General features: G+C 43.6%; 4 protein-coding genes across 8 annotated transcripts; 3 read left to right on the forward strand and 1 right to left on the reverse strand.

Moving 5' to 3' along the window:
• Positions 1-32,602: 32,602 nt before the first annotated feature.
• On the forward strand, positions 32,603-95,808 carry LOC121166691 (kinesin-like protein KIF2A). 5 transcript variants are annotated; one of them, XM_040995932.1, is made up of 21 exons: positions 32,603-32,736; positions 65,741-65,835; positions 66,225-66,344; positions 67,740-67,794; positions 69,382-69,504; positions 70,084-70,184; positions 72,305-72,400; positions 73,031-73,085; positions 73,450-73,612; positions 76,183-76,273; positions 76,403-76,466; positions 77,153-77,244; positions 77,881-78,023; positions 78,506-78,710; positions 79,496-79,606; positions 80,289-80,356; positions 85,240-85,353; positions 86,132-86,282; positions 89,220-89,321; positions 93,085-93,220; positions 94,579-95,808. In XM_040995932.1, the coding sequence occupies exons 1-21, from the start codon at positions 32,673-32,675 to the stop codon at positions 94,662-94,664; spliced, it is 2,235 nt and encodes a 744-aa protein (XP_040851866.1). In that variant the 5' UTR covers positions 32,603-32,672; the 3' UTR covers positions 94,665-95,808. The 5 variants fall into 5 exon arrangements, with proteins under 5 accessions (XP_040851866.1, XP_040851867.1, XP_040851868.1 ...); XM_040995933.1 differs by having other exon boundaries at positions 32,604-32,736; positions 69,382-69,447; XM_040995934.1 differs by lacking the exon at positions 85,240-85,353 and having other exon boundaries at positions 32,608-32,736.
• Positions 95,809-97,571: 1,763 nt separating this feature from the next.
• LOC121166692 (probable dimethyladenosine transferase) lies at positions 97,572-111,851 on the reverse strand. Its single transcript, XM_040995937.1, has 12 exons — positions 111,699-111,851; positions 111,383-111,456; positions 110,456-110,542; positions 106,447-106,508; positions 106,263-106,356; positions 106,133-106,182; positions 102,589-102,712; positions 102,357-102,449; positions 101,522-101,586; positions 100,760-100,823; positions 99,161-99,267; positions 97,572-97,990 (listed from the first exon to the last, which is right to left on the reverse strand). Exons 1-12 carry the CDS (start codon positions 111,760-111,762, stop codon positions 97,948-97,950), a joined length of 927 nt encoding a protein of 308 aa, XP_040851871.1. The 5' UTR covers positions 111,763-111,851; the 3' UTR covers positions 97,572-97,947.
• Positions 111,852-118,217: 6,366 nt separating this feature from the next.
• On the forward strand, positions 118,218-243,524 carry LOC121166695 (importin-11-like). The gene is made up of 29 exons (XM_040995939.1): positions 118,218-118,412; positions 128,064-128,207; positions 130,763-130,863; positions 140,424-140,496; positions 143,534-143,737; positions 156,292-156,424; positions 161,257-161,315; positions 165,747-165,795; positions 169,182-169,252; positions 172,828-173,020; positions 173,521-173,673; positions 175,106-175,149; positions 175,629-175,719; positions 177,512-177,559; positions 178,253-178,358; positions 179,621-179,747; positions 184,498-184,531; positions 184,724-184,764; positions 186,006-186,122; positions 190,441-190,554; positions 193,103-193,218; positions 201,128-201,204; positions 207,011-207,090; positions 207,661-207,741; positions 214,556-214,651; positions 215,418-215,531; positions 218,364-218,485; positions 236,906-237,001; positions 243,362-243,524. Exons 2-29 carry the CDS (start codon positions 128,070-128,072, stop codon positions 243,522-243,524), a joined length of 2,841 nt encoding a protein of 946 aa, XP_040851873.1. The 5' UTR covers positions 118,218-118,412; positions 128,064-128,069.
• LOC121166693 (leucine-rich repeat-containing protein 70-like) lies at positions 227,115-228,947 on the forward strand. The gene has a single exon (XM_040995938.1). The coding sequence runs from the start codon at positions 228,000-228,002 to the stop codon at positions 228,576-228,578; it is 579 nt and encodes a 192-aa protein (XP_040851872.1). The 5' UTR covers positions 227,115-227,999; the 3' UTR covers positions 228,579-228,947.
• Positions 243,525-244,286: the final 762 nt, after the last annotated feature.

Consider the following 244,286-nt stretch of genomic DNA (forward strand, 5'->3'; position numbering starts at 1 on the left):
TAAAATAAATTGTAGATGCCCCCAATATGTCCATGTTCTCCTCTCCATAACCAGTGAACACTACCTTAAGATGAGGACATTTATTCTGCCTTATCCAAGTAAGCCCTAAAAGCGATTACATGTGCCTTTATAAGAGAAATGCACAGAGATTTGAGATAGACCCACAGAGGACAGAGCAGTGTGAAAGTAGAAACAAAGTTGAAAGTGATGGGGACATAAGCAAGAAAATCAAAGAATGCCAACAGCCTTCTGGAGCAAAAGGAGAAAAGGAAAGCTCAATGGGGTACAGAGTGATAAAGAGGGGGAGAGAAAGACATTTTAAAAGGATTCTAATGAACTGACTTATAGAAACATGGAAGCCGGAAAGTCCAAACCCACAGGGTGGACCAGCAGGCTGAAGGTGCAAGAACAAACCATCGTTGTGATAGTCAGTGTAAAGGCACCTGCAGGCTTTCTTCTTTAGTCTTCTCTTTCAAAACCAGCAACTGAGTCTTTAGGATTGTAACATACAATTAAAAGTAAATTAGAAAGAAAAAAAAATCAGAAAAGGACAAATACGCACACATGCCAGCAACCGACTAAATAAGTCTCTCCCGTACCATAGCAGGGAATATGCTATATGTCAATGTTCATCACATTAAACAAGTAACTTCACGAGCAAGTCTACACTGGTGTTTGACATAATGTTAGTCATCACAATGTCAATAAAAGACAGGGCTGCTTTTATTACTTGTGATTATTATGTATTTTTATTGGAAAGGCAGATTTACAGAAAGGAGAGACAGAAAGATCTTCCATCTGCTGGTTCACTCCCCAAGCAGCTGCAAAAGCTGAAGCTAGGAGCTAGGAGGCTCCTCTGGGTCTCCCAGGCGGGTGCAGGGTCCCAAGGATTTGGGCCGTCCTCCACTGCCTTCCCAGGCCACAAACAGGGAGCTGGATGGGAAGTGGGACAACCAGAACACACACAAACTGGCACTCATATGGGATCCTGGCACTTGAAAGGGAAGAATTAGCCAACGGTGCCATTGCACTGGACCCAAATCTTTTAAAATATTTTGCAAACTACTTTTATTTTGCTTTCTTTATAATCTGTCATATTTAATTTCATGCATTCAGAACACCAAAAAGAGCATGAGAACAGCACATGGGCTTTGTGAGACTGACAGGTCCAGATTCAGAAAAGTTCAGAACTCTTTGAAAAAAGAATCTATTATTCTGTCTTTGTCTGTTTAACAAGGGTTTATAAGAATTTACTTTGTTCTATGGATAAATCCTAACTCAAAAAGATGTTTGGGAGTTTTATAGAGGAAGTTTAAAAAGGAAACATACAATAAACTAAAATATTAAAGTATTAATTTAAACCACAACAGAATGCTAGAAAAATAATGACACAATGAAAGCCATACATTTAGGAACAAATCCATTTGAAAGAGTTTTTAGCACTATGTAATTTCTTAGTGCTAATCTTCTGATTACTGTATAATCAGGCTGACAAATGACTAATACTGGGCAGGTCTAAACAAGCGAATTCAAGTTTTCTTTGGGAATCTGCCTCTCATTCCTCGTACAGACTCTTGGGGAATTTAAATGGCCTTTCTCTCCTGGGGCCCTCTGCCCCTCAGTCTGATCGACAAAAGCTTCATCATTGTTTTTTGCCTCTACAGACACTGAATGACAACTAGAGAGAACACACAGATGTTACATGCATGTGACATTTTGATAATAAAATATCTGAAAGGGAAGAGAAAAAACTTAAAAGCTGACACAACTCATAGACATCACTTTTATGAGCTGACCATTGGCTATTGAAGAAAAAAATAGAATCATTATTAAAATGTGCAGTAATGATGAGGTTGTATCAAAATCTGAACCTCGAGGTAGAAACTCCACGAATGTCAAGATTGCAGATGAAGGCTAGGCCTTGATAGAAAGAGCTCACGGCATAAATCATAGTTCCAGAGTGTTTGAAAAGCTCGGGAGCCAGGAGACATGGAAGTCTAAAGGAAAAAAAGAAGCAAACCAGTATAAAAGACCCTGTGGGCACAGGGCACCGATGTGGTTGGTAGCAAGTTTTCTTAACTGTAACTCAGCCTTCAGTGATCCTGTCTCAAACACCAGGGATCATCCGAGTGGGCAGCTGAGAATCATCTTCTCAGTCCCCTCCCTTCAGCACACAGTATCCCTGCTGGTTGGAGGCCGTGGCCTTACTGGTGACATTTACAGAGATAACCGCATCTGGTCATCTCCTCCTCCTTTGAATAACTATGTTGTTCAAACGTTATAAAAATGTTCTTCCACACTTTGATACTCAAGAGGTTTTGTTTGGATTTGTTGTCTACTTGCCACCAAAGCATCACTTGTAATGGCTACCCTTTAAATTTTTTAGAGACAACTTTCTTTTCCAACTCAAGCACGTGAAACAAAGAAAGAATCAAAGAGTGTTCGACTTTGGACATGGGCTGTAATCTCTCGGAGACTGAAACCAGTTACTGGCAAATCCGATGCTGCTGTCACCAAGTTCTTAGACAGAGGTAGGAGTTATAAAACCATCTGAATCCTTCCTTAGAGTCACTTAACATGGTTAACACCACAAGCCCGACTTTATCTGTTCTAAAATCCCCCTAACTCATCAGCAAAGGAAATGAAAATCTCCGTGTTTACTAGACATAGTAGTGAAGACAGGGCTGTCACCAGAACTAGGAGGATGCCGTCCCAAAGTGTCCAGACCACAATGCTTCCCTACTCAGAGATTCTAACTAATTACAGCAACGCCAAAAATACCTTGTGATTACTCATGTCAAGCTCAAGAGACTGCCGTTGGCCCTGGAACAACCTTCATGTTTTACCATGAGCGTGTCAGCCCTTCACTTATCTAAATCTTCATCAAAGCTATATCTGTTGTTTCATCTGGCCAGCCACTCTTTTCCAGGAATTGCCTCATCTATTGCCCCATCCACAGGGTTTCAACAGAATTCGTAAATTGTTTTTCATATATTTGGCTGAGTTATTCTTTCCCTGGTGGTTGGCGAATCTAACATTTTGGCCAGCAGCGAATCTAACACCGCCAACAGGCCCCCCGAAACCACCGAAGGAGTGCTGGGTCAGTGTTCCCCTGCTGGGCTGCGCTGTCAGGAAGGGTTTCACTTCCCTCCAAATAGGAGTGTGATTCAGTTTCACTTCCCTCTGTTTCAGAAGAGGAATCTGTCTTTGGGGCATTTCGGGGCCTTATTTTGGATTTTCAATCCCGTGAATCCATTTGACCCATGGCCACAGTGAATTTATTGACAAACAGAAGTACCTGCTGGGCGCTCCAGACCAGGTCTCCATTAGAGAACCATCCAGTGAGGAGCCAACAAAAGGGGTAAATTTTCCTTTGACACAGAGGCACAATGGAAGAGTGATTTTTTTCCTTCAACACAGGAACAGAAAGAAGAGGGGGGCTGAATTCCGGGAGCTCTACAGGGGTGAGGTCGGCTAGACGGGGGGAAATCACCCAAAAAAGCCCACTAACAAGGCGGACCAGGAGCCCACCCAGGGCAAATCAGAGCCCACTAACCAGAGCGAGGGGCCACCCCAACCTACCTGCCATCTCATGTCCCTGTTCAGGTGCCAGTTCTTAGGAGTTTTCTTGCCAGCAGGCCCCTGAAACTGAAGAGGGGGTGAGGCAAAAGTGTTCGTCAGACATGTCTGTTTATTGTAATACAAGTACAAGCTTATATAGACTAGGAAAGGGAAAGGCATGGGGGCATCTCCTGACAGGCCTCCCACCCAGCAACTCGGATAGAAAGCATGTCTATCTCTTCAGACACTCCAATCATGTTGTGGGTCACATACAAACACACAACTGGCAGGTAGGCTGTGGATCACACATACCAGATAGAAGGCACAGATTCAGGGGCCATCTCCCGCGAAGACAGAAGCACTCAGCTAAGCTGCTCCGAAATTCATGTTGTACGGAAACTATGTGAGATAATAAATCATTATTGTTCAAGTTGTTAACTTGGGCTGAAATGATGGGAGGGGAAAATGTTACGGCATGGCACATAAAACCACCACTTGCAAAGCCAGTATCCCATATGGCCACCGGGTCAAGTTCCAGGGGCTTCACTTCCAATCCCCCTCTCTGGGGCTAGCTTGAGAAAGAAGCCAAAGAGGGCCCAGGTGCTTGGGCACCTGTACCCATGTAGGAGTTCTAGAAGTTCTTGGCTTCTGGTTTCAATCCAGTCTAGCCCTGGCCTTTGTAGCCATTTGGGAAGTGAACCAGCAGATAGAAGATCCATCTCTTTTTTTCTCTCTCTCTGAAACAAATAAAATAAACTTTTTGAAAAAAGCTGTTAACTCTGATGGTAACTGGTTATGTAGGAACAGAATCATTATTTCTATCAGGATCCAACCACTACATAAAGGGCGAAGGATGGACAATTAACTCAAGTTAGGGCACTAGATAATATGCATAAGATGTGAAACTTAAAAACTGCCCTTGGCCATGTAAACACCAGGTAGAGAAAGGCAGTTAGAAATGAAAAGGAATAGGGGAAAGGAAGCCATAATAGGATCAGGGTCCTTAGTTCCAGATTTCCCAAGACTCAGCAGGAGCTTGCTGCTTCTTTGAGTTAGAAACTGCACACTTTTTCAGAACCCACCTTCTTGATATGATTGCCTCCAAGCCTGTGTGTATGTATCCCAGTCATCTCTTTCTTATTCTCTTGGACCAATGAATCTTTTGCTTTAGTTGCTGTGTAAATCTCAGCTCACCCATGCCATTTGACCACTCTGCCCTAAATAAATAATCCGGGGTGTAGCTGCTTTGCAGTGTGTCCCCTCTGCTAGATGGAAGCACATTTTCCAGCATCCGCTCTCCTGTGTGCTCACAGTTATGGGCTGTGCGGAAGACCCCTGAGGGATTGGGAACAACCCTCTGTATTGAATGCTGCATCGTTGCTGCTCTGTGGCCCCTCCTCTCCCCCCCGGAAGTAGCAACAGGGATCAAAATTTCCCATATCCCTCTACATCCTCCCTCTTCGACCAGATGCACATGTTTATCTGTATGCTGAAGAGCTCCTCCTCGTGTAGGAGGCTGTTATCCCAAAGGTCAGAGGAAGGAAGAATGAACACAGTTTTCCATCCATCCTTGTCCATCTGTCCCTTTAAATATACATGAAATTCTAACAAGATATCGAAGAATTAGTAGGTTTTCATCAGATAAGGAGATCTGAAGAAGGAAAAGCTAAGAAAGCAGCACACTCAAAGACAAAGCAGTTTGGAATAGTTCATTAGAAAATCTGTTCTTGGGCCCAGCGTGGTAACCTAGTGACTAAAGTCCTCACCTTGCATGTCCTGGGATCCCATCCGGGCACTGGTTCTAATCCTGGCAGGCCCCACTTCCCATCCAGCTTCCTGCCTGTGGCCTGGGAAAGCAGTTGAGGATAGGCCTGCACCCGCACAGGAGACCCAGAAGAGGCTCCAGGCTCCTGGCTTCTGATTGGCTTGGGGAGTGAATCATTGGACAGAATGATTCTCTTTGTCGCTCCTCTCTGTATATCTGACTTTCCAAAAAAAAATAAATAAATCTTTTTTAAAAATCTGTTCTTCCTGGGCCTGGTACAGTAGCCTAGTGGCTTAAGCCCTCGCCTTGTATGCACTGGGATCTCATATGCATACCAGTTCATTTCCCAGTTGCTCCACTTCCCGTATAGCTCCTTGCTTGGGGCCTGGGAGCAGTAGAGAATGGCCTGAGGCCTTGGGACCCTGCATCTGCATGGGAGACCCGGAAGGGGTTCCTGGCTTCAGATCAGCTCACCTCCGGCCTTTGTGGCTACTTGGCTCCAGATTAGTTTAGTTCTGGTTATTGAGACCACTTGGGGAGTGAATCAGTGGATGGAAGATCTTTCTCTGTCTCTCCTTCCCTCTGTAAATCTGACTTCCCAACAAAAATAAATAAATCTTAAAAAAAAGAAAAGAAAAGAAAAGAAAATCTGTTCTTCCTACCTAGAACCCAAATTACAGAGGTAGTTTTAGTGCGAAAATTGGGATGATGGGTCACAATGGTGGAACAGTGGATTAAATCGGTGCTTACAATGCTGGTATTCCATATCAGAGTCAGTTCAAGGCCCGGTTACTCCACTTCTAATTTAACTTCCTTTAATGTACCTAAGAAGGCATGGAAGATGACCCAAGTGCTTTGGCCCCGACCACCCATATGGGAAATCAAGATGAAGTTCTCAGGGGCCAGCCTCTACTTGCAGCACCAGTATCTGTTGTGGGCACTGGTTCTAGTTCCAGCTGTTCCGCTTCCAACCCAGTTCCCTGATTATGGCCTGGGAAAGCAGCAGGAGATGGCTCAGGACCTTGGCCCCCTGCACCCATGTGGGAGACCTGGAATAGGCTCCTGGTCAGCACACATCACAATGAGTTTCCCATGCTACAAGTCACAAAAATGTGCAATTCATGGAATTGCTGCCTTCTCTCATCCCCTGAGCCTAAGACGTAAAAAAGCACAATACTGTATATCCTGGGCAGCCATTTCCTTCACACAGCCATCTCACCGAGTGGAAGTGGTTCCGAGCCATTTCCCACCAGGGAACAGGCCATCGGACTCCCTCTTCTGAGCAATTAAACTGCCTGAACTAAAAGCCCCTCTCCCCCATCTCCTAACTTAACATCTCAGTGCTGAACCCGATTGGAGATGAGGGCCTGGCCGGCTCTCCGGGTTGAAGCCAAGAGCCCTCTTCCGTAAACTCTTCTTTCTCGCAGCTCTCTTTGTTTCTGCAGCAAACAGGCGGTGAGAGCCACAGGATATTCGTTGAGCACCCAGGCCCTGTGGACCCCTCTATCCACTTGGAACCCTATCCCGCAAGCCCTGCCCCGCCAGGCTGTCCCACGTGGCCGCATCCCATCCACCGTCTTGCCTTTCCTGTTCCCTACCTTTCATCTCCCTCTGTCTGAAGCTCATGCATTTGTCTTCCCTGCTCAGGGATCTGTGGACTAGCTTGTGAAGCAAACTTTTCCTAGCCTCTCGGCCATTGCTGACTCCACATGCCACACCATCAGATTAATAGTGGCCTACTATTCAGTGTGGGTGATGGGTGAACAGAACCTCCCTCTCAACGGCTCTCCACACTTCGGCTCTCCGGCTTTGCCCTCTATGCAAAACCCCGGTACCAGGTGCAGGAACTCCAATGAACCATACTGGGCTCCGGGCTGTGGCTGGTGGAGGGGATGCCTTCCTTGCTCAGCCCAACCCTCTCTCCTGAAGGGCCCAGCGGGATTGTGGAGATACCCTTCTTTTCCCTACCTTTCTGAGTTACACAAATTGCACCATCTTGGGCTCTGAACACCTTTGTTGGGCTGGAGAGTTCAAGCTCCTTACAGATTCTCCACTTGGCTGCCTCCTAAAAACGTGTCAGAAACCCTACAACTCTCAGACCTCCAGCCACACCAACTGATTTTCTTCTTCAACACAGTTCGCAATCAACCCAACTAATTTTCCTTCTGCAACATGGTGTGCACTCAGTACAAATCAGACTCAATGTAAGCTCCACATTTTCCGTGATCTAAACAGCTCCTATCACTGCATCGGCAAATGGTTAGACATTTCCAAGGATCAGGCCCTCCTTTTTCTCTCTCTCTCACCCTCTGCCAATCCTCCTCTCCCTCTGCAGTTCCGCTAGCACTCTCTGAACCCTCCCACTCCTTCAGCCAGGAGAATCCACGGCTCTGACTCAGCCTTGTGCAGACTCTAAACCCCAATCTTGCCCCCCTCTTCCTGCCCAGCCCCTTCTTTCTCCCCTCCTCCCAGCAGCAGCCACCATTGCACCAGTCCTTCTGCCTCACTCAGTCTGGCTCTGTTAAACCAACTGCTCCCTGAGGCTACAGTTTCCTGAAAGGCCAGTTTAATTTTTTTTTTCTTTCTCTTTGTCAACTCCACCCCTGCCACCCCCGCCACCCCCACCCCTTAGCCAGGAGGGGCAGAGATAAGCCAACTAACATCAATTAAAAAAAACAAAAACCCGCTTTCACTTGCTAAACTTGTTCTGTAACTTGATTTAACAGACTCCAACTAAAACAATGGATATTTAGCTTCCTTTAGAGACCCTCTAGAGTAATTTTTTTTTCAGTTAAAATTTTTTATTTAGGGACAGTGCTACTGCCTAGTGGCTAAATCCTTGCCCTGCATGCACCAGGATCCTATATGGTATCCTGGCGGCCCCACTTCCCATGCAGCTCCCTGCTTGTGGCCTGGGAAAGCAGGCGAGGATGGCTCAAGGTCTTGGAGCCCTGCACCTGCATGGGAGACCCAGAGAAAGCTCCAGGTTCCTGGCTTCAGATTAGCTTAGCTCTGGCCATTGCAGCCACTTGGGGAGTGGACCAGCGGGCAGAATTTCTTTATATATCTCCTTCTCTCTATATATCTGCCTTTCCAATAAAAATAAATGAGTCTTTTATTTTTTTTATTTAAATGTTTCCCAGATGTAAATTTAAGCACATTAAGCCTCTTATACTTTATGAACATTTGTGTATGAATCAATATACCTGTTAAAGTATTGTTTATCATCCTCCAAAATGTAACGTTTATATCAAAGTTAAACTGGTATAGAATTAAAATCTAATCCACTGTTTAATTGTTCCAAGGTATGAGATAAACCCATATTCTTTTTTAAGATTTATTTTTATTATTTTTTATTGGAAAGGCAGATATACAGAGGAGAGACAGAGAGGAAGATCTTCCGTCCAATGATTCACTCCCCAAGTGAGCACAACAGCCGATGCTATGCCGATCCGAAGCCAGGATCCAGGAACTTCTTCCAGGTCTCCCACATGGGTGCAGGGTCCCAAGGCTCTGGGCTGTCCTCAACTGCTTTCCCAGGCCACAGGCAGGGAGCTGGAAGGGAAGCAGGGCTGCCGGGATTAGAACCAGCGCCCATATGGGATCCCGGGCGTGCAAGGCGAGGACCTTAACCACTTGTGCCACCGCGCCGGGCCCAACCCATATTCTTTTATCTGCAAGTTTTTATATTAAGATGGAAAATGGTTACAAGCGTGAACATGTTTTCTTGATGAGGATGGTTGTGAAAGAATTTTTGGATAAAGGAAGAGCATGACCTGTAAAATATTTTGTCCTACATGAGGATGGCTACATAAAACTGGGGGGGGGGGGGGGGCGGAGTCGCCTTGAATGCACCAGGATCCCATATAGGTGCTAGTTCTAATTCCGGCAGCCTTGCTTCCCATCCAACTCCCTGTTTGTGGCCTGGGAAAGCAGTGGAGGACGGCCCAAATCCTTGGGACCCTGTACCCGCGTGGGAGACCCAGAAGAAGCTCCTGGCTCCTGGCTTCGGATTGGCTCAGCTCCAGTCATTGCGGCCGCTTGGGGAGTGAACCATCGGATGGAAGATCTTCCTCTCTGTCTCTCCTCCTTTCTGTATATCTGACTTTCCAATAAAAATAAACAAATCTAATACTTAAAAAAAAAAAACTGGAGCGGGACAGATAAGAAAATCCTTGCTAGTTTAAGTGTGTTGAGAAACAATGGGGAAGTCACTGAAGATTGGAAAGGAATAAATCTTATAGGATTTATGTGTGATATAATTGATCATGATTCTTAAAGTATGCTTGCAGCAGATCCTAAGTATTTATCATTGATACATGGAATTAAAATATGATCCTCTGTTAAAGCAACCGAGTTTTAAGATACTCAGGTTACTGTAACCTCTCTTTATTGTCTCAAGGTATCACTTTATGTCAATAATTGAAACTGATCTGTATTGTGTCATGTAAAGAGATCCTATTTCAACCAGATATTTTAAGCCTTCTTGGCATCCTTGACAAGCACTCAAAAATGCAAAAAAGTTCCAAATTTTGGAACTTGCGCATTTCCAGTGAGCACACCCGGAAATGTCAAAGGATTGAGCGCTCATTTTGTAGAGACAACAACTGATTAGGCTATTTGGAGCATATTAAAAGTACTGTCAAGATGCAAAGTAATGCAAAATTTTCTTATAATATTATAATGCTCCTGCTATAAATGTCCAGTTATACAGTTGTATAACTCTTGTGCTGCTGTCAGTCATGACTGTTACCTTAATTCAAATAACCCGCCTATGGCCAGACCACCCTGAACACGCCCCATCTCGCCTTAATTCAAATAACCCCAGAACTCTAAAAGTTACATCTTTTTATTAAATCCCCCTAAAATACCACATAGCATAAACAGGTGCCTCTTGTCGATGAATCAATTTTAGGTTCCAGCCATGACTATTTGAAATCTGACTGCTGAAATCATTTTCTGGATCCAGTTTCATATTTTCCTCTCCATTGACCTACATTTGCAAACCATCTGAAAGAAAAAAAAACGTAGCAAACTTCCATAACTAAGAACAGGAAGAAACTTGACAACTGAGTGTAATTTGAAAGGCCTCTGAAGGCCTTAAACTGTGGTTGAAAACTGATTTATTGTTCTGTCCTGAACTAAGATTGTTAAATCAATGCAGAAATCTCTTTGGTTCCCATGACTTCCGTCTCAGACTGTTCTTAGAGCATTTTAAGTGTCTGATGCATTTGCCCTCTAGTTCGCTACTCAAACAAGTTACTCATAGTCTCAATGTCCTCTCCAGAGCTCGAATCCGTTTCTAGAAGCGTTCATCAAAAATTATATTTTTGGGGCCCGGCGCGGTGGCACAAGTGGTTAAAGGTCCTCGCCTTGCACGCCCGGGATCCCATATGGGCGCCGGTTCTAATCCTGGCAGCCCCGCTTCCCTTCCAGCTCCCTGCCTGTGGCCTGGGAAAGCAGTCGAGGACAGCCCAAAGCTTTGGGAACCTGCACACGCGTGGGAGACCCGGAAGAGGCTCCTGGCTTCGGATCGGCATAGTATCGGCCCGTTGCGCTCACTTGGGGAGTGAATCATCGGACGGAAGATCTTCCTCTCTGTCTCTCCTCACTGTATATCCGCCTTTCCAATAAAAAATAATAAAAAATAAATCTTTAAAAAAAAAAGAATGATAACCCAGTTTAAAAAAAAAATTATATTTTTGGTTTCTTAGGTAATATAGACTGGTCATCGGAAACCTGTACTTTGGTCCCAGCTGTGCGGCAGGCATCGGACTTCAGGCGCTTGCTTTCAACTCAGCTGGTATTTGACTGGGAGTAAGCAGCTGGAGGGCTCTGACTCCTTTCTTGCTTTCGCCTCTATTCTCTCTAAGAAATGGATTCGTCATTCTCAGGATGCTACAGTTAATGCTCAGACCTTTGTAAAGTGATGGTTCGTTTTTTCTGTAATAATGCCTGGCCATCCAGAAGGAACTAAGGAGCCTAACTATCTCCCCATGGGCATGACCTTATCTCTTTAATAGCTGTCAGGAGGGGCTGTGACTACAGATTGCTAGCTCAGTCTATTAAAGAGTGCATCCTTCTGGACGCCTGTGTGGTCTGCCTTACCAGAGACCAGGAGGGAGAGGAGCGAGCTAGGCAGCAGGAGACCCATTCATGTGGGCTTTATACAGCGATCTACAGCCACCAGACCAGGCCAGGTCAATGTACACTCTCAATCAGCACCTGTTTTTGATGTGGGAAGCCAAGAATTGAGCAAACAGCTGCCCAAGACAGAGGCAGCTTTCACAGAACCCTCTCAGCTTTGCCAAGAGCCAAGCTGCTGGAAATGGAACTACCTTGGGGTGGTCGAAGGATTTCTGGGTAGGAACCACAGTAGACTATAAAGCTAAAAAGCCCTTCACGCAGCTGTGCTGCCATAGCAACCCTCAGTGTGGAGGGAGTGGCCTAGGGTCAGCGTCATCGCAGGCAAAGCTGGAGATGCTGCCCATTGTGCACCAGCTACCTCTCCAAGTCCGGCTCTCTTCTCTGTCCAGCCAGGCAATGAGAGTTGGTGGGATGTCTCCCCTAAAGAGAGTCACACCTCCCTTATGATGTCTCTTCCAGTACCTGGAGAGAAGAGATTGATAAGACCTGACCAGGACTTAACTCCCACCTAATTGGGAAGCCCCTCCTATCAACTTCTATTAGCCTGCCTTCGGGAAAACATCTGGATTTAGGTAGCAGTAGAACTTTTCCAGGTCCCCTAATGACGCTGTCCTTTGGGACTTGTGTATTGAACCTGCTTGGGATACTATGTCTCCTCCAGACCTGACTCCAGTGCCCGACGCATCTAAAACCGCAGAAACAGCTCCTACTCGCTGGCACTGCAGCCCCCTGAGGCCACCTTCTGCTGGAGCCCTGACTTGACCACAGGCCCCTACCTTGCTCTCACTCAGCTCAACAATGACAGAAGAGTCACCTTAACACCTGACAACAGCCAGCGTTCCCTCAGGAATCCAGAACTAAAAACAGGCCAGACCACCCCCATCCCACAGCTCTGTGCTAGCAGGTGCACATTAAACAAATCAGGAACGTTTTTTCTTGGCCACAAGCAGGCAGATTAATTTATTTCTCCTTTGCACACCTTGTCTGTCTCTCAAGGCCTCACTAATCCATCTCTCAACCAACTCTTCCTAGGCCAATACAAGTCTCCGTTCATGAATGTTCTGGGCCGACTCTCCCCACAGCAGCCCCTTGATAGCTCCAAACAGCGTCCCTGCATGCCATCAAGGAGAAAGGCTGGAATCTTCAGTTGCGCTGGGCAGTGACGCCCACACTCTGGCTAAGCCAAGCTGACCCTCCCACCCAGGAATGTTTGGGATGCCGCATCCCCCTAACTGCATCTCTGCATGATGAGTACCTGCAGGTCACGAGCAGGTGCAAACCGAGGAGATGCTGCCTTCTCCCATCCCCTGTGCTCAGCATGTATACCCTGGGAGGCCACTTCCCTCATGTGTCACTCTGCTATGTGGAAGTGGTCCCAGGCCATCTCCTGCCGGGGAGCATACCCTCAGATTCTCTTCCCTGAGTAATAAAATTCTGCCTGGACTAAAAGCCCCCCTCCCACCCCAATCACCTCTAAATGTAACATTGGCATCACAGAAGGGACCCTGACCTGCTCTGCCGCAACACTGGTCCCAGTAAATCCTTTTTTAAAAATTGTAGTGATTGGGCCTGGTGCAGTAGTCTAGTGGCTAAAGTCTTCGCCTTGCATGTGCCAGTTCGTGTCCCAGCTGCTCCACTTCCCATCCAGCTCCCTGCTTGTGGCCTGGGAAAGCAGTCAAGCATGGCCCAAAGATTGGGACCGTACACCCACATGGGAGACCTGAAAGAGGCTCCTGGCTCTTGGCTTCAGTTCCACTAGTGCAGCTACTTGGGGAGTGAACCAGCAGATGAAAGATCTTTCTGTCTCTCCTTCTCTCTGTAAAAATCTGCCTTTCCAATAAATATAAAGGTGTGGGGTCCTACATCTGATGACAAATAGGCCTGGCTTTTTCTGAGTAACTGCAACAATCCTGGGGAATTGCTTCAGCCCCGCCTTGCCACAGAGTTGGCCCTGCCTGTCGCTAAGCCTGTAACATAATCTGACCTTTCCCTCCGCCATCTCCTGCTGCTCCTCAGGCCAGAGCAGCAGGCCTGTGTGTGGCTGGTCTGTGGTTGGCTGAGGAGGTAGAGTGTCAGTCTCCTTCCCGTCCTGCTGTTCGTGTGAGACCTGTTTTCCCAGGGTGCCTTGCCCGCACCACCTGTTGTGTAAGGCTGTGCGAAGGGAGGACAGCCTTACCGACTCTCGAGAAAGTGAGTCTCCCCAATGATCAGCGAAGATGAGGCTTGATGCAAAAGCATGAGGTTTTATTCGGGTACCAGCGCGCTGGGGCTGGGGCCAGCTCCTCACGCAGGAGGGCAGACACACCACCAGCCCTAAGCCATTACACAACCTTCTTTTTATAGGCCAAAATCACTTATGCTGGGGTCCGTGTGATGGATGTGGAAGACAGGAAGGTGTGAAGAGTATCGTTCTATTGCAGGCAAGGCCACAAGGAACTTCCCGCTGTGTGGCAAGGCCCGGCGGATGTCTCTACAACACCTGAATGCAGCTCTGCCTCCCTTTGCATGGACACCGGACAACCCCATTGAGATTTCTGTAATCTATTTAGGCATTGTCTGCCTCTGCGGAGTTACTGTTAAATATCAGTAGGAGCTTAGAAGCTGATGTTGCTGTTACCGTTTTTTAGCCAAAAAGCTGTTATTGCTGTTATGGCTGCATCCTGTGGCAATATGCTAATCAAGGGTGCTAACTCCCCTTTTGATCCTATGCTAATCAAGGGTGTTCTGTCTTCAGGTGTAGTGGGAATCTATTCTTTCCCTCTTTCTTTGATCTTTTAGGGCCCTTCCTTCCTTGACTGTCTCAAGACCAAGCTGTAGAGTAATTGTGGTAGGAATGTGTTAGTGATTGATATGCACCATCTATTGAGAACTTTTTCCTAGCCAGGCACCAGGTGAATAACATCCTAGCCTTAGGTGAAACAAATGGCAGTTATCTTTAGAAACACCCACTTGACCATGACGTAAAAAGTCTGAGCCAGAGTTTGACTGATTTTGTATAAATAAAGCGGACAGCTTTTGTGCGTCGTCCATTATGATGATGAAGTCCTAGTGGTCCGTCTCTTTCTTTCTTTGTGCCTCATCCATGCACCCTTCGCGAGTTCCGAACTCAGCTGGAGCTGGACTCCGGCACACTTACACAGCATTTTAAAATCACTTGTACAAAGGAGTGAAGGCTAAGATCATAAACCTAGGGGCTTTTTTCTGACCATTACATCATAAGTCTGCTGTTTCTTTCAGTTCCTTGTCACAATTTTACCTTGAGTTTGCTTTTCTCAGACCGAGTTTACTTTTCTCAGACCTTTGGAGCCTCCTCCAAGAAGTCAGGGACTTTCTGTCTCCTCACTATTTTACCTTGATTCCTCCTGAGATACCTATCTCAGGGCCACTGTTGTATCCTGAATCCCAATTGAACTTAATCATTTACCAAGAGAAGTCCTATTCAGCTATTCTCAGCAAGCAAGACAAGTGAAGTACAGAAGGCAAAAAAGTAAATTATATTCTTCTATCTTAAATTTTCTCCTTCAGTTGAATGCTGTAGACTAACAGCCTCATCAAGAGCCTTGACCTTGTTCATCTGTCCTACCCTTCCTGTTTTCATTTTCCATGAACTGACCAGTGTCTTGCGTGCTCTACAAGGTAGATGCTTGTTTCTTGTTTTTATTGGTTTGTGGGATGTGAGGCCCACGAGCACAGGCACCTTTGCATTCGTGCCCTGAGGCACCCACGTACTTCCAGTGGCACCTGGCACACAAGAGGCACCCGGTAAACATCTGTTGGATGCACGAGCGATACGAAAAATTTTACAGATATTCACTGATCAAGACCTCCAGTCCCCAAATTGATTTGGGAAAAATTCTTGGGCAGTGGATTCACCGTAAGGTCGATAACCTACATTATCCAGTAACAAGACAGTGGTCCTGTGTTTCCGTGGAATATTCGGCATGATGCCTGTTACTATCTGCGTCATGCACACCTGTAAGCGTGAAGATGCTCTCCTCCACGGATGAGCCTTGTTGTTTCTGCTTCCATGAGCTGTCCGTGGGAAAGAGTGATTTTACTTAAAATGGGAAATTTAGAAAAAGCAAACCTGAAATTCTCAAGTGTGCTGAGCCAGGAGGGCTTGCCTGATGATAGGGTACAGTTACTTCTAACAGGAATGGCCTGTTCCCAAGTACCATTCATTGCAAAGGGAGTTGTTAGAAACTTTGTTTTGTTTCATAGTATCAGCTCCTGAAAGAGGTCAGTATTTGCAAGTTTCCTTTGAAGTCAGCACTTCATGAAACATGAACTAGATCAACCAAACACCCCATGGAGTGACCCTAAGAGTTTATGTTAATAGTTCTGGATTCCCAGAGGGCTTGCCTCTCTTGGGTAAGCTTTTTCATGATTTGTCTGAAGAATTAGCAAAGGTTATGTAAATGTCATTATGTAAATTAGAAAGGCAATCTTGATTGAGTAGCATTCAAAGCTATGTTTTTATTAAAAGAAAAAAACAGAGAAAATACTTTAAAAAGACTTGTGTAAGTAAATAAGATCATTGGCCTGGTGAATAGGATTTTTAGAACTAATTATTAATCCCTGATAATGGTGGGACTATAGATGTTAATTTTATTGTTCTTTTACTTTTGGGATATGGTAATAACACCAAGAAAAAATGCAGATATGCATTTCAGATGCTCTTTTGTAACCCTTAGAGCAATGTTGCCTCAATCAATCTATCACTCATTCAGGCTCTGTGAAGCAAGTGGAAACTTACACTCTAAATGTGGTTTGTCTTTGGGGAGCTTTCCTATCCTTGCAAGATATTATTCTGTAATAAATAATGAAGATTCATTAAGAGAAAGAGAATCTTCTTTTAAAATGTACTGATAAGAACTGGGTTTTAAACCCTCAGTGAGCAGTACCTGGCACAGTAGCCTGATGGCTAAAGTCCTCACTTTGCAACTGTCAGGATCCCATAGACGAGCAAATTCTACTCTGGCTCCCTGCTTGTGCCCTGAGAAAAGCAGTGGAGGACGGCCCTTCAAAGCCTTGGGACTCTGCACCCACGTGGGAGACCCAGAGGATGATCCTGACTCCTGGTTTCTTTTTTTTTTTTTAAGATTTATTTTTATTATTTTTTTATTGGAAAGGCGGATATACAGAGAGGAGAGACAGAGAGGAAGATCTTCCGTCCGATGATTCACTCCCCAAGTGAGCGCAACGGGCCAATACTATGCCGATCCGAAGCCAGGAGCCTCTTCCGGGTCTCCCACACGGGTGCAGGGTCCCAAAGCTTTGGGCAGTCCTCGACTGCTTTCCCAGGCCACAGGCAGGGAGCTGGAAGGGAAGCGGGGCTGCCGGGATTAGAACCGGCGCCTATATGGGATCCCGGGCGTGCAAGGCGAAGACCTTTAACCACTTGCGCCACCGCGCCAGGCCCAGACACCTGGTTTCATATCATTCTGAACATTGTGGTCATTTGGGGACTGAACCAACGGATGGAAAATCTTCCTGTTTCTTCTTCCCTCTGTAAATATAACTTCTCCCCCCCACCCCAAGAAAAAAAGAAAGAAAGAAAGAAAGAAAGAAAGAAAGAAAGAAAGAAAGAAAGAAAGAAAGAAAGAAAGAAAGAAAGAAAGAAAAAAAGAAAAAAAGAAGGCTAGGAGAGAATTGCCATGTTGGAAAACTTGTTTAAAAAAAAAAACTAACAAAAACAACAACAAAAAAAAAGCGGGCCAAGCAGTGCAGTGGCCTAGTGGCTAAAGTCCTCACATTGAACGCCCCAGGATCCCATATGGGCACCAGTTCTGGCCCTGGCAACCCTGCTTCTCATCCAGCTCCCTGCTTGTGGCCTGGGAAAGCAGTCGAGGATGGCCCAAAGTCTTGGGACCCTGCACCCACATAAGAGACCTGGAAGAAGTTCCTGGCTCCTGGCTTCGGATCGGCGCAGCAATGGCTGTTGCAGTTACTTGGGAAGTGAATCGTTGGATGCAAGATCTTCCTCTCTGTCTCTCCTCCTCTCTGTATATCTGACTTTCCAATGGAAAAAAAAAAATTTTTTAAATCTTAAAAAAAAAAAGCCTCAGTGAGTGGCCATTTTTGGCCTATAATTGTTTATTTGTTTTCAAAGATTTATCCATTTTATCCATTTATCCATATGAACTGACACCCATATGGGATCCTGGCATGTACAAGGCAAGGACTTAAGCCACTAGGCTACTGTGCCGGGCCCTACAACTAGTTTTTGATAAAACTTAACTTCATATCCAATGGCTAGTCAAAAAGTCACTGAAGAGGTATCTCTCTCTCTCCTTTGAGGAGACATCTCATCTCTCCAGGAGGTGCTTTCCTGGTCCTTCTTTCCACATTCACTTGTTCACTTTGCAAATAGATCTTCTCTTCTGAAAAAAAAAAGTCACTGGAGGATACCACCGGCAGCTGTCTTCGGCCAGGGAGCCCCCAGTGAGGACCACAGGGAGGAGTCCCACCATCCTCCAGTGCCTTCATACTCCTTGTCTCCCCAAGCCCCTCAGCGTGTAATGCAGGTGTCACTGACCCCTCATCCTCCACAGACAGGCTTCTGTTCTATTCCCTGGAAGGACAGTGGATGTGTGTTACACTGCACAAATCCAGCTTACAGACCAAAGCAGTCCTCTGTCCACTTGTAGGACTGTTGGCTTCAAAGGCTGACAGCTTAATTTATCTTCAGAAATTGCCCAAGATCGTATGCGTATTCATGTTCAAAACCTGATCCATGTGGACCAGTAGCATTTATTTCCCTTTATCTCATCTGGAGACAGCTTTGAAAGAACATTCTAGCGCTGAGGCTGCCCCTAGAATTGGCTTGGACTTTCCTCATCACGGTTAGCTCCTTCTGCCCCGTCCCACTGTGTCTACTTTTTCACAAACATTGTCTTTTTCAGATCACTTCCTGGTAAATTTCTTACAAAGTTTGATTCTGGGCAATCTGACCTGAGGAAATTCTTCCAGTCACCATCAATCGCTGTCAGTTATCATCTGATAATCTAAAAGATGGATGTATTAATCATAGTAGACTTGCCTCCACACTAAGCACTTCCAAGATGTCGCCAACCTAACCCAACACAACTTGCTTCTTACTGATCGCAGAGTGCATTACAGAGGGAACGTAGGGCGGAGACCCACCCAGCCACAACCTTGCAGGAATCCAAGCTTTTTCCAGCCTTTGGCTCCACCTTTTCCTAGAAGTCATCTCCTTCAGCTGACAGATAAAGGAAATGCAAAAACAAAAAAACAAAAAAACAAAAACCGCCTGAGACAGTGGATAGCCTGAAAGCGTACACATCAATGCTATTAACATTTCATTGGCCAGTACTGTCCCATGGCCACGCTTCATCGAGTGATCATGGCCGACAAGCTTGAGATGACTCTCCAACACATTTATGAAATACTTGCGATTTTCAAATCTCTTGTTTCCATCACCTGGGATACTCTTCCACTATTTTTCAACTTAGAAGGATTTTTAAAAATCCCTCATTGTGAAAGATTCAGAAGGAGTCATATTCTCTCCATGACAACAAAGGTCTCTGGGATTTTGGCAGATTTTTTTTTTTGTCTCTCATTTGTTGTTCTTCTTTTTGATTTAACATTTACAAATAAAGGTCTTAAAAAAAAATAAATGGGCCCTGGTGGTGATCTAGCAGCTAAAGTCCTCGCCTTGTATGCTGGTTCTAATATGGGCGCTGGTTCTAATCCCGGCAGCTCCACTTCCCATCCAGCTCCCTGCTTGTGGCCTGGAAAAGCAGTTGAGGACGGCCCAAAGCCTTGGGACCCTGCACTCGCGTGGGAGACCTGGAAGAAGCTCCTGGCTCCTGGCTTTGGATTGGCATAGCACCGGCTGTTGTGGTCACTTGGGGAGTGAATCATCGGACAGAAAATCTTCCTCTCTGCCTCTCCTCCTCTCTGTATATCTGGCTTTTTAATAAAAAATAAAATCTTAAAAAAAAAAAAGAATAGGGACAAATGCCATGGTGTATCACACTAATCCTTCAGCTGTGATGTTGGCAACCTGTACGAGCACCAGCTCGTGTCCCGGCTACTCCACTTCCGATCCAGCTCCCTGCCTACGGCTTGGGAAGGCAAGAGAGGGAAACCTATATCCTTGGACCCCAGTACACACATGGGAAACACAGAAGAAGCTCCAAGCTCCCGGTTTCAGATCCGCTCAGCTCCAACTATTGTCGTCATTTGAGCAATGAACCAGCAGCTTGATGACCTCTCTGTCTCTCCATCTCTCTGTAATTCTTCCTTGAAAATAAAATAACATAAATCTTTTTAAAAATATTTCTTTATTTTGATTGCAAAGTCAGTTATACAAAGAGGAGGAGAGACAGAGATGAAGATCTTCCATCCGATGATTCACTCCACAAAACCCTGCCATTTGCAGTTGTATCTTTTTCATCTTCCTCTGGGTTATCTGCTATCTATGCACTATTTACTTCCACGTTTCCAGGTTTTTTCTCCCAAGTCACATTGTAGCATGGTGTCAGTATAGACTATATCATACTTCATGTAATTGCATATCAGAACAATCCAACATCTGACGACACTCTTCTCAAATGTTTAAAATTAAAGGCCTTATATACTACTTTGTTTTATCCTCTATGCCTCATTGTCTTCCGTTCTTGGTATCTCTCCAGCCTGTTGGTCGTTTCTCTTTTCCCTATCATCCGCTGGTTCACATTTGACCATTTCTGCTTTGGATTTCTCACATGTCTCCTCCCTTCTCACTGTCCTTACATAAGACTCTTCTCCATCAAATCGCAAATCTACTTGGCAAAATACTCCTTTATGAATGTTTCTCAAGGAATTGTAACAACTGTTTTTTTCAGAGGTCTCCTTTATACATTATAGCTCTTATGTGTTTTCATCTCCCTGAAAGGTAGAGAGGGAGAGAAATGTGAAGAGGGAGAGAAAGAATTTCCACCCACAGGACTTGGCCAGGTTGAAGCCAGGAGGCTGGAACTCCATCCTGGTCTTCCACATGGACAGTAGGGGCTCAAATGCTTCGGCCGTTATCTTCTGCCATACAGGATGCACGAACAGGAAGCTGGATCCAAGTGAAGTAGCCAGGACTCTTACTGCCACTCAGATGTGGGATGCATACATACGCCTATGGGAGGCAGCTCAACCTGTTGTCTGTACCACAATGCCTGCCCATCTCATTTCATTTAATCATCAGTAAAGCTTTACAGTGTGCGTATTATCTGCATGCTATAGTTGAGAAAGCTGAGATGCAGAAAAGCCAGGAGATAGTCCAAGGCCAGACACATGGGCAGCAGTGGTAAAACTGGTCCTGGAAACCAGGTCAAACCCACCTGCAAGCAGGTGCTCTTTCCATCACGTCATGCTGTAGTTTGATGACCTCATGCTGTGGCTGCTCTCAAATGAGTTTCCTACTGATGACCTATCAACAGTAAACATCTCTGCCTGCCTTTTAAGGCTTACCATAACTATATCCTATCTAAAGATTGTTCCAGCTACTTTCAACAGGTGCATTGGTCGTCAACAATGACTCTTCAAAATCCACCCACACTCATGATTCCTCCTTTTTGAGAAAAAAAAAATCTAGATTATAATAACACATACTGACTAGGACACTGAGTAACATAACAATAACTGGAGTAGAAAATGAAGTCCACCTTGTTGGCAGCGAGCTTTGGGTTGGAATTCAGGCCATGATTGGTTGCATGCATTACATTAGTTTAAGAAGCAATGGTAGTTTTTACATTATACTGGGTTATCCTTGCTGGCATCAAAATGGCCACATCGAAGCGTGGCCTTTTAAATCGAATGTCGTCACTACTCGTAAACAAAACATAAAAGCATTAAAAGCCTTCAGCACCAGGAAATCTTCCCCAGTTGTTCTTGTTCTCAATGACTTTTGTCAACTCTCCACTTCAAGTCTGTACCACACAATTAGTGTTTAATTATATATTATTGTATTGTTTGTTCTGAACGTGTTAGAATAGGTGACAGGATGTGGGCGGAATTACATTATGCAGCTCTGGAGTAGGGCGTGGATGTGGAGCTGATGAGTACAAGGGCAAGCAGGCAAAAAACTAGCCCTGGGAAATTGTAAAAAAGGGTTGCGAATTTAGAGATTTGAGACAAGTCTTGAGAAAAGATTTGTACATGGTCTGTAAGTGGCAACTAAGCAATCAAGACCAAGAATGTGCTTAGAGATGGGCCCAGGCTGCTTTGTGTTGCTATGGCAAAATAGCTGAGGCCAGGTTCTTTGTAAAGGAAAAGAGGTTCACTTGGCTCAGGATTCTGGTGGCTAGAAATTCCAAACAGCATGGTTCTGCCACCTGCAAGGCCCTTCCCTGACCGCACTACAACATGGTGGAGAAGCGGAAAGGGAAACCATGCAGGAAATATATACATATATATTTAATGTTATTTAAAAAACACTTTCTAAAGCACCTGACCATTTGTGTCAAAATCATCTGGAGTATGTGTTCAAAAGACATTTTCCTGGGTTCAATGCTGTGGTGTAGCCAACAAAACTGCTGGCATCCCCAAAGAGCACTGGCTCGGCTCTTTGATGTATAGGTTGTTCTATTTCCAACTGACGGAGCAGGAAAAGCAGCAGAGGATGGTTCAGGTGCTTAAGCCACTGCCACCCGCGCGCAAGGCCTGGATGCTCCCGGTTCCGGGCTTCTAGTTGCTGGCTTCGGTCTGGGTGAGTGCTGACTGCTGTGGCTCTCCAGAGTGATCTAACAAAGAGATCTTCCTCCCTCTCTGTGTCTCTCTCACTCTCTGTCACTCTTTCAAATATGTAACGAAACCTCTTTTTTTTAAAAATAAATCATTTCTTTTTTTTTTTAAAGATTTATTTTTATTATTTTTTCATTGGAAAGGCAGATATACAGAGAGGAGAGACAGAGAGGAAGATCTTCCGTCCGATGATTCACTCCCCAAGTGAGCGCAACGGGCCAATACTATGCCGATCCGAAGCCAGGAGCCTCTTCCTGGTCTCCCACGCGGGTGCAGGTTCCCAAAGTCTTGGGCCGTCCTCGACTGCTTTCCCAGGCCACAGGCAGGGAGCTGGAAGGGAAGCGGGGCTGCCGGGATTAGAACCGGCGTCCATATGGGATCCCGGGCGTGCAAGGCGAGGACCTTTAACCACTTGCGCCACCGCGCCGGGCCCAAATCATTTCTTTTTATTTTAGAGATTTACTCATTTCATTGAAATGTCAGATTTACAGAAAGAAGAAAAGGGGCCCGGCGCAGTGGCGCAAGTGGTTAAGGTCCTCGCCTTGCACGCCCGGGATCCCATATGGACGCCGGTTCTAATCCCGGCAGCCCCGCTTCCCTTCCAGCTCCCTGCCTGTGGCCCAGGAGAGCAGTCGAGGATGGCCCTGCACCCACGTGGGAGACCCAGAAGAGGCTCCTGGCTTTGGATTGGCATAGCATCGGCTGTTGTGCTCACTTGGGGAGTGAATCATCGGACGGAAGATCTTCCTCTCTGTCTCTCCTCTCTGTATATCCGCCTTTCCAATAAAAATAAAAATAAATCTTTTTTTTAAAAAAAAAAGAAGAAAGAAGAAAAGACAGAAAGCAAGATCTTCCATCCACCAGTTTACACCCCAAGGAGTCAAAACTGCCAGTGCTGAACTGACCTGAAGCCAGAATCCAAGAGGAGCTTCTTCCGTGTCTCCCATGTGGGTACAGGATTCCAAGGCTTAGGACCATCCCCTACTGTTTTCCAAGGCTACATGCAGGGAACTGGATGAGAAGTGGAGCAGCCGGGATTAGAACCAGCACCTGTACAGGATCCCAGCGCTTGAAACGTGAGGATTTAGACACTAGGCCATTGCAATGGGCCGTAAGCCTTCTTCTTCTTTTCTTTTTTTATACATAGTCCTAGATTGCAATCAGATCTCCTGATTGCATTTCTAGCTACAGGATGCAAGCATCTGAAAAGCAAGCAACTCAAGAGACATCTCACGTCCCGCAGACCTTGAGAGTGGGTTACCAGGGTGCCAAACGGGCTACTTGCGGAGAGTGGGACTTACAGGGCAAAGAAGTCCTTTTTTTGCATTTTACTTTATGCTTTTCTGAGGTTTAACGTTTTTATGAACATTTATTACATATGTAATAATCTGTATGTACTAGAGCTTTTTGATGAATAGAGAACAAAAATGTTAGAGAGGAAGGAAGGAAGCAAGGGAGGGAGGGAGGGAAGAAGAAAGGAGAAGCTGAGAAAAAACAATCCTAATTTTTTGGGGGAAAATGACATTCTTTTTTTTTTTTTAACACTTATTTTCTTTTTATTGAAAAGGCAGATATACAGAGAGAGGGAGCTACAGAGAGAAAGATCTTTCATCTGCTGGCTCACTCCCCAAGTGGCTACAATGGCTGGAACCGACCCATTCCAAAGCCAGGACTCAGGAGCCTCTTCTGGGTCTCCAGCACAAGCAATGGGTCCCAACGCTTTGGGCTATCCTCCGTTGTTTTCTCAGACCACAAGCAGGGAACTGGATAGGAAGTAGAGCAGCTGGGACATGAACTAGCACCCAAACAGGATCTTAGTGCTTGCAAAGCGAGGACGCTAGCCACTAATCCATCTCACTAGGCCCCTCAAAAATGACAACTGTTGAAAGACAGAAAGGAACTCTGAGATCAGAGCAGAGCATCTGCCTGGTGTCTCTCCTTCTGGTCCAGCTAAATGGTAAAGGCTGGGAAAGCAGCAGAAGATGGCCAAGTGTTCAGGTACCTGAGACCCACATTGCAAGACCTGGACGAAACTCCTAGCTCCTGGCTTCACCCTAGCCGTTGTGGCCATCATTGGAAATAAATCAGCTGGGTGGAAAATCTCAATCTCTCTCTTTCTCTCTCTCTCTGTAACTCCTTCAAATCACTTTTATAAAATGCTAGCAGCCAAAGTCCTCACCTTGCACATGCCAGAGTCCCATGGTTCTAATCCCGGTGGCCCCACTTCCCAACCAGCTCCCTGCTTGTGGCCTGGGAAAGCAGTTGAGGATGGCCCAAAGACTTGGGACCCTGTACCCATGTGGGAGACCTGAGGCTCCTGGTTTCAGATTGGCTCAGCTCTGGCTATTTCAGCTACTTGGGAAGTGACTCAGCAGATGGAAGATCTTCCTCTCTGTCACTCTTCCTCACTGTATATCTGACTTTCCAATAAAAATAAATAAAATCTTTGAAAAAAAAATGCTAGTGATTGAGGTTTAAGCTCAAACACAATAACATCTCACTAATTGCCTGCTCCTTTGTGGAAGGGCAGAGATGCAAGTAGTTCTACCTCTACTGCAAGTTATGCACACTAGTCTGTATCTTGTAGCTTAGAGTACAACTCTTTAGTTTTTGCATCTATGCCAAATCATTTCCGTAAAGTTTGTGCATCTGGAATCCAGTGGAGAAATTCACGAGGGTAGGGTTGGTTAAAAACTCCTTTTCTTTCATCATGCACTTTATGCCTTGAGCCTTTCTGAAAATCTATGATTCCAATTTCTATGAAATTTTCTCACATTTTCACTAGGATTAAATTGGTGTAAGCACACTATCACTTACTTTAAAGTCCTAAAACAAGTACATTAAAAACACGTGGGCAATACAAATCCTAATTTTATCCTCTCTCTAAAATATCCCTTCTCTGCTGGATTCCTCTCCACTGCCTGCAAACATATTTGGGCTCTCTTCTCTGGGAGGAACAAAACAGCCACTCTTAATCTTGCTCTTCCTATTTAAATTCCATTCTATTTTTTACTTTCTCTCCCCTGCCAGCTTCTCCAACAAGTGCTGTCTTGGTCTATTTCGTGTTGCTCTGACAGCATACCTGAGCTTGAGTAATCATTAAAGAACTGTATTTGTCAAGGCTCGGGACGGTCGGAATTCCAGCAGCATGGCACTCTTGGCTGCTGGGGTGTGTCATAATGTGGAGCAAGGGCATGTGGGCACGTAGGCCTATGAGCACGCGAGGGAAAGTAGATAGGGTCTAACTCATCCTTTTTATGGAAGGCCTACCTCACCATAACCAACTCATTCCTATGATGATGACTCAGCCATTTATGAGGACAGAGGTCACAGTCTAATCATCTTGCAGAGATCCAACCTCAAGTAAAACAAAAGTTTAAAAAAAATTTTTAATGATTTATTTATTCCCTTTCATTCCATTTGAAGGACAAATCTTTTATCTGTTGGTTTGCGCCCCAAATGCCTGCAGTAGCCCCAAGTGGACCAGACCCAAGCCAGGAACTTAGAACTCAACCCAGCTCTGCCATGTAAGTGACAGGGACTCAGCACCTGCTGCTTCCAAAAATAAACATCAACAGAAAGCTTGATTCATGGCGGAAGAGCAAGGACTCGAACCCTGCACTCCCAGAGTGTATGGAACTGCTTAGCAGGCAATGCTCATCATATCTCTTAATGTTATTACAAGGGAATGGTAAAATGGTTCAGAATACAAACTCAATGAGATAAAAGTAGTATTTATTCATGATGATCAATTAAATTATTTGCCTAACTTCAGAAAACTAACTACTGAGCATCACTCTCAATCTGACACGATGACAGCAGAGTCTGGGTCTGCCTGTGGAAAATGCTGGTTTGTTTTCACTGCTTAAAGATACATTCAAAGATACTGGTTTGGGAAGATACCATATAACTTTTAAGTTAACCTGCATGCTGTAAATTTGTTTCATATTTAAATAAAGAAAAAAATGTTTTGAAAAAAAAAGTGAACGGTAACATGCATTTTGGAGGGTATGTTCAAACTATCAAATATGTTTTAAATATCTGTTGATGCCTTTTTTTAAAAATCAACAAGTGGGACCCGGCGCAGTGGCCTAGCGGCTAAAGTCCTTGCCTTGAACACGCCCGGGATCCCATATGGGCGCCGGTTCTAATCCCGGCAGCCCCGCTTCCCATCCAGCTCCCTGCTTGTGGCCTGGGAAAGCAGTCGAGGACAGCCCAAAGCCTTGGGACACTGCACCCGTGTGGGATACCCGGAAGAAGCTCCTGGATCCTGGCTTCGGATCGGATCGGCATAGCATCGGCCATTGCGCTCACTTGTGAAGTGAATCATCGGACAGAAGATCTTCCTCTGTGTCTCTCCTCCTTTTTATCTGACTTTACAATAAGAATAAATAAATCTTTAGAAAAAAAAATCAACAAGTGCCTTTAGAGGGCTACGTGCACCAGACACTGCCTTCTTCATCTGGGTGAACTTTGGTGACGGCCTACCTGCTCTTTCCTCATGGAACTAATCCATTTTTGTAGCTCCCTCCAGCGACTGCAATGATTTGCCCTTCTCTTTTACTCTCTGCCTCTTCTCAACCACCCACCTGCCAGGGCACGGCTGAAGTCTCTTTTCATGGAATTTCCTCCATCCAACCCAGCATAATATCAGTGGAGTGAGGGTAGCACAGAGTAAACTTTACAACAATTAAATATTGTAAAAATAGTGTAGATTCAGTTCTCTGTTGACTTCATTAATGTGAGTGTATGTATTCTATATTAAAAAAAAAAAAATCAGACCCAGTTTGGTAGACTAGTGGTTGAAGTCCTGTCCGTGAATATTCTGGAATCCCATATGGGCGCCGCTTCTAATCCCGGCACTGTTTCCCATCCAGCTCCCTGCCTGTAGCCTGGGAAAGCAGTGGAGGAGAGCCCAAAGCCTTGGGACACTGCACCGACATGGGAGACCTGGAAGAAGCTCCTGGCTCCTGGCTTCGAATCGACTCAGCTCTGGCCATTGAGGTTATTTCGGGAGTGAATCATTTGAAGGAAGATCTTCCTCTCTGTCTCTCCTCCTTTCTGTATATCTGTCTTTCCAATAAAAATAAATAAATCTTTTTTTAAAAGTTTGAACATCAAATTAATCAATTGCTGTTTAAAAAATTGCACACGTGTTGGTTATAATATTCATTACACGTGGGGTTTTTGTTTTTCTAAGACTTATTTATTTATTTATTTATTTATTTTACTGGAAAGGCAGATATACAGAGAGAAGGCCATAATGGCCAGAGTTGGGTTGATCCAAAGTCAGGAGCCAAGAGCCTCTTCTGGGTCTCCCACACAGGTGTAAAGTCCCAAGGCTTTTGGCTGTCCTCCCCCTGGCCACAAGCAGGGAGCTGGATTGAAAGTGGAGCAGCCAGGACATGAACCACATCCACATGGGATCCAGGTGGTTGCACGGCAAGCATTTAGCCACTAGATCATCACACAGGGTCCTACATTTATTTTTGCTTTCCTGAAAACTTCTTTTAAAGTCCTCAATATAGTGCATAGTAGGCTAAGCCTCTACTTATGCTACATAATGCATTCTGGCTGCTCTACCTCCCATCCGGGTCCCTACCAATGGCATGGGAAGGCAGCAGAAGATGGCTCAAATGGTCCTTGCACACATGTGGGAAACCTGGCAGGAGCTCCTGGCCCTTGACTTCAGATCAACTCCGCATTAGCCATTGCAGCCATTTGGAGAGTGAACCAGTGGATGAAAGATCTCTCTCTCTCTCTCTTTCTCCTTCTCTGTGTAATTCTTCCTCTCAAAAAAAAAAGTTCTTTACTATAAATTAAAATAGGAAAACCAGGAAATTTTAAAAAATATATTAATGTTAATAATTTACATAATTATTGCTTATAATCTTACAATATTATTTTATTATTGAAACTATACTTATTAATACTTCACTAATAGTAATTAAATATTACAAGGTAACTCCCCTGTAACCTCCCTCACACCAAGAAGTTGAACTTGGCTTCCAGTGCTCGCCTCAGCAGCACATACAGTAAAATTGGAACGTACTTTGCCACCTAAGTACCTCTACTGCACCCAATTCTCTCCCTCTCCAAAATTATCAACTGACTGTTTAAAAAAAATTTTTTATGATTTATTTATTTATTTTATTGGAAAGTCAAATAGACAGAGAGCAGAAGAGACAGAGAGGAAGGAATATTTTCCATTTGCTGATTCACTTCCCAAGTGACTGCATGGCTGAAGCTGAGCCAATCCAAAGCCACGAGCCAAGAGCCTCTTTTGGGTCTCCCACATGGGTGCAGGGTCCCAAGGCTTTGGGTTGTTCCCGGCTGCTTTTCCAGGCCACACGCAGGGAGCTGGATGGGAAGCAGGACTGCCGGGAATACGAACCTGCACTTATGTGGGATCCTGGTGTGTGCAAGCGAGGACTTTAGCCAATAGGGCTGCTGCACTGGGTCCTAACTTTTCTAATAGTACCTTCTTTACATTTCTTTATAGTTTTGACTCCCAAATGAGCATACGCAAGCATTTATTTGATTCCACTCTAAAAATCTACTTAAATTATCTTTTCTTTGTATTACTGATTTTCTTCTGTTGAGCAATCCACTACTTATAGCTTGTAGTTTTCTTTTTTTCTCAAAGTTGTAAAAAAATTTGATTTACAAGTAAAGATTGTATATGTTCAAGGTATACACAATAATAATTTGATATATTTGTATATACTGTATAATGATTTTCACAATCAAGTTAATTAAAGTATTTGTTAGCACTCATATAGTAGATTCCCAGAACTTGGTAATCTTATAAGAAAGTCTGTACTCTTTGGCTAACATTTTCCCATTTCTTGATGAGATAACTTCTATGTCTCTCTTATGCAGTTTTGTTGTTGATGATTTTATATTTATATTTTATTTATTTGAAAGGCAAAATTGAGCCTGGTGCAATGGCCTAATGCCTAAAGTCCTCACCTTGCATGCATTGGGATCCCATATGGGCACCAGTTCTAATCCCGGCAGCCCCGCTTCCCATCCAGCTCCCTGCTTGTGGCCTGGGAAAGCAGTCAAGGATTGCTCAAAGCCTTGGGACCCTGCACCCACGTGGGAGACCTGGAGGAGCTTCCTGGCTCTTGACTGGCTCAGCTCCAGCTGTTGTGACCACTTGGGGAGAAAACCAATGAATGAAAGATCTTTCTCTCTGTGTCTTCTCTGTAAATCTGACTTTTCAAGAAAAATAACAAATCTTAGAAAAAAGATAAAGATGAAAAGACACAAAGAAATCTTCTGACTGCTGGCTCACTCCCCAGGTAGTTTTAACAGCTGTGGTTGGGCCAGTCCGAGGCTAGAAGCTTCATTCAGGTGTAAATCAATGGGTGCAGGACCCAAATACCTGAGTCACCTCCTGCTGCGTTTTCAGGAGCATTAGCCTGGAGCTGGATCAGGGGTGGAGCTGCCCAGCTCAAACAGGTGCCCACATGGGATGCCATTGTGACAGGTGGAGGTTTTACCTGATATGCCACTTTGAGGTCTTTTTGTTGGTTAAGCGTAGGGTGGATTAAAGAATATAGATTGGATGAAAGAATTCAAACAGATCTGTAAAGCTATTTTTATCCTCTTAATGTGAGGTTGTAAGGGTGAGCGCCAACTTGCCAATGTGTGATTAATTTTATATTACATAAAGTTTTAATTAATCATTTGAGGATTATAGTAGAGTACTGGGCTATTTTTATAGGATGTTGTTGCTGTAAGTTGTTATAAACATCAAAGTACTCATATTTGACTTCAGCTATCGTCACAAAAATTTTCCATGATTGACAGAAATTGTAGATGTAGGCTGCTTAAAAAAATACCTCATTGATCGAATGCCACAATGTCTGCTATACAATCTTTAGCTAGAACAGCAGTTCCTAGTAAGGTTATAGAAGATATTTATTAATGTAGTTCTCAGCAAAGTTATATGAAAGTACTTCAAAAAATTAATCAAAATATGTAATTTGGGGCCTGGCATGATGGATCAATGGCTAAATCCTTCCCCATGCAAGCACTGGGATTCCACATGGACCTCCCGGGTCATGTCACAGCTGCTCCACTTCCCATCCAGCTCCCTGCTTTAGGCCTGTGGAGGCAGTGGAGAACGGCCCAAAGCCTTTGGACCCTGAACCCATGTGGGAGACCCGGAAGAAGCTCCTGGTTCCTGGCTTCAGATTGGCTCAGCTCTGGCTGTTGTAGTCATTTGGGGAATGAGTCAGTGAATGGAAGATTTTTCTGTTTTTCCTTCTCTCTGTGGATCCGCCTTTCCAAGAAATAAACAAATAAAAAAAAAAAGGAAGAAAGAAACAGAAAATGGAATTTTGATCCTTTATCACAGTAATCAGTTATTGCAGCATTTAATAGTGGCAGTTTGAGTTAGGGTAATATTTCTTGTTCATTCCTAAGTCAGCGTCAGAAACTCCGATCCTGGTACTGATGGAAACATCGCCTTGCTGCACGCAGCTATAACTGCTCTTCAAAAAGCCACCTGCATGCAAAACTCATAATGCAAGTCTTGGTGACTACACATACATGTTGGAGTGCACCAAAAGTCATGAGCCTCTTGGGTAAGACTTGCACAGGAAAGACTCCCGTGTTTGACAAGTGCCATGTCTCACACATTTTGGGGAACAGTACGTGTTTTTCAAATGCCTTTGTACATGGATTAAGGGTTAGGATTTCTCATACAGCCAGCAAGGTGAAGGTATGTGTCAGCCACTGTCACAACACCCAGTACTTCACGGAACAATCCAAAATGCAGAGCCACACAGCGGATTTCTTCGCTTTCTTTAAAGATATCATCATGCCTTGTCTCTCAATGACAGGGACATCTGAGAATGAAACAAAAACAAAACAGCCAGCAGAAAGCTGACTTTGTCAAGCCTGGTTCCGAAACGGAAGTCATGAAGCGTGATGCCATTTCCGGGATGGAAAAGCAGAAGTTGCTCTAGACATTGTCTATCCTTTCTGTCTCCTTTAGAACGGATTCAACAGCCTGTTCCTTCTAAGATAGTGGCACTACAGATGGAGCGGTAACTATTTTTCAGGTTCTACTTGACTTTTTTCGAACAACTTCTTTTAGATCTACTTGAGCACTTTTATAAGGTTGAAAACTCTAGGGGCATCCAAAAACCTCTAAGGGCACACACAGGCACGTACACACACACACACACACACACTCACAGACAAAATCTAGTTAGTAATGATTGATTTATTATTATTGTTATTTACTGGAAGGCAGCATGAGAAAAAAAGTGTGTTGCCGCCATAAGATGACCCAAGACTTCAGGTCCAGAAGTCACAAACTTGGGATGTTTTTATTTGGCGCTTATAAACAGTCTCCAACGTCCTTGCTCTACCTCGCTGATGTAGTCGGACTCGTCCAGTGACTGCGCAAGTGGCACATTGCTTAGTCAACCCTTCATCGCTGCCCTCTGTCCCTGAGTCATAGCTGTTGCCTAGCCAGGCCAGGAGCAAACAGGTCTTGACCCCCGCAGCACAAACAGCACACCAGCACCGGATGCATGCAACAGTGGGCAGCCAAGACCTCCCCCAGTGCAGGGCGTCCTTCTGGAGGGATGCTGAGCCACACTGAGGCAGACCTTCCTTGCCACTTAGGGATGGACGCCCCCTCAAGGGATGGGACACCTGGTGCAGGTGTGGTCCTGCGAGGACTGACCGGGGCCAAGTCACCTCTGAAAGGCGAGAGTTGGGGTCACCCTTCAGAGACGACAAGGGCGGGGGGCTCATGATGTCAACGGCAGGTCCTGGCACACGCAATCCCCCTCCCCGACCCGGCGCTAGCTGTGGAAAGCAACGAGGCCCCGGCGGCGGTCCTTCGTCCATTCCAACAGCATCCATTCCGAGACACCAGGGGCCCACAAGGCAGCGGACCGCCGCTTCCCGCGTCTTCTAGGCCGCGCGCCGAAATCAAACGGGACGCCGGCTCGTCGGGGGGCGGGGGGCAGGGCCGGCCGAGCCGCCGCCCGTGCCCGGCGCTGGGCGGGGCCGCCGCGAGGCCCGGGCGGGGAGGAGGCCGCCGGCCAGGAGGACGCCGGAGGCGCGCTCTGCGCAGGCGCGCGGCGCCCCGCCTCCTCAGCGTCGGCTGCCGGCCGGCGCGCGCGGGCCCTCCCACTCTCTCCCCGCGCCGCCCGTCAGGCCCCGGCCCTCGCTTCACCCCCGACGCCCCGGCGCGCGCTCCCGCGCGTCCTGCCGCCGACCTGCAGGCCTCGGGGCCTCCGGCTGCCTCGGGCCGCGCCCGCCGCTCTTCGTCGCGGGGCTCCCCCCGCTCCTCGCGTCCACGCTGTCGCCAGGGCCGGCGCGGCCGCGGGCAACCGCTCCCCCTCCCGCACCTACCCCGCCCCCTCCCCGCCTTTTCCGCCCTCCCGGTCCCCTCCCTCGGCCCGCTGCCTCTGCTCCAGATGAGGTGATGGCAACGGCCAACTTCGGCAAGATCCAGATCGGCATTTACGTGGAGATCAAACGGAGCGATGGTGAGGCGCACGGCCGGCCCCGCTGGGCCCGGCCCCTGCCTTTGCGTGTGCGCCGAGCCGGAGCGGGGACGCGGGCGCCGGCCGCCTCATTGATTGCTCCGCGGGGCTGTGGGGGCGGGAAGGCGGCGGCCGCGGCGCTTTTGTGTGTGGCGTGTGCGGCGGGCGAGGCCGGCGTGGGGGCCGCCCGGGCACCGCTGCAGTGCGCGGCGGGTGGGGGGCAAGGCCGGCCGGGGTGTCGCGGGCTGCCCGGCCTTTCCATGGGGGGGCTCCGGGCGGGCGCCCCGGGCTGCTCCCAGCATCTCCATCCTCCCCAGGGACGTGAGCCCGGGAGGGAGCCGGCTTCGTGAAGGATAAGCCTGCCTCGCGCGCTGCGCCCTGGCTTCTTCCTTTGACCTGGCGGGGTTGGGTGTGTGTGTGTGTATGTGTGTGTGTGTGTGTGTGTGGCGGTGGTGGTGGGGTGGGGGAGCGGAGATTTGGGGGTTTAGGGAGCCGGCCACCGAGCGCCGGCGAGGGCCGATCCGACCCGGTGGGTCTACACTGGAGACTGGTTGCCAGGCCTCTGAGGCTTTTCGCGGTTGTGCACGCTCGCTGCCTTTTTTTTTCTTTTTCTTTCTTTTTTTTTTTTTTCTTTCTTTCTTGGGAGAAGGATAGAGAGAATGTCGCGCTGGGCCATGAATCGGGGTGGGGAGAAATAGCTGATCAGCCGCTCCAAGGTGACGGTTCTGAGATGGTCAGGGTGCCGCGCGCAACCGCTGGGTGGGGGGTGGGTGCCGGATGTTGGTATTTTCACACCCAGGGTAGAGGTGGCTGAGAAAAGTGTATGGCAAGGTGCTGGCACGAGCCTGGCTGGGATTTTTCCCTCCCCTTGTATTATTTTTCAGAGCCTTAGGCTTATGTATTTTTCTCGTTGCTTCCTCTGGAGGAAAATGTTTTATGTCATTCACTTGGGGTGTGGGGTGAGATAAGCTTGCCAGCTTTGGACATCATTTATGCTGTAAATGAGAAAACGCTTAGATGGAGGTTCCCCCTCCCCCCCTTCAATATGAACACCAGTGGAGATGCGTAGGATTTAGCATCCGGAGGCCTTCTTGACCTCCATCCCTTCTATACCCATTCCTTTTATTCATGGCTCTTAGCTTGGTCAGTAGTAACATTCCAACCACATTCATGCCCTCTCAGTTTTGACCAGGTCTGAGCAAGTTGTATGAAGCTCTGCTGACTTTTCTCGTTGGCTGTTGGACCCACTGGGAGACCCGGCTGTGCTAATGATTCTTTTCTATTTGAGGTCACTTGTGGTAAGAACCGGAGCAGCAGTACCTATGTGAGAAGAAATAAGGCGTACTGTCTAGAGGTGTAGAACTTAACAGTGACACGAGTGGAAAAGACAGCTCTTTTACTTGCGTTTGGAGTTCTTTCATATTTTTTCGCTTCAGATCACTGCCAGGTCTATTTCATCTTTAGGCCAATTCTTTTTACTAACAAATGGTTTGCCTATTTTTCAAATTGTAGGTACGTAAGATACACATTTTTACATCCTTAAGTTTAGTGTCGCATTCAGGAGGTTTCTTTGTTTTGATTTTTGCTGGACGTGAAGCACTTTTGGTTCTTGGGGAGGGTTCTAGAATATAGATTTCTTAAAAATTTTTATTTGAAAGGCAGGGTTACACAGAGAGAAGGAGAGACAGAGAGTAAAAAGTCTACTATCTACTGTTTCACTCCCAAAATGGATGCAGCAGCCTGAGCTGAGCCAGTTGTTAGCCAGGAGGAGCCAGGTTCTTCCTGCTCTCCCGTGTGGGTGCAGGGATCCAAGGAAGCCATCCTTCACTGCTTTCTTGGGGCATAAACAGGGAGCTGGATCAGAAGTGGAGCAGCCAGGACATGAACAGGTACCTGTATGGGCGCTGAAACAGAGGTTTAGCTTTCTATGCCACAGAGCCAGCCCCCTAGGATATAGGTTTCTAATAATCTTTCAGCCTTCACATACGAAAGTTTTATATATATGTATATTTTAAGTTTTTAAACATTTATTTTTATTGAAAAGGCAGATCTATAGAGAGGAGAGACAGAGAAAGATCTTCCATCTGCTGGTTCACTCCCTAAGTGGCCATGATGGCTGGAGCTGAGTTGATTTGGAGCCAGGAGCTTCTTCTGGGTCTCCCACACAGGTGCAGGGTGCCAAGGCCTTGGGCCATGCTCTGCTGCTTTCCCAGGCCACAAGCAAGATGGGAAGTAGAGCAGTTGGGACATGAACAGGCCCCCATATGGTATCCGGTGTTTGCAAGAGAGGATTATCCAGTTGAGCCATTGTGCTGGGCCCAGTTTTATGTTCATATGTAAGCGAGAGTTGAAACCACATTTTTTGGGAAAGAACATACACATTTTGAAAGTATTTTCCCGTAAGAAATGGACATCACTCTATTGAGTATTATCCTAACATACAGGCTTAGAAATATGTCTTGGATGCTGGATGGAGTTAATGGAAGGCAAATAGTATGTGGAGGACTTAAAAAGAAGGAGATGATCATTAGCTAGGACGAGGGTGTTTCACAGTAAAAATTAAAATTTAGGAGACTTTCCTTGGCCTTTACTTTCAAAAGGCTGTTTCACTTCCTCCCACTCCCGTAACAGACTTGTGTTAGATAAAACACCAGTGGTTTTTGTTGCAGAAATACGCTTCGTAGCTGGATGAACACTGATGTAATGTTTGAGGCAGTGAAAGTCACACTGAGCGAAAAGGATTGCTACTTATCGGACACTTGATGTTTTTGCTCCTTGGCAGTGATCCTTGGGTCTGTTTCATGCCACACTTTTCCCATCAGTAATGCTCATATATTAATAAAATAGATTCTAAGGGAGAACAGGTGAGCCAAAATGGTGAGCTTATCCTGTCTTTCAAGACACTGGTGGAAAACAAAAAACACCCTGATAAATGTTCAGTGATTGCTAAATCAGATGGCCTGTTAGCCTCCAAATCCCTAAGTCATTCTGCATCACTGATGAGACAGCATATTTCCTTAAGTTAGCACTTGGGTCCATGACGCTTCTGTTATGTTTTCCAGCTGCACTGGGGACAAGGGGCTTCTAGGGAATTCAGTGGAACAGTGTTCAGCTCCCCACATCCCACTTCAACCAAAGCCAAGGTATTACAGAATTAAAATATTTTAGCTAGTAAATTCTTTTCTTTTTTTTTTTTTTTTAAGATTTATTTATTTTATTGGAAAGTCAGAACTACAGAGAGGAGAGACAGAAAGCTCTTTCATCCGCTGATTCACTCCCTAAATGCCTACAACAGCTAGTGCTGGGCTAATCCAAAGCCAGGAGCTTCTTCCAGGTCTTCTACACAGGCCCAAGGTCCCAAGGCTTTGGGCCATCCTTGACTACTTTCCCAGGCTACAAGCAGGGAGCTGGAAGGGAAGTGGAGCAGCCAGGAAACGAATCAGCGTCCATATGGAATCCCAGCACACACAGGGCCAGAACTTTAGCTGCTATTGTGCCGGGCCCAGCTAGTAGATTCTTAAGTTACCGAAGGACCACAATGACCAGAGCTGGGCTGGGTTGAAGCCAAGAGCTTCTTCTAGAACTCCCACAAGTACAGGGACTCAAGGATTTGAACCATTTCTGCTGCTTTCCCAGACACATATTGTAGGAAGCTGGATCAGAAGTAGGACAACTGAGACTTACACCAGTACCCATGTGGTATGCTCATGCCAAAGGCAGAGGCTTTCCCCTCTGTGCCATGGTGCTGGCCCTTGCATATAATTTTAGAGTGAGTCTTCACTACTGGTTTTTGTTTGTTTGTTTTAAAATTTATTTATTTATTAGAAAGACAGAGGGAGAGATCTTCCATTTGCTGACTTCCCAAAAACCCACAATGACAAGGGATAAGTACAAAAAAGATCACACTGGACACAAATGTGTTATGTTTAGGAGGAGTCTTTATTGGCCAAGCTTGTTGGAAGCAGCTCCTGTTGCACTCCCGGAGCCACTGAGCAGGGCTCAGTGGAATAAGCTTTTTTTTTTTAAAGATTTTTTATTTTTATGGGGAAGTCAGATATATAGAGAGGAGGAGAGACAGAGAGGAAGATCTTCCAACTGCTGATTCACTCCCCAAGTGGCTACAACTGCTAGAACTGAGCGAATCCGAAGCCAGGAGCTAGGAGCTTCCCTGGGGTCCCCCATCTAGGTACACAGGTACAGGGTTCCAAGGCCTTGGGCTGTCCTTGATTATCTTTCCAACCCACAAGCAGGGATTTGGATGGGAAGCAGGGCCAAGTCAGGGGTTTTTAAGCCCTCATCCTCCAGTCAGATTTAGAGCAGTGTGGACAGTTTCCACATTCAATTAACTAAGTGGCAGGAGGCAGGAAGGGAGCTACTGGAGCCCAAAGTTTTCCTGTAGTTAATTAATCTAAAGTAGTGCCAGAGGGACCAGGTAGGAGGAGCCTCTGAAACTATTTCCATGCTGTCAGTCAATTTGAATGATGGGGAGGTGGAAGAGAGGAGCCTCTGGAGCTGGTTTCGCACATTCAGTAAACTTAAATGGTGCGAGAGGAGATAGGAAGGGTGGGGGCAGAACCCCCATTTCTGCACTTTCCATGCTGTCAACTAACCTGACAAGTGGGTGCTAACTGGCTGTACCTCATCACAAGGCCAAAGCCAGGAACTTCGTCTGGGTCTCCTCTGTGGCTTCAGGGGCCCAAATACTTGGACCATCCTCCACCACTTTTCCAGGCATGTTAGAGGAAGCTGAGTTAGAAGTGAAACAGCCTGTATCTTGGAGTGTTGTCTGCATGAGACGTTGGCATTGCAGGCAGTGGCTTAACCCTGCTTCTCTGCAATCATGGCCCTGTTTTTGTTTGTTTGTTTTTGAATTTCATTTTTTATTTTTGATGATGTTTACATAGTTTACCAGGGTGGAAAGGGTTGAAGGGAGTATTCCAAATCTTCCCCCTCTTCCTCCTATATCTGGGGGAAATTAGGAGAGAAACCACATCCAGTCTCCCAAATGCCCACCTCAGTACCTGGGGATGGGGAACAGCCACCCGATGCCATCCCAGGGTCCCCAGTGTGGGGGTCTGCTCTGAGGGCTTCATTTGAGTGATTTTGATAGTTCTGAAATACTGTCAATCTCGCCAGTTCAAGTATGAGGTATTCCAAGTGCCTCTGCTGACAGTCCACCCCAGAGTCTCCACTTACCGATATTTAGTGTCAGTACTTGGCTGGGGCAGTTGACTGACACAGTCCACCCCAGAGTCTCCATTTGTCTAGATATTTACTGTCAGTGCTTGGCTGGGGCAGTTGAGCAATTTGTTCTGCTCTCCTTCCTCTGCTATGGTACCAGATGTCCTCTACAGGCCCCAGTGGACTGCCGTATCGTTTATATGTGACTGGGAATGTACTGCTCCATCTTAGCCACTGAAGAGGCTCAGCACTGACACATGCACTGCACACTCAGAGCACAGATCCTTCAGTTTTCCCCAGGGTTGGAGTTCTGAGTCCAGTGGTTCAGTTGGGGGAATCCCCACAGAAACCTTGTCCGCGTTCACTGCTCCCGCTGATGAGTATGAGAACTTGGACCAACGGCAGACCAGGCTAGGCAGGGCTACAGCTCCTGTTGGCCTCTATGTGAGCTGGGTTGGGGGAGAGCCAGGTGGGCTAAGCAGCCATATCCACTGATGTAAGCATAACCCAAAGTAGGTGCAGGCTAGCTGGGCTTTGCTGCCCAGCCACACTTTATCTACACCCAGATATAGCTCTCATGTGGTTCAGCAAATGTCAGGACCTAGCCCAGCCCTTCCTACACCCATCCTGACACTCACAAGCACCAGTGGGCGGTGGAGTCTAGCCCAGTCCCACGTACCCTAGATTCAGTCCACTCCCATGCGTAGGAATACTGCAGTCGTGTCCAGCCCAGAACGCCACCCCCATTCTGGTTCTTGCACTCACCACTGGGAATTGCAGCCCAATCGGGGTGTCCGCTTAGATCCCCAAAAAGGCTTATTCCCAGCCCCAGATTCTGCACGTCCCAGTGGTCGTTCTGACCCAACTCGACATAGTCCATTACCCATCTTGACTTTTGCCATCTAATGCTGCAGCTCGACCTATCCCAGCCTGCCCTAGTCCCAGCTCTTATTGGTGGGTGACGCAGCCCAGCCCTGACCAGCCTTCTCCCATTCCTGGCTGATGCAAAGTATTAAGAGTGATAGCCTAGCCCAGTATGACCCACATTCCAGCTTGGCTCCTGCACATGTCGGAGAGTTAAGGTCAGTTTGGTCCTGACTGGCCTGCCCCTCTCCAAAACCAGCACACACACTAGCCAATGGGTGGAGCTACCTTGCCTCACCTGACCAACACTGAGGCCTGAATCACATGCTCACCATTGGAAGCTTTAGCCCACCAGGGGAGTTTTCCAAATTCCCCCATCAGGCCCACTCTCAGACCCAGATCTCATATGTGCCAGTGGGTAGTAGGCCCTTACCGACATAGTTTGCCTTCTCCGAGCTGGTGGATGTTGTGACCCAGCACCCCCAAACCCCCCCCACACACACCCTTGGATGCACCTGTGGATACGGCAGCCTGGACTTGGCTGGCCTATTGCCAACCCTGGCATCTATGAGTGTGTGTGTGGTAGGAGGGGTTCCATGGCCATCTCTATCTCAGCCTGTCACCACCCCCAGCTCTTAAGCAAACCAGCAGAAATTGCAGTTTGTGGGGGTGGGCCCGCATATCCCCCACAGAATCTGTCCTCAGGCCTTATTCTCTCACGTGCTGGTTAGTGTCATGGCCCTGTTCCTACTCTCACTGGTGAGTACTGTGATCTAGCCCTGCCAGGCAGGTCCTCAGCCCTAGCTTTAGTATGCACTGGTGAGTGGTGGTTGGCTGTGATCCATGCTAACTAGCCCAGCTGAGATCTCCCATGTGGGCTGGTACATCTGTCTGATCCATTGAAGTCCTGTGGCTTCTACCCTCCATACCACTTGGTCTCAGCCCCCTTGCTTACCTGCAAGTACAGTGGCCTTGTCTATGGAAGTCCCTCAGAAGTCATTCCTCACCTGCAACACATTCCCTCGGTGGCCTTCCCTCGCACAAGTCTCCTTACTTCCTTTCCTAATCAATCCATGGACCACGCCTGTGAGGAAAGTCCCCAGACTCGCTCCGCCTGCATGGACGCCAGGCCCCCAGTCTCCTTACGCCTTGGCCAGCAGCATCCCCCAGATCCCCCACAAGTCTGCACCCCCGAGTCCTGCTCAAACGCAGGGCCAAACTCAGGCCACATGGCGGCTACTCCCACCATGTAACACAGGCCCAGGCTGGTTTTGGGTATTGAAACATTTTAATTAATGATTGTGTAGTAAAATCCCATCTGTCTGTAAATGTCAGGAAGTATGGGAGTAAGGGAAGAGTTCTGTTATTTTGGTTCCATTCACCTTTCTACAGCCTGAGCAAGATGCAGAAAAATACTTCTTGCTCTTGGAAAAGGCATGAAAGAGCAGTGTTATGGAGCCTTATTGGAATGGTCTCTGGTAAAAAAGTGATAGGGTTTTTGGGTCTCAAAATACCGAATTGTAGGAGGAAGATATTGTTCAGTTAAAGTTGATGAAGGGGTTGTGTTCATTGAAGCTGTGAAATCCAGAGGAAGCTGAAGATTTCAAGCTAACAGCAGGAATCTTGCAGCTCATGGGAGACAGTCTTTAGAAAATACTTTTAAATGGCCTAATGCCTTATATACTTTGTGACTTTATTATTCTGCTAGTTCAACTTTATATGTCATTGTTTAGGTAACAAAAATGAATTACATGGCAATACAGTCGTTTTTGAGTTACAGGTATGTAACTGGGGTCTGGCATGATGGCTCCATTGGCTGATCCTCCCCTTGTAAACACCAGGATCCCATATGGGCTCCTATTCATATCGCTGCAGCCCCACTTCCCATCCAGCTCCCTACTTGTGGCCTGGGAAAGCAGTGGAGGACGGCCCAGAGCCTTGGGACCCTGCACCCTTGTGGGAGACCTGGAAGAAGCTCCTGTCTTCAGATCAGCTCAACTCTGGCCATTGCAGCCATATGGGGAGTGACCCAACAGATGGAAGATCTTTCTTTTTGTCTCTACTGTCTGTAAATTTGCATGTCCAGTAAAAATAAATAAATATTTGAAATAAAAAGTAGGTGTGGAACTGATATGGGGTAGGGTGAAGTGGGACTTTGTGGTTCATCATTTCCTTCTGCATGGTGACTAGAACACTAATGGTCCCGTGTGCGTGGCTTTCCAAGTGCAGTTGAAATGTTGAATTCTCACAGGAAGCCTGTGAAGTGGGCAGAGTAGGAGAGTGGCAGATTTCATTATTTTGCCGGTGAAGAATTTGAGGATAGATTGCTTGCTAAGATCATGTTGTTAATAAATGATAAAACCAGGCAGAAGCCTAGATTCATTCATTCCTGTCTCTATAAATGCTGGCAAATGATTGTAAATTACTATGGTAAAAAGTTGTGTACTCCATGTATTTTGATGATTTTAAAATAAGATATGTATTTATTTAAAAGGCAGGTGAAAGAGAGAGGATTGTTGTGCCTTTTACTCCCCAAATGACCACAACGGCCATTTTGGGGCCAGACCCAAGCCAGGAACCAGGAACTTGGGTCATCCTCCTCAGTTTGTTTTATGTGTTGTAGAAGCTGCTAGATCAGTTAGCTGAGAGCTAGTTAACCCTAGGTATGAATGTAAGAAAGTTTAGAACATAATGGGGGATCCAGACCCATTCCTTCTAGTGGAAGTATGCTTGTTGGGGCCAGAAGGATGGACTAACAGGCTAGTCCTTTGCCTATTATTCCTGGGAAATCTGAAAGAAGCTCCTGGTCCCCAGCTGTCGATCAACCCAGCTCTGACCCTTGTGACCGTTTGAGGAGGGAACCATTAATTATTTGACAGGCAGTGTTATAAAAGAAAGGGAAGGAATGGAGGGAGAGGTCCTCTATCTACTGGTTTACTCCCAAAATGACCGTAACAGCTTGGCTGGGCCAGGCTAAAGCCAGGAGCCAGGTACTCCATCCAGGTCTCCCATACGCATGCAGGGATCTGAGAGTTAAGCAGTCTTAAGCTGCTTTCCCGGGCTTGTTAACAGGGAGCTAGAGCAGAAGTGCAGCACCCAGGCCTTGGACCAGCGTTCATATCGTATGCTGGTGTTGCAGACGACAGCATAACATGCTGTATTACGGTGCCCATTCCAGCGCTTACTTACAAAGTAGCTTAGGTTCAGATACTCAGTTTAATTTTAAGAACTTCTGTTATATAGCTTAAAATAATTTTTTCAGGTGTGTGTTTTGAGGGACCTGGCATGATGTCTCAGTGAGTAAGTCCTCACCTTGCAGGCACCAGGATCCTATACAGACACGGTTCATGTACTGTCTGCTCTCCTTCCCATCCAGCTCCCTGCTTGTGGCCTAGAAAAGCAGTAGAGGATGTCCCAAAGCCTTGGGACCCTGCATGGGAAACCCAGAAGAAGCTCCTGGCTCTTGGCTTCAGAGGGACTGAGCTCTGGCCATTATGGTCATTTGGGGAATGAACCAATGAATGGAAGATCTTTCTCTCTGTCTCACCTTCTCTGTAAATCTGACTTTCCAATAAAAGTAAATAAATCTTTTAAAAAAGACGTTGTTGAGATCATTTTTAGGTTCAGAGCAGACGTAACTTTTTTGTTTTGTTTGTTTTTTTAAAGATTTATTTTTTATTATTTTTATTGGAAAGGCGGATATACAGAGAGGAGAGACAGAGAGGAAGATCTTCCGTCCGATGATTCACTCCCCAAGTGAGCACAACGGCCGATACTATGCCGATCCAAAGCCAGGAGCCTCTTCCAGGTCTCCCACGTGGGTGCAGGTTCCCAAAGCTTTGGGCCGTCCTCAACTGCTTTCCCAGGCCACAGGCAGGGAGCTGGAAGGGAAGCGGGACCGCCAGGATAGAACCGGCACCCATATGGGATCCCGGGCGTGCAAGGTGAGGACCTTAACCACTTGCGCCACTGCGCCGGGCCCTTGTTTGTTTGTTTGTTTGTTTGTTTGTCTAAAGATTTATTTTTATTATTTTTTCATTGGAAAGGCGGATGTACAGAGAGGAGAGACAGAGAGGAAGATCTTCCGTCCGATGATTCACTCCCCAAGTGAGCCCAACGGGCCGATACTATGCCGATCCGAAGCCAGGAGCCTCTTCCGGGTCTCCCACGCGGGTGCAGGTTCCCAAAGCTTTGGGCCGTCCTCAACTGCTTTCCCAGGCCACAGGCAGGGAGCTGGAAGGGAAGCAGGGCCGCCAGGATAGAACCGGCACCCATATGGGATCCCGGGCGTGCAAGGTGAGGACCTTAACCACTTGCGCCACTGCGCCGGGCCCTTGTTTGTTTTTTTAAAGACAGATCTATTTATTTTTATTGGAAAGACATGTCAGTTTCACAGAGCGGAGAGACAGAAAGCTGCTCTATCTCTCCTTCACTCCCCAAACAATGTCACTGCTGGAGTTGAGTCAATCCAAAGCCAGGAGCCAGGAGCTTCTTCTGGGTCTCCCACACGGCTATGAGTCCCAAGGCTTTAGGTCATCCTCGTCTGCTTTCCTAGGCAGGGAGCTGGATGAAAAGTGGAACATGTGGGATATGAATTGGTGCCAATACAGGATCCCACCATGTTCAAGATGAGGATTTAGCCACTAGACCTTCACGCCAGTGTAAAAAGTAAGACATAGTTTTTAAACCTTGCTGGTCCAGTTGTGTGGCAGATACTATTTAGATTGCCCTTCTGTCCACATGTCAACCTTTGGTCAACATGATGTTACATTATACTGAATCCTTATCTAAAAATCTGAAACCCTAGGAGCCAATATCTAAAACTTTTGAATGCTGACTCAGTGTCACAAGAGGGAAATTCTATTCCTGGCTTCAAAGGAAAAGTGTCAAATCATATAATAGGAATACTGTATGTTACCTTTAGACTATGTTCCTAGGATATTTCGGAACCATAGGTGATTTTTGTATGTATACTTGGATATGAACTTTAGGTCTCATCCCCCCAAAATGTGTATTTGCCAAATGTGTGTATATTGTGTCTTGTTTGATTTTCCTGAGAGTCTGTGAGGTACCCGGTTTATAGCAGAGGAACCTGATGCCCAGAGCGTGTAAACTGTGCTGCCAGGTGTTCACGAGGGGTCAAGGCTGCTGCACTTGATCATGGTCGAGGCATTGGCCAAGACTGGGTGGCTGAGTGTATTTTAGGGGTGTGATATAGTACAGTCAGAGGACATATTGCATAAATGGAGTTTCAGGAGTTCTAATCCTAGACTGAGTAGGGTTAGTGTGATGGCTTACATACTGGGCTCTCATCATCACTTAGAAGGCTTTAGAAAAAAAAAAAACCGTTGAGCCTTTTGCCTAGAGTTTCCGGGTGTTTTGTTTTGTTTTGTTTTGTTTTGTTTGAGTCTGTTGTGGAGCCCAGGCTCTAGCATTTTGTGTGTGTGTCACACACTGACGATTTCATTGTTCATCTAAGGTTGGGCTACATTATTTTAATGGAACATTCTAATATGATAAGGCTTCCTGGATAATGATGTTTAAATGGGTGAAGAAGGTGAACACATGATTGCCTGAGGGAAGAGAGGCATTCCAGGCCTGTGGTCACTTGGGCATCCTGTATTAGGTGCCCATATGTCCCCTGGGAGGCAGCAACTGATAACTTTCAAGGAGCTGGGTTTCTGCTGTCCACATGGGTGACTTGGATTGAGTTCCAGGCTGTTGGTTTTAGTCTTAACCTACCCCTGACCATTGCAGGCATTTAGGGAATAAAATAGCTGACAGAATATGTGTGTGTGCGCATGTGTGTGTGTGCATGTGCGTGTGTGTTTGAGTGATATGTTACACTGCCTTTCAAGTAAAATAAAACTAAGAAAACACAGATGGAAGGATAGCATATGAGGAACGCAGGACAATGTGGGACACTTTGTTACAGGCTTGGAAACGAAGATAGGGATCGTGGAATTAATTTCTAGGACACTTGGAAACTACTGTAGGACTTAATCTCTTAAGAGCAGTAACAGGAGTCAGCCAGTGATTAGTGATAGATTAGGCTAGAGGGGTAGTGGCCCTGGAAACGAGAGCTAAATGTGGGTGTGATTGCATCCGTCTAGGCGGGTGAGGAGTAGTCAAGAACAGGTGAGATTTAGAACGTTGGGAGGTGTTATACAGCAGTGTATTAATAGTGTCACTTAAAGGATGGATAAGTTAAAACAAATGGACTTCACATTGGAGGAGTCTTTGAGTCTAGGTGATAAAATCTCTTCATTTGTGTTTAATCAAGTTAATCCTACCCATGAACACAGCATAGAGAACCTGAGAGCATGTGTACAGTGTAGCATCAAAGGGAACATCCAGTCTGGCCAGCTTATCATTTTTGCCACTGGTATCTGGAAATTGAGTGAGTTGAAGATCTGGAACGCCATCAATAAATGTTTCTAAGCAGCAGGAATTTACTTGGGCTGTAACTGGCCGCTTTGCTATCGCCCTAAGACTGAGCCAAGACCTTCTCAGAATGCCTAGAAGATGATGGGAGGGAAACGTGAATCCTTAAAGAACATGGCTTCAACTGTAAAGGATGGAGTGTTTTGATTCTTGTAATGCAGCTGCTTCATCCTTATATCTTCTCTACTCTCTGTTTTGGTCTATTTTTTTGTGATGGCATTTGAGTTTTCTCATCCCAAGTATTCTGAATGCCCATCTTCACTTCCCGCAGAGGACCGAGGCAAGATGGTGGTCACCTTAGGGGTCAGGGAGGCTGTGCCGGGGGTGAGCCCAGTCCGCTGGATCAGTCACTGCCCCTGCCACACCCACTGCCAGTCCGGCTGCAGCGGCCGAGGTTGGAGAAGCAGTGCCATCCCCTATGGATAACAGGTTTCTGAGCCTGGACTCTCCCACTTACTTCCTGTAGAGAAGAATGGACTGATGCTGATCGGGTACCACAGAATGATGTAACCAGTCCAGTTGTCTAGATCATCTGTAGTGGAACATCTCCCTGCTGATGTACCCAGGAAAGCAGTGGGTGATGCCCTGTGTGGGAGCTCCTGGCTCCTGGATTCAGCCTGGTCCAGCTCCAGCCATTGTGGTCATGTGGTCAGTGTACACAGTGGGCGGAAGATCTCACTGTCTTCCCCTCTCTCTGTGTGACTCTGCCTTTCAAATGAGTAAAGCTTAAAGAGAAATTTACAACTATGCTGCAAATTAGCTGACATATTTTTTTCTAATGGAAATCTAAATTTTAAAAAGAGTTCTGAATGCTGTCTCAATGCTCTGAACTGCTTTTCTCGATTTAGGACCTAAGAGGTCAGGGGCTGGCTTTGTGGCGCAGCAAATTAAGCTGCTGCCGGCAGTGTCAGCATCCCACACGAGCACCAGTCTATGTCCCAGCTGCTGCACTTCTAATCCAGCTCCCTGACAGTAAGCCTGGGAGAGCAGGGGAGGATATCCAAGCACACGGGCTCATGCCGCTATGGCCGGGACGTGGATGGAGTTCTGGACGCCTGGCTTCAGTCTGGCCCAGCCCTGGATAGTATAGATATTGAGGAGTAAACCAGTGGATGGAGCATCTCTGTCTCTATCACCTGCCTTTCCTAAGGGGAGGAGGGGAAAGGAACAAATAAGGGGCAGGATTTGTGGCTCTCAGACCATTTCGCCCCATGGAAACATCAATTCTAGTCCCCTGCTCCTTACCTAACAATCCAGTTTCCTGCTGATGGTCCTGGAAGGCAGCAAATGACAGGCCCCAGGACTTGGATCTCTGCCACCCTTGTGGGAGAGCCAGTGGAATCCTTGGTTTCTGCCCGACTCAGCCCTGGCTGCTGCAGTCATCTGAGGAGTGGGCCAGCAGGTGGAAGGTCTCTGTCTCTGCCTCTTTGTATTCTCCCTTTCAAATAAATAATACATCTTTTTCCCATTTTTTCTTTATTTTGACAATCTTTATGTAGTTAATTAGGGCACAAAGGTTCAAGGGCTACAGGAAAGTGGGTAAGACTATTATTTCCACATTATTTTTTTTTTCCTGTATCTGAGGTAAAGGGGGAGATAAAGGGAGAAGCCCACCCATCCCAGGTCCCAGATGTAGGGATTACTCCGAGGGTCTTGCTCAAGTGGTTTTGATAGTTCAACAGTTCTGAATTACTGCCGATCTCATCACTCCAAGCACGATGAGTTCGCTGCAGAATCCACTGATTGACATAGTCCACCTTAGCGTCTCCATTTGCCCAGTTTTTCACTGCCAGCATATGGCTGGGGCAGTTGGTTGATGTGTTCTGTCCTCTGTTGTGGTGCCAGGCATCCTCTGCAGGTTCCGATAGACTGCCATATCCTCCATGTGCAGCTGGATATGCATCTTTTTAAAAAATTAATATGCAAGGGATTAAAAAGAGCACAGAGGATTTGTGGGCAGTTTAATTATTCTCCATGATATTTATAAATGCATGTCATACAGTGGCCAAAACCATAGATGGTACAGCATAAAGAGTGAACCATAAACTAAACTGTGGACTTTGGGCGTAACAACGTGTCGTAGGTTCATCTGTTGTAACAGGTGTACATGGTATAAATGTTTACGGCTAGAGGCTCTGTGTAAATGGAGGAAAGAGGAATATGGAAATCTCTGTGCCTTCCTCTTGGTAGGATATGAAAACATTAAGTAAAAATCAAGTCCACCCTGAAATAGGATTGGTATTTTTTAAGAGCTTTAGGAATCGGGCCCGACAGCATGGCCTAGTGGCTAAAGTCCTGGCCTTGAATGCGCCGGGATCCCATTTGGGTGCCAGTTCTACTCCCAGCAGCTCCACTTCCCATCCAGCTCCCTGCCTGTGGCCTGGGAAAGCAGTCGAGGACGGCCCAAAGCCTTGGGACCTTGCATCCGTGTGGGAGACCTGGAAGAGGTTCGTGGCTCCTGGCTCCGGATCGGTGCAGCACTGGCCGTTTCGGTCACTTGGGTAGTGAATCATCAGACAGAAGATATTTCTATCTCTCCTCTTCTCTGTATATCTGACTTTGTAATAAAAATAAATAAATGTTTTTTTTTTAAAAAAAGACTTTTAAGACTCATAAATATGCATAGATTTGACAATTGCTTACACTATAATAAACATTTAATTCTATTTTCTAATAACTTTTTGAGGCACTGTCTTACACGTGATAATTTTTTGCTTTTTATTTGTTTTTGTAATGTGTTGTTTGTTGGACAGTAAAGGAGGTTGAGAATGTATGAAGCAGGGGAGCTCTTAAATGGACTGCAGTGAGGAGGGTTTAGATGGCAACGCAGATGTGGGAGTTTCAGCCCAGTTACTTCATTCAGGTTCCACACATACGGAGTTTATGGTGCAGATGCCGTGACAAATGTCCAAGCAGTTGCATTTTTGCATCTGGAAGTTGCATTTTTTAAATCATTTAAAGTTTTAAATAGGGGCTTACCTTTGAACTTGTGTGAGTTGCATTCTAATTTACTTTTTTGAATTATAGCAGATACTGCGTTTTGATTGTACATGACTTCAATATATGTACTTTTTTAAATTTGGGGATTGCAGTTATAATAAGAGTAACATATCTTTTAAATAGATTTGGTTGTGTTTTTTGTTTGGGTTTGGCTTTTTTGTTGTTGTTGTTCTGCTCTTTCTTAAAAAAAAATTTGTAATTTCAAGGTCAGGAGTTATGGAGGAAGGAAGAGAGAGAGGTTTTCCATCCACTGGTTCATTCCCCAAGTTGCCAACATGGCCCACTCTCCATCTGGGACTCATGTGGGTGGCACGAACACAAGAACTTGGGCCATGTTCTGCCATTTTCCCAGACTATTAGCAGGGAGCTGGACTGGATGTGGAGGAGCCAGGGCTTGAAACAGCTGCCCCTGTGTGTTGATGGTGGCAGTCTTGGGTGCAGCACCACAGCCCAGCCCATTGCCTTTGTTGTTAAAGGCAGAGAGCCTACGACAGAAGCCCGAGCTGGGCCAGGGTGGAAGCCAGAAGCCCGTAACCCAACTCTCTAAGGTGGGGGGCAGGAAGTTGGAGTTAGGAGCTGGAGCCAGGAAGTGAACCCACGTGCTTCAGGCTGTGCTCAGCTGTCCTTGTGACTAAATGCGTGCTTCCTGACACATTGCTTGTACCTTTATGTGCTCTTTTTTTAGGTTCCCATTAAGTGTCATTCCTTAATTAAAAATAAGTAGAACTTGTTTTCCTTTCCTCTTTGGGACTTTTTGTAGTTGATCTTTTCAGGAGCTTCTCTCTGTTACCTTTGTGGTTGACATAAGCTTTGGTCCCAGCACTGTGGTGTTTCTCGTGTAAGTTGGCTGAGCATATGTACGGTATGCGTATTTATGAAATAGTGAATACCTCCAGTTAGATGTCTCATAAGAACCTCAAATTTAGTGTGTCCAAAGTTGAGACCATCACTCCCTCTACAAATCTGCCTTTTCATCATTATCCTTTTCATTTACTTTATTATTGGTTGTTTTCTTAATCTCATATCCTGGGCCCGGCACGATAGCATAATGGTTAAAGTCCTCGCCTTGAACATGCCGGAATCCCATATGGGCACTGGTTCTACTCCCAGCAGCTCCACTTCCCATCCAGCTCCCTGCTTGTGGCCTGGGAAAGCAGTTGAGGACAGCCCGGAGCATTGGGACCCTGCACCCATGTGGGAGACCCAGAAGGAAGTTCCTGGCTCCTGGCTTTGGATCAGCACAGCTCCAGCCGTTGTGGTCACTTGGGGAGTGAATCATTGGACAGAAGATCTTCCTCTCTGTCTCTCCTCCTCTCTGTATATCTGACTTTCCAATAAAATAAATAAATCTTAAAAAAAATCTCATATCCTGTCATGAGGTACTCTTTTTTTTTTTGAAAATATATTTATTTGACAAGCAGAGAGTTAAAAAGAAAAACATCTTCTATTTGGTAGTTTGCCTCCACAAATGGCCATTGCAGCCAGGACTGGGTCAGGCAGCAGCCAGGACTGGGTCAGGCAGCAGCCCCGGGCTCCTTCTGACTCTCCACAAGCTCAGGATCTTGGGTCATCTTCCACTGGGTTCCCAGGCTTGTTAGCAGGGAGCTGGATTGCAAGTAGAACAGCCTGTTGGTGTTGCTGGGGACAGCTTACACCGCGCTGCCACAACACTGCAACATTGGCCCCCAGAGGTACGCTCCAGGCCAGCTGTTCACGTGCGTCTTCATATGACTTTGGAAAGGCTGGCGTTGAGTCTTACCTGTGTTGTAGCAACCAGCTCCTTACAGGTCTTAGATTAATTCACTGTTTCAAGAGTAACCGTTTAAACATACAGATTTAACTCCTGATCACCTGTCCAGAGCTTCAAAAACTTCCTTCATTTCTGTTGCCTTTTCTGTAAAGCCTGACCATGGCTTGCTGGTGTCCCTGAACACTCTGACCTGCCTCTCTAATCTCGTTCTGGGATGGTCATTTGATGTTGCCTTAGAGAACCCCACTGGGGAAGGGCTTGAGGGTGTAACCCGAGTGGCGTCCGTAGCCCTGAGAGGGTGCCAGTTTCATTGTACCAGAGTTGAGAAAGTCTCAAGGTTTGTTGGTAGGTAAGGTCCGCCTCAGTGCACCCACAGGTTCAGCTTTATTTTATTTTCACCCAATAATGACACACTCTTAACCTTTGGATACATGAATCGCAGTTTGATTCTTTCCCGTGTCCACTTCTTATTATCTAGTCTCATAGTCTCAGTTAGGTTTGTACCTAATCTGTAGCTACTATACAGTCAATACTGTTACTGAAAAATGTTTAAATTTTGTCATTTAGTACATATATAACTTTCTGTGGGATAAAATCCTGAAACTATAATTGCTGTTCAGTGATTTAAATATTTGTAAATTTGGCAGGTCTTTTCAGTTGATTCTGTAGGGAATGAATTTGGCTTATCTGCAAAAATGCCTGTTTCCTCATACCTTTATTATATGTGTGCCTGAGATATGTTAGTTTGCATTCTATAGTTCTCATTACACCTGTGGAATGTCTTTCTCTGAAGTCTCTGACAGTAAGAGATAATATGCTTGATTTATAGAGCATATGCGGTCCAGACACACCATGGAAAACATTAACATTCTAATCTTCAATTCAGTGATAAATAAGATACAGAAGAAAAAAGGAAAATATACATTAAATCTGACTGTAAGATGAAAATAATATTTTAGTAAAATTTGCTGAAAAATAAGCATTGTAGTTTTTAACAACAACAAGAAAAGTCAACCATTTAGTTTCTTCTGATTGTTAGTGCCATGGCTCAATGGCTAAATCCTTGCCCTGCATGTCCCAGGATCCATATCGGCGCTGGTTCTTGTCCTGATCATTCCACATGATACTGTGTAGTCTCATGTAGCAAGATTTAAAGAGATCATAATAAGCATAACATAAAACCCAAAAGACTCCTGGCAGCAAGGGGCTGTGGTCAGCACTTGGAGTACCCACGTTGCATATCAGAGATGCCTGGGTGAGGACAGACTCTTTCGCTTCCTATTCAGCTTCTTACCAGTTCATACCCTGGGAGGTGGCAGTTGATGACTCAGGTTCCTGGGTCCCTGTCACCCATGTGAGAGACGAACTGAATTCAGTTCTTGGGGCTCCTGGCTCTGGCGTGGACCATCCCTGTCCTAAGCATTTGAGGAGTGAACCTGGGGAGGGAAGATCTCCTTCACCTCTGACTCTGCCTTTCAAATAAGTGTGTTTTTCATTTTCAAGATGCGTGGGAAATGTAGTTTAAACTCCAGCTATGGTAAAGATTATTATATCTGTGGGAGTGAACAGATGGAAGATCTCTGCATGTCTCTATAACTTTTTCAAGTAAAGAACTAAATCTTTTTTAAAAATGCATGTGATTCAATTTTGTAAGGCACACCAGTTGTAGTGTAACATCTGGGAAAAGAGGAAAAATAACATTTGACTCTTAAGAAATAGATGCGATACGTATGATATTTGCCTCCAGATAATCCAGTGTTTGTGGTAGGAATAGTTGGAGGATAGCCATGTTTTAAAAATTAGTGAAGCTGAATATAGGGATATTTTATTATATTGTAGAAATTGCAGTCTTTAGTTTTAAAAATTTGTATATAAAAACTGTTCTCTTAAAAACACCTCTGGGGGATTGGTATTGTGTTGCTGCAAATTAAGTTGATGCCAGCATTCCAGTCAGCATGCCAGTTGCTGAGCTTCTGCTCCAGTGCTTTGCTGAGGTACCTGGGAAAGCAGTGGAAGATGGCCTGAGATTTGGGCCCCTGCTACCCGTGTTGGAGACCAGGGTGGGGTTCCTGGCTTCTGGCCTTGCCCTGGCCCATGCTTGGCTGTTGCAGCTATTACAGGAGTAAACTAAAGAATGGCAGACCCTTCTCTGTTCCTTTTCCAAGTTAATAAGTGCTTTTTAAATGCTTCTGTCAACCTAACTTTTCTTTTGAATTGTGTGTTTCTGTCTCTGCCTTCTTTACTTTGATAAGATGCTTCCTTTCCATTTCCTCTTTTGTTCTAACTAGATCTCCTGCCAAAAGTCATCACTTGAGTGGGTCTGTGTTGTATTTTAGTTGTTTTCCTTCCCTGTTGAAGTACTCTCATTAGCATATTGAAGTGTGGATAGTGGTTCCATCTTAACCCTCTCGATCCTGGCTTCCCTTGTAGGCATTGCTTTCCTTTGACTTGGTAGCACTGGACAGTTTTTCCATCGGCTCACCTTCCCGTCTTTGTTTCTGGTTTTTTTTTTTTTTTTCCTGGCAGCTTCTTGATTTCCTTTGTTGGTAACTCATTTCCTTGGTGTCTGTATGTGAAATTATTTTAGCTAGATTCATAATTTATAATATTGTGATTTTAGAATTTCTGTTTTAATATTCTCTTAACAAGTGGCTTCAGGCAGTTGCATTTTGTTGTTGTTTAATAAGATTGATTTTTATCTGTGAAACAGTTACCCTCCATCTGTTAGGTCGCTTCCTGAATGCTCATACTTGTTCCCATGGGAGTCTTAGGGACCCTGAATACTGGGCATTGATCTGCTGGCTGCTGGGTGTGTTAGCAGGAAGGTGGATTGGAAGCTAGGAGTAAGCAGGACTTGAACTAGACCTGTTCCCTTGGTGAGATTTTAAATCTCTCATTCCCAGTGTGCAAAATGATACTGAGAACTGACAGTCATTTATGACATATGACTTTCTTTTCTTTTCCTTTCTTCTTTCTGTCTTTCTTTTCTCTCTCTCTTGCTTTCTTTCTTTCAAGCTTTATTTATTTTTGGTAAATCAGATATATTAAGAGAAGAGACAGAGAGAAAGGTCTTCCATCTGCTGGTTAATCCCTCAAATGGCCACAGTGGTCAAAGTTGAGCCAGTCTGAAGCCAGGAGTTTCCTCCGAGTTTCCCATACAGGTGCAAGGTCCCAAGGCTTTGGGTCATTCTCTATTGCTTTACCAGTCCACAAGCAGGGAACTGGATGGGAAGTGGAGCACACAGGACGTGAACCCATGCCCATATGGGATTCTGGTGTTTACAAGGGGAGGATTAGCCAATTGAGCCATTGTGCGAGGCAGTGATTTAAGATTTTGTAAAAAAGACAGGCTCCTAGTGACTTTTCTGTTGTTGCCTGTAATGCACAGTTAAAACCTTTTTGAGGTTACACAGTGAGCCCTTGCAAATGATAATTTTACCCAAATTGTTGCTATGCAGTACAGTGCAATCATCCAAAACACACACCCCTGAAGTTTCCCAGCCGTTTGAATGAAACTAAGCAATATTACATTTACACACCCAGTTTCAAAACATGAACAGATGAAGTAAGAATTTAAAAATGTGTAGTCTGTATACAGTATTAGTAAAGTTTAACCCATTTCTAAGTTGTATTCCTGAAAATCTTAGCCGCAATATTTCTTTTTTTCTGTGCTGTCAAAATTCTAACTTTGTATTTAAAGTCTGTGGAGGGAATGCCCGAGCTTTTAAACTTAGTTTCAGACAGAAGCATCTTGAATGTGATAAGCCACACCAGCAAGGTCTCTGCGTTTGGCCAAGTCCCACTCCCAGTGGACTTGCTGAACAGCAGCAGCTCTGTTCCCTGTGTCAGCTGAGGCGGTGTTTGTGTCCCTCTGTGCTGGTTCCTTGTTCCCTCAAAGCCCTTGAAGAAGGCCCAGTGCTTGCGTGGTCTTCATTAGAAATTCTTTTCATCACTGCTTAGGTTAGCTAACCAAACCTGGATCGCAGAATTGGAGAGTTTGACTTTGCTGGATCTGCTACCGGTCTGCTTGTGTGGCTTCTGACAAATCACCAGATTGCTAGGCTCTCCTCTTTGGTTAGTCTGTGACGCTAAGAACAGATCGACATTTACTATAAGAGAGATTGTAATAACATATTAAAATCAAGAAGTAATCTAAGCATATTTCTGCTTGGTAATGGTATCTCCCATTTTCTGAGGTGTTTTAGTATCCTTATATGTGTAGTGTATTTTAAAGCCGTATTTGGCAGTCTTAGTGTCCTGTACTTTAGTATTAACAATATTAAATTGTTGTATTGTTAAGTTATTTAGTATGTGAGTTATATTCATGTTCCTGATGGAGCATCCTTTAGGCCTCTTTAGGCAACCAAGGATAATTAGCATAACATGTTTTGTTATGACTGGAAATTTTTTAAATTTGTAATCTGTAACTATAAATGTCTAGCTAATTATGGTAAATACTTTATACGATATTTAGTTACTTAAGAGGAAATTTAAAAAATGTTTAAGATAGGAGCCAGCACCTTGGTGTAGTGAGCTAAGCCTTCCTCTGTGGTGCCTGCATCCAGAATGGACACTGGTGTGTGTCCCACCGGCTCTTCATCCGATCCAAGAGGCCAGGAAAGCAACAGTTCAGGTCCTTGGCCCCAGCACCCATGTGAGCGACCCAGGGGAAGCTTCTGGCTCCTAGGTTTGGATCAGACTAGGTCCAACCATTGCAGCCATTTGGGGAGTAAACCAGCCAATGTCTCTCCTCCTCTCTGTAAATCTGCAGGAGACATTGTTATCCATACACTTGGCCTGAAAGTAGGGTTATAAAAGTTCTCTCCTGAGCATGAGTATTTATGCTTATTTTCATTGTTAGTCCCTGAGAGATATGGAAAAAAGAGCTACTTTTAAAAAAATACTTATTTATTTTTATTAGAAAGACAGATTTACAGAAAGAAAGAGAGAAAATCTTCCATTTGCTGGTTCATTCCCCAAATGGCTGCAATAAGCTGAGATGAAGCTGTGCTGAGCCAGGAGCTTAATCTGGGTCTCATATATGAGTGCAGGGGCCTAAAGATTGGAGCATGAACCTCTGCTTTCCCAGCTCATAAGCAGTGAGCTGGGTTGGAAGTGGAACATGAAATGGCACCAATATGGGTATTATATTTTTAATTATAAACCATTAATTTGAACATAATCGAGCATTTCTAATGCTTTAAACAAGATCTGTAGATTCTAACAATTCAGTTTTTTGTTACCATTATCACAGTTTTATAGTTCAAGTTCAACTTTTACAAATCAGTTTAATTGTGTTGCTGTCTTACATATTTAGGCTTTGAAATTTTGATTAAGACCTTAATAAGTTAAAAGTGTGAAAAGAGTAAGTTTCATAGCATCTCTGGAGGAAACTGATAAAAGTGAGCATTAACCTTTATTAACTTGTCTTGTGACTTCTCTTGTATACCTCTACCATATGATTAAAGTAATTAGAAGAAAAATAATACATTTGAGTTTATAATACTAAGTATACCAGGGATAACGGCTCCTTTTTCAAGTAAGCCACTGGGGCCAGCACAACACCCTACTGGCTAAGTTCTTCCCTTGCATCCACCGGGATCCCATATGGGCGCCAGTTCTAATCCTGCCTGTTCCACTTCCCATCCAGCTCCCTGCTTGTGGCCTGGGAAAGCAGTCGAGGATGGCCCAAAGCCTTGGGACCCTGCACTCGCGTGGGAAACCTGGAGGAGGCTCCTGGCTTTAGATTCCCTCAGCTCTGGCCATTATGGCTACTTGGGGAGTAAACCAGTGGACAGAAAATCTTTTTCTCTGTCTCTCCTTCTCTATAAATGTGAGTTTTCAGTAAAAATATTTAATAGATAAATCTTAACCAAAAAAAAAAAAAAAACCTTCTGAGGTCTGAGAAGAATTGCCTTTAGCAAAATATACATATTTATTATATACTAAATATTCTGACTTTTAAATACTTGTAATGAACTTTTATTAGTATTCTTGGCTGATTTATTTTGGTTCTTGTCAGCTACAGTTGCAACCAAATTATACTTTCCATGCTAGACAATGTTTGTGCCAGCCTAATTGGTTGCTGGCATTTCTTAGCTTCACAGCTGCTGTGAATTCAGCTGTGAACGGGGAAAAATATAATAGGATCCTGTTTTCAGAGACCAAAAGGCAATTGTCAATATGTAAAACTTGTTCTTGACAGCTGAATATATATGAGGGCTTACTGCAAGTTAAATAACACTAATATTAATTTTAAGTAGTTATGGCCATTTTAAATATTAGAAAGTCCTGAATCATTTAATCCATTTATTTTTTTCCTTTAGGACAAAGATGGCTTAAATTTGGGCCTGTGTTCTTCAACTCTGTCATTTGTGATTTTCTTTGGGGAAAAAGGCAGTATTAATATTTACCAGCAGATTCTTAAGCTGAATTCTTTTTCCTTTACTTCCATCATAATAAAAAGTTTAACCATAAGTGTTGCAAACCAAACATAAAATGATTTTGAAATCAGTGTTACGGCATTAAGATATTATATTCTTTGATTGTTGAAAGACAGTTACACAGAAAAAGGAGATAAAAAGATTTGGAAAAAAAATTATTTATTTTTATTGAAAAGGCAGATCAGATTTGTGGAGAGAAGGAAGGACAAAGATCTATCTGCTGGTTCACTCCCCAAGTGGCCACAACTGCCAGAGGTGAGCTGATCCGAAGCCAGGAGCTTCCTCTGGGTCTCCCACATTGGTGCAGGGTCTCAAGGCTTTGAGCTTTCCCAGGCCACAAGCAGGGAGCTGGATGGGAAGCAGAATAGGCACAACACGAACCGGCACTCATATGGGATCCCATCACTTGCAGAGTTTGGACCCTATTGAACCCTATTCTCACTGTTTTCTTCAACTGTTTTAGTAAGAGGAGCAGTTTTTAGCGAAACAGTTGAAATGCTGCTTGGGGACCCATGTGGTGGCATAGCAGGCTGATCCTCTATCTACATCCGCAGCATCCTGTTAGGCGCCAGTTGTAGTCCTGGCCGCTGCACTCCTGATCCTGCTCCCTACTGAGGTCTGGGGAATGCAGTGGCAGTCAGGCTCCTGGAGGACTGCAGGGTTAAGGGCGCTAAAAAAGAATTGCAACTGTTCGCTGTTTGCTGGCAAGAACTCTGACTCCTCTGCTAAATAAAGATACTGATTTAAAATTGCTGCTGATATGTTTCCTGGAACTTGGTTTTTGAAATATCTTTCTCTAAGAAGGCATTTTAGTACAATTAAGGTATAAATACAAGGGTTGGGCTGACACCATAGCTCACTGGCTGAATCGTCACCTTGCATGCACGAGGAGTCATAAGGGCCCCGCTTCCCATCCAGCTCCATGCTTGTGGCCTGGGAAAGCAGTAGAGGACGGCCCAAAGCCTTGGGACCCTGCACCTGCCTGGGAGACCAGGAAGAAATTCCAGTCTCCTGGCTTCAGATTGGCTCAGCTCTGGCTGTTACAGCCACTTGGGGAGTGAACCAGTGGATGGAAGATCTTTCTGTCTCCTCTCTGTGTATCTGCCTTTCCAATAACAATAAATAGATCTTAAAAAAAGAAGAAGAAAAGAAATGCAGGCGGTCTTCCAAAAGGTCATAGAAAACGAGTGCTATGAAAAAAATATTCTTGGATTTAAAAATTCTTTACAGAAAGATAAAAAGCTTTTAGCTCTTTTTTCCTGCAGATGTCTTGGGCTTTGTACAAAGATGTGCAGTCAGGGTGGCCAGAGAAAGTCATGTTAATTATTTATTCTGATGGATCAGATGTCTTCCCTTTAGAACATTCCTGTGTCTGATGGGTCAAGAACCATAAGGAAGTTTAGAATAATTGTAAGGAACTGAACAATAACAAAAATACTACCTGCAAGCACTTTACAGTGCTGCTGAAGCAGTTTGTGGAGAGAGTGTGAGTCTTAATTCTTATTAGAAAGAAGAATGGATTAAGATGAATAAACATTTTTCTTAAAGAAATCGGAAAGTACAAATATGCACAAGGTAAACGGAAAGCTTAAAAAAGGTAGAAATCGGGCCCGGCGTTGTAGCCTAATGGCTAGGGTCCTTGTCTTGGATGCGCCAGGATCCCATATGGGCACCATTTCTGATCCCAGCAGCCCACTTCCGATCCAGCTCCTTGCTTATGGCCTGGGAAAGCAGTCAAGGACGGCCTAAGGCCTTGGGACCCTGCACCCGTGCAGGAAATCCAGAGGAGACTCCTGGCTCCTGACTTCAGACCGGCTCAGCTCCAGCTGTTGTGGCTGCTTGGGGAGTGAATCAACAGATGGAAGATCTTCCTCTCTGTCTCTCCTCCTCTCTGTATATCTGCCTTTCCAATAAAAATAAATAAACCTTTTTTAAAAATAAGGATTTCTGTCAATTTAATAAAGGAATTTGGATCATTTTGTGGTGCCCAAAGCTAAGAGAGTTTTAATCAGTGTCTACCAAAGGGACAATGTTCAAACGCTAATTTTACACGAATGTTTGGAAAGCGAGAGTTTTGCCATTAAAGAATCATTTTGTGAAGCTAACTTAGCCATGACACCAAAATCTAATCGAGGTTGGTATTTAGGTGAACTAGTACGCAGCTCTTGTTTATTTGTTTGTTTGTTTGTTGAAGAGTTAATGTATTTCTTGCAGAGGGAGATAGAACAGAGAGGTCCTCTGTCCACGGGTTTATTCCACAGATGCTGCACAGTCAGGGCTGAGTTAGCCAGGAACCAGGAGCTTCCTAGGATTCTCCAACTTGGACCCAAGCAGTCGGTTGTCTTCCACTGTTTTTCCCAGGTGCTATAGCAGGGAGCTGGTTGGGAAGTGGACCACTGGTACTTGACCTGGCTGCCATATGGGATGCCAGTGCTACAGGCAACAGCTTAGCCTGTGACGCCATAACTCTGGCCTCCAGTATCATTCTTGGATGCAAAAATCTAAAGCAAAATCTAAGGCAAATACTCAACCCAGTTCCAATCAGAATCTCCATAGATAGTATTTGTTATTATTAGTTTGATTTTTAAAATGTGACAGACTGATTCTAAGGCTTATGTATACATATTTTTAAACGTGTGCACATGTGTATGTGTGATTCTAATAGTTAAGGCGTTCCACACCCCTTGCTGAAGTACCAGGGTTTGATGTGCAGCCACTCCTTATGCTAACTTCCTGTTAGTTCAGACCCTTAGAGACAACCATGAGGTTTCAGGAAGCTAGGCTCCTGCTATTTCTACCAGAGTTCTAGCTCTAGCTTCAGCTTTGTCCAGGCCAGCCCTGACCATTTTGGACATTTTAGGGGGCAAATCAGCAGTATAAAATATCTCCCTGTTTTACACAGATACACACACACCAAGAAGATCGACAACTAGCTTAGGCTCAGGAATAAAGAGAGAGAGGTATTAATAAACCTGGAACAGGCATTACAGCTGCCACTTGGTGACACCCACAGGCCATATTGGAGTTCATGATTCGAGCCTCTGCAACTCTGCTTCTGATCCATCATTCTCACTTCCTGCTAACAGAGCTTGGAAGCAGCAGGCGACGGGCCAGGCACCCAAGTCTCTGCCCCCGTGTGGGAGAGCTGGCTGGAGTCGCTGGTTCCTGGCTTTGACCAGATGCAGCCAAAGGAACTGCAATCACAATCTATTACATATGACAACTGTTAAACATTATTGTGGATGGAAAGTAACTGCCAGGGGAATTACAGCTTACTGTACATACAGTATTAGAAATCATGATACTAACTAGAGAAGTGTTATGTGTACATATTCTAGTATTCCATACATGAGCATATATGTATATATATGTACACCCACCAGAGGAATTCTTGCTCATTTATAGTATAACACATTTGTTTAATTTTATTTTTGATGTTTACGTAGTTTACGTAGTTGACAAGGGAATATACCCATGAAGAACACTGATTAGGGTGGGAACGGTTGAGGTATGGGGGAAAGTGGGTGGGACAAACGCTTCCAATTTTCCTTCTCCTCCCTTTTCTCCTCCTGTATCTTGGGGATGGGGGGAGTGCACCTGTGGATACTGCAGCCTGGACCAGCCCAGTCTGTTCCCAACCCAAGTCATATGAATCCCCTGAAGAATCTGCCTGTATTTGTTTTTAATTATTTGATGTATTTGGAAGGCAGCATGACAGTGGGAGGGAGAGCTAGAAAGATTCTTTTTATTGGAATCAGATTTACAGAGAGAAGGAGAGATGGAGAGGAAGATTTTATATCCGCTGGTTCGCTCCCCAAATGTCCACAGTGGCCAGAGCTGAGCTGATCAGGAGAGCTTCGTGGGGGTCTCTCACACGTGCGGGTGCAGGGTCGCAGGCTTTGGGCCATCCTCTGCTGCTTGCTGAAGCCACAAGCGGAAAAGTGAAAGGCAAATGGAGCTGCCAGGATACGAACTGGCACCCAGATGGGATTCCAGCACATGCAAGCTGAGGGCTTTAGCCACTAGGCTACTGTGTGGAACCTTAAAGACACGTCTTAAATGTTCATTTATATGTTTTTTTTTTTTTTTTAAAGATTTATTTTTATTATGTTTTCATTGGAAAGGCGGATATACAGAGAGGAGAGACAGAGAGGAAGATCTTCCGTCCGATGATTCACTCCCCAAGTGAGCGCAACAGGCCGATACTATGCCGATCCGAAGCCAGGAGCCTCTTCCGGGTCTCCCACGCGGGTGCAGGTTCCCAAAGCCTTGGGCCGTCCTCGACTGCCTTCCCGGGCCACAGGCAGGGAGCTGGAAGGGAAGCGGGGCTGCCGGGATTAGAACCGGCGCCTATATGGGATCCCGGGCGTGCAAGGCGAGGACCTTTAACCACTTGCGCCACCGCGCTGGGCCCGATTTATTTGGTTTTTAAAATAGGAGAATTACTGGGGTTTTTTAGATGCATGACTGTTGGGAGCTGAATGTTTGTATGCTTTATGTTTATAGGCAGTAAAACTATGAAAAAATATCAGAGTAGGAATGCCTTAATTATAGGGTAGTAATTACCTCTGGGAGTGAGTTTCAGTTTTAAAGATGCATATATGTGGTTAAGTGTTATTTTTAACTTGGCAGGTAATGGATTCACACGTGTTTGACTTTTTTTAAATTAATTTTTGATGCGACAATACAAGATTTACTTAACTGTAGGGTAAATGGGGATTCAAACAGCAGTTAGTGGAGATGGAATACAGAGATTTTCTCAAGTGAGCTAGAGAAGTTAAATGACATTTGGAGGCCACCTGCAAGCATTGTCCCAGGCTCTAAGGAAAGGTGCTTCCGGTTGTGGCTTCTCTCAAGTTGTAGTTGTGGTTCTTAGTAATCTTACAATGTCCATGCAGGATAGGGCTGGCACTGTGTAGTGAGAGGCTAAGCCTCCACCTGTCGTGCCTGGTTGGACTCCCTCTGCCCTACTTCCCATCCAGCTCCCTGCTTGTGGACTGGGAAAGCAGTGGGTCCTTGGGCCCCTGTGTCCACGTGGGAGACTGAGAGAAAGCTCTTGGCTTCAGATTGGCCCAGTTCCTGCTGCTGTGGCCATTTAGGAATGTGAACGAGTGGATGGAAGTTGTCTCTGTAACTCTGCCTTTCAAATAAAAATAAATAAATCTTTAAAACAAACGATTTAAAAAAAAACACCCTTTTGGGGTATACCGTAACTTTGGGTTAAATTGCTGGTGGGGATGTCCGTGTCCTGTTTCAGAGCCAGGGAACCAGCTGAGAGCCAGCTCTTCCTTAGTCCAGCTTGTGGCTGATGCTCCCCCAGGAAGCTGCAGGTGGCAGCAGCCCAGGCCCCTGGGTCCAGGCTCCTGGCTGCAGCCTGGGCCAGTCCTGGCTTTCGTGGACCTTTGCTGAATGAACCAGAGGCTAGAAGATGTCTCTGTGTTGATCTGCTTTTCAAGTAGATGAAAAGGAATACATTTTTAAGATTCTCCAAAGACATGTTGGGGAAAGTCAGGCTGTAGAGGTGTCTTGTTCCAAACAAAAACCCCTGTCGCATGAGCGCTGCAGACATTTCTGGTTGTCTTAATCACCCAGCCAGAACAGCAAGCCCCTCACTGCTTACCGCTGGACTCCTGCATTCAGGTTTTGTTTCATGAGAAAGTTGGATTCTGACAGAGAGATAAGACAACCTATTCTCCGTTCTGCTCTGCTCAGCCGCAGTGGAACTGAGTCTTGGCAGGTGCTGCCTGCCCCTGCCTGAGGTGCTGTTGGCTTTCCGGGTGTCTGCGTTCGGAAGAGACTGCTGAAGCTGGGTGATGCGCTTTGATTTTCTTCATCTTCTTACTACCCATCTCTCTCTGCTGTCTTTGGTTGCAAGGGTAAAAGGTAGATTTTTCTCTGGGAAAATGTGGACCTTCTGTGGTTTTCTTGCACATGGAAGCCCTCCTGCAGAGCACAGTGTGAGGGCTGGGCCACGTGTGGCTTGGTGCAGTGTGGCACCGCTCTGACGGGCTGCTGGCTCTGTGGCTCCGGGCTGGGTTGGTCGGGAGTCTGTGAGGTCTGCGTCCAGCACTGAGGCTTTCTGTGCCCAGCCCTCGCAGCCCCTGTCCTGGGCTCCAGATCTGCTTCATGATGGGGAGCTGGTCCGCGTCCAGTCTTCTTTCTGCCATCTTTCACCTTCTATCATTTTATCTTTTACTCTAACAATTTAGAAAGTCTTACTTATGAATTTAATTTGTGAATTATTACAGTGCAATTTTTAAAATATTATGTGCCTTATTATAATAACATTGTCTTATGTACTAAATATAAGTAATTGTCAAAAAGTTCATGAAAATTGGGGCTCAGTAGCCTAACGGCTAAAGTCCTCACCTTAAACACACCGGGATACCATATGGACGCTGGTTCGTATCCCCGTTGCTCCACTTCCCATCCAGCTCCTTGCTTGTAGCCTGGGGAAGCAGTTGAGAACAGCCCAAAGCCTTGGGACCCTGCACCCACATGGGAGACCTGGAGGAGGTTCCTGGCTCCTGACCTCAGATTGGCTCGGCTCCAGCCGCTGTGGTCACTTGGGGAGTGAATCATCAGACAGAGGATCTTCCTCTCTGTATATCTGCCTTTCCAATAAAAATAAATATTTTTAAAATTTCATGAAAATTGTGTATTATGAAGAAAATTATACATAGATACATACCTAAATAAAGCAACTTTTCCATGAACTTTGGAAGACCTTCATAACTTACTTTAGTCATTTAGAGAGGTATAAATTATCCTAAGGTAAATTATGCGTTTCTTAAAGATTTCACTAGGAAATTCAAAGGAAATTTTCATGTGTTCAGCTTTTATTAGGTGATATTAAAAATGCAGATTTAACTAGAGTTCCCTTCTATATTAAAAATTAGAAAAACAGAATGAAAATGAACTAGTAAAATTTTGTTTTAAAAAAATCTTTATGTTTCAAAGAATGGAACTTGCATTATCTTTAACATATTGTTTACCCAATACTATGTCAATTAATTCCAAAAAAAAAAAAATCTTTAAAAGAAAGAAACATTAAGAAAAAAACAAAATTATAAGTAGGGATGGTCTTTGGTATCATTTGTATGCTAAACAACAGAATATTAGATAATAACTTGAAATAATTATTAATCTATAATTATTTACTAAGAAGGTATACAATATATTTTTTTAAAGATTTATTTGTTTTTGTTGGAAAGCCAGGCTCCCCATGTGGCCACAATGGCTGGAGCTGAGCCAATCAGGAGCCAGGAGCCTCTTCCGGGTCTCCTACATGGGTGTAGGGTCCCAAGGCTGTGGGCCATCCTCCAGCCTTCCCAGGCTGCAAGCAGGGAGCTGGATTTGAAATGAAGCAACTGGGATACAAACCAGCATCCATATGTTATCCTGGTGTATTTAAGGCGAGGACTTTAACTGCTAGGCTACTGCACTGGGCCCAATACAATGTATTTTAAGAGTGGTAAAGCAAGTTTATTGCATTATTTATAACATCTCTACAGATAGTGAGATGGAAGTAGTCAGGGAAAAGTAAGGAGTGGAGTAGATCTAGATAGGTAACATTTACTGTGTTTTGTTTTGTTTTGTTTGAAAGGAAGTTTTATAGTGTGAAGGAAAAAACAGAAAGAGCTTCTATGCATTGATTTACTCTGCAATGGCCACAACAGCTGGAGCTGAGCTGATCTGGAGCCAGGAGCCCCCTCAGAGTCTCCTGCATGGATGCAGGGGCCCAAGGAAAATGAGCCATTCTCCATTGCTTTCCAGTCTACGGACAGGCAGCTGGATGGGAAGTGAAACAGCTGGGACAAAAACCAGCACCCACATGGCATGCTGGCACTTAATGCTGGAGGATTTGCCAGTTGAGCCACTATAGCAGCCCCGGAACATTGAATTTTTAAGGATTATTTGTTGGTTGCAAGGCAGTTCATAGAAGTATCCCCGTCACTGTTTCATTCCTCAGATTCCCATGGCAGCTGGGCCTGCGGCCTGGAACTCTCAGTTCAGGCCTCGGGACACACCTGGGAGAAGGGACCTAACCACTAGACCTATTAGAATTGTCTGGAACTGGAAACAATACTCAGACACTCCAATATCGGAAGCAAGCCTGCCCATAGAAGAGGACTTTTTTAAAGCGTTTCTCGGGCTTTTGTACTTAGAGGCCTTTGTTTTAGAACAGTGTGCCGGGGCCAGTGTTGTGGCTTAGTAGGGTAAGCCACTGCTTGGAACTGGGGTAGACTCTGATATCCATATGCAGTCACTGGCTTGAGACCTGGCTCTGCTCCATTTGGGATCCAGCTGCCTACTAATCCTCCTAGAAGAGCAGCATGATGAGCCAAATGTGTGCACTGCTGTCTCTCCGGTGGGAAACCTGATGGTGAGGCTGCAGGTTCCCGGGGCCCAGCTCAGCCCCCGTGTGGCTTCTGTGGCTATTTCAGAAGTGAACCGACAGATGAAAGATCTCTCCTTGTTCCTTGTTCCTAGTTTTGTTACATTGATTTTCAAATAAAATAAATCTTTTCAAATAAATTAATTTTTTAAAATGTATATTAAGGGCCCAGTGTGCTGGCCTAGTGGCTAAAGTCCTCACCTTGCATGCGCCAGGATCCCATGTGGGTGCCTGTTCCAATCACAGCACACTTCTTCCCATCCAGCTCCCTGCTTGTAGGATGGCCCAAAGCTTTGGGTCCCTGCACCCATGTGGGAGACCAGGAGGAAGTTCCTAGCTCCTGGCTTCTGATCACCTCAGCTCCTCTTTATGGCTCATGTGACCACTTGGGGAATGAATCAATGGACAGAAGATCTTCTCTGTCTCTCCTCTCTGTATATCTGACTTTGCAATTAAAAATAAGTAAATTTTTTTAAAAAGACATTGAACAATCTTACCAGTTGACATAGTGTAAGATAAAGTGCCTTTTTGAAAATGTTTAGCAAAAGTGTATCAGTATGGTATTAAGTTGGCTTAAGATTTTTTGCTGTGTATTCTAGAGTTGTTTGGTAAATCATTTTGTCAATCTAGTAATTCATTTATAGCAAATACGCTAATGATAGAGCTGTTTCACAAGAAAAAATGGGAAGGATTTCTGTGTGGCTGTGTGACTGCTTATCGGAGGTGCCGGAAGCAGGTTGTAATTCCCATCTAGTTTCCTGAGGCCTGGCCTGGCTGAGCAGTAACTTGGTTTTATGGCTTCTGCACGTTAGTCTCTTTGCTGTTCCTGATGATCTGTGGAAGTCTTTTTGGTTATAAAATCACATTTGACAGTTTAAGGCTGCCATAATTTGTGGCTTTAAAAATGTGTGTTTTGTTCCCACGCAGGCCGAATACATCAAGCAATGGTAACATCTTTAAATGAGGACAATGAAAGTGTAACTGTGGAATGGATAGAAAACGGGGATACGAAAGGCAAGGAGGTACGAGCCGTGGCGGACCTGCTTCCGTACCCAGTCAGGAAAGCACAAAGCATCTCTATGTAATATCTGTATTCTTAATCAGCTCTTGAAAAGTTTGAAATGATTAAACTTTTTCACTCAGCATCCTCTGTGCATGCCTTATATAATTTCACATGTCAGATGTTTTAACTGGAAAATGTTGATACTGTAACGGTCAATTATATGGTTCTGCTCATCTGTTGTTGCCAATTTATATACTGCACTCCACGCTATTGTAAGAGATTTTAAATATATGCTGGGCAGTGCCATTCGTTAAGCTGAATTCATTTAAGAGTTGTTCTGTTCAGATTTGTTTCAAAAATGAAAGGTTAATTTGTCAGAATTCTCCTGTAATATTTTTTTTTAAACAGATTGACCTGGAAAGCATCTTCTCCCTTAACCCTGACCTCGTCCCTGATGAAGAGATTGAACCCAGTCCGGAAGTCCCTCCACCTCCAACAGCCTCGGCCAAAGTAAACAAAATCGTAAAGGTTGGTGATGATACTCGGAGGAAGGAGTGTGTGTGTGTGTGTGTGTGTGTGTGTGTGTGTGTGTGTGTGTGTGCATGGCTTTGGTAGTGATGTGGTGTGCAGAGCAATTTAAATATTGATGTGTGTGCTTTATTTAAAAAGAGGAATATTTGGGATCAGCATTGTGGCATAGCACAGTAAGCCACCATCTGCAAGGCCAACATTTCATGTGGAAGCTGGTTAATATCCCTACTACTCCTCTTTTTTTTTTTTTAAAGATTTATTTATTTTAATTGAAAGGCAAATTTATAGAAAGGAGAGGCAGAGAAAGATCTTGCTGGTTCAATCCCCACGTGGCCGCTATGGCCAGAGCTAAGCTTATGAGAAGCCAGGAGACTCTTCTGGGTCTCCCATGCGAGTGCAGGATCCCAAGGCTTTGGGCCGTCTTCGACTGCTTTCCCAGGCCACAGGCAGGGAGCTGAATGGGAAACAGGGATCATGGCGCATACAAGGCAAGGATTTAGCCACTAGGCCGTTGCTCCAGACCCAACTGCTGCTCCTCTAATCCAGCTTCCTACTAATGCAGCAGACAATGGCCCTGATGGATAGGCCCTGCCGTCTACATAGGAGACCCGGCCTAACCCAGCCATGGCTGTTGCATGTAGGCTTTTCCAGAGTAAAGTAGCAGAAGGAAGATCGCTGCTTCTCAATAGATCCTTAAAAAATGTAAAAGAAAACTAGTTCTTTCTGTCATCCTGGTGTATGTGGAAAAACTCCACACCTGACCTCTTGTCATGATCAGAACACCAGTGTATGTAAAAACGTTGGATAAAATTAATACTATCAAATTATATTTATGAGGCCTAAATGAATTGTATTAGTGCTTTTTAAAAATTTATTTATATTTGCAGTTGACAGATGTACAAAGGAAAGGACAGCTTCTCCCTGGAGTAGATGCACAGAAGCAGTGAGCTAGCTGGGGGTGCGAAATAACCGCGGCAGGCCAGGGCGGGGGCTCGGGAGGCTCCTCCTCCTCCCGCCAGCCTCAGCATCGCACACGGGCCCTGGTTCATGTTCCACCTGCTCCATTTCCCATCTAGCTTCCTTCTTGTGACCTGGGAAAGCAATGGAGAATGGCTCAAGTCTTGGGACCCCTGCACCCATGTGGGAGGCCCCCCAAAAGTTGCTGGCTCCTGACTTCGGAGCAGCTGAGCTCCGGCTGTTGCAGCCACTTGAGGAGTGAACCAGCAGATGGAAGAGCTCTGAGCTGTCTCTCCTTCTGTCTGTAAATCTGCCTTTCAAATAAAAATACTTCCATACATCTTTTCGAAAAAGAAAAAACAAGCTGAAATCGTGATAAATGTAAGTGTGACGTATGAAGAGATAAAAAGCAAGCACTTTTTTTTTCTTGTTTAGAATCGGCGGACTGTGGCTTCTATTAAAAATGACCCTCCTCCAAGAGATAACAGAGGTAAAGTAATCATTTATCTCAGTGTTGCCTGTTCTCGTAAGTTTCTAATGAAGTAAATCACAAGTAAATACTGGGACAAGCGTGTGGCACAGCAGGTCTAATGTTAGTATCTCTCTACTTCCTTTCTGCTGCCCGCCTTCTCCTCTCTTTCTCTTGACCTTTCAAAGAAATAAAAGTAAGTTTAAAAACTTGCTTAATGGGGCCAGCATGATAGCTCAACTGGGCAACCCTCCACCTCCAAGTGTGGCATCCCATATGAGTACCAGTTCATGTGCTGGCTGCTCCGGTTCCCATGCAGCTTCCTGCCTGTGGCCTGGGAAAGCAGTAGAGGACGACCCAGGTCCTTGGGACCCTGCACTCATGTGGGAGACCCAGAAGAATCTCCTGGTTCCTGGCTTCTGATTGATTTAGTTCTGGCGTTTGCAGCCATTTGGGGAGTGAACCAGTGGATAGAAGATCTTCCTCTCTGTCTCTGCTCTCTGTAAATCTGCTTTTCCAATAAAAACAAATAATCATTTTTTTAAAAAAAAATGCCCTTAAAACACCCCTAGTGATGTTATTAATTTAAATTTGGTGGGACTCATTTTAAGATGTTATTTCTTCTTGATTTAGTAATGCAGTGGCATTCATACAAATGACCTGAAAACGTGTCATGAGTCTAAACCCCATAAAATGTAGGTTTTTTTTTAATTGTAATCATTAATTTTATTTTGCTCATAGTGTTGTGTATTTGGAGAGAAGTGATGGGGAAGGAAGCAGTTGACCGATTTCACGATTATTGAGCACCATGTTTTCTTTGATGTTCTGGAGAAGGTGGTTATGTTCCGAAGCAGCTCGGAGAGTTCCTGATTAACCACCAGCCTCGTGTTCTCTTACATAGCTGCAGCCGGAAGGTGTAGAGCAGGAATGTTCTCCCTGCTGGCATCCAGGGTTGCCTTCCCGATGCTGTCGGTTGGTGTGCCGGCTGGCAGGGATAAAGGCGGGGGACAACGTTTGTGCTCTTGAATCATGCATTTCTTTAAACATTTGCTGTTTATATTCTTCTTGGTTCCTTTTTCCAATTTTATCACACCTACATTGGGAAGGTTTCTACTGAAGATTTGTGTATTTTGAGGGGCAGAGAATGAGATTTGGAAAGTAAGGGTCAGTGAAGGCATTTTCAGATTGACAGTGTGTACATCTGAACAGCGTAAATGTTTCGATCTGAGAATCTGTTTAAATTCATCTTTTATGCATAGCATTTTAAGGAGATCGTTTTTCATCGTGAAGTAATGAAAAAGTTCGTAGTCATAACTGTTGTTAAAAATCGTTTTCTGTTGGTTATGTACGTTATTCAGGTTGCATTGTATAGCTGGAGTTACGTTGAATGGAGCTGATTCTGCACATAGTACCTTGAAAACTGCTTGTAGCTTATGTCCGTGTATTAGGAATTTCATATATTCCCTGTTAAGGCATACAGAAGTGGAAAATTCGGCAACTTAATAGTGTAGCATTTACATTTCGGGTCTTTTTGAGGTGTGTCTTCTTTTTACCAAGGCCAGTTTTTGCTAATCTTTTTTTTTTAATTTGAATGCTTTTCACACACAGTGGTTGGTTCTGCACGTGCCCGGCCCACTCAGCTGCCTGAGCAGTCCGCCTCTGCACAACAGAATGGTAGTGTTTCCGATATCTCTCCAGTTCAAGCTGCAAAAAAGGAATTTGGACCCCCTTGTATGTAAATTATGTATCAAAGATTCAGTCACTTTAGGCATACATGTATTCTCTCTTGGTCATCCTTATGTCTAAGTCCCCTGGTGGTAAAGTCTGATTCACAAACTGGATTGTGGATTTTGTTTTATACAATTATGAAACATTTTCTGTTTTTGTCTGACTACTTTAGTCTGCTAATTGAATTTTCAAATCTGTCTTGGAGAAAAAAGAAAAAATTAAACGTAAAATTGGCAGTGTCTCGCTAGCTTTGGATTTAGAATTCTGGCCAGATGAAAACCTTGTGGATCTTGATCCTATCAATTCAAAGATCCGTGACCCTAAACCAAGAGATGACATGTATCAGTATGGTTGAGTCATTTTTTCTTGACTCTTCATTTGTATCTTGTCCTGTGCCCACATTTGTTCAGAGCAGCTCATCAGTAAGCTCATGTCATCACTGCAGGCATGCTTCGTCACTGTGTCCTTTTTTTGCTGTATGTGGTAAAGTAATACATAAAATGTTCATAAAAAGTGCAGTATCCTAAAGAGAAAGCTATACTTGTCCTTCTATAGCTCATCTTTTCTTTTTTTTTTTTTAAGCACGTAGGAAATCTAATTGTGTGAAAGAAGTAGAAAAATTACAAGAAAAACGAGAAAAAAGGAGACTGCAACAGCAAGAACTTAGAGAAAAAAGAGCCCAGGTATGTAGCATAAATGTATATTTTATTTTGTTCCTGCATCAGGCAAAGGTGATGCTATCAATGAAAGTGACGCGAGTCATAAAGTAGTTGAGAGGTTTACTTAAAGAACTTTCTTTAGGGGCCGACCCCGTGGCATAGTAGGCCAACCAGCTCCCCGATTATGGCCTGGGCAGAAAGCAGAGCATGGCTCAAGTCCTTGGGCCCTGCTCTCACCCGGGAGAAGAAGCTCCATGGTTAGTAAATTTGACACATCATAGGAAGAAAGAGAGAGAAATTCTTGATTTCAGATTTGTACTGGATAACGAGAGGTGATCTCCATCATGCTCCTGAAGAATTTCCTTGTGGTGGTAGTACAAATTTTAACTGGGTTTTTAATCCTTTGAAGGTCTTTTCGTAGTAGAAATTTTGTTGTTCATATAACTCCTCCATCTGTGCATACTGTTTCCCATAGTAAAACAACAGGTCATTAATCTAGTAGCATGTTCAAATGCCCTTAACCAAGCCAGCCCACCAGGTCACAGGTTTTGTTAATCAGTTGTGTACCCAGTGTTCTGTTGATTCTGAGTCAGTGTGTGCAGTAGGGATCCACCGAGACAGCACAGGTGCCACCTGCTGCTTCTTCCGAGTACTGCATCATACATCTCACTTCTCTAAGTCTCACTTCTGCTTTTCCAAGGCCGTGGGTAAAATGATTTCGCAGAGCAGAATTAAAAGTAAGTTTCAGTAATGATAATGAGGTTAAATTACATTCACAGGAAGGCTGTTTATGTGTTTTTTAAAAAATAGAACTTCTGTTAGTAGTTTTTCATTCATGACCAGGAGAAGCTATTAACTGTTACTGTCTAACTTACTAATATATTCTCTTAGTTTGGAATTCAAGAATTAAATTGTACTCAGCATTTAGTGACTTTAGTTTTAAAAAATTATTTTGCATTTGCTTCTTTAAGTTTTGTGTCCTAATGCTTTAGGGCTATTTCACCATGCCAGATTGATTGATTGATTGATTGATTTTTTTTTCAGAGAGTCAACAAAAGCAGAAAGTGTCTGTAACCAGATATCTGTCTCTGCTTTGCTCAAACACTGATTTATGAAATTGAGAAAAGACTGATTAATTTCTCCAGGATTTCAGCTTTTCCAGAGTCCTTTGCCAGTTGTTTTAAATGGGAGCTATTTCTCTTTCCCTCCACTGTCTATTTCAAGTATTATCTATTTGAAAGGCAAAGTTTAAAGACATGCCTTCCATGTGTTTGTTCACTGCCCAGATGGCTGCAATGGCCAGGGCTGGGTTAGGTTAGAACTAGGAAACATAGGCCCAGCATGATATCCTAGTGGCTGAAGGCCTTACCTTGCATGCACAGGGATCCGTATGGGTGCTGCTTCATGTCGTGGGTGCGCCGCTTCCCATCCAGCTCCCTGCTTGTGATCTGGGAAAGAAGTTAAGGATGGCCCAAAGCCTTGGGATCCTGAGCCCTTATGGGAGACCCTGGAGGCACTCCTAGCTTCAGATCGGCTCAGCACCAGCCATTGTGGTTACTTGGGGAGTGAACCAATGAATGGAAGATCTTTCTCTCTGTCTCTCCTTCTCTATATAAATCTGCCTTTCCAAGAGAAATAAATAAATAAAACAACTAGGAAGCATAGCATTTCATAAAGGCCTCCCTGGTAGGCACAGGAGTCCAGAGGCTTGAGCCGGCTTCCACTGCCTCTCAGGTGCACGAGCAGGGAGCTGGAGCAGAAGCAGAGCAGCCAGGACTCAAGCTAAGGCCCCTGTGAGACACAGTGCTGGTTTTGGAGATGTCAGTTTAACCCACAAAAGAGGTTCAGCCCCTCTTTCTTCATTTTTCTAGAAAAATTAAGGCATATGTGTAACAGGCTCCTGGAAAGATTAAGGGGTGGCTTTAATGAGAAACCTTTGAGTTAGAGTCATCAATGTGTGCAGACTAATGGGATTGTGCTTTGCGTCTGAATATAATCCTGAGCATCATTAAAATGGGTCATTTCTCCAGTTTGAATTTGGGGTTCATTATGACAAATACCACAATTTTTTTTAATTTTGAACCATATGTATAACAGATGCAACATACACAATGCTATAATCACTGTATTCTGTTTTCTAATAGGATGTTGATGCTACAAATCCAAACTATGAGATCATGTGCATGATCAGAGACTTCAGAGGAAGTTTGGATTATAGGCCTTTAACAACAGCGGATCCTGTAAGAGTCTTTGTGAACCATTGCTTTGTTTTGTTTTTCTCTCTAAATAACCGCTTGGATTTTATACCCATTAAGTTTATATTGTTATTAGTTAGTTCATTTTCCCCTGTCCAATGGGTGTTCTCTCCAAGAAAACAGCACTTGCATGTTCATCTCCTGTGATTTGCTGTATTATGGTGTAATGGGGCTCTTTTCAGAGCAGAGTCCCCTTTTGGAAGGGCAGAGCAACTAAAGAGACACATGTCGGAAAAGCCATATTCCTTCCCAACCACACCTGACTTCATCCAAGCTCCAAGCATGTTTCCCCTTCGGCTTGGACTGCAGAGCCCGCCATCACTCCTGTTTGTTGTTAGTTAATTCATTGCTTGAAATAAATGCCTTTCTAACTCTTAAGAAATGATGAACCAAAAACTTGCTGGAAAATGTTCTCACTTATTAGTCCATCTCCTTTTCTACTGAAGAATGAGGATTTAGTACACAGGGAATATTAACTGTGAATAATTGATACAACAATCCACCTCGCCTAGCGTCTGATGCACGTTAGTTAGCAGAAATACATCTGTGCTAGGCAGGTGTTAGGATTTAATAGAATTGTTGACACTCACTTAAATAAAATACCTGTTTTTCTAGATTGATGAACACAGGATATGTGTTTGTGTGAGAAAACGACCACTCAATAAAAAAGGTATGAAACTCGTTAAGCTATACCACATGGTTCATTCTATCTTACTCATAGTATATTTTGATAACAGCACAAATCAGATTGGTTTGGAAAAGTTAAAATGTTAGGTTCTTTTGTTTTTCAGTGACGTGCGTGTCGCTGTGGCTAGACCTCTTTGTTAGTGCTTTGAATCGCCATTCATAGTTCTTGCTTCACAAAACTCTAGACTTTTTTTGTTGTTGTTGTTATTGAAATACTCTGTCTTGAATGAGGTATTTATTGCAGTTTATACTTACAGGTCTTACTATTTTTATTTTGAATTCACTTTTGTATATGAAGTCAAATGCTGTGAGGGTTACTGAGCATTGATTTTCATTTATTCTTTTAGAAACTCAAATGAAAGATCTTGACGTGATCACAATCCCTAGTAAAGATGTCGTGATGGTGCATGAACCGAAACAAAAGGTAGATTTAACACGGTACCTGGAAAACCAAACGTTTCGTTTTGATTATGCCTTTGACGACTCAGCTCCTAATGAAATGGTTTACAGGTAGGTACATTTGTTTTAAATCAGAATCTTGGTTTCCTGCTGAAACTTAATGTTTCTCTTAGTGTGGTTCTCTGCACGTGTAATAGGTTTCTTCATTCTGATGTTAAATAGAAGAAAATGTAGTGATGCTACAATGAATATTAATAGTTGCTGTTTGTCATAAAACTCCAAATCAGTTTTTTTTATTGATCATGTGGGAAGCTTCACTTGAGTTTCAGGGACTTGGGCCTTTGGGGATGAACAAGAAGATAGAAGAGATCTCTCTCTTCTGACTCTCAAATACAGGAACTTTTTTTAATGTTTTTCATACAGAGTTAAGAACATGAAGATTGCTCCTGCCACGTGTTCAGCTTCATCCACATGGGCAGTTAGCCGCTCTCTGTGGATGTATTTTCTTATTTGAGAATAACCCAAAGATTTGGTTGTAAATAAAGAGAGTGAGAGAAAGCATAATCATACTTGCCTATTCACCCTACACTTCCCTTCTTGTTCCCATTTTTCTAATTTTTTACAGTGACATACTTTCAGTCTGGTTTATAATCATAACCTAAACCCACCACTAAACAAATGATTCAACAGGTAGTAATTAGAAAAACCACTGTTACTTTATAAAATTGTAAGAAAACCAACAACCGAATGAAATACCAACTTCCCTGGGCTTTGCCAGGAAAGGGGGAGGTCAGTGGCAAACAGAAGATCACAGAATTGGTGTCTGCCTGGCCCGGGAAGGTGAGGAACGCAGTGAAGAGTTAAGGATTTGTCATTGTACCCTGCGGGATTTGTAGTCACTGAGAAGGGTGCTGTCCCTCCGTCCTCCCCGGCTCTGTCCTAGAAAATGTCAGTGTGTTTGATTTTCCTACTGGTTTTCAAGACCAGATCTGAGGACGGGAGTCAGGAGCCAGGATCTGGTCTGCTCTGGCCATTATGGCCACTTCGGGAGTAAACTAGCAGATGGAGGATCTTTCTGTCCCTGTAAATCTGCCTTTCCAATAAGAATAAATAAGTCTTTGGGGAGGGAAAAAACAGGGAAGCCATGTAATAATATTCTACTTACAGGTTTGTTTTGTATTGTACTTGTCAGTGCTCTGTATGGTGAAGTTGTATTTCTTTTCCCTGTGCACCTTTTTCTCTCAACTCTAATGGTGGATTAAACAAATTTGCTCACAGGTAATCATAATATTTAGTCATCCTTTTGTTGAGTCAGAATTGTCAAATCAGACCTTTCATCAGACCTTTCATCAGACCTTTTGATCTTAGCCAAAAGGTCAAGAAGCAATAGATTCCAAACCCTATAAGCATAATTTATGTTGTTTTCCTTAAGTGTAAATTTTTATGTCTACATTCAAGATCATCCTCACTTTTCTACTGATTGAGAATACCTAAACATAATATTTTTATAGGTTCCTCCTTGACTATTTTTTCTCTGTTGGCTAATGACCACTCTGGGGGTTAGCATTTGGCCCGCAAGCTGATGCCACTTCTCGGGATATGCGCATGTCCTGTCACAGTGCTTGGTCTGAGTGCCAGTTCCTCTGCTTGCTATCTGCCTTCTTTCTAATGCATCCTAAAGGCAGTGGATGACAGCTCCAAGTGGTTGGGTCCCTGCCACCCACATGGGATACGTAGATTGAGTTTGGGCTTGTAACTTCAGCCTGGCCTACACTTGGGTTTTGCGAACAGTGTGGGGCCTGGCACCCTAGTGGGAAACTGGGTGAAGCTCCTGGCTCTTGGCTTCAACCTGTTGCAGCTGTTTGTTGAATGAACCAGTGCATGGAATCTCTTCCTCTGTCTTTCTGCGTTTCGAATGAAATGAAAAGTAAATTTTTGAAGTAATTACTATACTTTGATTCTGTTTCTGTCAGAATTGTAATTGATACTTGTAGTTTTTTGTTGTTGTTGTTTTGACATCATTATTAGTGTGGACATTCTTTGGAAACTATACTATAAAACTTAAGTAGCTTTTAGCAGTTGTATTAGAAGATAGGTTTATTTTTGTGCAAAAGTTCTGATATTTTCTTTTGAACATTTTGAAAAGATACTTCATGTATGTGGGCTCAAAATTTCTTGCACCAAAATAAGTTTACTTTTTTTTTTTTAAGGTTTATTTGATTATTTAGAAGGCAGAGTTGCTGAGGTGACAAGGGAGCAGCAGAAGCAGAGCAAGCTCGTTTCCCATATAGTGCCACAGTGGCCAGAGCGGGGCCAGCTGGGGGCCAGGAACTTCACCAGCTTTCCCACCTGTGTGTAGGTGCCCGTGTGGGCCACCCTTCCCTGCCTTTCCCAAGCACGTAAACATTGGACGTGGAGGAGCTGGGACTCAGACCTCTTCCCATATGAGATGCCAGTGCAATAGGTGGCAGCCCTACCCACTATGCCAATAAAGTTGCTTTTTGAATTCCATTTCCCACGAACGTTTTGAAATACCCCTGTGAAGTTATTTAAATTTTTCATGAAGATTTGTTTAAAAATTTGTCATAAGTTTTATTAATAATGAACTTTGTTATTTGCTGTAACTTTCCTATTTTTTTTAAACTGTCAGCATGTTCTGAGTGCTGGATTTTATTTTGAAGGTTTACTGCTAGACCACTGGTGGAAACTATATTCGAAAGGGGAATGGCTACGTGCTTTGCTTATGGGCAGACTGGAAGTGGAAAAACTCATGTAAGTAATGTATTCAGGTTACGTCCTGGTGTGGAGCTGCACTTTCTGTCCCTTACAGCTCGCTTCTGAGATCTCAACACTTGCTCCTGAATAATAGCTGTTATTCTTTATTCTCTTTTTAAAATACAGACTATGGGTGGTGACTTTTCAGGAAAGAATCAAGACTGTTCTAAAGGAATTTATGCATTAGCAGGTAATTTTCCTTTTCATAGTTTATGACATTCTTGGGTATTATTCCAGCAGCTATATGCTGTAGTCAGTATTTATGATGTCGTTTTTAGGTTTTCAGTTGCTCACAAGGAACTGTTAGTTCTGGAGGACAGAAATCTTAACTATATGAGGGCACTTCACAAAGTTCATGGAAAAATGCATTTTATGGCAAGACTAAGTATACGTTTCAAACAACTTTCTTTAAAACATTGACTTCATTTATTTGAAAGGCAGAGTTAGAGAGAAAGAGAGCTCCTCCATCCATCCTGTTTCACCTCACAATGGCTGCAGCAGGTGGGGCCGCGGGAGGTCACAGCCGGGACTTGCATCCCACTTCCCACGCTGGTGCACAGGGGCCCGAGGACACAGCCCAGAGCACACTGTTTTCTCAAGCACATTAGTAGGGAGCTGGTTTGGAAGCAGAGCGTGGGATGCCTATGATAGGTGGCAGCTTAACCCGTTATACCTCAACCCCAGCCCAAGGATAAAAATTTTGTGCCAGAATTAAACACCATTTTATTCCATTTTCCTCTAAACTCTTTTTGTTAGTGTAGTCTGGTACATTTGGTGGAGATTACTTTTAATCGTTTGGTGGCTAAGCTATAAAAAGGTTCCATTTGCTGTATTTGATGTGTCTTAATAGTTTCCTGTATATGACGTTTTTGACAGCTCGAGATGTCTTTTTAATGCTCAAGAAGCCGAACTACAAGAAGCTAGAACTTCAAGTATATGCAACCTTTTTTGAAATTTACAGTGGAAAGGTAAGGGGAAATTTTTAATTTTAGCTTTTGTAGTAAACTAGACAACAGCATAAGATGTGCCCACGTTTACTGCTTCTAAGGGTGTTTTCACTCAGCGGCATGTACTTTATTCGCTGTGCTTTGCAGCCCTCATGATGGCAGATGTTTTGTTTTACTTACTTATTTGTTTAAAAGGCAGAGCAACAAAGAGGGAGAGACAGAAAAAGAGGTGAAGAGCAAGGTCCTGTCTGCTGACTCGCAGCCCAAGTAGCTGCCGTGGCAGGGTCTGGGGCAGGGCAGAGCCAGGGGCCGACACCTCCGAGTCCCCTGCTGTGGGCAGTGGGTGCTCAGGTGGATGGGCTGTCTTCTCTGCCATTCCACGCACGTTTCAAGAAGCTGGATGGGAAACAGAGTTGGCGGGACTCGGGTAGCAGCACTCTGACAAGCGGCCAGTCTCTGGCCATGCCACGACACTCACCCCACAGAGATGTTTCCTGTGTATCTGGAATGTTCTCTTAGAATTTACGTCGTGAGTTTGCTGTGTTAATGAGCATTAAGAGTCTTCAAACTCATTAAGTGTTATTATTGTGATATTATTTTTGTTGGTGAAATGTTTCCTCTGGTGATTGAGTTTAATTTGAATATGGCTTTTCACAGGTATTTGACCTGCTAAATAGGAAAACAAAATTAAGAGTTCTGGAAGATGGAAAGCAGCAGGTTCAAGTGGTAGGATTACAGGAACGTGAGGTCAAATGTGTTGAAGATGTTCTGAAACTCATTGACATAGGCAACAGCTGCAGGTAAACCTCATTTTGATTAAGAAAGGGAAGTTTCAGTTTATTTTTAGTATTACTTTTTTATTGGAAAATCAGATAGAGAGGAAGATCTTCCGTCCACTGATCCACTCCTCTCAGTGTGTCTGACTTTCCAATTAAATTAATAAAAAAAAAGAAAACAAACAAACAAAAAAACCAGATAAGTTCTTTAACATGGTTTGTGTGGGTTGGAAATAAAAATCATTATAAATTTTTGTGTTACATATAGATTTGAGTGACATCTGTTGTGCTGATACCATACTCGCTAATGTATTTCAAGTTTGCCGGGTGTGTGTGTGTGTGTATCTTGAATCTGGCTATACCAAGTGTCTCTTCTGTATTTAATGCTTAACATTGACTAAATTGTGGGGGAAGGATGTGTTGCTTTTTATTCTAACAAAACTATCATGCTTTGGACAAGTAAATGAAAGCCTTTGTGTAACAAGATGTCCTTGATTGCGTTGTAGAACATCTGGTCAGACATCTGCAAATGCGCATTCATCTCGGAGCCATGCAGTGTTCCAGATTATTCTGAGAAGGAAAGGAAAACTACATGGCAAATTTTCTCTCATTGACTTGGCTGGAAACGAAAGAGGAGCCGACACCTCCAGTGCGGACAGGCAGACCAGGCTGGAAGGTGCTGAGATTAATAAGAGCCTTTTAGCACTCAAGGTGAGGACAGCGCACTCAGTCCTGAAGGATCTCGCACTGTTGACTTGAATTTCATTTATTCAAGTGCAAAATAGTTTTACCTTAAAAAAGAGGTTTAAAATTCACTCTGTTTGCCCTTGACAGTTTTAGATTTTAGTCTACCTAGTTGTCATTTGTGCACATTGTATTTCTTCCTTTACCATGGGAAAAAAAAAAAAAACACAAGGTTAAAAAAAAAACACAATAATTCATTCTTTGCACTTATTTTTATTTGAAAGACAGAGCTACAAAGAGGAGAGATTGGGAGTGGCCTTAACAGCTGGATCTAAGCTGATCCAAAGGCAGGAACCAGACCTTCTTCTGGGTCTTCCACATGGATGCAAGATGCCAAGGGCTTGAGCCATCCTCCGCTGCTTTCCCAGGCTGCAAGCAGGGAGCTGGATGGCAAGTGGAGCAGCTTGGACATAAGTGGCATCCATATGGAATGCCAGTGCCATAAGTTGGGGCATAGCCCAGTATGCCAAAGTGCCATTTTCAAAATTTAGTTGTTTATAGTTAATCCTACTGCTTGTCACTTTTAAAAAGGTTTAGACAGTCATAATTTCCAGGATTATCCTTTGGAATTGTAAAGTTGGTTTGTTATTCACTTTATTAACATCTTTAAAATGTTGTAAAACTGCTTTTCTATTTTCAGAGCTGGCCAGACCTTCAGTGTTAAAAGTTAGAGCAATAAGGTTGTTAAGTTCATTAGGATTTCTCTTGGTTAAGACAGTCTAATCTGTGAGGCTTGCTTGCCTGTTTTGCAGGAGTGCATCCGAGCCTTAGGTAGAAATAAACCTCACACTCCTTTCCGGGCGAGTAAACTCACTCAGGTGTTAAGGGACTCCTTCATAGGCGAAAACTCCCGGACCTGCATGGTGAGTTCGTGCTTGTCGTTTTTACTTGTTTCTTTTTTTTTTTTTTTATTGTTAATAATATTGTATTATGTGATACAGTTTTATAGGCACTGGGATTCCCCCTACCCCTCCCACAACCCTACCCCCATGGTGGATTCCTCCACCTTGCTGCATATTCACAGTTGAAGTTCAATTGGGATTCATTCATTGCAAGCATATACCTAGCATAGAGTTCAACAGCTTGTTTCATTTTAATCCTGAAGAAAGAACTACCTGGTATTTGCAGAAAGTCATGAAGTGTCTCAATGGCAACAACTTGATTTCTCCTTGTGAGGAATACAGTAGCGTTTTAAGATGCGGTGCCTGGTCCATCCAGTAGAGGATGGTGTGGCGGCTACAGCGCGTGCTGCCACTAACAGGCCGCAAAGGCTGGGTGTCGGGCCGTCCCGCAGGCTGCTTCCTTCTAGATGTTCATTGAACTTTTCAGCTGGAGTTGATGATTGCCTCATGCCTTCAGACAGTTGCTGTGTGTTAACCAGGCTTCATGTTTGTTATCTGATGGTGGGTATGAAATGGCATGTTACAAGTTCAGAAGAACATCACGAGAACTTTAAATACTGTTGTGGGGTTAACAAATAAGTTTTCTAACAGTATTATTGTCTTGCTCATTTATGTTTTCTTAACTTCCAAATCTTCTTCCTAGATTGCCACAATCTCTCCAGGAATGGCATCCTGTGAAAATACTCTCAATACATTAAGATATGCAAATAGGTATGAGAATTGTTTCTTAAGTCTGAAATTCAAGGGACCCAGTATAGCACATAGCATCGTTTAATGTCTTAACTGTGGTGTTCTTTCAATTTTGGGAAAAAGAAAACTTTCGAACTAATCGAGGTAATATTTAGACTCATTTTTGTCCAATTCTAAAAATAAATGGAAATGTGTTTTAAAATTTAGGCAAAGATACAGATATTTTTAGTAAAATTGGTCTTTCTGTCCATTTCAGCAAGTTATATTTTATGATACTTTATTACACTTAAATCAAATAGATTCTTCCTGCTGTATTAACACTCTCAAGCAGGGGGTGGGAAGGCCTTTTTTCTACCAACAGCAATTTGAATATTTATAACTCAAGGTTATCAGCCGGTATAGACTGGTTCAATTTCCAAATCCTGCCTGCAGTCACACAGACCAGACCAAATGCCTTGAGACCACACACTATTCTTTCCCAGGGGGAGTGGGAACCCTGGGCCGGTCTGCATTCCTTCAGCTGTTCTGGCGTATGCTGGCCATTATTCCCGACACTATGAAATGTTGCGTATCAGGAGTTCAGGAGTCTAGGTCTGAGTCGGGAGTGAACGCGCAGTTCTTTGTGGTGTTCTTGTGTGGTTCACTTCTGTTGCTCCTGTCATTGGAGTTGATGGAAAGAGAAAATTCACCACACAGTAGCGAAGCAGTTTATTCCTTAAACTCATGGAGTATCCTTGGAATTTGGGTTATTTTGTAATTTGGTCTGTAGATTTGTTTTCCCTAATGTTCATGTTTATATAGTTTTAAATTTCTGTTTTCACCTGTTAGCATTTGTGATTTTAATATATAGAGAGATAAAATTATTCGTTACAATGTATTTCTAGTGTAGAGATTTTCTTAATGTTTTTTCCTGTCTCTTTGTTTTAATAATGGAACTGTATTTTTATTAAAATGTGAAATATACATACATACAGAAAAATATCCAAACCGTAAGTGAATGTAACGAATATTTGAATAGTCACAAGATGGGGAATTCCTGCTGTCACCTTGGGAAATAAAGCCTTAGTCCCCCGTGTCCCCAGCCTTGCTCGCGTGTGTTCCTTCGAGAACGTAGACTAACCAACAGGACCCAAACCATTCATCTCTGCCCCATAACCATTATTCTCACTTCTTTGGAGCATCTTTCTTTATTTCTTCTCCTTTTAAAACTGATTTTTTATTACCTGTCTATCTGTTCTTGAATGACACTGAGCTATGTTTGGATTTAGCCTAAACTTAGCAAGACAGGCCTTTTAGTTCCTTACACTTCCTGCATTTGCCTCAACAGAAGAGTCTCCCAGATAATAAACACTGCTGGAAAGTATAGACCTTTTGTTAAAAACATGTAACATAGCTTCGTTTTAAAAATTTAATTTCTTAAAGTTTGAATTATAAACTTTTAGCTGAAAACTTGTGTTTTTTTTTTTGATTGTGGGAGTTTTCCATCATTAATGTTAACCAAAGTGCTTATTTTAATATTTTCTGAGGAAGTGAAGGCTTACTAGTAGTAAAATATATTGAAGAATTAAAACAAGCATAAGCCCTCTGTGTTTTAAAATTTCATTTTGCAAAGAATTCCCCCATCATAAAAATGCCGTTCTAGTTGACCATCTCTAATCCACAATGCGTGGGCCCAGAAGTGCTTGAGGCGTCAGTGTTTTCCAGATTTGGAACACTTACATACTTACATGTATGTGGTGAGATATCTTGGGTTTGGAACCCAGATATCAACATCCATTTATGTTGCATGTACACCCTATACACATAGTTTGGTGGTAATTGTATTTAGTATTTTTAGTGCACATGCACTTTAATGTTGTGACTCATCAGATGAGATCAGATAGGGAACTTTCTGGTTGTGGCATCTGCTCCAAAAATTTTGGATTTTAGGGAGCTGGCACCAGCGCTCGATGGGCTGATCCTCCACCTTCAGGTGCCAGCACCCCAGGTGGGCGCTGGTTTGTGTCCCAGCTGTTTTAGTTTCCATCCAGCTCCCTTGTGGCCTGGAGTGGCAATAGAGAATGGTCTATAACATTGGGACCCTGCACCCACGTGGAAACCTGGAGGAGGCTCCTGGCTCCTTGCTTCAGATCAGCTCAGAAGATCTTTCTCTCTTTCTCTCCTTGTCTCTGGAAATATGCCTTTCCAATCAAAATAAATAAATGTTTTTAAAAATTTGGAGGGTGGATTTTGGACCTAAGGTATTCAGACTTTTAGAGTAACATGCTCAAATTGTAGCTGTTCCACTGGTTTGTTTGGGTCCAAGGAAAGTGTTTTAACTTACAGAATGTATTTAACTCCATATGTCTAAGAATAAAAGACATTTACCTTCCCTTGACAGTTTCATGCCAATGTTCATAACCTAAGAGTCAATAATTGTATTTTTTTACAACTAAGGAGAATCCACTCCTCTTTAATGTTAAATCTGCCCCATGTTGGATAGTTATGTATTTTGAGATTAAGCTTTATTTATTTTAGGAGATTGTTATCCCTTAAGTCTGTATACCTTGTGTGTCTTTAGAAAGGGGATGTCTATCTTTAAGTGTTCTTGAAGGATGAAGAGATGGTCTGTGTGTAAGGCGTAGCATAGTGCTTAGATGGAGTAAGTGCATTAATCGTTATTGCTGCTGCAGTTTGCTCGTGTGCCTGGGAAGGCAGCAAAAGGTGGCCCGTGTGTTTAGTCCCCTGCCACACACATGGGGTACTTGATGGAATCTGAGCTTTCAGCAACAGTCTGGCCAGGACCCGTTGTTGGGGTCCTTTCGGGAGAGAATGAACAAATGGAAAAGAATCAGTTCTCTTTCTATGAGCAAACAAATAGATAAATCAGATGAGAAAATGGAATATATTAGAGGCAAGTAAAGTACAAAACCTGCAGAAGTAGTAGTTGGTGCACAGAGAAGTAAAACACAGTGAGAAACATGCAGTCACTTCTGTCCTGAAGCATTTGGGGGAAAAAAAAAACAACTTTCATAGTTATTTGATTTTTTAAGGTTTATTTTATTTTATTTGAAAGCAGAGTGACCGGGTTGGTAGAGTGGGGGAGTGGACTTGAGCCATTTTCTGCTACTCTCCTAGGTGCATCAGAGAGCTGGATTAGAATCAGAGCAACTGGGACTTGAACTGGCACCACACTATATGATGCTTAGTGTGGCGGGCAGCAGGTTAACCCACTATGCCACAGCCTTGGTGCCAGAAACTATAATCTTTTTATAATGGCAGTGATTGGGTCGTGGCTGGAAAAACCACTAAGAATTTTTTAACTGAATATTTGTGGAGTATGATTTCTGAATATAGTTTGGTTTGGCTTGGATAAAAGGATTTGGATATAGGTTGTGTGTGGGTGGAGCTAAAAGAGCATCTAAGTTAGGAGATCCTGAGGCAGATAAGAAATGGGGTTGAAAGTTAAGTTAGTATTAAAAGTTTAGTTGTTTTTTTTAAGTGGTAAAGTAAACTTTTCATATTAGTTTATTTTAAAGGATTAAGGGTAGATGAATCTAATATTGAACTTTTGAGAGTTGATATTACCAATAAGCCAACTACCTTAACTGGAAGATATACTCATCTAAGTTTAATCTATATGGATTCTTATGACTGGCTATTATTGACCTATACAGAATGGAAATCCCATTTAGTCATTCTAAGAAATAAGGAGAAAAAAATTTGGATAGTGTGTTGTAATATTTAAGCAACATCAGACTGGTTCTCAGTAAGGCCTCGTAAGCCACGTTTCTTACTGAGGTGAGGCCTTGGGTAAGCTACTTCATTTCTCTGGATGGTATTCTCATCTTTAAAATGGAGATAATACTGTAAGGTGTTATTAAGACTTCATAATATAATGCCTAAAAATTACCAATCCTGATACTTGGCATACCGTAAGTACTTGGGGAATACCACCTGCTACTTTGAAATGCGGTTGAGCCAGAAAGGACCTAGGGAATCATAGATGGGGTGAGAAAAGTTGTAGTCAGGTTAATTGTAACTAAGAGAGACATAGCAAAAAACAGTTTAAATTCCATTGCTGAAGATCGTTCTCCATCGAGGTTCTTCACCTGAATCACCAACCACAGAGAACTGACTAAGGATGCTGCATAGCTAATCCCATTCTAGAGTATAGGAAACAAATTAACTCATTACATTGAATGTCTGAATAATTAGAACTTAATTCTCTCATGTCTTTTTTTGTTTGAAAAAGATTATAAAAATATTAGGTTGATTAATGCTAATAAAATATTCATGAGCTAACCATGAGAGGAATTACATCAAGACATTTCAGATTTAGATGGTAGCCTGGTTTAAATTCTTTGTCTCCTCCCCTCCCCTCCCCTCTCCTCTCTCCTCTCCTCTCCTCTCCTCTCCTCTCCTCTCCTCTCCTCTCCTTTGTCTTTCTCCCTCCCTTCCTTCTTTCTTTCCTTTCTTCCTCTTTCCTCTTCTTTCTTTCCTCTCTCTTTCTTTCTTCCTTCCTTCCTTCCTTCCTTTCTTTCTTTCTTTTTTTTCTTTCTTTCTTTCTTTTTTTCTTTCCTCCCTCCCTTCCTTCCTTCCTTCCTTCCTTCTTCTCTTTCTCTTTCTTTTTCTCTCTTTCTTTCTCCTTTCTCTCTTTCTCTCTCTTTCTCTCTTTCTCCTAAGCAAGATTATGAGAGAGGGTCACAGTGTACCAAAAAGGAAGGATTTAAAACAATAAGACAGAGGGTTTCATAAATCTTCTTAAAGTTGATTCTCTGTAAGTTGGTATTCTGAATACATTGTCACATAATGTTGATGTAATTTTCTAAACAAAACTGCATACTAAATGAAAACATGAAATGTGGGTTGCTATGTTTACAAGAGCATTTTTCTTTTACTTTGTTGCTGTTTTGGTGCTGCAGAGTAAAGGAGTTTGGAATTAGTCCATCAGACATTCCCTTCTCACAGGGTACTGGCAGTCGCCCCGATCTCTCTCCTTCCTATGAGTATGACGACTTTTCTCCTTCGATTACCAGGTCTACTTCATTCAATCCCTAAGATATTTGTTCTACTAGTTTCTTTTGAACTGTGCTGTATATAAACATTTCATTTACTTTTGTCCTAAGTCATTTGATTTTTCCTGTTCATTTCATTTGGCAGGTGGTGGTTGTAATGCATGGCCTACATTTTTATGTCCTTTATTAATTTATTTGCTTTAAAGTATTCATTTAAAATTCAGGCTTCCTGTTTCCCCTCATGTTTTTTAAGTATGATGTCACTTTTGCACAGTTATCTTTGAAAAAGAAATTGTCTTGTTTAAAATGAAGAGTTTACCTCCGTTCACTTATATACTTACAGATTTCCTTGTTGGCAAGGAAAAAATCAAAGATCTCTATGACTTTTAAAATGTACTCTTGCCCAGATGTTTAAATTCAAGTGTACTGAGTAAACACTTTTTTAAGTGATGGAATGTTAAATTTTTTCTCATACTTCTGTTAATTAGCATTACTATGACCAGAAAATAATGATCCATTTGATGACCTCAATGTCTATATAGTTTGCTGGTTATCATTTCTTATGTACAGTAATTATTTCTGAAATAGTTATAAAATTGGTGGAGTGGATTCCTAAAATTAAACAACCCAACCTCCCTTTGAAGGGTTTTGACACACGTTTCTGTTAAAAATAGATATAAAGGTGACATCATCAATCATAGTATGCTAATTGAATTGCGTTTGTATTATTCAGTAGGTTGGTATGTTGGTGTTCTTTGGGAGTCTTTGTTGATGTCCGGTCCTTCCTGTATGTTTCTAGGGTGAAAGAACTGACTGTAGATCCTACTGCCGCTGGTGATGTCCGTCCAATAATACATCACCCTCCCAGCCAGATTGACGATGTCGAGGCCCAGTGGGGTGTGGGGAGTTCCCCTCAGAGAGATGATCTCAAGCTGCTCTGTGAACAAAATGTGAGTGCTTTCATATGCCTGAGATTAATTCAGTCTTGGTTTATTTCGTGGTGACAGAGTTACTGATTTAGATTGAAGGTTATCATCTAAATCAAGATTTAGCAAATGATAGCTTATGGACCATTCAACCAGTTTTACTAGTAAAGTTTTCTTGAAACATAGCCATGATTATTCCTGTGTAGCACCCACACCAGTGATAACAGGCTATATAGCTCACAAGCTCAGACTGCACACTAAATGGTTCACTAACCTGATGCAAATGGTGGCTTTTCCAGAGTTTATGCCAGCATTAAAATTGGGGGATTTTAAAAAGCAACATTGGAAAAAGCAGATTTAGGAATTTTTCTCTCAGCGCCAAAGTGATTGCTCAACTGATCCTTCACCTGCTCGGGGTCTGGGAAAGCAGTGGAGAATGGCCCGGGGCCTTGTGTGGGGAACCTGAAGGAACTCCTGGCTTCAAAGCAGCCTAGCTCTGACCATTGTGGCCATTGAGAGAATGAACCAGCAGACAGAAGTCTCTCCTTTTCTATATACATCTTTCTAGTAAAAGTAGTCCGATATTAAATATATATAGATTATATATTTGAAGTAAACTTTATGGAAGTAGTAGCACTTGTCTAATTTTGAAGCAAAGGAAAGAAATAGGATAATGTAGGCTTTGGGGAAGTGGCCAGAAAAATAAGTAAAGGTGTAATATGAGAGAGAGTATGTCTGTGTTTATTCAAAGTATAGGGAGAATTTGATAAACTTCCCGCATGTCCTGTTCAAAAATAAGTACATGTTTTCCCAAAGAGAAAATTCTTACTAACTTGGTTACATAAAACTTTTCATAGAAAAGTTTTGTTTATTTTTATTTGAAAGGCAGATTTATAGAAAGAAGCAAAGAAAGGAAGAAAGATATTCCATCTAGTGGTTCACTTCCCCAAATGGCCAATCTGAAGTCAGGAGCCAGGAGGTTTTTATGGGTCTCTCATCTAGATGCAAGGGCTCAAAAATGGAGCCATCTTCCACTGTTTTCCCAATCCATAAGCCAGGAGCTGGATCAGAACTGGAGCAATTGGGACTAGAAATGGCACTCACTCGAGACGGACAAGCAAAGGATTGACCTGTTGAGCCACCGCACTGGCCCCTATATAAACTTTCTTTTTTAAAAGATTTTTTAAATTTTTATTGCAAAGTCAGATATATAGAGGAGGAGAATGCTTCTCGGCCTTTTGGCTTGAATCAAGTGTACAGAGGAGGAGAGACAGAGAGGAAGATCTTCCGTCCCATGATTCACTCCCCAAGTGACCACAACGGCTTGTGCTATGCCGATCTGAAGCCAGGAACCAGGAACTTCTTCCAGGTCTCCCACATGGGTGCAGGGTCTCAAGGTCTTGGGCCATCCTCAACTGCTTTCCCAGGCCACAAGCAGGGAGGTGGATGGGAAGGAAAGCTGCCAGGATTAGAACTGGTGCCCAAATGGGATCCCGATCCTGGTGCATTCAAGGCGAGGACTTCAGCCACCAGGCCAGGGCTCTGGGCCCTGTATAAACTTTCTTGATGAAAGAGTTAAATGTCTACTTAAATGATTTAATGAAAATATGTGCATATGTTTAGAATCACATATTTGTCTTTTCAAAAATTCCTTTTTTTGGGCCCGGCGCGGTGGCGCAAATGGTTAAGTCCTCGCCTTGCACGCCCGGGATCCCATATGGGCGCCGGTTCTAATCCCGGCAGCCCCGCTTCCCTTCCAGCTCCCTGCCTGTGGCCCGGGAAAGCAGTCGAGGACGGCCCAAGGCTTTGGGACCCTGCACCCACGTGGGAGACCCGGAAGAGGCTCCTGGCTTCGGATCGACATAGTATCGGCCCGTTGCGGCTCACTTGGGGAGTGAATCATCGGACGGAAGATCTTCCTCTCTGTCTCTCCTCTCTGTATATCCGCCTTTCCAATAAAAAATAATAAAAATAAATCTTTAAAAAAAAAAAATTCCTTTTTTTACAAAACAATTTTTAAATAGGCTACATGGTTGTGTATGTCACTACATTTTTTAAAATGTCATCAGACACACTGGGAAGGAGACTTATTACAAAAGATTAGACCGGAGAAATTTTGACTTGATATTGGACCAAAATGAGTAGGTTGTGTACATTCAGGCAACAATGTTCTGAGAAATACATCAGGCAGTTTCATTGTTGGGCCTGAGCGACAGAAGAGATGCTTACATGAAGCACTGGCTGTGGAATAACGTGCTACACACATAGGCTGGATGCCTCAGTGGGCAGTAGTGTGAGTGTGCGTATGTGTGCCATAGCCTGTTGTCCCAAGAGCTGTGATGCTGAATCAGGTGCAAGAGCAGAGGTGGTGAACAGGAGGTGTGTAGCTGAATAGTGAGGAGAAATAGGAATCAATTAACCAGTAATATGATCAGTATCAAATGTTATGTATACTCTGCGTAATTGGATGTGCTTTTATATAACTAGAAGCACAGTAGGCTTACGCCAACATTATTATAAATATGAGGTATTGTATCACTATGTTAAAATGGCTACAGCCTGATAGGAATTTTTAAGCTCCATTTTATCTTAAGGGATGATCGTCGTATATGCATTCATCATTGAACAAAACTTTATTTTGCATTGCAAGACTGTGTGGTGTTGGGGGGTTTTATTTTGCTGTTCTATTTTTGGTAATAAAAGGGGTTAACAACCGATTCAAATATCTATAAAGACTGGTAAGCAAATTGTGTGCTATAATTTAAAAATTCAGCTTGAGTAAGAGTTGAGACTCTCAGAACACTAAACGTAGCCACAGTCATTAAAGATGTTGTACTTGCATTTATTTTAAGTCACCCTTATCATTCAAGCTTCCTCAAATTCAAAGTGACGTTGAAAAACGAATTGTATAACACTTGAAGTTTACGCCCTTCGTCAGTGTTTTACACTTTTTATCTCAAGGAGGAAGAGGTGTCTCCACAGCTGTTTACTTTCCACGAAGCGGTCTCCCAAATGGTGGAAATGGAAGAGCAGGTTGTGGAAGATCACAGAGCAGTGTTCCAGGTAAAGCGGAAAAGGACCTTCCTTCAGAATCTTGAGAAAATGAAATCTGGAGATTAGCTTTACAGTTGTCTTAATGCCTTTAAGATACTTGCTGGTATATACGCATGTGTGTGCTTAGAGGGCAAAGAAAAGGAGATTGATGGATGCAGATATTTCTTCTGCCTCACATTGAGAAGATGTGTTTCATTTGCAAAAACCTTTCTCCTTTGTTGTCAGCTGTCGAGTTTTAGTTGAGAGTTGAACTTCTGCCGGTGAGTTCTCTTTTCTTCAGTCTAGGCCAGCTTATTTAATGCAATTAAAAAAAAAAAAAAGAAGAGAAAAAGTGTTTTTGGAACAATTGAACAAGTCAATCTTTAGGTGAGAGTGAACTGCTCTGACTGAACCTGCAAATGGAAGATTCTGTGTCTCTCTCCTCTCTAACCCTGCCTTTTTCAAATAAGTTTTCAAAGCTACATCTTTGTTACCGACAACAAAATCAGTAAGTCTCCATTTGCCCAGATATTCACTGCCAACTCTTTGCTGGGGGTGGGTTGATTTGTTCTGTCCTCCATCCTCTGTTATGGTATCAGGTGTCCTCTGCAGGCTCCAGTGTACTGCCATTTCCTCCATGTGCACCTGGCTATGCTGTCTGTTTAAGCCACTGAGGAGGCCCAGCTCTGACACTTGCATTCCTCGGTCAGACCATGGAACCTGTAATTTTCTCCAGGGTTGGAATATGAGTCCAGCAGTTCCGTTGGGGGAGTCACAAAGAAACTTCATTTGAGGCGATCTCAGACTTGATTCTTATGTGTGCTTGTCAGTACAGGGTCCGGTATAGTCTGTTGCCCAAATTGGCCTATACACACACTGTTAGTTGCAATTGCTGGGTCACTTGTCTCTAGCCCTGTCTTCTCTGCAAACTGATGGGTGTTGCAGTCCAGCCTGATCCTGCCCACCACACACTCGGCCCCCATGCAAACCAGTGGGAGCTGCAGCCTAGTCAGAGTGACCCGCAATAATCCCCACCAGGCCCGCCCCCTGCCCTGGTTCCCGTGCTTGCCAGTATGTATAGCAGACTGGTCCAGTCTGTCCCACATCCCATTCAGCTCTCATACATGTCAGAGAGCATTGAAGCCTTGTTCAACTCAACCAGTCCCCCTATCAAGCCCAAACATGTGCCAGCGGGTGCTACTCTGTCTAGTCATGCCTGTCCCAATCCTGAGCCAAAGGAAAGCATGTGGGTACCATAGCCTGACCTGGTCTGAGTTGCTCCCTTTCTTGGTTCTTGCGCTCACCTGCAGGGACTGTCCTGACAGAGGAGTTCCCCAGGCTCCTCCATCAGAACCTCTCCCAGTGCCAGATATCAGCGCACATCAGTGAGTCCATGGGCCAGTCCTACATGGTCCACCTACTGTTCTAAGAGGAACAATAGCTTTTCCTGACTAGCCCTCACCCATTCTGGTTCTTATTGTTGGGTGCTACAGCCCAGCCAAGCCTGGTCCATACCCAGACACAGCTCACACATGGCTCAGCAGGGACAGAGACCTAGCCCAGCCCATCCTACACCCATCCTGGTTCTCACAAACTCCAATGGATGCTGGAGTCTAGCCCAGTCTGGCACACCCCAGACCCAGTCCACACCCATGCCGAGGGAGACTGCAGCCATGTCCAGACCAGACCACAGCCCCCACTCCAACATCCACGCTCACCAGTGGGACCCACAGCCCAGCCAAGGCATCTCCTTAGCTCCCCAGTCAGGCCTGTTCCCAGCTACAGATCTCGCGCATGCCAGTAGTTGCTCTGACCCAGCTTGGCATAGTCTCTCTCCTGTCTTGGCTTTTGCCTTTGGATGTTGCAGTCTGGCCTGGCCCAGCCGGCCCCCAGTCCTAACTCACTGGTGGGTGCTGCAACCTGGCTCTGCTCAGTCTGCTCTCATCCTTGTCTCATGCAAACCAGTAGGTGTGGCAGCCTAGTCCAGCATGACCTGTACTCCACCCTGGTTTCTGCACTTACCAGTGGTTTGCTTGGCCCTACCCAGTCTGCCCCCTTCCAAAACCAACTCACACTTGCTGATGAATGGAGCTACCCTGCCAAGCTTGCCAAACACCCAGGCCAGTACCATGTACTTATCAGAAGTAGCTATGACCCACCAGAGGAGTTTCCCAGGTTTCCCCAATTGGGCCACTCCCAGACCCAGTTCTCATATATGTCAGTAGGTACTTGGCCCTTATCCAGCATGACCTACCTCATCCAGCCAGCCTTTGTTTGAGCTGGTGCAGCCCATCCCACTCCACACCCTGTTTTAGGGTGCTCAAACAGGTGCTGCAGCCTAGACCTCTTCCACTTGTTCCTGGTCCCAGTACTGGTGAGCATCAGTGAATTCCATGGTCACGCTAGCTCAGCCCATCACCATTCCAACTCTCAAGCTAACCAGCCGGACTTGTAGTTTCATAGGGTTGGGCCCACATATCCCCCACAGAATCCACCTTCAGACCTGGTTCTCTTGCATGCTGGTTGGTGTCATGGCCCAGTCTAATGTGACCCATCCACTGATCTGATACTCACTGTCAGGTACTGGGATCCAACCTTGCCAGACAGGCCCCCAGCCATAGCTTATGTGTAAGCTGGCGTGTGGTGGTCAGCCACGTTCCATGCCAACAAGCCCAACCCAGGACTGCCATGTGGGTTGGTGTATCAGTCTGACCAGTAAAGAGCTTAATGTCTATCCAAACCACCAGGTCTCAGTCCCCTCCCTTACCTGCAAGTACAATGACCCTGTCATTGGGTATCCCTCAGGATTCATTCCTCACCTATATTTACAGTGGCCTTATCTATGATGTCCCTAGACAGTAATACCATACCCCCAATACTCCTAAGCTTGCCACTAGGCAGCCAGCGGGCAAAGCCCAGCGCCAGTTGGCACTCTGGCCACCCAGAAGCCCAGGACCCACCCCCCGAACTCCAGCAACAATGGATGGGGAGCTTATATCCCCAGCAGGAAAGCTGGTCCGGCATGGGTTCCCCCAGCCACAGCCACATGGCTGTCCTCAGCAGCTTTCCCAGGACAGAAGCAGGGAGCTGGATGGGAAGTGGGGCTGCTGGGATTAAAACTGGTGCCCATATGGGATCCTGGCAGGTACAAAGCAAGCACTTTAGCTGCTAGGCTACCATGCTGGGCCCCACATTCTATATTGTTGTACCTGGATCAAGCCTGTTACTCCACTTGTGATGCATTCATGCATGCCCTGCAATGCAGCAGGTGATGGTTTACAAACTTGAGTTCCTGCCACCCACGTGAAGTTGCTGGCTGAGCCCAGCACGCGCTATTGTGAACACTTGGAGAGTGAACCGACAGATGGAGGATCTCTGTATGTCTCTCGTGTACCTTTCAAATAAAATGAAAAGAAACCTGAGTGTTTTTGAAGAGCCAGTGTTCAGAATTTAGTCACCCCTCGGGCTAGGTGTTTTTGTTATTTCCAGACAACTTGGAAGCATACCTGGTTTCCCCTTATTTTAGAATTGATGTTAACGTTTTGAGACTATGTCTCTTTGATATTTACGTGTTTAATTCATTCCCTTCCCCAAATCCCCACTCAAGATAGACTAGAAAAATGAAGTCATCATGCTTGACTCATCCTATGTATTTGTGTGAATTGTCTTATAATTTATTGTCTGAGTAAATTGCTTTATGTCTGAATATTTAAGAGAGCACCATCTTGAATCCATTGGATTATCTGTAACAGTGATAAATTGCTTACTGGTTATTGAATGTTTGTTCTTTCAGGAATCGATTCGATGGTTGGAGGATGAAAAGGCTCTCCTTGAGATGACTGAAGAAGTGGACTACGACGTAGATTCCTATGCCACACAACTTGAAGCAATTCTTGAGCAAAAGATAGACATTTTAACTGAGCTGCGAGGTAATTCTTTCCATTTTGGTTAACTAGTATTTGAAATCTGCTTGGTGTTAGTCTGTGCGTTAGTGGGAGGCTTTCATATCTCAAGACAACATGTTGAGTGGAAATTGCTGGCATCTTTAGCACTGTCCCTCAAATTAGACAAACCAGCCATTCTATTCTGTAAAAATATGGAGTGTCACTTCCACTTCTGTCTTATCATATTTTGTCTTTATCCTTTTGAGATTAAGATAGCTTACATTTGATTAAAGAGGAGGGATTGGAGAAGCTGTGCATTTTGCTTTGCCCTCTCAGGTCTGATTTGGCCATGTGTCTGTCTGGGGCCAGGTCTATTGAGATGTGTCTTCCTCCGGTGCCACCTGACATGTTTCTTCATTACAAGTGGAACGACGAAGGGAAGCATGTGGTTTTGTACACACCATGTATTTTTGGCTTTCTCATTGGCTTACCTATTTAGACCAAGTATTTGTTTCTTGTATGTGAATTTCTCAGGCAGTGGCAAATTACCGGTTGTTTAGATGCCAGGAGGCATCTCCATGTATGTGTACATAGATTCAAATGGCCAGTTTTTAACAGCAAATAAACTGTACATTTTTAAGTCCTTCATGAGTTGATTATACAAAATAATTCCTTATGAAACCAGCAGTGGCTGTCTCCTTATATAGTACATGCTTTTCATATGCATGCCTTGATTTAAATTGATCATTTTGCTAATCTGCAAGAATTCACAGCTTTTTTTATTTTATGTGCATTTGTTCAGGAGACCATACACACTCGAGTATGTTTTTCTTTGTAATATATAGCATTTCACTTGACTCTGTTTTTCTTAAATTCCTGTAACTTTGAAGAAGTTTGCCTTCTAGATAGATAACTCAACATCTTATTTTCACCATTTAGAGAGAACATTAGAATAACAGTAAATGTTGCCTTATATTTGTAAATTTTTAAACATCATTGCACTTCTTCTGAAAGCTGAAGGGAGTCAGGAATGTGGCTTTCTGTCCTCTCTTCCGAGTAGGGAGCAGGCTTGGAAGCTTGGCATTATTTACATTGTGAGCCAAGTCCTGTAATGTTGTGCAGTGTTTGCCAGCATCCATGGTCTTCACCTGTTAGGTGATGGTGGCACCACACCAATTGTGACCAAAAATGTCTCTAGACACTCCCTTAGGAGGCAAACATCACAAAGACCCAGTTTTCCCTTTGGACATGATTGTAAGTATCCATAAACCTGTTTATACTCTGAAAGGAATTCGTAAAATACTGAGTTATTCATTAAGAGAGCTGACTTGATTAGACTCAAAACTGAACAATGTATTGCACATATTGCAATACTTATTCTCTTTTTCTTTTCTTTTTCCAAGATAAAGTAAAATCTTTTCGTGCTGCCCTACAAGAAGAAGAACAAGCCAGCAAACAAATCAACCCGAAGAGACCCCGTGCCCTTTAAGTTGGCCTTGCTGCTAAAGGACCCCCAGCACCCTTAATACTGTAATGGACATGGTTTAGCTGTAAGGGCCATTTGAAAGTTTTAAGATTTTAAGTGTCTGTGGAAAATGTCTTGTCCTTCACCTGAATGACATTTCAATTTTGTGAACCACCTCCGCCTCCAAAATGCTTCTAGTCCGGGAGGCACAAACAAGAATTGGGATTGGTGAAGCATTACATTTCATTTACCCAGTAGTGGTTTGCTTTTGGAGATCCTTGCCAATTTCATTTGTTAAAGGAGGGAGTTGGGTTGTGGACTTGACCTGGAGGTGGCTGTTAGGGGGAAGCCACAGCATTTCCTTTGACTCGGTTCAGTTTGCATAGCCAGACGGCGCGGTTGACCCTGAGCGTGCATGCTTACCTCATCCGTGACTGTACATACCCGCCACTCCTCGACGGCTGTGCTCGCCTCCCGCTCTGTGCCTTGACCAAGGCTACGACCCCGAGTTGCTGAAGCACAGCCAAGAAAAATTACATTCCTTATTCATCATTGTAAATTACCGTTATTGTGTGTACATTTTTACTGTATTTGAGACATTTTTGTGTGTGACTAGTTCATTTTGCAGGATGTGCCATATCATTGAACAGAACTTAAGTCTGTGACAGTGGACATAGCTGCTGAACCATTCCATCTTATATGTATAAAATCTGGAATTATGATTTTAAACCATATAACATGTGATTTTAATTTTCTTAGCCTTTTTCTTTGTAAAGAACTAAAATATAAACTAGTTGGTGTAAAATAAAAAGCAATGAAGTTCTGAGAAGAGTTTTATCTTAGGGTTATACATATATATGCAGTGTGTGTGCCAGTGTGGTATTAACAAGATTAATAGTGCAATTTGATCTTTACCAGTACCATTAACTTAAGTTGAAATGTTCATTAGCACCCCAAAGTGTACCATTCAATGTACTGGTAAAAGAAGCTGGCTTCTGATGCATGAACGCTGACATGTGCGTTGAAGGTAGCCCATAGCAGAGGTTAGCTTATGCCAGGTACACACAGCACGTAACTCCCTTGAGAATTAGGCGCAAAGAGCTCCACCTAGTAACCTAATGTGTCATATTTTCCCATTACTTGGTGAGGATTGCCAAATTCTTACCAACAGATCGCCGTACAGTGCGCTACTTTTTCAATGGCAGCATTTATTTTTTAGATTCCTACTCCAAACAAGGAAACTGGCCACTTTTCATGTAAATATTTTGTTAAAAGATTTCTATGTGACCCTAGGAGCATTCCCTTGGTTACCAGTAAATGCACCACAGGGGAGGAAATAAAAAAAAAAAAGCAAGCCTCCCAGGGGCATCTTCTTCTGGCTTAGGTAAGGACAAGCCCATGCAGGGGGGCCGAGGCGGAGTATCCACGTGCCCCTTCCTAGTTAGGAGAAATCCTGCCGCCAGGTTGAAAAGTTCTGTAAACGTGAACCATGCAACAACTGGATTTTTCATCAGTACTTATCAATAAAATGAATGGAATGAGTTTTAGAGATTGACTTCAATACAGTAACCATTTTGGAAGGGACTCAGGTTTTCTTGCAGTTGTAAGATATATTCCGTTTATGTTTGTTTCTAAGAAAAGAGGAAGTGTAATCGCCGCCTTGCAGGGACCGGCTTTGAGCATGGCCGCTCCTCCGAGGGCAGTGTACCTGTGGGAACTTGCTCCTTGTTAAGCACAGCAGGTTGCTTTGTGAGTTGCATTGATGGCTACTTTGTTACAGAGTCCTTCAGACACAAGTGCTGCCTTCTACCGTGATGACATGATGACGTGATGACGTCCTGTCAGCAGTTGGGTATTTACTGAAGGTAGTGGAGGTGGTACAACCCAGGCCTCCTGCGATACAGGGGCCAGACAGCAGATTAAAAGTCAGCATTTCATGGGGGGGAGAGAAACAATGTTGAATTTTAGCATTCTTCTAGAAGTGTAGACACGGTACAAGTGAATGTTGCAAAATGTTTTGATGAAACTTAAAAAAAAAAAAACGTTGCCCTTAAGTATATTTAATATTCATGTAACAAAAATGGCTTGATGTGGCCAGATTTTTTTTGTTGTTGTTCTGAATTAAACAGTACTTTTTCACACCTGAAAGCATATGTCCCTGTTACTATATGAAAATGACTGAAGCTAGAATTTTTTAAAACATCTGTTTAGGGAAAAGCAACTTTTCTTCTGTTCCAGGTTTACTCAATGTACTTTTGCTAAATTAATTATAAACATCCTTTGTATAAAGAAAGTTAAATATCAGTTAAGATATTTTTATTATTGATTTTCTTACAGGCAAAATAACCTACTATACCTCTTTATTAAAATGTGCTAGCAACACTTACTGTTATTATTCAGACTTAAACACAATAGCTAATAGAACTTCTTTAGACATCTATTGAAATTCTCACTCCGGCAGTTTAAAAACACTTTAAAGGTAAGCTTCGAGTATATGAAAAAGTACTGTAATTTTTAATTATCCAGAAGTTATATAAATAGGAACCAATAATATTGTGAGAAAGTGGACCTTTTAATGAGATTGAAGGCAGAGATTTTAAAACCTGTTTTAATTTATGATTTTGCTAAGCCTGTATCTCCTCTAGAACAAATATGTAACCTCATAGTTAAAATTTAATTGATATGATTCTACTTAAGCTTTCCTCATTTTATGGGCTGTGCCCTGCCCAGAATATGTTTGGCACTGCCTCATGGCAATAGCAGCCTCAGGCTTAGCCAAAACTTGCATGTAGATTGTGTGCTATGGGATGGTTAAAGAGGCAGAGAGTGAGAAAATAAATGATATAGGGTAAATGAGAATTTGAGAAGCAAAAAGAAACACTCAAAATGGAATTACTGTACATGTGAATGGCAAATGATATGAAGAATATGTGAGCAGTTAAGCATATCTGAACATTTTTATTACTTGAGAGAGTAAAAATGACCTCATTTATAACACAGTAAAAAGATTAGCATCTTTATACAATAAAGTGTGAGAAACACTAAGTTTAAGTGTAAAGTTGTGCATATCTGCGGCTTTTGAAGATTCTGTAGAGTGGACCCTGTCCTGTGTTTATTAAAAACAAACCAGGAATAACAACAACAAAACACCTGGGGACTTGGAATTGACCACCTTAAAGATTCAGAAAAATAAATGATGATGGCAGAAATGTGGCTTCCAGAGAAGCAACAGCACAGATTGTCTTCTTAGCAAAAATATATAATCTGTTTCCTTTTTTGACTTTGAAACATTCTGTCTTCCAGATGCCTAGGAAAAGTGAATACCCTCTTCATTGAATCCGTGTAGCAGTCTAAAAAAGAAACCCAAAATGGGGAGGTATTGAAAAGCAAATTTGAATATCATTAGATTCTAAAACTACTCATTCGAAAAACCTCATTCTGCAACTAAATTGATCCAAGTTGTATTGGTTTAAACCATTTTATATTAATGCCTCTTTAGTTACCACCTGTAGATCTACAATTATAATAATGAATATGACAGTAGTTAATCTTGCACATCCCCTGCCTTAGGCCTGCGAACCAATTGACAGTTTGTTCCATTTCAGCATAGTGACTCTACAGGAAACAAACTGGAGACAGATCAGACGAAGGAGCAAGCAAGCTTGCACGCACATCGCCCCATGGAGTTTGGTATGCGTGGTTTGGTATGCGTGGTTTCTGTGCGGATACCTACGTCAGAGTGTTAGCCAAATGCATATAATAAATGACCTTGGAAAAAAATACGCGAATGAAGGATAATAAGATAAAATATTGTATTTGGAGCTGCAGTTATTTTCAGGCTGGGCCACAGGAATAGGTCCAAATGAAGTGTGCAGAGCTCTGCTGGCCAGACAATAAAATGCAAACACCATCTGTCCTGGTTGTACAGACCTGTGTTTATTGTTTGTCACAGGCAATGGCATTACAGTCTGCTCTCATGTTTACTCAGCCTCTACAACATGGAAACTCTAAAAACAAATGGGCTATAAGAGTCAAGAATCTTAACATGTTAAGCTAAAGACCGCGAGTACGTGAATTACTGAAATGAAGCCTTTTTGGCCTCAGCTGCCTGGACAATTATGATACCTGTACATCAGAGCCATGTAGAGCCTGCCACGGGCCACACGACCTAACTGGGCTAAACACACGACAGACAGGTGTGCTGGGTCAGATCTGCTTACACATGCTAACACCCAGACAGCGCTTGGGAGTTGGGATAGGCCAGGTGGCAGGAACACGTGACCACACGCCAACACAGAGGCTGACTGCTGCTCCGACTGTTCCTCATTACTGTTCCTAGTAACAGTAAACGGTCACTCTGCTGTAGCTCATCAGCTCCGCCTTGTGCACCAAATACTATTCCATGGAAGTGCCATGCAGTACTGCCAAGCAGCACCTCACACCGCTCAAGAGCCTTTAAATCTAATCAGAAGGTGTCACAGTAAAGAAATGTAAACATGAAAACAAGAGCTGTAACTTACCTGATAAAGTCATCTATATCCATGGTGCGGGCCCTTTTGTCACTGAAACCTGTGCTGCTTAGGATTTGCTGTATTTTATCTGCTATGCTGAAATCTTCTGGTATAATCTATCAATATAAGATTCAGAATAAATGAACAACATATCTTTAATGAAGTCACTTTGACTCTTTTTTGTTTTTTAAGTTTGGTAAGTCATAAGGGAATGATCTTAACATTACAAATTAATGAGTTTGGAAAGCCTGATTATTTTGACATGACTTGGATCTCTTATAGTTATGTGGCTAATCTGTACTGCATAACAAATACTCAGAATACCTTGAGTGAGTCTTCATGTATACTGTGCTTTTTTCTTTAAAATTCTAAAATTCAGAGATGATGTCTAATCCTTGAGAATATTATTTCATATTTCATTTATATCTATGCCAAGCTTTCTTAATCCACTTATTTTCTAGGCAGTTACTCAATCGTTTCTTCAACCCATAAAACACAGAAAGGAGATCTGTGAGATCTGAGTCACACAAAGGATAGAAAAGCAATTTGTCTCTGTTTTAATTATAGAGCGGGTGCCCACACATACACATACAGCTGTGAGAGCTGCACAGGTAAGATGCAGGCTGAAAACCCAAACCTGTAACTCAACCTGCAGAAAACACTAACTAGTAATTGTTATCTGAGCAACAAACCAAGGGTTGGTCAAAATCAGAAGACCAAATTATTTTAAGTTGAGCAAACTACACGTCTACAACTTTGAGGGAATCACAACTTGACTGAATCTGACAGCGCTCTCATCCGCTGGCTCTTGGCCCAAACGCTTACACCAGCCGGGACTGTGCCAAAGCCTGGAAGCCAATCCAGGTGTCCTGTGTGAATGGCAGAAAGCACCCCCTGCTTGAGCCATCCATCATCACTCCGCTCAGGGTCTGCAGTGGCAGGGAGCTGGGGCAGCCACCGAACCCAGATCATGCACTAGATGCAGACACTTCAACAGTGCTTTGACCGCCAGGCTACACACGCCCCCTCAACCTGCTTGTTCTGACTGAAAGAGGAGAGGGGAAGGGGTTTAGTAAAGGTTGCTTATATTTGAAATCTACAACAACCCTGACCTGTCATAATTCACGTCACAGTTCCGAAACTCTGCATTTGACAGCACCATCTTTCAAGTGTCCTTTGGCATGTACAAAATAATGGGACCAGTTCAAGTGGCTATCCTCCACTTGCAAGCACTGGCATCCCCTACGGGTACTAGTTTGCATCACAGCTGCTCTACTTCCCATCCAGCTTCCTGCTTATGACCTGGAAAAGCAGCAGAGAATGGCACAAAACCTTAGGTCCTTGCGCCTACATGGGAAACCCAGACATTACTGGCTTTGCCTCTAGATCGGCTCATCTCTCGCCACTGCAGCCTTTGTGGGAGTGAACCAGCAGATGGAAGATCTTTCTAGTCCTGCTTTTCTCTGTGTTTTTTAAAATCTGTCTTTCCAATAAAGATAACTTAAAAAAAAATGTACAAAGAATCTCAAATGACAGATGAAAAAGAGTAAAAAATAGAGGGACATTTTGAAAGAAGTCGTTGAAACTACAGAAACATTTCCTACTTACAATATTGTGCATTGAGCAGTGAATTCTATAGTTTTTTTCCAAAAGCTGCTGCACTGCGCTTGATCTATAGGACAAACAGGTGACATTACTATTATCACAGAATCAGCGAGCACATATCGTCTTTCAGCTTATATTAAACTATGTTCCTTAAGGTAAAATTAAGGAGTTAAAGTGGTGAATACTTAAACTGATGATGCATTCTTTCAAACTTGAAATGTCTTAATTCTTAGCGACTCTTAGGAAAATCCCCACATCTTAAGCTCTCTCTCACCTCTTCTCCCACTGTGTTGTTCACATTTTCCCAAGTTAACAAAATGGCACGACTCCTTGACAAGCGTGGCAGAGCTCTGTTATTGTCCATTTCCGGACACACCAGGCAGGTCTGCAGTCAAGAGCTGCGAGCGCGCAGGGTACCACCACACTGCTTGGGGCTCACAGCTGCCTGGGGGCTGCTGCAGGCCCTAGACTTCAAAGGGCCCAGCTAGGCCTGTTGTGGGCACGTGAGGGAACAAGCTATCAAATGGGCCACTGCCCTCCGCCTCTCAAGATGTAATAAAAATTTCAATAAGGGAAAGAGCTTCGGGATTTTTCCAAACTGAATTCTGTGAACTCTCCCACCTCCCATGTGTAAGGTGAGCGAGGGCAGTGCAGTGTGTGGGTCGTCTGTGTGTTCTGGAGCAGCTCTCCGGGAAGAGACGCGCGTGCAGCACGGTGTCCGCGGCCCTGGACTTTGGACGCGCAAGGAATGAGTCACACACTTACTTGAAGGCAGCAGACAGGGTCTTGTTCTTCCTGACAAAGGTGATCCTTACCAGGCCATCCCACTCCTGAAACGCAAGAAGGGCATTTTTCCTCAACAAGTCAAACTTGCGGCCAAGGTGTTTTTTTTTTTTTTAAAGACTAGAGGAAACCTTCTAGAATGATGAAATGCTCTTTCTGGAACTCAATGACACACATGCTTGACTAAGATGTACATGTCTCATTTTGCACTGTTAGGCATCTCGATGGATGTATTTTCCTCAATTTCGTACCAATTAGGAACAATTAGGAAAAAATAAATTCCTACATCTGAGCAAAGGGTATGACACTTGCTTAAAATATAAGACTCTTTGTCAAGAGTAAAATTCGAAATGGACGTGGTTTTGGACGCAGCCCCTGTAGCAATGCGCCTCCATGATGGAGTTCCTGACGACTCTTTTACAGCCACGTTGTCTGTGACTCGACTGTAGCAGGGTGTGCCACCCACTGCCTCCTGGCTGGCTCCTGAACTGCAAAGCGAAGCTTGACTGAAAAGTGTCACCCAGAGTGTTACTGTCAGCTTTCCATTTGACCTTGCTTTCCACATTCTATGCAGATACGCACTTTCTGTGATCATAAGTTTGAGCAGAATACAACTGAATTTTAATTTTTGCAAATATTTTTCATGGTTTTTTTTTTTTGTGGCCTTTATAACTAGTCCACCGGTTTCATCGCAAGGATGTATGACCCTGAACATATTCCCAGGTTGAATACCGAGGCTGATGCCCTAGGGACAGTGTCTTCCAGTCTGGACTCCATTTTCTTTTGCTGAATGTCCTACCTCATCATTTGGCCTCACCTGAAAATTGATGGGTGGTGGTGGATTCTTCGGTTCTATCCTTACCACACTGGATTCCACCTTGGGTGGTGGTCTAAAGTTATTCTTTCCCACCTGTGGACCAGAAAATGTTGCAAGTTTTCCGCTAAGAGACCACTTTTCTTTAGGGAGCAATGGTGTGCTTCCCCCAGAAGGCCCAGCCAGGTGTCCAAGGAGGAGTTACACCAGTTTGTTTCAACAAAAACCCACTCACTTTCATGAGGTGGTCCACGCGTGCTAACAGCTGTGTGTTAATGGAAAGTCTGCAGTACAACTTGTCGCCAGGCTTGGCAACCAGGCGGAGAGCAAATTCTCGTTGAAACATAAGTACAGCACACCTGAAGAGAGAAAGGCAAAGGTGGACACTGGGCACAGCAGTGGGGCTACTGCCCAGGGACATCGGCCTCCCGTGTCGGCACGTCTGGGCTCCAGGTCCGGCTCCTCCACTTGGGACTGAACTCCCTGCTAACTGCACTCCAGAAGGCATCAGGTGACAGCCCCAGTACTCTCATTCCCGCCACCCACACGGGAGATGTGGACTGAGCACCTACCCCAGCTGCTGCAGGCATTTCGGGACTTAGCTAGTGGGTGGGCACTCTGTAACGATGAGGAACTGGTGCAGCGAGGCTGCCTTTGGGGGTGCCTACCTCCTGGCTCAGAATGCCTAGTCCCAACTACTCTGCTTCAGCTTCAGCTTCCTGCTAACGCATCCTGGGGACCACAGATGATGGCTCAAGTCTGACACCCAAATGGCAGTCCTGAATGGAGTTCCACCTCTGGTGATTGCAGGCATCTGGCAGGTCAATCGGTAAAAAACAGTGCTCCCTCGCTCACTTGCTCTCTTTCCAGTAGATTCTTCTTTAAAATAGGGAAACAGGGCCTAGTACTGTAGCCTAGTGACTAAACTCCTCACCTTGCACGTGTGGGGATCCTATATGAATGCTAGTTTATATCCTAGCTGCCCCGTTTTCCATCCAGCTCCCTGCTTGAGGCCTGGGAAAGCAGGACAAGATGACTCAAAGCCTTGGGACTCTATATCCACATGGGAGACCCAGAAGCTCCTGGCTCCTGGCTTCAGATCAGCTCAGCTCCAGCCATTGCTGCCACATGGGGAGTGAACCAGTGAATGGATGATCTTCCTCTCTGTCTCTCCTCCTCTCTGTATAACTGACTTCCCAATAAAAACAAATTTTAAATATAAATAAGGAAAACAGTCCAGGCCAGTGCCACAGCACAGTGGTTACGGGCTCTTTCTGCAGTGCCAGCATCCCATGCCAGTGCCAGTTCAAGTCCTGGCTGCTCCACTTCAATCCAGCTCCCTGCTCATGTCCCTAGGAAAGCAGTGAAAGATGGCCCAACTGCCTTGGCCCCTGCACCTAGCGGGAAGATATGGAGGAAGTGTGTGGTTTCGGACTGGCCCAGCTCCAGCTAATGTAGCTATTTAGGGAGAGACCCAGTGCATGGAAGAGCTCTCTCTGTCTCCTCTCTGTAAATCTGCCTTTCAAATAAAAATACATCTTAAAGAGGCAAACAGTCACATGGAACACTAAGTGTATTTTATCTGTAATGAATTTGCTTAGGAAACAGCAAAGCAACATGCTATTAATGACAGTTAATTCAGCTGTCTAGAAAATAGAACATTTTCAGTCTTTTTTTTTTTAAAAAAGACATTTATTTATATTGAAAAGGCAGATTGAGAGAGAGAGAAGGAGAGACAGAAAGATCTTCCATCTGCTGGTTCGTTCCCCAAGAGGCTATAAAAGCTGGAGCCAGGAGCTTTTTCTGGGTCTCCCATGCGAGTTCAGGCTCCCAAGGACTTCGGCCACCCTCCACTGCTTTCCCAGGCAGAACCGGACGGGAAGCGGAGCAGCCGAAACATGAACCAGCATCCATATGCGGCAGCGGCACTTGCAGGTGTCGAGCAATCGAGCCATCACACCAGGCCCCAGTCTTATTACCACAAAATAAGAGAGCTAGTTTTGCTTTATAACCCTAAGAAAGAGGATTTGTAAGTAGAAGCCTTCAGTTATCAGAAGAAAAAGTATTTCTGATCAGCTTTCCTCATTCTATCACACACACACACCTGACTTGAGCAGAATCTCCTTCACAAGGCAGCAGACGCCCTGGAGGAAGCAGAGGTGCCGAGGTGGCAGGCTGTGGCCCGGGCGCTGGTCAGTACCGGGCACGGACTGCTGTGCGCAGCGCACGGGCCTTCTGGAGGCTGGGGAACAGACATGGACTGAAGCTCCCAAAGTTTTGGACAACGAATCACAAGAAACATTTGCTATCACAATCCGCAACACAGATATCTGTATTGGAGTGTTTGTATGCCTCTACCAAAAGCTCCACGGAACCACGGTCCCTCAGACTGCGTGGAGGGCCCTCGGAGATGCTCCAGTCGGGGGCCTGGCTAAGCGGGGGGACGGGGGACGTGGCAGGAGGGACGGTGCTGCAAGTGAGGCTGTGGCTCTGCACAGCAGAACAGGTAATGAGAGCGCCTGGTTACGGCCCCACTTCCGCCCCCGCCTCCATCCATCCTGGCAGGCGGCACGTGATAAACAACTGAGCGCTTCCCAAGTCCCTGCCACCCGCCGGGGACACCAAGCTGGAGTTCTGGGCTCCTCGCTTCAGCCTCACCCACCCTTGGGTGCAGCAGGCATTAGGGAGTGTACTAGAAGAAGGAAGATCATTCACTTTTCTCTCTCTTTTGCTCTGCCTTTCAAATAAAAGGAAATATTTTAATAAACAAGCATATCAAGCTCATCTTCTGCCGGTGGTGCCAGAATCCAGAGGCGCAGCCGTTCAAGTTCTGGCTGCTCCAGCTCTGCTCCTGTGCCCCGCTTACGGCCTGGCAGGGTGGCCGAGGCTGTGCCCTCTGCATGTCTGGGAGACCCAGAGAAGCTCTTGGCTTCGGATTGGTTCTGCCTTTGGATTGGCTCAGTGCAGCCACTGCGGCCATTCAGAGTGAAGCAATGAATGGGAGACCTCTGTCTCATCTTCTCTTTGTAATTCTTCGAATAAAAATAATAAAGTTTGCGGGGCCCAGCACGATGGCGCAGTGGTTAAGGTCCTCGCCTTGCATGCCCGGGATCCCATATGGGCGCCGGTTCTAATCCCGGCAGCCCCGCTTCCCGTCCAGCTCCCTGCCTGTGGCCTGGGAAAGCAGTCGAGGACGGCCCAAAGCTTTGGGACCCTGCACCCGCGTGGGAGACCCGGAAGAGTCTCCTGGCTTCGGATCGGCATAGCATCGGCCATTGTGCTCACTTGGGGAGTGAATCATCGGACAGAAGATCTTCCTCTCTGTCTCTCCTCCTCTCTGTATATCCGCCTTTCCAATAAAAAATAATAAAATAAAATAAAAATAAAGCTTTCAATTAAAAAAAAATAGGATGGTCATGACTCACTGAACTAGATTTTCTAACACCAGAGGTATTTTTGGCTTGCAATAGGTGTAACTGCAGGCCAGCTGGCAGCCACTGCAATTGTCTAGAGTAACAACAATTAACCAGGCCTAAGATAAAAGCACGAGAAGTCAGAAAATCGGGACAGGATGTCCAGTCTCGGGAACAGGAGCGGGTCACTCCAGCCCGCCAGGAACTTCAGGGGAAAAAGTAGGGGCAACAGGGGAGGGGGGAGGGAGGAAGCGATCCAAACCATCATCCTTTTCCACACGAATCCTTCCGTAGTTTCCCGATGGACTTCACGAACTGGGCAGTAAGTCTAGTCTGATTTTTTTTTGGGGGGGGAGGGTCACAAACCTGAAAAAAGGCCGGTGCAGCAGCAACTTGAAGACAAAGGGCGAAGAGATCTGCAAGAGAATTAACTGGCTGCTTTGCAGAAAGACACAGGAGGAGAACAGCAGGACTTCCTGCCGATTCCAACACATACCTGATAAGGCAGGTTGGCCACGCACGCGTCAAAGAATGGCAAGTCTGTTTTCAGCACGTCCCCCACCATGACCTGCAGCTTGCTGGCCACGGGCCTGGGCATAAGAAACGAGAAATGGAAGAAGGATGTTATTATTTCTTTCGCGAGGCCGAAATAACATTTTAATTTTATTATGCATACTCACGTGCCCTGAACTCTCTTATGAAGTTCAGCTACTAGCCTTGGGTCAAGTTCACAGGCAATGACCTGAATTTATAAAAAAAAAAAAAAAAAAAAAAGAAAACTTTTAGATGAGTTTCAAAGAATGAATCTAGTCTTGTCATCCCATCTATTACGTGATTTATACTTCTTTTTCTATAGCGCTCTACTTCAGACGAAACCCCCACCCAGACGGTAAAGACCCTGCGAGTGCCACCAGCCAGCCTCATGTGTCTCCAGGGTTTGTGACCAGGCAGACAAGGAGCACAGGGTGCCGGGCAGTCAGCATCCTCAGCAGGGCATGCTGCTCGTCTCAGGAGCCAAGATCCAGTGTTGGCTCACTGCTCAGCTCAGTGAAAAAGGGACTAAAGGGGAGGTGGAAATGGTCATTGTATTAGCTACGGCCTCACTGATACGAGGTAGACGCACATCCGTATTTGGTTTGACTCTGCTTCCTCTGCCCTACGGAAAATGGAGGCAGCCCCCAACCCGCCCGTGCTGACTGTGATGGGCACAGCACTGCAGGACGCCAAGGGCCAGGCAGGAGGCCTACTTCCTGATGCCCAGCCTATGCCCTGTGATTTGGGCAGTGGCTATGCTTGCCTCTGAGTACCGCCCCCCCACAATGGCTCCCACGCACTAGGCCCCTGATCACCTCTTTGCCCTTCTGTCTGCTCGTAGCTTCCCTGTTGGTGGTAGTCCCCAGTGCTTCACTAATTCCCAGACATCATGAAACACCCCCACCCCCTACAAGCCCTTTTCTGTATCTGTTTCCACCAGGAACACAGTGATGGTGGAAACAGTGATGGTGTTTGTTGGAAGGCAGCTCAACTGAAACACACAAAGGGTTGGCACCCCAAGAGCCTTGCACATCTCCTCCAAAGTTAGGGGTTCCAATCACTCCAGTCTCTGCCTCCCCTACTCCCACCTTACTCCCAACCTGGAGGTGGTAGTCACTGTGCTAATACATTGAGTCAAGTGGCCCCACTTTCCACTTTTAGTTGTCTAACAAATGTAACCAACTTCCATACACTCAATTCCCATTTAACAAAATCATTAAGATGTTGCCCAGAGGGCCAGCTCCATGGCACAGTAATTTCACTTTCCGCTTGCAGCATCAGCATCCCATATAGAGGCCAGTTCAAATCCCGGGTACTCCACTTCTGATCCAGCTCGCTGCCTATAGACTTGGGAAGTGCTCGGGCCACTGCACCCATGTGGGAGAAAAGGATGAAGTTCCTGACTTTGGACTGCCAGCCTACGGCCACTGTGGATCAGGCCTGCATTTCAAGCTCAGTTTCTCAATTAAAATTTTGACTCCACTTTCAAATCCAGCTCTGGATCCAGTACAATAGCCTACTGGCTAAAACCCTGCCTTGCATGTGCTAGGATCCCATCTGGGCACTGGTTCCTATCTCAGCTGCTTCACTTGCCATCAAGTTCCCTGCTTGAAGCCTGGAAAGCAGCAGAGGGTGGCCAAGGTCTTGAGACCCTGTACCCACATAGGAGACCCAGAGGAAGCTCCTGGCTCCTGGTTTTGGATTGCCTCAGATCTGGCTGTGGCAGCCACTTGGGGAGTGAACCAGCGGATGGAAGATGTTTCACTCTGTCTTTCCCTCTCTCTGTGGATTTGCCTTTCCAATAAAAATAAATATATCTTTAAAAAGAATCCAGCTTCGCGGTAATGATACTGTCGGGAGGCAGTAGCTGATGGCTCGAGTGCTTCAGTGCAGGCCGACCTGGATAACTCTGAGTCCTCGGGTTGGCACTGTGGCAAACGGGGTAAAGCCACTGCAGTGCCAGCATCCCATAGGGTGCCAGTCCAAGTGCCAGATGCTCCACTTATGATCCGGCTCCCTGACAATGCCCCTGGGAAAGCAGAAGTGGGCCATGTCGGAGACCAGGAGAAAGCCGGTTCCTGGGTTTGGACTAGCCCAGCTCCGGCCACGTGGGCATTTGGGGAAAGAATCAGTAGACGGGAAGATCCCTCTCTTCTTCTGTCACCCTTCCTTTCAAATAAGTAAATAATTCTTTAAAAACGAAAAACAGCATTTGGCTTCATTTTCGCTATTTCAGGCATGTGGAGAGGGACCCAATAAACAGAGTATCTTGCTCCCTCCCTGTCCTTCTGTGAAATCTAAAAACTTTAAGGACAATAATAAATTCCCCGCTGGAATGCCTAGTGTGGTCTGTTTTCCTGATGTATCTCATCCTTTTTTTTTTGAAACTTTAAGATTTATTTTTATTGGAAAGGCAGATCAGATTTATGAAGAGAAGGAGACACAGATATTCCACCTACTGGTTCCCTCCCCAAGTAGCCACAATGGCTAAACTGATCTGAAACCACAAACAAGAAGCTTCTTTCGGGTCTCCCACGCGAGTGCAGGGTCCCAAGGCCTTGGGCCGTCTTCTCCTGCTTTCTCAGGCCACAAGCAGGGAGCTGGAAGGGAAGTGGAATAACTGGGAGACGAACCAGTACCCATTTGGAATCTTGGTGCTTCCAAGGCAAGGATTCAGCCACTGAGCCATCGCACTGGGCCCCGTATCTCATACTTTCTAACATAAAACTGTGAGTAAGAGATGAAGAATAACTACAGATTGAATTTACCTTATCTAAAATGCTTGAGAGTCTGGTGCAGTAGCCAAGCAGCTAAAGTCCTCACCTTGAATGCACCGGGACCCTATATGGGCACCAGTTCTAATCCTGATGGCCCCGCTTCCCATCCAGCTCCCTGCTTGTGGCCTGGGAAAACAGTTGAGGAAGGCCTAAAACCTTATAACCCTGCACCCGTGTGGGAGACCTGGAAGAAGCTACTGGTTCCTGGCTTCAGATCAGCTCAGCTCCAGCCATTGTGGCAACTTGGGGAGTGAATTAGCGGATGGAAGATCTTCCTCTCTGTCTCACCTCCTCTCTGTATATCTGATTTGGCAATAAAAATAAATATATCTTCAAAAAAATAAAATGCTTGGAACAAGAAGTATTTCAGATTTAAGCATCTCTAATTTGAAAATCAAAAACTCAAATGTGATACAGTGGGTTAAGCTACCTCTTGGGATGCCTGTAGCCCTACCTGAACACCTGGAGTCACTTCCCACCTCCACTTCTGAACTGCTTAGGATCAAGTACTGCTTGGCTTCTAGTGCTGCTATGCATTCTGGGAAGCGGCAGGTGCTGGCTAACGGCCTGGGCGCTGACCATCAGCACGGGAGACAGCAGGCCCTGGGTCCGTGCCGTCAGCCAGCACATTCAGGGACTGGACCAGCAGGTGGAACACCTCTCTGTCACTCCCTTCAAATAACCAAAAACATTAACGTTAACTAAAATCTATGGCTCACATGGTCATTTTTTTGATTGGAAAGGCAGATGTACAGAGAGGAGGAGAGACAGAGAGGAAGATCTTCCACAATGGCTGGAGCCGAGCCAATCCAAATCCAGGAGCCAGAAGCTTCTTCTGGGTCTCCCACACGGGTGCAGGGTCCCAAGGCTTTGGACAATCCTCGACTGCTTTCCCAGGCCGCAAGCAGGGAGCTCGATGGGAAGTAGGGCTGCCGGGATACGAACCGGCGCCCATATGGGATCTCAGCATGTTCAAGGCGAGGACTTTAACCATGATGCTATCGCGCCGGGCCCTACATGGTCATTTTTGAAACATTTATTTGAATGGCACAGTTACAGAGAGGCAGAAACACAAAAAGAGATCCTCCAGCCCCTGGTTCACGGCCTAGATGTTCATGACGGGCAGGATGGGGCCAGACGGACAGCAGGCACTGCTTTCGGGTCCCCGCTGGGTGCAGCGGGCTAGCACCTGGGCCGTTTTCTGCGCTGCTTTTCCAGGTGCATTAGGAGGAAACTAGACCAAAAATGGAGCAGCCAGGGCTTGAACCAGTCCCCACATGGGATGCTGGTGCTGCAGACAGCAGGTTTACTCACTACGCCACAAGTGTGGCTCCGACGCAATCATTTCTAATATCAAAACGTTAAATCCCCTTTTTACCTTTTTGGCCTTCTCTAACAACTTTACGGTCATGTTGCCAGTTCCAGGTCCGACTTCCAGCACCACGTCCGTTGGCCTTAGGGCAGCCTGAAAGGAAGCAGACTGGCCGTAACACGCACGGCCCATCCGAGTACACCCCTGCCCTGAGATGGGGCTCGGACTCCACTTCCCGATTTCATGATGATGTGTGAGGCCAACAAAATTACCTACTACGAAAGCCCTCGTGTTATGGGCGAAGGCTCCTCAATGGCACCGCGGCACAGACCAACACTGCCTCCTACCTTGGACACGATGGCCATCAAGTCTTGCAACCAAATCTGGTCACGTCCAGCAGCCCAAATGAGCCAGGACTGTGTATAACGAAGCTCCTGGCCCCCCAGCAGACTGGACCAGGATCTCAGAATTGTCATGTCCACTTTCAGGGATTCTGGCCTAAGAGACACCCTACAGACAGGTCTATGTGGGCACGCAGCTGAACGCTCCACATTCATGGGTTTCATTGTGTGATCAATGAACTCCATGAGCTTAACATGCAGGCTAAAAACCTAGGCCAACCCTCCTCGCACCAAGCATCCCGAGTCTCCCAAGAGCTTTCCTGGAATGCTCCTCCTACAGGTCCAAGAAGCTTCCATTATTCTAGTCCGTGCCTTAGTCCTATGGTTTAGACTCTGGAAGAAAGGCTAACAGTGCCTAGAAAAAAAGCGATTCAAAACTGAAATTGAGAAAGAACAAATGTTCAGCTTTGTAGCAGATAATTCTCAGAGAGAGAACAGGGTGATGGTGGCAGGTGGGGGGACCCAGACCTAAAACGTGCAAACACGTCTGTAAGTCCTCAATGATCCGTGTGTTCATTCAAGGTACACCTGACAGCGACCTCGGGCCAGGCACGCTCTGCAGGCGATCAACAACGCCCTCTTTCACACCCACCTTATCAATAATGCTGTTAACCACGAGAGGATTTTTCAAAATGTGTTGCCCGATGCCTTTGTTGAACATGAGTCCTGGAAAGAAAAACACACACACATGGGCCTTCACCTCCCTGCCGGCTGACAGGTGAGAGCGTCCGGGAGCAGCCAGCAGGATGGGGAGCAGGCCGGCATCTGGGGGCCAGGCCCGGGGCGGCCGCTCGGCGTCCAGTCCACCCCTGCCAAGCCAGCCCGGGGCCCGGGATGCCGACACCCACGCCGGGCAGCAGCTCCGGGCTCGCGGGCGGCCCGACCCCGCTTCCTCCCGGCAGCCGCACCTCCGGCACTCTTGAGCTCCCGGCGCTCTTCCCGCCGCTTCGCCGCCGCCTTGACCTTCGGCATCTCCGCAGGAACCGGGCCCTGAGGACCGCCAAGTCACACAGGACCAAAGCGGGCCGGCGGCCGGGACCCCGCACACTCCCACCACCCCGTCCACGCCGCGCGACGGACGCCAGCCCCGCCTCCGGGCTGCTCCGGCTCCTCCTCCCGGAGCGGCGGGACGGCCTGGGAGCCCGGGGACCGCCGGGAAATGTAGTCAGCAGCGCCAAGAAAGGCCACGCTCGGGGAGACTACGACTCCCGGAAGGCACCGCGCTGCCGAGTCTGGCAGCTTGGGATTGGACAGTTTGGGGCCGGGGGCGGGGCTTCCTCCCCGCGCCCCGCCCCGACGGTGTGGAAAGGCGTTCTCGCGAGGCTCTGAAGTCTGTGACAGGACGGGCTTGGCAGGTTAGGTTCTGGAATCGCTCAACTACCAAGTCGGGCTCTCTTCTCGCTCAGACTCGGGGGGGATCAGGACCCAGACGCAGGATGCGGCGCGTGCGCCCTTGCTGTGGGGTGCTTCTCTGCCTTCCGCATCGCATCCCAGTCGGGCCTGCGGGTGCTTCCTTTGGTGTGTCTCACCGCACCGTTCCTTCTCGAAACGTGTACCGAGCTCCAGCTGTGCGTTAGAGAAGGATCTGCCCTCAGAGTGTGTTCCATTGAAAGGAAGAAAAAAATAATAATCCCAAAGTGCTTAGCAGGTGCCTGGGATGGATGGGGCGCGCGACGGCATGCGCCATGGCTGACGGTGCTTGGCGGGGTCCAAGCTGGTGCGCTCTGTTGCCTTGCCACAGTCTCCCGCAGTCCTGGGTAAAGCGGCCTCTTCTCTGGACCATGGGGATGCCTTCCCAAACCTTGGTTTTAGTCCCTTCTTTCCTGGCTGCAATTTCGAGGAAAAAATGTCATATCCTGCTGGCACCTTACACTCCCGATTTCGTATCATTTCCCTATTTCATTCATCTTCGACAGTGCTGGAGTCAGTCTGCGCGCAGCGTGTCAGACGTTAGGAATGAAAGGACGGCCTTGGCGCCTAGTCTGTGTGCAAAGAACTTTCGGGAGAGAGGGAGGCAGGGAGCCAGGAAGACTGTGACAGTGATAGCGCTCGGAGACGCGGCTTGCAGGTTCTGCTGGACAGGCCTGTTGTCCGGTTTGCCATTTTCAAATACTTTTCTGAACAGCGTCTTCTCATCACCACCATTTTAATTTTTAAAAAAGATTTGTTTCTTTTTATTGCAAAGTCAGATATACAGAGAGGAGGAGAGAGAGAGGAAGAGCTTCCGTCCGATGATTCACTCCCCAAATGACCACAATGGCCGGTGCTATGCCGATCCGGAGCCAGGATCCAGGAACTTCCTGCATGTCTCCCACGAGTGTGCAGGATCCCAAGGCTTTGCGCCATCCTAGACTGCTTTCCCAGGCCACAGGCAGGGAGCTGGATGGGAAGTGGAGCTGCTGGGATTAGAACCGGCGCCCATATGGGATCCCTGCGCGTTCAAGACTAGGACTTTAGTTGCTAGGCCACAGCTCCGGGCCCCAAAGTTTCATTTTCCTCAGAGTGACGGGATGCGTGGTGGGGAACATCCTTGGGGATGGGGTCAGTCGGGGGCATCTGCACGTCCGCGAGTGACGTGACCAAGATAAGAACTGCTTGCTGGAGATGTGTTGTACGTGACTAGGTCTGCAAGAGACAGGCGGGGTCCTTGTCAAGACTCCACTGCCATGGATGAGAGTGGACCCTAGCCTGAGCTATCAATAAAGTTTCTTTGCTTTTGCACTGTTGCTCATGGAACCTTTCTGTCCGTGGTTTGGGGATCTTTTGGGTCTAACAACAGCAGTAAGACTGTCGTCCTCTCTGGCCCTAGCGCGGTGGCCTAGCAGCTAAAGTCCTTGGTTTGAATGCACTGGGATCCCATATGGGCGCCGGTTCTAATCCCGGTTGCTCCACTTCCCATCCAGCTCCCTGCTTGTGGCCTGGGAAAGCAGTCGAGGACGGCCCAAAGCTTTGGGACCCTGCACCCGCATGGGAGACCTGGAGGAGGTTCCTGGCTCCTGGCTCCGGATCGGCATAGCATCAGCCGTTGCGCTCACTTGGGGAGTGAATCATCGGACAGAAGATCTTCCTCTCTGTCTCTCCTCTCTGTATATCCGCCTTTCCAATGAAAAAATAATAAAAATAAATCTTTTTTAAAAATAAAAATAAATAAATCTTAAAAAAAAAAAGACCATTGTTTCCAGCCCCTTCATACTCCAGTATAAGGATTGCATTGCGGCACACTCAAACCTGATCGAAGCCATTGCACTGCGTCTGAGGCGCTGCGCGTGAACACTTCATCCTAACGGACACCTCTGCTCAGCGTGTGTCAGACATATGCTTTCCTATCGCCACCCTCGTCAAAAGGCAAGCCAAGGCACGTGAAACCTTCATCGGACCCAGACGAGGCAGCTTCCAACTTGAGGCAGTTGAAGGCACCTCCGAAGCAGATAGCAGAGGAAAGATGTTGTGGGGTGAATGTAGAAGTTGGGAAAAGGAAAGATTTGGGCTACTCGATAGGAAAAGTTCTCAGAATATCATTGAAATTTTCACGTCGCTTACATTTCATTGCCTGCTAACATTGAAATGGGTTTGGGTTTGTTCAAGTGGGAACGTTGAGCAGGGATCCCAGAACAGCATCAGTTGAAATACCTCCAAATCAATTGTTTTAGCACTAGAAGGTAGCCTATGTTATGTCACAAAATGAGACTTTTCTCGAAATGCGCTGAAGAGCACGTTCCCCTAACGTGGCTGAGCGGACAAGGCCGGCCTCCCTTGAGTCCCAGCCTAGTGTGAGCTGCAGGCCTCAGGAGGACGCAGGTCTTATTTCCCACCAGCGGGAGCCAGAGGACGGGACTCCAACCTGCCTCCCCAAGGAGCACGGGCTGAGGAAAGCTCCTGAACAACGAAGCTCTGAGTATTAGTGCTGGGTGCGGCAAGTTCTGATCTGCTTGGAATGCAGCCGTCCAGGAAAGGTGGACTTTTAATTCCTGAGTTCCCTGTTCAGCAGCCGTTCCCTTTGGAGAGGGTTCCCGTGAATTTCCGTGCCCGAAATGCCCTGATTTCTTTGCTTGCCCGGTAGATTTCCCTTCCACATGTGCCCAGGTTGGCTCTCTCTGTGGGCTACATCTGTGCGTGTTATCTGGTATCCTAAAGAGCAGGGTCCTGAAAAAATGTTGTTTTCTCCATGTGGCCTCTGGAAGGCATGCTTACACTGAGAGAGGGTTTGTATATTGCACTTAACGGTTTTCAAAGTAAATGCTTTCCATGCCATTTGATTTTCTTTTTTAAATATATTTATTTATTTTTATTGGAAATGCAGATATACAAAGAGGAGGAGAGACAGAGAGGAAGATCTTCCGTCTGATGATTCACTCCCCAAGCGGCCAAAATGGCTGAAGCTGAGCCAATACAAAGCCAGGAGCTTCTTCCAGGTCTCCCACACAGGTGCAGGGTCCCAAGGCTTTGAGCAGGGAGCTGGATGGGCAGTGGGGTTGGGCCCGACAGAATAGCGCAGTGGCTAAAGTCCTCGTCTTCCATGCGAGGGATCCCGTATGGGCGCCGGTTCTAGTCCCAGCAGCTCCACTTCCCATCCAGCTCCCTGCTTGTGACCTGGGAAAGCAGTCAAGGACAGGCCAAAACTTTGGGCCCCTGCACCCGCGTGGAAAACTAAGAAGAAGCTCCTGACTCCTGGCTTGAGATCGGCACAGCTCCAGCTATTGCAGCTATCGGACAGAAGATCTTCCTCTCTGTCTCTCCTCCTCTCTGTATATCTGCATTTCCAATAAAAATAAATAAATATTTAGAAAGGAAGGAAGAAAGAAAGAAAGAAAGACAGACACTGACCGGCACCCATATGGGATCCCAGTACATTCAAGGTGAAGATTTGAAGCCACTAGGCTACCGTGCCAGGCCCGTCATTTGATTTTCAATGAAAACTTGTGAAATTGTTAGGGCAAGTGTGATGACTTAGTTTACATTTCAGGACATGGAGTCTCACAGACCCTGGAGGTATTTCTCAAGATCCCACAGGAGGTGGCAGCACTGAGCACCAGCAGAGGGCGCCGGCCCGCTGAGGGCTTGTCCTTCCAGCATCTGCTGCTGCTTCTGCCTGTTGGGATTTCAGTGGTCCTTATCATTGGTTCAAGAGCAAGGAAGGAAAAAAGTATTTACTGAGTCACTGTAACTACAATTTAGATCAATTTGACTTTGGTTATTTTTTTTAAGATTTATTTAAGACTTATTTATTTTTATTGGAAAGGCAGATACACAGAGAGGAGGAGAGACAGGAAAATCTTCTATCTGATGATTCACTCCCCAAGCGGTCGCAATGGCCGATGCTATGCCCATCTGAAGCCAGGAGCTTCTCCCGGGTCTCCCACGTGGGTGCAGGGTCCCAAGGCTTTGGGCCGTCCTCAACTGCCTTCCCAGGCCACAAGCAGGGAGCTGGAGGGGAAGTAGGACCACCGGGATTAGAATTAGCGCCCATATGGGATCCCGGGTGTGCAAGGCAAGGACTTTAACCACTGCGCCATTGTGCCAGGCCCCAATCTTACCTTTGAATAACAGTCTTAGAAGACTCAGAATATTCTGAGTCCAGTGTCGTGGCAATGGTTAAACCACTACATACCTGAGCAACTCATGTGAGCACGGGTTGAGTCCTGGCTGCTCCACTTCCCATCCTGCCTCCCGCTAATGTGCCTGGGAAAGCAGAAGATGGCGCACATGCTGGGGCCCCTACCACTGGCCCCGATGGAGTTCCAGCTCCGTCTTCGGGCCTGGCTCAGCCCCAGTGGTTGTGGCCGTTTGGGGAGTGAGTCAGCTGCTGAAATGTCTTCTCCCTTCCTTTCTAGAACTCTGCCTTTGAAAAATAATAAAAGAATCAGTCTCTTCTATAGTATGAACTTAAAAATCTTGGAGTACTTTGACAGAGGTGTAGTAAGTATATATAATTTGATTCTTTTGCCTCTTCTGTGGGTTTCTTGGGCGCTGAGATAGGGCAGCTATATTGAAAGCAAAGTAACACAATTATAAAGTGTTCACTTGTAAAAATCCTTAAAAATACAGAAAGTGAGAAAAAAAAAAAGGTGAAAAAGTTACCCGCACGCTCACGGTGCTGTGAGACTTCTGTGAACACGCTGACATATACTGCTTGGTTGCTTTAACGTGTTCTTACAGAGTTCACACTGTATATGCAACATGCTTTTTTTTTGTTGTAAAATGCAGTGACATAAATTGCAGTTTTCAAGTGCTTACAGACTTGATGATCAATGTTAAAAGCTGCTGCAAAAGCTTCACTTTGTAGCTGCATAAGTTTACTATGTCATTCTGATACCAAAACAACATTCTTTTTATTTTTATTTTTATTTTTTTTTATTGGAAAGGTGGATATACAGAGAGGAGAGACAGAGAGGAAGATCTTCCGTCCGATGATTCACTCCCCAAGTGAGCGCAACGGCCAATGTTATGCTGATCCAAAGCCAGGAGCCTCTTCTGGGTCTCCCACGCAGGTGCAGGGTCCCAAAGCTTTGGGCTGTCCTCGACTGCTTTCCCAGACCTCAAGCAGGGAGCTGGAAGGGAAGCGGGGCTGCCGGGATTAGAACCGGCGCCCATATGGGATCCTGGTTGTGCAAGGAGAGGACCTTAACCACTGCGCCACCGCTCCGGGCCCCAAAACAACATTCTTATAAAAAAACAGAGCCATACACATTTCTGGGGGAAATAATGTTGCCTACTTTGGATTATTTCCCTGGTACGAATCTTCCAAAAATGGAATTATTTAAACTATGAACCTTTTTTCTTCAGATAATATCTTCACAAATAGTTCCTAAAACAGTTGAATCAATTTTCACTCTTCTTTTTTTTTTTTAATGATTTAGTTATCTGAAAGGGTTCCAGAGAGAGAGAGAGTGGGGGAAGGAGGAAGAGACAAGAAAGAAATCTCCCATCTGTGGATTCATGCCCCAGATGGCCACAGTGGTCAGTGCTGGGCGGGCTGAAGACAGGAGCCTGGAGTTCCAGCTGGGTCTCCCATGGGGACGGCAGGGGCCCAAACACTTCCACTGCTTTTTCCAAGCTATTATGGTACAGGATGAGAAGTGGAGCAGCCAGGGACCAGTGTTGAGGGAGCAAGTTATGGGAATAACACTGTTTTAACAACGCTCAGCTGTGAGGAACCCGTAACGCATAAGGTTGACATCGACGGTAGGAGAGTAAAATGGTGCTGCCTCAGTCAGACTGGGGACAATTGATTTTCCCGGGAGTGGGGCTAGGCGGGCCTATGGTTGCCATGGTTACAGTCGCCCTGGCCCGGCTCCGGGATGTTGCGCAAGCGCACATAGCAGCTCTCCCCAGCCGGCGCCTCTGGGTTCGAAGAGGAAGCTCCGCCCTCCCCATCTCTCCGTTGGCCAATGGCCTTCTCCGAGTGCCGGTCGCGTGCTCACTGGGTGCCTGTGACGCAGTTTTCGCGCGCCCGCGTCGTTTGCAGCCGCGACGCTGAACATGGCGCGTTCCTAGAAGCCGCTTTCGGCATCAGTAGGCGGCAGCGTGTGGACAAGGCAGCGTGGGGCGCGGGAGCAACTGACGCCACTTTGTGTTGGGAAGTGGGAGCGGGACGGCCGTGTGGTTCCGGACCGAACCAAACGGTGAGGCCCCGGCCTGAGAGGCTCCGCGCGCGGGAGTGGAAGGGAGGAGTGGGCTGGGCAGCCGAGCCCCGGGAAGCAAGGGGAGGACCCGGGGGGCTGTGAGGGAGACCGGGAACGGCAGGACCGAGGCGCGGGCGGGCTGCAGGCTTGGCTCTGCATCCTCCCGGGAGCTCCCCGGGCTGGCGTGGTCGGCGGGGAGCCCAGCCATTATTGGTTGCCGTGGCGAGCCAGGGCCGGTGCCTTTGCCCTTGGGGAGAGGTGGTGCGGTTGGGAGAGAACGTGGTGCTGTCTAGCGTGTCCCCGTTGAACGTGGTTGTAGAGCATCCCACCCCCGTCCCCTTTTTTGGCTCAAAGGGGGCGCTGCCGTGAAAGTGTTAAACCTTAGCCCCATCCTTGCCTGTGATGAGGGAAAGTGATGGGAGTGAGACGTTTTCTGAGGAGAGCTTCGTGCTGAGGTATGGCCGCCGGGACTCAGGCTCAGCCATTTCCCTCAGCTTTCCGTTTGGGGCTTCGTGTGTGTGTGTGTGTGTGTGTGTGTGAGAGAGAGAGAGAGAGAAATAGAAATTCAACGGGATCATTTCTTGAGGCCCGTGGCGTTTGTCATTTGAAGCATCTTTTGTGACATGGAGGTGGATGAGAGAAGTCTTCCTCCCTCAGAATGACGTGGCTGAATAGTAAGGGCATGGCGAGGTAGTGCCTGGATTGTGAATGACCAGCTCTGTTGTCGTGGACTGGTGCCCTTGAGGTGTAGGTATTCTTCAGAAGGGAATAGGGAAGGGCAGTTTGCAGCCATGATGGTTCCCCCCACCTCACTTGCAGAGGGGTTTTCCTCATCCATTTCTCACGTGATTTCATACCTTGCTCCTTCAGTTTAAGGGCAGGGTGAGCCCCCCACCCCCACTCCCCTCAGAAGTTCATTGCATGGTGTCTTTTTCTTACATCTTTGAGAAAGATCTTGGTTAAAGCAGAAAAGAAAAATTCTCCCTGTTGCTTGTGATAGGGCTGGAACGTTGTTTTCCTGCTGGAACCTGGCACAGGGGATACATGGAAGCGATGTAATTATGGATTGCAAAGATGTGTGGATATGTGTTATAGCCCCAGGGCTGGAGGATGCTCCCACCCTAGTTAGAGAGGATTCTCTACGCATGTGAATTTCATTGTGGTAGCAGTGGTCAGGGTCCTAAGCAAAGATGTGAGGAGTGCTTATTAATTAGTAGAGAAGTCTTTAGATTTTGTGACGTGATCACTATATGTATGTCCAGAATCAAAGCAGAATGCCAAGTACTTCTTGTGGCAGGTAAAAGAAGCTGAAGATTTTGATGAATATACATTTTCTGCAAATAAAAACCCTCATGTGTTTGAAAGGTGATGTGTTTGGTTCGAGTTTGTGTTGGAAAAATGCGCCCATGTATGTTTGCATTTGATGTCACTTCATCCAATTCAGTGTTACTGGTGGTAATAGTACTTGTTCCTCTCTGTGTCAGATGGGGACTGTCAGTTAATTTCAGAGTGTCTCCGGGCTTGGCAGGGCCTGCTTAGTGCGGCTTGAGACCGGAGTTGTCTTTGGGAGCTTTGAAGAGCTTCAGCTAGGTCAGTGCTCTCCGCCCTGCCTATTCCAAACATGGGATCATCTGGGAATTGCTTAGTACTGCTCCGTCTCATGGCCAGGACGAGAACTCCTGACTCAGAGCGTGCCGTCAGTGGGAATGGCTGTGAAAGCTTCAGAGGTGGGGGTGTGATCAGTACAAGTTGAGGAGTTCCCTTTAAAAAATAACTTGCATGAAAATGATAACAAGTCTGAGATGATCTTATGCCGATTGTCAGCTGATTCAGCTGGTTGAAGAAATTGCATGCTGGAAGCGGAAAGGCCTGTTACCCGTATGCAGCGGTTCAAGGCCAGGCTCTGACTTGTGTGCTTCTTTTTTCTTTTTTTAAAGATTTATTTATTTTTATTGCAAAGTCAGATATATATATATATATATATGCATATATATATATCTGGTCTGGGCTGCCGACAGTCTTGATTTTTGCACTTACCTGCAGGGACTGTGTCCCGACAGAGGAGTTCCCCAGGCTGCTAATCACAGATCTTGTGCACATTGGTGGGTGCTACAGCCCAGCCCTGTCTGGCCAACCCCCAGTCCCAGTTCTCATGTGGTTCTGTGGGTGCCAAGACCTAGCTCAGCCTGTCTTACACCCTCTCTGGCTCTTGCGAGGCCTGGTGAGTACTGGAGCCTAGCCCAGTGTGGCACACTCCGACCCAGTACTCACCCATTCTGAGGGATGCTGTAGCCATGTCCAGCCCAGTTCACCACCTCCATTTCTACTCTTGTACTCACCAGCCCAGCCAGGGCATCCCTTTAACTCCCCGACACAGATCTTGCACCTGCTGGTGGTTGCTCTGACCCAGCCTGGCATAGTCAATCCACATGTCTTGGTCTTTACGATCATATATTGCAGCCTGGCCTGACCTGGCCTGCCTCAAGTCCCAACTCTTGCTGGTGCGTGCTACAGCCTAACCTTGCCTAGCCTGCCCTTTTTCTTGGCTTTCATACAGACCAGTAGGTGTGATAGCCTAGCCTGGCATGGACTATACCCCATCCTGTCTCCTGTTTCAGCCATAAGGTTTGGCCCCATTCTGCCCGGTCTGCCCCCATTCTGCCCGGTCTGCCCCATCACAGAACCAGCCTGCATACCTGCTAACAAGTGGAGCCTCCTGGCCTGGACTGGCCCACACCCAGCCTGATTCACATGTTCACCAGTGGGAGTATAGCCCGCCAGGGGAGTTCCCCAAGTTCCTGTATCAGGCCCACTTGAAGACCTGGATGTCTCACGTGGTGGCAGGTGCTAGGCCCTTACCCAGCCCAGTCTGTGCCCCAGTCTGTGCCCCAGTCTCTGTCTTTGTATGTGCTGGTGAGTGTTGCAGCACTGCACAGCCAACACCCAATGTTTGAGTGTGCCTGTGGGTGCTGCAGCCTGTAACTGCCTGGCCGGTCCTTTACCACAGCTTGCATGAATTCCATGTCATGGCTAGTTTGGCCCGTCACCACCCACAGCTCTTGAGCAAACCAGAGGGTGTTGCAGTTCCAGAGGGGAGAGCCTACAGAATCTGCCCCCAGACCTGGGGCGTGCTGCTTAGTGTCATGGTCCAGCCTAATGTGACCCATCTCCTGTTCCAGCATTCTCTGGCAGGTACTGTGGTCCAGGATAGACCCCCCCCAGCCCTAGTTTTTGCATGTGCCAGTGAGAGGTGGTCCATGCTAACTAAAGTCAGATCTCCTGTGTGGGCGGTTGCATTGGTCTGACCCAGAAAGGTTCTCCAGTTTCCCTTCTTGGGAAATTGGTTTCAGCCCCTTTGCTTACCTGCAGGTGCAGTGGCCTGGTTGGTGGAAGTCATTCCTCACCTGCAACATACTCCCTCAGTACTCCCCACTTCCACACATCCCTATATGCCCCTCCTTGAGCAATCCACAGTCCCTGTGCCCGATAGCACATGGGTTCCCCAGCCCGATCTTCCATTGCGGTAGCATGCTGGCCTGGAGCCCAAGTGCATGCACGGTTCCCCAGACCCAGTCTGCTGGCACACTATGCCAGCATGCCAGCCTGGGATCCTATCCTTTCGCCTGCTGGGACCTAAGCACATGCATGGGTCCCTTGTCCCACGCCAGCTTTCCTGCCCATTTGCCCAAGATCCAGGGGTGTGCATGATCCCCCAGGTCTGCTCCACTGGCCATGGTGGAAACCTGGATGGGGCGTTCCCTGGCACACTGGTGTAGTTAACAGATTTCTCATTAACCAGGCCCAGGTGCCCCCTAGCTATTGGCTTTTCTTCCAGTAGTGTAACAGTTGCCTAGGTACAAGGCAACCTAGGTGTGAAATAAGTTTTTAAAGATTTATTTTATTTGAAAGACAGAGTTACAGAAGAGGAGAGACACAGAGAGGGCCCTTCAGTGCACTGATTCACAGTGACTGGAGCTGAGATTATCTGAAGCCAAGATCATCTTCAAGTCCCCCATGTGGGTGCAGGAGCCCAGTGTTACAAATGTTCAAATAGTCCCTAGTGGAAAGGAGGTTCCCCACTCCTGATTTAATGAAGTGTTGAATATGTATTGAGAGCATATATCCTTGTCTTATTTCTGAACCTGGTGATACATTCATTAGTTACTACGTTGCTGCCAGATGCCCTAAATCAGATTAAGGGAGTTCTGTTTTGTGTTGTTCTGTTGGTATGTTGTAATGCAATGATTTTCATGTCTTGAATCCCTGGTAAAACCCCCCTGGTGGTGGCGGTGCGTGTTCATTGGGAGTATTCCTGGATCATTATTTCTGCCTGTGTGTTCATAAGACGTGTGTGTTTCCTGCTGTTTCAGGCACGGTGTCCCTGCTCTCTGAGTGAGCTCCTGCGGGCGCTGTTGAGGGCCTCTCTTGGCCTGCTGCCCTGGAGGAGAGCTGCTGCCCCTGGTGTGGAGTCTGTAGAAGAAGAGCATGCCTCAGATTTCTTGTGGTGCTTATTTGAAATAAATCTTTTGTAACTCGTAGCTGGGATGGTGAGGAAATGCCGGCTGGTTGCCCCTCTAGATGCAGCCCAGGGCACGGGTTGAGAGCCCTGGAGCCTGGAGCCCAGCCTTTGCCTGGTTCTTTGTTGTACATTATTTAGCAAGTCATCTCATGCGTGGTTCTTGGACACACCGGGAACATGCCATTCCCCTACGCGGTCCTTCCCTTTAAGGTCCTAGCTCTGTTAGTGACCTTCCCTGAATAAATCATTTCACACAGGAACCATTTTGATTTTTACATTCTTTTCAACTTTTGCTGTAATTGTATTCTTTTCCCTAAGTCACTACACTTGTTGCTTTAGCATTTCATTAGCTTGGTTGAGTTATTCTTTATGTGCAGTGCTCTGAAACTAGGAACGAGCAGTGCAGTAGACTAAGGAAGATTGTAGTGGCTGACATTCCAGCTGTGGAGGCCTGAGGAGCTGTCTGTGGTGGCTGATGTTCCAGCTGTGGAGGCCTGAGGAGCTGTCTGTCGGCAGCAGGCAGAGGCACTTAGTTTTTTCTTGCCAGTTCTTTCAATGAAAAATTCCTGGGCCCGGCGGCGTGGCCTAGTGGCTAAAGTCCTCACCTTGAATGTCCTGGGATCCCATATGGGCGCTGGTTCTAATCCCGGCAGCTCCACTTCCCATCCAGCTCCCTGCCTGTGGCCTGGGAAAGCAGTTGAGGACGGCCCAAAGCTTTGGGACCCTGCACCCGCGTGGGAGACCCGGAAGAGGCTCCTGGATCCCGGCTTTGGATTGGCATAGCATCGGCTGTTGCGCTCACTTGAGGAGTGAATCATTGGATGGAAGATCTTCCTCTCTGTCTCTCCTCCTCTCTGTATATCTGATTTTCCAATAAGTAAATAAATCTTTTTAAAAAAAAGAAAAATTCCTTATGTTTCTAACAGAAGGCATATTTGGGCTTTGAGTTTTTATCTTTAGGTGACTTACTCATGTTTTTGTTGGGAAATATGTCTAGGTTCTTTAAAGATTTATTTATTTTTTTTGGAAAAAGGCAAATTTACAGAGAGAGAGAGAGAGAGAGATTGATCCTCCCATCCACTGGTTCACTCCCCAAGTGGTCGATGGCCAGACCTGAGCTGATCTGAAGCCAGGAGCCAGGAGCTTCTTCTGTGTCTTCCATGCAGGTGCAGGATCTCAAGACCTTGGACCGTCCTCGACTGCTTTCCCAGGCCACAAGCAGGGAACTGGAAGAGAAGTGGAACATCTGGGATTTGAACCGATACCCATATGGGATCCCGGGGCACACACAGTGTGAAGACTTTAGCCACTAAGCTGCTGCACTGGGCCCTGCAGTTTGTTTTGAGGATATTCCTTACTGCCTTCCACTGTACTGTCCCACAGAAATTTGAATACAAAGTAGGAATAATTCTGTTGTTGTGAGACTATGTGTTGATGGCTAAAATGTATGTACTGAGTTTTTTTCTCTTAGCCTGTGTGCATTTTTGGAAGCGTGGCTCCAGGCAAAAAGAGAGAGCAAGCATGGTATCTGGGAGGACCTGAGTGGGCAGGGTGCTGGAGGGAGGTGTGGACAGGAAGCCCTAGTAGCTTCCATTGGAACAGGTGGATGGTACGGTGATTGAGGCAGGGAGATAGTGGTACGAAGTCTTGAAGATTGCCGTGCTGTGAGGGTTCAGTGGGATTAAGTGTGCCTTAACGTAAGAAATTGCCATGGGGTTTAGTAGCAGGGCAGGAGTTTATAAGTAGCATTATAAAGCAGGGCTTTTCCCCCTTGCTTTTTTGTTTTCTTTGGTTGGTTTTGGCGGTTGTGGTTGGTAGAGGTAAGGCCGGTAGGGGCCAGATAGGGATTCACACTCTATTCATCTGTTTGTAGCAATACAGTCTGTAGTCTTAGTATTATGACTTTTGTACATCTGCCAAAAAAAAAAAAAAAAGTCCAGATACTGGTATTTCACCCTACAAGATCCTAGAGAGCTGCTGCGTCTCTGGCTTCATCTTGTGTCGCTTTGTCCTTTCCTCGTTCTCAGCTGTGCTCCCTTTTTGAAGTTCTAGTCACCCGGCCTTTTAAAAAGCTGTATGTGCTGCTTGTCAAGGCTGGGCCTTCAGACCTTTGCATTTCTTGCCTGGAAGATCTCACTGCAGGGAACCCTTGTGGGGCACTGGGTCTAACGTAGCACGTTCAGGTAGTTTGTGTACCTGAGCCCCGGGCCTCAAGGGCGAGGTTGGCATCACTCCCACAAGGGGAGGACCAGTGACTACCCTTCAGCGAGGTGAAGGCTCTGCTGCTTCAATTTTCCACCTAAATGGTACTAGTGCCTACCACAGTAGGATTTTTATCTGAACTAGGTGAGTGAAGCTCTTAGCACACTGCTGGTGACTTCACACATCCTTTTGTTCCTTTGTTTATTTTACTTTTAGCTGGCTACACTTGTACTGATTGGGAAAGAATCAGTGTGTTCTCACTCTTCATGTCCTGATGGCTTCTGTTCTGCAGCGGTTCAACTGCAGCTCTGTGCTGGTTGACCTCTGCTTCAGAGGGCTGCAGAGTTGCAACCACTGTGTCTTTTGTCATCTGCCACGTGAGCAGTTGACTCTCACATGACTCTCACATGCTTTTGAGGCACTTGCACGGTTTACCCAGAGTTAAAGCCGCGCCTTCGGCCCCGTGTCCCTCCCTTCCTTCCCTGTTCTTGCCGGTGGGTTTGGAGAGAGCAGGCAGAGTGTGCTTTAGGATGCTGGCGAAGAGGCTGCTGCATGGCTGCGATGTGGTGCCCACTGCCGTGCGTGGCTGCTCAGCATCTGAAATGCCATGCTTTCTCAGTGTATAATGGACACAGGGTTTCGTGAGTTAGTATAAAAATATGGAAATTTTAAAAATACTGATAGCATGTTGACATGATAGCATTTTAGACATACTAAACCAAGTGTGTTGTGCGGGCTTTGTGGTGCAGCAGACAAACCTCTGCCCATGGTGCTGACATGCCACATGGGTGCCAGTGAGTGTCCCAGCTGCTGCACCTGGACAATGCCCTGGGGATGGCAGCTGAAGATGGTGCAGATGTTCAGGCCTGCTACCTACACAGGCGATGAAGCTGCTTGCTCCTGGTGTGGATCTGCTGCAGCCCTGGCCACCGCAGCCATTTGGAGTGGACCAGTGGGTGGAGGATCTTTCTATCCCGCCTCCCCTCCCCTCTGTAACTCTAAGTGGCAAATAAATAATCTTTCTAAAAAACCAAATACTTCATTTCTGGTTTCTTTTGGCAACTAGAAATTGTACAATTTTATCTGTGACTTGCTTTTGTGGTATACCTTACATTTCTAGAGAGAGGAATGTATTATCTTTAGTATTTTTTTTTTTTATTAGAAAAAGGAAGAGAGAATGCTAATGTGCTAACTTTCAAGAACTCTAGAACTCTTCTGGTTTGTTCCCCAAATGCCTGCAGTAGCCAGGGCGGACGCAGGGTGAGGCCAGGCTCCCGGAGCCGCATCCTGTTCTCCGTCAGTTAACGGGACCCAGGTGGGAACCATCGTCTGCTGCCTCCCGAGGTGCAAATTAGCAGGAAGCTGGAATCAGCAGAGCGGACACTCCATCCTAAGGCCCAGGTCCAGGATGTGGCTGTCCTAAGTGCCTTGGTAACTGTGAGGTCAAATGCCAACCCTTTGTTTTTAAAATTTAAAAAATTTTGGGGCCCGGCACGGTGGCGCAAGTGGTTAAGGTCCTCACCTTGCACGCCCGGGATCCCATATGGGCGCCAGTTCTAGTCCCGACAGCCCCGCTTCCCATCCAGCTCCCTGCCTGTGGCCTGGGAAAGCAGTCCAGGACAGCCCAAAGCTTTGGGACCCTGCACCCGCGTGGGAGACCCAGAAGAGGCTCCTGGCTTCGGATCGGTATAGCATTGACCGTTGCGGCTCACTTGGGGTGTGACTCATCGGATGGAAGATCTTCCTCTCTGTCTCTCCTCTCTGTATATCCGCCTTTCCAATGAAAAATATAATAAAAATAAAATCTTAAAAAAAATTTTTTTGAAAAGCATTATGCTCGGAATCTTGAGCAGGCCAGCGATGTCTAATCAGAATTTAAGAACTTCAATCCCAACTTCCTCTTCTGGTTGTGAAACAACGAAAGGCAGTTTCCTTTAGAATTAAATTGATATAAATATAAATGATTTAGATGATCAGAGTTTGAGTGTGAAGATTATGTGCAAATCAGGCAGAAACATGAAGGCGCATGAGGTGTAGCGGTAACTTGTGCTCGCCTGGGCAGCATACACACTAAAGTTGGATTAATACAGAGGATTAGCTTGGCTCAAGGGTGACATGCAAATTTGTGAAGCATCCATATTTTTAAGATTTTTAAAAGCATATCTATTTTTGACACTCATTTTTATTGGAAAGGCAGATTTATAGAGATAACGAGAGACAGGGACAAAGATCTGCAGTCTCCTGTTTTATTCCTCAGATGGCCACAGTGGGCTGGGGTTGAGCGTATCTGAAGGCAGGAGCCAGGAGCTTTGGGTTTCCCACATGGATGCAGGGTCCTAAGGCTTTGGGCCATGCTTGGCTGCTGTTCTTAGCCCATAGCAGGGAGCTGGATGAGAAGTGGAGCCGCTGGGACATGAACTGGAACCCATGTGGGATGTTGGCACTTGCATTTGGAGGATTAGGTAATTTAGCCAGCATGCTGGCCTTATTTATCTTAAAAAATCAGAATTCTAGAAAGATAGAGGGAGGGGAGGAGGGAAAGAGAGATCTTTCATCTGTTGGCAGGTGAGAAAGAAAGAATGACAATTTTCCATCTGCTGGTTCACTCCCCAGATGAGCCAGAGGCCAGGGCTGGGCCAGGCTGAAGCCAGCGGCCTCACCAAGGAGCTTTGTGCATCTGCGTGGGAGACCTGAAGGAAGCTCTGGCTTTGGCCTGGCTCAGCTAGGGCCATTGTGGCCACTTGAGGAGTGAACCAGCAGATGGAACATCTTTGTCTGTCTCTTCTCTCGGTGGATGTGTCTTTCCAATAAAAATGAATAAATCTTAAAAAGGAAATAACTGGGAGCATGAAAGTGCTTTGCCTTCCGATTACGTTACTATTTTGTTAATGTGGAATGTATATTCAAGTATGTTAATTTCTCCTTACCAGGTTTCCATGGATCTCAACAGTGCCAGCACTGTTGTTCTTCAGGTCTTAACGCAGGCCACCAGTCAGGATACGGCTGTCTTAAAACCAGCGGAGGAGCAGCTCAAGCAGTGGGAGACACAGCCAGGGTTTTATTCAGTGTTGTTGGTGAGTTCTACAATAGTGTACTTCTGCCTTTAATGATCAGTTATTTTAATTTTTAAAAACTTTATTACAAAGTCACATATACAGAGAGGAAGATCTTCTGCCTGCTGATTCACTCCCCAAGTGGCCACAACGGCCAGAGCTGAGCCGATCTGAAACCAGCAGCCAGGAGCTTCTTCTGGGTCTCCCACACAGGTGCAGGGTCCCAAGGCTTTGGGCTGTCCTCAACTGTTTTCCCATGCCACAAGCAGGGAGCTGGCTGCTGGGATTAAAACCAGCACCCATATGGGATCCCGGCACGTTCAAGGCGCTGACTTTAGCTACTGGCTGCCGTGCCAGGTTTTGATGTTTTAAAAACTAGTTTTATTGATGACTTACTTTAGAGTTTGGGTTTTCATTTCTGGTCAGACCCCTGAGGCTGCCAGTTGAATCAGAGAGTAATTCAGAATAAAATTGTATTTTGCAATATAGAATAAATTAGCAGTTGACATACGTTCTGTTTTTGGCTAAAAAGTGAGGTGTTTGTTAAGTTTATCATGACTTCAAGAGAAATTAAATGTTTAGAGTCATACCTGAGTGCAAGCAAGTGATTTTTAAAAAGAAAGAGGTACAGAGAGTTTGCAGTCTTGGCTTCGCTGCCCATGTCCCTGCCGTGGTTGGGGTTGACCATGCTGGAACCAGGAGGCAGGAAGTCGGACTGGGTCTCCGGTAGCACCTGCTGCTCGCTAGTGCGTGCGTTAGCAGGAAGCTGGACTCGGGAGTGGACATGAACCCAGGTGTCCTAACGGAGCGTAGGCATCACCGTGATTTCTTAACTGCTACGTCAGACACCCACCCTACTTTGGACTTATTTTAGCTCTAGTTGTCCACTTTGTGTCCTTGATCTCCGGATTCCTTTGCAGTTCTTAGGGAATGGTTGGGTTGACGGCTGCATCCTGCCTTGGGTTCTCAAGGGCAACTGAATCCGGCTCAGGCCCAGCAGCTTCCTCAGTATTCCCTTTGTTCACTCCTTTGCTCACGGAACTCCATTTCAGTGCTAGCAGCATCCCAGCATCCGAGTTGAATGGGATTCAAGAAGTGCGTTCTGTTTCCTTTTTGGAAAGTCTGCAGAAGGGCTTCTGACTCAGTTGCCAAGAGTCTGAAGGGATAAGTGGGAGTCACACGGCTGTCCGTGTGATTTTTTTTTTTCTGGTGGTGTGCACATGCTTATCTGAAAGCGATATTGTATGATTATCTGTTTTTAATGCATCACATAAATGTATTCATACCAAGGAGCATACTTACCACACAATAAATTTTTGTTTTATTTAAGCAATTTTTTAAAAAAGATTGGTGTATTTTTTTTTTAAAGATTTATTTTTATTATTTTTTCATTGGAAAGGCGGATATACAGAGAGGAGAGACAGAGAGGAAGATCTTCCGTCCGATGATTCACTCCCCAAGTGAGCCGCAACGGTCGATGCTATGCCGATCTGAAGCCAGGAGCCTCTTCTGGGTCTCCCACGCGGGTGCAGGGTCCCAAAGCTTTGGGCCATCCTCGACTGCTTTCCCAGGCCACAAGCAGGGAGCTGGAAGGGAAGCGGGGCTGCCGGGATTAGAACCGGCGCCCATATGGGATCCCGGGTGTGCAAGGCGAGGACCTTAACCACTGCGCCACCGCGCCGGGCCCAAGATTGGTGTATTTTTATTTGAAAGGCCAAGTTACAGAGAGAGAGAGAGGTGGGGAGTGTCCGAGTCTGCAGTGACTACACGTGGACCTGTCCGAGGCTGGGAGCCAGGAAGTTCCTCCAGGTCTCCATGTGGGTGCAGAGAACCAAGGGCTTTTGGCCATCTTTGCTCTCATCCCAGCCGGAAGCAGGGAGCTGGGACTGAAAGGAGCATCCGTGTGGCGTGCTGGCATTGCAGGTGGAGGCTTAACTCAATATGCCATGGTACTGCCTGCTCCTGCTCCTCCACCCCCCAAGGTTTTTTTCTTAACTTTTTTTTATAAGATTTTTTTATTTGTATTTGAAAGGCAGATTTACAGGGAGGAGAGACGGAGAAGTCATCTGTCCACTAGTTTACTCCCCAAATGGCTGCAGTGGCCGGAACTGAGCCCATCTGAAGCCAGGAGCCTCTTTTGGGTCTCCTGTGAGGGTGCAGTGCCCCAGGGTGTTGGGCCATCCTTCATTGCTTTTCCTGAGCCACAGGCAGGGAGCTGGATGTGAAGTGGAGCAGCTGGGACACAAACTGGCACCCATGTGTGCTCCTGGCGCTTGTAGTGGGAGGATTAACCAATTAAGCCATTGCAGTGGATCCTATGAGTTTAATTTTTGACTGGGCTAATATTCAGACATGGTTAAAAACTAGAGTAGTATAATGAATTTCTGTTCAATGTCCATTAGACAACTTAGAATAGACTACTGGGAAAATATGTTATCTTAGTTGAATTGTAGAATATGCCTAATGTGTAAAGTAAGAATGTGTTTGTTCATTAAACAGAACATTTAACTGAAATATCCCTACATATTTTATTGTAGGGGAATACTGATTTTTTTATACCGTGTTTTTACTTACAGAATATTTTCACAAACCACACTCTGGATATAAATGTTAGATGGCTTGCTGTTCTGTATTTTAAACATGGAATCGACCGCTACTGGAGACGTGTTGCACCTCAGTAAGTTCTTTGCACATCCGATCTTTTATAAACTGTAAGAATGTGCCTGTTGATGTTAAGGGGTATGTTGCTACTTACTTTGACAGCATGTATCTGTAGGTCTCAGAACAGCAGAGAGGATGAGCATGCTGCTCTGCCAGGAGCACGTGGAAATGTGTGGGGCATTTGCAAAGCATTTGGTGTTTAGAAGAAAAACCAAATTATTGATGTATGTGCTTAATTCGGATTGGTAGCTCTGCTGTGTTACTCCATGGTGTGTGGGTGTGTATGCATCTTTGGTTGGCTTGTTTGAAAGACTGAGATGAAGGAATGAGTGATGCTGAAGCAGAAAGCCTTATTTCCTGTTGGTTTGAACAAGAATATGCTAAGATTTTGAAAAACAAAAACAAAACGCATGGTAAAGGAAATCCCAGGTCATTTCTGAATAAGGTGGATTTCAATTCCAGCCTCGGTGGGGGTCACACAACATTTGTAATGTCATCAAATTTGGTTGTAACTGTTGAGTGTTACGTAATAGATGACATAGATGAGATCCTGAAATCTAAGGAAGTAGTGAACGCTGCCATTGTTGACCAGAAGGTGGCACTGCAGGTCTGGGAATTGTCCCATTTGTAAAACCTTTTTAAGATTCTTGTCATAAGGACTGCAAACTGCTTATCAAATGTGCCCTTGATTAATAGTGGAAGTAACTGGAATATTTTTAAGCTGCATTTACGTTACTGTGGTATAGCGCAGGTCTTTCTCATTCTTAGGATTGTTCATAATTTTGGCAGAAATGTAGATTTGTATTGGAAGTACTTAAAAATCTGCTTGATTCTTTTATAAATTTTTGCTTGTGTAGTTCTTGCTTTTTACCATTACTTTTTTTATGAGTCTTAATATTTTTTGATTAAAATTTTTTTTTTTTGGAATTTTATCATGCAATTCCATAGGGTCTGGGATTCCCCCCAACTCCCCTAATTCCCAAACCCCAACTGATTTTCCCCATATTATTACAATAGTATAGTTCTTCATAAGCAGTCGTAAGTCTTTCAGTGTGTGCTGCCATTGCTGGTACTGACAGTGGCAGACAGTCCAGCATCCCACTGTCTAGATATGCCCAACAGTTTCACTGGGAGTCCATCTTTGATTTGGAAGTAGGGATGCATACTGCGTTGTATCTTCACATCTGAGTATGATAGTCTCTATGGCATCATTATACATTCCCTCAAACGAGAAGCCACAAAACAAAATCAACAACAGGTACGAAGTTAAAATACAAAGTTTACAGCACCTTGAAGTTGAAAAACGGGCCACTGAATAACCAACTCATGGGTGAAGAAAACACAAAAGCCTCTTGGGTAAAATGATGCCATTGTGCAATTCATGACAAGAGAAAACAAACTATTTGAAAGAAATGAAAGTGGAAGCAAGAACAACACGTGCTGGTGTGGGTGTAGGGAGAAAGGTTCTCTCTTTCACTGCTGGTGGGCTTGCAGGCTAGTACGACCACTATGGAAGTCAGTACAGAGAGTCCCTAGAGAATCGTAAATAGAACTGCCGTATGACCCAGCTGTCCTGCTCCTAGGAACATACCCAGAGGAAAGGAAAACTGCCTGTGAGAAGGGGATCTGTAATCCTGTATTTACAGCAGCACAACCTACCATTAGTTTTATAGAAGGTGATTAGCTAACTTAAGCTTCTATCCTTCCTGTAAAGATAGAATTTAATTGCACATTAGTAGGGAGCTGCTCGGAAGCGGAGCAGCCTGGATTCAAACCAGTGCCCAAAGGAATGCCAGTGTTTCAGGTGGTGGCTTTCCCCGCTCTATGCCGCAGTGTGTGTTTCTGCCTGTCTTTTATGGCCCTCTTGGTGAAATTTGTACAATCTAAGCGTATGGAAACACTCTGCAATCTATTTAGCTACAAGTTTTTTTTTTTTTAAGATTTATTTTTATTATGTTTTTATTGGAAAGGCGGATATACAGAGAGGAGAGACAGAGAGGAAGATCTTCCGTCCGATGATTCACTCCCCAAGTGAGCGCAACGGGCCGATACCATGCCGATCCGGAGCCAGGAGCCTCTTCCGGGTCTCCCACGCGGGTGCAGGGTCCCAAAGCTTTGGGCCGTCCTCGACTGCTTTCCCGGGCCACAGGCAGGGAGCTGGAAGGGAAGCGGGGCTGCCGGGATTAGAACCGGCGCCCATATGGGATCCCGGGTGTGCAAGGCGAGGACCTTAACCACTGCGCCACCGCGCCGGGCCCTAGCTACAAGTTTTGTTTGACTCTGGCTTTCGGCTGTCTTGATCTGTCTTTACACCTGGCGCACGGGCGCGGTTCGAGGCAGCTTGTGTGTTTTTTCCCTGTTGCAGTCCAGTGGCGTCCTTTCGGTACACCAGGCGCTTAGTATGTGTGTACCCGGCTTCCGCTCCCGCTGTTGCCAAAAGATGTCAGAAATGGAAGCCACAGGGCTGCTTCAGTAGCCTAGTGGTTAAAATCCTCACCTTGCATATGCCGGCATCCCATATGGGCACTGGTCTAATCACAGCATCCTGCTTCCCATCCAGCTCCCTGCTTGTGGCCTGTGGAGGAAAGCCCAAAGCCTTGGGACCTTGCACCCGCCTGGGAGACCAGGAAGAAGCTCCTGGCTCCTGGCTTCAGATTGGCTCAGCTCTGGCCATTGCGGTCACTTGGGGAGTGAATGAACAGATAGAAACTCTTCCTCTCTGTCTCTCCTCCTCTCTGTGTATCTGACCTTCCAATAAAAAGGAATCTTAAAAAAAAAGAAAAGAAATGAAAGTCATGGTCCCAGTTTTAGGACTGTTCTTGGCTTTAAAAAGCTTGTCTGTAGTGGAATTAGGCTTTTCTCTTAAGATGCTGCATCGGCTAAAGGTACCGTATGAAAACAACAGATGTTGAGGGGGGCATTTTATACTCTGGCCTGTTGGAAAATTTAAATATTTGGCAATGAAAAAAATCTGGTGTTGAAGTTTTCAGTGCTGCTAAACCCTGTGTCTAGGGCGTGCAGCCAGGAAGGGCTGAGGGCAGCTGCCGGCGGACTTCTCCCCGAGCTGCCAACCTCTGCTCCCTCCACTTCTGCATTTTCTTTCTTTTATCTTTTTTTTTTTTTTTTTAAAGATTTGTTTATTTTTATTGGAAAGTCAGATGTACAGAGAGGAGGAGAGACAGGAAGATCTTCATCTGCTGATTCATTCCCCAAGTGACAGCAGTGGCTGTAGCTGAGCTGCTCCGAAGCCAGGAGCCAGGAACCTCTGGGTTTCCATGTGGGTACAGGTTGCCAAGGTATTGGGCCATCCTCAACTGCTTTCCCAGACCACAAGCAGGGAGCTGGATGGGATGTGGGGTTGCCGGGATTAGAACCGGCATCCATATGGGATCTCTGCGCGGGCAAGGCGAGGGCTTTAACTGCTAGGCTACTGCTCTGGGGCCAGGTATGTTTTCAAGATGACCACAGCTGTGCTTCGTTTCTCTTTGTATTTTGGTGTCAGTGATGCTTTTCTGTTTTTTACCTCCCAAGCTGAGTATGTTTTGATGGATGCTAAACATCTTATATATAGTTAAAAGTTGAGCGACTCTGAATTCTGTTTGTTTAGCATTAATTTTCTCTGGGCAAGCAGACAGAATTCGACCTCACCCTTGACACAGTTGAGCTTAGTTTGTTTCTGGTTTGCTGTTACTCTCAGATTGTGGCTTTCCTGGGGCTTCTCGCCGGGAAGCCTCGGCTGTTTACCAGCATAGTGCTTTCTTGTTAGGGGATAAACTCAATTTTTTTGTCTCTTCAGCATGTGAGATCAGCTGAAATCTCTCTCTAGCTTTTTAGTCTCAGCTGGATTTTTTTGGGCGCGTTTCCAAAGGGAAAATGTCCTGGCTCATCACAATTCTTTTCTTTTTTTCTGAGAAGATCTCTGAAGTCCGCCCTGGTTAGATTGTGTGTGTGTGTGTGTGTGTGTGTGTGTGTGTGTGTTTATATTATTTTCCCAGAGCTGCAACAAGCGATCACAAATTAAGTGCTTAAAACAACAGATGCTTATTTTCTTACTCAGTTCAGGAGACAAGAAGTCCAGCGTCCCAATGGCAGCAGGGCCGTGCTCGCTTTGCCCTGGAAGCGGCCCTGGCCTGCTTTGCCCACCTGCTGGAGGTCCGTCCCTGGTCTGGCGTGGCTGCCCTCTGCCCGCATTGCCCTCTGACCTTTGCTGAGCCGCATGTTTCTATGTTCCCAGTTTGCTCTTTTTTTTTTTCCCCATTTTTTCCCCTTTATTTTTGACAATCTTTACAAAGTTAATTAGGGCACAAAGATTCAAGGGCTACAAGAAAGTGGGTAAGACTATTTCCACATTTTTTCCGTATATGTTGGGTAAAGGGGGAGATAAAAGGAGAAGTCCCACCCAGCCTCCCACCCATCCCAGGTCCCCGATATGGGGCATGCTCCGAGGGTCCTGCTCAAGTGGTTTTGATAGTTCAACAGTTCTGAATTGCTGCCAATCTCACCATTCCAAGCACGATGAGGTCGCCGCAGAATCCACTGGCTGACATAGTCACACTAGAGTCTGCGTTTGCCCAGTTTTTCACTGCCAGCATATGGCTGGGGTAGTGGGTTGATGTGTTCTGTCCTCTGCTGTGGTGCCAGGCGTCCTCTGCAGGTTCCAAGAGACTGCCATATCCTCAATGCAGCTGGTTATGCTCTCCACTGCTCCGTCTGAGCCTCTGAGGAGGCTAGGCTCTGACACTTGCACTCCATGGTCCGACCCTGGAACCTGCACTTCATGGTTAGGGTTCTGAGTCCGACAGTTCAACTGGGGAGATCCCCAAAGAAACTTCATCTGAGGTGATCCCAGACCAGATTCTTTTTTTTTTTAAGATTTATTTTTATTATTATTTTTTTTTATTGGAAAGGCAGATACACAGAGAGGAGAGACAGAGAGGAAGATCTTCTGTCCGATGATTCACTCCCCAAGTGAGCGCAACCGCCGAAGCTATGTCAATCTGAAGCCAGGAGCTTCTTCCGGGTCTCCCACGCGGGTGCAGGGTCCCAAAGCCTTGGGCCGTCCTCGACTGCTTTCCTGGGCCACAGGCAGGGAGCTGGAAGGGAAGTGGGGCTGCCGGGATAGAACCGGCACCCATATGGGATCCCGGGCGTGCAAGACGAGGACCTTAACCACTGTGCCACTGTGCCGGGCCCCAGACCAGATTCTTGTGTGTACTTGCCAATTCAGGGTGCGGCACAGTCCATTGCCCCAATCAGCTGGTGGTTGCAATTGCTGGGTCGGTTCTGTTTCTAGCCCTGTCTTCCATGCGAACCAATGAGTGATGCAGTCCGACCTGGTTCTGCCCAGCACTCACTTGACTCTCACATAAACCAATGGGAGCTGCAGCCTAGTTGGAGCGACCCACAATAACCCCCACCAGGCCCGCCCCCTGCCCTGGTTTGCCAATATGTGCAGCAGACTAGTCCAGTCTGTTCCACATCCCATTCAGCTCTCATACATGTCAATGAATATTGAAGCCTCATTCAACTTAACCAGCTCCACTATCCAGCCCACACACATACTGGCAGGTGCCTTTCTGTCTAGCCACCCCTGCCCCTGTCCTGGTTTTCATGCTCTCTGGTGGGAGTGGTAACCCAAGAGGGAGGAGCCCACTATTTCCCTTCTAGGCCACTCCCACTCCCAGATTATGCACTCTCCAGGTGGTTCTGGAGTTTAATTCGACAGTGCCAACCTGTGCCAGCTAATGCTGCGGCAAAGCCCAACCAACCCTCACCAACTAGAATTTTTGCTTGCACCAGTCGGAACAGTCAGCCCAAGTTGGCTTTTCCCTGATCTAGTCCACATGAGGCGCACAGGTGTTGTGGCCCTGCCTGGCCTGATCTGCCTCCATCCCGACTCACTGTCTCCAGTGGAAGTGGCTGTCTAGTAGGGAAGTCTGCTTTCCCCCTGCCGGCTTTGCCCCCTCCCTCCCTGGTTCTCACGTGTGCTGTTTGGGCGCTGTGGCCACATCTGGTACGGCTCACCTCACCTTGGTATTCCGCAGTGTGCACTGTTTTGACATGACTGAACCTGGCCTGACCCTGTTCTGGTGCTTGGATTCGCCAGTGGGTGATGTGAACTGGCCCAGCCTGGTCTGCCCCCGACCCATGCCAAATGTATTCCAGAGGGAAACTTTCCATGGCCTGTTCTGGGCTGTTCCCTATCGTGGTTCTTTTGCTCACCTGCAGGTACTGTGTCCTGCCAGAGGAGTTGCTCAGGCTCCTGCATCAGAACCTGTCCCTATGCCAGATCTTGCGCTTATTGGTGAGTCCGTGGGCCAGTCCTACTCAGTCCACTTCCTGTCCTAGTAGGAACAGTGGCCTTTCCTAGCTGTCCTTCAACCCAATCTGGTTCTTACTGTTGGATAATTTAGCCCAGCCAAGGCTTGTCCATACCCAGACACTGCTCACACATGGCTCAGTAGGGGCAGAGACCTAGCCTAGTCCGTCCTACATCTACCCAGGTTCTCCAGAGCACCAGATGGTATTGGAGTCTAGCCCAGCTTGGTGCGTCCAGTCCCAGTCCACACTTGTGCCAAGGGAGATTGCAGCCATATCTAGGCCAGGACACAGCCCCCGCTCTGGCCCCCCGCACCCAGGAGGGGGAACCTCAACCCAGCAAGGGTATACTTTCACAGCTCCCCAACCGGACCTGTTCCCAGCCATAGGTCGCGCACATGCCAGTGGTTGCTCTGACCCAGCTTGGCACAGCCCCTCACTTGTCTTGGCCTTTGCCTTCGATGCTGTGGCCTGGCATCCCTGGCTCATGCAGACCAGTCGGTATAAGAGCCTAGCTTGGCATGACCTGTGCTCCATCCTGATTTCTATTTTTGCTTGTGAGCTAAGGTTTGCTCAGTCCTGCCTGGTCCACCCCATTCCATTACCAACCCACACATTAGCCAGCCATTGGAGCTACTTTGCCCAGCTTGTCTGACCCCCAGGTCTGGACCATGTGTTCACCAGCGGGAGCTATGACCCACCAGGGGAGTTTCCCAAGTTCCTCCACTTGACCCACTCCCAGACCCAGTTCTCATACATGCCAGTGGGTGTTAGGCCAGTGCCCAGCATAGTCTGGCCTTCCATTTGGCCTTGTATGAGCTGGTGAACATTGCAGCCCGGCCCACCCCACACCCTATTCAGGATGCACATTCAGGTGCTGCTGCTTTGACCAGCCCAAACCATTGAGGGTTCCTTTACCTGTGAGTGATGGCAGGTTCCTTGGTCACACCTAGCTTAGTCTATCACCACCCCAACTCTTGAGCTAACCAGTGGGACTAGTATTTCCACAGGGTTTGGCCCACACATCCCCCACAGAATCTACCCCCGGAAATGGTTCTCTCGTGTGCTGGTTAATGTCATGGCTCTGCCTAATGTGACCCATCTCTTGAGGCATCATTATGTCAGGTACTAGGATATGGTCCTGCTGGACAAGCCCCCAGCCTTAGCTTTTGCACAGACTGGTGTACGGTGGTCAGCATTGTTCAGTGATAACAAGTTCTGTACAGGACTTAAAGGAGGCTGGCATGTCAGTCTTACCCATAAAGATCATCTAGTCCCTTGCTTACCTTCAAAGGAAAAGTTACTCTGTGATTGGGAGTCTTCAGGATTGATTCACAACCCAGAAGCACAGTGGGCTGAACATGGAGGTACCTAGGCAGCAATTCATAGCCCCAAAACCCCAGAGTTCGCCCCTCCCAGTCGCATCCACTGCAGGATGTTGGCGGCGGGTGGGGCCTGGGTCTGCCATCTTCTCCAGATTTCCCCTCTCAGTGTACTCACCAGGAAGGGAGCAGCCTCTGGAGCTCAGGCAGGCCCGGGGACAGCTCACTGTATGTTCCTGGTGGCTGGAATCAAGGCTCTGAGCATGGAGACTCATCTGGCCTGGGACCTGCCAGGAGCCAACAGGCTGCTAGAAGTTTTCCCCCCCGGACCCCAAGGTCGCCCCTCCCAATCCCATCCACTGTACGATGTTAGCCGCAAGTTTGCTCTTACATGGACAGCACAGGGTGAGTTAGGGCCCCCTCAGTTCAGTAGGACTCTACCCTAGCATCCTAGTATGAATACCTTTTCAAAGATGACATAAGACAACATGAAAAGTACCTGGGGTAAGGATTTGTGTGTTCGGTTTGTGGGCAGGGACACAGTTCAGTTCACAGGAGATGGCATTTTTTTAGAAAATTGAATACAACTTTTTTGATCTAGTTGAATGATTGGTCTCATTCCAACTACTCCATTATTGCCAAAATGGAAAAACTTAAAAGCTTTAAATTTGACATAAAATACACAGTTTAAAATTTAGCACATGTGATTTGGAGCAATGAATATTCTTCGTCCATGTCCTTCAATTTTGTTTCTTTTTTTTAATATTTCATTATTTTTATTTGAAAGGCAGAGTTACAGAGAGAAAAGGAGAGAGAGAATGAGATCCTTTATCTGCTGGTTCAATCCCCAAGTGAAAACAGTAGCTGTGGCTGAATGACTGAAGCCAGGAGCCACGTGTTTCTGCCCAAGCACTTGGGAACCTTCCGCTGCGTTGGTGGTGGAGCAGCTGGGACTTGAGCTGGTACCTGTGTGGGCTGCCGGCACTGAGGGCGGGGCTTACGCTCTGCCACCGGGCTGGCCTCTGACCTTCAGTTTTCTACTGTACTTCAGTCTAAGCCGTAAAAGTGACTATCTTACAAGTGTAAGATGAAAACTTTTAAACTAGTCAAAATCTGTGTTCAGTTTAAATGTTCTCTAGCCTAAAATTCTTTCTGTAAAATCACCTCAGATTCCATGAAAGAATAATATGCAAGAATAATATTTGTTCTTATAGATTTCCCTTTTTAGCAGATTTCTTATATATATATATATATATATTTGTTTGTTTTCTTTCTTTTTATATACATATATGTATATATATATATATATATATATATATGTATTTTAAAGATTTGTTTCTTTACTTTTTTACTTACTTGGAAGTCAGAGTAACAGAGAAAGAGGGAGAGACAAAGTAAGATTCTTAGCTGGTTCACTCCCTAAATGGCCACAGTGGCCAGAGCTGGGCTGGTCTGAAGCCAGGAGCCAGGCGTTGCTTTGGGTCTGCCATGAGGGCGCAGTGGCTCAAGGGTTAGGTCATCCTGCATTGCTTTCCCAGGCAATAACCAGGGAGCTGATTCAGAATGGAATAGCCTGGACATGATCTGGCGCCCTTAGGGATGCTGGCTGTGCGGGGGGAGAAGTAGCCTGGTGATGTTCCACTGGGAAGGTAACTTTTGACGTCCGTGAAAGTGCACATTAAAATATTATATTGATTACCTTGGGTTTGTCTTACTTCCTCTTGCTTACTGTGTTGTACTTATTTAATTGCAAAAAAAAATTTGTGTTTCTGACTTAGTGTGTGCTTCAGTACACAAGTAATGGAAGTATTTTTTACTTACCAAAAGCAGCAGAGACACATGATTAAAGGGCTTTTTATTGTAACATTCACAGTAGTGCTAATTTGCAGTCAGTATTGGGTGGCGTTCTTATGCATAATGATTTATCTTTTTACAGTGCTCTCTCTGAGGAAGAAAAAAGCACTTTGCGTGCTGGGCTGATCACCAACTTCAATGAACCAATAAACCAGGTGAGGAAATGAATGTTGGTTCTTCTTGCTCTTATGGTTCTTTTTGCAAAAGAAACTTTACATCATTTTATTTGTGCTTATATACATTTCTCTATTGATGTTTAAGAATGTTTAAATTATTTATTTACTTTTACTTGAAGGAGAGAGAGAGATTGAAATCTTCGATTAACTGATCCATTTCCCAAATGGCTACAGCAGCTGGAGCTGCACCAGTCCAAACTGGGAGCCAAGAGCTTTTTCTGGTTCTCCTGTGTGGGTACAGAGGCCCAGGGCTTTTCTCTGCTGCTTTCCTAGGTACAGTAGCAGGGAGCTGGAAGGGAATTGAAGCAGCTGGGACTAGAACTAGTGCCCATATGGGATGCTGGAGCATTTTAGGCAGAGGATTAGCATGCTAAGCCACTACACCAGCCCCCTGGTCTTTTAATTTTGAATCTAATTGTGGCCTTTAGGAATTTTGGATATATTTGACTATTAGTGGTTTAAAGCTCAGAAGTTATTTTAATGTATACTTTTTAGCTCTCTCAGTTGTTGGGCCAACATTTGCAAGCAAATCATTTGTGCCTTTATCATCTTACTGCATACAAGCCCATTGTAATGGTTTATATTTTCAGTGCTTTCGGTTCTTTTGTTAGACAGCAGGATGTTCTTAGTTTCTGTGTATTTTCTGTGCTCATCACATTTTGAATTCTGATTGTTCTCTGTGGTAGATAGGTAGTAGATAATAAGGTTTTAGCTTTTCTCTGCAATGAAGTTGTCTTCTAAGAATAAATTGAAGTTTTACTTGTACATGTGAAAGTTCTTCAGTTTTCCTAAGGTAACACTGTTTATTATACTTGGTTCCTTTAATTGGAATGGTTGCACACATATTGTTAGAGGACTTCTAGTGTAGGGAAACAATGAATGAAAAGGTCAGTTGAGGAGCAAGTGTTTGTACTTGTTACGACACCCCTTGGGAAGTATTCATCCCAGTTCAGGTGTGCTTGGGTTTTAGTTTGAGCCTTGCTTCCAGTCTGGCTTCCTGCTAATGTGTATCCTGGGATGGAGCAGATGGTAGAACTGCTGGAGTCTAACCAAGTGGAGATTCAGATTGAGCTTTTGGCTTTGGCCTGGCTCAGGCATATTGGTGATTTAATTAGCAGATGGGAGACCTTTGTCTCCCTTCTTTTGTGTAAGTTTTACTTTTTTATTTTCATGTAAGTTTAAAATCAATTTTTCTGGTCTAAGAATTTGAAAATCTGTGTATACATGGAGTTCATAGAAAATTGCATTATGCAAGGCTTTTGAATCAAAATAAAAATTTCATGTTTTTCAAGGATTTTTTTTTTTTAGATTTATTTATTTTTATTGGAAAGTAGGATGTACAGAGAGGAGAAGAGACAGAGAGGAAGATCTTCCATCTGCTGATTCACTCCCCAAGTTGTTGCAACAGCTGGAGCTGATCCTCTCCTTAGCCAGGAGCCCAGAGCCTCTTCCAGGTCTCCCAAGGCCTTGACTGCTTTCCCAGGCCACAAGCAGGGAGCTGGATGGGAAGTGATGCCACTGGGATTAGAATCCTAGCACCTATGTGGGATCCCAGCATGTGCGTGGCGAGGACTTTAGCTGTTAGGCTACCGCATTGGGCCTTTCATGGCCTTTTTGAAGTGCAGTTATATTTGACTTATTTTTTTCGTATTGCAGTTTAAAAAAAATTGTTTTTATTTGAAAGGCAGAATTTTAGAGGGAGAGAAGGAAAGATCTTCCATCCAGTGGTTCACTCCCCTGATGCTGTTGTTTTCACAGGCTCTAAGCAGGGGAGCTGATCAGAAGTTGAGTTGCCGGGACTCAAGCTGGCACATGTGTGGGCTGCCAGTGCTGCAGCTGGAAGATTAGCTGGCTGTACCGTGGCCCAGTCCTCCCAGTGCAGTTTTCTCTTGATCTGTTTAATGACTTGAGTTCTTTGACAAAGAAACACATGGGTAACGGTGTGCCTTTCACTGGGGCCGGTGGTGGTTTTGGGTGATTGATAGACTGCCTATGTGTTCTGAGGAATTATTAACCTATAGAAAAGGATTAGTAAAACATGTACCGTTTCATGTTCATTTTTTACTTTTAGGTCACTTGTTTTTAAACTTTGTCGCTTATAAAACCTCCTTACATAAGGGAGCTTCACAATGTTCATGCAAGAAGGGAATTAAAAGGAAGTGGCGTTTTCTGTCATCTTCTTGAGGTTCCTTCGTACTGCTAAAATTGAACCTATTGAAAGATTATGCTTCAGTATTTAGTTAGAATCAGAACTGACAAATTAACAATATGAATCTAAATAATAAACCACATTTATTATTATTATTATTTTTTAAAGATTTATTTTTATTATTTTTTTATTGGAAAGGTGGATATACAGAGAGGAGAGACAGAGAGGAAGATCTTCTGTCCGATGATTCACTCCCCAAGTGAGCGCAACGGCCGATGCTATGCCGATCCGGAGCCAGGAGCCTCTTCCGGGTCTCCCACGTGGGTGCAGGGTCCCAAAGCTTTGGGCTGTTCTCGACTGCTTTCCTGGGCCACAGGCAGGGAGCTGGATGGGAAGTGGGGCTGCCGGGATTAGAACCGGCACCCATATGGGATCCCGGGCGTGCAAGGCAAGGACCTTAACCACTATGCCACTGCGCCGGGCCCAACCACATTTATTATTATAAATAGTAATTTTGATAGCTTTTTCATAAAACAATAAAGTAACGGAGCAGAGTAGCACTGTTTGTGTTTTTGGTGTCTCTTTAGTGTCTGAATGCTTCAAGGATGATACTGAGATTTCCATGTTTGCTTGTTAATCTCTGTGCTGTCTTCTTGTGCTGGGGAAGCCTGGCTTCACATTGATTGATAACAGGGAAGAGAAGATCTTCAGAACTCTGAGAGGGCCCGAAAGAGTCAGTCAGTGAAGCCTCAGTCTTACCAGATTGCCACCATTTTACCCAGATTTAAAGCAGTTCTTAAAGTCCTTCTTTTTCTGTTACCCTTATTTCCTGTGTCTGTTTCTGGTGATCATTTGTTTTCTTTGTAGATCGCCACGCAGATTGCAGTGCTGATAGCCAAAGTTGCTAGATTGGACTGTCCGCGGCAGTGGCCTGAGCTGATCCCCACGCTCATCGAGTCTGTCAAGGTCCAAGACGACCTCCGACAGCACCGCGCCTTGCTCACCTTCTATCATGTCACCAAGACACTGGCGTCCAAACGACTGGCTGCTGACAGGAAGCTATTTTATGATGTAAGTGTTTGTTCTTTTTTAATTCTTAAAGTGATTCTTTTTTTTATTGGAAAGGCAGATCCTAATTACGGAAAGAAGGAGAGACAGAAAGATCTCCCATCTGTTGGTTCCTTTACCTAAATGGGTGCAGTGGCTGGAGCTGTGCCTATCCAGAGCCAGGAGCCAGGATCTTCCTCCAGGTCTCCCACGCAGGTGCAGGGGCCCAAGGCTTTGGGTGGTCCTCGACTGTTTTCCCAGGCCACAAGCAGGGAGCTGGATGGGAAGTGGAGCAGGTGGGACACAAACTGCCACCGCTATGGCATCCTGGCAGCTGAAAAGCGAGGATTTAGGCCTTTAGCCATGTTACCGGGCATGAGGTCAGTCAGTCATTCACTAGTCCCCCCGCCCCAAATAGCTGCCAGGGCCGGAGCTGAGCCCATCTCAAGCCAGGAGCCTGGGTCTTTTTTTTCAGGACATCGTGTGTGTGCAGGGGCCCAAGCACTTAGACCATCTCTGCTGCTTTTCCCAGGCACATTAGCAGGGAGCTGGATTGGAAAGGCTTGTCCAGACACTAGCAGGTGGCTGCCGCACCGTGGACCCAGACTTTAATGGATTTCACATAATTAAACGTAATTGTGAGCACTGTGCTGTTATGAATATAGCTTTATTTCTCTGTTAGAAATCTTGCTAATTTTAATCTATGCAGTGAAGTGAATGAAAAGATCACTTAGTTGCCAATGAGAGGATAGGTTGATAAGGACGGTCAGAAGGTAGAGATTCGGGACTGCTGCAATAATTCTGATGAGTTGTTAATCTGTGAAGTGAAGGTGTGTAAAGGCAGCAGTCAGCTTTCCCAGGCGCATTAGCAGGGAGCTGCGTTAAAGTGGGTATAAAGGGGTGCCTGCACTGGACTAGAGGTCAGAGGCCGTAGCCTTAATAAGCCCCTGTGCTGACCCCAAGATGTTTCAGTCTTAAAGTGATAGTTTGGGCCATTGTGGAAAGGAGTAAGTGAAGAGAGTATAGCATTTGAAAGAAAAGGCGTTTAATGATTTAATGCAGGTGGCAAACGGAAACAAAGTTCTAGAAATGAATACTTGTTTTAGTTTGGTTCATAAATGCCTTTATTTTTCTGAGAACTGCCGGACTCTGTGCCCTGGGCTTGTTTTGTACCAAACGCATTGTGTTACAAGTGCCTCTTGTTTGGGATGGAGTAGGAAGAAGGGGAAGGAGATGGTATAGTCTTGAACTGTGGGACATGCTCAGAGCATTAGTTTTTTTTTTTAAAGATTTATTTTTATTATTGTTTATTGGAAAGGCGGATATACAGAGAGGAGAGACAGAGAGGAAGATCTTCCGTCCGGTGATTCACTCCCCAAGTGAGCGCAGTGGTCGATGCTATGCCGATCCGAAGCCAGGAGCCTCTTCTGGGTCTCCCACGCGGGTGCAGGTTCCCAAAGCTTTGGGCCATCCTCGACTGCTTTCCCAGGCCACAGGCAGGGAGCTGGAAGGGAAGCGGGGCTGCCGGGATTAGAACCGGCGCCCATATGGGATCCCGGGCGTGCAAGGCGAGGACTTAACCACTATGCCACCGCGCTGGGCCCGGAGCATTAGTTTTTAAATCTCAAGTACAGCTGGAGAGGCTTCTGAGCCAGACTTTAAATAAGCTTCCCTGCTGGTCCTTCCGGCAAGGCTAAAGCCACAGTCGCAACCCAGTGGTTTCCAGTGCAGTCTTTTTTTTGAAGATGTATTCATTTTATTGGAAAGGCAGATGTATACAGAGAGGGGAGACAGAGAGGAAGATTTTCTATCCGATGATTCACTCCTCAAACAGCCGCAACGGCTGGAGCTGAGCCAGTCTGAAGCCAGGAACCAGGAGCTTCCTCCATGTCTCCCACGCAAGTGCAGGATCCCAAAGCTTTGGGCCGTCCTTGACTGCTTTCCTAGGCCACAGGCAGGGAGCTGGACAGGAAGCGGGGCTGCTGGGATAGAACTGGCACCCATATGGGATCCTGGGCGTGCAAGGCGAGGACTTTAACCATTATGCAATCGCACCGGGCCTGACAGCAGTCTTATGTTCATCTGCTGATGCTGAGTATATGAGAAGTTCTTTTTGATATTTATACGGTTGCTTTTCAGACCCTTGTCACTTTTTCTTGACAAAAGCCAATAAATGACTAATGAAGTGGATAGTTGATCATAACTTTTTGTAGGAATTTCTTTTTTATTTTGTTTCCCTCCCTGGGACTTAAATTTTGTGTTGGGAAGATTCTCAGAGTGAACTATCTAGAAGATTCTGGGTTCCAGTTTCTTGCTCTTGAAGGTTGTGTTTGGTAGAATTCTGAATTCCTGTGTTGGTTTCCTGTGGGATACTTCCTCCTGTTTTGCTTTGGGTTTTCAGGTATAATTGCTGTTTAATGTAGGCGTTCTGTTGTGCATTGTTCTATTCTGCCCAGATAAGTGGTCTTTTCTGGATAACTTGCATGAGTTTGTTTTTTGTTTTTGTGGTGGTTTTGGCTTGTTCTCATTGTAGAAGGAAAGATAGGCCTACCTAGCGTCAGAACTTACTTCCAGTGTGGTACCTGCCACCTTGTACTGAACTGTGCTTACTGATTTAGCTTTTTCTGACACACTACGCTGTCTCTTGTTTATTTCAGAAGCAGAGAGACAGCAAGACTGAGTGAGAGAGTGGTAGATCCTGGCTCCTTGCTTGTTAGTGAAGGCATATGATAGGTGGGGCTGGGCCAAGGTTGGAGCCAGCCAGCAGCACAAGAATTCTTGTAGGTGGGGGACAGTTGCAGGTGGGGGCAGGAGCCGACTCATTAGTGCTGACTCGTAGTGCTGCCTCCCCTGGGTCAGCATTATCAGGAAGCTGTAGTTAGGGGGAGCTCAGCTCAGGCACCTGTGTGCCCTCCATGGTGTGGCCAGAGGCTCACTGCTTTGCTGTAGCTTCAATTGCTACAGTTCTCTTACCTAGTCTGAAACAGTTTCTGAGCACCTTTAGATGTAGAAACCCTTTGTTGCTAGATTCCTTCTAAAGATTCCTTCCTTCAGAGTGATACAGGTAAAACTTCAAAAAGCCAGATTTCTTTTATCTTTTTTGGAAATTATACAGAGCCAAAAGTACCTGGAAAATAATTCAGTTTAGTCCTTGTCACTCTGGAGTGGACTAGATAGACGTGGAGACATGGACGGTGGTAGAGATGTGGCAGGAACTGTGGGAAAGCTCCGTCGATCTCTGAGCGCAGCTGGAGGAAGACACGGTGAGCAGCCGTTTTGCTGGTTAAAGCTGTGCCTGTTATTTTGGCAGTCTGAAGTATAAAACATTTGCCTTTTAATACTGTGTCTACTGTAATACCGGAGTGTAAGGCCGGTTTTCTGTTACCAAATCAGTGTCTCACATGTGAATGCAAGCTTGCAGTTGAGCTAGTTGCAACGGCAAAGTTGTGCAGGGTACACTTAAAACTGCTGTCTTTGCTCAATGTCACTGAACAGTTTTATATTTTTTCTGTTGTTAAAATTAAGATAAGTTCTTTCATGGGTGACAAATTATAAAATCAGTTGAGAGAAAATTGTTTTGCAGTGGCAAAATTGATCTTGATTTGACACAAAAGGGTCTTTATTTTCTTTTTTTTTTTTTCTTTTTAAAAATTATATTTATTTTTGATGGTAGTTGATTAGGGTTAAGGGCTACTCCAGCAGGTGGATAAGATCACCATTTCCACATTCTCTTTTTTTCCCCCTTCCTGTATCTGGGAAAGAGGGGAGACAAGGAGAGAAGCCACACCCAGCCTCCCAGTCGCCTCTGCGCCCTGGGTCCAGCCCGCCGACTCCACCCCCAGGGTCCCTGTTGTGGTACATTCTCTGAGGGTCCTACTCAGGAGGTTTTGATACTTCAGCAGTTCTGAATTACTACCAGACTCGCAGCTCCAAGCGGATGAAATCTCTCCAGAATGCACTGGCTGACATAGTCCACCCTGGAGTCTCTGATTGCCCAGGTACTCTGCCAGTGCTTGGCTGGGGTAGTTGATCGGTTCTGTCCTCTGTCACGGACCCAGGTGTCCTCTGCAGGCTCCAGTGAACCGCCATATCCTCCATGTGCACCTGGACATGCTGTCCACTGCTTTATCTGAGCCACTAAGGAGGCCTAGTTTGACATTCACTTCACGGTCAGACCATGGAACCTGCACTTCTGTTCATGAATGGGGTTTTGAGTCCAAAAATTCAGTTGGGGGAAATCCCCAAAGAAACTTCATCTGAGGTGACCCCAGACCTGGTTCTTGCGTGTGCTTGCTAACTCAAGGTCTGGCAGTCTGTCGTCCCTATCAGCTTATGTGTGTGCTAGCGGTTGCAATCGCTGGGTCAGTTCTGGCTCCAGCCCTGTCTTCTACAAAAACCAATGGGTGTTGCAGTCCAGCCTGATCCTGTCCACCACACACTTGGCCCTTATACAAACCAGTGGGAGTTGCAGCCTAGTTGGAGTGACCCACAATAACCCCCACCAGGCCTGACCCCTGCCCTAGTTCCTGTGGTTGCCAGTATGTACTGCAGCCTGGTCCAGTCTCCCACATCCCATTCAGCTCTCATACATGTTAATGGCCATTGAAGCCTAGTTCATCCTAACCATTCTCCCATCCATCCCACACACATGTTGTTGGGTGCCGTTCTGTCTAGCCACCTCTGATTTGTCCTGGTTTTCGTGCTCTCAAGTGGGAGAGGTAGCCCAAGAGGGAGGAGCCCACTATTTCCCTACCGGGCCTCTCCCATTCCTGGATCATTCACTCTCCAGGTGGTTCTGCAATTTAACTCTTCCGCTGCTGCAAACCCTAACCAGCACTCACCCACTCTGGCTAATGAATGTGCCAGTTGGAACAGTGAGCCCAGCCTAGCTTTTTGCTGATTTAGCTCACATTTGGCCAACAGGTGTTGTAACCCTGCCTGGTCTGGTCTGTCTCATCGCAACTCACGCTCTCCAGTGGGAGTGGTGTCCCAGCAGCGGAACCCACATTCGCCTACCGGCTTTGCCTGCTCCCTGCAACCCTAGGTCTTATGTGTGCTGATTGGGTGCTGTGGCCTGCCTCACTTCAGCATTTGTCAGTGGGTGCTGTAGCCTGGCTGGGCCTGGCCCATCCCAAATTCCAGCTGACGCTGGTGGGGCTACTGTGTTTTGTGGAGTGGTTGTCTGCAATAAGAATTTGTGGTGAGGAGCACAGCAAACTGTTTGCTTTGAAGACACAAGTGAGCAGGAAGCCAGGCGCCCAGCCCCTACACATTGGTAGATGCTCTGCGCCAGCTGTGTCCCTGACTGCAGTGATGGCCACGTGACTTCAGCCTGGGCACTCTGTCGGTAGTCCGTCCTTTGTCCTGGAACAGGGATTCCCCTGCCAAGACCTGAAGTTCCCTAACCCTCACTGGGAACAGTACTGGCTACCACTGTGTTATCTGATGGAGGAACAGAGCACTGTACAAATCCAGCGATTAGAGCACAGTGGGTCTGGCTGTATCACTCCCTCGGTTTGATGAGGTAAGGCAGGGGAGGGGGCTAGGAAACAGGTGCTTGAGGTTATTCTTGTTTGGGGTTTGGTTTCATATGGAAGAAGTGCAGAGAATTGCCCGTTCCCCCTCACACCTACAGCCTGCCCTGCTTACATCCTCCCTTCTGTTTATTTATCTAAAGGGCAGAATTACAGAGGGAGACAGAGAGATGGGAAGATCTTCCATCCTCACATTCACTTCCCAAGCGGTTGCAATGGCTATGGGCTGGACCAGGCCAAAGCCGGGAATTTGGAACTCTCTCCAGCTCTCCTGAGCAGGTATAGGGGTCCAAGGACTGGGGTCATCCATTTTCTGCTATCTTTCCTTGTCACACCAGCAGGAGCTGGACCAGAGTGCAGCAATGCAGTACAAATAGGTGCGTGCCCATACGGGGTGTTGGCATTGCAGGCAGCAGCTTAATGCACCACACCACAACACTCGCCCCTGCCCTGGGTTTTTTTTTTCCCCCCTCTAACAGTTACTTAAATTTTTTATTGGAAGGGTAGATTTACAGAGAGAAGGCGAGACTTTAGCCACTAGGCCTGACGTGCTGGGCCCTTCTCTTCACAGTTTTAAGAAGAAAATGTAGAAAAAGTTTTTCTCCTGCTTTATTTCTTTTTCCCATTTACATCTTCTGTCAACATAAATCAGTTGCTGTGTTTTGGAGTAGATAGGATGTCATTCAGGACTTGGGAAAGCTGGAAAGTGGATCTCTTTCTACTTTTTCCAGTGTTGTTGTTCCTTTGTTTCTCTCTCTCTCTCTCTCTCTCTTTTTCCCCTTTGTCTGTGTCCCTTCTGTTGCCACTAGTCTGGAAGATATTTAAAAAAAATTTTTTTTTAAATATTAAGGTAGACTTCATTCAGTGGGAACTACTACATTGAGGTTTTTCAGTAGAAGAGTGATTGGGTTCAATTCAGACTTATAGAGTGAGAATTTACAGCTCAGGAATGGAGGTGTTGGGTGTGATGGATTGTTAGTGGATTAAATGTTAACAGCAGGTGAAGGAAAAGGGTTTCTGGCTGACAGTTTGTTGGGAATCTTGCACAAGGCAGGTAAGTGTGGTCAGATAGCCTCTGGGAGATGTTGGAGCAGGGTGAGGGAGCCAGTTCATTATTGAGATTGTGCAGGATGCTGGCCAATTCTGCTAGCGGTCTTGTTGCTAAAACTGGACCGTGCAGTGACGATCATGGAGACCCAAGTTAGGAAGAAGATTCTGAGAAGCCTGACTGAACTTTGTTCACAGGTGGGCTCGAAGAGGTGAAGGATAGTACTGTTGCTGTGTGTTCCTTCCAGTTTTTCCTACTTGACTCCTGATTTGGAGCTTTAATAGATAGCTTCCTTAACTAGGAACTTAATTCCAAATCTGGAAACTGAAATAGAGAATAATAAATTTTTAAAGGAATTATTAATTGAAAGGCAGAGTTATAGAGAGATGGGGAGAGATACACACAGAAGGAAATCTTGCATCTGCTGCCTCACTCCTTAAAAGGCTACAGTAGCCAGGGCTGGGCCAGACTGAAGCCCCGAGCCAGGAGTTTCTTGCATGACTGCCAGATGGGCGTGTGTGCCAAGGACTTGGGCCATTCTTCTCTGCTTTTCCTAGGCACGTTAGCAGGAGCTCGCTGTAGCTTTCTGTAGCTGCTTTTTCCTTTGATTCTCCTGTAGTGTTTTTACCCCTCATTACTGCCCTGGCTTGCTTTTCTTCACCATGTCAGAAGCTTGGTCACCTGGGCTTCTCCATATTCTTTTTCTTGGCTTTTTATGCACTTAGGTAAAGAAGAAAGAACAGTTGCAGAGAATATCTGAAGTTTACAGAAAAGCTTGAAATCTGGACGCCAGCCTTTCTGATCAGCATTTCTTGGAGCCTTGTTGTAAACTTCATATCTTCTTTGTAACAATACTCCTATCCTGAATAGTATTTCTAAACAGTGTCTTCAAAAGGCATCAGGGGTGGATATGGCCTAGCTGTAAAAATATTGCTTGGGTTACGGTCACCCTGTGCAGGAATGTGTGGGTTGGAGTCCAACACTAGGTTCCAGCTTGCTGCTGATGCAAACCCTGAGAAGGCAGCAGATGATGTGCGTTACCTGGGTCCTGCTACTTGTGTAGGAGACCTGGATTGAGATCACGGCTCCCAACTTTGGTTGGGCCAAATACCATGTGCTGTGGCATTTTGGAAGTCATCAATGGATGGGAGACCTGTTTATATTTGCTCATTCCCCCACCGGCCTCCTTTTCTCTAAGTCTTGAAAAAAAAAGTTTTTGGAAGATGCATATAAAAAGTTATATTAAAATGTTGGAAAGGGGTGCCCAATTTAGCAAAGGGTCATTGTGTGTTGTCAATTCTCACCATCACAAGTATTAGATTCTGTAGTTAGTAGTAATAATAATAATAATATTAATAATTCAGAAGTTGTTATGGGATGCTAATAGGTATCTGTGAGTTCGAAAACTAGAAGTTAGTTCTTTGATATTAAATTGAAATTTACATGAGAAATGAATCTTGAAACCTAAATGATGGAAAGGGTAGTTGATCATTCGTTGATTGTTGTCTTTGGCATCTGTATTTAAAGAACCAAATATATTATGTGTCTGCAAGATTTTGTCAATTCTACTGTTATCTGATTTATCATGCTTTTATGTTTTTGACTCAAATATATAAGGCTAAGTAAAAATTTAACCTTTCAAATTTAGAATTATGAGAAGTATCCTCTAGTTATGAAAAAATGGATAATCCATTTGCCCCCAGCAAATGTTTATGTTGTGAATGAACCCCCAAGGGTGCGATCCTCAGTGATGGTAGTGCCCTGTTCTCCCTTCCTGTGAAGAGTATGAACAGCAGGAAGGGCTGCCAGAGTCACCTTTCATTATTTCCGTGATTCTTGATGTTATGGTATTTTTTGGAGAGTGCCTTAAGCAGCAACTTTACCCAGTTTGCTACAGTGCTACCACTATCTTCTGCCTCTTTTTTTTTTTTAAATTTTTATTTATTTTTGTTTGAAAGGCAGAGTTACAGAGAGTGAGGAAGAAAAGTCTTCGATCTGCTGGTTTGCTTCCCAAATGGCCACAAAACCGTAGCTGGGCGGGTTTGAAACCCTGAGCATGGAGCTTGTTTTGGACCTCCCACATGGGTGCAGGCGCACCAGCACATGGGCCATCTTCCAGTGCTTTTCCAGGCACATTAGCAGACAGAAGTGGAATAGTTGGGACTTAAACTGGTGCCACTCATATGGGATACTGGCATCTCAGGCGGAGGCTTAAGTTACTACACCATGGTGCTAACTCTTCCTGATATATTAAATGCCTAATTCAATTTCCCAATAGCAACAAAGATTGTCAGTATTCTGAAAGGTGATACTGTGTTCCAAGTGGCAGGTGTTAACAACTTCCAACATGATCTGTAGGAACAATTCAGTTTTCTCTTAAAAAAATTTTTTTTATTAGAAAGTCAAATTTAGAGAGAGAGAAGGAGAGACAGAGAGACAGATCTTCCATCTGCTGCTTCACTTCCCAGGTGGCCACAATGACCTGAGCTGAGTCAATACAAAGCCAGGAGCCAGGATCCAGGAGCTTCTTCCAGGTCTTCCACGTAGGTGCAAGGTCTCAAGGCTTTGTGCCATCCTTTGCTGCTTTCCCAGGCTACAAGCAGCAAGCTGGATGCGAAGTGGGGCCACTGGGATATGAACCTGTTCCCATTTGGAACTTTAGCCACTATACTACCACACTGAGCCCAACTCACAGTCCTGAACTGTGGTTTAGAAACCCATTTCTGGCAGCCCACATAGAGTTTGTTGCTGCTCGTAGTTGTAAATGCACTTGTTGCTGCTGGAACTTGCTTCTGTTGCAGATTTTTAAGACTCCTGTGACAGTTGTACTTTGATGAGCACTGCGTACTTGGTGTAGCACTCTGTATCTGACATCAGTGTGATCTTAAAGGAAGTCTTTGACATGGGGAGTGGTTCTGGATAGAGACCTCACAGCAGTTCTGCCAAGTGGCCCCACTTCTTCATAGACTCTTAGTTTTTATGATACTGTTGCTTTCTACTTTGATATTAAGACAAGGATATCTGTAATGTTGTGCCTACAATGAATTATTAGAATTGAATAATTTGAGTTTACTCTTTGAAATATTACATGTGTGTTCAGAACATGCAAGAGTTACTTAATAGCTAGTAGCTACCAGGTATGTATACAAGGCAAAGAAGGCCATGGTAAAGGTACATTGAGCCACTTCAGAGTCATTCAGCTTGGTGGTTGGAGAAAGGGATTCAGCCAGAGGCAGCGGCTTGTTGACCTTGTCTCATACACCAGAAAGAAACCCGAGGGGGGTGGATGACTGCAGAGTGGGTCGCGGACTCCTAACTGGGAAGCCAGCTCCACACTGCAGCTAAGGAAAGTTCCAGTCTGTGGCTCTGTTTAAATGCAGAAGGGCAAATGGGCTGATCTCTCTCTTTTATTTTTTTTATAATTTTTTTTTGTTTTGTCAATCTTTACATAGTTAATTTGGGCAAAAAGGGTCAAGGGCTACAGGAAAGTGGGTAAGACTGTTATTTTCATATTGTTTCCTTCATATATCTGAGGTAGAGGGGGATATTGAGGGAGAAGCCCCACCCGGTTTCCCACGCACCCCAAGTCCCGCATGTGGGGCATGCTTCTAGATACTCATTGAAGTGGTTTCAATAGGTCATCAGTTTTGAAATTGCTGCCAATCTTGCCTCTCCAAACATGATGAGGTTGTTGAAAAATCCATTAATTGACATTGTCCATCATAGCTTCTCTATTTGCCCGGTATTTTGTTGCCAACCTATAGCTGAGGTGGTTGATTAACTTGTTCCATCTTCTGTCCCTTCATGGTTAGGGTTCTGAGTCTGGCATTTCAATTGGGGAGATCACCAAAGAAACTTCGTCTGAGGTGTTCCCAGGCCAGATACTTGTATGCACCAGCAAGCACAGGGCCCAGCACAGTCCATCACCTGGTCAGCTGGTAGTTGCAATTGCTGGGTTGGTTCTGTTTTCAGCCCCGCCTTCTACTGGAACCAATGGGTGTTGCAGTCCAGCCTGGTTCTGCACAGCACATACTCGGTCTTCACCAAAACCAGTGGGAGCTGCATCCTGATGAGAGCGACCCACAATAACCCCCACCAGGCCCACCCCCTACCCTGGTTTGCCAATATGTGTGGCAGACCAGTCCAGTCTGTCCCACATCCCCCCTGGCTCTCGTACATGGCAAATGGCATTGAAGCTTGGATCCATCTAACCAGCTCAACAGTCAAGCCTTCACGGGTGTGGTTGAGTGCCTCTCTGTCTAGCTACCCCAGCCCCTGTCCTAGTTCTCGTGCCCTCCCATGGGAGTGGTAACCCAAGAGGGGGGAACCCACTATTTCCCTCCCAGGTCTCTCACTCCCGGATTGTGCACTTTCCAGGTGGTTCTGCAGTTTAACTTGACAGGATTAGCCCCCAGCGCCAGTTTCTGCCAGCTGATGCTACGGCTATGCCCAAACAGCCCTCTCCCATTCTAATTGTAGGTTGCACCCATAGGAACAATCCACCCATCCTGGCTTTTCCCTGATCTAGTCCACATGAGGTGCACAGGTGTTGTAGCCCTGCTTAGTCTGGTCTGCCCCCATCCCAGTTCATGCTCTCCAGTGGGAGTAGCTGTCCAGCAGGGGAACCACCCCTTATTCCCCCGCTGGCTCTGTCCCCTCCCTTCCTGTTTCTCACGTGTGCTGGATGGGCACTGCAGTCACATCCGGCACAGTCAACCTCATCCTGGCATTCTGTAGTGTGGACTGGTTTTTATTGCAACCAAACCTGGCTCGACCCTTACTCTGTTCTGGTGCTCGGATTTGCCAGTGATGACATTAACTGATTAGCCTGGTCGGCCCCCAATCCATGCCTAATGTATGCCAGTGGGAAACTTCTTGTGGCCTGCTCTGGGCTGTTTCCATTCATGCTTCTTGCGCTTACCCGTGGGGTCTGTGTTCTGCCAGAGTTGTTGCCCAGGCTCCTCCATCAGAACCTCTCCCAGTGCCGGATTTTGCGCATGCCAGTGGGTCCATGAGCCAGCCCTACTCAGTTCCTGACTAGCTTTCGACCCAAGCTGGTTCTTGTTGTTGGATATTTCAGCCCAGCCATGGCTCGTCCAGTCCATTCCCACATATGGCTCACACATGGTTCAGTAGGGGTTGCGACCTAGCCTAGTCCATCCCACGTCTATCCTGGTCCTCCAGGAGCACCAGACAGTGCTGGGGTCTGGTCCAGCCTGGTGGGTGCAGTCGCAGTCCACACTTGTGCCAAGGGGGATTTCACTTTTACCTGATCAGAACACAGCCCCCATTCCAGCCCATGTGCTCCTTGGTGGTAGCCTTAATCCAGTTAGTGTGTCTACTGGACAAGACCCGTGCCAAAGCTTTAGCATGAACTGGTATTTGGTGGTCAGCATTGCTAAGTGGTAACACATTCTTTAAAGGAAGAGTAACTGTCATTGGGAAACTTTAGGATGTATTCACCTCGCAGAAACACATCGGGTTCAACGTGGAGCCACATAAGCAGCAATTCAAACCACCAAAATCCCAGAGCTCCCCTGCTGGGCGGCCAGCAGGCAAAGCCTGACAATAATGGCACCCTGGCCGCCCTGGCCCGGCTCACCATGTGCCCATGATGGCGGGCGTATGGGATCCGGGCATGAGACGCCCGGGACCCACCTGATCTCTCTCTCTTTAAAACTGGAGATGTGGTGAGAGTGGCTTCTGGCAGCCCAGCGCAGGAAACAGATGGATGAGTAGGGTCATGCTGCAGTGCAGGCCAAGTATTCCTTCAAGAAAGCAGCAGTTTAGATTTCTGTGTGTGCATCAATGGGTGTAGGTGTGGATCAGTTGTAAAGTATACTTTGCAATGTGGCTAAGAAACATTTTCTATAAATACTGCATGTTAAATTTCACTGAAAAGATATGCTTAGTTATAAAAACAAAATGTATTTTATATTCTTATTTCTTAGTGCAATGAATGTATCATGAACAAATTTATTGCTGCTTCTTTACAGCTAGCATCTGGAATTTATAGTTTTGCCTGTTCTCTGTGGAATCACCATACTGACACATTCCTGCAGCAAGTTTCTTCAGGCAATGAATCTGCAGTTCTTAGTTCACTAGAACGAACTCTGCTGTCATTAAAAGGTACAATTCTACTTGGTGTGTTTATTTTTGAAACTGTGTATCCCAGCTGGCTTCTCCAGTGGGTTTAATGGTTTCCACTGCACTAAAAAGTAAGGCTTATTTGTAGTTTGTTCTTTTTTGTGAGACTCGCTCTTCCTTGACCCCCTTTATCTTAGGAAAGCTCACACCGCCAGTTGCAGTGGATAGTCTTAAGTTTCATTCACATTCCTGTGACCTTAAAATGAAGCTCTGAGGGTCCTGGCGTGGTTGCCTAGCGGCTAAAGTCCTCACCTTGAATGTGCTGGGCACTGGTTCTAATCCTGACAACCCCGCTTCCGGTCCAACTCCTTGCTTGTGGCCTGGGAAAGCAGTCGAAGATGGCCCAAAGCCTTGGGATCCTACACCCTTGTGGGAGACCTGGATGAACTCCTGACTCCTGGCTTCAGGTCAGCACAGCACTGGCTGTTGCGGTCATTTGGGGAGTGAATCATCGGGAGGAAGATCTTCCTCTCTGTTTCTCCTCTTCTCAGTGTATCTGACTTTGCAATAATTAAATCTTTTCAAAGAATTAAGCTCTGAAAATGATTCAAGAGCTTCCACTGTGTATTTCTGATTAGTTTTTTCATTCTGGGCGCTTAGCTTTATTGTTTTACCAACTTTCATTAAGTTCTGTCCTTATGGTGTGCACCAGCTCTACCTTACAGCCGTCTTCTCTGAGATGAGCTCCATTTCTCTTGTGGTGCCTCCGGCTCAGCTTGTCAGCATTCCCGTGGTGGAAGTTTCTGTTTGAACTTGTCTGAGCTGTTTGCCTTGATGAATGTATTTACAGGGTTTTATTTTTTTCCTTCCTTTTTCAGTCGCATACACGCACAAATACACCTGTTTTATTCTCGTTCTTTTCCAGTCCCTCCTGTTCTGGTTCTGAAGGTGATTTTAGTTTTCTTAATGTGATACCACGCTGCCCACATGTCTGTCATATTACACGTCATTTTGCATTGTCAGTTTTATTTATCATTTCACTTAATCATACTCAGCTTAGTACTCAGGAGTTTCATTATGTACTTTCTCTCTCTCTCTCTCTTTTTTTTTTTTTTTTAAGTAAAGATATATTCTTAGTAGAAAGGCATATTTCCGGAAAGAAGGAGAGAAGGAGCGATAGAAAGATCTTCTATCTGCTTATTCATTCCCCAAGTGCCCACAACAGGCAGAGCTGAACTAATTTGAAGCCAGGAGCCAGGAGTTTCTTCCAGGTTTCCCATGGTGATACAGGGTCCCAAGGCTTTGTGCTGTCCTTTAATGCTTTCCCAGGCCACAAGCAGGGAGCTGGAAGGGAAGCAGAGCAGCTGGGACACAAACCGACACCCATATGGAATCCTGGCAGTTGTTAAGAGTAGAATTAGCTCATGGAGCCATTGTGCCCTCTATTATGCACCGTACCCTGATGCATCTCCTGCATTACCCAAACAGTGGCTGCTTCAGCCCTGAGCTACCAGTGCGTTGATGAAACCTGTGAACAAATGTGTGATCATTGGCAGGTGCAATCTACGTGGTTATGCAAGCCAGGGGAATGGTTTTGAAAATGTCCATAAGGCAGAAACTAAAACCATTTCCTTTGGAAAGGAATGGTTGCTCATAAAGAATTAGAGTGAGGAATTTAAGGCTATTTATAGACAGTGGTGTGTGAGATACCCTATTTAATGCTAAATTTAAAGAATTTTCAGAATTTTAAAATTTATTTTTATTGAAAAGGCAGATTTACAGAGAGGTGAGGCACAAAGATCTTTTTTTTTTTAACTTTTTCCATTTTTTTTATTATACTTTTGACAATCTTTACATAGTTAATTAGGGTAAAAAGGTTCAATGGCTACAGGAAAGTGGGTAAGACTATTATTTCCACATTGTTTCCTTCCTGTATCTGAGGTAAAGGGGGATTTTATGGAGAAGCCCCACTCAGTCTCCCACCCACCCCAGGTCCCTGATGTGGCACATGTTCAAAGGGTCTTGCTCAAGTGGTTTTGATAGTAAAGAAAGAGCTTTCATCTGCTGATTCACTCCCCAAATGGCTGCAACAGCCAGAGCTGAACCTATCCAAAGCAAGAAGTCAGGAAAGTCTTCTGGGTCTCCCATTTGGGTGCTGATTCCAAAGCTCTGGCCATCTTCTAGAGCAAGTACTGGTGGCCATATGGGATCCTGGTGTTTGAAGGGGGAGGAGTAACCATTTGAGCCACTGCAGCAGACTGCTAAACCAAAATGTTGAAGGAGAGTGGAAGTTATTATGTAATGAAGGAATGAAGAGCAGAGTCCTCGGTGAGGAAGAGCAGCTTCAGGATAAGCGAAGCCTGATTTTCTCATATGATTCTGTCCCAACTTCAGAGTTGAATATAATCACTGGTTTCAAACTGAAAGAAAGTCTGTGGACAGTCAGAATGTAAATCTATTTTTAACACACCATCTTTAGACTTCTTCTTCTTTTTTTTTAAAGATTTATTTTTTTTATTTTTATTATTGGAAAGGCAGATATACAGAGAGGAGAGACAGAGAGGAAGATCTTCTGTCCGATGATTCACTCCCCAAGTGAGCGCAACGGCCGATGCTATGCCGATCCGAAGCCAGGAGCCTCTTCCGGGTCTCCCACGCGGGTGCAGGGTCCCAAAGCTTTGGGCTGTCCTGGACTGCTTTCCCGGGCCACAGGCAGGGAGCTGGAAGGGAAGAGGGGCTGCCGGGATAGAACTGGCGCCCATATGGGATCCCGGGTGTGCAAGGTGAGGACCTTAACCACTTGCGCCATTGGCCGAGAGCTGGGTTCTGAGTGGAACAGTCACACATGAACTCTTGCTCCTGTGAAATGCTAGTGTCAGAGGTAGTGGCTTTGTTCGCTACGCCACAGCAGTGATCCCAAATTAAACGGAATTTTGAAGTGTAATTTTATAAATACCAGTTTACAGTCAGCAACAACACTGCTCTAGCGCCGGGCCCATCTTTAGACTTCTTATGAGTACTTTCTACTCCGTGGTGGGAAACCCTTTTGCTCTGACAAGGGCCATTTGCCTATATCGCCATTTGGGCACCAGAATCATCAGTGTCAAAAATTAGCCTGCTCTGGGCCCAGTGCCGTGGCCTAGCAGCTAAAGTCCTCGCCTTGAACACGCCGGGATCCCATATGAGTGCTGGTTCTGATCCTGGCAGCCCCGCTTCCCATCTCACTCCCTGCTTGTGGCCTGGGAAAGCATTCTAGGATGGCCCAATGCTTTGGGATCATGCACCTGCATGGGAGACCCAGAGGAAGTTCCTGGCTCCTGGCTTCGGATCGGCGCAGCAGTGGCTGTTGCAGTCATTTGGGGAGTGAATCATTGGAAGGAAGATCTTCCTGTCTCTCCTCCTCTCAGTGTATCTGACTTTGCAATAAAAATAAATAAATCTTTAAAAAAAACCTAACCTGCTATAGGACCCACAGAGCATGCCCCACATCAGGGACCTGGGATGGGTGGGAGGTTGGGCGATGCTTCTCTCTTTATTTCCCCATTTACCCCAGATACAGAAACAAACAAACAAAAAAGCTATAATGTGGAAAGAATAGTCTTTCCTGTACCCCTTGACGCTTTGTGCCCTAATCAACTATGTAAAGATTATCAAAATAAAGCACTTAAAAAAGCCAACAACAACAACAAAAATTAACCTGCAATGGATTGATTGAACTTTGAGTCCTGCCTGCGAGCCAGATGTTCCCCACTGACCACTCTAGAAGATAATTCTTCAGCACAACATAGAGAGCAGTGCCTATTTAGTAAAACATCTGTCACTCTGTCTCTTAGGCCGTCATCATTTTTGTTACTGAAATGTTGCTGAATTATACCATTGGAACCTGTAACAAATTTGTATGAAGTGGCATTTATAGTTAAGGAAGTGAGACCTGGGATAGTGCAAAGCAACTAACTAGAGTCTGGAGCAAGGATTTCCATCTTGCTGTGGCTTTAAATCTATCCCACCTATCTATGGGCCCTAGTTTGCCAGTGTTAATAAGTACAGTGTTTATAGTTGAGTACAATCGCTTCTAAGCCTTTTGGCTAACATCAAGTGTCAAACTTGTACCATAGCTCAGTTTTTCAGATTTGGAAAAATATTTATTTTTTTATATTCTTTCAAGGAGATATTGGTGTTTAATTTACTGTAGCTTAAACTAAGTGAGGTCCTGGGTTACGTTGAGTCCTAGCTCAACCTTGTTGAAGACTTCTCAGTTTCAATTATTGCAGGTAAGAAGTAGCAGCAGTCGTGTAAGTTAAACTAAATTTAAAAAAATGTGTTTGAAAGGCTGGATTAGAGAGGAAGATGGAGAAAAGAGAAAGAGAGACATTTTATCTGCTGGTTCACTTTCCAAGTGACTGCAGTGGCGGGCTGGGAAGAAGCCGGGAACTTCTGGAATCCTGAGTCTCCGCGCGGGCAGCTGCACTCCTAGCTTTGGAATCATCTTCTGTTGATCCCTGCCTGCCCATTGGCCGAGAGCTGGGTTCTGAGTGGAACAGTCACACATGAACTCTTGCTCCTGTGAAATGCTAGTGTCAGAGGTAGTGGCTTTGTTCGCTACGCCACAGCAGTGATCCCAAATTAAATGGAATTTTGAAGTGTAATTTCATAAATACCAGTTTACAGTCAGCAACAACACTGCTCTAGGTGCTTTGTCACCGATCACATGTGACCTAGGCTTGTTTTCCCTATTTAGTAAACGAAAGAATTCTATCAGGTGAATCTTCAGGCTTGATTAGGTTTAGTAATTCTGTCTTTATTATGATTGTGATTTTGATAGAATAAGACATAATGAAATAAAATTCAAGTAAAGATTTCATCTTGCTTTTCAGTGTTACGTAAATTGACTGTTAATGGATTTGTGGAGCCACACAAGAATATGGAGGTGATGGTAAGTGACAGTGATTTATTTTTTATGATTTTGGAACAGAGCTTAGTATTATCTTGAATATTTTTAATGTATTATTTTCTTGAAACTGATTTAATGCAGGTTTTACTAAGAAGCCATTTAGGTTTTTTTTTTTTAAATCTCTTACCATTCTTTGTGTGTTGTGGTATCCTTTCTGTGAGAACGGACCAAATTGCTGTTTGCAGAGGAAATAACCCCAGGAAACTTGTCAGGATGCCCTGGCAGGTAGAGAATGTTAATTTAAATTACTCCTTTAATTGGGATGTTATTATAAATATTTCAAGGTCTATTGTAGAGCGTTGTTCATATCCTAGGCATCTTTTTGGTTAGTCTTCATGTGTTTAAAGGGAAATGTAGTTTTTCTGCTGCTTGTAGAATCTGTATATATAGAGAAAAATGTATGGCTCATTTTTAAAGGGAAGGCTTATTTAGAGTGGAAAATTACTGGTGAGCAATCCATCTACCTGAAAAGCTCCTAAGAAGACCGGGACAATAAAATGAGGAACTGGCTGCTCCATTTCCCATCCAGCTTCCTGTTTACAACTTGAGAAAGCAGTCAGGGACGGCTCAAAGCCTTGGGATCCTGCAGTGGATGGAAGATCTTTCTGTCTCTCCTTCTCTTTGCAAATCTACTTTTCTAATAAAAGGAAATAAATCTTTTAAAAAAAGTAGAGATTCATGTATTTATGGTGGTCTTGGGTGAATTAGCTAACTTTGATATCTGGTTTCCTTTATTGTGCTTGTAGATGGAATAATAGTTCTTACTTCATTGCGTACTGTGAGGATTAAAGGAGCTCATGATTTTTGTATTGAGATTAGCAATTCATTATTCTGTAAATTACCATTTAGTGGTGATTTTGTGTTTTTCCTCCCACGTTCTGTATATTATTAGTTAAATTAGTTTATTTGGACTTCAGATTAGCCAGCTGTGCACAATTATGTAAATTTCTGGTTCTTTGATAACTTGAAGTCCATCAACTTTAGTAAACTTTAAAAAAAAATTATTTATTTTTAATGGAAAGAGTTACAGAGAGAAGGATCTTCCATCCTCTGATTCACTCCCCAGATGCCTGCAGCAGCAGGAGCCAAGCTGATTCAAAGCCAGGAACCAGGAGCTACTTCTGAGTCTTCCACATGGGAATGACTGCTGGTCTTTTAGAAAAAATTTAATTAATTAACTTATTAAAAGATTGATTTATATCTCATTGGAAAGGCAATAATTTTCTTTTTTAAGGTTTATTTATTTTTATTGGAGAGTAGGATGTACAGAGAGGAAAGACAGAACTGATTTACTTCCCAAGTGGCTGCAATGGCCAGAGCTGAGCCAGTCCGAAGCCAGGAGCCAGGAGCTGCTTCTGAGTCTCCCATGCAGGTGCAGGGTCCCAAGGCTTTGGGCCATCCTTGACTGCTTTCCCAGGCTACAAGCAGGGAGCTGGATGGGAAGTGGGGCCACTGGGATTAGAACCAGCACCCATATGGGATCCTGGCACATGTGAGGTGAGGACCACTAGGCTACTGTGCCAGGCTCACAAAAGCAGTTTTAAGGAGAGAAGGAAAAAGATCCAGAGTGATTGCTTGGTAACTCAATCCTTGCTTTCCTAGTGCTGGAATCCCATATGGGCAGTTTGTGTCCCGGCTGTTCCACTTTCCTTCCATCTGCTTGTTTCCTGGGAAGGCAGTAGAGGATGGCCTGAAGCCTTGGAGTCCTGAACTTATGTGTTAGGACTGAAAGAAGCTCATGGTTCCTAGCTTTGGATAGGCTCAGGTCTGGCTGTTGTAGCCGCTTGGGAACTCAACCAGCAGATGGAAGACCTTTCTTTCTGTCTTTAAAATCTGCCTTTCTGAAAAAAGTAATAAAATTAAAAAGAAAAGAGGACGGAGAGACGGAGAAAGATTTTCCATCTGCTAGTTCACTCCCCATGTGGTTGCAAAGGCTGGAGCTGAGCCGATCCAAATTCACCAGCCAGGGTATTTTTCCGGGTCTCCCACATGGGTGCAGGGTCCCAAAGCTTTGGACCATCCTCGATTGCTTTCCCAGGGCACAAGCAGGGAGCTGGATGGGAAGTGGAGCAGACAGAAGACAGAAATCAGCACCCATATGAGATCTTGACATTTGCTGTCTGAGGTACAGCACAGTGAACCATCATGCCAGCTGGCTAGGCGACGTTTTTGACGTACTAGAGCATCTTACTTGCCAAAAGCTCGTGTGACATCTTTTATGTTTGTACATAAAAATCTGCTGTTACAAAGGTATCTATTATGCTTAGATTCGTATTAAAACTGTTTTTACAATATCCTTTTGTTTCTTTTTAATACATTTTTATGTTGAATTTTAAATTTGTGGTACAATTTCATACAGGCTGGGATTCCCCCTCCCCCCCACAAACTTCCACCTTCCGACAGATTTTTCCCCATTTTGCTACAATGGTATAGTCCTTCATAAGGACTTCAATCAGTCTCTTATTTAAGTGTACCCCGACATTGCTGGTACAGACAATGTCAGACAGTCCAGCATCCCATTGTCTACACATGTCCAACAGTTTCACTGGGAATCCATCTTTCGTCTGGAAGCAGGGATGCATGTTCCATTATACCCCCACATCTGGATATGGTAGACCCCAGTACTCCATCACTATACATTTCCATAATTGAGAAGCCATGAAACAAGGTCAACAACTGGTATGAGTTAGAACAGCCACAACAACAATAAATTACAGCACCATGAAAAACACGTGCCACTGAGTAACCAACACATGAGTGACAGAACGGAAATGCCGGAGTCCAGCTCCAGCTGAGTTCGGAGCTCGAGAAGGGTGTGTGGAGTCGGCGATAAAGAAAGACACAGACACTGTCACTTTCTTGCTTGAGCTCAAGAAGAAGCTGTCCTTTTTATTTACTCAGACACATCACAAGCCTCTGCACAATCATTTGATTGTTCTATTTTTACTTCATGACTAAGTGGGTATGCACAGATGTTTGATTATTTTATTTTTTACTTCATGGTCAACCAGGTGGGCCAAGGCACAGATGGTTACTTGCTAATCAGTAATATATTCCTACTACATTTTATTTTCACAACTTATCTATCACTTAGTGGGAGAAATACATCAAAAGGGAAAAAACATAATGATCTAAGACAAAAAGTTTCAAACATTAAATCCCCCTACAACTGCAGGCTCTACAACCTCATAAACAATCAAACAATAATCAAAAGTATATCTCTATGATGTTAATAAAGTCACCCTGTGTTTCCTCTATTTAAAAAATTTTGAAGGTGGCTAAAACAGCTACATTTTCTATGCTCCAAAGAAACTGAAAGACAGACTGACCTTTGAGATCACAATAAATATATTTATTGCCAAAACAGTTCAGCCCTCACTTCCATCACTTGCATTAATATTTAGGATATTTATCAAGCCCTTTCCCAGAAGGTGTGCTACATGTCTGGGCCAAATTCTAAGACAATGGTTAAGTACCCAATAAGGTGTCCAAAAATGGCATGGGCTTAATTGTGCTCCTGTGTGTAAATTGTCAAAGACCCACTCACCAAGACATTATCAGTGACATTAACTCTCAAGCTCACATCAGTTGCAAAAACCATCTCACAGGGGCAAACAACAATGCCTCAGTAGATTACAGAATTCTTAGTGGGGTGCTTGAGTGTCCATGCAAACGGGGGTGAGACAGTGTCAAGGTGGTCAGAGAGAAATCCACCGGGCCCTGCCAAACAGCTGGAAGCTCCCTGGGCCCTGCCAAGCAGGGAGCTGTTCTCTGCACACCTTCGTGTCATCCACACCTACTGCACGGACCCCAGCACGGAAACACAAAAATCTCTTGGGAAAAATGATGCTACTGTGTAACCCTGTGTTTTAAAATTATATATCTTCTGTGTTTAAAAACATAGTATATAATATTGCTTTTGTGGTATCTGAGGGCTAATATTGCAGTTGAGAACATGTGTTTTCCATAATTGGTTACATTTATGTATTTTTAAGTATCTATAAATGCCAGACGCTCTTCTGGATTCTCTTGTGCTACAAACATAGTCAAGTTGTATCTTTCAAAGACCTTGTATTCTAACAGAAGCAACTCCATACTGCATTGATAAACAGTATGTGTAGGGATAGTGAGGCCTGTGGAGGGAAATATAGCAGGTGAAAAACAGTAATAAATAATTTTATAGCAAAATATTTAAATCTGAAATGAGATATTAAAGGTGTAAAATGCTGGTCTGTTTCTTGGATAAGACTTGTTTATAATTAGGTATTTTTTATTTTATTTTATTTTTCTAAAGCTGATTGCTTGAAATGATGTGCTATATATATTTTCTTGTTTTTGAGAAAATGAAACATGCGCAAGGTCAATGCTCCTAACAGAGTAAGTTGAAGTACTTCAAAATATATTCTTTTTCAGGGTTTTTTGCATGGAATATTTGAACGTTTAAAACAGTTTCTGGAATGCAGTAAGTACTTTTGTCGCAGTATTTTTTACTTTAGACTCTTGACTTCCCTTACTTTATTTACTAATAGCTTGAATAAATGATAGGCTAACAAGGATGCAGATACATCTCTGGAGAAAGTGTTTCATCTGAGCGTGCTGTTATTTGAATTTTCTGAGTCAGCTCTTGGTTTCTGCAGAGATCCTGTATGTGGCTAAAATTAGTTTCTTACATATCGATAACTAACTTTCTGAAATTAATAGCTTTGTGTGACATACCACCCTGTCATGCGAATTATATAGGAAACCTTTTTTTTTAAAAAAAAAATAGGTTTATTTAATTTATTTAAATGCTATAAGTAGAGACAAAGAGAGAAGGATCGAGAGAGAAAGTGAAGAGAGAGAAAGATCTCTCCTTGTCTGCTTCACTCCCCAAATCATCCCAGTGGCCAGGGCTGTGCCAGGCTTCAGCTGGGAGCCCAAAGCTCCCTCTGGTTCTCCCCCATGTGTGTCCAGGGCCACAAGGACTTTCACCCTCTCCTGCTTTCCCAGGTGCTTTTATCAGGGAATTGGGGCCGAAGTGCTGCAGCCAGGTCTCGATCTGTCACCCGTGTGGGCAGCCAACTCTGCAGGCAGCAGCTTTCCCATTACCAACCCTGAGGAAACTTCTTTCAGCTGCATCTTCTTTTTTGTCCTGCTTTCTTCTCTATTTCCATTGCTACTGCCTTATATGGGCAGGTCCTGGCAGTCATGTTTTGTGAACACGCAGACTGTATTCCACCTGCTTGTTCAGACTTCGGTGGGCTCGCTTATGTATCCTGATGACGTCTCTAAGTGACAATTTTGTTCTGTCCGTGGTCTCTGTTCATTAACCTGCTGGCTACGTTTGGGCTGGTTTTGCTGCTGGTGTATTTTAAGCACTTTTCCCGAGGATTCCCACTGCGTATGCGCTTGTGTGTTTGGGAGGTTCCTGCCCTGAGAAGATGTCTGAGTCTAGTCAGTCTGTGTGAGCTGCTGGCTGTGTTTTGTTGTTGTCAAATAGAAAGACATTGAGCTTGTTGCAGGCACTGTCGTGGCTAATATATATATGTGTAGGTTACTAAGATGAATTCCTTACATAAACTATTTTCTAAAAGTCAATTTTTTTCTGATGTTCCTTGTGGGAATTACACTGGAAAAAAAGAAGACATCTTGGGGAGAAGGGAATGATATAAATGACAAAACAATATAAAATTTCATTAGAGAATACGTAGTAGTTCATGTACTCGTGGACTAGATGTACAGAAATTAATTATGCGAGGGAACTTATCAAAGAAATTCATCTGAAGTATTACAAATGATGGGTTTATTGTTACCTGATCATGTTAAGTTGCTTGGAAAACATTTTATGTGATTTAGTCTCTGCGTTTTCATGATTCATTTCTAAAACTGCTGCCCTTTTTAGAAATATTTATTTTGCTTTTTTCTTAAAAAAAGATCTCTTTATTTTGAGAGTCACAGAGAGAGAGAGAGAGAGAGAGAGAAAGAGAGAGAGACAGAGAGAGTGAGAGATTCCATCCCCTGGTTCATTGCTTTTATAGCCACCAGGTCCAGAATGGGGCTAGTCCAAAACCAGAAGTCAGAAAGTTCCTTTCTTCATAATAGAGTTCTTTTTGATGATGTTCATACAGTTGAGAAGGATGCATACCCATGTGGACCACGGATTATCTGGGAAGTGCCAAGGAATGGGGAAAAGTGGTTGAGAACAACGGCTTCTGGGCTTGGCTTGTTGGCCTAGTGACTACATCCTCACCTTGCACACACTGGGATCCTATGTTGGTGCTAGTTCATGTCCTAGCTGCTGCACTTCCCATCCAGCTCTGTGCTTGTGGCTTGGGAAAGCAATCGAGGACAGCTCAAGGCCTTGGGGCCTGCACCCATGCAGGAAATCCAAAAGAAGCTCTTGGCATCGGGTTGGCTCAGCTTTGGCTGATGCAGCCACTTGGGGGTATGAACCAGCAGCTGTAAGATGTTTCTCTCTGTCACTGCTTCTCTCTGTAAATCTGCCTTTCCAATAAAAATAAATAAATGTTTAAAAAAGGAGGAGGGAGTGATACAATTGCTTCCAGTCTTCCTTTCCTAGTATCTGTGGAAAGGGTGAGAGGACCACTCTTGGAAGCCTAACCACACCAGTACCCGAGGATGTGGAACCGTCACTGAGTATTATCCCAAGTCCCTGATGTGGAGCATGGTCTGAGGGTACTGTTTAAGTGGTTTTGGATAGTTCTGAGATGCTGTTGATTTCATTGCTTTAAAGTTGAGGAAATCCTTCTAAAGTTCATTGACTGACATAGTCTACCTTAGAGTTTCCACTTGCACAGATACTTGCTATTGAAGCTTGCCCGGAAGAGTTGTCCAGTTTGTTCTGCTCTCCATGGTAGTAGACATCCTCTGCTGACCTCAGTGATCTGCTATGTTCCCATGTGCATGTGGGCATGCCGTCCACTGCACAGACAGAAGCCAGATGTTTCCTCTAGGTTTCCCACGTGAGTGGCCTGAACTTAAACACTTACAGTGTTCTTCCACTGATATTCCCAGGTCACTAACAAGGAGCTACTTTGAAAGTAGAGCAGCTGTGACTTGAACCATTGTCCATTAGGGATCCCAGGATTGCAAGTGGTGGCTTTACTTGATTTGGTGTCACTGGTTTTAAAACATTTATTTGTTTGAAAGGTAGAGTGATGCAGAGAAGGAGAGATCTTTTCTCTGGCTGTTCATTCCCCAATGGTGGACATGGGTAGGGATGTTCCAGTCTGAAACTCAGAGCCAGGAACTCTATCTGGGTCTCTCAAGAGTGACACCCTCATCGGTGGTTCATTTTCTGCTGCCTTCTCAGGCACATTAGCTGAGGCTCCGGTTTGAACTTGAATCTGTGTTCTGATACTGGATGCTGGCGTTGCATGCAGCGGGTGGTAACTTGCTCTAACCCAGTGCTGATTTAGTTACTTGAGAGACAGAGACAGGAAGAGTACAGTTTCTGGTTCTGGCCAAGGCTGCAGCAAAGAGGCTAGAACCCAGTCCATGTCTCTTGCGTGGCAGGAACTCAGCTACTCTGAGCCATCCCCGATACTTCCTGGAGTCAGAATTGGCAGGAACCAAAGCATTCTGATCTGAGATTTGGGTGTCTTAACTTCTCTCAAATGCTTGCCACCAGATTGATAGCGTTTTTCTTTAAAATGGATCTAGCTTATATTAAAGGGTCATTTTTGCACAATGTGGCCACTCGATTATGTTTGTTCCTACGTGCAAATTTTGTAAATAATTTATTGTGTAAAATATGCAAAAATATTAGAAATATTATGTTTGTAAAATTTTTGAATTGTGAACTTATAGACTTAAAATGTATAGTAATATTTGAAATTATTTTAACAGGTAGAAATATAACTGCAGATAATGTATGTAGAGATAGATTGGAAAAGACCATCATTCTCTTTACTAAAGTGGTAAGTTGTTTTTTCTTTTTTACCTTGTTTGTTTTCTCAAAAATAATGCATACACTGAAATTTAGGAGGCAAAATGATGTTTTCATAATATCAGTTTCACTTTTGGCATAAAGAAACATACCTTCTTACTCTGTAAAACTAAAAATCACCTTAATATTTTAAAGCCTTCAGAATGTACGTTGCATTTATGTAACATACATAAATTGCTTTGCTGTGGAAAAAAAAATCAGTGAGGCACATGCTAGGGCGGTTGATTCCTCTGCAATTCTTTATTCTTATACCCACTGGAGTCAGCAGGGAGTGTAGCAGGTCCTGTGTCAGCAAGTGTGTTCAGAACAATCAGATTATAATCATCAATATCGTATCTTTCGAATAGATTTATAGGTATAATGTGCTAGATAGTGTGTACATTTCTGAAAAATGTCTCATAAAACATGAATTTCTATGAAATTTGGGTCTGAAAGATTGGTAGAACCATGAAAAACTGGATTCGAGGAATGAGAACTGCTGTGGGGCTCTCTGCACTCAGCAGGTACTGGGGACTGAGTGTGCTTATGTGACTGACTGAAGCTGCTTTTTTCTCTGGTTGTCGACGTTAGTGTGTATTGTCCTCCTTCCTCATGTTGCAGATAACCTCAGTGGCAAAGCCTGCCTAATTCTCTGGAAAATTGATTCACATGTTTTAAGTTAAAAGATGCAAGAAAGTGAAAGGGGATGACCTAGTTTGTCAGTGGAGCTGTCACAGAAACTTGCCCACATCCTTGCTTTTTTTTTTTTTCTCAATCTTCTAAAGACCTGCTTAATTTTATTTGGAAAGCCGATTTGCAGAGAGCAGGAGAAAGAGAGAGAGAGAGATATCTTCTGTTTGCTGGTTTACTCCACAGATGGCCACAGCAGGTAGAATGGAGCTGATCTGCAGCTAGTAACTTCCGGCTCTCCCATGTGGGTGCAGGGCTCAAAGAGCCATCTTCAGCTGTTCTCTCAGCCTGTAAGCAAGGAGCTGGATTGGAAGTAAGAGTATCCAGAACATGAAGCAGCATCCACATGTGGAACGTTAACTTATTGAGCCACGAAATCAGCCCCATATTTTTACTTTCAGTAGCCCCAGTGTGATCTGTCAGTTATATAACTGAAATGTATGAATTTATGAACTAAATTTGGCTAGTCTGTTTTCGGGACCACGTTGATTATTCTACTACTGAATTTTTCTTTTCCAGTTCTTTCAATTTCTTACTTAATGTCATAGATGTTATCTATAGTATTTTTCTTTTCTGAAAAACAGTTTCATGTATGAAATTAGTGTTTATGATCTAGTACTCTAATAAGCATAAAAGTTTGGAATTTGGAAATTGGAACATTTGAATTATACCTCTAAATAGAATTGAATAACTGAATCCTCATGAGCAGTTATCAGCATATGGTCAAGGTCCATCCTGTTGGACCCGTGTGTTTCCTTTGCCATGGTTCCTGATTACTGCAGGGCTGGGAGTGGCTGGTTTCTCGACTGCATAAGGTCTGCACAATCACTTGGTCTGACTCTGCTCAGACAGTGGCAGGTGGCAGGCGGGACTTGAAATATAGTCAAGCTGTGCAGAAGGTTGATTTTTTGGGTAAAGATTTGTTTATTTTTATTTGAAAGGCAGCTTTTTTTTTTTTTTCCAAAGAAGAGAAAGATCTTCCATCTGCTGGTTCACTCCCCAACCAGCTGCAATGGTTAGGGCTGAGCTGCTCCAAAGCCTGGGGCTGGGAGCTTCCTTTGGTCTTCCGCATGGGTGTACAGGAACCCAGGACTTGAGTCATCCTCTGCTACTTTTGGAGGCCATAAGCAGGTTGCTGGATCAGAAGTGGAGTAGCTGGGACATGAACTGGTATCCAGTATGGGATACCTGTGCTTGAAAGCCAAATGATTAGCATGCTGTGCCACCACTCTGGCCCCAACAGGCTAGATTGTAAGTGGATAGTTTTGTGTGGTCCATGAAAGATGTTATGTGTATCTCGAAGGCCTTGGCAGAAAAGATTCCCCTTCCCCGCAAGCAAACCCCAGATATTCCGTAATATAACTGTAAAAGATTTGAGTATTTGTTTTTAAGCAATGAAGTTGGTTTTTTGTTTCTGTTTTTGATTTTTTTCCCGAAGATATTTGCTTTTTTGGAGAGATGGGCGGATAGAGATCTTGCATCCTGCGGTTCACCCTCTGGTGCCTGTGACAGCCGTGACTGGGCAAGGCTGAAGGAAGGGGCCTGGAAGGAGTTTAGTGCAGCTTCCTTAGAAAGGTGGCTGGGAGCACGGTGTCACCTGCTGACACTTAGGGTGCACTTTATCCCCAGGCACTCTGCTGCTCTTGTGAATATACCAAGGACGTCTGGCTGCTGTCCCAGGCTCCCACCTCAAAAGCTTGTGTCTTTATTATGCACACTCACACACAGACACATTTTCTTTTTTATATAAATTGTGACAATTATTCAAACACCTGCGTCCCTCTTACCCATGTGGGAGAGCCTGCTGTAGTTCCCGCAGCCTGGATTCTGCCTTGCCTGGTGTTTTGGACGTCTGGGATGTGAAGTGGCAGATGGAAGCCCACTCTGTCTCTGTCAGGTTGCCTTTACCATAAAAACAAATACACAAAGAAAGAGAAAGAAAAAAAGATTTTGGCATAATCGTTATGGCTCAAAATAACAATGAATTTCTTAGTATCAAAATATCACGTTTCAGATTTCTCTGATTGTTTTATAAATTTTTCACTGCTTTATGTGAATTTGGGTGAAATAGTGTCATTTTTCCAGTCTTCATGTTCCAGTAGATTTTTCTGCATCTTGGATTAATCTTATATCCCTAGATATCATTCAACATATTCCTTTGCATCCTCCCTTGCCCTTCTGTTTCTTATAACTTTGTAGTATGATTTGGTGGTGTAATATCATTGAGATGTGGATTTTTATTTATTTTTGTTTTTGGTGCACTTTGGATAGGCATAAACAGAATGCCTGCTAGTTGGTTCCATCGGATCACAATGCTTGTCTCTTGTGTGGTGTGCCTGAGGATGAGTGAGCTGTCAGTTCTGTGACAGCCTCTGTCTTCTGAATTTAATTGCCATTTTTCTTCATTGTCTGGGTCCTTCATTTGATTAGAAGGTTATAAAATGATGGTGTTCTAATTCTGTTATTTTCTTTACCTTTATTAATTGGACTCTTTGATAAAGAAATTCCCGTATCAACTGTTTGATAAATCCAAATACAGTTTGTGCAAGAAAGGATCATTTTTTAGTTCTTTTGCTTTATAACTTTTTGAAGGCCTAGATCTTATATTCTTAAACTTTTTTCTTTGTGTTTACTGTTTTCCAGGGAAGTATGAAGTGGGTTTGTTTTTGTCCCTGAACTGAAAATCTTTATGAAGCAGAATTAATGTAATCTATCATAAACCATGTAGCCCAGAGGGGGCATCACAGTTGTACAATTTCATATATAGACACTTTCCAGGTCTAACAGTTGCTAAATATGTATTAGAAGAGTTTTAATTGGCGTGACTGTGTTCTAATATGAATTTGGGAAAATGCATTTTAATTTCTTTCTTTATAGCTTCTGGACTTCTTGGATCAGCATCCCTTTTCATTTACTCCTCTAATTCAGAGATCCCTGGAATTTTCTGTAAGCTATGTTTTTACCGACGTTGGTGAAGGTGTTACGTTTGAGCGATTCATAGTCCAGTGCATGAATCTTATTAAGATGATTGTCAAAAATTATGCTTATAAGCCATCTAAAAATTTTGAAGGTAATGCTTTACTGGTAGTTCAAAAATTGTTTTTCTTTGTTTTACTCTGTGAAATAATTGATCTTTTGTTATAAGTTTTTGGAAATTCACTTATTTTACTCTGAAAAATAAACTGTTAAAGGATATGAAATATAGATAAGGATTGCAGTCTTTAGTTAGTGAATACCAGCTTTTCCCCAAGAAAGCATGCAGTACATTTAGTAAACAGCCTTTACAGCGCTTCAGACTTCAGATCCTTTAAGAATTGAGTACTGCAAGAACCACTGCAGCTTATGTTGTAGGCTGTACTCACACTTATGTTACAACATTAAAGGCTTTTATTTAGTGGGATTGCTTGTAACAGGATGTTGCGTTATATGGCATTGGTTTACATGCATGTGTACAATGGACGAGGAAATCTGGGAGATGTGAAAGCTGCTTCTGTATAAATATTTATTTGATTATGTACCTTAGGTAGAGTGCTACCTCATACAGTTAACTTGGAAATTGTATTTTTCTAGATAGCAGCCCCGAAACACTTGAAGCCCACAAGATTAAAATGGCATTCTTCACGTATCCTACCTTGACAGAGATCTGTCGAAGATTAGTCTCTCACTATTTTCTGCTAACCGAAGAGGAACTGACCATGTGGGAAGAAGACCCGGAAGGCTTTAGTAAGAACTAATTTTCCATTGTGGCATGGCTTTTCTCCTTTTATATAAGTAGATATTTATTTGAATAATGGGAACACACTTTTTCTTATTTGTGAATCAGAAGGAGAAGAAAGCTCCTGTTTACTGATTTGCTCCCTGAGTGCCCTCGGTCACCTAGTTGGGCCAGTGCCAAAGCTGGGAGCCAGGAATGCAGTGAGGACCTGCATGTGAATGAGATGGACGTGGTAGTTTCAGTAGCTACGTCCCGCGTCTGCACTAGTAGGAAGCTGTAGTGAAGAACTGGTGTGATTAAACCCAGTCACTGTGAGCAGCCAGGAACCCTGCCGTCAGTCCTTGTCTCCTCAGTGTGCTTGGCGAGACCAGTGCACTTGGGCCATTAGTAGGAAGATGGTAGAGGAGTTGGGACTTGAACTATACCCTATGCTATGGGAGGAACCAAACTCCAAGTCCTGATTTTAAATTTAAACAAAATAGCATTGGAAAGTCAGATTTATAGAGAGAGAAGGAGAGGCAAAGATCTTCCGCCCACTGGTTCACTCCCGAAGTGGCTGCAACAGCTGAAGCTGAACCGATCCAAAGTCAGGAGTCAAGAGCTTCTTCTGGATCTCTCACTCAGGTGAAGGATCCTAAGGCTTTGGGTTGTTCTCGGCTGCTTTCCCAGACTACAAGCAGGGAGCTGGAAGGGAAGTGGAGCATCCAGGACATGAATTGGCACCTGTATGGGATGCTGACGCATGCAAGGGGAGGACCTTAGCTATCAGGCTATGATACTGAGTCCAGAGACATCTTTATCAGTTTGAGTTTTATTGGCATAGGTATAAGTAGTGTCAATTTTATCAGATCCTTTAGTATGTAAACCCAGAACCTCATGTGTTGTGTAGGTTACTTCAGTAGAGGCTAGGTGGTAGCCTCTGCTTATCCTTTAGGCTTGATGGTCATGTGGCTGCACACATTTTCTAGTAGTTTAATATTCTGGAATATTTATCTTTCTCCTTATTGTCGCTTAGAAATAGTTTTAGTTAACGGAACAGCCTTTGTTGGTTTTACTCTTTTCCTAATGAATATGTCATTTAGTTTCCTCCATCTTTTCCTTTCACCCATCCCATCCTTCCCCTTTTCCCTCTCCCCTTTGATTTGTTCAGTATTGTGCACTATAGTTAATACTGTAATGTGAAGCATTCCCTAGGCTTTTTAAAGTCAAAGTATTTTCCTTTAAACATAGGAAATATTTGTAAAGATTGGCAAATTATAAGTCGGGAAACAGTTGCTGTGATGAAATGAAGGGTTTCTCGGGTGGTGGTGATGCTGTTATCCAGTGATGTCAGTGCTGATGGTGTTCATGTTTTTCACATTTTTATTTTCCAAACTGGGATTTTGCAAACCTCATTATTACATTTCTGAAGAACATAATTTGCTTTGTTTTAAATTACAGCAGTGGAAGAAACAGGAGGAGATTCTTGGAAATACAGTTTGAGGGTAAGTATTGAAAGAAAAACCGACGAGAGAATTCTTAATTCTTCTGGAGTGTGTGATAGAGAGGCCACCTGTTGTAGATGTTAGTAGTGAAATCAGAGGAAGCTGTTCAGAACTGCAAGAAGCTTTGTTTGAAAGTACTTATATTCTAAATTTTCATCTGATTTTTTTCTTCATATTTGCTTTTCAATTTGCAAATTGAAATTTTCTTCACTTTTGGTTAAGCTCATGTGAAATAATTGTCATACCAAAGGCAAAATATTTGTTAAAGTTGTCTCCTAGTAATACTGTTAAAAAGGTGTGTTATTTCTCTTACGAATTAGTGTACATCTCAGAGGAATCGCTTCGAAACTTAAAGAAAAAAGTGTCCTTTATGTTATTGTAGTTATTTAATTACAGTAGTTATTATGTACTGTAGTTATTGTAGTTATTTACGGTAGCATGTCTGTAATTGGGATTTGTCCCTTTCTTCCCCGTTGCAGCCTTGTACTGAAGTACTGTTTATAGATATATTCCATGAATATAACCAGACTCTCACCCCTGTGCTTCTGGAGATGATGCAGACACTTCAAGGTTAGGCATATTTTGTGGTTCTTTGATCTATCTGTTTAATTATTATTCAGTTAAAGTAGACTGAGCGCCCACCATGTACAGAGCAGTGTTTCTTATGTTATTTAATGGTTATGAATTTGAAAAATAAAATATGTGTTTTAATGAAGCAGGGCATTTGAGGCAGGCCTTGAGTGACAACTCGGACCCTGATAGTTGGCTCTGCTCTTGTAAACACAGTGGCAGCAGAAGCAAAGCAGCAGTCGGATTACTTGATGAAACTGTTTGAAGCATGTTGTGGGAAGCAGTAAAGGATGGTTAAACTAAATGCTAGCATCAGTTAGAATGGTGACAGTTGGGAGAAAAGGTAATGGGTTTAAGGGAGGAAGATGCAGCAACTTTGAGACACTTGATCATTGCGCTTTGCACACAAGGAGTAGTTTCCACATTAGCTAGCACTGACTCAGGATTTCTGACATTTCTGCTAGACTGTAGATTCCAGAGGTTATTGATCAAGTTTGTTTTATTCGTAATTTTATTCCCACTGCGTGACATTCTCAGTAACTATTGATTAGCTGACTAACTTTTGTCATTTACATCATCAGTGTGCTAGATAAAGGAAAGTGATCCAAGCTGTTGCTTGTGAGTCTGCATGATAGGAAAGAGTTTTCCTTCATTAGTGCTGGTTGGAGATGGGAGGGTTTGGGAGTGTTGGTATCGAGGGAGTCTTGGGAGAAGAGATGATGATGTTCAAGTGTAGACCCTGGGGTTTTGCCTTACGATGATACGATTCTGTAAAAAAGGCCCTCAAAGAAAAGGACAGCTACAAACTACTGCACAAATAGGAACAGACGTTGTGGGGGTGAAGAGGGCTTTGTCAGAGGTGTCAGGTACTCCCAGGAGGCAGAAGGTGGTGGGATCTTTGGAAAAGTAGGCTGTGTGATTAGTTGGGGCAAGACTCTCCCAGTGAGGGTAAAGGGGTTGAATTATTGCAAGTGAAGGAAGACAGTGTCCCGTGGGAGGAGATTGCTGCCCTTGTTTTGTGGCAAGGGGACAGCTCATCTTTTAGGTTTTTGTTCTTAGGAGAGTGTCTGCTGAACTTATAAGTCAATGACAATAATGACTTAGCGCTCTAAGGTGCTGTATACCGGCAGGGTTTTTAGTGCATTTTGAGTTTAGTATATATTTAGTATATATATATATATTTTTTAGTTGTGGAACAATTTGTTTATCTAGAAGAGTAAGCTTAAAATTTTATAATTAAAAGTACTTTGATCAACTTCTTAGAAATTGACTATTTGAAGAGAAACACTAAGCAAATTATATTTTCTGTGTTAACCATGATTTTTTCCTTATAGACTGCCAACTTTTTATGCAGTTACTTCCATGCTTCATAGTAGCTCTCGCTTTGTTTACGTTTTTTACTTTATTGTCAACCCATTGTCACAACACGTTTAATTTATATTTTTACTCTTTTCTGGGTTACTCATTCTTTATTTTACTCTGATTTATCTTTTTATCCTATTTTTCGTAATTTTCCTTTATAATATGAGTGTAATTAAAGTTAGCAAGCTGTAGTATATATTTCTGTGATTATTGTAACATTTTCAAATGTATCATAGTTTTAAATATTGTTTAGTACTCTACCCATCCTTGTGTTGTTAATTGATGGTAAGATGCTCAGTGTTCTTTTTATATACACGTTTAGTGTCTGAAATTTGTTGTGGTTAACTGGATCAGGAAAATCAACTATTATATTTATAAAAACACTAAAGAAAACTAGTTTTATTTACATTTCCTGATGCGTTTCTTTTAGGGCCAACCAATGTGGAAGATATGAATGCATTATTAATCAAAGATGCTGGTATGTTAAACTTTAATTGTTTAGAAATGTTTATTCATTTAATGAGTCTGCTTGGAAATAGATTTTGTCTCTAGGGGAGTTGGGACATAATAGCCCAGGAACTTTCTGATGGAGGAGATAGTCAAGTAAGTAGAAGATTAGTTCTGACATCATGTGTGATGGATGATGCTAAAATTGGTAGCACCCACAGGATAGTTTTAGTGTGGACAGGGGAAGACTCCTCAGAAAGGAAAATGCAAATGTGCAAGAGTGAGTTTGTTAGCAGTTCAAGGAGAAGGAGTGCAGGAGGACTGAGTCACACAGCAGAGTGGCCAGCAGGGGAAGCGCAGCTAGAGCCCGGATTGAGGTGATTTGGAAGTGGAGCATGGAGGTTTGGGTTTTATGAGACCTGAGGCAGCAGTGCAACAAGCGGAACCAGTGGATGGTACGCATTGCCCCCACTGGGAAGCGGACATTATTTTCGAAGATGATTTTAATATTTTGAAATGAATTTAAGTTTCTGTTTAAAGGGATTAAGGAGTATTTTAGGAAGAACAGTGGAATAAAATCGTGTTTCTAACAATGTCTTTAAATAATTTCCCTGATTACTGTATTTTCCCTTAAATAACACATTGTATAATTGAAAATAGTCCTGAAAGTTTAGCTTCTTACTTTGTCCAGTGTGTGATTTTTTTTTTTTTTAATTTCTCCCAGTGTATAATGCTGCTGGATTAGCCGCTTATGAGCTGTTTGACAGTGTTGACTTTGATCAGTGGTTTAAGAACCAACTTCTCCCAGAACTACAAGTCATTCACAACAGGCAAGTATAAAGCTTTGCGTGCATTGTGCACTTATCTACCTTATTGATTTTCTTATGAAGGTGAGAATAACACGTAAGTACAATTTTTAAAACAGTACCACTTAATGTTTTCTGCTGTTTATAGAGAGGAGTAAGACGTGGTAATTGCATGAATGATATGCAGGTTACTTTACTTCACATGTGAATTGTGATGTTTAAGAAGTTATTTACATTATATAACATAGTTTACTCGGAGAAAAAATGTATGCAAAGGTGAGGGGGAATTGAAGCTGCTTGAATTCCAGAGAGAAATTGTCCAGGAGACAGTTGGAGACTACACAGTGTGGGGCCCGTGACAGGTGACTGCCTGGGACCGCACAGAGCAGTGTGCAGGTGTTTGAGGTGAAATAGACCAAGGTGTACAGATAGCATGGCGAAAAGGCATGTGAATACTTTTTAGGGTTCTTACTCAGGTTTTCAGTAACAGTTCCATATGATGTTAGTGTTGTTTTAGGTCTTACTTTTTTTACACATTCAAGTGCTTGTTTGATCGTTTAAGTACTGAACGAGAAGAACGAAAGGTCTTTCACAGATTTTACAGGTTATTAGTTCTAATATTTCAACCGCCTCCTCCTGTCCTGCACCTTTGTTTTTTTTTAAGAGTGTGCTTCTGTGGCTTTACTTCTGTGTAACTCGCGTCTGCCTGAGTGCTTAGCAGGTGGAGGTGTGTCGTGCAGTAGCGCAGACACGGCTGGGATGCCCTGCTGCACTGCAGTGCTGCTTCAAGGCCTGAGCACACATCTGTCCAGCCTTCTGCTCTCGTGCCTCAGGGGAACCCAGATTGAGTGCCAGGCTCCTGGCTTCAGCCTCACTCAGACTTGGTTACCGAGGATATTTAGGGAAAAGACCAGCAGGTGGAAGATCTCTCGGTCTCTCTCTCTCTGCAGAAAGTAAAATAACTGCTTAGTGTATAGACCTCATTTAGTTAGTATTTGTTGTGGAAATTGTTGAATGAAGAGATCATTTTACAGATGGAGCTGTGGAGTGCTGAGCCTCCCATGCCCACGGCAGGGCATCAGTAGAAGGTAGAATTGGCAGGGGAACTGGGAGTCGACCCCAAGCACTGCAGCGTGAGACGGATGTCTTAATTGCTGCACCAAATGCCTGCTCTGCTTTTAAACTTATTTTAAAAATATAAATTCTTGCTGCATTTTATGTTGAAATGCCCATCTGTATCTCTTTAACTATCTCACTCTCTAATTTCCCCATTTTCCCCTGTTCAGGTATAAGCCGTTGCGGCGCAGGGTGATTTGGCTCATTGGTCAGTGGATTTCTGTGAAATTCAAGTCTGACTTACGACCCTTGCTTTATGAAGCAATCTGTAACTTACTTCAAGATCAAGATTTAGTGGTATGTCACGTAGATGCCTTCATGGAGTTACATGTCAATTCCAACCTTTTCTTATTCAGCAGCAGCCTTGACCTTTACGTAACATCATAATCTGGCTCACCGTGGTTGATTCTTTGTCCTTCATTTCTTAGGATTTAAATGTCTTGAAAAAATTTTTTGAATAATTTTTAAGATATTTTCATAATATTCTTCATTTTGTGTTATTGAAAAATTGGTAATGGCTTTTGGTCTGCTTCTGAAACAAGACTTAGTGCTTTATTACCTAGATTTATTACCAAAAGAGGCTTCATGGCTTTTAGAGATATGAAACTGTGGACAGTGGTTTTCTTTCTACCATCGTTCTCTTTGTGTTTATTGAATGCCTGAATGAATATGTTGCTGATATTTTCCTTGGCTTGGACTTAGGTTGGATTCAGGCATTGTGGTTTAAAACGTTAATCCCGTGACTAGCTGGCTTCTAGACTAAATTAGGTGATTCTCTCCAGTGAAATTGTGCAAAGATCTGGTCTGGTTGTTTTTGCTGTCCCCACCTCCTGTCTCCCACCCTTCCTTCCTGCAGGTGTAGTCTGTATTTACCTGATTTTCCTGCCTCTTGGAAAGCCCTTTGATCACACCTTTCTCTTCTATATGCATGCCGTGAGAACTTTGTTCTCTGAAGGAAAATGTTGTTAGAAATGTAAAATAGTTGTAGAAAAATAGTACATTTCAAAGATAAGTGGAACTGATCTTTAGGACCTGGCGTGGTAGCCTAGTGGCCAAATTTTCATCTTATATGTGCCAGGATCCCATATGGATGCCAGTTCATGTTCTGTTGCTCCACTTCCCATCTTGCTTTCCAATGAAAAAAATCTATGACAAAGAAAAAAAAATCTGATATTTTTTACTTATGTATTACATTTTTAAAATTATGTCTTTTTTTAATTATTTTTATTATATTTATGTGAAGTAAGGTTCCACTATTTTTTTTAGGATTTTATTTTACTTGAAAGTCAAATACAAAGGAAGATCTTTTTTTTTTTTAAATAAGTTGAGACTTTTTAAAAATATATTTATTTTTATTGGAAACTCCAACTTACAGAGAGAAATATATTTTTAAATATTTATTAATTTTTATTGCAAAGTCAGATATACAGAGAGGAAGAAGATCTTTCGTCCATTGATTCACTCCCCACGTGGCCGCAAGGAGCTGGAGTTTAGCTGATCCAAAGCCAGAAGCCAGGAACCTCCGCCAGGTCTCCCACACAGGTGCAGGGTCCCAAGGCTTTGGGCCGTCCTTGACTGCTTTCCCAGGCCACAGGCAGGGAGCTGGATGGGAATTGGGGCTGCTTGGATTAGAACCTGCGCCCATACGGGATCCCAGCTTGTTCAAGGCAAGGACTTTAGCCACTGGGCCACCTTGGCGGACCCAAGAAATATCTTCATCTGTTGATTCACTCCCCATTTGGCCACAGTGGCAGCAGCTGAGCTGATATGAAGCCAGGGGCCAGGAGCCTCATCTGGGTCTCCCACATGGGTGCAGGGTCCCAAGGCTTTGGACCATCCTCTATTACTTTCCCACGCCACAAGCAAAGTGTTGAAAGAGAAGTGGAGTAGCCGGACTCAAACCAGCACCAGTATAGAAACCCAGCATGTGCAGGGTGAGGACTTTAGCCACTAGGGTGCTGCCTAGTGGGAGAGGAGCCGTTGGGACTTGAGCTGGCCCATGAGGGATCTGGCACCACAGACTAAGGGTTAGCTTGCTGTACTACTACCCTGCTCCTCCCTCCCCGTTTTTAAAGTAAAGACAACAGTGCTACAGTGATATTTTGTGTTGAATAGTTTATCATTTTGTTGGGGACTAATAATATCATATAGCAAGTTTACCTATGTATATTGGTCTATTTCTTGACTTTTTCTCCTGGTCTGTTTATTCCCTCTTGAATATTGTTTTAATTGCAATAGTTACCTAATCTAGTAAGTATTCACACTTGGTAATGAATACATTCTTGGAGCTTTGAACACCATAGGGTTTCATTGTTTACAAAAGATCAGATAGTGGATGTCATTAATTAGCTACATTGTTTTATGTGGTACTGTGTAAACAGTGTTAAAAGGACACCTCTGTTATCATCAACTGCCTCTTTCAGAGCTTGTTAAGTTCCTCATGCTATAGCGAGAACTGTCTTGAATTCTATGTAACACACTAAAATTCCCTGAAATTTTTTCTATACGTTCCTCCCGAGCTTCCTCCTGCACCCCTAGGAACAGTCTACCTAGCAGATGCTGTGCGGGGGGCACGGTTCAGGTGTGAGAACACAGAGTAAACCAGGATTACTGCATTTTAGGTCCGAGGGGCTGCCTTTTCCCAGGACCACTGATGGTATCTGTACTGGGGGCTTCTTTAGATTTTAAGCTTTCTGAATGTAACAGTTACATCTTTAAATTTCAGCAATTTAACATAAATTTTTAGAGTTTGCCGGAGTGGTATAATTGTGAGGTAAAGAAATGGCCAGTTTCAGGGGCTTATTGATAAATAGCATAGGAATAATGGATTTCTGAAAATGGATACTTGGTAGCATTGGGTACAAGACCTTGGATGGCACAGGCCAGACAGTATGCACCCCGTGTTCCTCGTGCCAGGTCCGCTGCCCTGAGCGGGAGGTCCTGGTGGGTGCACTGAAGGTCTCCTGTCATTCCACACTCAGCCTTTCTAGGATTTCCTAGTTTAGTTGAATTTTTGGTCTTAATGTTTTTCCCCTGTTTGTCCATTCTTTGTATCCCAAAAAGAGATATTTTCAACTCTATACTAGTTAGTTTGTGTTTTGAAAGATGACAGAATGAATTCTGAAATCAGCTATATCCACTAATATATAGGATAGTTCAATTTTCTTGTTTAAGACACTAAAGTTCAGGCTAGTTTAAAGCCACAATGAAAGGAAACGTAAGTCTTTTGCAGTTTTCACTTTGTAATAGATAGTATCTGTTCTTATAACAGATACTCATATACTCATATAAATGAGTCTTAGGGTTTTTTTGTCTTAAAGGAGAAAATGAATTTAAATTGCTTTTTATCCTTTTAAGGCACTTCAGGTATATTTCAGCGGAAGTATGTTAAGTTATGCAGTGAGGCAATCGTGACTATTACCAACTAGAACAGAAAAGCTCTCAGTACTCCGAGCAGTCGTCCTCGAGGAGGAGCAGTGAGGTGTAGAGTCGCCTAGGACACTCCTGCTCCTGTTGGTGTCTCTGAGACCTAATGTGAGTCAAGTGTCAGAAATGATTTTAAAAGAATCAGAGGAGGTAATCGTGGAACAGAATCCGAAAAGGAACAAGTTGGTGTTTTTAAACAGTTAAATCGGGAAATCATTGTCGTGTTTCTCTTTAGCACATTGTTCTTTCATGCTTGCCTGTTTTTACATTTTCCTGAAGTGCAGGGTGTCCATGTGGTCAGACATGAGGCCTGACGGTCTTCCCCAAGTGCTGTCTTGGTGGTGCTGGCCCCGGGCACCTGCTTGTTCTCGTGGTGCCAGCTCCGGGCGCCTACTTGTTCCTGGGGCATTGTGTTGAACTGTGGTTTCTCTGATGCTTTCATGGATTCTTTCTTATTCCTAGAGTGCATGTGTTCTCCGCTGTGGAATTTACCTATTAATTTTTCCAGACGTTTTTGGGGATTTCACCTGGAGGTATCGCAGGCTGAGTTATAGTCTAAAGCGAGATTTGAATTCTTAGGCTTCTTTTGTAGATAGATGGTCTGCTTTTACTCCGGCAAGTCATATTTAAAGTCTTACTGAGGAAGGGTATTCTGTTTTTTTTTTTCCCTGTATTTTTCATGCAGTTGTTTTTTGAATAATTCTGTGCATGTTGGCTCTTGGAAACTGTAGATTTTATGATGGAATACTTAACATTCAGTGAACTTGCCTAATCTGCACGTCAGAGCTCATTAAAACATTTTCAGACTTACTTTACTGAACAGTGACTACCAAGGGAAACCAGTTATTACAGTTGTAGAATGTGTAACATCTTACAAAGCAATGTTTCATATCCAGGAAATAAAACTTTTAGATAAAATGTCTTATAAAGTAGAATATAGAGTTTAATCATGGCCTGAATCCCTGCTGCTTCATGCAGAAATTGATCACATCAGCACCCAGCAAGTCAGCTGCTCACATCAGAGCTTGAAAGGATTAATTAGGATACTGTGTTACGATGCTGTGTTTGGCCTGAGTAACGAGCTGGTACACACAGATCCTCTGATTGAGGAGGTGGTGGGGGGAGCATGGGGAAAAGATTTCTGTTTGTACTTGAGATTCATAAAATCTCGTATCTTGGGTATTTCAGGATTTACCATTGTTGAGATTATAGTGGGAATTTCTGTGCCTCTTCCTCCCTCCCTGCGGTTGCTCACCTCCCCGCGGTTGCTCACCTCCCTGCTCCGTCTGCTGCTCAGACTGCTCTTTCCCTACAGTCTTCAGCTCAGTCCCCGGCTCCCCACTGGTCTGACGGCAAGTTACTTTTCTTGCTGGAAGCCGCCATTGCAGTAGACTGTCCTTAAGCAAATTCTGGGAAACTAGCGAGAGCTGGGAATAAGCACTAGCCTTACCTTTACTGTTTCTCTCTTGCTGCAAGCTAGGGGAAGTCTCTTGTTTTATTTGAATGTTAATGTGCTTTATGACTTTAGTATTAACAAAAAGAATGAAGAAAATGATTTGAGTAATTAATGATGTTTAATAGTTCTGTAATGATTGTAAACTCATAGTTCATTTTCTTTTAGGTCCGTATTGAAACAGCTACAACTCTGAAGTTAAATATCCTTTGAAAAATAAAAAATGCTTCATTGCACAGAACATCTGTAGGTTTCAAAATTATTTTGGCAAATTAAGAGGTAGTTTGAAATGTAATTTTTTTATTGATTAGTTGCATTATGTCAGGAATGTGTGTGTTCCTGAGCCTCATCTGTTGGTTGTCGGTGTTGTCAGTGTTCCTTAGCTGCCTTTCACCTGTTGATGATTTTGAATTTAGAACAGATCAGTTTCTACCGGTAAGAATATTTATTTTCAAATTTTAAAAGAATTTCCATTCATGTATTTTCAATGTTGCCTTACTTTTGAAATGTGGTGTGTGTGTGTGTGTGTGTGTGTGTGTGTGTGTGTGTAAGAGTTGAGCTTAAAATGTTTTTGGATATTTTATAGGAGATTACTTGTATTAGTAACTGTTAGGTTACTTTTATTGATAATAGTTCTGGTTTATTCTGCATATTTTTGTCACCGATTTTGAACTTGATCACCAAACTTTATTTTTCCTCATAGTCTAGTCGTTCACCTTATGAGCACCTGTTACGGCACTCCTTATGCTATCTCCCCGTGTTTTTATGAATATGTACTTGCATCCTACACTAAATCACAAGTTACTCACAAAACAAAATTCCAAATCGTAATCATCCCTCAGCTCCTGCCCCTTAGAATAGTGGTCTTATGTAACTGGTATTTACTAAGTACTTGTACAAATGTTAGGAAGATTGAAATGGTAGTGTTTATGTTGCTTAAGAGGACTCGATGGAGAGAAAATTATATAATCTCTGTTTATCTTTCTTTGGGTGAGAATGATGTGAAAGCTTATAAACTGATTTTTTAAGTGAAAAACCACTGGCTATTTTTGGATTAAAGGAATATATTTTATATATTTTTAGAAAAATAAACCAATTGTCAAAAAAAAAAAAAGGAAGTCAGTGCTTGTGGTTTATCAATTCCTGATATAATTTTCACAATGCAATGTTTGGTGGTTTTTGTTTCTTGTTTTCTAATGAGATACTTAGCAGTTTAATAACAGACATAGATACAGCCTTTTCTGCCTGCACGCAGCCTGTGTTCAGGAGCACAGCGTGTAACGGCACGGGGTGAAGCACTGGTGTGCTCTGGGCTTTCGTGAGCAGATCTGGTAAAACTAAGGACGCTCTGACTGGCAGCAGACATCCCTGGAAGCCCAGGGCTAGGCACTGATCACGGTGTAGTTAATAATATGCATTGAAACATACACAATTCAGACAGTCTCGTAAATGCTAATTCAGTTTGTGGATGAATTAAATTTAGAAATGGACATATGTAGGAGTAATAAAGAGAAAAGTCACTATCTCACAAATTAGCAGCCTGTATGATTAAAGTCTACTAATGTTTTAGTTTAGTAATTTTTAAAATTATTTCCATCTCTTTATGTGCATAGGTATGTAGAGATCTTTTCATTTCTATTCCAAGTCTTTTTTTTTTGTTTTTTAAATACTTACAGTATTTGGAAACCATGTTCACGCTACTTTTTCAACTACTGCAGCAAGTTACCGAGTGTGACACAAAGATGCACGTTCTGCACGTTCTTTCTTGTGTGATTGAAAGAGTCAATATGCAGGTAATTTTGTTCTGTAAACCATGGAAGTAAATATCAGGCTAGGAGAATATGATGTAGTATTCACTAAATTTGCCTGTTCAAAAGTCAGAAGAGTCAGTGAAGTGCTTCTAAATGAAAGGTCGTGGTTTCAGTTATATGATTTAAAATTGATATTAATATTTGGGTTTTCAAAAATGATTAAGAAAAATTGAAATTTTAAAATTGCTCCAACAGCACAGAGAACATTTTTTTCAATTAATTAATTTATTTTTAAATGATCTTACTTAGTTGATTAGGGTACAGAGGGTCAAGGGCTACAGGCAAGAGGGTAATCCCATTGTTTCCACACTAATACCATTTTTTCCCCCTGTATCTGGGGTTAGGGGAGAAACAAAGAGAAAAGTCCCACCCAGCCTCCCACCCATCCCAGGTCCCCGATGTGAGGCACACTCCGAGGGTCCTGCTCAAGCAGTTTTGATAGTTCAACAGTCTGAATTGCTGCCAATCTCGCCATTCCAATCGCGATGAAACCTATTCAGAATCCACTGGCTGACATAGTGTTTCCATGGTTGGGGTTCTGAGATCAGCAGTTTAGTTGGAGGGATCTCTGAAGAAACTTCATCTGAGATGATTCCAAACCTGATTCTTGTGTGAATTTGCCAGTCCTTCACCCCAATCAGCTTATGCACATGCTCTTTGTTGCAATTGCTGGTTCACTTCTGTTTCCAGCCCTGTCATCCCCTGGAACCAATGGATGTTGTAGACTAGCTCGATCCTACCCACTTCATACTCGGTCCTCACGCAAACCAGTGGGAGCTGTAGCTTAGTTGGGGTGACTCCCCATAACCCCCACCAGGCCTGCTTCCTACCCTGATTCCCATGCATGCCAGTATGTACGGCAGATTTGTTCAGTCTGTCCCACATCCCATTTAGCTCTGGTACTTGTCAGTGGGCATTGAAGCCTAGTTCAACCCAACCAACCTACATACTGGCAGGTTGGTGGAGTTTTCCAAGCTTTTCTTTCAGCACCTCTCCCTATGCCAGGTCTTGCGTGTACTGATGGTTCCATGGGCCAGCCCTCATTGCAATCCATTCCAGTTCTTGGTGTTGGCTGTTTCACCCCAGCCAAGGCTTGTCCATACCTAGACACTGCTCACACATGGCTCAGTAGGGGCAGAGACCCAGCCTAGTCCATCCTACATCTACCCAGGTTCTCCAGAGTGCCAGATGGTGCTGGCGTCTAGCCCAGCTTGGTGCACCCAGCCCCAGTCCACAATTGTGCCTAGGGAGATTGCAGCCATATCCAGACCAGAACGCAGCCCCCACTCTGGCCCCCACACTCACCAGTGGGAACCCCAACCCAGCAAGGGTGTACTCTCATAGCTCCCCAACTGAGTCTATTCCCAGCCCTAGATTGCACGTGTGCCAGTGGTTGCTCTGACCCAGTTGGCTTAGCCCCTCACCTGTCTCAGCCTTTGCCTTCAATGCTGTGGCCTAGTATCCCTGGCTCATGCAGACCAGTTGGTGTAAGAGCCTAGGTCAGAATGACATGTGCTCCATCCTGATTTATTTTTTTTGTGAGTTGAAGTTTGCTTGGCCCTGCCCGGTCCACCCCCTTCCAGTTGCAGCTCGGCCCACCCCACATCCTGTTTTAGGATGCACTTTTGGGTGCTGCTGCCTTGACCTGCCCAGATTGCCATTGGTTCCTTTACCCGTAAGTGATGTCAGGTACCATGGTCACCCCTAGCTCAGCCCTCCGCCACTCCAGCTAACCTGCTGGACTTGTATTTCCACAGGGTTGGGCCCATACTTCCCCCACAGAGTTTACCCTCGGACCAAGTTCTCTCGCATGCTGGTTAGTGTCTTGACCCTGCCAAATGTGACCAGTCCACTATTCCACCACCCAGTCAAGTAATGGTACCTAGCCCTGCCAGACAGGCCCCCATCCATAGCTTTGGTGTGGACTGGTGTGTGGCAGTCAGTGATGCTCTATGCTAACAGCCCATCTCAGGATTCCTAATTTGGCTGGTGAATCAGTCTGGCCCAAATAGATCTTATGGACACTCCCCTCCAAACCATCAGGTCTCAGTCCCCACGCTTGCCCGAAAGTTTCATGACCCTGTTACTGGGAATCACCCAGAATTCATCTCTCACCTACACTAAAGCTGGCCTTATTCATGGGTGTCCCTAAGCAGCAATTTCATATCCTAAAAACCCCAGAGCTCGCCGCTGGGCAGCCAGCAGGCAGAGCCTGACACCATTAGGTGCCCCAGCTGCGCAATGCTAAGGACTCAGTCACTGCCTTTTGGCAGTGGCTTTGGCCTGAGACCCCAGCCTTGGATCAGGGCTGGCAGGGGCACCCCCACTCCTATAGCTGCCCCCAACTCCAAAGCTTGGACCCCTCCCAGACTCATCCTGCCGCAAGGTCTTGGTGGCAGGGCAGAGCTAGGACTCATAGAGAACATTTAAAAGCAGAATGTTTCATGTCTTAGAAGACAGATTTGTACTAAAAAAATCTCAGAAAAGCTGTGTTTGGGATAATAACCACTGTTTCAGTTAGGAAATACAAATTTTCTTATGTGTTCAGTTTTTGCAGCAAAAATTAAGTGTATTTTGTAGTTAAGTCTGCATTATATTCATATTTTGTTTATTATATGAATGATGTGTAAGGGTCGTGGTTTGCTTCCTTCTAATTCCTAATTCAGGAACTGAGGCTGTAATTAGCTAACACCTCTTACGTATCCTTTGAAAAGGCTGAAGTCCATCTCAGAGGTATTAAGAAAAGATAGCTGAGTGGAGGGTGACCCTTGGGACTTGCTCTAGAGCTTGCTGTTTGAATTTTGAGACCTTGAGCCTGTTTATGAATTCTAAAGCAATTGTTGAGAACAGCTATCAGTCTGTGTGCTTTGGCCTTTGTATGTAATTGTGATTTAATCCTAACACATACCTTGGGGTAAGAATTCAGATGTGCTGTGTTAAATGGAACCTGTCAGTGTTCAGACGTTTTAGTGGCCATGTCCTGCAGAAGCCAGGGTATGGAACTCAACCAGGACTCCCTTGTGGAGGGCAAGCACCCAAGTCCTTGCACACAGAGGGTCTTATGGCATTGTTTATATTGTTGTTTCATATAGTGTGAGTTTTGTTTATACATTCACCTGTTATTGAGCATTAAAGTGATTTCCATGTAGTGGCTGCTTTGAGTGCTGGCACAACAGAGTGCTAAGAATCTCTTTATAGTTCTGATTTTGATTCTTTTGGAGAACTAGAAATGGGAATTACTGGATTAAATGATAGCCCTGTATTTTTTTTAAGATTTATTTATTTTTATTACAAAGCCATATATACAGAGAAGAGGAGAGACAGAGAGGAAGATCTTTCATCTGATGATTCACTCCCCAAGTGAGCGCAATGGCTGGTGCTGTGCCGATCCGGAGCCAGGAGCTAGGAACTTCCTCCAGGTCTCTTATGTGGGTGCAGGGTCCCAAGGCTTTGGGCCGTCCTTGACTGCTTTCCCATGCCACAAGCTGGCTGCTGGATGGGAAGTGGAGCTGCTGGGATTAGAACCAGCACCCATATGGGATCCTGGCGCGTTTGAGGCGAGGACTTTAGTTGCTAGGCCACGGCGCCGGGTCCAGCCCTCTATTTTTTGCAGAGCTTTTGTATTGTTTTTCAATGGCTGCATCATTTTGCATTCTGATCATTAGTGTGCAAATGTCCCAGGTGTTCTACATTCTTATACTCACACTTATTTTTTGTAGTAACCATCCTGAAAGCCATGGCATTTACATTACTCTGTTAAGTATAATATATGTTTAATTTTGTGTCTTTATGTATTAGGCTGATAATGCTGGCTTTCCTGTGAAGCCTACATATTGTATGTAATCCCTTCCAGTATTGTATATGGGCAGTATTTTGTTGTTGATTGAAACATCTCAGGAAGCTGACTTTGTGGTATAGCAGGTAAAGCTGCTGCCTGCCACCCTGGCATCCCATATGGGTTCTGCTTCATGTCGTGGCTGCTCTACTTTCTATCTAGCTCCTTGCCAATCACCTCTGGAAACAGTAAAGATGGCCTAAGTCTTGGGTCTCTGCCATCTGTGTAGGAGACCTAGATGAAAGTCTTGCTCCTGGCTTTGGCTTGGCCAGCACTGGCTGTTGCAGCAATGTGGGAACGGAAGCAGTAGACAGATGATTCCTCTTTTTGTAACTCAGCCTTTCAATGTACTTCATACGTTGTAATGTATTTTAATCATTTTCTGCGTGGGTTTTCCAGCGCTCTTTCTCTGCTGGTTTGTACTGACCGTCTGTACTGACATGCTTTTGCTTTGTTGCGGGGCAGATCCGACCCTATGTTGGCTGTTTGGTGCAGTACTTGCCTCTGCTCTGGAAGCAGAGCGAGGAGCACAACATGCTGCGCTGTGCGATTCTGACCACGCTGATTCATCTTGTTCAGGTAGGTCGCTTTTCCACAGAGCTGCTTAGTTGTTTTTTTTTTAATGGTTTTTCTGTGATTTACAATAAGTCATTGAAAAACGTTACATTTTATGTCCATGTGTGAACTAAATGGTTTTACAGCATTTGTACCACTAAAAGTACTTTGGAAATTTCTTTCATACATTAGAAGAATACTTCCCCCCCTTTTTTTTTGTAATTCTTTGATTTTGACAATCTTTACATAGTTGATTAGGCACAAAGGGGCAGGGCTACAGGAAAGTGGGTAAGACCATTGTTTCCACATTATTATTTTTTCTGTATCTGGGGTAAGTGGGGAGATAAAGGGAGAAGCCCCCCCTCCCTGCCCCCAGCCTCCCATCCATCCCCGGTCCCCAATGTAGGACATGCTCTGAGGGTCCTGCTCAGTTTGTTTTGATAGTTCAGCATGTCCGAACTGCTGCCATTCTCGCCGCTCCAAGGCCAGGAGCCGGGGTGTATGTCTTATAGCCGTGTGCGTGTCGGCAGTTGGAGCTGATGGATTGTATATCAGCAGTGATCTTGAGGTTTAAGAGCGCCGAGGGCGGTGGCCTGAGAAAGGCCAAAATGTCAAGGATGCTAAACAATGTGAGATTCATTTGAAGTTAGCTGTAGCTATAGTTGTATAACTATAGTTGAATATAATTTTTCCCATTTTCAGTCTTCTCTGGTATTTTCTTAAATAGTGCTTTCTTTTTTTTAGCTTTCAAAGTGGTTGACGATGAATTGTAATGATTGTAGAAGGTTCAGATTTGCTTAGAACTCCGTGTTTGGAGTTGTACCCATTCTGCAGCCTCTGCATTACAGGGTGAGAGTGCAGTGGTTAAACAGTTCTTCACTTGCTTACTGATGCCAATAGAAAAAAATGCATTTAAGTAAACAAATCCTACTTTCCCCAAGAAATTTTGAATGTTTGTTGATCTAAATCATCTGAACTAATTTTTCTTAATATTCTTTCTTTTTTGACTCCATATAAGTCATCTACATAGAGTGAAATTTAATTGAATTTTAAGGCTCGTTTATACTGTTTTATTAAGTAATGGCATTTTATTAGTTTCGTTCCTTTGGCAAATTTTTTAATAAGGTCTTTCAAGGGATTTTCAGTTACAGAAAAGTTCACAATTGTACCTGACATATTTAAGGAAAATGTTCATGTAGTTGCTTTTAACTGTGTATGCCACACTGACAAAGATTGAACTGAAACATAAATACTGTAACATCTTGTGGCAGTTGGCGAAAGGCGCAAAGTTTGTTAGAATTAATAATCTTTAAATTTATTGTCAAGCATGATGACTTTAGTTACTATTGTAAATAATAATGTATTATACACTTAAATAGTATGTTGGACTCTTTTTTTTTTTAAGATTTATCCATTGTTATTGGAAAGTCAGGTATATAGAGATGAGAGACAGAGAGGAACAGCTTCCATCAGCTGACTCACTGACTCACAGATGGCCGCAATGGCTGGAGCTGAGCCAATCCTAAGCCAGGAGCCTGGAGCTTCCTCCTGGTCTCCCATGCGGGTGCAGGGTCCCAAGACTTTGGGACGTCTTTGACTGCTTTCTCAGACCACAAACGGAGAGCTGGATGGGAATTGGGCCCACCAGGGTATGAACCAGCACCCATATGGGAACCTGGCGCATACAAGGGGAGAACTTTAGCTACCAGGCTGCTGCTCTGGGTCCTGGACTCCTAAATAATAATAATGCTATTATACTGTTAAGAAGATTTCAATAGGGGAATAAGCATTTATAACACTTTCATTTTCTTTATTGACATAGGAGTTATTTCTAAGTGAGACAGTATTTATTTGATAGTTTATTCAGTTTCTCTTCTGTGTTTATTACACAGTAATAATTCTATGGTTTAGAAATTGATGCTTTAGTCCTTCTTTGCTTCCAGAAGTAAGTAATGTGATGTCTTTAGTCAGTGAAAAAATAAACCCCTCCATAGATCTTCTTTCCAGAATATTTTTCAATACTTGATTTCTGTTATTTACTTATCTCTAGAAACATTTTAATGCATTTGTCCACATTTACATGAATGTACATCCTTTTAAAAACTTGTGCACACCTATAATTTTGAAATTGGTTATCATTTTTGATGTTCTTTTTTCATCCCATGCCAAATCTTGAGTCATGACCATAAAACATGAAACATGTGCTCCACATTGTGTTTGCTGTGGAACAATTTGGTGCATGCATTTTGTTTTAATTTCTGTGGTGAGAGTGTTCATAGCCATGGTTGACACTCTAATCACAGGGAGAGGAAAACAAAGTGTTTATTCTAATAGTGTACAGAATTTCTTAAAACGAACCAAAACTTTTTTTTAATGGGTGTTCGGCATTTAAATAGAACTAAGACAATTAAGTGTTTCCTCATTGTAATTGTAGTTTTACTAGTGCTTATATTTTTAATGTGTTGCTTTTAAGGCTTTTAACCTAATGGGTAATGTTTGGGTGGCAGATCTGGGGCCCTTGAACTCTATCCTAAGTATATATTGACATGCTGAATATTTATGCTTCCTCCAGGGATTAGGTGCAGACAGCAAGAACGTATACCCTTTCCTGCTGCCCGTTATTCAGCTGAGTACGGATGTTTCCCAGCCTCCACATGTGTATCTTCTGGAAGATGGTTTAGAATTATGGTAAGAGGATGTAGCTGAGCCCATGGATCTTACTTTTTTTTTCTCGGTGTTTTTCTTCTCAGTTGTCAATAAGGAAGAGGTCATAATCAGGGCTTTAAGCAAAACTGTTAACATCTGTTTACCTAATCTGGAAATCAAGCGGCTCCTCTTGCGGCACCTCTTATTGAATGTTGTCATGTAGTCAACATGGCTAAAGTTCAGATAGGAATTGACTTGTATTTCATCTCCTGGAATTTCCCATAAAAAATGAAAATCTTCAAGTTTAAAATTGACATTAACGTTTTCAGGCATGTAATGAATTATATTTGACACTTTTACTACTTTCTGTGTCACGCACTGAGACAATGTGTGTTTCCTTTAGTCCCAAATGCTGGTGTTACCTTATAGTTCTTTTTTTTTTAAGATTTATTTTATTTTTATTGGAAAGGCAGATATACAGAGAGGAGGAGAGACAGAGAGGAAGATCTTCCGTCCGATGATTCACTCCCCAAGTGAGCGCAATGGCTGGTGCTGTGCCGATCCGGAGCCAGGAGCCAGGAACTTCCTCCAGGTCTCTTATGTGGGTGCAAGGTCCCAAGGCTTTGGGCCGTCCTCGACTGCTTTCCCAGGCCACAAGCAGGGAGCTGGATGGGAAGTGGAGCTGTCGGGATTAGAACCGGCAACCATATGGGATCCAGGCGCTTGAAAGGCGAGGACTTTAACCATTATGCATTGCGTCGGGCCCGCCCTATAGTCTTTTGTTTTAATTATTTCTGCTCTTTTGAATTTTCTTTAATGTTTTATTAACTTTTGTTGGGGAGGCAGATTTACATAGAGGTAGAAAGATCTTCCATCTGCTGTTTCATTCCCCACATGAGCTGATCTGAATCCAGGAGCTTTTTCTGAGTTTCCCACATGTGTGAATTAAACTAGTGCACAGGTGAAATGCTGGAGTTTGTGAGTGGAGGATTAGCCTGTTGAGTCATCAGGCTGCCACCTTAGACTTAGACTTTCTCTTTCTTTTTTTTTTTTTTTTGCTGCTATGTAGATTCTAGTGTTCAAAGGTTTTTTTTAAAAAGATCATCCACCTTCACTAGCACTCTGTTCCTGTGCACTTCAGTGAATGTTGTGTGTGAGAGACTGTCCTAGAAAATCCTTTTAGTCTGTTAAGCTCATCCTACTGCTGGCAATAGCTTTCTCTAGAAACGGTCTTCCAAATTATACATTAGCATTCAAAAATTGTAGTATATAAATTAACTTCAGATATTAAAGAAAAAGTAAATCACAGTAATCAGTGATAGAGAAAATAGTATATATTTCTCTGTGTGTATCTTCTTGTGCCTTTATTTTTTTCTTCCCACTCTTTCTTTTTGCTTAAATGTCTGTGAATTAGCAGTATTGATTCTTTGCAATTCTTTCATGCAAATTATGAATTAATGTATGTCTTAGAATAATGAATGAACAATGTTTTTGAAAACTTAACTAAGAAACCTATTAATGAGTAGTTTGGGTTACTCATATTCTTTTTGAGATTAGAATATTGGACCCTAGTGGTATCTAGATGATTTCATTGTAAACTAGTTCCATGTTGCTAAGATTTTGGTGGTAGGCCTTTGCTCTAACAGTAAATATGTTTGAGGTTTCCACATTCCAAATTGGGGTGCTTGGCATTGTGTTCAGGCTGATTCCGGCTACTTTCTGATGTGCAGGCTGAAAGGCGGCAGGTGGTAGTTGACGTGGTTGGGGCCGTGCCACGTGTGTGTTAAATGTGCATGGAGTTCTCCTTTCCCTGCTTCAGCCTGCTGAGTCTGGCTCTTGTGTGTATTTAGAGGATGAACCCGTAACTTGGAGATTGAGCTCTGTCTTTCTCTTTGTCTGTTTCTCCCTTTCAAATAAACTAAATTTGAAAACATCAAACATTCTTAAATATCACAAGTTAGAGTACTATTTCTGCATTTTTAAAAATTAGGGCTTATGGCTCATCCTTGGAATCCTGTCTAGAATTGAAAATACTAGTTGTCCCATGGCACTAAGTCTGTAATTTGAATAACCTGTCCATCTTTATTTATCTGCCAAAGTCGGCAAATAGTTCCTACTTCCTGTGGTTGTTCCTTTTTTGGAGTTGATAGTCTCTTTCTTTTAGGCTTTCCTTTTTTCTGTGTTTCTGTGTTCTTTATCTGAAATGGAGAATGACAGGAAGGGGGACAGTTCTTCCATCAGTTTGTTCATTTCCAGAATGCCCTCAACAAACAGGGCTAGGTCAGCCCGATGTTAGGAGCCCAGAATTCTGTCTGACTTTCCTATGTGGGTGTCTGGAACTCATACTGGGCCACTTCTGTGCTGCCTCTCCGTTGCCTTAGCAGGAAGCTCACCCGAAGTGCCAAACAGCTTGGACTCAGTCCTGCCACTCTGGCGTGGGTGCAGGCCTTAAGACTGGTGGCTTAGCTTATTCTGTGTCATTTTGTGTCTTTCTCGATAAAGGTGTTCTTGTATGTAACTTTGCTTTTTAAAAGTTATTCTTGGGCCCGGCGCAGTGGCGCAAGTGGTTAAAGGTCCTCGCCTTGCACGCCCGGGATCCCATATGGGCGCCGGTTCTAATCCCGGCAGCCCCACTTCCCTTCCAGCTCCCTGCCTGTGGCCTGGGAAGGCAGTCGAGGACGGCCCAAAGCTTTGGGAACCTGCACCCGCGTGGGAGACCCGGAAGAGGCTCCTGGCTTCTGATCGGCATAGTATCGGCCCCGTTGCGCTCACTTGGGGAGTGAATCATCGGACGGAAGATCTTCCTCTCTGTCTCTCCTCTCTGTATATCCACCTTTCCAATGAAAAAATAATAAAAATAAATCTTAAAAAAAAAAAAGTTATTCTTACATTGAGAGAGAGGACGGGTGAGAGAGCACGTATGTGCAGGAGAAGTTGAGAGTTGCATCCATAGGTGGGGGATCTGGGATAAAACCAGGACCTGGGAGCTCAGGCCCATTGTGCCCTCTGGGGGCAGGAACTGTCTTTGCTGCTTCCCCGGCCCGTGGGAGCAGGAAATTGGAGTTAGGAGTTGGAGCAGGGTCTTCAGTGGAGGGATTCTGTTATGGGGAGGCCTGTAGCTTAACCGTGAGGCTAAAGGCCAGTGCCCGCTCTTATATTTATGGTAAAGAATAGTATTTTTACTTTGTTTGGTTCTCTTTTTTTCCCTTTCCTCATTTTGACTAGTTTAATTTGAAGTTAACAGACTTGGTCATTTTATTTTACATAGTTTTTTTCCTTCTGTTGAGTAGCCTGATTTCTGTTGTGAAAGCTAGTAGAGTGACAACCTGAATAGCCTTCTAAGTCTGGGGAAGCCACAGGCTTAGGGAAGAATCTTGATCTGGACACATTGCGGAGGGCTCTGCTGTTGTGATTGTTAATGGCTTTTTTGTGTTCATTACCGTGCCTGTAACAGTAGTGTAGTATCTGCTTAAGCCAGTGTTTGTCCTGACTCCTGGCTCCCATTCCCTTGTCCTGTACATAACTGTTTGATTCTGAGAATTCTCTTATTAGTTCTTGTTCATTTGCTCTCACATCATGTGTATTCATCTTGCCTAAGTACCACATGGAAACTTGCAGGAGAACTAAATTGGGTTGATTCTATTGCAGAGAACTGGAATCTTTATGATGAATTATTATGTCTATTACTTTTGTAGGATTATCTATATCATAAAATATTAACTTTTTGTACATATGGTTTTTATATATTGATATGTTTAACAACCTTACTAAATTCTTAATAACTTGAATAATTTGTCAGTAAATTCTTTCTCCCTCTTTTTTCTATACTATATTTCTTTTGTGAATACAAACTATTGAACTTTGTCCTCTTGGCGCTCAGATTTTGTTGTTGTTAAGATTTTGTTTATTTTTGTTGGAAAGGCAGAGCTACAGAGAAGGAAGGAGAAAAGAGGGAGGTCTTTGGCCTATGATTCAGTCCCCAAATAGCCTCAACAGCTGCAGTTGGGTCTGTATGAACCCCATATGCAGTCCTAGTGTGTGCAAGGCGAGTCATCGCACCAGGCCCCAGGTTTTTTTTAACCGAAGTGCTTCATTCCCTCCCCTTTATTTCTGCTATGGTGACTGCCATGTTTTTTCTCTAATTTGGGGGGTTTGTAACAAATAGCCATCCATGTATGAGGGATCTTCTAAAAGCATATTAGGAGAACCTCTGTATGAGTTTGAGAAATTGTTTTAAATCAAAAATAAACTTTTAATTCCATTTTCTTTTTCTTTTTCCTTCTTTCTGTTTAATATTATTATTTATCATTTTATGATACAGTTCCATAGGCCTTGGGTTTTCACTTCCCTTCCAAGCTCCCTCTCCCCACTCACTGAGTTCCCTTGTATTATTACTGTAGTATAGTTCTTCATAAACAGTCATATGTCCATCATGGTGGACATGGACAATGGCAGAGTCAGGCATCCTATTGTCAAGATAGAGTAAACAGTTTCATTGGGAGTCCGACTTTGATCTGAAAGTAGAGATACATACTGCATTGTATCCTCACATCTGGACATGATAGTCTCCAGTACACAGTTACTACACATCTCCTTAAATGAAAAGCCACAGAACAAAATAAGCAACAGGAAGAAAAATAAGAAATTTACAATTCCATGAAGTTAAATTACATGCTGGTAGATATGAGTCTCCATTACACAGTTACTATACATCCCCTTAAATGAAAAGCCACAAAACAAAATCAACAACAGGAAGAAAAGAAGAAATTAAAAATGCCATGAAGTTAAATAACATGCTACTGAATGACTAATATGTCCAGATGAAAAAAATTAAGAACCTTCTTGAAGAAAATGATGCTACTGTATGATCTGTGAATCAGTGAAGAATTTAATGAGAAAGTGTTTTGAAGAGATGAAACTAAAAAAAAAAAAAAAATCAAAATCCATGAGATATAGTTTCCGCTGATCTTTGTTGGTGAAATGTGTCTCCTGTAGGCAACAAATAGATGGGTTTTGTTTTTAAATTCAGTCTACTAATCTATGATATTTGATTGATGGATTTCAGTCATTTATATTCAGGGTTCATATGAATGGGGGGTAATTTAGTCCTGTCATTTTAGCAGTGGTTTATTAATTGATTCAATCTTCCTGTTCTTATTTTACTGGGATGTTCTTCACATTTGCCTTTGGTTTTGGTGGGTGCTATTTCTCTTTTTCTGTCAAGACAAAATCTTTAAGTATCCTTTGTAGGGCAGGTATGGAAGAGGCATATTCCTTTAATTTTTTTTTTACTGTGGGCTGACAGTTTTTTGCTTTTAGAATTTGGAATATGTCACTCCATTCTTTTTTGGCCTGTCAAGTTTCCTGTGAGAAAGCTGTCATTCTTTTATATGTCAATTGATTTTTTTCACGTGAGCATTTAAGGATCTTTTCCTTATCTTCAATTGAAGAGAGCTTGATTATTATATGTAGGGATGAAGATTGCTTTTGGTCAAGCCTGTTGGGAGTTCTGTGTCCCTACTGAATGTTGTGTCCCAATTCTTCTCTAGAATAGGGAAATTTTCCCTTATTATTTCATTAAATACGCTTGTAAGCCCAGCTTCTCTTTCTGCATCTTCTGGGACTCCCATAACTCTTATATTTGGCCTAATGTCGTTCAATTCTTGAATACTTTTTTTAGCTTGGCCCAGCTCTGCTTCCAGCTTTTTGTTTGTTTCCTTCTGGTGACAGGAAATATCTTCCAATTCTGAAATTGTTTCTTCTGTTTCCTTCATTTTATTTTGAAGACTCTCCACTGTGATTTTAGTTTGTTCCACTGTATTCTTCATTTCTGATATATCAGCTTTCATTTGATTCATTTCTAATGTGACATATGCCTAAATTCTGTGAACTCGTGCATTATTTACTTCTCATTGTTGATGAAAGTTTTATAACAAGTGTTTGAGTTCTATATCCCACATTTTCTTGATGTCTTCCTTAGTGAACTCTGCGGCTGGCAAAGGGGTTTGCTCCTTTCCAGGGAAGTCTTCGGTAATATTCATTGTGCCTTTGTCTCTTCTTTTGGTCTTGACCATTGTACTTCTAGTTATGAGATTCTTCTCCTTGGGGCAGGTTTCTAAGCTGTGTCACCCACAGGTCTACAGTTTGATTTTACTTATTGTGATTGGTACATGGCTCTTTGTTTGCAGTCACTTGTGCTACTCCCTCCAGCAAGTTCCAGGTCTGGGTTCTTATGTTAGACTTCCACCATGGTCTCCATAGCCCCAGCTCCTGGCTCTCCACCTCCCATGGTAGTGCTGAGGCTGCACTGTTGTCTGTACAACTTTTCTCCCACTTCTGTTTGGAGCAGGTCCCAGGATTAGGGGACCACCAGGTGTCCTATATAGCTAGGTTATTGGTGGTGGTGATCATGCCGAAATCTGTTGACTGATAGGTTTGAGGGCAATACGGACCTATTTTGACCTGTACAGTGCTCTAGTCATTACTATTTTCTCTGTGGGACCAGTGCAATGCACTGAGCTGAGTGAGTTCACTCCCAGCTCAGTACATGTGCAGCTCACTGTTTTTTATTCCTGCAGTCTTAAAGCTTTTTTCACTCTGTACAAAATGGTGCCTGATGTACCACTACTAAAGTTCTTGATCTGCTAGCCATCAGGTCTGAGGGCTATCCAGACCTATCTTTGGTGGAACCTGTAGGATGTCATATTGTTGCAGTTCACTGAGCCAGAAATGAGTTCACTCCCAGCTCAGTGCATGTACAGTCCTGTCCCATAGTCTTTGTCTCCTTATACAAAATGATGCCCAATTCAGCTCTATGGGGCAGACTGGTGTGTGAAATCCACCCTGTTCCCATACTGTCCATCTGGGACTTGCTTCTCTGTCTGCTCCTGGTCAAGTGAAGCAGACCAGCAGGACAGGCAGTTCTTTGGGTTTACCTCCTGAGCTTCCAGTGAACGTCCCTTCCCACCTTGTTGCTGGTAGAGTTCTGGCTGCCAGTGTAGTTCAGATCACCACTCACTGAATGCCACTGGGGTATCAGTCACTGCAACACCACACTGTTGTGTCTGCTGCTTTCCTGTGTCTGTCAGTCTCCAGGTGCCCCTCTGCTGCTGTTCTGTCTTCTCCTGTTTCCTAGAATGTGTCCTCTCTGCCTTACACTGGCTAATGTTCTCCATCTGTTTAAACATGTCCTTACCCTATTTTGCTATCTTGATTCTCATTTTCTGTTAAGTCTTTGAAGTCATGTCATGCTTTTAAAGAATTTATTTACTTATGATTCGTAGTGTACTAAATGCCTATTTATGCAACATAAAATGTTTTATTAACTAGCTCATTGGGTTTCTCATTGGAAGGACATGCAAGAATTTGTGCCAGAAGGATATATATAGATTTATATTTAAGATTTATTCATTTTTTTGGTAAGGCAGATGAGATTTGCAGAAAAAAGGAGAGACAGAGAGATCTTTCATCTACTGAGTCACTCCCCAAGTGGCTGTATTGGCTGGAACTGAGCTGGTCTGAAGCCAGGTGCCAGGATTTTCTCTGGGTCTCCCACACAGATGCAGTGTCCCAAGGCTTTAGACCATCCTTTGCTGCTTTGCTCCCCTCCCCCCCCCCAAAAGGGAGCTGGATGGGAAGTGGACCAGCTGAGGCGTGAACTGGCACCCATATAGGATGCAGACTCTTGCAAGGTGGAGGATTACCTGTTGATCTGTTGCACTGACCTCTGGGAGAATATATATGAAGAAAATAAATATTCCAACCTAGTTCTTAATCTTTTCGGACAATCATGCCTTTAATATATTATTATTTTATTATTTAAATACTTTTGTTTATGGTTTCTATCTGAAGTATATTTACTATTTGTATAAAAAGCTCACAAAATTTATTTTGGAGCATTAATGAGTGTTGGACATGGAAAAAGATTTACTTATCTGTCTTTTCTTCTTAGGTTAGTAACATTGGAAAACAGTCCATGTATTACACCAGAGTTGCTTCGTATATTTCAGAATATGTCACCGCTTCTTGGTATGTGTCAAAACAATAACTTACTAATATATCTTTTGGGACATTATAGGCAACTTTAAAATTATACCTTCCTCTTTTGTTGAAGACTCTTATCCTTACATGAATAGCTTTTTAGTAATTTCTAGCGTTTGCTTTCTAAACAGCTTCTTATTAATGAATGAACATTAAATTATAGCATATTATGAAAAACAGCAACAAGAACAAAAAATACATTCCTAGGAAAATAATGATAAATTAAACTTCCATTTTGGTTTGGTAAAATTCCTGTGTTTGATAGGAGCTCTATAAACTAATTATAAAACAAAATTAAATATCTGCTTTCATATATGCTTGTTTCCTCATGCTTCTGTGTTAAAGCAGTTCTGTGCTTATAAATCACAGTGAGCTTTGTATAAGTGTTTGTTTTACTATCGAACCATCCTAATGAAATCCTAAGAAATTACCTGTGTTGTATTACATTACTTATTAAGTAACTATAAAATTATGAAACTTAATGTTTTCGTTTTGTTAAATTTTATTTATGTATTTGAAACACACACACACACACACACACACACACACACACACACACACACACACACACACACACACACACAATCTCCTGTCTGCCCGTTTGCTGCCTCACTGGCTATAGGTGGTGGGGCTGAGCCGGGCTGATGCCTGGAGGCTGATCTCCCTTCTGGGTGTCAGGGGCCTCAGAACTTGCGCTGTTTTCTGCTGCTTTCTCCGGTGCATTAGTGTGGAGGTGGTTTGGAGAGGAGCAGCTTGGGCTTGAACTGATGCTGCTCTGGGATGCTGGTGACATTGGCAGCTTCCTAACTCGCTGTGCCACAATGCCAGCCTTCTCAATATTTTCTAAGCAATAATTTTGGAACATGTGGCCAGAAATGTGGATGTTGTTCTAGGACAGGTCCTTACTTCTTTTAATCTTGAATACAGTCTAATTGGAATCTTTACAATTTTAATAATTGTTAATAATAAGGTAGTACATATTGTGTAGCATTTTCAGGTATGTAATAACTTGAAATATCCTAATATTGTTTATGAAATTGTTCTGTGTCAGAGTTGTTAGTGCAGGTTCATACCTACACTCATTGTGTTTGTAAGAAGTATGTACAGTGCCTTTTACTAGCCCTTTGAGTCTCTTTCAGTTTGAATAAATGACTCTGTTTTGCTTGTTTATTCATAAAGTGTATTGTAAAAATTATTTAAGTTTTTTCTATCCAGGGATACCATTCTTCAAGACTCAGCCATGAAGCAACTTTAATTCCTTCATTAGAACTGTGGGTATACTGACTAGTTCCATGTTGTTGTGAGAGCACTTTCAGCTCAGAACTCCTAGGGGAGTTATCCTAGGCACTGTTATCATGGCGCTGTCTGCAGGCTTTTTGTCTGAGAACTTAGTTGTGCTGAGAAATGTTATCAGAGACAGAAGTACCACTGCAATCTAATGACATATTAAGAAAGTAGGCTCATGGTTTGAGAATATCAGCAAATGTGGACTAAAACACCATTGTAACTGATAAACGTTTTCTCTCCTCATTTGTTGGATGACCATGGTGGCGAGATAATGTGATTAGTCCTTCACGTTTTCTCTGAATTTTTTTGTTCCTCTACCCCATTTCTCAGAATCAGGTGAGATCTTAAATAATAACCAAGAAAAACATTTGTTTTCCAATAAAGAGACATTTGTTACTTATTTTATTGCCTGTTGTAAGAGGGAGAAATTCCCAGTGATGAAGTCAAGGAAGTTACCCATTTTGGCCTATTAGAAAAAGCTTTGTCTGTTTCTCAGTCATCATGGAGGATGAGAATAGGAAATGAATACCATTTTCAATTCATTTGTGTTCTGGTGAAGACTTTTTTGATACTGCTCTAAATTGAAACTTGTACTCAGTGCCATTCTGGTAACCCACATGTTTCTTTCTGTTTGACCTAAGAATGGAAACTTCAACCAGACTTAAACTTTGTTGTGAACAGGATTCAGCAGCTGTCACATATGGGTGACTTTCCATAGTGATCACACATTCCCTTTTTACTCACATCTTATTCAGCATGTGGGGCCTCTACAATTTACAGTTCCCTTCAAGTAATGAATGAGGGGATCAGTATCATTAAATGTAACAGCAAAACAAATAGGGCTTATTACTACATGCCAAATATTCTCAGTATGTAGCAGTCTTTATTAGTTATTAAGAATTATGTATCAACTCCAACTTTACTGTGACTGTTTGGTGCTGTTTTTTACTGTTGCTTTCAGTGAGTGTCCTTGTATAGTTTTACCATAGAACCCTTTGTAGTTGATGCATAATTCGCTTACTGGCACAGCTACTACTGTTATCACATTACTGCTACTTTAAAACATAGATTAATCCAACCATTAACGGAATATAAAGATTTTACAAATTTTGTCTTTTATGAAATATATCAATAAATATGAAATAGACTATTGAACTATTTATTTCCTATTTTTATCTGTTTAAACAGTTATATGTAGTCTGTTGTGTGCATTGTGGTGTATGTGTTATCAGTGATATGAAGTTCTGCTTATAACTTACATCTGCATGTTTAATATAGCTTGGCATCAGCACTGCCTTCCTTTGAAATGTTTCTTCATTTGAAAGGTGGCGTGGCAACAGGAAAGAGGGAGAGACAGGCAGGCAGGCAGACAGGGAGAGAGATCTTCTGTCCGCTAGTTCACTCCCCAGATGGCCGCAACAGCTGGGGCTGAAGCCAGGAACCTGGAATTGCTTCTGGGTCTCCCACGTGGGTGGCAGGGGTCCCAATACTTGGACTATCTTCTGCTGCTTTCCCAGGCCCCAGCATTGCCCTTTTTCCTTCCTCCCTCTCTCCCTCCCTCCCTCACTTTTCTTTTATAAGCATTCGCTTGAGTATTACACAGCTAATTGTTAGTGCTTAACAAGTAGCTTGCTAAGCACTTTTTGGCCTATTTCAGATACGTTTCAAAATTTACTTTTGCAAACAATATTTTCATTAGGGAGTGAAGTGCTGAATAACTCTAGAATTACAGATCCAATTAAGATCTAAAAAGATAACAAAGCAATTTTAAAAGCTTCTTTATGAATGTAGATTAAATAAACACTCAGTTTTTCTCTCAGAACATTCTTATTGGAGCATTGATTTTTTTTAACCAATTTAATGTAGATTATTGGTATTATTTATTTCTAAGCAGTGATAAAGCTTCTGGCAAGAAGTTTCACACTTTAATTTGAAATCCATAGCACCAGCATCCTTTACACTGTTAAGATATAAAAGTTAATGATAAAATATGTTAATTAAGTATGAATAAATTCAGAGTTAAATAATGCTTTATATTCTTTTTAAAAAAAATTTAAGTAGATTGTGTGAAATTTTAAGTAGAACCAAAGGCTATAACTGAAAGTTTTGTTAATTAGTTTAATAACCTGTTTTTTTTTTGTTTAAATCTTACAGTATTAACTTACTTTGTATTTTCATTACTTAAATATTTCGCTGGCTCTTATTTATTATTATGAGGGCCAAATGAATGTCTGTTGAATGGTAAACATTCTCTTCAGTAACTTCCTAATTTGGAAGGAAGTTTGGTTTACTTAGCTTCATGATAATATAGGCTATCTTAAGCATTGTAGGCTTTGCACTTTATTGGAATTGGAAACAACAACAACAAAAAAAGAATCGCTTTTTTCTAAAGATAAAGCTGAGGCAGATTTTTGGTGTAGTGCTAGACGTTGCTTGTAGAGCCCTTGAGGGCCATTGGAGAGCCTGATTGGGATCCCAGCTCTGCTTCTGCTGAAGCTTCCTGCTACAGTGTACTGTGGGAAGCAGCATAAGGTGGCTCAGGTCACTGGGCCTTTGCCGCGCGTGTTGGAGACCAGAAAGAATTTTAGCTTCCTAGTTTTGGCCTGGCCCAGCCACAGTGGTGAAGTAGGAGTGAAGCCATGGACAGAAGATCTCTTTTGGTCAGTTTCTATTTCTGCCTCTCGAGTAAAATGAAAATAAATAAATAAACATAAAAATTATATAAGAATAAGGAGTTATAAGAGCATAACCCAATACTTGATGGATTACAGTTTTATTTCAGAACTGTTGAACAGCATGAAAAGAAAAGCCCCCCCCCACCCCCAGCTTCTAAATCAGGGTTTTTCAGTCTTAGCTCCGTTGGCTTGCTTAGCTAAGGAGTCTGTGTTGTAGGGTGCTCAGTAGTTTGCCTAGTTCTGCCTGTTATCACAGTAGTAACAACCAGAGCTGTTTTCACTTTGCCAGATGTCCTAAAGAGGGCAACGTTGTGCCCAATTAAGTATCATGGACCTAAACTGCAAAATTTCTGAAATAAATATAAACCTCTTTCTTTATTGAAATAAATAATAATTCCTGTATTAGGTCTATATAATACTTTTCCTTAGAATCTAAATAGAAGCTCATAGATGTAATGAAAAATGCCTAGTACTTTTAAGATAGATAATTCATTTTAGAGATATTTTAATATAAATATTTGGTAATTGTTAACAATAACATGTGAAGAACACCTAATAAAAGTTGTTCTGGCAGTAATGGAGGCATGGAAAGCAGTATAAAATGACAGAATTGTCCTGGTTATTTGTATGGATTGAGTCAGGAACACATTTTTAAAATGTGTAAGGAAAGATAGGCTCAATGATTTATGAAGTCAGGCCTTCGTAAATGCTGTGTATTCCAACGTAGATGCTGATCAGCTTTTAGTTTTCAGTGATTTGGTGGTTGCGTGTCCTGACACGTGTGGCCTGAAGCCATTCTCAGTTCTCCTTTAAGTGTCACAGTGGTTCCCAAATGTTTGCCCTTCAGTATTGTCCTGTAAGAAATATGCACAAGTTCTGGTTAGACTAGACTTTCTCCTTGATGAGAAAAACCTTGATTTTTTTCCCTGTAAGAACAATTTTCTGCACTATAAAGGCCTCCTTTATTGTGAGATTTTTATCTTGTATTGTAAAAGAATAGTTGAATGATTATGGATTTACTTAATATTTTATTAGCATAGTAGTAAGCTGGACATTCCCTGTTTTTTCCCTGTGCTCATGTTTTTAAGCTAGTGATCAAATATTCAAGTATAGGATTTTGAGCTAGTAAAAGATTGTTATTCTTTTGTACAAATAGTAGAAGGTCTTCTCACTTTTGTCATGATACGAGTTAAATTATAACTCAATGGTTGAGGCAGTATTTTTCCAAAAATAAAGTTTTTGTAAGAAAATGTGTAGAATTTCTAAAATATTTTCAGTTAAAACATAATAGGATTTAGATTTAGATTATATTTTGATTTACATAATTATGTGTATACAGTCTGCATATTATTATATTCTGTTTATGTGAGGTTTTATAGGGAGGCAGACTTGAACAAATTCTGACTTTTGACAGTATCTAAGCATGATAGAATTTTCTGGTAAGTAAGGTAGCATATTCAGTCCTTCAGCAGGAATGCACATGCAATAAAATGATCCAGTGGCATGGTTCCCATGATAACACCAAACCTTTAGTTTAAAATGAATGGTTGAGTGTGTTTCTTTTTTAAGGGAAATCAGAGAAACTTGAATTATTTTTTTCTGAGTTGTTTTAACTTGTGAAAAATGAGATAGTCTTACTGTGGGTTGATTCTAGTTTTTAGATGGGTATTTATAGATCCTGGTAGTCTGGAGTAGTGTGAGACAAGATTTGTGAAGAAGAATATATGTATTAAATAAAAAAGGATCAGTATTAAGTAAAAATGGGCTTCTTTAGACTAATTTTTAAACAGCAGATTAATTTGCTTCTCTTGGGGAATTTGTTGATTTGGCAGAACTAAGTTCAGAAAATCTCAGAACCTGCTTTAAGATCATCAATGGTTATATCTTTTTATCATCAACAGAATTTTTGCAGGTATGTTGGAGTCATTTTTGTGTTTCTAAGAAATTATGTAGTTACCATTTACACTGTTACTAATTTGAAATTACAAATGCCTTTTCAATTTAAGATTGGTTTGTTGGGTTAAGGATGGTGAAGCAGCATTCAGTGAGTGTGATGCATGCAGTCCCATTGTAATTCAATGTAGATAATGTACTACATAGATCAGTGTATCATTATAGTCCTGTCAGATCAGTCTCAGATCAGCGATATCTGTTTCTGATGCTCTCCTGTACCTAACTTTTCCAAAGGTAAAGGTCTTTCTGAAGCTGCCCTTTCCTTGTTAAAATCCCCCCAGTTGGCTTATGGACAGCAAAAGCACATGTTGGATCAAGAGACTGCTCTTTCCCGTAAAAGTTGGCTTCTTCTTGAAATGAATGCTTTCCTCTTACCACACACATACAAAATTTTAATTGAAACTGGTTGCCCTTAGCCCTCCAGTGTGTTGTTCTCATGTAGATTACATGGAGCCCTAAGTTGAATTTTGTGTCTTCTTGATACTGCAGTTACATTCTTATGTATGCACTGATTTTTATTGAATTTCAGACATACGCAGTAGGTCTGTGTCAGTCTTTCTGTGACTTGTTAAAGGAAATTACTACAGAAGGTCAAGTTCAAGTGCTCAAGGTACGGTCATCTTTATGAATGGATATGTTTGTGAGTATTTTGTTGACTTTTGTGAAACTTGACATTTTACTGATGTGTGAATGTCTGTAAGAAGAGTTGACATAATTCTCTATGGGATTTTTTTTAATACTAGTACTTCTGGACCAGGAGTCTGAAGTGAAATATATACACAGATCAAAGGGTGGTTCCAGTTTCTGTCATGATCCAAGCTGATTGGGATGTCTGCCTGTTTTGAAACCTTACTTTGTATAGCAAGAATTTAAAATGTTTCAGAATAAATTGTCTAAAGACTGCTAACATTTGATACTGCTTGACTCTTCAGTTGGTATCCTGCTTTGGGACACAAATTTTCACTTAATAATATGGTAGCTTCATTTTGAGTTGATTATTTAGGTTAAAACATGGAGTTTGTTGGGGTTGTGGATAGCTAACAGTTAATAGACTCTAAATTGTTTATTATTTTTGTCTGATAACCTATACAGTATAGTTTAGAGTTCTTCATGTCATTTTAGACACCACCTCTTCCATAACGTAATATAAGTATCGGCTAAGATATTCCTAATTTTTAAATTCTGACCAGGCAAATGTTACCATAATACAGTAGCATTTATGATGTGAAAACTGCGGCACTGTGATAGATCGTAGTACTGCCTTTGTACCAGTGAGGTAGTTGCTCCCAGAGGTGCAGGTGCATCAGAAAAGCAAGTGAGCTAGGTAATGTTTGTAGCAGCAGACTCAAGTGTAGTTCGAAGACTGTAGGTAAAAGTTGGTACAATAGCAGTCTTTCTTCATACTACGCACTGTGACAATTGTTATGTGTGCAAGAAAGAGTAATCTTCAGTCTGACCTAATTTTTTTCTGTTAAAATATTTAACGTTTTGTTCTTCACAAACGCTCTGTGCACACATGCAGATGTAAAGCTCTGGAAGTCCGTGTAAATAATATGTGGTTAATGGACTTTTACATTGGTTACCTTCAGTTTAATATTTATTGATCATCAGCCATGCATCCTGTGAGTCAGGGTCAGGAAAGCTTTTCTGTTAAGGACCAACTAACAAATATTTGGGACTCTGGGGCATCGCATGTTTGTCTTAACTCTTAAAACCTGCTGTTAACAGTATGCATACAGTTGTCATTGATCTGTCAACGAATGAATGTGGCTGTGTCTTCATAGTACTTGATTTATGATACCATCCAGTGAGTCAGGTTTAGTTCATGGGTCTGGTTTGCTTTCTGCTCTATTGGTATTCATTGCTTTCTTCTATTGCATATCTGTGATAGGAAAGCCACATTCTTCTACTCCAAAGTAATTCTGTCTCTTGGAAGGAGGAAGTATGTAACGAACCTAGCTAGTGTGGCATAAACAGTGGCCTGGGCTTAGTAGCATCTCAAAACTTCCTGGTTAGTTTTTTCTAAATGTGAGTTGGGCATAATCTGTAAAAATGTTCCAAGGATGATTTTCATGAGCATTTCACATGGGAGCCGCTGTCAACTCTGCTTATGCTGCCTCTGGCAGTGTCTAAGTGGGCATCTAACCCAGCATTTGGAAGAACACTCTTTTGTTTGTTTGTTTATTTATTTATTTATTTGTTTTTAGAAAAGGAAGTTGAGATGTACGCTGAGTCTTGAATGTTGAGAAGAGGTTAGGTTTCTCACATGAAATGCAGTGTTTGTGTTTGCTGATTCTGGTAACCCTGGGAAGGAGAATCAGGCCGGTAGTGTGAAATACTGTAACTTCAACAACTTCTTGGTTTCCATTCCAGCTTCCTGCTAGTGCATCCGGGAAGCAGCAGGTGACTCGGGTTTGGGTCTCCCAGGGGAAAGACTGGGATTCAGCCCTAGGCTCCTGGCTTCAGCCTGGCCTAGCCCTTGCTATGACAGCAGGCATTTGGGGAGTGAGCCAACAGATGGAATCAATTGATTGATCAATCTTTCAACTGTTTTTATGTGGGGTTGAAGAAATGAGCATTATTCATCTCAGTGTCTTAGATGGATTATGTCCTATTAATGTAGCAACAATATATTAAAGTAGAATTTTTAAGAGCGTGCTTATAATTTAGAAAGGTACTTATTTCTGGAGTTGAAATAAGAATAGTTTTGGTTAATTTTCATTTTCTGGGAAAGGGTGTTTAGCACCTTTTTTTTTTTTTTAGCATTCTAGTTTTGTTTTGAATTTGATTCACAAGAGAAATTTAAACCAAAATAATATGCTAATCCAAAAAGCCGTTAAATCGAGTGAGACTATAACAAGTGTTACCATTGGATTTTGTAGGCTGCTTAGTTTCTCTCAGGAATTTGCAGGAGGATGAGAATATAAAATAAGCATATGGACTGTGAGGGGCTTGAATCAGGCAGCTGTGGGTCACGCTGAGACCCTGGGTATTCGGGCCTGGTGCTACTGCCACTTCACTGTCAGTACCCACTCCTACTGATTTCTAAGTATTTTCCAAGCTTCAAAGCTTACAAGTAACAGTAGTCAGACCTTAATAAAATGCTTTTGTCGTTTAAAAAAATTACATTTATGCCTTTATCAAAATGACATTTGGCAGCGTGTGTGTGTGTGTGTGTGTTGAGGACTTGATGTCTCACACTATCTCAGCTTCATCTTTTGCTTTGTTCTTTGGAGGTGGAGAAGATAACAAGGGATTGACCCTTTGGACGTAATTCTGACCATTCCAGAAAAAGTGATTGGCAGTGTGTGAGTGATCGAAACGAGAGGAGATTGCTACGTCTTTGTCTTTGTGGATTTTTTCCTCTGTGTGTGTGTTTTTAGAATTTCTCTCCTATGCTGGTATAAATGTTTCTGTTATGTAAAGTTTAGTAAATCTGTGCCTTGTTCTGTGAATATTTACATATGAGCTGTTTATATAGGAAAAGGATCCTAAATTTTTTTTTTAAGATTTATTTATTTATTATAAAGTCAGATATACAGAGAGGAGGAGAGACAGAAAGGAAGATCTTCCATCCGATGGTTCACTCCCCAAGTGAGCGCAACGGCCGATGCTGTGCCGATCCGAAGCCAGGATCCAGGAGCTTCTTCCAGGTCTCCCACGCGGGTGCAGGGTCCTAAAGCTTTGGGCCGTCCTCGACTGCTTTCTCAGGCCACAAGCAGGGAGCTGCATGGGAAGTGGAGCTGCCGGGATTAGAACCGGCGCCCATATGGGATCCCGGGGTAGTTTCAAGGCGAGGACTTTTTAGCCGCTAGGCTATGCCGCTGGGCCCATGAATTTCATTTTATCTGCCTTAGTTATATGTAATTTTTTTGGTTGAATGATTCAATAAAAATAATTTACTGAAATATAAAGTATTTGTGATGTTTGATACAAGTTATAAATTAAGCCAATTTCTTTATAGTTTGCACAGGCAGATTATCACTAGGATATAAATGAATACTGCAGATAAAAATTGGAGATATGTGTTTAATAAATTTTTGTGAATAATTCTATAGCTAAGTCTGCATATGTGGTTTGAAATCTCAGAAGAAAGATTTTATTAGTAAATGAAAAATAGCTTTCAAAGATAAAGTGTTTTTATTTAATGAAATATCTGAAAACTGTGGTGCTTTTAATGTCTTTGGTGAAGACTCTCATAATTATCCAAATTTTAATTTCCTGTTCTCAGAACTTAAGTATGGTTATGATAATAGTTTTTATGATAGCTCATTGTTTCAGTTTTGACATTTCTTAGGTACTGTTTCTTAATATAGTGTGCTATATAAAATTTTAAATATATCTTTGACTCATTGATAATAGTATGGCAAGGCACTTTTTGTTCTGTGAGGCAGACAAGTACATTGTTAGGAAGCTTGGATAGAGGGGCCACTCTGCCTCCTCTAGGAGCAAATGATTAGAGCAGAAATGGGCTTTATTATGTTCTGTGACTTGGAATGACTTATCTAGATGGATATAATTATGTTCTAAAAATACATTTAAATTCTCAACATAGATGGGAACACATGGACATGTCAGTTTCAAAATTCTTTCTGTCATGGCCATAGCAAGCATTTTTTTTTAACTTTCAAAAAATGATTTTTTTTACTTAATTTTTATTTGAAAGGTGGAGTCTGAAAGAGAAGGAAATAGATACTCAGAGACAGACAGCAATACCAGGGGCTGCAGTTGGGGCTTGTTGACTAAGTCACCATCCGGGAGGCCCATGTTCCGCTTTGAGTTCTGGCTCCTCTAGTTTCTGATCTTAGCTCCGTGGTAATGTGCTTGGGATGCAATAGATGATGGCTGACATATTGAGTTCCTGTCACCCGAGTGGGAGGCCTGGATGGAGCTCCTGGCTCCCGCTCAGCTCTAGCCTGACCTGGTCCTGGCTGTTGTGGGCATTTGGGAAGTGAGCCAGTGTGTGGACATAATGTCTTTCAAATAAGTAAATCTTAAAAGATAGATGTTAATATTTTCATTTTCTGTGTCTGTTTCTAAGTACCAAACATAATATCTATTTAATTCTGACATAAACATGATACTGGGAATATTTGCCCTCTTTTGAGCATATGAGAAATCACATCGCGGGGAGATAAGTCTCTTCCAAGATCACCTGGCTAGTTAGTGCTGGAAGGATGACATAAACATAGATGTGTTCTGACAAGGATTCAGGCTTTTAGCCACATCGGGTGCAGTAAAGACCTCAGGTGGGAAAATTAATTGCTAAGTGCAGAGAAGTCTGTGTTTTCCAGAGGGATTTTAGAAACACATTGTGTGGCAAGTGTATTCAGAAGTCAGATGAGTGAAAGTTAAGGTGCTAAAGTTGTGTTTCTAAGAAACAGCAAATACTGCTAGAAAGTGATTGGCAACTGATGTTTGGAGGTGCCAAACATATGTAACCGTACGTTGGAGTACTATCTCTATATGCAGCTTTAAAGTGATTTCAGTAACTAAGTAAGAAGGAATGGAAGAAGAAAGCCGTCTAGTGGTAAGGGAAAGGGCGGGCTTAGATCTTTGAGGATGCGCTGCTGCATTTAGTCAGTTTAGATCTTGGAGATTTGTACAGTTCTTATATTTAAAAAAAAATAGTTGTTAGTGTATGGTACAGTGATTAAGATTCTGCTTGAGGGCCTGGAGCCATGGCTCGGTGGCCAAATCCCCACCTTGCAAATAAATGCCTGGCTCCCATTTGAGTGCTTCATGTCCTGGCTGCTCCACTTCTCCCCCAGCTCCCTGCTTATGGCCTGGGAAAGCAGAAGAGATCGGCCCAGTGCCTTGGGACCCTGCACCCTCGTGGGAGACACGGACACTGATGACATGTTCATTGACAAATCTGCCATGTTTATCTTTCCTCACAGATATATTTTTATTGAAATTCAAGTTTGTTGGATTCATGTTTAATTCTACTTTTAAAAAATTTCATTGATTTTAGTCTGTAGGTGAAATTTCGCCCCTACAGTAAAATTTTAACATTTCTTAATATGAATATTGCCTTTGGATGTTGATTTCACTTCTTGCTCAAAATTGAATGTTGTTATTTGTGCACCTCGTAGTTATTTGCAAAGTAGTTATTTCTTAGCTTGAAGAGGTTTCAAAAGGCATGGGGATGTTTCTAATCGCCCATGATCTTTAGAGGGTCTCATTTGCACATAACGAACAGACACTGGAAATGCTGAAATCCTCTGTGTATGGAATAGTGGTACCTAGTAAAGGCTGGTGTCACCCAGAAGCCCAGTCGTAGATCTGGACAAAGGTATGCAAATCATCAGAGAAGCCGACCTGCACTGGTGCGGGACGTGTCCACAGCCCTGCTGGCTGGAGTCTCCCTACCTCTCAAACTGTTGGCCTGGAAGCCTGTTGACCTGCAGCTCTTGACCTTTCTCCCTAAAAAGTCAAACAAAAACAAAAACTTAGCCTTTACAGGAATTTTGTGCTTGCTTATGTTCTTACAGAAGAAACATCGTATAAGAGTAATTTTGGGGGCAGGTGTTGAATGCTGAATCAGTGCCTCGGTTTGCATATGCCTTCCCTTCAGTTCCAGCCTTCTGCAGACCCTGCAGGCAGACATTGATAGCTCAACTGCTTGGGAACTCCTGCCTGTGTGGGAAACCTGAGTTGAGATCCCGGATCCTGACTCAGGCGTGGCTTAGCTCTGGCTCTTGTGGGCATTGTTAGAGGTAACCAGAGAGATGGGGCATTCTTTTCTGTTTTCTGTCTCTTGTCTCTCTGTCTTTCAAATAAAAATGGAAGTATATATATTTTTTCTAATACAAGCTTTCATGTATGTTAATACAACAAATAATCCATATAACTAAAATAGGGTGATTTATACTTAAATATGCTGTAAATATGCCAAAATCCTTTTCTCCAGTTTCATAATGAAATTAAGTGTAGATTTGTTTGAGGGCAATGAGAAATGTCCACAGCTTTCTTTTTTGTTATTAACAGTAAATAATTTAAAAATACCTTTTGCTTTTTTTTTTTTGTGCAATTGCAACATTCTCTAATAGTTGCTTAAAGTTCAAGTTAGTTGTTTAAAGTAATACAGTTCTTATATTGACAGTGTGATACCTTAAGTTGTCACAATGTGATTATAGCTCTAAATTCTACACTTTCTATCAGCGTGCAGTTTTTTTTAGTGTTTTGTCTTGTAAACTATGTGTAGTACCTGAATACTGCATTATGTATGTATGGGGTTTGAAAAACCTCATGGCCAATGAAATTAGAAGTTAATATACATTTCTCAACTTTTTAAGAGCCTCCTCATATTCTCAGGTTTGATGTCTAATATTTAGTGTAGTAAATTTTTTTTTTTGCCTGTGATTTCCATGAAGCTGACTTGGTAGTATTGAATGTTACCAATTTCTCTTTCTGATTTTTAGGTTGTGGAAAATGCTCTTAAAGTGAACCCAGTGTTAGGCCCGCAAATGTTTCAACCAATTTTACCCTGTGTTTTCAGGGGTATCCTAGAAGGGGAGGTAAGATTTCTCTTAAATAATATAGTGTTGGACTCCAGAGTTCTCATTCTAATTATTATGCTTCAACAAGCCATTTGATATATATTTTTTAAATTATAAAGTGTAAAAGTAAAGAGGGTCTTATCATTTCAAAATTAAGTAAATTTTCAGGAGAGTTACGCATCTTTGCCTTTTCTTTCTCCACTCAGGACATTGTTGACTTTCTTTGGCATTTTATCTTTATCACGTGTGGAGTGTGTACCCACTCACAGTGATTTGAGGTGGAGCAATGGCTTACGGCTTAATTTCAGTGCTTAACTCTTGTGACTAGCGGGGGAGAATTAGTGCTAATGTTGAAGGTACTGTTCATAGAAAGATTTTTTCCCCATAATAAGCAGTATCTACAGATATCTGAAGGCCTCTCATAGTGTTACAGAATGAATGTGTGAAATCACTGCTCTAATTTCACTTCTAAATGGATGTATTCCTATATATTAGGAATATTTAAAATAATTTACTTTTGATGAATATTTCTTTCTCTATTATATATATATGATGCAAATGTAATTCAGGTCTGTGTATTTAGTACATATGATCTTATTGTAATACATATTTGGTTAACTAATTAGGATTTGGGCATTGATGCCGGTTCATTCTGATGGGAAGCAGTTTGAAGGAAAATATTATTATAGCTTTGGTGATCATTGCAGTATTGGTGATTGTTTATAATAGTTTTATAATCTGTACTGTAACATCATGTAACAGTTGCTATGTGTTGGTTGCTCAGAGGTATCCTGTGGTGATGTCCACGTATCTTGGTGTTATGGGTCGAGTCCTGCTACAAAATACTAGTTTCTTTTCTTCACTGCTCAATGAGATGGCACAAAAATTTAATCAGGAGGTAAGAATCAGCTAATTTTAAGGAGTTCTTTACCTGAATATAGATTTGTGAGAGACTGATGAAGTAATGAATCCTTGCAAAAATTTTTTGTAATGTTCAAAATGTTATATTGATTTTTAATAACTTGTTATGCTCATAATGTGGGTTAGAAGAATGAAAAGAAAATGTGTAAAAAGCAAATGAAACTCTCAGAGCTTACTCTTGCCCAGAATAGATAATTTTATTCTACATAGTCATCAATACAATATGATTTATGCTCGCTGTTTCTTGTTAATGGTACATAATTTGATATAGAGATAGTTCTAATCTTGTACCCTTTTTGTTGTCTTCTTTTAATGAACTTATTTTAATGCCATAGATTGAGAGATTTTTCCTAATAATTGTGGAAAAATTTCAGAGAAAGTTTATTAGATACTGAAATAATGGATAAGTTTTAAACATTCTTAAGTGAGTTGATAACTGGAGACTATTTCTATGATCAGATAAGATTGTTTCAATTTATTGACATTGATTTGTAAGCTGAAGTAGATGAAATATATTTAATATTTCTGGAATAAGGAAATTGTGAAATCTTCAGATATGTTATTGAAAGAAATAGGTAAAGTGGTTAAGTCCTCGCCTAGCACGCCCGGGATCCCATATGGGCGTTCTAATTGCTCCCTGCCTGTGGCCTGGAAAGCAGTCGAGGACGGCCCAAAGCTTTGGGAACCTGCACCCGCGTGGGAGACCCGGAAGAGGCTCCTGGCTTCGGATCGGCATAGTATCGGCCCGTTGCGGCTCACTTGGGGAGTGAATCATCGGACGGAAGATCTTCCTCTCTGTCCCCCCTCTCTGTATATCCGCCTTTCCAATAAAAAAAAAAAAAAAAAAAAAAAAATAGAAAGAAATAGGTAATTTAAGGAAATTGAGTGTAAGAAAGTAAACATTTTAGAATATATGCAGCTAACATTAGACTAATCTTATAGGGGATCCCAGGCTTGTTTGATGGATAGGAGAGAATTCCATTAGCTTATTGATTTTTTAAAATATGTTTTTAAAGATTAGTTTTTATTAGGAAGTCAGACATACAGAGAGGAGGAGAAACAGCGAGGAAGATCTTCCATCCATTGATTCATTCCGTAAGTGACTGCAGTAGCTGGAGCTGAGCTAATCCAAAGCCAGGAACCAGAAGCCTCCTCTGGCTTTCCCGCATGGGTTATTATCCCAAGGCTTTGGGCCATCCTCAAGTTCTTTCCCAGGCCACAAGCAGGGAGCTGGATGGGGAGTGGGGAGCAGGGCTGCTGAGACCAGAACTGGTGCCTATATGGGATCCTGGTGCATTCAAGGCAAAGACTTTAGCTGCTAGGTCACTGCACTGGGCCCCTAGCTTATTAATTTTAACTGGTGAGATAATGTTGAAGAAAAGTTTAGTAGGGGCGCAACTAGTTAGGCCGTGTTTCCCATTCACGTTAATGCGAGCTGTGTCGAAAGTGGGGTAGCCGACAGCTGAAGCTTATCCGTACTGGATGCTGGGATGCCACCACTGCTTATCACTTACTATTATTTTTTAAGGATTTGTTTATTTTTAATTGAAAAGTCATATACACAGAGAGGAGGAGAGACAAAGAAGAACATATTCCATGCTCCGATTCACTCTTCAGGTGGCAGCAATGGCTGGAGCTGAGCCAAGCCAGGAGCCAGGAATCTCCTCCAGGTCTTCCATGCAGGTGCAAGGTCCCAAGGCTTTGGGCCATCCTCGACTGCTTTCCCAGGCCACAAGCAGGGAGCTGGATGGGAAGTGGGACTGCACGGACTAGAAGTGGTGCCCATATGGGATCTCGGTGCCTGCAAGGCAACTTTAGCCGCTAGGCTACCGTTCTGGGCCCCACTTACTATTTTTTTAAAGCTTAGTATAGCAAAACACTAGAACCAGTCTTCGTGTTGTAGCTATTTACTTAATCAATTCTTTTTAAACATGACTAGTTTTTTATGTCTGTCACAATAGAGAGAAGCCATTAGCTTTTCAGTATGGTGAATAGGAAAAAGACTGATTTTGGAAAATAGTTCTTTGGAAATACTATACAATGTTTTTTTGCTTTATGGTTTGCTAAGAGGTCACCAGCATTTGTTTCAGTTGTCCAATTTTTTGCAGACGTGCTCAGTGTTTTGCTTTTTACTGTTTGGATGTAGGACGCCCTCATTTATGGTAATCTTTCCTTAAAGTCGTCTCATTGTAGTTACCAAGCATAGCTACAAAATATTCCCACATTAAGTTTTACACTAACTAGTGTTTAGACAAACTGTTGAGTAATCTACTTTTGCCAAGTCAGCATGAAATTAACCATAACACTAATTCTATATTTATGTGTTTTGCCTATTTTTGATATAGCTTATAAATGTTGTAGGAAGTGAGTCACTTGCTTTCTTGTGAAATTCTGCAGGTTGAGGTCGCAACCTTCACATTACTGTGACAGTAGCACCAAACCAGTCTAGCAAATTTTAGAGTATTACACAATTATCACCCCACTGAATAAACTCTAATCTGTACTTACAGGTCAACAATTTTGAATAATATTGATTAGTATTTTAAATGAATGTACTTGAATCATTCTTTAGCTGCGTACAGCTTTTAAGCCAATCTGTTTACCTGGTAGGAATCATTGTAGTCAGCTTTTGATTTTTGCTTATATTGTCTTTTATGAATGTAAAGACTTACTCCAGATTCAGCTATTTTTGTTCTCTGATTGCTGGAATTGAGTTTTAAGTGTAGCAGGAAAATCTAGTTTTTAACACTACCTATAATTATAATGATTCAAATATTTTGGGTTCTCGCCTCTTATTTTTTTTTTCCAGATGGACCAGCTTTTGGGAAACATGATTGAGATGTGGGTGGATCGGATGGACAACATCACGCAGCCCGAGAGGAGGAAGCTTTCAGCTCTGGCTCTGCTGTCTCTCCTGCCGTCTGATAACAGGTGAGGGCTTTTGTTTTATTCCGTTTGTTACTTTAAAGCAGCATGGAAATTAAAAAAAAAAAAAAAAGCATTTTGATTAACACTGCTTTTGGCCGTAGCTTGTCTGTGTGCTGGGTAGTGTTGCTTTTAGATACAGGGATGCTGATATTAGCAGAGAATGACGCGTGCTGCCATGACTCAGACACCAGGAGCCAGGAGCTTCTTCCAGGTCTTTCCTGTGGATACAGGGTCCCAAGGACTCGAGCCAACCTCTGCTACTCCCCAGGCCATAAGCAGAGAGCAGGATTGGAAGTGGAGCAGCCAGGACACAAATCAGCATCCGTATGGAAAGCCAGTGTCAAGAGACTGAGGCTTAGCCTACACTGCCATGATGCCATGACACTATCCTCAAATGTAGAGAATTTTACATTTTACAAAGCAGGATACTATCTCACAAATCTCTAGGTTAAAAAAAAAATTTGCAAATGTGTTTTCACTGTCTAATGAATGGAGTATATCCATAGCTGCGCTCAACCTGTGTCCTCTGGGCAAGAGAGGCTGAGCTGGGGCCTGGAAGACATGCGATATGAGTGCTGTCTGGGGACAAGTGTGGTTCCTTTTTTCTTCGGGAGCCCATTGGAATGGAAGGGAGCAAACTGTAGACATCTCGAAAAAGAAAGTGTTAATGGTGCCACCATTGTCAACCAAATATCAGTTAATTGGAATTAATACAGGTTGGGAAGTCCAGAGACTTTCCTGAGGAAATAACCAAGAGTGGAAACTGGTTGAGCTGTGGGATGACGATGTACATTCCAAGAAGATCTACGACTGTGGCTGAAGGCTCAGCGTGCCCAGAGTGGCTGAGAAGCCCGTCCGTGTGTCAGCCTTAAGGAGGCTGCTTGGAGAGCACTGGGCAAGTGGGAGTAGCAACACTGAAGAGTCAGTCGTAGGCTGGAGGAAGCCAGGGAGAGGAGGGAGGGCCTTTTTGTGCCTGGAGGTGAATTATGCACTTGCTAGGTTCCCTGTATACAAATTGTTACAGATAATCTACTCTGTCATGGGGGCAAGTTAAAAAAAATCAAGATTGTTTTGCTGTTGCCCCACTTGTCACATATTAATAATGTTAAGAGTCACAGAGAAGTCCTGGGGCAGTGAAACCCTTGCTGGGGGCGTAGCGGTGATGGGAATTTCCTTTTGTCATTAGCACATTTGCTAGAATAGACACCAAAGACTGGTAAAATGCCAAAAAAGACATTCCGCTTTATTAATGTGTAGCAAGCACAATGCTGAGGTTATCACCTAATGTGATTACCCACTGTCAGAACTTTATACAGAATGTACCCTTTTCCTGTAGGTGGAGAGAAGACTGAGGAATTCACACAGGTGTTAGGAGGATAGTAGAAGATTGTTGAGGGTCCTCAGTGGGCTTAGGAGCATGGTGGCCTACGGCCCAGTGCTTGGCCTGCAGAATGGACAGTGATTTGTCAGGATTCGGTCTGTGCGTGTAATGTAAGTCAGTTCAGATGTGGTTTTTTTTGTTTGTTTGTTTGTTTTTTGTTTTTTTAAACAGATTTCCATCTCTTGCTGTGATAAGAAGTTGGTTTATGGAAGTGCAGATGGGGGACGAGACCTAGTTTCTGTGACAGCCAGGGCTTCAGACAGAGCTATGCAGAAAGCCTCTGCTAGCAGCAGAAGGGAAGTGAGGGAAGGCCAGGGGACCTTGATTGTGCTACTGTATTATTATTATTATTTTTTTTTTGGTTGACTCTGGATAAAATTGATCAGCATGCCAAAGCATCACGTATCTGGCAGATTGCTTCCTGAGCCCCTGCAGTGAGCACATGGGGCTCTACACATGTCCCAGCCTAGAGTGGACCCTCATGGAAACTGGGCACTGGGTCAGCTGTCAGTGAAGGTTCTTCAGTGCAGGGAAACAGTGCCTGCGCAGGAGCGAAGGGCTTTTGGGAAGTTTCCCTGTCTCAGCCTGCAACCATGGCAAAAACTAACATCTTACCAGCTTGCTTTTTTTTTCCTTTCCCCAAATGTCAGTATTCAGGTCTTCATTTTCTGATGTAGTGTTAGCTGCCAGCATTCATTTTTTGCTTATTTGTTCCTTTGTTTGCTCAGTAGGCATTCTACTAATACCTTAGTAGGTAACTCCTGAGGGTTTTCAAAATGTAGTTTTTATTATGATTCAGGTGAAGGAGGTCAAGAGAACAGGAAGTGACTGCCATAGTTTATTCCTCACAGTTCTGAGAGGAGGGGACACGCCACACTACCCCATTGCTCACAGCCCCATGGGGAACCAACAGTGTCCGTCATGAGATAGAAGTGAAGTTGGTGGGGGAAGGTGATTGAGCTGTGCCTTACTGTGGTTTCCATGGGACGTACTGGATCAGCCCAGGAGGACCGACTTGGTGGTGGCTATTGTTCATCATTTCAGAGCTCTCTGGGGTATTGTGTGTCAGGAGTTGTCTGATGCTTGACTCCAAGACAGCTGGAGCTGAGAGTTAGTGGCCCAGTGGTCCACTGTGTAAGAATTCCATCTGATCTTCCACTTGGGTGGTAGGGGCCTCCGTATTTGAGCCTCCCAAGTGCATTATGTAGGAGGTAGATTGGAAGTGGAATAGCTGGGACTCAAGTCAACACTCAGGCATGTAATTCCAGTGTCAGAGTCGGTGGCTTATCCCACTCAAGCCACAATGGCTTGGCCTGCTCTACTTTGCCATTGTGAAACAAGAGGACCAAGCCTTGCCTGAGAAAGTATTTTGAACCCTACAGTGTGCTCAGCACAGAATCCAAGCAGCAGAAGGTGCCGTTGTTAGGTTTTTGCCTCTTTTCCTCAGAGGCTGAGTGAGTGTGTGGCATGCTAGACAGTGGGATTCAGGAGGGAAGCAGATGCAGCCCTGCACTCAGGAATCTGGATCTAACGTTGTTTTGTGGCGATTGATCTTTCTGTTGGCATTTTCCCCTCAGAATACAGCTGAAACTGGTTTCAACCTAGTTTGTGTTATCTTCTTATAAGTTTTGGGAAGGGGCAGAGTGCTGACTAGGAAACCACTAGGAAGGTTGTTTACAGCAGCATGAGTGAGTGAGATGGCTTTGAAGTTCTAGGACTTCAGATGTTGAGGTCCCTTTCCCAGCTGCCCTTTGAATATGTGCCTTACAAAGAGAATCGATGCCCTTACAAGTTGGAAAGTACTTGCTTTGAATTGTATATGATTTTTCTTTCTTTGCAAGTAATGTAATGCAGCTTACAGTCAGTACTGCTTCTGATAATTTTCAATTCAAACCTCTTTCCAGCTTTTAAATGTTTTATTTTGGTTCTGGTCTAACGTGAATTTATTTTGATTCTTAAGAATTCATGGACTGGTTTTCTTCTGAGGCATACTTTTGCACTGCTTGATAGTCACAAACTGAATTTTGTTACCTGTAATCTAACAGAAGGCAAAGATAGTAAGTGTAGGTTCAGAAAGATGACCTGTTGGTAGCAGTGGTTTCATGTTCGCTGCTGTAATCTTTGTCCAAAGCAGTTTTATTAGCTAAGAGGTAAGTTGTTAATTCCTGGGCTTGGTGATTTTTAATTAAATGATTATAGTTATTTGTCAAGTTTTCTTTCTTTTTTTTAATGCTTCTGGTGATTCTCTGGAAACCCAGTATCCAAGAAGGGGGGCACAGTTTTTACATAATTTGAAGTGCTTCTATTCTCCTACCTTAGGATTTGAATGTTATTAGTCCATTTTGTTTATAATTTCCAGTACAAATTCAGTTTTAAATAATTTGAAACAGGGTAACTAAAATACTGTTCTTCTATTGTCAGCCTGAAGGAACTAATGTTACAAATATTCAGCAGTATTTTTGAATTGCTGTTACCTGCCAGGGCACCGTGGTTCCTCTTTACCTTTAGGATAAATCGTTGTTGCAATGAGTAGCAGTTAGAACAACAGCTCTTTGTGTCTTGTGTCAGAGCTGCTTAACAAAGCTGGTGAATGCTTGGGGAACTATATCTTCAGTGTCTTCCTGACATCCAGGAATTGTGCTCTGTCTGCAAGTTAGGTAAATTTTCCTGGCAAACTGTTTCTTATTGGGTAGTGACATTACATTTACCAGATACCCTTAATTAATCACCCACTACCACAGGGGACAGTAAGCTTCTTTTAAATCTCTCACCCCCTCCCAAGAACCCCAAAAATGTGGTGAAGTAAGATTGCTGTTATGTTTTAGGACCTCAGAGTGTTTTACAGTGAGATGAAGAGATGTTTCTGAATGAGAAGGAGGTATTGGGTCAAAGTGGCTGAGGCCTTAGAGCCGAGTGAGTGTTACATTTGTTAGCTGCAACAGAAAGAACACAGTGGAACAGCGTGCTTAGGGGTTGTGTTAGGAATCCTTTGCACTTCCTGACTTTTTTCTATGAAGGTAATGTGTGTGTATGTTAAGTTTAACATTTCTGACTTGAGGAACATCTTATTTGTTGAGATTATTTTCCTTGAGTTTCTGCTTTTGACTTCATTCACAAGTTCCAGGGAGAAAAGATGCTGTAGGATAGAGAGGGGAGAGCTCGATTTGTTCGCAAGTATATGATTTACCTGCTGTTCGTGGGGATGGGGCCAGTATCCCTTTTGGGGCCCCAGTTTTCTTGAGATTCGAACGGTAGGCAGTTTCATCAGTTATCATTGGTGGCCTGGTTTGAAGATAAATTGGAGACCCTGGTATAGATAATGCTAATCAGAGTGTTGAATGAGTATAATCATTCAACAGTGGTTGTCTACTGTCAGTCATCTTACTCTTTTGTGCAAAGGCATCATATGCTTCCCTGGAGCCTCTGCTGTGTTCATTCGGGAGGGGTGTGAGTGGGGAAGACACAACACAGAGGAAATCCAAGCAGTGTGACGCAGACTTGGTGCCTTGTGTAAGTTGTGTAATTGTGTAAGTTTTCTTTTGTCAAGTTTATCATATATAGCTTACTTGGTCCTCCCAGTAAGCCTGTAGAGATGGACATTGCTGAGCCCTTTGAATTAAATGAATTGAAATTATAACCCAAAGTCAGTTATCAAAAGCCAGGTAATGGCATTTTTATCAAATTTTCACACTCTGTAGTCTAATTTTAGTGTTTCTGAGACATTCTCGTACATTTTCCCAGTTTGTTTAAGGTAAAAGATAGCTACTAGAGGTCTCAGTATTAAAGTGAAGTACTTCTAACTATTTTGGCCACATATCTAGAATTTTTATTTAGTTGTTTATAAACAAGACAATAAAACCACTCTCTTTCATATATAAAGTGTGTTTATTGAACAGATACGGAGATTTTTCAATTCAGAAGTCATGAAACCATAATGGCGACTAACAAAGGCGAGGTGCTCAGATGCATGGAGCTTAAAGTAGTCGTTGGAAAATCACTACTGGATCTTCCTTCAGTGGCAGTGCTGCTATGTAACAGTGCATATGAGCACCCCTATGGGCACGACAGTCAGTTTCAGTTGTCAGTAAAATATTTTGTTGTTTTCGAAAAATTTGTTTTCCCTCTCCATCAAGTTGGAAATGACTTTGCAGGAAAAGAAACAAGAGAGTACTTTCTAGGTGTGAAGTGAAGAACACAAAGTTAACCTGTGAAGGCCAGAAAGCAGGGAAGTATTCGGAAGAAGGAAGTCCTGCCAGAAGGAGACAGCGTGTGGGAACTCCCACTGGCCATCGCTGGGGCAGTTTGGGCATCAAAAGTGGCTGAGGTCCTCACCTACCGCATGCCGTGATTTCATAAACGTGCTGGTTCTGATCCCAAGAGCCCAGCTTCCCAATCAGCTCCCTGCTTGTGGCCTGCGGGTGATGGTCGGGGATGGCCCTAGACTTGGGACCCTGCACCCACAAGGGAGATCCGGGAGAGGCTGTGGGCTCCTGGCTTCAGCTCAGCTCCAGCTACTGTGCTCACCTGGGGAGCTAATCAGCGGATGAAAGATCTCCCTCTGTGTTTCTCCTCCTCTTTGTGTATCTGACTTTCCAATAAAAATAAATCTTAAAAAATCTGTGGTCAACCTCCTTTCCTTCATTCAAAATGTTACCAAGAATCTACAATGAAGCTTAAAGAAAGATTGTAATTGTTAATTTGGTTTCTGAAAAGGGGTTGTAATTCAGGCTCTCCATGCAGCCCACATTTCTCTTGTTTTATTGATAATGCATGTATTTTTCAATTTGGATGCTCATGCTTTCCCTTGTTTTGAGCATGGGGCCGTAAGTACTTAAACCAGCTGTTGCCCAGTCTCTGGTAGAGAGCTGGATTGCCAGTAAACAGATAGCTAGAACTCAAGCAGGCATTTTGATAGGCTTACCGGTGTCACAAGCATCGGCTTAACCTGTTACGGCACAGTGATGTCCCCTAAAATACCTCTGAAAGAAACCGCAGTTCAAGAACCTATTTCCTACTCTGTAGCATTTTCTTTATTAGAGAGTTGTTTTAGGAAAAATTTTTGAAACCACTTTTTAAAGGCATGTGGTTCAACATTTAAGTTTTCTTTTGTCAAGTTTCATTTATTAGCAAACACTTCAGGAAAAAAAAACACTTTTGAATACTTTTTATCATAAATTATGTAAGAAGAAAATACTGATAATTTCTTTGTCTTTCATTTTTCTTGTTTGTTAAACAGTATTTCATGGTTGCTGGGTGAATCAAAAGGAGTTGATATCTGGAAAATGTTGAGAATACTTACTGGAAGATAAAGTTTTCAGTCAGTAAATTAGCTTAGATCATTGTGAACAAAAAGCTCCAGTCTCATACACTGTCTTGCTTTGTCTGCTTTACTCTCCCTTTTTGACTATATGCTCCTCTCAAGTTGGGAACGGGTGCGGTGTTGTATGGGAAATTGGTTTGAATCACTTGATGCCTGTGTGAGAGTAGACATTAACATGATCTGTACACTGATAGATGGCCATCAGCTGCCTGCCTTCCGGCACGGTGGGGCAGAACATCAGCACAAGAGACCACAGCAGTTGGAAGCAGTGCGGACGGTAAGGTTAGCAGGCTGGGTGCCGAGAACCTGTTACTCATTGTAGTTTGAAAAATAGGTGTGTCCTGGAATTACTTTTCACATAAGTGGAAAGTTTGATTATCACGGTTGATATGTTGTGTGGAACTCTGGCTCTTTCTGTAGTGGTTTGATACAATCCGTTGGATCGTCTTTAGCACCAGTGGCTTTATTTTGGATATTGCTCTGCAAATTAATTAGAGCAGTTTTCCTGTGGCGATGCACTTTCCTTTTGCATCATGTGTGATGGATGTTTGTTGTGCTTGAAGGTGGTGCTAGGTGTTTGCTCCGTTTCATTTAGGGCTTCTTTGCAACCATATCTCTTCATTAGAAAAGTCTTACCCTCAAAATGTGTCTTTGCCTCTCGTATCTGCAATTTTTTAAAAAGAGATCGATCTATTTGAAAGGAGTTACAGATAAGGGGAATATCTGAAAATTTAGGTACTTTTTGAAAGATTGCATATGATGTTTAGAGGTTTGCATCAGGAAAACTGCGTTCTGAAAAGATAAATTCCCAAGATTTCCTTTGAACAATACATTGGAAATACAGATAAAATTACTTCCTGCCACTCAGTTTCCTGTATCCATGGCAACCTCTGTTTCACACACTGACTGTAGAGGAACCAGTGTGAAGAGTGGTGTTTCCTGAGAAAACTGTGACTTTAAAAAAACAAAAGTGGAGGTCAGGAGCAGAGCCTCAGAGCAGCAGCGTTCAGAGATGTCGTTCTTCAGGCTGCAAAAGAAAACCTTTCCTTGGTAACTGAAAGCTAATGATGTGAATTTCCTCTTCTTGGTAAGATTATTTATTTAAAAATGAGCTTCTAACGTAAATGTTCTCTCAGGAATGTGTAGTTTTCATTAATTATAATGCTAGTTAATATTAAATTTTAAATTGATAAAAGGACTTATATTCAAAGAGTATATTCCTACATGATTTATCACCTTTGTTACAATGAATATTTTTAATTAACTTAGCAGACATTTACAGTTTATTAAGCTTGAATTATCCTTTTTTCAGGCAATAACCGGCTTAGTAACCAGTGATATTGATAATGCTGGGCTATATGCCAAATATTGTTTTTATATTCTCTTCGTATCTCATCGTAGTATGATTTATGATGTGTTATTAGGCTAATCCTAATAAAATACAGTACATGTTAGTATTATAAAAATTTCATCATATGAACTTTTGACCATTTAAGTTTTTCATTCCCTTTTTAGAGTCAGTTCTGATAAGAGGAGAGAAATCAAGAACAGGAATTTTGGATTATGGTTTCCCTGCTTGTTCAGGACCATTTCTGCTTGTTACTTGTTTTCTTGTATTACTAATCCTTAAAGACATACGTGGATGTGAATCTGTTTGCCAGCTGTGCACTGGTAGATAAGTTACCTGCTGAGACTCAGGCCTCTCAAGTAATCCTAAGGACTTTTCTGAAGATACAATTTCTCTGTATCTGATTGGAAATAATATATAACTGAAAGCAAATTAATTGGGCTTCATTCTCTTACAGCTTTGTATTTGCATAATTCTGACATTGCACATTAGTATATTAAAGCCTTTGTTCAATTGATACATCTTTTTTTAAAATCTAAATGGTAATTTTATAGAAATGCTTAGATACAGGAATGCTTAAGGGACTTTTAAATCTTTATCGTTTATATTTACTGCCACATCAAGTGTGTTTTGTTGCAAGACGAAGAATTCAGCGATTTAGTTTCTGTTCAGTACTTAAATCTGCGGGGGGTAGGGGGGGATATGGCCTCAGTCTCTTTGTTGGGAAGGTTGCTCTTTGGGCACTTGATTTATCACTCAGAGGTACTTTGAGAATACCAGACTCAGGCTCTTAGCATCTTGGAAGCTTTGCTTGCTTGTGGAAAGGAATAACTTAGCAAAAGTACCATCAAGTACTTTTGAAGTGTTTGAGCATCCGAGAAGACTGTCTTGTTACCGTATTGAAGGACTGCAGTCCTTTGCTTTGAAAGAACTTAGTTTCTCTCCTCTTGAAAAATTCCACGATTAGAAATATTACTAGGAATGAATTTAGTATAATTAATCACCTTAAATATTTGGTCCTAAATCAAAATGATTTAGAAAGAATCAATTCTGATACATTTAGTTTGTAAAAAGATTTACTATCCCTTTAGTTAGGTGGAAATGGAATAATCGGCGCTGATAATGATGAATTTGAAAGCCTGGGAGCATCTCTGAAGATCTTTAATCTGTCATTTAATGATCTTACAGACTTACATCCAAGGGTCCTTAAGCCCTTGTCCTCATTGACTCATCTTCAGGCAAATTCTAATCCTTGGGAATGTGGCTACAACCTTTGGGGCCTTCGAGACTGGCTAGCGTCTTCAGCCATTACTCTAAGCATCTTTGGTCAGAATCTCCCATCCGTGCGTGGCAGAGCACTGCGTTCCGTTAGTCCGACTGACATTGCAGATTGCACTGCATCTCCCACAGTAGGATCCGGAGCTGAGGCTGTGCGTGGAGTCACACTCATCACCAGAGGACTGCGTTAATGATGGCCTGGCATAAAGTAACCACAAGTGGGAAACATTTGGAAAATACTGAAACGGAGAGCGCTACTTTCTGGGAGCAAATTCGAACTTCACCTGCCAGTAGATCTTTTCCAGAGAATACCTTTGGTGGTCCATTAGAGACGACTGCAGTGTTACCTGTGCAGATACAGCTGACATCTTCTGTTAACTTGAACTTGGAAAAACACAGTGCCCTACCGACTGATGCAGCTTCTGTGTCAGGAAAAACGTCTGTGATTTGTACACAAGAAGTTGAGAAGTTGAATGAGGCTTTTGACATTTTGCTAGCTTTTTTCATTTTAGCTTGTGTTTTAATCATTTTTCTCATCTACAAAGTTGTTCAGTTTAAGCATAAATTAACACCACAAGAAAACTCAGGGGAAAATAGACTTGAATACTACAGCTTTTATCAGTCAGCCAAATATAATGTCACTGCTTCAATTTATAACCCTTCCCCGAATTCTCTCCGAAACCCTGGTCAGGAGCAGATTCAGCTTCTTAAGCCAGTTGTTTCTGAAAGCGAGGCACAGGTCATTCTGTTTGAACATTCTGCTTTATAGCTCAGCTACACAGTGACTCTAAGAGAATGTCTTTCTTTTTTGTCAAGTGCTATGGATGTCAGTAAAACTGAAACCTCTTAATAGAATTATATACTTGGGAATTATATGCTGGGATATATGCATTATATGAGCTTTGGCATAATTAAAAATTATATATTTTTAAATTTGTGAATAGTGTATTCATTCAGCAAATATATTATTTGATAGACCTTAAGGATTAGTGGCCCACGTTTTTGTGTGCCAAGCAGTGTTGCTGGAGGCATCAAATAGTAATCACATTTGATCCGTAAAACAGTTGTGTTAAGTAGTGCTCTCTGCATTGTGTGGGTAAGAAGCCTAGGCAGAGAGATGAACTAGCCCAGGTTTTCATAGCCTACTGTAACACGCTTTAGATCTGTCAGAGCTGCTGCTTCTGATTTTATAGTGTCAGGATTATAATTGTGAAAAAAAAATAGACATGGTTCTGATTTTTGGTAGGTATATGGCACCATATATTATAGTAAGTACTGTTGTTGGTGATTGTTATGAATTTATCACGTGAAAGTAAAAAATGGCTATGTGAAAAGGAACTTCGAAAAACTAGATTGTCAAAAACAGAGATTCCTTAGGGGTCAGAGTAGGCATTGTGGGAGAGTGAGGAAACTTAATGGAACTTAAAATAGTAGGAAAAAAAAGAACCTTGGTGCCCCTTTATTTTCCCTCAGCATTGTACTTTTAGTTGGAGTCCTCTTTCAGAAGCATTTGTGGCCCTCTGTATATTCTTAGCCATAATTAAATAGGTTCTTCTCTCTTTTGTCCTGTTGCCCAGTATACTTTATTTTAGGAATCTTCCAAGTGCTAGTAAATGCAATTAGATCCCCTTTGTGTCCATTTGTCCTTAGGTTACAGAAACTTTTTAAAAACTTTTGCTGATGCGTACATCACATACAAAAGTAGGCAGATTTGTGTTCCCAGCTGCCCGATGAAGAAACAGAAATGAGACCCAGTGTTGTAAGCTTTGAAGTGGCACAAAACCGGCATGTTATGTTCAGGATATTTTTTCCCCAGTTATCTCAAACAGCATGGCCACAGATAACAATAAAATCACACAAATTTGTATCTTGGCAGCAGAAAAAGGGGGAGCTTAGGGAATCTTTCACAAGCATCTGGACAGCACAGAGCCCTTCTTACCTGTGTGGTCCCCGTGTGCTCCCTTAGGTCCTGTGGGCCTTCTACCTCCCTTACAAGGATCCAGCTCCTTTGTGTGTTTCCTGTTACTGATCTACAGGCCAGAAAACATGTACATCTCCTTGTGGCATAGTACACTTTTTCAACTAAGAGGAGGTAGTGTGGGGCATATGAGACAAACCGGAAAGCTGTAATGTGTATCACTAGATTTATTTTTATTCCCATGTCCTACCAAATACTGATTTCTTCCTGAAAAGGCTTATTTCTCAGTGAAGTTTGTATTTGTCTTTTCATTACTGGATCTTCCTACAAGCTCTTAGGGCCAGTGAGAGAGTTATGAATCAGGGTTTTTTTTTTTTAAATACTATTATTATCTGCTTTCTTACAGATTTCAATTATAGAACAAATAATAAGGTAATAGATCAATTTTTTATGCCAGTAGTGTGTTGTCTCAATACTCATGTTTAAAATTAGCATCCTCTATCACTAGTGCTCACTTTGAAAAAGCTAGCAGGCTTGTGTGTACCTGCACATTTAAAAAAATCCGATGTATTTCTTTTCATTGGAAAGGCAGATCAAATTTATACAGAAGAGAGACAGAGGGGAAGATCTCCCATCTGCTGATTCACTCCCTGTAGGGCAGCAGTGGCCAGAGCTGAGGCGGTGCAAAGCCAGGAGTCTCCTCTGTGTCCCCCATGTTGATGCAGGGTCCTAAGGCTTTGAGCTGTCCTCCCTTGCTTTTCCCAGGCTTTAGGGAGCTGGATGGGAAGTGGAACAGCTGGGATACAAACTGGCACTCATATCAGTTCCTTTCACTTGCAGAGTGAGGGTTTAACACTGAGCCATTGTGCCGGGTCCATACCTGCACATTTTTAATGAGGAAAGCCTCTCAATGAAAAGGGAAATATCTTGGTGAAAGTGGTGTGAATGAACAAATTATTTAGTACACCTGCTGCTGTCCCAGATGTGCTTTATTTCCTTACTGTGAACTCTTAGGGCATCAAGTGATGCAGTCAAGGACACTGTATTTTAGTAGAAAGTAATTTTCTTGCTCTGAATGAGCATATATGTGTGTATGTGTCTGTATGTGTGTGTCCATCCGACCCTTCCCATGTCTGTTAAATTTTTCATACATATGTGTAAACCCTACCTTAAAAAATGAAAGGATCCAGATGAGGAAGTTGTGCCATAATTTGGACCAGAGACATAAACAATTTGTAGCACAGTGTTAAAAGTAGAACTAGAAGGAATCAGAAATAAACACCCTAAGGATAAATCTGACTATTACATGTTAGATGGGTGAGTGGAAAGAAAGTTGCCATGGAATCCCATGTTTTTGGCTTGATTTTCTGATGGTGATGCTGGAAGGAAATTTGGAAGAGTGCCTGGTTCTGGTTTTCTGTTTCGTTTTTGTTGGGGAAGCACTAGTAAATTTGGTGTTGGATACTGTAAGTAAGAGATGCTTATGAGAGTGGCTGGGAAGGCTGGAGATGTACTCCAAAGCCTGTAGATCTCACAGCAGTGCCGCTGGGTGGGCCAGCGAGCTGATCATCGAGTTTTCCTCCAGGAAAACCAGGTGAGGTATTTTCAGTCATCTTGAGCATAACATTTCTAAAGCTATAACAAAATGCTCCAATGGGATTTATTTATATGAAGTTGTTAGTTTAAATACACATGTGTGTGTTTTTAGATTTTTCCCCTTGTGTTTTAATTTTCATATTTAGATAATTATTTTATTTTATTTTTAACGTTGTTTCCATAGTTGAGAGGGAAGCATGCCGCTCCGCATGTTGATTCCTGTTTAGGATGGGGGCAGGTCAAAGCATGGAAGAAGGTGGGTGGGGAAAATGTTTCAGTTTTTTCTTGTTTCCTGTGTCTGTAGGGAAGGAAGTGGAGGGGCTCGCTCCTTGCTGTCAAACTAAGTCAGCCCCCCAGGGGTGGGAGTTGATCCTTTGATAAAGCCTTAGAGACCTGATGTGGGAGGAGTATTCTGAGGGTGTTCCTCAAGTGGTTTTGGTAACTCTGAGATGTCATCGTCTTCATTACTCCAGGGTTGAGATAATTTTTCCAAGGTCTGTTGACTGAGTCCACCTCATTGTGCAAGCATGAACTCAGACACTTTGCGCAAAGCTTGGCCAGGAGAGTGGTCCAACCTTTCCATTCTCATACGTGGCACTTGATATCCTCTGCTGGCCCAGGTGAGCCTGTGTCATGTCCACTGCATGCATCTGGCATGCCGATCATTGCACAGGCAACTGAGGAGTCCCAATCCTGGTACATGCATTCCAAGGTCAGGTCAGACCACAATATTGAACCTTGTGGCCAGGGTTTGAGTTCAGGGGTCTGGTTGCGGAGCTCCCCAAGAAACCTCACCTGAGGCAACCTCAGATTTGACTCTTGTGTTTGCCAGCCAGTTAGTCTGCTGCACCAGGCAGTGCGTGTACTAGTGGATGCAGCTGCCTGGTCAGTTCTGCCTCTTGCCCCATCTCTCGTGCAAACCGATGGGTGGTGCAGCCTAACCCAGCCCCGCCCGCCACAGTTCTGATCTTCATGCACACCAGCAGGTGCCACAGCTTAGTTGGGGTAACCCCCGATAAACCCCACCAGGCTCCCCTAGCCCCACTTTTTGCTGTGGCCTAGCTAAATCTGTCCTGTGTCCTGTCTGGTTCTCATGTTCACATCGTGAGTCTTGCAGCTTAGCTCAGCCTGACCTGCCCTCACACATGCAGAACATTCCTCTGCCTTGCATATCTTGGTCCACCACCAGCCCTGTCTGTTGTGTTCATCAGTGGGAGCTGCATCCTAGCAAAGCAGTGCCCCACAGTTCCCCTACCAGGCCCACTTCCAGCCTTGGATCTTGTGCTTGCCTGGAGGTCCTGTGGGACAGACTGACATGACTTGTACCTGTCCAGTCCAGACACTTGCCGGAGGATGCTGTACCTTAGCCTAGCTGGACTACCCCAGACCATCTTGCCTCCAATCCCAGCTCTAATGCTCACCAGTGGAAGCAGCAGCCCTGCAGGGAAGTCCCCAAAGTTCCCTTACAAGATCTATTCCCAGCCCTGAGTCTTAGGCTTTTTAGCAGATGCAATAGCCTAGCTCAGCCCTGCCCTCCCCCCCAGTCTCAGCTCTAGCCAGTGAGTGCAGCAGCCTGGCCCAGGGTGGCCCACCCCAGCCAGTGGGTGTTGCTGTTCAACCTGGCCTGACCTGTACACCATGCTCTCTTGTGGCAGTGTGTGCTGTGGACTAACCTGGTCCAGCCCACCTTTCGATCTGGACCACACATATGCCAACTGGTACTGTAGTCTAACCTGGTCTGGTTGCTTCAACCTGGACTTTTGTGCTCATCAGCAGAAGGACCTGTATCCTTGCAGGGGATTCCCCATGTACTCCTTACCAGACCTGCTCCCAGCAATGGATATGTGTGTGTGTGTGTGTGTGTGTGTGTGTGTGTGTGTGTGTGAGAGTACTTGCACATGCATGTATGTGCCTATGGATGCTGCCACATATACTGAAATGGTTGGGCTCAAGTCCTAGCACTCACTAGCGGGTACTGCTACCTAGCCTGACTGGTCCGCGCCCATTCCAGCTCTCACTGGTGGGTGCTACAGTACTCACTGGTGAGTGCTTCCAGCCTGGTCCATTTTCCCTCACCTGGCTCTCATGTGAACCAGTGAGTGCCGTGGCGTGGCCTGGCCTGGCCTGGCCTGTCTCACAGCCATTCTGGTTCTGGCAAGCACAAGCAAATGCTGGAACCTAACCCAGACTGGCCCACCCCCAAGTGCAGTCCATATGTATGCCAGGGGGTGCTTCAGTCTTGCCCATCCTAGCCGCCCCCAAATCTGGCTCTCATACTCCCCAGGGGGAGCTGTAGTCTAGCAGGAGAATCCACAGAGTTCTTCTTCCAGGTCCATTTTCTATGCCAGATATTGCAGCTGCTTGTGGATACTCCAGCTAAGCTTGGCATGGTTTGCCCTCAGTCTCAGCTCTTGCTGGCGGATGTTATAGCCTGGCCCAGTTGAGTGTGGTGCACACCCTGTCCTGGTGCTCATGTGTGCCAATGGGTGCTGAAGCCTGTCCCCGGACCTGGCCAATACAAATGCTGCAGTCTTTCTTGGTCTGGGCACATACTTGTTAGAAATCATTAGTATTAGGGTCATCTCATTCCCCAAATCACCTTTGGATTATGTCACTCTAATTTTCATGAGCACATTGTCTTCCTTTTGGTCTGAACTGTGTGACACACAGGATTTCCCCAGGAATTGAACTGAAGACGTCAAGTACCTCTTTGCACAACTTTAATAACATCAGTGCAGTTGACATTTTTGTTTGTTTTGAAGGTTTATCTTGATGATTACCTTGCATTTACTCTATTTGAATTATTTATAAAAATTTTCCAAAGTTTACAGTGGCAAGGTCATATCCTCCAAACACAATAACTAGCAGATCTTTGTGAAATTCTTTTATATTGTCACTTTTTAAAAAAGAGGAACTGATTCTGTGACTGTTGTAAGTATCCAAAATAAACATTGGAGGAGATTTCTCCAGTTTTCTCAGTTTTGTAAGTCATTAACTTGAAAATCGCATCGGATGGTACTTTCCACTCGTCTTGTTGCACGTAGATCATTCCAGTTATTTTTTGGACTTGTAATAGCTTTAGTTGGGGTGGGGGCCCAATGTGTGCACATTCCAGAAGGTACTGAGGGAAGACACTGTGCAGCAGCCTGTGTGAGGATCATTAAGTTGAGGTAAAAAAAGAAACAGTATTCTTTTTAAGATAGTGAATTTCCACTATGAATCTTAAGCCTGTTTCCTTGCCGTGTTTGCCCGGGAGATTAGATTTATTAATATGCATTTCCGTGCAGAGTCTTACTGGGTAAAATGATGTGTGTTTCCATTAAGTGACAAAGTGTTTACAGCAGAGTTCCTGGGAAATGTCTAAAAGAAGAAAAAAGTCCCAGTTCTGTTGCTTCTCCCCTTGACTCTCTTTAAAACAAAGAACATTCTTTTCTTGATCCTATTAAGCCATAGAAGCAAAGAAATTCTATTAAGCGAATATATTTGGTGTTGGCTTTTTTGCACCTAAAAATGTACTTACTTTACTCCCCTCCTTTATTTAACTTATAATTATGGAACAGTGACTTCAGGTAGGTTATCTGAAGTATAATTACAGTGTGATTTCAGATAAATTGATAGTTCAAAATTAATTTAAGTATTGATTTTTTCCCCTTTCTTTGGCCTGTTAATATGAAAATATTCTATTGTCAATTTCAGCTTGCAAAACTGTCCTATAAGTTTAATTGAAAATTTTGTCTATGTTCTTTCCTACCTGTTTTTTTCCCCCCCAATTCCTGCCTGTTTTCTTTCTAAAAGTACAGGGACCAAAATATGGAGTAGGTAGGCATTCTGTAGATGGTAAAGTGCCTTGCCGTAGTATGTGTGTGTAATCTGACTAGATCCTCTCACACACTTTGAAGAGAGAAAACACAATGACTTGAAAAAACTCCTGCAGTAGGGTGTAGACGCAGGTGAGAGTGGATCAGAATGACATCTCCAAGTTATTATTTTATCCGTCTCCTTATTTAGTTCTCCAAATTGATCACAGTTGAAGGTAAAGACAGCAAGTTTTGGCTTTACAAAGGGGAACCATGACCCCTCTGTAAAGTATTACAAACTTAAAAAAGTAAGAATGCTTCGTAATGCAGGAATGATGCTGTATGTTCCCCAGGGGGCTGGGAATTCAGTCATTTTCAGTTAGTTTGAAATTCAGGTAGTGTAATCTACTATGCTGGTGGGTAGTTGTGCCTTTTTCCTTTTGAAGTCACATTAATTCAGGTATAGCTTACGTCTAACAAGGTCTCTTTGAATTGTGCACTTTTGACAAATGTACATGGTGGTGTCCACAGCTATGCTCAACTTGTGGAACACTCCTATTGCCTGTGTCTCATTGCCAGGCAACCACTAGTCCATTACTTCTGCCTCTCCAAAAGGTCACGCGTATGTCCCCTTCTGGATCTGGCTTCTCACAGCATTGTTCTGAAGAGATTTATCCCATGTCTGAATATGTGTTTTCTCTATTCCTTTTTATTGGTGAATATTTTGCACTAGTGGTCCACGATGTGTTGATCCATTGTCTTGATGTACACTGGAGTTGCTTGCAACTCGGAGTGATGAGGAATAAAGCTGCTGTAAGTCTCCATGTAGGTCTTGGTTTTGGGCACATGAGTTAATTGCTTAGTTCTGTGGTGTGCATTTACCTTTATAAAAACTGCATGTTTTTCAAAATGGATGTTAATTTGTTGATTTGAAAACTAAGAGTAAGAGAAGGACAATCTTCCACCTGCTGGTTTACTTCCCAAATGTTTGCAGCAGCCAGCTTGGATAGGCCAGAGTCTAGAACCTGGAATTCACCTGAGACTTGAATGTTCGTGGCAGGGATCCAAAGCACCTTGGCTCTCTTCCTTTACCTTCTCAGTCATGCCAGCCGGGAGTTGGATCAGAAGCAGAAATGTGACTTGAACCCACAGTCCTAAATGAGAGATGATGTCTCATTTGGTAACTTAATGCCATGCCAAACCCTTACTGTCCCCTTGTTGTGCTGTTTTGATTCCTTACAGCAAGGTATGATATCTTCCTGATACTATAACCATAATGTGGCATTATCAGTCTTCTTGATTTTATTTTTAATTAAAACCTTACTGTGATTTCAGTTTGTATCTCCCTGATGCCTATATATATTGCACATTTTTTCAGGTACTCATACATTACCCATATGTCTTCTGGTGAAGTCTATTTAAATTTTTGCCTATTTTAAAATGACAATTTAAAAAATCTTGTCTCCCAGCTTGTGACTTGTCTTTTGTTTTTCTTGACAGCTTTTTTGGAAGAACAGTATTTTGTAATTGTTGTCACTCTTTTCATAAACAAAGCTGCTAAGCCATTAAGATTAAAATATTGTTCTAATCTCTTCCTCTAGTACTTGAAAATATTAATAATCAAATGAAAGAGAAATTTAAATTGTTATGCAAAGGATTAGGAAGTATATTTTGAAAGTTTCATCTTCACGGCTAAGATATTTCTTCGTATTTGAGAGAATGTTTAGGAGAAAAGAAGTCACCTGTGAGTGTGTCAGTCAACCTCTCTTCTCTTCTTGTCTCTAGTGTTATCCAGGATAAATTCTGCGGGATTATAAACATCGCAGTGGAGGGCCTGCACGACGTCATGACTGAAGATTCGGAAACAGGAACTTACAAAGAGTAGGTGGATATTTAATTAACCAGAATTGGATCTGAGCAAGAGTGACTCTATTGCCTGAGTTTTGCTTACTATCACCAGAAAAGAAACTTTGTAATTAGGTGTTTTATACCAAAAACTGCTTTACCTACATTTATTGTTTGACCATCTTATGTCACAGTATTATGTTGAATTGGGCTTCTTGGTTCTCATCATGTTTTGTGCGTGTGATTTGGCATGTTTTTTTTTTTAATTGTACATGTGCTTTATGTAAATTTTCTTTTTTAAGAGGTGTTAAGCATATTCTGTGTTTTAACTTAAAAGTTTCCCTGTGTTTCAAGCAAACCGTGGAGAAAACAGGATGAGATCCTTTGTATTTCTCTGGTTGAAGCATCATTCATGTTTTTAAGTTCTTAGGAAGTTACAAGGTTATTGACTAGTTGCAAAAGAGAACAGTTAAAATTCATTAGAAGAAGAGAAAAATTATATTATTAGGAAAGCTGATAATCACATTTTCATACAATAATTAATTCAAAAATTTATCCTTTTAAAAAATAAATCGTTGTATCCTCTTCTAGTTAGTAAAATTGTCCTGCCTTTCCACTTAATATTACTGTTACTGAAAGGTGTATTTTATGCACTATGAGCAGTCTTCAGGAGATCCCAGACTGCTGGACTTCTCATTAGTAACATACTAAGCTTACTTTTTTTTTCTTTTCTCTTTAAAGTGACCATATGGGAAAGAATGCCATTTGAATCATATTTTGTGAAAAAATATGGAGAGCAGATAAATGTGGTTGAATGTTACTAAATGTAAATGAACAAAATGTGTCTGATGTGCATCTTAGGTTTTTGAGAAAATAGAAGTTTATGTGAAAGGAAGAAAGCTTTATGACTAAAAGTGACAGTTAAAGCCGTTGATGCATATGGACATTTTCATTAAAAAGTTCATGCAAGTATTTACATGACATGACTGTAAATATATTTTTATGCATAATGTATGACAAAATTTGCAAGTATTTATTGAAAGCTCAGATTTTGTCCCTCTGGATTTTTAATACAGTAAGGAGAAGAGCATGCTGGTAGCACAGTGAAAAACACTAGCAAGGAAAAACAATTATGTGTATTTTGTGCAGAGCATACAACTGCCTAATTCTAGATTGTTTTGTAAAAGTGAAAGGAAAGGTACTATCTGTTAACAGTTCAGATAGGTGTGTTAAGATGGTGAAGAAGCAAAATCCTAACACATTTAAAACGGAAGGGAACCGAGTGTGGAAATAGCTGGAAATAAAGTTCAGAAATAATCATTGCACTTCTAGAATACTAAAGATCAATATGCTAAAGTTGGGGAAAGTGCAGTAACCGGGGATGTGCGCAAGTCAGGCCTGAAACCAAGTTCTTCTGACTTGATGTCAGGCTCACCATGAAGAAAAGCTTGGATCTTCCATGGGTGAAATTGTTGGAAGTAAGAAAAACAAGTTGACCCTTCAGCACATCCGAAGCAGAAAAGCTTAGACCTGTGTGTCTGCGTTCCTGGATACCTGGAACCCAGTACCGTGTTTTTTTCTTCTCCAGGCCTGTTGATGATTGTGTTTGGCTCAGGGGTGATGTTTTTTATAGGGAAGCAAAAGAAAAGAAATGAGTCCATTAAAGCAAGGCAGAATTCCGTTTTGAGAGAATTCAGTGGTTTTTGGAGTCTTTCAGTTAGTAGGATGCTTGTTAGGCTAGGAGAGCATATCCATATTAATGATGCTCGACATTTGCCATCTTGTGTAGCCAGGTTGTTTTCTTTTTGTTTCCTTAATATTTTGCTGTCGGGATCATTAGGAACTGAGATTGATAGCTCCTTTTCAAAACTTGGGAAGTAAAAAGGAAGGGAAAATTTAACTAGCATTTCTGGAAGCATAAAAGCACTAAAACTGATTAGAAAGTTTAATAAATGTTGAGTATATAAAGCCGTAGTAGTTATCAGTAAGTGTTATTTGAAACAAAGGTAAAACTCAAGCTTTTCTAAGCACTTTTTCCTCCTCCATCTGGTACCAGGTGGCTTTTAAAATGGAGGCAGAAATACTGAAGAAATATTGGTTCCCTGATTCTGATGTTGTCACCCGTGTATGGTTCTAACTGTGGGTGTCTTCAGTGGCACCCCTCCTCTGGGTTTTCTTTCTCTGTCTCTTCAGATCTCTCTTTTTGATTTGATCTGCTCCACTTCTTAAAATCAACTAAGAGAAAGATGAAGACAGGCCCTGTTCCATGCTGACCCACAGTACCAGCACTAGCTTTTTTTTTCTCTTGCTTTCTTATAGGCCTCATCATTCCTCATTTGTACCTTCCTTTTTTTTTTTTTAAGCTTTATTTTTATTTGAAAGGCAGAAGGAAGAGAGGGAGGGAGGAAAGGAGAGAGAGAGAGAGAAAGAAAGCAAGTGTGAATGAATGTTAGCGCTCTGTCTTTTATCCACTGGGTTCGCTCCTCACGTGACCACAACAGCCAGAGCTAAGCTGATTTCAAAGCTGGGAGCCAGGGACTTCTTTCTGGTCTCCCACGTGGATGCATGGTCCCAAGGACCTGGGCCATCTCTGCTGCTTTCCCAGGCTGTCAGCAGAGAGCTGCATTGGAAGTGGAGCAACCGGGGCATGATCAGCACCCATGTGGGTTGTTGACACCACAGAGTGGAGGTTTAGGCTGTTGAACTACAGCAGTGGCCTTTGTGTAGCTACTTTGTACTTGTGACTTCATCATACGAGCTCTTCTTAGGAGTAATACCTTCAGCCCTGCCCTGCTTGGCACATACCTGATCTGAACTCCTTTCCCCTCTGACGGGAAGAGTTCATTGCATCTTCTGTTTTTCTTCTGTGGCCCTTTGTACTGCTCCTTTACGTACAGCATTCAGTTAATTATCCTTATTCAGTCTAGTGGTCAAAACAGGATTTGAGGCAGCTCATTAGGAAAATCCACACTCATTTTAACAGAAAACTACTATATGATCAAGTGAATTTCAGGGAAAAAAAACTTGAATGGCATGTGGATATGTACTTTGAGCTTTTAACCACTGACACTAAAATAGAAATATTAGGAAATATATGGTGTTTATTTCCTGGTACAGGAAAGGAGTTTCTCAGAAGACTCTTGTAGTGACCATAGAAGAGATTTTTTCATTGATGTTTGTATGAGACATTGTCTAAGGACATTAAACCTAAACAATAAAGAATTAGTCATGTCTAACCAAAAAACACAACTATGAATAAGTAAATTCAGGATTAGTATGGCCTTGGCATCACCATTAGAAAAACAAGTTTTTTTCGTCAGGTTAAATCAGACCTTTTCTAGAAATCCTTCCATCAGACTTCCCCTTACATTGTATAGACCAGAAAACCTTAAATGTGCTGGAGCTGAGTGTGTCACTGGCCAGGGGAGAAGGATGGCCGTGTGATTGGCACAGGGGCAGGAGTCAGCTTGACTGAAGTATGGGTGGCTTAGCAGAAGGGGGCAATTAGGTAGATTCAGGGTTCTGTCAGGAAGGCTGATGAAAAGCGGGTAAACCAAGCATCCTGTACAGAGACGGACTGAACAAGGCCGGCAGTGTTGTGTCATGTGAGGTGACTCATCAGCAGTGTCTTATGTCAGCCTAGAAGAAAGCTCAGTGGATGCATGGCATTAAAAGCATTTATCATTTGCTGAAATCAGTCTCATGTATGCCAGAGAGATCTAAGTAGAAAACACTTTTTGGTGGTTTGGTCCAGCACAGTACTATGGTTAATAAAATATATATGCCCTGCTCCCCAGCAACAACTTAGAGTCACCCTTTACATAAGCATTATGGAGTTAACGGTGAGAATCATGGACTGAAGAAATCATGAGAAATGCAGATTCTCGGTTCTTGCCCAGACCTACTAACGTGGCAGCTGCTGTGGGCGTGTGATCCAGTAGACTGTGCCTTAACAAAGGTGACTCAGATGCAGGCTCAGTGTGAGAAACACTGCCACTGAACCTTGAGAATGTGACCCGAGTTCCCCGCCTCTGCCTCCAGGGACTGCCTTGCTCGTCCACGGGCTGGCGGGTAGAGTGAGGTAGGGTGTCTCCTTGCAGGCAGCTAGTCTGGTTCTGCTTACATGCTTACACAGGGCAACTTGGAAGCATCCCCGTTGGACCCTCTGAAATCGGGAAAAATTGATGAGGCCAAAGAAGTGTTGAGGGCAAGTGCTGTTGATGAGGGCTCAGCGAGGGTAGAAATTCACACTGGTTTTGTCATCTGTATGGCAGCTGAATTACTTAAAACACGGTTTATGTTCCAGTAAGTGAAAGATGTTAGCACAAATAGCTTTTAAACCAGAAGTGATTTTATAGGTTTCCTGTTTTGTGTTCCCAGTGGTTGGTATATGTGTGTGGCTAGTCAGAGTTCCTTGTTGAGAAAGATTCTGCTTTAGCTGGCGGGCATGCCTGGATTTACTCAGTAATTTCTTTCACAGGTGTCAAATAGGGAAGTGTCTGCATATATTCACAGGGTAGTGATTCCAGATGAAGCTGTTACTAGTGTTTTATAAGTGTCACCATAATTATATTCATGGCCCATGCATTTTTAGCTTACTCAAAAATCTATTAATTCGCATGCCTTTTATGTTTAATGTGATTGCTTATCTTTAATCTTTGCCAACAAGATGAAAGTTAAGTTTTAATTGGGAATTTCCTTACAAGTGAATTTTAGCTTTAGGCTCCTAAGTCCTTTGTTGTTCTCATTTAATTTTCTCTTTTGACTTTCCAGAGACTCAAGTGAGTACTCAGAATTGCAAAGCAAGAATAGTCTGCCCTTAGGTAGTTTCTGATCATTGAAAGAAAGGAAAAAAAGTGTGTATAAATGTACCTCCAGAGTAATTCCATTATTAGTGTGGTAAATCTTTCAGGGAGGGCAGCACACAGTGTCTTATTGTCCAAGTAGTGTTGTCAGCAGGTCGTGGAATGCAGGGGGAGAATGCAGTGCACAGTGGACAGCCTCCACAAACATCCATGTTCATTTGCAGTTGGATTTAGGTCTAACACGGGCCAGAAAAATTGCTAGAATAAAGCCATCCCATCTCATTTTCCATCTAACAGGTAATTTTCATTTTGTCTGAAAGGCAGAGAGAGATGGGGAGAAGGATGAGAGAAAAAGAGGCAGAGATAGAGAAGAAGGTTGATGAATTTTCCATCTTCCGGTTCATTCCCTGAATGCCTGCAGACAGACAGTGAGCCAGGCTGAAGCCAGGAGCCGTGGAGTCCATTCGAGTTTCCCGAGTTGGTGGCAGGAGCCCAGGTAGTATCGCCAACTGCCTGCCAGGTTGTGGTTTGAAGGTGGATAGCTAGGATTCACCCAGGCACTCTTAAGGGATATGGCTATCCCAGTGGTGGAGCTAACTGCTGCCTGTACACTTGCCCTCCAGCCCCTATCATCTGATTTAAAATACAAACTGGCATCCAGGTATGTTTACAACACTTCCCTTTGTTAAATAGCTTTCGGGTTGATAGTAATATAATTTTCTCACTTTGTGCTGAGGTGCATTTTCTGGCTACTTCAGGTACACTGGGTTATTATGTCTTGGTGTATAAAAGCATTGCACCTTGGAGAGGTCAAGGTTGTATGCTGAGTTTTAGGGAGGTTATGGTCTTGCTGTTTTGGTATCAGCACTTGCCCTTAACTCTAAATGAAAAGTTACTTACACAGCTGAGCCAGGAATTGTCTTCCACCAGTGCTTGCTACGAAACATGCAAAATTGAACTTTTGTTTGCCATAGTTGATTGGTTTGCCTCCTGTGACTGGTAAATTACTGAATTTTCCTGTTCTAATATAGAAAGGAGTGGAATTTGTTCCATCAGATATATTCATCAGACAGTATCCATTTCTTGTTTTTCTGGAACCAGTTTTGATTGAATAGGAACCTGTTTCTGTTATCCTTGCTAATGGTGAGAAGCAATGGTGCAGATCGAGGGAAGTGGTGTATGACTGTCCTGAAGGTACGGGCACTCTCAGGACAAGTCCTCGGCACCGGGCTGGAGCAGAAAGTACGCTGTTCCATAAGTAATAGAAGTAATAGCTTTTAGTGTTACTGTTCAAATTATTACCTGTATAATAATATGAAGGCATGAAGATTGGGGAAGTTTTCATTTAAATTTTATCATATGCCTTGCTTTGTCAAGTGATACTTGCTTCAAAAGTTGCCTGTTAAATATTTTACAGCTTATTCTCTTAAATGCTCAGGTAAAATGCTCTACAGCATTTTGTTATGACCGCTTTTAAATTGAGATGTATTTTTATAGTTTAAAATAAGCTTGTTTAATATGTTATCTAAAACATGAGGGTTTTTTTTTTCCAGTATGTTATCTAAAACATAAGGTTTTTTCTCAATTACAGCTGTATGTTAATGTCCCATCTTGAAGAACCAAAAGTGACAGAGGATGAAGAACCACCTACAGAACAAGATAAGAGGAAAAAGATGGTAAGTTACAAAGTGCTTTTAAAAATTGAGCACCATGTGTCATCATCATCTTCTGTAGATGAGACGTTCACCTGTTGATCTGTTTGTCCATGCACCTACTCATCCATCCCTGATGGAGACGAGTGCATGCTGAGACAGGGGAGCTGTGAGTTGGTTTTTTGTTTGTTTGTCTGTGTTTTAATGATAATTATGTTTATTTTTGATGATTTTGCATAGTTGGTTAGGGTGATAAGGGTCAAGGGCTACAGGAAGGTAGATGAGACCATTATTCCCGCATTCTTTTTTGTTCCTTCCTGCATATGGGGGGAGGGGAAGACAAGGAGAGAAGCCACATCCAGCCTCCCAACCGTCTCAGTTCCCTGGGATGGAGAACAGCCACCCAACACCACCTCAGGTCCTGATTTGGGGCATGCTCCGACGGTCCTGCTCAAGAGGTTTGATAGTTTAACAGTTTTGAATTATTGCCAACCTCGCCTCTCCAAGCATGATGAAATCTCTCCAGAATCAACTGGTTAATGTAGTCCACTTTAGAGTCTCTATTTGCCAGATATTCACTGCCAACACTTGGCTGGGGCAGTTGATCCATTTGTTCTGTCCTCCGTCCTCTGTTCTGATACCAGGTGTACTCAGCAGACTTCAGTGGACTTCCATGTCCTCCATATGCACCTGGATATACTGTCCACTGCTCCATCTAAGCCACTGAGGAAGCCCAGCTTTGATTCATACACTCCACAGTTGGACCATGGAACCTGCAATTCACTCCATGGTTAGGGTTCTGAATCCAACTTGGGGCATCCCCAAAGAAACTTCATCTGAGGTGACCCCAGACCAGGTTCTTGT

The sequence above is a fragment of the Ochotona curzoniae genome, unplaced genomic scaffold (genome assembly GCF_017591425.1).
Source record: "Ochotona curzoniae isolate NIBS_2020 unplaced genomic scaffold, NIBS_Ocur_1.0 patch206, whole genome shotgun sequence".
Lineage (NCBI taxonomy): Eukaryota > Metazoa > Chordata > Mammalia > Lagomorpha > Ochotonidae > Ochotona > Ochotona curzoniae.

Coding starts and splice junctions, on each gene's coding strand:
- LOC121166695 (XM_040995939.1), top strand. CDS start 128,070: ATGGATCTCAACAGTGCCAGCACTGTTGTTCTTCAGGTCTTAACGCAG. Junction 140,497..143,533: donor TCAATGAACCAATAAACCAG/GTGAGGAAATGA, acceptor TTTTCTTTGTAG/ATCGCCACGCAGATTGCAGT. Junction 207,742..214,555: donor GTCAAGTTCAAGTGCTCAAG/GTACGGTCATCT, acceptor TCTGATTTTTAG/GTTGTGGAAAATGCTCTTAA.
- LOC121166691 (XM_040995932.1), top strand. CDS start 32,673: ATGGCAACGGCCAACTTCGGCAAGATCCAGATCGGCATTTACGTGGAG. Junction 76,467..77,152: donor AGGAATTTATGCATTAGCAG/GTAATTTTCCTT, acceptor CGTTTTTGACAG/CTCGAGATGTCTTTTTAATG. Junction 80,357..85,239: donor ACATTAAGATATGCAAATAG/GTATGAGAATTG, acceptor TTGGTGCTGCAG/AGTAAAGGAGTTTGGAATTA.
- LOC121166692 (XM_040995937.1), bottom strand. CDS start 111,762: ATGCCGAAGGTCAAGGCGGCGGCGAAGCGGCGGGAAGAGCGCCGGGAG. Junction 102,713..106,132: donor CTGCACCGGCCTTTTTTCAG/GTTTGTGACCCT, acceptor TTCTCTCTTCAG/GTGTGCTGTACTTATGTTTC. Junction 99,268..100,759: donor ACTGCTCAATGCACAATATT/GTAAGTAGGAAA, acceptor TTATATTGATAG/ATTATACCAGAAGATTTCAG.
- LOC121166693 (XM_040995938.1), top strand. CDS start 228,000: ATGATGGCCTGGCATAAAGTAACCACAAGTGGGAAACATTTGGAAAAT.